The 288,358-nt window shown below is 41.0% G+C and overlaps 1 protein-coding gene across 6 annotated transcripts; it reads right to left on the minus strand.

Moving 5' to 3' along the window:
• Positions 1-8,640: 8,640 nt before the first annotated feature.
• On the minus strand, positions 8,641-174,215 carry LOC133628460 (nipped-B-like protein). Of its 6 annotated transcripts, XM_062016630.1 has the most exons (48): positions 173,497-174,215; positions 141,149-141,317; positions 139,347-139,490; positions 136,696-136,861; positions 129,042-129,172; positions 112,024-112,123; positions 110,293-110,444; positions 109,102-109,253; positions 105,560-105,653; positions 93,826-94,455; positions 78,562-80,085; positions 64,772-64,954; positions 60,310-60,510; positions 60,104-60,175; positions 59,926-60,015; positions 58,690-58,793; positions 56,953-57,039; positions 55,122-55,353; positions 54,827-54,978; positions 54,384-54,464; positions 53,597-53,697; positions 51,148-51,286; positions 50,863-50,945; positions 49,690-49,822; positions 48,596-48,739; positions 42,324-42,413; positions 41,873-42,087; positions 41,672-41,774; positions 39,847-39,945; positions 39,604-39,750; positions 36,698-36,832; positions 35,205-35,303; positions 24,890-24,943; positions 23,692-23,800; positions 22,596-22,732; positions 20,709-20,849; positions 20,289-20,382; positions 20,024-20,178; positions 19,668-19,758; positions 17,322-17,495; positions 16,583-16,773; positions 15,689-15,796; positions 14,168-14,368; positions 13,523-13,669; positions 11,993-12,288; positions 11,594-11,768; positions 10,279-10,464; positions 8,641-9,708 (listed from the first exon to the last, which is right to left on the minus strand). In XM_062016630.1, the coding sequence occupies exons 3-48, from the start codon at positions 139,408-139,410 to the stop codon at positions 9,343-9,345; spliced, it is 8,328 nt and encodes a 2,775-aa protein (XP_061872614.1). In that variant the 5' UTR covers positions 139,411-139,490; positions 141,149-141,317; positions 173,497-174,215; the 3' UTR covers positions 8,641-9,342. The 6 variants fall into 6 exon arrangements, with proteins under 6 accessions (XP_061872614.1, XP_061872613.1, XP_061872617.1 ...); XM_062016629.1 differs by lacking the exon at positions 141,149-141,317; XM_062016631.1 differs by lacking the exon at positions 141,149-141,317 and having other exon boundaries at positions 9,629-9,708; positions 10,238-10,464.
• Between the last annotated feature and the right edge of the window lie 114,143 nt (positions 174,216-288,358).

The raw sequence follows: 288,358 nt of genomic DNA on the forward strand, positions 1-288,358 counted from the left end.
ATTTCTTTAAAGACCCCACAGCAGCGGTAGAGACTCATTTTGATAAAACTGACCCTGCACTAGGGGCAGCGAATCACTTCATTAAAGGCCCTGAACCAGGGACAGTGACTATGGTTGGAGGAGGCCGTGTCCCATGGGAGGGACCCAATCACTTCACTGCAGACCCTGAGCCAGGGACAGTGATTTTCTTCTTTAAAACTATGACCAGAAGAGGCTGTGTCCCACGGAAGGGACCCAATATACACAGCTGTAACTGTAACCCACGACAAAGCAGCTCATTAAACTTATGCCCAGAATAGACCTTGTCCTGAAAGAGGGACTCTATAACTGCAGAAATTGCAACTGTGGCAAAGAATCCACACCAGAGGTATTCACCAAGGACTGCATCCTGTGTGAGGGACCCTGTATCGGCAGAATCACAGAATGGTAGGGGATGGAAGGGACCTTTAGAGATCATCTAGTCCAACCCTCCTGGCAGAAGCAGGTTCACCTAGATAAGGTCACATAGGAACATGTCCAGACGGGTCTTGAAGACCTCCAAGGAAGGAGACTCCACAATCCCTCTGGGCAGCCTGTTCCAGTGCTCTGTCACCCTCACAGTGAAATAGCTTTTTCTTATGTTTAAGTGGAACTTTTTGTGTTCCAGCTTCATCCCATTACCCCTTGTCCTGTTGCTAGCTACAATAGAAAAAAGGAATGCCCATTTCGATATTTGTAAAATTAATGAGATCTTCCCCTTAGTCTCCTCTTCTCTAGAGTAAACAGCCCCAGTTCCTGCAGCCTTTCCTCATAAGGAAGATGTTCCAGTCCCCTGATCATCTTGGTGGCCTGAGTAGTTAAAATCCCCCATGAGAACCAGGGCCTGTGATTTTGAGGCTGCTCCCAGCTGCCTGTAGAAGGCCTCATCAACTTCCCCAACCTGATCAGGTGGCTTGCAATAGACACCCAGAATAGTGTCACACATGCTAGCCTGACCCTTAATTCTAACCCACAAACTCTCAACTTGTCCCTCATCCTCACCTGGAGAGAATTCAGTACATTTCAGTTGGTGTCTCACATTAAGAGAAACTCTGCTACCATTTCCACCACCATAATTTCCTTTTTCCAAGTGTCTGCTGGAGGGAAATGCAGAGGAAGGAAAAGCAAAAATTAAAACTAGCACACAGTCCTATTTTCATGAGAGAATTTGCGATTTATCTGTTGGCTTGTTAACCAAAAGACTGTGCACATAAGTCAAATACAGTATGATATGAAATGGATCAGTTGCAGAAAAATGGAAGTATGAATTATTTAAGAAAATACATATGGAAATACAGAGGAGGAAAATGTGGAAAATAGAATATATATAATCTCCTTTATACTTAGACTAAACTAGCAGAAAAAATGAGAAATGGAGAAAAAGTATTATAAAAAGAAAAATTGAATTTTTAGAGTGGAACAAGGGGCACAAGCTACAACAATTTTTATATTCCTAAAGCAAAGTAACACTCTTTTGGAGTCTCACCTGAAGAAACCTATATTTTTTTTTAGCAATCTAGTAGTGAGACATGTCCATTCAACTCCAAAATACTGAAGTTTCACAGTTTTAAGCATAAGATTATTTTATTGGGTTAAATCAAATACATAGAATTAGAAACATGAATTATATATTCTTCTTATAAAATAATTGTTTCAATCAATTTTTCCTATGTTTTGTACTTAATTCCACACATTTGACATCTTAATATATGCTTTTATCTTTGGTTTCTTTGGTAGCTTCAGTCAAACAACTAAAAAAAAAACCCAAAATGAACTTCCAGAAATAAAAAAAATTCTTCCAGGTAGTTAAAAGAAACCCCAAAACACAAAATCCCCACCAACAATAAAAAAGGACACCAGAAACAACACCCATCATCAACCAAAAAAACCCAAAGGAAACTAAATAATTAAAATAGGAAGATGAAAAAGAGTAAACTACAAAAGTATGAATCAATCTTTATTCTTTAATATGATTATTGAGAGACTCAGAGTAATAAAATGGTACTTAGTAGTTGTTGTATGTCTAGCTATACATCTTCAGAAGGCTGTTTTTGTCAGAGCTCTAGCTGAGATATTTAAACTGAGGGACTACTAAAGAGATGTCAAAGTATGTGAAAAGACAGCTTAAGATACGCAGGGCTGACATCTATGTTTTATTTCCAGAAATACTGCCACAGTAAAGAAAGAGAAATAGATATAATTCACAGGGAACATAAAAGGAAAGCCAGGTGGATTTTGTGCTTCCTAGCTCCTCAAAGTCACACTCGTACCTTCTGAAGATGGAAGAGAGTGGGTTCAGCTGTGGAACAAGCTACTTGAAAGATCCTACATAGACTTCAAGAAACTATACTTAGCATTGGAACATGTTCTAAGTCTGCGCTACAATTTGTAAACTTTTGTAAGAAAAAAGAACAAGTATTCATTAATAGCTACTATGCACAAAATAAATACAACCCTGAAACTTGCTTTTGAAATCACATTTCACAGCTTTATGTAACACAGAAGTGGTAAGGCATCAACAGACTGATCCTTAATTGGAATATATTTAAATAAGCTAAAATAATGTGGTTTTTTTTCTTTTTCTGATGTATAAAAACACAACAAATAGAAGGAAGTTCAGAAAATACAAATTTGAAAAGGATCTTCAGGGAGAAATATACACCTTGTGATGACCAACTATGTGCACCCTCCTAAAAGTATTTAACATGACATTTAAGGAAGTGGCCTGTTTGAGTGGGTTTCTCATCCAGCATTTAAAATTGAAGGTAGGAAGAAATTCCTCGAACCATGGAGCATCCAGTACTAATTAGAGTTGCTCAAAGAGTAGGTGTGTAAAAGACTGTACATGGTTGGTCTGGAAAGTTTGATCTGGATGACTTGAAGACTAAATACAAACTTAGTGACAAACTCTGTCCCCAATTATTTCACATGGATTTCAATATGAAGGGAATCCTCTCTCTCAAGTAGAGCAATACCTTCAAAATAAATTTTCTTTTGAATATTAGGAATAAATTATTTGAGGAATAAATTTCTGCCTGTCCAGAAATATCTGACAAGTGAGCACAAATTTAAACAAGTCATCACATATTTTGAAATAGTGAGTTCTGAAATATTTTTTTGTTAAAATTCTGAGTTTTCTGAACCACTATTGAGCTGGTCAGAACTGAGAATTTTATAAAATGTGTTACAGCTGTTAAGATTTTTTAGAATATACCACTATGTGTATAATTTTTTTTCCTACCAGTACTTTTAGACAGCAAATAAAAATAATTGAGTAGTGATCCAAATCACAGAAAACTTGGATCTACATGAATCTGACCTGAACATTTGTATGTAGATGAAGTAATACTGTTCAGAACTGCAGGGATGCATTAGAGATGTTCAGGGCTGATCTTGAATTTAAAAATCCATCTCCACATAGAACTCTTCAGAATAAAAAAAAATCTCATGAATTTGAAACAAATGGATTTTCTCAAGGAATTATTACACTTTGTTTGCCTGTGCTCACAGAGCACATTTAGTTTAAGCAGGAAGCATAAACTCATTGAATTTCTCCTCTACACATGTATTTTTGGCTTATAGCAATTTATGTGCAGTTTTGGTTCTGTATTATTTCTGTACAAGTAGAAACCCCAACAAGAGAACAAAACAAGTAAGAGATAGAAAGAAGGCTGTTGTCCAAAGAAAGCATGTCTTAAGTCTGTGCTTGTGAAGTCAAAATGAGAAAGAAATAGATTATTCCCTGTATGGTTTCTCAAAACTAACTTTAGTGTAGGACAGACTTGGGTCGTTTCCAACAAATTTTTTAGTCTTCTAATTGGGAAGAGTATTGCAAATAAGGGATAGGTAAAACAAATTCAGAAGCTATTTTGAGGGAAGGGTAAGGAGTAAGTGCTTTGAAAATGATCCGATTGACAAAAAAGCAGGGGATGTTGACATCTAAACCAAGAGGTGCCCCATGAAACATGGTTTAGTGCTCATAACTACAGCTTCCAAAAGACAAAAGCTACATTACAAATACAGTAGTATCTTGTTTAATAGTCAATCCCCTGGGGAGGTGGGGGTGGAAATCAGCTAAAACACCATTGTAGCTTTTAGGAACTGATATTTGTTTTCAATTTTTTTTTTTTTTTAACACTGAGAAATGATTGCCACTCTGTGTCACAAACTGTAACTGGGATAGTCAGTTATTTGTTAATGTTCTTTCACAACTCCAGTGTTCTAGAGTCCCATGCCTGGACAGATGATTGATCAAATGCATACCACACACTTGTATAATCACTACGCTAGTGTTTGGTTGCCTGAGCTATTGCTGTTCCACACAGAATAAATTTGCCCCTCCTCCCCCCTCACTTCCCCCCAAACCAATCCTCAGGTTAATGATTTTTTTGAAGAGGATGTTTGGAAGAGACATTTAACACAGTAGCTGCAAGTAGTACATGCAATTGCATGTATGTCAGTGAAAATTATTCCTTCCTAATACAGAGAAGTCCAAAATTAGGTATCGTACTAACTAGAAACTATGTAGTTTAGTCTGATGGGTTGAACATAGACTGGCAAAAATTCTCTCAGGATGCCTTATAGGTGCCCCAGGCATAATTGGAGCATTGTGAGCACAAGAAAGAGATCAGCGAAATGTATGCACATTCTAGAATAAAAAAATTTAAGTTTCACTTTGGAAGGGTACAAACTAAACTCTTGCATAATTTATTTTAAATAAATGAAATAACACTATGAATTTATTTGTATATAACAATAACATTTAGTCAAGGAACCATGAAATCTAAAAACTCACTACTTACATTAAGAACTCATCTTATTTACAACTCAGTACTTTAATGACGACAAAATCTCTGAGGGATATGGAAACACTTGTATGATTATCATGTGTGTACTGGTTTTGGCTGGGTGTCATGTGGTAGAGTTAATTTTATTTATAGCTGGCATAGGGCTATGTTTTGGATTTGTGCTGGAAACAGTGTTGATAACACAGGGATATTTCAGTTAGTGCTGAGCAGTGCTTATACAGACTCAAGGCTTTTTATGCTCCTCACACCACCTCACCAGTGAGTAGGCTGAGGATGCACAAGAAGTTGGGGGAAGACACAGCCAGGACAGCTGGCTCCAACTGATCAAAGGGATATTCCATACCATATGATGTCATGCTCAGCATATAAAGCTAGGGGAAGAAGGAGGAAGGGAGCGATGTTCAGAATGATGATGTTTGTCTTCCCACGTATTCATTACATGTGATGGAGCCCTGCTTTCCTGGAGATGGCTGGACACCTGCCTGCCCATAGGAAGTGGTGAATTAATTCCTTGTTTTGCTTTGCTTGAATACATGGTTTTTGCTTTACCTGTTACACTGTCTTTATCTCAACACATGAGTTTTCTCACTTTTACTCTTCTGATTCTCTTCCTCATCACACCAGTGAGTGAGTGGCTGTGTGAGGCTTAGTTGCCGTCTGGGGTAAAATCACAACAGTATGTCTCTTAGGTGAGTGGAAGCAAACTTATGCCTTGGCCTCTCTCTATTTTTAGCAGATGAGATTTAGGAGTGTTGGGCACATAACAAAAGCATTAGGTGTTTTGAGTTCAGCTTCATTAATATCTGTCTGGGGTCAGAGTTAAAATGTGTTATTTTTACAGTAAAGATCAATCAAACTGATCCATTCATTACCTTAGAACATTATTAACACCTGCATTTAGGCAAAACATCTTGCTATTTAACTAGTACCAGATGAGTCAGAATCACAGAATTGTAAGGGCTGGAAGGGACCTCAGAAGATCCTCTAGTCTAACCCCCCCTCCCCCGCCAGAGTAGGACCACCTAGATCAGGTCACAAAGGAACTCGTCTAGGTGAGTTTTTTTGTCAAGAGCAACAAATAGACTTAAGAATTGTTTCAGTGTTACAAGGTATTTCATGTTAGAGCTAATGTTTAGCACAATCCAATTATTTCACAGTAACAATATTCTCACAAGTGATACCATGACAGCAAAACAAAGGCTAAAGTTTGATTTAAGTTTTAAATAGTTTTTTAATGGGCACACTTTACTAAAATACTTATGTTGAATATTGCCCATGTCTACCTTTATACATGTTAGAGTCATTATAAGCAATAGAGAACTTAATAAAATATAAAAGGTCATTTCTGAATAATTAAAAAAATGCTTATTTGTAATTAAAAATTTTGTCAAAAACTATTGTGATCTATTATAGCTGCAGATAATGAAAATACTGAAGAATTGTTCTGAAATTTTACAGTACTGAAGTAATAATTTAATTAATAATTTCTTATTTATTCAGATTGCAGAAGTGTCTGTGTTTTCTTAAAGAGTACAATATGGTTAGTGTTAATTCTAAAGATTTGACAATATCCCTTTGTTAGGTAAGCTACTGCAACAATTTTCCACGTACAGAACTTGTACTCAAAGGGAGAAAAGAGTAAGAATAAACCAATTCAATAATCATTATAGTTATGTATGTAAAAATCTATAGCCATATAGTGAAAAAATACTACCAAGCTATGTCAATACAAAGGAGTAAAATTCTGTTACTGTATCAATTACTGCACTGCAGCGTTTTTTTAAAATCCCTCACCCTTTTTTTAATGTAGAAAACTCCCTTATCTTGATATGTGCTGTTGCCAATAATACGGTGCATGTTGGTAAAACCACGACTTCTACTCAGAGAATGAGTACTGCACAGATTACAGCTGCAGCCTCGAGCTTTCTATTTCATATTTCTGAAAATCATCATCCCATATTATAAACAGCTAATAGGAAATTGTTTCCCAAAAATGAACTCTGCTACCTTTTTCTTTCACAGCAAGAAATCTGAAAGTTTATGATAGGCAAAATAGAATAAAATGTTACTCTGAGTAGTACAGAATGCAAAAATTCAACTTTAAACTAGTGAGAATCTTATTCAATTTATAAAATTAGTTATAGATTTGAATAGGTATATATTATAGGAAACAGATCCCATCATGTATGCCCTCTGGCATATTACACAATAAAGTAATGGTCCAAATCCTCTCAACTAAGACAACTTTAGACTTCAGGTTTTGATTGCTTAATTATAATTTATTTTTGATAATTTTATTCTAATAAATATCAAACAAATTTAAATAAAAAACCTCTCTTTGCTATCGGGAAAACCACATGACCCAGAAACAATTTATGATCAAGGAAACCTTTGTATTGCCTATTAAAAATAAGATTCTTTAATATAAATAGCATCAGAAATGGCTAACAGACTAGTGACAACTTCATTTTAAACTGCATCTGTATGAAATTCTTGTTTTTAATAATTCAGATGTTTCCTTGTGGAGTATTTTCAACTCTTTCTACTAGTAACATCATACAATCCCTCTATTCTCAGAGTATGAATTTTCCACTATAAAAGCTGCTCCTGGCCATGAGAAAAACAGTATTTCATTGTTTTCTACAAAAATGTGCTGCTTCCAGAGCTGCAGGGATAACTTCTCCTTTTTCTACTTCTCCCCATTTTAACAATATCTATCTTATTATGAGAGGTGGCTTTTTGTACAGTGAAGAAAATACTATGTGCAGTGAAATAAAAAAAAGGTGAGAAAATATTTCTGTTTAGAAAAATTCCAGTGGTGAAATATCAAAAAGGCATTTCTCATGGGAACAATTGCTAACTAGATTCTGAGGAGTTATTCATCAATTCAATTTAATGTTTTTTTTATTTGTACATGTGAATATTTTGGAATACTGTTACTATCCCTCAAAAATCAAATAACACATTAAAATTCTGCAATCTAGCTTCATAAAAACAGCCTCCTACCATAAATTAAATTCATATAAGAAAATAAACATAGGAGAAAGATCTACTTATTGAGGAACACCTGTTTTAGATAAACACATTTGAAAACACAGCAGGGTTTAATAGTCCCCTAAGAAGTTAAGTTTAGATTTTTTTCCTGTTTGCCAATCTATCTGCTGCTTTTTTTACTCTCTATAAAGGCAAACTGCTTATGAAAAGCTTGTGGCAATGTAGTCAAAACAAATGCTTCTGAAAGCTTTCAGTAGCACTTTTCAATTTATAAAATGTGAAAACATCTTTAAATTAGTAAAAAAAAAATAGGTTAATATACAAACATTTTTATTTAAAAGTCATTTGTGAAGGAGTGTGGTGTAATTACCCAGACTCACCCATTCATTTTTCGAACACTGGTAGCTATCTCCTCTTGACACAGACCTCTATGTTAACCCAGAGAAATATATACATGGTCTCAAGTTAGCCCAAGGAGCATAGTTATTCAGCTTTCCCCAAATTTAAACTACCAATAATTACCATTTAGACAGCATTAGAAAGAAATTGAAGCATACAAGTAATAAACTATAGTTTCTTTTTATATAAAAATGTACTCTTGAAAATGTGTTTGGCACAGTGCTAAATCATATACTAAATATTGTAAGATACAATAAAACCCTGGAGTTAAATTGTGTTTACACCCTTTAAGGGATAAAAATAAAAATATATCAATTATTCAGAAGTCAGACTATACAAACTGTATAAACAATATTTTATGTCTTGTTTTGAAAACCACTAATATAGTAAATTTTACATAAAAGACTGCAAAATCATATAAATGGATTTAAACAGATCTTTACAATAAGAAATTCAAATGGAAACGGACAAGTAACAAAGAGAAGTAAAAAAATTTATTGCAGTATTTGTTCCACCAGATTTGCTGGGGATCCCTTTTCATGTATTATTTCAGGGTGACCTAATACATCAAAATCTACATTTACAAAAACTACTCCTTCAGATAGGTCATAGATACTGCATGTTTTTTATTTTTTATTTTTTATTTTTTTTCTTTTTTCTTTTTTTTTTTTTTTCCAACAGAATAAATTCTATATCCAGGAGAATCTGCCATTTTACGGCCTGGAAAAACAATGCTTCCCTGGAAACTCAGCTAAGCTAAAGAAAGCCATCCGCTGCTAGGTTAAACTCCAAGAACACTTTATTAAGAACATTAACAGACTAATTTCCAACATTCACTTGTTTATTTTTTTAAACAGAAAGTTTTTTTTCAAGATATAAACAATTTTTTGTTAAACTATAATACAGTGGGAGTAAAAATGAACTAAGACATTTCTGCTGCACAACAGCGAAGGAAGCTCCCACATAAATGTTTACCAAACAGTTCCTTCTTTTTTTCCCGCATCCCAGGTTCCATTCTTACTCTTCATTTAACTGATTTTTTTTTTTTTTCCCCCAGAAAGTTGATATTTCAAGTTTTTCTGTTATTTCAATTCCTGTAAATTTGGCTGCATGTACAAATTCATTAGCTGGAAGTTCCATCCTTGGCAGCATACAGCGATCGTAAAGTCTGCACAACTTTATTAGTCAGCTTATTAGCACTCGTTAGAGCAATTTTTTTGTAAATAATGTCTGACTCTTTAATAGTGTCTACCCAAGGCACCAGTTTGCGGCCATCACGGCGCTTAGCCTCAGTCCAGGAGCCACTGTAGGAGCCTGCCATCCACTGAACACTGAAGCCATTGCTGGTTTTCTGTACTACTCTTGCAATTTGTGGTCGGTCTTTGTACTTTGGACAGCAAATAGCGATGAGATCCATGACATCAACACTTTCATTCATCTGTGCTGCCAACTCTGTAGAGTCTGAATTTCGTTTTGACCTTCTCAATGACTAAAATATTGGGGGGAAAAAAGACCAAGTGTTACACAAAAGAACTTTAGTGAAATTATTGCTTTTATTGCTTTTAATCCCTTGACGCCGGGAGCTGGGGTTTCCCGGCACACATTCCATTGCCGGCAATGAGACGCACTGCGACCGCCAGCGCCAAGGGGTTAACATATCCTTGTAAAACCACATACTCTTAATTTGTACCCGTGTCTCTTTATCTCTTATTGATATATAAAATTATATATACACACGAATCATAAAGCTACATAAAAACTTGGCAACAATAAAAAGGATAACACATAGTACATTCCAAAGGGAAATTAATAAATTCTTATATGGGGTAAATCTTATTTCCTAGTTGTTGTTTGGTTTTTTTTTATTGTCTTTTCTGTTAAACTTTCTACAAAAGTTGTATAAATGGTTAAGTAGAGAATCTCTGTCTACAGAATGCTTTCTTTCATGTGAGTTACATTACTTGGTGTACATTTAATATAATAAACTGACATTTATAAGCACATAAAAATAATTTTACGTAATACGCTGTGAAATACGTTGACTCCTCCTCCGCCTCACCCCTGAAGTGCCTCCTCCTCTATCCTCCCCATCACTCTCATCGTCCTCTGTCTCAGCTGCATTGTTTTTAGGGCTGCCTCCTCCAAGCAGTGAGGTAATTGCTTTGTTCCGAGCATTTGTGCTAGCTGATACCTCTCCATCTTCTTCCTCTTCATCAGGATCCAAATGTTCCATAAGGAGCTTGAACTTTAAAAAAAAACCCCACCAAAACAGATCAGTCCACATTCTAATTTTAAAAAAACACATTCAGATCAGACTAAATGAAATAAAAAACCAAATGAAAAGATAAAGAAACAGTGTAAAACAAAACAGTGTTTTGTTCTAGGAGATATATAAAATCTTTCTTTCTGTGTTTCCAAAATTACAAGTTCTCTAGTTAATATTTTAAAGAATTGGGGGGGGGGAGGTAAATATACTAGGTCTAGTCTCTGTTCCTATGATGGAAACAAGGCTAAAGTGAACAAGTTATTTGGTAGAGGTATACAAGATGGATACCAGAAATTAGAAAACACTCTGAAAAGATGAATATACTTTAGTTGAAATTAATTTTTATTGTGTTCAAATTTATTAGAAGACTTTGAAAAATAATCCTGCTAAACATCCTGAAAGGAAATGGTGAGTTATCAGTATATTGCATAAGATTACCAGGAACTTATAGTTTTGAAATGTTCATAGAATCATAGAATGGTAGGGGTTGTAAGGGACCTTTAGAGATCATCTAGTCCAACTCCCCTGCAGAAGCAGGGTCACCTAGATCAGGTCACATAGGAACATGTCCAGACGGGTCTTGAAGACCTCCAAGGAAGGAGACTCCACAACCCCTCTGGGCAGCCTGTTCCACTGCTCCATCACCCTCATAGTGAAATAGTTTTTTCTTATATTTAAGTGGAACTTTTTGTGTTCCAGCTTCATCTCATTACCCCTTGTCCTGTTGCTAGCTACAATAGAAAAAAGGGATGCCCCAACCTCTTGACACCCACCCTTTAGATATTTGTAAATGTTAATAATAATGTACTCCAGATGAGGCCTCACCAGGGCAGAGGAGAGGGGGAGAAGAACCTCCCTAGACCTGCTGATCTTCTTGATGCATCCCAGGATGCCATTGGCCTTCTTGGCCATGAGGGCACATTGCTGGCTCATGTTTAGTTTATTAGCAATCAGGACTCCCAGGTCTCTCTCTGCAGAGCTGCTCTTCAGTAGTTCAACCCCCAGCCTGTACTGGTTTCATCTAATAATTCAGCATCTGTTTTCAAGTTTATACTATGTTACCTAGTTTGAAGGGATTTTAGATTTTCTGCAAAGCAACTTTACTTACATCTAAATATTGTTTTACTATATTCCTCTTCACTTCTTCAGTGATCTTGGAATTGGCCATATCGCTCTGCAGAAAATCCAGAGTTTGTTTTGGATGGAAATGAACTCCTGTCTTCCTGTTTATTGCTTTGTCATAAACTTTTGCAGATTCAGATGGAGAATATTTTTGAATTTTACTGTTTAAAGAAAACAAAAGGGAAGAGGTTTTAAGGAAAGTCCAAAACAATTTCAAGGAAAAACTTTTAAAATCTTTGATATAAGCAGTTATATTTTAATAATTCCATATACAATAGACATCCTAGTAAGAAATGAAATCATTGCTTTTTCTAAGCCAAAGTTTCATTACAGTCAACCTATTACATTTATGATTTTTCTCTTACTATTATCTAAATATCCTTACCTATCAGAGAATCCACAGAGGTTCTTTAAATGCTGTTTCAGCATCAAAAGTAATAATATGCCTTGGGAGACATTTGCAAATTCAATTAAAGGAGTTGAATTTTCTGGCAAACATTTCATCACAGCATTTATATCATTTTCTTCATCAGAATCTGAATCAGAGTCTACTCGTTTCCGTAATCTCCGTGGCTTAGAAGCTTCCCCCTCACTTTCGCTCTCACTCCCACTGTTACTGTCACTCTCAGTTTCCTCGTCTGATGAAGGTTTTCTTTCCTTTTTTTTGTCTTTCACCATAGACTGTGAGACAGAGAAGTTAACACACATTCCAAAATTAGGGTAAGTAGCATCATGTATTTTTCTAAAAAATATTTCCAAATCATTGTTGGCTTGAACTGTAAAGAATTCCTTGAACAATATTATTAATGAATAACTTGATATTAAAAAAAATTATTTCACCTGAATATAATTTTTGCATGTTACATATATTTCCATGTACACTTTGGTACAGACTAGTCCAAGCTAGTTTCAATCCTTGTCTCTGAAAATTCTATGACACTAATTACACTGCTGACCAGAGAAAACCCCAAGTCATAATACACAGTATCAATAATAATCACTTATACTACTTGTAGAGCAACAAAATTTCACACTTACACTATTACTGCACATACCGTGATTTTTCATAACACAGAACTTAAGATGTCCCAAGTACTATCTCATCCTCTATGTGTTGGTGCTACACACTAGTCCCCCATCTAAAGAATGTACCGTCTCTTTCTAGCAGACTGAAAATCAAGTTTGGTAGAGTGACAATTCAAAACAGTGTACTTTCCAGGTATCAACTCTGACTTGTACTTACTAGACAGATTTGGTTTGTTTCCTGACAGTTTGGACCTTCTACTGGTAAAGTTGTCCAGAAAATAAAGACACTGAAGGTTTTAGGAAACAGAGGCCTTTTTCTTATAGGGTTGTGTATTGCCATAACAACAGATACTATAACATTATTAGGGTTCTTATATGCTACCTTAAGAAAAGAAATATTGCACACTCTTTTCTTGCAATAAACAATGTATTTAAAGTTTCTCGGGCAACGTACACACAACTGCCATCAGCTACTTGACAACAAAAGAAATAGAAAACTGGATTTTATTATTAAAATTATACAAGTGACCACAATAAATCAATATTTCATGATGATTCTGGATTCATGTACTTCCCAGATGCATGCAATTCATATTAATTCCAATGAATTCAGCAATATTAAGGATTTATATAGATTTAATATAAAGATCTCAAAATTTGTCATTCTTTTTTAATAATATAAGCAGCAATATAATGAAAGCTTTTAACTAGTGTCTACCAGATGCAGGCCAGAACAGAAAGGGTTGTTTGCCTTTTAACTACTGGTTACAAAGTAACAGTACTGGTCTATATCACAGTAATGGTACTGTATTCCCTGAAAAACTGACCAAATTATAGACAAGCTTATGTTGCTACCATAATAAATATACTAAAATATTAATGTACATACCTCTTTAAATGACTGTAGTAGGTTGCTACCAGAAACTGATAATGTAATATCTATATGATGCATTATAAACAGTGGCTCTTCCTGTGTTTGATAAGGAAAACAAGCTAGATTGTCTGCTATGTACAAGAGCATATTCACCTCTGTTTTCTGTAAGTTAAAAGAAAAAGTAAAGATAAATATACATACAAATACCTTAGATTTATATACTTAACCTGTGTTCCTAAGAGTCTAGAGCAAAAATATGATCATAAATTTTACATACTTTACAACCCATTCTAAACAACATGTACATATGCAAAATTTAGTCATACCTGAAGATACATTATTTCTGATCAATCCAAACTGAATACTGAATAGTATAGAATGATGCAAAAGTAAGAAATGCATTCTATTATTATAGACTCATAGAATGGTAGGGTTGGAAGGGACCTTTAGAGATCTTCTAGTCCAACTCCCCTGCATAAGCAGGTCAACCTAGATCAGGTCATTTTATATGCCTTATAATACCTTATATTACAAAGCAAAACAAAGTACCTTAGGGAAATAAAGTTTTCAACAATTATGTCATCAAAATACATTGTAAAAGGAGAATTTAAGCTTGTAATGCTATATTTTCTTTTTAAGTGAAGGAAATGTGATGCTTACTGCAGTATCATCAAATAGGTTGAGTAAAGAAATTAGAAATGCTCTTCTGTGTTGGCGGTTCCCTCGGATCATGGAGTATAGGTGTGAACACAATGCACTGGATGATTCATCATGCCTAAAACCTCTTACAGGATCCTTTGGGCAGGTATTGATTGCCTGTTGTACTTGGTAAGACATCTTCATACCAGCCACTGCTTTCATCTGAAGTGGAAAAGTTTTTATTTTTATTTAAACCATTGCTTTCAAGCAATAAAACTGAAAATAGAAATTAATCAAATGCCTGTCAACAGAAACTGCTAGCTCATTTTTTAGCTTATTTCCTTTTAAGTAGATGCCCATCTGAAGTTTAATTTTCAAACATATACTTACTACCTTTTGAGTTGGCAGATTACATCCGAATTTTTGGCAGAAATCAATATGTCTTATAAACTGCTTTCACGTAAATTCTATGTTAGAAACATGTTTACCCACTGCGGCCAGGTATTCCAATTTAAACAATTTTCAAGAACAATGAAATGTTTTCATACCTGAAAAGAGTATTTAACCAAATGTATATGCTTGACATCACTTATGGTGAAACCAACAATCCGGATTAGTACAATAGGATTGACAAATAGAAAATGAGAGGGTTTTCATATATTCTGCAATTTCCACCCAATTTTACTTACTTCAAGGCTCCTGTTCTAGTTTCAGAACAAACAATCTTTAGCTAGGTTGCGTATCCAATTCTCCTCATACCACCTCTGCTTCTGTTCAGCATCGTTGTCTCTTCATCTATACATTATTTTAAATTACAGATGCCTACATAGCAAATTTTATCTGCTAGCCTTCACCTACTGGATTAGGTATCTGTTTGGATGCCATGAAGAGTGCAGTGTTACAATTGGAGTGGAATACAATCAAATTTGTGAAGTCCTACAATGTAGTATACACACTGCACCTAGACTGGGGACTTCTGAAATAAGGAAAGGATGCTGCAGCTCAATTTCAGAACTTTAGCAAAACTAATGGCACTATACCACAACTCCACAAGTCCTCATTTAGCCCTCAGATTTTCCTTTCAGCAAGATCCCTCAGTTTATAAGATCTTCCTGTGCTCCTTCTGCTTAATTATAATTTATAAAGCCTTGATGCCTTAACATTCTAATACTAAGGACCTCTACCTTTACAAGGTGTTCTTTTCCCTAGTCTACTGATACAGGAAAAACATTGCTGAACATTATGAAACACATGTCCTAACCTCTTATCAAATAAATGATTGTATGTACTATTCAGTGAGGAAAGCACTATTGTGAATTACAAGTTAAAGAAATTTTTAGACTGAAAGAGATGCTTAAAATTATTACATCCTTTCTATTTCTAAGAACAGAAATCTCCAAATAGGGCAAAGAGTCAGGATCTTCTTTACAACTGCTTATAGTTATTCTTTATTTGTTACTTTATATTGTCTTTCTGCAGCTAAGGCCTATTCACCAGAGAACATAACAGTATTTTATACAATAACAAATCCAAATTACTTACATGAATGAACCCAGCATATTTTTTGTCTATTTCCACCAACTGCTGGTCAGCTTTGTTTCGCATAGAGGGCTCTGGATCTGTGCCCATAGCAATTAAGTATGGCACACACTTGAAAAACAAATGAAATAATTATTCAGAGTCATTGTACCTCCTCTTTCTCGCTCTTTGTTCTTCTATTACACTGCTGTTCTTGTTATATTCTGTCTACCGCAGAAACTAGAATAGGAAGCTCTATGCAACTTACTACCTAACTACTTTTTGCAAGCAAATAGTACAAAATGCACAAGAGACCAGCATTATAAACAACAGAGGTTATGTAAGGTTTCAGGTAGCATTTTAATTTATGTCAAACTCTAAAGTCAATTTTACATTACCAAAAAATGCCATTTAAAAAACTCCACACCACTTATGACTGACAAGCACAATGGCTATGGTATAAACAAATAATTACAAAAATATTATGTAGGCAAAGAATAATGGAGATGATGACCGATGTTCTGACATCGACTCTGGAATTCCATAGTGTTTGGAGGATATGGGGATTGAGGTGGAGGAAAGTTGACACAGTTTTCAGGAAAAAAACTAAACAGCTTGGCATACACATGAAATTTATGTGTAACATAAATATGTTCCAATGTACATTTGTAAGTGCTCTTTAGACACTGGCTATGCTTTTATATCTTGATCCAAAGGCAATAAAATACAGCATTTGGAATCTAACTGGCTAAACAACATAAAATAGATTTCAAAATAGGCTTTCTGTAAAGGCCCCTTGCTATAATAAGAAATTACTGTAAAATAGCTAGAAGAGAAAAACTAGAAATGTATCTAGCAATTGTAAAATCCTCTTAAAACCTGAATAGCAAAATATCCCATCATAAAAGCCTATCATACCTGAACAGGATGGATGAGACCCTGATTCAATGTCAATGCAATGACGTTTAGAGCAAAGTGGCGTACACTGGACTGGGTATGAAAGAAAGCCTCAAGGACCTGTTTGAGATATAGCTGCATGATGGAACTACTCATCCCTGAGGAAATATCACCCATTTCTTTCAGGTCTTCCTGCTTTGCTACTTTTTTCCCTGTAAAAACGACAAAAGCAATAGCACACACACCACAGTATAATCATTTACTTTTCCATTACTTGATGTGTACTGATCTTTAAGCTTTATAATACATACACATTTCATATGCCTTAGAATGGGTTTATGATCTCATGAAACATAGAACAGTCTGATGGGAAATATACTTAAAAAAAATAGACATGAATTTTTAAGTCTTGTTCCTCAATAAAGTTTTTAATTTTAAAAAAATTTTACTTTGTATTTCTTATTTTATATCTGAAAATTAACTTTAGAAAAGATTTTGATAAAAATTATTACTACCATCGTTATAGCAATTATGTATTCTGGATTGCTTTCAGGATTTATACATCTTGAAAGTAAATAAACTACACTTCTTAATATACCTATGCATATAATGTTTTTAAAAAAAATGTACTGAAATACTTTGTGTACAATATTATTGATTAGAAAACAATCATAAGTGACTCAGTTTACATATATAGTAATTGTATGTAAGAAAGTTAGGTTTTGTATGCCTCATTAGCAGAGAAGAACCCAACACTTACAGTCTCTATCTGCCTGCTGCATACGTGTATCTTCCTCCTGCAAGTAGGTCTGGAGGTTTTTTAACACTTGGATTTTTAAGTTTACTGAACAGTTCTTATCTGAAAGAATGCTGTTGTATAGAGTCTTCACTTCCTGTTCGAACATTAAACTTGGGTGTTGTATAAATGCAAATCCTAAGGGAGGAAGAATAGAGGAAATATTCCACATTATTATCTAACAATTGTATTTCTGCTTTTTAAGCCTTTCTTTAAGAAAGAGGTATGAAATTTATCTCCTTCCAACAGCGTAGCAGCAGCAAACTTGACCAGCTCTGAGAATGTCCAACCTATTTCTTAAGGTTAATTTCAAAAATGAAAAGCATTTGCATGTATGTGTAACAATCCATAATTCTTTTGTTCCTTTATCACTTTAGAGTCTAAAGACACCAGTATTCTCTCAGGGAAATTATTATTTTTTCCATCCCCTGTAAGCAGGGAAGAAATCTTACTTGGCTTAAGAATTTATCATAGGAGATGAAAAAAGGCATCTGCTATGATCTTTTAAGGACTGACTTCACATTTTGGGGCTGCCCTCACATCACTTCTCTTCATACCTTTTTCACTCTATTAAGAGTAAACGCTGAACATGCCTGAGTAAGACATTACCTTTTAGATACTTACAGGTTTAGCTAAAATTGCTAACAAAATTTTGTATCCTCAATCTGCCTTGCAAGTACACATTTGGAAGAGAAGCATAACCATAACCATTAAGCTTATGGTTAAGCTTAATCCCTCAACAGCAGACACTTCCCAAAGCAAAGGCTAAAACTGTCGAGACTCCTTATTGAAAGAACATACTAATAATTACTGATAGGAAAGCATACACTCTTCCTGCGATGCCTTCACTGTATATAAATATTGAATTATCTTATTAGTCATTTTCGCCTTATTGTTGTACACAAATGTTGAATGGATTTGACAACTTGACTCAATTACCAGTCTGTAAGGTAGAACTTTGCACTGTCTACCACATTTCTGTACATCCAGCAGCGACCCTCAAAATGGAACCTGTACTTAGATGAGATTAATATATCACTGAAAACAACTGTCTGAGAGTTAATTAAAATAAAGACTGACATGCTTACAGGCAGAGGGAAAAAAAAAAGAAGAATGCCTACTGATATCCACCTATTTTCTCCTCTTCCCCCAAACTGATCACAGTTCAGTCTAATTTTGAAACATTCTTGACAAATGCCACATACTCAGCATCCATGAGTAAAGCAATCGTCTATATTTAGGAAGACAGCCCCTATCCCACATGCAATATTCTGTAGAGGACAATTAAATTAGAATGGACTACAGTAAGTGTTATGCATCTTGATACAATGCCTAGAAAAACCTCCAGGTAGTCCAGAACACCATAGTATTGCTCCTGCAACAGAGGAAACTCTAATGCCATTAATCTCACTCATCTGTCTGAAATGATTTCAGAATATCAAATCAAGATTCAGTCTCAGTTCCTCAGAGTCCTCCCTAGCCTGAACTGAAGCAGGATATCTAAAATGTCACTTAAACAGCAGCATAAAGAGGCAAATTCTTATCTACTGTTAAACCATACAATGCCAAGCTCACATGCATAGGAGGCAACTTTCTTTATACTGAGCCATAAACATGAACTGAACTCTTCAGGAAACCAAGGCTTATTTGCCCAAACAAGATTCTCTCACATGTACAGTTTTACTTCTTGAGCAGAGGATGAATGTAATACAAACCACTCAATGGCAATTCATGCACTACTGCAAGTCACTGAGATACCATACTATAGCCTTCCACTGAAGAATCTATTTAACACTGAAATACTGCCAAAATCCTAAAACAAACTGTAATATTTAGACTATGACATCATCTCAATGCCTTGTGAAATCCCACAGAGCATCCCCCAGTTGGTATAAACTGCTGTAGTTCCCTTGACTCCTGTGGAATATCTGCTCCTACACTTAAAATTCTGTTTTTCCAGCATTTTTTTTTAACCATACCTTGTGGACTGAAAAACAAGATTTGGAGCTACAACATACTTGCATGTGGGGAAAAAAATTAACATCTCCATTACTTTGGAAACCTAATGCTTTTTAAGACTTGGTCACACATCAAAAAAGCATTCCCTGTCAAAAGCATTCACTCTGCCTCAGAAGTATGCAACTTCAAAGTATTCCTTTGACTACATTTGTAACAACAGTTCTCAAATAAAACATGCAGTGAACTTTGATTTTAAACAAACTCCCTGCCACTACACAAATAAATGATTTTCTGATTAAATTCATGGATTTTTACTACATGAGAGTAATAAAAACTGTTAATATTTCTTACCAAGGCCAATAATAGCTTTTGTCTGTACTTCTTCATCTGAATGCTTTGTAAAATACATCAGTAGTTCAAGTACTTTATCCTTAATGTTAACCTGAGCAAATTAAAACAAAAAAATAGCTATTTGAAGATGAAATAGATGTTTTTAATCTCTTATAAGAAAGCCTAGATATAAAAAATGAGAAACACAATCTTATTGCACGGCCTTTGCAAAACCACGTATTTACAAACCAAAAAGCTATATTGTATGTATTATGAAAAAAGACATAGCTTTGAGAGACTAGAAATACTGCACTTTCAAATTGAAGTGAAACATTCATTATACATAAGAATTGGAGAGTAAATACAAGTTATTTTACCTTACTATTGCCCTTAAAATCTTCCTGATCAAAATCAAAATGCCGACACAATGCTCCAACTGTGAAAAGTGATCTAAGGAGTGCTGGTTTATTGGCAGTAAGTAACATACTATTGGAGTCTTCTTGGTGTTGACTTTTTAATTTCAAAAGTGCACCTACAGTTAGATAAAAGTTGTGATTACAATATTTAATCATGGTGTATCCCTAAGAAAAGACTTTTAGCCAAAACTGAAGAGTGACAACTACATGTTGTGATTTTACTTACCATAGTATCTATTAAAGCAGGCCCACACAAATTTGTAGTTCTGAGTGACCTTATTCACAACAGCCCCAAGACAGCTCACACAATACTGAACAACCTAGGAGCAAGAAAGAACAAATTAGTTATATATTTAAAAGTTAAAACTGAGATTTTTGTGAAGTTATGTAGGGAAAAGCTATGTAGAACTAAAACCAATGATCTAACAGATGTAATGTCCATTTTCTAGACTGCTCTGAAAACCTGCCTCAACTTAGAACTGTTAAAATACAGCAACAACACATACAAACACCAGTAAACCAAGAACATTGATTTTTCATGGCTGAAAAGTTAACTTAATAATGAAGACAAACTTGCTTTAAATTAAATACATGAATTTCACAATGTGAAATAAAATCAACTGAATAGTAGCAATTAAAAGCTTACCGTCATGCCATATTTGATGATGAGTTTCATGAGGTCCTCCTCAATAGTGGCAAGAAAGGTCTCACTTGGGTGCTCCATTAGTGGCACTACAAGTTCTAAGATTTTTGCAACATTGCAGATAACCATGAAATCATTCTGGGTCTGAAACAACAGTATTTATAGCATTTAACATTTCTGACTGTTACCTCTAAGTTAAGCATTCTTAACGTATTAAGTATAAACATATGTATTAATATTACATAATACATACTAATAGAAGACAACTACATGCAAATACATATTAATATAATACAATTGTGTATCTTGTGTAAGGTTTTGTTAAAGATTTTTAAAAAAATTTATATAGTTTACATTTCCTTTTAAATTACATATTATTTTGAAAGCAAGTTCTTGTTTTTTAGAGAAATTCTGGAAAAAAAAATCTGTAGATGCAGAACTTCATCTCTCATCAAGGCTGTGATAGACCTGAAAACTTTTGATCCTGATATGTTTTTCAAGTCCTACAACAAATTTAGGAACTCTTCCTGACACATGCACACTAGAGAACACACAGCATATGGCAACAGGTATTGGCAACAAGTGAAGTTGTACTATGGCTGAATGTGGCTTAAACAAAATAGATAATAATGCACACAAATATAGAAAGTACAATTAAAATGATTACTGGTTTGCATGATCATGAGTGTATATGTATTTTAAGTGAGGAGTCTCTGGAAAACATTTATATATTAAATATACATAATGCTAGAAATTTACTTTTTTGACAAATCAACCTCATTAATCACAATAGGATAATTTCCAAATGCTATTATCAATTTAACATATTTGAACTGACAGTGGTAATTCTACAATTCATTTCAACCCATATAAGTACAGAACATATGTACTGCACTAAAGAGATGTTGCAGCAAGCAAATAATCTGATAAAACTTTACTATACTAGTTGATCAGAAGCAGCTCTAAAAGTCTTTTAAAAATGTGCCTAGATAATGCTCTAGGGCTGAACCTATAAAATGATAGGCTATATCTACAAGTTAAGCCTGGACACCTTCCTACGTGACCTGATCTAGGTGGACCTGCTTCTGCAGGGGGATTGGACTAGATGATCTCTAAAGGTCCCTTCCAATCCCTAACATTCTAATATTTCTAATATTCTAATCTAAAAAGTATTCTCAAGCCTACTCTTCCCTGGACAGTTGACTTAATATAATGGATTGCCGCCACTCTTCCTTGAGCTATGGCTGCATGATCCCGCCCTGCTCCCTTCTGTCAGATCAGGGGTTCATCGCAACTTTCACCGAGTCAACTGTGCTAATCAAAGTGATACAATGTTTCAGAGGAGGGGGGCCATTTTACCAGAGTGAGGGGTTCAGCATTATAGCTCTACCCTTTTTGTGAGCTAAACTATCTTACAGGGGAATACAAACCCACCAAAGCTGGAGAAGGGAGAAGTGCTGAAGACATTTTCCTTCTGACATATTTGCCATATGTTAGATCACTCTATCTTATAGAACCATACCTTTAGTCTTAAGATTCATATATTAAATCTCAACTACTTTTAAGACTGTGACTATAAAACAAAACAATTTTAAGACATTATTTCAAAGCAGGTGAAAAACTGGGTTTTAGTCCTCAAGGGAAAGAGGCAGTACAGGTTTCAGTTTCATTTGGCTGTAAAATGTGGAGGTAGAGGGCAGCATCTTAGAAGCTATAGAGATCATCAAAAGGACCTAATATCTACAGAAGAAGGCTCATGAAATAGAAAGAGAATTTTTATTTCTCTTTTACTACCTTCAATTTCATCAAGCTTACAAGACAGCCATTAATTTCCATGCTTAATTATCTGAGGAAAAAAAAAAGACTGATTTTCTAATTTTCTCTACTTACACTACATTTAGTGGTCAGGTATGGCTGCATGGTCATGGCATGTTTGACCATTAGCTGGGGCCTGATTTTGCTGAATAAGAACAAAGTGGTTATGCAAGCAACCAAGCGACCAGAATTCACGCCTTTGTTGTCAGAATCTGAAAAAAATCAGAAAATACACAAAGTAATGTTTGAGCAATGAAAACCATATATTTATATGATGTTTTGGCCATATATTTAATAAAATAACTTTAAGGATCAATACAGACTATTCTTATTAGACATGAGAACATAACATGTTAACATTTGTATGTGATCACAAAATATGTGAAATAAGAAGCAAAGATGCTTTAAAGACATCGCTAGTTTTTAAACTACTTACTATACATGGAACACTGGCCCAGCCAATAATTCCTATTGCAACTGTAGAACATATTAATACAAATCTAGCATGACACGTTTTGTTTCAGTGATCTAAAAGTTTGAACAAGTTATTTTAAAAGTAGTTCTATTATTATGGTTAACTAGAGAAAAGCTAAGGAAGCTTTATCTTTCTTATGAGGAAAGGTTGTGGGAACTGGGACTATTTAGTCTAGATAAGAAGACACAGCAGGGGGATCTCATTAATATTTACAAATATATAAATGGTGGATGTCAGGAAGCTGGGGCATCTCTTTTTTCTGTAGTGTCCAGTGACAGGACAAGGGGTAATGGGATGAAGCTGGAACATGAAAAGTTCTATTTAAACATAAGAAAAAACTATTTTACTGTGAGGGTAATGGAGCACTGGCACAGGCTGCCCAGGGAGGGTATGGAGTCTCCTTCTCTGGAGGTTTTCAAGACCTGCCTGGACGTGTTCCTGTGGAACCTGATCTAGGTGGATCTGCTTTAGCAGGGAGTTTGGACTAGATGATCTTTAGAGGTCCCTTCCAACCCCTACCATTCTGTGATTCTGTGATACAGTGATCAAAAGTTCACAATGAATTAAAATGTAATAATTAATTACTATCAGTTTCATAATAAGAATTCTGTAACAGTAACTTTTCATGATAGTAATTTGAACCACCTGTTACAATATCATATAAAATTCTAGCTACTGAGTTGTAAACAATATTACCTGATAAGGATTCCTCATATTTAAGAATGTGCTCAACCAAATTGTCAACAAGTTGAGTACAGGCTTTCTTCACAGGTTTATATGAGGCATCCTCTTCTGACTTCAATAGCTATAGCAGATTACACAGAAAATGATTTAGCATTAAGGGTGCATTCATTTACATTGAATACATATGGTTTTATAGGAATTACTACAGATACAGAAGGATTTTGCACTACAAAAAGATTTAACTTCTCCATAAAAGCTACACGGTGAAGAAAAAAATGAGTTAAAAAAATCAAATCAAAATGCAAGAGAAGTAACATTAACTGTGACAAAAAGACGAGAGAACAGTTCTATTGATTTTTCAATTGGAATGAAAGATAACTTTGTGCTTAATGAAATAATACAAAAAACAATAATGTAATCATACTTGCAAACAGTAATTAATAGGCGTTAAAAGGCTTTTTAAAATGCTTAGAAAAAAAGGAAATTCAAAAGGAACATTGCTTTTGACACTAAACAAAAATATCAAACTAAGTTTAACATAGTTTTATGAACATTTTTAAAAGTTAATTTAATTGAGCTCATTTTATTCAGTGCAGCCATTAAGAGGCACTTTGCTTTACTTGCTGGCTATTTTCATGGCACTCCAGGGTAAAGTAAAATCTTTGGAAACCTCTAATTCCCTCATGGTCATTTTGCTTGAAAATTATCAAGTGCATACAAGTTGTAGAGGAGAAAGATAGCAGACTAAGAAATATAAACAAACAACCTCATTTCTTAGGACATTCAGAGTAAAATATAATATAGAAGTAAGCTATACTCTGAAGATTCACTGCTTCTATAAAGTGCATAATAAATATATTGGACACTTATCTACCATTTAAAAGTTACACTAGAGGCCTCATTTCAGAATTAAGAAACTTAGCTGTGGACTTTGTGTTATGTCATTCATTAAAACAAACAAAAATCTTTCCCAAAATAAAAAAATGAAGTAATTTTAAAACAGATCATATGGAAAGAAAGAAACTAATGTTAGAGACAAAGAAAATTACACCAAGGAAGATTTTGTAAAAAGGTTAGTTGTTTAAAGGGCATTAATTGAATTTGTCTACTGTAAAGGACTGCTCTTGTAGTCTTCCTTGTGTTTTAGCACCAAAAAACAAGTTAAAATTCTAACAGTGATTGTCCCATACATTCAAAATCCATTACTTACATTTTGAAGAAGCTGTTCAAACCAATCATACCCTGTATCTCTACAAGCTGCAACCTAAAAGTAGTTTTGGGAATAAAATTGTTAAAAGAGGTATCTGAAGAAAAAATACTTCAATACAGATGTCATCTTAAAAGATCAGTAAACATGCATAGATATATTTTCATATACATTTAGTAAAATATATTTAGAGATCAGAAACTGTATTCTGCATTTGAAAGAGTTCTCACCATTTAAACAATACCAGAATTTTTATCCCATTTTGTACAAATTAAAACAGAAATACAAGTCTGACATGAAAACTGAATGTGTGTGTAAATATTTCTGCATATATATATTTTTATATAAAAAAATCAACTCTTCACTGATATCATATATCAAGAATAGCTCACAGATGCTCCAAAATAGAATTGGCAGGAGAACTGAGAATTAAGTTGAAATAAAAAAACTGACATCTCAGTTTGGAAAAATGCACACTACATTGTCATTTAGTAAAGATATAGAAAAGCAAGATGGCATCTAAACTAATTTTTCACTAGTGAAGCTAGTACTTTTGTTTGATATTTACATCCTGCTATAATTGATATAAAAATATATTCTCTGCACAGTGGTTTTACACAAAACATTTTTACTACAAATGTATAAGCATTTTCTTTTAAACAGATTTTTTTTTTCCTTTCGACATGCTATTTAATTTGCGGCTCCTAAAAACAAGATATTAGATTACACTGGGTGAGAACATGATCCTGTATTTGTTAAAAAACCTTATTAAACTTTCTTAGAATCTTAGAATCGAACAATGGTAGGGATTGGAATGGATCTCTAAAGATCATCTAGTCCCATCTCCCTGCTAAAGCAGGACCACCTAGATCAGGTCACACAGAAACACATCCAGGCAGGTTGTGAAAAGCTCCAGAGAAGGAGACTCCACAACCTCCCTAGGCAGCCTGTGCCAATGCTTCGTCACCCTCATAGTAAAATAGGTTTTTTTCTTATGTATAAATGGAACAGTTGCATCCCATTACTCCTTGTCCTGTCACTGGACACTACAGAAAAAAGAGCCACCCCATCCTCTTGACATACATCTTTTAAATACTTGCAAGTATCAATGAGATCCTCCCTCAGTCTCCTCCAGGCTAAACAGTCCCAGATCCCACAGCCTTTTCTCATAAGAAAGATGCTCCAGTCCCCTGATCATCTTGGTGGCCCTGCACTGGACTCTCTCCAGCAGTTCCCCATCCCTCTTGAGCTGGGGAGCCCAGAAGTGGACACAGTACTCCAGATGAGGCCTCACCAGGGCAGAGTAGAGAGGGAGAAGAACCTCCCTCGACCTGCTAGCCACACTCTTCTTGTGACATCCCAGAATGCCTTTGGGCTTCTTGGCCACAAGGGCACATTGCTGGCTCATATTCGATTGACTATCAACCAGGACACCCAGGTCAACCAGAAGTCCCAGGTCTCTCTCTGCAGAGGTGCTCTCCAGCAGGTCAATCCCTAGCCTATACTGGTGACTGGGGCTGTTCCTCCCGAGGTGCAGGACTCTGCACTTGCCCTTGGTGAACCTCATGAGATTCCTCTATGTCCAACTTTCAAGCCTGTCAAGATCCCTGCTGAAGGGCAACACAGACTTCTGGGGAATCAGCCAGTCCTCCCACTTTGGAGTCATCAGCGAACTTGCTGAGGGTACACTCTGTCTCCTCATCCAGATCATTGATGAAGATGTTGAATAAGACTGGCCCCAGAACTGATCCCTGTGGAACCCCACTGGCCACAGGCCGACTCTGTGCTATGTATCACCACCCTCTGGGCTCTGTCATTCAGACAGTTCTCAATCCAACTCACTGTCCACTCATCCAACCCACACTGCCTGAACTTTCCTATGACGATGTTATGGGAGATGGCATCAAAAGCCTTGCTGAAGTCACGGTAGATGAAATCCACTGCTCTCCCTTCATCTAGCCAGTCAGTTATACTTTCATAGAAGGCTATCAGGTTGGTCAAACAGGATTTCCTCTTAGTGAATCCATGTTGACTCCCCCGAAAACCATCTTTTCCTTCACATGTTTACAATTGATATCCAAAATAAGCTAGATGAGTGGCGTAGGAAAACCATCAGACAAGTCCCTCAGCACTTGTGGGTGCATTCCATCAGGACCCTTGTATATGTGTGTGTCCAGCTTGCCTAACAGGCCCTCTAACCTAGTAAACCTCAACCATCCAGGGAGCGTCTTTTATTCTCCATACTATCTTACTATCCCGTAGGGACTGGGCTACCCAAGGGCCAGCCTTTGCTGTCAAGACTGAAGCAAAGAAGGCATTCAATAGTTCTGCCTTCTCTGCATCCTCAGTCACCAGGGCACCCACCTCATTCAGTGATAGGCTCACATTCTCCCTAATCTTCCTTTTGCTACTGATGTACTTGAAGAAGCTCTTCTTGTTTTCCTTTACTTCCCTTGCAGGTTTAATTCCAAAAGGGCTTTAGCCTTCCTGGTTTCATCCCTATGTGCTCTGGCAACATTCCTATACTCTTCCCAAGCAATCAGGCAACTTTTCCACCTTCCATAGACTTCTTTCTTCTTGAGTCGTTACAGTATCTCCTTCTTCATCCATGCAGACCTCTTAAATCCTTTTCCTTATTTTTTACTTGTGGGGATACACTGATCTTGGGCTTGGAGGAAATGGCACTTAAAGATTGATCAGCTTTCTTAGGCACTTTGACCATCTAGAATCCTGTCCCATGAGATTCTTCCAGGCAGGTATTTGAAGAGGCCAAAGTCAGCTCTCCTGAAGTCCAGGTTCGCAATCCTGCTTGGTGTTCTGCTTCTTCCATGCAGGATCTTGAACTCCATCATCTCATAGTCACTGCAACCAAGGCTGCCTCCAACCTTCACATTCCAAACCAGACCTTCTTTATTTGTTCTGGGGCCAGTCATATTCAACACCTTCATCAATGACCTGGATGAGGGGACAGTGTACCCTCAGCAAGTTCCTTAATGAAATCAAACTTGAAGGAATGGCTGATTCCCCAGAAGACTCTGCTGCCATTCAGCAAGATCTTGACTGGCTTGATAGCTGGGCAGAGAGGAACCTCATGAGGTTCAACAAGGAAAAGTGCAGAGTCTTGTATCTCGGGAGAAACAACCCCAAGCACCAGTACAGGCTGGGGTTTGATCTGCTGGAGAGCAGCTCTGTGGAGAGAGACTTGGGAGTCCTAGTTGAAAGCAAATTAAATATGAGTCAGCAATGTGCCCTCATGGTCATGAAAGCCAGTGGCATTCTGATGAATTAAAGAAGTTATAGAAGCATCATAGCATAGCAGCATCATTTAGCTAGAAAACTGCAAGAACACATTTGTAACTCTTAGGTATTTGAAATATTCACTTTACAAACTTGTTAACCTTGTAGAAGTACAAGCTTTACAAAATTGCTGATCTTGTAGAGTTGCAAGAGGCCTTCACTGCAGAACATCTAACTCCTATTGTTATCCGGCAAGGGCAGAACTTATCTTGGATCAATCAGAGTGAGATAAATGAATAAGCAACTGCTCAAGCCTGGTGAAAGGCTGGTTCGATCCTGTCCTGTGGTTTGGACAAATACCAGGAAGCCAAAGGTGAAAAACATACTGTGACGAAGACTCAGATCTTCATCCTCAATGGCCTCCCGATGACCACCGAAAGGAGGTGTGATGGAGGTGTAACCAGGGTGGACTAAGGCGGGACAATGAGTGGAACTAATGAAGAAATGTAATGAATATGCATATCTAGTCTGTATAAATGTAGAAAGTTTTGCTTTAAATGTGTGCCCAGCACTGCAATAAAGAATAGCTGCTTAATAGTCACATTGGCTATTGAGTCGTGACTGGCACATTTTCACCATCACTTTGGCACCCTAGATGGGGCCTTCTCTGCTCGGCTGCAGGATCTGGTAAGGAACAGGACTCCCTGGGCACCTCCAGGATTTCCCAGAGGGACTCCTCGCCCTGCTCGGCTCACTGCGGGAGCAGACAAGGATCATCACCATTATTTAGGTATTCTTTATATTTCTGCTTGGTTTTGGTTCTTGGAGACCGGTCACTTGGGAAAATATCTGTAAGATTTAGGAGCGTCCTATGCAGGATATCGTATAGCAGGTTACTAGTGCCTGATTGTATACACCTGGTTAGTAACACCTGTATGTCTGATTGGGAATTTTTGGGGGCTGCATTAATTGTTGTTATAGTTTGGATTTGTCTTGCAATTGCCACCTATTAAGAGCTTGTATAGGTGTGTCTGGTTGATTCACCTTAGTGAATCTTGGGTTTGGTATACAGAAATATGTGCTTCTGGTTGATTCATGTTAGTGGATCTCGAGTTCGGTATTAACATAATATAGTATACATCTGGAATTTGTAATAAGGATTTCTGAATTGTTCTTACTGTTTTTTTAATCTCTGGTTGCCGGTATCTTTTTGAGAATTGTGTTATTTTGTTGGATGTGTGTGTGTGAGAGCGAATGATACGCAGTGTAACTGTGAAGTGAGTCAGATGCGGTTGGAGACGAATGAAGCAAGAAATTCATTGATGTTTTGAAACCCAAGTTTATCTATTATAATTGTGTTTGTGAATGTCTCTCTAAGTGTGGAAACAGGATCCTGTGTTTGTGTGGTATGAGGGAGTGAAAGAAAAAAAGAGAAGGAAAAAAGAAAAAAAATCAGTCTAGCCTCATAATGTTTCTGATTGGGATTATAATAATCAACCAGATAAACATGATTTGTCAAACAATGGTTAAAAATATGATATGTATAAATAGAGTTTAAAAGGAAGCCAAAGTAACTTAAAGTACAAAACTATAGACAGACATTAAAAGGAACACCCCAACAGCTTGCAACAGACTTTGTTGTGCGGGGGAACAAATCTCCAGAATTTTAATAATGAATTGGCAGCAAGTGTGTGTGTGGACATCAGACTCTGTTGTCTCCAAACATCCAGTTACTGGCATCGGTTGAGTTCCCCTGGGAACTGATACTGTACTTGTACAAGGTATAAAAGATTTGTTAAAAGTCACCATGAATCTGCTTCTCGGGTTTAGCTGATTTAGATCCAGGGGAGGAGGCTAGTAAGGACTGTTTTCTAGAAATATGGAATGTGTATGTTGCTGATGGAATACAGAGAATGAGAGCAGGGAGTGCAGGACTTCAGAGGGACTGAAAAGGGAGTAAGAATAGGATTTTCTGAAAGGAAATGTTTATGGCTTTGCTAAGAGATGGTATGGGTGTGACAAGACTGATGGTGTTTCTGATAAGATTGATGGTGCTTCAGGCCTTGCAAATCAAAAGGATTAAATAAACTTAGCAAAAGGCGCAAAATTTCTAAACCAAAAAAACTCAGGAACCAAATTGAAAGATAATCAAGTATGGTTTACCATATTGGATTTAAAGGATGCCTTTTCTGTCTGACCCTCACTAAATAAAATAAAATAAAAATAATATTTTTTTTCTTTTTTAATTGGAAAATACAGATACTGGAAGAGAAACCCAATTAATCTGGACAGTGTTACCTTAAGGGTTTAAGAATAGCCCACGATTTTTGGTAATCAATTAGTTTGGGATCTTAAAACTTGGAAATCCCCTATTGAAGGAAGAAATGCTACTACAGTATGTAGATGACCTTTTGATTGCTACTGAAACAAAGAAGGACTGTGTACAATGGACTATAAGTTTACCTAACTTTTGGATTTAAGTGGATATTGAGTTTCTCAACAGACAGCTGAACTGATCCAACCACAGGTGACCTACCTTTGATTTGAAATTTTGGGAGGACAAAAGGAACTTGGAACAGATTGAAAAGAAGCTATTTGCTGAATCTCCAGGGGCCCAGAACTGTAAAAGAACTCAGAACATTCCTTAGCATGACAGGCTGGTGTCGATTATAATTATGCACTTTCAGTAAAACCACTATATCAGTTATGAAAAGAAAATTCATCAATCTTAATATGGACTGAGAGGGGCTAAGTGAGCATTTGAACAGCTTAAGAGAGAACTTATGAGAGCTGCAACCTTGGGACTCCCAGATGTTTCAAAACTTTTCTGATTGTTTTTGTAGGAGGAACAGAGCATAGCTTGAGTGTTTTTGCACAATTGGGGCCTTATGACTGCAGGCAGTTGCAGCAGTTGTTCTCAACATCCAAGAAGCATGTAAATTTACCCTGGGTCAGAAAATGACTCTGCTAGTATCCCATACTGTTTCTGCTGTCCTGGAACAAAAAGCAAATCATTGGCTCTGCCCTTCTCAATTTTGAAATACCAAGCTGTATTGGTAGAGCAAGATGATGTTAATATAGAGACAATTACTGTTGTAAATCCAGCATCTTTTCTCAGTGGGGAAATTTCAGAACCTGTAACACATGATTGTCTGGAGACCATAGAAACCATCTACTGCAGTCAAACAAAATTAAAGAGGGAACCTCTTGAAGATGCTGAAGCATCATGGGTACACAGACAAGAGCAGTTTTGTAAAGCAAGGAAATAGCAAAGCAGGGTATGTAGTAACCACAATTCACCGGGTAATAGAATCTTAATCCTTATCCACAGGAACATCTGCATAGAAGTCAGAGATAATAGCTGTAACTAGAGCTTTGGAATGGGCCAAAGGGAGAAAAATGAACATATGGACTGATTCTAATTGTGCTTTTGGTTTATTACATGCTCATGGTGCCATTTGGAAAGAAGAGGGGCTACTCAGGACACAAGGAAAATGATTGTCATTTTGAAATGTACTCTGATAATGATCCAGGGTCTGTTCTAGAGAATATTGGAAAAGGCTGTGTATGTCTGAGAACCCCTTGTGATAATTTGCTAATAGATGACCTGGAAGCACCACTTAACAATCACTCGAATCTATGCATTTGCAATTTCACTTTTATTTCAGAGTGTGACTTTAACTACTCTGTCCAGAATATACATGGCAGTTACATGTTATATGACACCTTATCACCGACACCAATCTGAATGAACATTACACTGGTCAGGAAGCTGCTAGAGCACTCTGATCTACATGACTTAATAGAAAAAAATAATGGAAAACTCGTAAAGTCCTGATTACAATTCACCATGACATACAGGACATATATCAAGTGGTAGAACGGGTAAAGAAAGGATGGAGATTACCACTGGTGGGAAGCTCTATTTGGATGGTCCCCAGCTGCTACTGGAATTCTTAATAGAGTGCTACATCCTGTAGTAGTGGTGTTTATACTAAACATACTGTGCCTAGTCTTGATAATCATTATATATCTGAAGGTGTGGTACATGATTCAAGACTTAACAGTTTTTAAATACATCAACAAGACACTTCTACGAAAAGGTATAATTTGAATTATTTTGTTTTGCACAAGAATTTGCAAGAAGGGGGAACTGAATTAAAGAAGGTATAGAAGCATCATAGCATAGCAGCATCATTTAGCTAAAAAACTGCAAGAAAACATTTGTAACTCTTAGGTATTTGAAATATTCACTTTACAAACTTGTTAACCTTGTAGAAGTACAAGCTTTACAAAATTGCTAATCTTGTAGAGTCGCAAGAGGCCTTCACTGCAGAACATCTAACTCCTATTGTTATCTGGCAAGAACAAAATTATCTTGGATAAATCAGGGTGAGATAAATGAATAAGTAACCCCTCAAGCCTGGAGAAAGGCTGGTTCGATCCTGTCCTGTGGTTTGGACAAACACCAGGAAGCCAAAGGTGAAAAAAAACACTGTGAGGAAGACTCAGATCTTCATCCTCAACAACCCCCGATGACCACTGAAGGAGGCATGATGGAGGTGTAACCAGGGTGGACTAAGGCAGGATAATGGGTGGAACTAATGAAAAAAAGTAATGAATATGCATCTAGTCTGTATAAATGTAGTAAATTTTGCTTTAAATGGTGCACACACTAGGTAGAGCGATCCTCTGCGTGCCCAGCGCTGCAATAAAGAATACCTGCTTGATAGTCACATTGACTATTGAGTCCTGACTGGCACTTTCCCAGCATCACTGAGATGCATCAAGAAGAGTGTGTCTAGCAGGCCAAGGGAGGTTCTCCTCCCCCTCTACTCTGCCCTGGTGAGGCCTCATCTGGACCAGTTCTGGGCTCCTCAGCTCAAGAGGGACAGGGAACTACTGGAGAGAGTCCAGCACAGGACCGCCAAGATGATCATGGGATTGAAGCATCTGTCTTATGAGGAAAGGCTGCGGGAACTGGGGCTGTTTAGTCTAGATAAGAGGAGACTGCGGGGGGATCTCATTAATATTTACAAATATCTAAATGGTGGATATCAGGAGGTTGGGGCATCGCTTTTTTGTGTTGTATCCAGTGACAGGACAAGGGGAAATGGAAAAAAGCTGGAACACAAAAAGTTCCATTTAAACATAAGGAAAAACTATTTTACTGTGAGGGTGATGGAGCACTGGAACAGGCTGCCCAGGGAGGGTGGGGAGTGTCTCTTTCTCTGGAGGTTTTCAATACCCGCCTGGATGACTGCCTGTGCAACCTGATCTAGGCGGACCTGCTTTAGGAGGGCGGTTGGACTAGATGTCCCTTCCAACCCCTACCATTCTGTGATTCTGTGTTAGGACAAGTTCCAGCAGCACACCCCTCCCTGTTGTCTCTTCAACTACCTGTGACAGGAAGTTGTCATCAACATTCTGCAACCCCTACCATTCTATGATTCTATGATTCTATGACTGTGTATGCTTGGCTGAGTGGCTTTGCCAGTAAATATCAGGGTGGTTGAAGTCCCCCATGAGGACCAGGGACTGTGTTTGTGAGGCAGCTATCCTCTTCCTGATCAGATGGCCTGTAGTAAACTCCCACAAGGGTATAACCCACATTACCCTGCCCCTTAATTGTCACCCATAAACAATCTGCTCTTCATCTCTGCCCAGGCAGAGCTCAATGCAGTCTAATTGTTCTCTCACATAGAGAGCAATCCCACTCTCTCGCCTCCTTTGCCTGTCTTTCCTAAATAGTACATGGCTATTCATGGCTGTATTCCAGCCATGCAAACTTTCCCAGCATGTCCCTGTAACTGCAATGAAGTCATGGCCTTGCATCCGCACTCACATCTCCAGTTTCTCCTGCTTATTCCCCCGGCTGTGTACACTGGTGTACAGGCAACGCAGGAGCTTACTTGAGTAGACAGATTTCCTTCAATGAGTGCAAGTGGATCCTCCATAGTTATACTCTCCCTCAAGGTGGTCAGTCTTCTGCTTCTCGTCTTGGTACGGGGCTGAGGAGCACTCATAGTTGCTTTTCCTTCCCTGACATGTTTCCCCCTTGGATGGGATGGCATATGCTTTGCTATTTCACACCCCATCCTCCAAGTCCTTCAGTTTAAAGCCCTCTTGACCAAGTTGGCCAATCTATTCCCAAAGATTCCAGTGTCCTCATGAGACAGATGTATTCCATCCTGACCTATCAAATTACAGTCATCCAAGAAGGTCCTGTTGTCATAAAAACTGAAAACTTCTCGTCAGCATGGACCTCTAAGCCAGGAGTTAACTTGTGTAACTTTTCTATTATTGACTGTCCCCTTTCCTCTGATGGGCAACATGGAAGAAAACATAATTTGGGCCCCACTACCCTTCACTTGTTCTCCCAGGGTTTTATAATCCTCTTTGATTTTGGTCATGTTGGTCATGTTGGCTCCTGGCAGGCAGCACCTCTCGTGACTCATTGTCCAATTGACAAATAGGTCTCTCAGTGCCTTTTAACAGCGAGTCACCCACAACGAGCATCCATCACTTCTTTTTATGATGCCCACTGCCTGTTGCTGGTGGAGTGGTTGGTGATGGATTGATTTCCCCTTCTGGACTTTGCTCGTCTATGTCCACCGTTGTTAACACTTAATATTTATTTTTTATAGTGTTGCTGGAGGGAGGGTTGTGAAGCAGAGCCCTGCTTGTTGGGGTCATCAGGGACCAAGGTATTTCCTTTTCAGTGGTGGCTGGTACATGATTGTGGAACTATGTATCAATGTCCATCTCTGCTCTAACTTAGGTTTAACTATATGCTGCTACTAGCATTTCCTAGAAAATGTTAAATATAACAGAAAGTTATTATGTTTTAACTGAACAAGTATTTTACACAGCCCGAACATATTGTGGTCTCAGTTATCATTGCCAGCACAAAGTTTCTTCCAGCCTGTTCCATCAGATAAATAATTCTAGCATATATTCAATATATTCAATATGGAGACATAAAGAAAACTATCTGATAATTAAATTACTTGCATATTTTAAAGATGCTAAAAACATAATCAAATTTTCATGCAACTTAATTAAAATTTGTTTAACATACCACATCAGTGATGTTTAGTATTTTCCTAGTCATTGCTTCTTTGTCATGGTGTAGAGTTGGAGTAAACCAGAGCTTCTGGAATGTCTCATTTACTAATTTCTTAAGGAAAAAAAAATAGCAGAAATAAATAAGCTTATCTTGACACCTAATATATCCATACAGTAGATTTGTTAACAATACATACCATTTCATAAGAAATTGTTCAAGCTAAGTGAGACTGTTGTAGAGAATGTTATCTGAGACAGACCCAGATCTACTATTACTGGCCTATAAGCAAGCTTAACTAAAATGATCACTGGGAAATGATGCTACAGAAAACAGAGTTATCAGTTTCCTTCACTAATTTGCATTCCGTGTGAAAACAAAGTACCCTGAGAAGCTGACAACTGAACACAAGATTACAATTTCTACAGCAGAATTAGCAGCAATTAGATTACTTTGACATTTTCAGAACAGCTGTGACAAGGTAGGGAAGAGAGAAGCCAAGTCTCCCTACTCAAACATAGGAAGTTGGTTCCCTTCCAATGTTTTTGGATGGAGGAAAAGATGGAATAGCATGAAAGTGAACTAATTATTCCCAAATTACTTATAAAGCATATAGTTGTAAGAAGTGTTCCTCATCCATGGAGACATAAAAAATAAATTACAGATACTGCCTCATCTTTCTGAGGTTATTGGAAAGGGAAGGAGGAGAGAGAATAAGATCATCCTTTCCTAGCAACACCTTGGATCCATCTGTTCATCTATTTCTTGATTAACAGTCTTCTCTGAAAGCCACTTGGCAATAACGTATTTCAAGTGGTAAAAGTATATGCTTCAGCTTTAAAGTTGCAAATTTCAAATACCACTGAAAGTGTGATAAAATACTATTACAGGTGTATTCCTAATTACTCAGCATATTTAAAATTATTTTTACCAAATTAAACAAACCCCATCAGTGTCAGGTTTATGATTCAACACATAATATTAGTTTTATGTTCTTCTGCATATACAAAAAGTAGAGTATGATCACATAAGTAACATTTTACGGGGAATAACTGATTCATTAATAAACATTCAGAATTAATGCAAAATTAGCACAAACACTGTATAATTTTTATGCACAAAACTTACAAATCTGACATGTACTAACATTGAGTACTTAATTTTGATTTAAAGTTTATTTTGTTTGCAGAAATGAGTTTTATATGCCAATTTTACTTGTTAGAAAGGAGAAGTACCAGGGACAACACTTGCAAGAAGAAAAAAACCCCAAAACTGTAGACAATATCTTTTTAAAATCTTTTCATTATCAGCGAGAACTTTAAGAAAATAGAAGAAAGAAATGAAAAACGAAGTCAAACAGGAATAGTGAAAACTAAGATATTTGTTCACAAAATTAAGTGAATAAAAATAATAAAAAAGAAACAATGCAATATCTTTTTGATTTTTGGGTCAAAATACAGAAGACACATTATGATAATTAAAATAATGAAGGATATGTTTCATTCTACCTTAATTCCTTCTTCGTCATTGACTCTCCGAATCATTTTCACACACATTTCTGTAATTTTGGGAAATGTTGGTTGTTCAATGCAGATATCCCTAAGTATCTTTATGACTCTCTTTCTGACACTGATACCAGTATCCTGTGAGGAGAAAAGTATTATGCCCTTGAAAACCCATCAGACATATTAACTAATTTACGTATTATATGAATAAATATTTGAAGATCATCCAATCTGATGTGCAAAATGTATTTAGAAAAGGCAGCTAAAATATTCTAGAGTGCATTTATACAAAAGGTCAGCATAACTTGTACTACTTTATTTGCAACAATTTTAAAGATTCTGGCTGAGTCGCCAAAACACTGAAATGCTTCCTCCATTTATACTCTCCCATTTAAGAGCTAATGATGTTGCAAGTGTATAATTCCACATCTTAATTCAAGAGTTTACAAGCTAGATGTGATGATGCTTTAGCTACTTTGTTGGAACATACAAGACCCTTTGTAGATCTGGACTATAATACTTTAAAAGCCTTAGGATAAAGCTTATGGATAAGATACATGCAGCAAATATTTTTCACTTTCCTAGGCTTTGTCTAAGGAGAAGGATGAAGAGCTTCATTTCATATCACCTTATTCAAAACTTGTTTAATCTCAATGTCAGGATTAATTGCTTTATGCATGCTCATATGCACATATCCAAAACCCTTCACAAACATTTTTATAATGTATCTATAGCAAATGAGTAGTATTTGACTAAAAACCTGACATAGATGCTGTGGAATAATTACTAGAAGTTTCTTATTGAGACTCATTGAAACTAAAGTTATATCCACAGTTTAAAAGAAAGTATAATGTTAAGGAAACGTTCAGGGTGGAATACAGCCAATATGCACAGCATCTGTTCCGTTCCATGGTAATTCCTTGGGCAACATAATCTGTACCTTTTGATGTTAGCTACACCAGGGAAACTTGGTATGTTGTTTCTGAGAGAAACAGCACAGAGGGTGGATTGGAGTGAAGACACCACAGCTAAGCTCTGTGATATTACTACAGGGATGGAAACTTGATAGTATTGTGGAACTGATAGGCTGCATAATTTCTACCCTGAGCCAACAGTTTTTCAGTTTTTGTCAAAATCATGTCCTTTGAGTGAACTTTGCCCATTATACTGTCATTAAAATTACCAAAATACACCTCCATTCCAAAGGCTACCCGCCTCCAAGGTGTGACCACTCCTCACTGAGCATGTGCTCTGAATTTCTTCTAGTTTATCCCTTTAAAAGCAAAGTGAGGAAATTTACACCAATGATAACAAAGGTATGTATGACTAGAGTCACTCAAGTGCCACCTGAAAGTAAAAAATGGTATAAACATGGCTTAAGAGGAGAGGTATGTTAGGGGAAGACACCATCGCAGACAAGAGGACCTCATCACTTCCTTCTGGGATCAGTTGAGGGGATGAACCTCTCTCCCTGTCATAGGGATACCTATTGGGTGAGATTCAAACACTCATCTGTACCGAGGGCTTTCCCAGGAAACTTAGAAATCTCTAGAGTGTCTTTGCATATCTTAATGCACTTATATTTGGCCGTGTTATTAAAATTCTTAACATTTGCATGGGTTTTTGCAGACAGTGTATTTCTCACCAGCAATCCAAAAGAATCTGGTCTTCTATTGCTTCAATAAACTGCACTATTCATTAAACTAGCCATGAGAGTTCTTGAAAACGACCCAACTTCTTACGTGTGGCTGTGCTGATTCATGAGCACGACTGGACTGAAGGTGAATCATGCTATTAATGCATCCATAATCGTTATAGTTCGATGCACCGAATGTGACCAGACTGATAGTACTGAACTGAGCATCACTCAGAATCTAAGCTAAGTCGCCCCCAGCCCCTCTGATATCTGAGTGTCATGGTTTAGCAAGGAGCAGCTTTTGCTTGGTAACAGGGGGACGGGGTTGCAGTGAAGACCCGGTAAAGAGTTTTTGGACTCTCTCCTGGCTCCTGGGTTCAGATCCACCTCCAGCCCGGCTGGGCCAATCTGGCGCCTCTGCAATCACTATTTAGGGATGGGAATTTGAAGTGCTGGTAGGAGGTGTAAGAGTGATACAAGATGGAGGCGACCACGCGGACCCCACAGTCAGAGAAGGAGGAAGGAAGGAGGAGCACTAGACCAGAGACCCCTCTGCAAGCCGTGGTGAGAATGCAGGCTGTACCCCTGCAACCCATGCAGGGCCATGGCAGGACTGAGAGCCACCAGAAGCTCTGTGTGAGTGAGCCCGGACTGGTGAGAGACTGTGTGGGGAGGCGGCCATGGCGCAGGCCGTGCTGGAGAGCCTGCGCGCCGCAGAGCAGCCCCACACGAGAGGCAGAAAGGAGTTGCAGCTTTTGGGATAAATGCACGTTGGAGCAGCCCGTGCAGGGCTGCCGTGTGTGTGAGGTACCCCACGGACTTGCAGGGAGGACTGGTGCGGAGCCCACCTGTCCTGAGGAGAGACAAACGGCAGAAGCTATCGGGATTACAAATAGCAACTTTGTAGATCTTTCTTCATCACTCACACTACTGAACTGCCTTCAGTAACTTGTGTCTCAGACTTCAGAGATGTAGTAAAATTCCTCATTTCACCTAATTTGTGTCTTAACAAAAGAATCAAAGGGAATATAATTCTTGTTCTGATGCAGCACAATTTTTTATGTATGTTTACCCTTTGATGTAACAAACCCTCACTGGAAACAAGTGATGCATTTTACAAGCTTGGTCTTAAAAGCACAATGCTTCACATTAAAATAATAATATATAATTGACTCTTGAGATCATAACTGCATATTATTAAATGTATAAATTCAGTTGAAAACAAAGTTTTTGATGTCACTTATTTTATCATAAATATCACAAGTCACTTTACCAATATTCTTTCAATCAGCATGTCATAATACTGTTCAGCAAGCTGAGGACGACAGAGCACAAATCGGCCAAGCAGTTCAACAGCTGCTTCTCGTACACTAGTGGAGTTATCCATTAACCTCCCATGAACACCTCGTTGCATATCCAGCTAAAAAGAATGAATAAAACACAGATTCAAAATCAGAAATCAAAATTTCTTTCAAGTTTGACAGAGGAACATGTGCATGATAGATATATTTTTTACCCTGGCTAGAATACTGGGATCTACAGCAACAACTTCAGACAAACACTTCATAGCTTTTGTTCGAACAGCAATTGCATTTTCACCAAGTACACGCAGAATCTAATAAGAAAAAAAAGCAAATATTTAGTTCCTTTGGGAAGGTAGCAAACAATGTTTCACAGGCAAAAATGCATCAGAATAACATGCACATCATTTAACTAAAACAAGAATGTCTATCTACTAAAAACTGTATATGTGACAGAATCACAGAATGGTAGGGGTTGCAAGGGACCTCTAATGATCATCTAGTCCAACCCCCCTGCTAAAGCAGGTCCACCTAGATCAGGTCACACAGGAATGCGTCCAGGCAGGTTTTGAAAACCTCCAGAGAAGGAGACTCCACATCCTCCCTGGGCAGCCTATGCCAGTGCTTCCGTCATTCTTACAGTAAAGTAGTTTTTCCTTATGTTTAAATGGAACTTTTTGTGTTCCAGCTTCATCCCTTTACCCCTTGTCTTGTCACTGGACACTACAGAAAAAAGAGCCACCCCATCCTCCTGACATACATCTTTTAAATACTTGCAATTATCAATGAGGTCCCCCCTCACTCTCCTCTTCTCCAGGCTAAACAGTCCCAGATCCCACAGCCTTTCTTCATAAGAAAGATGTTCCAGTCCCCTGATCATCTTGGTGGCCCTGCACTGGACTCTCTCCAGAAGTTCCCTGTCCCTCCTGAGCTGGGGAGCCCAGAACCGTACACAGTACTCCAGATGAAGCCTCACCAGGGCAGAGTAGAAAGGGAGAAGAACCTCCCTCGAACTGCTGGCCACACTCTTCTTGATGCATCCCAGAATGCCATTGGAATTCTTGGCCACAAGGGCACATTGCTGACTCATGTTTAGTTTATTATCAACCAGGACAACCAGGTCTCTCTCTGCAGAGCTGCTCTCCAGCAGGTCAATCCCCAGCCTGTACTGGTGACTGGGGTTGTTCCTTCCCAGATGCAGGACTCTGCACTTATCCTTGTTGAACCTCATGAGGTTCCTCTTTGTCAAACTCTCAAGCCTGTCAAGATCCCACTGAATGGCAGCACAGCCTTCTGGGGAATCAGCCAGTCCTCCCAGTTTGGTGTCATCAGCGAACTTGCTGAGGGTACGCTCTGTCCCCTCATCCAGATCATTGATGAAGATGTTGAACAAGATTGGCCCCAGAACTGATCCCTGTGGAAACCCACTGGACACAGGCCTCCAACGTGACTCTGTGCTATGTATCACCACCCTCTGGGCTCTGTTATTCAGCCAGCTCTCGATCCACCTCACCATCCACTCATGCAACCCACACTGCCTGAACTTTCCTATGAGGATGTTATGGGAGATGGTGTCAAATGCTTTGCTGAAGTCAAGGTAGATGACATCCACTGCTCTCCCCTCATCTAGCCAGCCAGTTATGCACTCATAAAAGGTTATCAGGTTGGTCAATATATCTTCTCAGACAGCAAAAAGGTGCATGCAAGTGACGTTCCATGGCACTAATAACCAAGCATGGATATTTACTAGGATTTGCTACACCTTTAAGACTGGTCCAAACAGGATTTACACATGGTCCATATATTCATTTTAAGTCTCTTCATTTTAAACTCTACTTTTGCCATTCAGTTGTAGCTTTTACCATGGTTCATTAAACAAGAGAGTTGGATTTGGGCACTATAATTTTAACGTCTCAGTATGCAGTTCAATATAAAATGAAATGTATGCAAGAAAAAAACATAATCACTTATGTCACTGTGGTGGTTACAGAACATGAAAGCACTATATTTCATCATGCTAAGATTTCCAGCACTGTTTACCTGTGTCAAATAAATATCGAAGCTCTGGGCAAATGGCCTCATAGAGGCTAAGTAGCGAACAATCAAACATGCATCTTCATAGTCCACAGTATCAGAATTAATCCTGCAACAAATCCAATGTTTTAATTAGGATGTTTATAAAAAAATATTAAAAATTTCAAATGCATGGTTAATAAAGAAATCAGTGGTGCTGAAACATACTTTAATGTACTGAACTGAGATGGAGCAGTTTTAATGATGCTGCGAAGAAATGTTTTGCGACTTTCTGCTCTATGCATGATTTGTCCTGTGGTCTCAACATCTCTTGCATGATGAGTTCCTTCAGATGAATCCTCATCCTTCTGAGATTTAATTGCTTTCTCTGTCTCCATGGTTGTATCACGGAACCACTGTGCTATATAAAACTTCCGAGAAAACTAGAGAAATACAGCAAATGAAACCAACAGATGTAGAAGAGTGAAATTAACAGATTTATAATGAGATTAAGTGAGTCTAATATATCAACCATATTTTGGAAAACACAATCAACAGTATATGTTAGAGTGACAGTTTAATTGAAGCAGTAACATGCGTGAATGAAAATAATTTTATTCAGTATATGTAACTGAAATTATTTTTTATATATACTTGACATTAGAAAGATGAAATGTACCACTAATGATGCATCAGTTTCTGTGTTCTCATCCAGATAATCTAGCAAAGCCTTTTGCAGCTGTTGAATTTCATCTCCTCCTCCTGAAACCTATCAGAAATAGAAAGATTATTATAAACCATGATATTGCACAGTGGTAATTATAATCTGAAAATCTGCATGTCCACATATAAAATAAACTGAAGTTAATGTTCTGCAATTATCAACACAACTAAGATTTTTTTAATCAATTACTTCTAAACTTTATGCAGACTAAACCAAATTAGACTGTGTCTCCAAAGTCTAAAAAAGATTAACATCAGAATAAGACTGGTTTTATAACAGACTGACTGTTTTGATTAATTTTCATTCTATGATCTTTTGTGAAGACCCTCTGTCACTGAGGAAAAAAGGAGGGCTGAAATCACACGATTGACACAAGGTTTAACCTATCATTAGTCATCATTAACTCTCTCATCCATATTAAATATTGAAACAGTGACTTCTCAGCTGAACAAGGGAAAAAGGCAAAGAGGGCAAATTAAAATAAATATGACACAGATAAGAGTAAAACCATATGGGAAAGAATAAAGAAATAGAAATAACTTATCCCTTTGCAAATTATAAGTGTATAAGTGTTTTCAGGCATAAAGCATCCAAACAGAGAAAGTGCAGCAAGTATTCTAAATCCATCTATGAAAGAACTTGTAGAAGTTGTACTCAAACACCCCTGAGCTCTAGCACTGAAGAATCATGTTCTCTGAGACTCAACTTAGTTTTTATCAGTCAAAAAGCTTGAGGACAAATATACATTTGATAAAAATGCCACCTAGTGCATAAAGCCTATCTACAGAGTAGTGTAATATTAATTTTCCTGTGAAGCACTATTAAGATGCATAAAAAGGATTCCATATGAAATATTAATCTGAGAAATAGTGTTGAAGGCTATGTATCAGATTTCTAAATTTCTAAACTGTATGAACATTAAAAACAGAATGTGTTTTTTTTTTAAGAAGCTATTTTATGAGAATTATGTGTATCCTGATCTCCTTACACAGAATCACAGAATGGTACAGGTTGGAAGGGACCTTTAGAGATCATCTAGTCCAACCCCTCTGCTAAAGCAGGTTCACCTAGATCATGTCATATAGGAACGTATCCAGGTGGCTCTTGAAATTCATCTCCAGAGAAGGAGACTCCACACCCTCCCTGGGCAATTTGTTCCAGTGCTCTGAATAGTTCTAGCCTATGTAAAGTAAACAATGATTTTGTATATGACCATCAGACAGGGAACTTTTCCCCATATAGGGGTTACAGAGAATAAATCAGTATCAATTAACTTGTTAGTGAATCAGAAAATAACTTTATGAACACCTACAAGACAGTATAAAACCAAAACTATGAACCATCCTTTTTTCCTTAGCATTATAGTGAAATATGCAGGTCCTTTAAATTGCTGATGCTACAGCAGAAAAAAAGGAATTTATTTTTTCCAAAATGAATGAGTTTAACAATTCAAAACATGTCTACAGTGCACATAATACTAATACAAAGTTTATTGATATATATATTTGGCACCATAATATATATGCAAATCAAGATTTGAAAGTCTGACCTTCAATCAAATGTAAAATTCTGTGGATAAAAGGCTTTTAAAAAAGGGGCTTGATGAACTCAGCAAGATCTTGACTGTCTTGAGAGCTGTACAGAGAGGAAACTCATGAGGTTCAACAAGGACAAGGGCAGAGTTCTGCATCTGGGCAACAATCCCATGCACCAGTACAGGCTGGGGTTTGACCTGCTGGAGAGCAGCTCTGCAGAGAGCCCTGGGAGCCCTGGTTCAGGACTAAACATGAGCCAGCAATGTGCCCTTGTGGCCAAGAAGGCCAATGACATCCTGGGATGCATCAAGAAGAGTGTGGTCAACAGGTCAAGGGAGGTTCTCCTCCCCCTCTCCTCTGCCCTGGTGAGGCCTCATCTGGAGGACTGTGTCCAGTTCTGGGTTCCTCAGCTCAAGAGGGACTGGAGAGAGTCCAGCGCAGGGCCACCAAGATGATCAGGGGACTGGAACATCTTACTTATGAGGAAAGGCTGCAGGAACTGGGGCTGTTTATTCTAGAAAAGAGGAGACTGAGGGGGGATCTTATTAATATTTACAAATATCTAAATAGTGGGTGTCAGGAGGTTGGGACATCCCTTTTTTCTCTTGTATCTAGTGACAGGACAAGGGGTAATGGGGTGAAGCTGGAATACAAAAAATTCCATTTAAACATAAGGAAAAACTATTTTACTATGAGGGTGACGGAGCACTGGAACAGGCTGCCCAGGGAGGATGTGGAACTGATTTTATCAGTGGATTGGACTAGATGATCTCTAAAGGTCCCTTCCAACCCCTAGCATTCTGTGATTCTGCATAACCTTAAGTCTAACTATTTTCAAACAAGTAAAAAACCCTGAACAAACAAAAGAAACTGTGAAGCCCACAACAAATTATATACAATGTTGATAAAAAAAGTAGAAAAAAATTCTGTCTTAAACCATATTAACTTCTGTTTGAACAGCATAGATGAGAATCTTGTCACAAATGCCACACATAATACAGCTTGTAAACATCAGTAAGTGGGAAAAGGTAGATTTACAAGTCCAGAAGATCAGCATATCAAGAGATAAACTGATGAAAAGCATGCATAAGTCTTCACATCAACTTGACAATCTATGACAGATTTCTATTAAAAAAAATCTACTGTTTAAAAATGTTAAAACAGAGTAAATTTTCTCCTAAATCTAATTCTACAGTTCATGAGTTTATGGGTGAAAAACTGGCTGGATGCCCAGAGAGTTGTACAGAATGGAGTTAAATCCAGTTGGTGGCTGTTCACCAGTGGTGTTCCCCAGGGTCAGTTCTGGGGCCGGTTTTGTTTAATATCTTTATTGATGATCTAGATGAGGAGACTGAATGCACCCTCAGTAAATTTGCAGATGACACCAAGTTGGGTGGGTGCATAGACCTACTTGAGGACAGGAAGGCCCTTCAGAGGGTTTTGGACAGGCTGGATCAGTGGGCCAAGGCCAATCACATGAGCTTCAAGAAGGTCTATGCTGCACTTAGGCCACAACAACCCCATGCAATGCTACAGGCCTTGGACAGAGTGGCTTGAGATCTGTCTTGTGGAAAAGGACCTGGGGATGTTAATGGACAGCTGGCTGAATATGAGCCAGCAGTGTGCCCTGGTGGCCAAGAAGGCCAATAGTATCCTGGACTGTATCAAAAATAGTGTGACCAGCATGACCAAGGAAGTGATTGTCCCCTTGTACTCAACACTGGTGAGGCCACACCTCGAATACTGTGTTCAGTTCTTGGGCCCTCACTACAAGGACATTGAGGTGCTGGAGTGTGTCCAGAGCGAAGCTGGTGAAGGGTCTGGAGAATAGGTTTTATGAGATATGGTTTAGTGATGAGCGTGGCAGTGAGGTGACTGGTTGGACTAAATCTTAAAGGAATTTTCCCACCGTAATGATTCTATGATTCCAAGGTGTGGGAGCGAGGCAGTAATACTTTCAGAATCTTTAATGAGATAGAAAGGAGAAAGAAACACCACTCCCAGCCCTCAAACCTTGACCCCAATTCAGTGAACATTTTCAGAGTGTAAAAGGCTATAATCCATCTCATTTTTAATTACTGCAACATATGAAGGCTCTTACCATTGGAAAAGTCAGGGCATTACACAAATGCCAGTTAGTTAAGCATATATAGCTTGGGATTATATTGGTTTTAGTAATACACAGGAGAACTGAATAAATGAATCAAATTCAAAGCTATTTTCCTGATAGTAATACACAGACAAGAACTCTTAATATTTTTGTAACGATAGTCCAAAAGAAAGTAGCTCCATACCAAATATTACACTCAAGTTTTTTCACTGTTACAATGACCGTATTACCCTCAATACGTTTACAATGGAACTTTCGTCACTGTGAATCTTTGGTGAAAAACCTGTTTTCATCTTAGAATCATAGAATGGTAGGGTTGGAAGGGACCTTTAGAGATCATCTAGTCCAATCCCCCTGTTGTTCAAAAAATAACTGCCCTTACTGTTTTTCTCTGTTTTTCTAATGAATTCCTTACAACAACATTCATTCCTGCATATATTGGATTTATCTTTGAATCAAGAAAACACAAGTAAATTCAAAACCCCACAAAAACTCACAGTTCAGTAGGCATTTAAAGTGTGGAAATTGTCATGGATTGCTGGCCTTGATGAAGCAACAAATTAAAATTCCTTGAAAGGAGGAGGATAAGTGGGAGAAGGAGATAATACCAAGTATTTCCTCATACAGATAGAACTCAAAATATAAATGAATTGCTAAGAAAATATCTAAACATATATTTAAAATTCACAATAATTTAATTTTAAATATGTGTTTTTCAAATCTTCTCCAGGTGAACTGTTGTCTAGAATAGATGACAGTGACATCTGTTAATAGGGTAAGGGAGCATTGGTACAGGCTGCCCTGGGAGGTTGTGGAGTCTCCTCTGGAGGTTTTCAAAACCCGCCTGGACATATTTCTGTGTGACCTGATCTGGGTGAATCTTCTTGAGCAGGGGAGTTGGATTACATGATCTCTAGAGGTCCCTTTGACCCCTACCATTCTATGATTCTATGTGTGCAAACCACAGTAGACAGTTATAAGCATTCATCATTGGAGTATATCCTGGTAAGTGATATCAGAGGGTAGAAAGAATTATCTAACAGAGTCTAAGCATTCAAGTCAGCAGGAAAGAAAAATTTGTAGAGGTATCAATTCAGTTCTGAATGAAAACAATAATTTAAGATCTTTCTGATGACTAAAGCTGAATATGTCCACCAATGGATCTTATTTTCTTGACATTTGAACAAAGTGGAGCTTAGCTGTCATGTACACATTTCTATGTAGTTATTTGTTCTTATGTTACAAATAATTTATAAACAACACACCATCTACCCTGACTGATGGTACTGTATAGTACACACCTTCCACAATGTACAAATGGTACTATCATTATTGATATTAAGCTTCCTGGGTAACTCAAAAAATGCTTTTAGCACTCAGTTGCCCACATCAATTTTGTTTTCTGATCCTGTAAAAAATTCCCAAAAAAATAGAAAAATTCAGGTCACCGCTTGGGTATGTATCTTTTCAGAATATCTTCCAATACTATTATAGAACTTCTGGAAATAATTAAAGATAAAAGGTTTCTTCTGAAATATTTCCCTGTGAATTCTAATGAAGAATTGTCAAAATCACTGCTAATGGAAGAGAATTATAAGCCCTTAGTACATAAAAGTATAAATTAAATGAAGCCACAGACATAAAGGTTTGACACTATATGTAGTAGAATATTTTAATTGTCCCAAGTTATGGGAAGTATCAACTTCATAAAATAGTAGATGAATTTTGATTTTTTATTTGAATGCCTTTAAATTGCATATTTTTTTCCTTCAATGTAAATCTATAACAGTCATTACAAAACATATCTGGAGTCTTTTGAGGTAACTGAAAAGGAAATTAATTTCATATGACTAGTTGACTTTAGATCTAATCATGCTGAGAACAAGTAGTAGTTCATAAAGAAATGTATAGCATCCATAAGAAATGTGCAAGTCCACATTTTTGACAGGACATATAAGACCTGAGATTTCCTCACTATGGAGACCCCAAATGCATACATTGCTTTGTTAATTGCTGCTACCCTTGTGGATTTGGAGATGATTTGATAAGCAGCAGTAGTAGATATGCAAATCTGCTTTCTCTGAAGAAAGGTATTTACAAGTACAGTAAAAGACCAAAACCCAACACCCCCCTCAAACAATAAAAAATCAATACCAACTATATCACATAAAAATTAACCTTACAGGCCTAACAGTATAACTTTTTAAAGCCTGTGCTCATACACCATAAACTCAACTGCCACTGCAATAGCAAATGCTCATATATAGACATATATACGCATATATATTTTTAAGGCCTCTTAAGATAGAATCCAACTGTCGCTTCATTATTTCCTCTATATTTTCACAAGAAAACTGGTTTTACCATTGTAATTAACCACTTAACATTATCACTAGGGAGGAGGTGTGAGAAAGACATGAATTAACAAATATGATACTTATAAATGGAGTATATTTGATTCAGAAATCTGAACAACAATAAGGATTCATTCTGCACACCACCAGTTTTTCACATATTTTTTATGTGTTCAAATTTTTAAATGGGTACATCTTAATCCAGCTGGCATGGGATCTCTCACACACCTGTTTAAGAATTCTAGCTATAGATCCTTGATCCATTTTGCTAGTGACTGCATCTTTCCTCAGTCTTGCAGCTACAGTTCCAAGATAGTCAAGTGATGCAACTCTTAATGCCATTTCTGTAGATTTGTTACTGAACTGGTGAACCTAAGAAAAGTAGAATAAACTGTTAGGAAAAAAAATATTTATGCAACTGAGATTCTTCTCACAAGACATTGCTTGATCTTATTAAAAATTCAACCTAACTTCCATGCTGCATAAAATTATGTAATTTACTAATACATCATCGATACACTCCTTACGTTCCATTAATGTTTTTTTCCTTTATTGGGTCTCTCTATTTAGAAATATGCCTGTTAGAGTTTTTTTAATATGTGTATTTTTATAAAATAAACTGGACATCTAGTAGAGCAGATATCCTTTGCAATAGCATAGATATAAGCATTATAATGCAACTTCCTCATTATTCACACAAGCATAGAAAGCTACATTTTACCAGGAACAGGACCATAAAATATTTTTCCAAGAAACAGCTGCAATTATTGTGCTAATTACATTGTAATGCTGAAGAATAACTCTCAAAAACATGTCAATGAAAATATTCACATTTTGTACATGTCATATTCCATAAGTAAAAGTACTATTATTGGTAAAAGATCAAACTACTTAATTGTTTTCAGTTTTTTGATAAATGAATAGTCCAGAGAAATATTTAACATTAATAATTACAGCTATTAGTCTGACTTTACTCCAAATTCATATCTACACCTATTAGATGTGATACAATGGCATTTTTTAATGTGAAAAATATAATGGAATTGTAGAAGTGGACTTCCATGAGAAATTGTATATATATATATATATATATATATATATATATATAAGTGACCTTTATTATATTCCATATCAATGATCTTCTGACCTAAATTTTATTTTCTATGCATTAATAATAGTGATACATGTAAGAAAATCCTTAAATGCTGCATGTGTATGTCAACAATCAGAAAGCATTCCTGTAATAGTTTGAGACAAAATAAACAAGTTACATTGTAACAAGAAATTAATTAATATAATAGTTAAAAACAAGAATCCCTTACCAATAGCCTTCCTAATAAGCTAAGTAGCAACTCTGCAGCTGGCCATTCTGGTTTATTGACTGTGGAAAGAAGATCTTGAATGAAGTTCTCAAACAGTGGTCTGTAATCTTCTTCCCCTTGTTTACTGCCACACCTGTTTAAAATAAAATGCATTTTGCAAGTGAATTTAAGAGCCATTCAAGCTTTTCTTCTGATGCAAACAGAAGTAACTCTATGTTTAAGAAGAAAATCAGTTTTATGCAATTCTAAAAAAATAATCTGAAATATTAGCAGAAAAATTGGTTTTATCTATTTACGGAGAAATAGGTTAAACAGTTATCACTCCAAGTTGCACTGCAAGTAAAGCAGCTAATCCAGGAGAATAGGATTTTGTTCCTAAGATTTTTTTTTAATTTATTGTTTTAAGTTCAAGTCTGCATTAACTTGGATGGACAAAGTAGGTTGAATTCTAAAGTTCAAGCTAGAGTGGGGTATTTAGGAGGTGGTGTGTGTTCTTAAATCTGGTCTGACTAATCTCAGAGTGATAAGACATCTCAGTATTATGCTCCTCAAAGGTTAAAATCAGAATGTAAAAAAATAGCCTACCTGACAATATTTCACTTAAATGTGGCATCTCAAACTTTAATGATACCAGAAGCATGCACAGAGATTGCTAGATGGCTCCTAAAGAGCCTTTCAGCTTAACATTAGAAAAGTAGAAATTAACACAATAAAAACCTCAGGACTTTTTGTTCCAAATCCTTTGGTTATTCAGGTGGTTGTTTTTTTTTTCCCCCTGTTGAGCTATTGACATTCCTAACTTTATCTAAATGAAAGTAATTTTAGGTTTTTTATATCTTTGTCATTCTGATGACTGAAAGAATCTGGTTTCATCACTTAATATTTACTCAGTCTTCTCTTGCAGGCTTCAGATGAGTAAAAGACCCCTGGATAAAGGAACCTACAGAAACTATTGGACAGATTCTTAAACATGTCAACTCTGCAGAATTTCTTTTCCATAAAAAAAATTTGTCCAGATAGGTAGCTCTCTTAGGGAGCTATAAAATATATTCTTATAAGTAACTTTATTTGTAGGCATTTAGCATTGCAAAGTGCTTTGGTTTGTCTTAAGGTGTGACAGATTTTATTTGGAGCTGGTTTCATCAATACAATAAAGAATGCAACAGTACTTACTTCTTAAGGAAAATAGAAAGGAAGTTTTGTGCTGTTCTCATGGCTGTTTCATATGAATTAGTAATAAACACATCTTGATCCACCTAAAAATAACAAGATATATTTATCTAGTATTTTAGCATTCACAGAAATATGATTTCCAGGTAATTATTTTTCATTCATCAAATAAGTATAGCAGACATAAAATGACAATGCTTAATTACTAGAGCACCATCATAAAATCTGATACCTACAAAGTCAATCCTATACAAAAAAAAAAGCTTTTTTTAAAAAAAAAAATCTTACTTTTTTGTTTGTTTCCTCCTCTGAATTAGAATCTTTTTCTGTTGATGGCAAATGCACCACACACTGAATAAGCTGCAGAACTAATGCCGTTACCATCTGAATATACATAGGCTCTCCATCAGTGTCACTGCTGTTTAACCTGTTAATAACAAAAGACAGCATTAACACCAAAACTGAAGACAAAATAAACCAAATATTCTTGGTCCTAAATAACATGTTTCTAAAATTATTACCACAGCTAGAAATCTGTGTTCTATATATTTATCTAGTCATTTGCTTCTATCTCATGCAGTGAAAGATTTTGTCTAACAAAACGAGCATTATTATCAGGCTGGAGAGATGAACTGAAACAGCTCACAGATGGGCTATCAGAGTATCCGTGAAGTTCAGCAGCTGAAAACTCTAGAGAAATATTTAATAAATCAAACACCTACATGCTAAGGCACTTACATAGGCTTAGTATGTATAATGCCATATCCATTTCCAATATAACATTAAAAAAAATGTTATAATAATCTATTACCTATATATTATTTAATGCATGTGAAATGTGCAGAACTTTTAGATAGGAAATAGTGACCACGACCTTGACTGACTTCTACAAGAGTTACAAATATTGTAATCTCAGGTAGTGTAACAGGCTATAAACTTCATAATGCAAAAGTGTCTTTAAGTTACTATGACCAGTACAAATACCCACCACCTCATGTTTCTCCCCTTCCAAGTGATTTAACTTGACAAATAGTACAGTGTTTACTGCCCACATCACCTAATGCTACCCTTAACAATATGAAAAGTTGATTTATCTTTGACATTATTCTCATTAAATTATCAAAATAATAACTGGGCACAAACCAGATTGCAATTATTATCTTTACAAAGTTATCTGACTACTTGTACAGAGAAGATCTTTTCATATCAAATTTTAGTTAATATGCACCCTTCATGACTGTAGCCACAGACGGATTGTCCTTCAACAGATCAGAGGTAGGACTCTAGAGACATACAGTTATTGTGGCCATGAGATAGTGACTTCCTTCTAGTAAAGGTCCTAATTCAAAGAGAGTATCTACCATTTATGCGTCTATGCCTACCATCTTCCTAATTTTATAGATATCTCTCATGCCTATAATCAAAATAATAGGAAATATTAGGAACAAGCACTCATAGAATGGTAGGGATTGGAAGGGACCTTTAGAGATCATCTGGTCCAAGCCCCTTGCAGAAGCAAGTCCACCTAGACGAGGTCGCATAGGAACGTGTATTTTGAAGATCTCCAAGAAAGGAGACTCCACAAGCTCCCTGGGCAGCCTGTTCCAGTGCTCTGTCATCCTCACAGTAAAACAGTTTTTTCTAATATTTAAATGGAACTTTTTGTATTCCAGCTTCACCCCATTACCCCTTGTCCTGTTGCTAGCTACTATAGAAAAAAAAGGATGTCCCAACCTCCTGACACCTACCATTTAGATATTTGTAAATGTTAATAAGATCTCTTCTCAGTCTTCTCTTTTCTAGACTAAACAGCCCCAGTTCCCATAGCCTTTCCTCGTATGAAAGATGCTCCAGTCCCCCAATCATCTTGGTGGCCCTGTGCTGGACTCTCTCTAGAAGTTGTCTGTCCCTCTTGAGCTGAGAAGCCCAGAACTGGACACAGTACTCCAGATGAGGCCTCACCAAAACATTAGGGTTGAATTCAACTTCAAAGTTTGAGTGATTTTTTTTTCCTGGATATTTCCCTTTCATCCACCCTGGATTGGACAACCTATTTCATTGGTAATTTGTCTGTCTCTGGGGACAAGATGTTTGCAAACAATGAACAAAATCAACAACAACAGTAAATGTCTTGGAATCATTTAAAGTATCCAACCTCAATTTTAACTGAAATCTTGTTCAGGTCAGATTCTTTCTCAAATTGAACCTGAACCTATACTATTATCCAGAAGATGCACTGAAATCCAGCTGAAGTGCTTAAAAGGCAGTTTAAGTGAACAGAGTAGTTCCTAAATGAAACACATTTAAAGAAGTATTAGGTTGATTTCCTGGAAAGGATGCTCTGTGTCCTCAAAGAATTTTCCTATTAAACTTTATCAATGAAGAAATTATATAAAAAACATATAAAAAGAACCAAAGAATTTTCCAAAATTCTTTGAATGCACATTAACATTATACTCATTTACATCCTTAGTGAGACAAAAAAAAAAAGATATTTCAATTATTTTTGTAAGCAGGCATAAATATGATGGCATAAGAAACAGTGATTATTACAAAATACATTTGTCAGGCAATTCTGCTCTCACTGTAGAGGCCCTGAAATATCAACGTCTAACAAAGCACAGTTTGTGGATTCAAAGATTTTTAAAGAATGAGTTAATACCGAAGCCTAAAATAATACATCTACAAATCAGTAAATACTACTGTCTACAAATTATCAATCTATGTCAGAAATTACCTGAAGTTTCTCAAACTCCTCTTGCTAGTTGGTAGTCTTGCAAGGGAAGTGAAAATTTCTTCTAGTATTAACTGTCTATGTTTTTCATATCTGGAGAACACCTATTTAACAGTTACAGGATTGTTAAAAAATTATTTATTATTACATAAAATGTTGCTTGTTAAATAGATTGTTTAAAGTTATATATAGAAACATACACTTTAGATGACATTTAAATAAATTATTTTTAATGTATACCTTGTTTTAATGCATTACCCTGTTTTTTCAAAGCAAGCATATCTTTATAAAATTCATAAAAACTTTTTAAAATATACATTTAAAAAAAAATCTTCAAATAGCATAAATGTGTAATAGCTCTTAAAAATAACTTATGTTTTAAAAAATTCTGTCAATGGTAATACACTGTGTAAGAAAGAAAATAATAGATGAAAAGAAACAGTATTTTATCTGCCCCGTGAATTTTTCCCACTGACATCTCTTCCAAGGAGAAGGACTTGTTCTATTATATAGAAGTGTCCTACTAGTTCTATATCTTATTCCATTGTATAAATTCAAATCTCAACAAAGGAAATAAGGAAAACCACATTGTTAAGATTTCTTTAGAAAGAACAGATAAGAGGAAGGGGTTTGTGGTTACACTTTAAACAATATAACCAAATTAAGTAAATTCCTTTACTTAAGTAGGATATTCCTCCCATTCTCTGCCAGCAAAAATAGAGCCTATGTAAATTCCCTAATAACTTTCAGAAGTACAGGAACATGAAACTGCAAATAAAAATTTACTTACTGCAGTCACTAATTTGATGGCACATAATTGTAGTTCACTGACATTTTCTACAAAGAAAGGTGTTATTCCCATAGATGATACCTATCAATGGAAAGAAGTTATTCAGATATTTTATGCAGTTTCACAAGTAGGTTTTTCATTCAGCAGGTAAGGTATTCAACAATACGTATTACTTCATATTCTTTGCAAATAAAATTATGAAAGGATATTTGAATACATTTAGGTTAAACTTATTATGTGTACAATAAAAGCTATTGAAGATTTGAACATTAAAAGCTCTTCTGCTGCAAATTGCATACTGCACAACAAACTAGTCACTGATGTTAATAATCCAAAAGTCTGTACTGATTTCATACTTCATGTCATTTAAGCGATCACAATTTAGTGTCTCTCTGGGAAATGAAAAACAAACATTCACAGACAGAAATTATGATAAAACTTACTTGAAGAATAGTTGTATCAGTAAGAAGTTGTATCTCTAGCAACTCTGACAAACTGCCAACGATGTCACAAACTTTGTTATACAACATTACTATAACTCTTTGCTTGTGGGTGGAACACTTGGCACGTTTTGCTTTTGAACTTAAAAGACCACCTAGAAAATAAAAACCATCTTTATTAATTTTTCAGTGTTACGCTTACATCAAATATTAGAAAGATGATAATCTTTCTCAAAAAATGTCTGAAAATATGTATATGACAACAAAATACTAAATGCAAAACATTTAGCATACTAACCACCATGAGGATCCACTCTATATACAGGATCATACTGAGGATAGAGAGTGTTCTGCAAATGAAATTTTGTGTATTGAATAACTCTTTCTATTACATCCTCAATATATACAGCTTTAGGCATATTTGGTGATGTCATAATATTGATAGCAGTAAGACAAGCATCAGCAGATTTTGTTACTCTCTCCATAATAAGATCTCTCCATAATCTCTCCTCATCTTCAGTGTCATTGTTCTGTAACAGGCAATAAAAACCAAGATGGTGTGAATAAGACGTCAAATTTTTATCCTTACCAAGTAAAAGATAACATTATTTCAATATACTTACATACACACACATACAAAATGCTGTATTTCCTTTATGATACAAAAATAGTTTGGTTTAGAAATCAATGTGTGTTTTACTACGAACAGGTTTATAATCCTAAGTTACGTCTTCAATATCTCACTATATTCTTCTAGTAAAACACAAATAAGCTTTTTGTGTATCATTGGGAAGCACTACGAAGGAAGACTGACACATTCTCTACATAAGAATGATGTATCTTAATCAAAATATAAACTCATGTAGTGTTTTCTTCAGTGGCCTATGCATACCAGTTCCTGCTTTGATCAGTCTAATTTTTGCCACTAGAGGGCATAATTACACAAAAAGACACAAAATTCATGAGAATCCAACTTTCTCCACAGATCGTCTCATCACTTACCAATGGGTTTAAAATATGTCTTATCAAATATGACCATTTATATATAGCACAGGGTATAGAATCTCTGTATTTCTGTGTTTGTACAAGTTATAAAATCAAACATACATGAGGTTAATGATGACCACCCAGTACTACTAAAATATTGTAATAACATTATTAATAGCAAAACCAGATGGAAATTTTAATAACTTCTCTTGTATAAAGTAATCTTTCACGTCTGTGTAAAAGCACAGTTCAACATTGTTGTTTTTTCTTGTAAAAATAAGGGGCTAGTAAAATCAAATAAACTTATATCTTTTGGGGTAAAACAATCTAAAAATATCATGATGCATTAAATGTATGAGAGAGATACATATATATCTATTTCTAAAATCAACAGAAAACCCTGTAAATTTCTGGCATAGAATGGCTTTGTTCCTTACACAAGCTTAAAAAAAAACTACCACAAAACAAAACCACCTAAAACTACCACCTAAAGAATTCTTCTTTTTTAATCAAAGCTTTGTCTCTGAATTGCAATAATTGGACAATTTCATTAACTGATTAATAATCTTGAGTTCTATCACAAGAAGCTACAAGAAAAATATCACTTTAAAGGCATTGGCATAAAGACTCCAATATACTGAATTAGAGCGGGTAAACAACCACCTTGAAAATCCAACAAATCACCTAGATTAACATATTTAAGTACTAATAATGCATCTGGTTTTAATTTTCAATTTCAAATTCTTCCTTTCCAATATACATAATTACTCTCTATTTCTGCAGATGAAGGGGTTTTTTTCCATGAAATCTGAGAATTCTATTCTTGCTTTAATATTGTTTTGACTGGAGTGTGTAGAAATAAGTAAATAAATATGTGTAATATCACATTTCAGCCTCATAAAAAACTCTAAATACCCATGCAGTTTTAGGTATATCAGAAAAAAACCTCAACCTACAGTCTTAAACCTCCTGTTAATTTTGTTTACATTCATAACTTCAACTTTGCAGCATAAAAGCAGACCTAAAAAAGGCACATTCTCAGTTCATTCTCACTGAGTATTTAAAACTATCACTATAAGGGATTCAAGTGAAGAAAATCCTGTTCTACATAAAGATGTAAAATGATATAATTTGAAACTCACATGGTTAAGTAATGTAGAAAGCTTTGATCCATCTTGGATGTTCTTCTCCAAAATATTCATAACTTTTACTGTTCTATCTGTTGAGAGCTAAAACAAGAAACAAAACATATCAAACAACTATAGAATCATAAAGACTTCCTAATTGCTGAAAAAAATGTCCATAGATTAAGTATAGAATATTTTATGTAATCTGACAAACATGAATTATAAGTAATCTCAAATAAGGATTAGAATTTGACTTGTGTGGTTTCTGACACAGAATGACTAAGAATGCTGATAAAAGAATTAAACTACTGAAATATGTACTAAGACTGCAATCAAACTGCATTTTCAAAAAAAAAATCATAGGAATACATTTAGGGGGTTGGACTAGATGATCTCTAAAGGCCCTTTCCAACCCTACCATCCTATGATTTAAAACTACATATTTGTAAGTACTCATTTGGGCCCGCTGCTAAAAGCTGAGGGTGCCCTGGTGTCTGAGGATGCAGAGAAGGCTTAAGTACTGAATGCCTTCTTTGCTTCAGTCTTTATGGCCACAGCTGACCCTCAGGAAGCCCAGTCTGGCAAGGATAACAGGATGACCAGGACAGCAGAGGACTTGCCCTGGGTGGAAGAGGAAGAGGTTAAAGACCTGTTGGGCAAGCTTAAGGCTCATAAGTCAATAGGTCCTGATGGGATGCATCCTAGAGTGCTGAGGGAGATGCCTGATATGATTGCTAAGCCTCTCTCTATCATTTTTGAACAATCATGGAGGACAGGTGAAGTGCCTGAGGACTAGAGAAAGGCCAATGTCACGCCAGTCTTCAAAAAGGGCAAGAAGAATGACCCAGGAAACTACAGGCCGGTCGGCCTCACCTCCATCCCTGGAAATGTGATGGAACAACTCATCCTGAATGTTATCACTGAACATATGATGGTTATCAGGGGGAGTCAACATAGATTCACCAAGGGGCAATCCTGTTTGACTAACCTGATATCCTTCTATGAGTGCATAACTGGCTGGCTAGATGAGGGGAGAGCAACGGATGTCATGTACCTTGACTTCAGCAAGGCTTTTGACACTGTCTCCCATAACATCCTCATCAGAAAGCTCAGGCAGTGTGGCTTGGATGAGTGGACAGTGAGGTGGATTCTATCCATCTTTTGAATATATCTAGGGATGGCGACTCCATCATCTCCCTGGGCAGCCCATTCTAATGCTTAATAGCCCTCTTGGTGAAAAAGTTCTTCCTAATGTCCCATCTAAACCTCCCCTGGCCCAACTTGAACCCATTTCTTTATGTACTGTCATTCAGTACTGGAGAGAAGAGATTGACCCTTACCTCACTACAATCTCCTTTCAGGTGGCTGTAGAGACTGATCATGTCTCCTCTCAGCCTCCACTTCATCCCCAGCTCCCTCAGCCACTCCTCATAAGACTTGTTCTCCAGCCTCTTCATCAGCTTTGCTGCCCTTCTCTGGACACACTCCAGCACCTCAATGACTTTCTTGTAGTGAGGGGCCCAGAACTGAACACAGTATTCAAGGTATGGCCTCACCAGTGTTGAGTAGAAGAGGACAATCACTTATTTGGCCCTGCTGGTCACACTATTTCTGATACAAGTCAGGATGCCATTGGCCTTCTTGGCTACCTGGGCACACTGCTGGCTCATATTCCATAAATTAATACATTAAATATTTTTATAATTAATACAATTAAATGGTCAAAAAGAGTGAAATACTATGAAGATGTACCTTGTCCATAATGCCCATTGCCTTGATTTTTGCTGATTCACTACCCAACTCACTAAGTTGATGCTTTCCCAGTATCAATTCCTGTGGAATCTCATCATCGTTGCCTTTAAAAAAAAAACAAAACCAATCATATTTCTCACAGGACTTCAAGGAAACCAGTATTTTACAGGCAATATGAAAAAGATACTGAAGAAAGAGAATTGATTTTCCAAATACCTAGCATCTAATAGTTCCATCTAGTGAAGACTAATGATGACAACTTTTGGTTGTCTTAAAATGACTACTTGTTAAATATGACCGAAAGTCAAAATTAAAAATATTTTTAATATAGCAAAACTCATTTAGTGCAGTTCTTGCACTATCACCCTCATTTCAGTAAAACAAGTCTTAAAGGACTGTACTCCTAAAGTTTAAATCTGGGGAAGGCAAATAGATGAAAAACAGAGAGGAAATTAAGTACCTTGGAATATGCTGCATCTTAATCACATTTACCCTTACACAAAAAATCTATGACGTTACAAGACATATAGAAAGAATCAATTACTTCACTTTTTAATCCAAGGTTGTAGACATCATTACTGTAGTGATTTGCTTACTGTGCTTGTCCCCTTGTTCTAATCTTGTGACAAAAATGGTAGGAAAAGAATTAATGAATACTCTATTATCCATTTCAATAGAAAGTCATCTTGGTCAATCTGAACTACTTCAGACACATATGCTCAAGTAGCCTATTTTCAACTGAAACGGATAAGGAGCATAAAGTTTAGTGTCTCACTCATAAGTGCATAAGCACTCTGCTGCTGAATTGAATAATCACACTTTGTTGGGTCAAAGGCCACAAGAGATGCAAAATTATGTAACTCAGACATTACTGGGAAGAGAACCATCTTACATTAGTATTGTTTACAAAGATATGTTTGACAGAAGACAACACCCTAATGACATCCCAAAGAGGTATCCTTTCCACTCCAGGAGACTATTATTTGTCTCATGATTTATGCCTCTTTTGGACATTGCAGGGAGAAAGAAGGAGGATCTTCTTCCTGTAGCAGCAAATGAAATCGGAAAGATAGAAGCCACTCAAGGTAGAAGCCATAAAAATGCAGTATGCTCTAGCATGTATCACGGGCAATTAAATCACAAAGAAGGAAGTTTGAAAACACTGAGATGGCTTTTTTTTTTTGTTTCTTATGTTTCTAATTAGGGTAAGCATTTAGAAAATTTCTGACAAATTACCAAAAGTTGTAAAATCCATGTCTTCTAAATTTTCCAAAATGTTCTCTATTGAAGCAGTAAATCTTTTGAAAGTTGAAGAATCCATCATTTCTGGTGAAAAAAAGAAAAATGTATATATAATTATTTTATAAACAAAACAGAAAATACAAACTGTAGAAAATAAATTTTCTAAAATTACCTTCAGGTGTTAGTTTTGGTTCATAAGCTTTCCTCTTCTTTTGTTTTTCTTTTTTCTTCATTTTTTTAGCCACTAATTAAGAGAATAAATGACTGTTTAGATGTCTTATGTTTATATTCAGTACTGCATGTAAATATGTTTATTTTAAAACGTTTAACATATCCTTAAAAATGCACTAGTATTATGTTTTAAAAACAATCAGTTACCCTCACTGAGGCTAGGAGGAGAAGAATAATAATCATCCATATCAGAGTCATTGGGACTGCGATGACGGCAACGGCCACTACCAGAAGTCTTCCTTCCTTCATAACAATAACCACTTCTCCTATGGTCACCAGAACTTCTTCTGTCATGTTCTTCATACTCCCAAGCTTCATCTCTATCCTTTTTATGTCTTTTACGAGAAACTAGAAATTAAATGCATTTTATAATAAGTGCAAAAATTCTATTTTAATAGTTCAAAATTATACATTTGAAAATTAAATGCTATCATACAGATGTTCTGTAAATAAAACAAGCAAACTCCATAAAACTATCATATAAAATTCTGTTTCTAACAATTTCTTTTGAATTACATGAAAACTGTGACTGAAACTGGCAGACATCAGCAAACATTTAAAAATACAAATTTACAGGGTTTTTGTCCTATTAAACAAAGTCAGGAAAGTAGAAAAATTAAAATAAGTTTCATCCATTCATAAAAGAACATTGAGATAATTTCGTCAGTTATCTAAATAGTCACTATTACTGGGGTACATGTTCCAATTCAGTAATTGCTTTGCCCATCTAACAAAGCAAGTTACAATGAGACTTGGCAACCTAGTTGCTTAAAGATATTCTATTTTGTCAAGACAACTAAAATTATGTCTTGATACATATTGCAGAAAATTCAGTGTAAAGGAGAAAGCTGGAGTCATAATTCTGGTCCAGGCAGTAAGTATATATCACAGATGGTTATTATAACCAGTTTTCAGTCAGGACCAAAGAGCGTCATTGAACTGAATGTTGAAAAACTAGGATAAATTGGTGAAAACTCGGTGGTAAATAAAGAGGGAGGCAACAAAGAGTTCTTTGTTGTTTTCAAGGACAGTCTTGAAGAGGAGAGGGTGCTAAGATGAAATAGAAAAAGGATATATATAAGGAGGCAATTTCATCCATGAAATCAGTCAACTCTCCATTATCTAAGGTAACAGGATAACTGGGCTAGCAGAGATGTCTAACAGATTGTGCTGTGAAGATCAAAACGGCCCAAAGCACTACATTCTAGACTAGCATATTTTATTATTAATATTGTGAATTTGCATATAACAGCCCTGACATCTGTGTGTCTCTACCAAAGTCTCCTGAAGTTTAGAGGTATAACTGTATATAGAGTTGCTTCTGAGAAAAATGGCTCCAAGCATTCAGACAGAACTGACAAATTCTTCCCACAACTCCAGTCTATTGATAAGCATAGGAAGCATACCAGGATATAGTCACACCTGGTATTTGTACTAGGATATAGTCAATAGTCACAGAACTAATAAAATCAACATTGAACCTGTGGTGATACTAATGCCTGCACTGCACCCTAGAAGGCTCCCACTTCTGAGAACAATAGTAGGAAACTTCTTCACAGAGGTGGTCCACATGTTTAAGGTAATAACTTAGCTCATGCTTTGAGCTGTTCTGCTTATGGATCAGACTTACTTCTGGAGGCAGTACAGTCATGTTCATGAGGCCTGTGGTACTAACACTGTCAGTTCTAAAATGGTTGAGAGATAAGTGCAATTGAAGAAATGGAGAGCTGTCTAGGATATCTGAAGTGAGCATATTGGAGAAGAACATAGGCAGTTCATGGGAAAAGACTTTACACATATTAACTGATTCTTTTTCTCCCATGAGATAGTATTTTGTGGAGGTATATAAAACAGTCTCCATAGTTTACAGGCCATCAGTATCAATATAAGCTCTGTAGGATGAATTTTCTGACCTCAGTTGAGAAAAAGATACCTCCAGTAATGCTTTACAGCAGAAATTTAAATTGACCAGTTTATCAATGCTGCACAACAAAACAGAATGTTATAGTTGTACTTGCTCTGCAAAGCAAATAAGATGAACATGGGAACAGTTATTCACAATCAATCATTGCTCTACAAAGTTTATTTTCAAGTAAATAAAAATGACTAAAAATGCAAGTATTAATATTTCAAGAGTTATTATTAATTTTATACATAAAGATGATCTAGAATATAAACATTTCCTTATGAATTCTGTCAAACATTTATGCAATAACACATTTAGTACTTCTTGTATGACAATTATTTAATAAATTTTTAGGTTTTCATCCTTTAACAATGATCCTTCTTTATGAGATACTCAAAGAAATTTCTCTTCTTCTATAATGATCACTATTTAATATTTTAAAAGTTCAATTTTAGATAATCAAAAGAATTCTGAAATACATATTTGTAACAATACAAATCTATTCAGTGTACTTGTCACAAATCTTTCATTCTCTTGATAATTTTGTCTCATTTTAAATCAGTTCAGTTCTACAGTATCCTTTGAGAATTATTAGAATTTATTTTTAAGCCAGATGTCCTCAATGAATTGTTTAGAATAATGGCCAGATCTCTTGAGTGGATATAGTGAACCTTCAATCCTTTAAAGCATTAAATTACTGTGTTTTAAGTTTTCCTTAATTTGCTTTAATTTGCATTTAAGAATTTTAATAGCCACTGTGACTAAAAGATAAAGATCTCTGAAATTCCTAACAATCCTCTCCATTACTAACCAATTTAAATAATTTTGCTTTACTTACTTATTCTTTTTTAAATTCACTATTCCAGATTCTTAACATCATAAATAGGTGAAATTATATGATAAACAGGTGAAATTATATGATAAACATAGAATATAGAATCCTGAATGAAACAAATAATCTGATTACAAGTTACCTTAAGATCGGATACTCACTGTCAAAGTAGTATTATTCAGTTAGATTTTAAATGAAAAACAAGCAAACAAAAGGACAATATTTTCTGCTTCCTTGATAAAGATCAGAGGTATGGCTATTGCAATTTTTACATGTATGTGTGTGTCGTGGTTTTGTCCAGCCGGGAACAGAGCCACGAGGGTGCTCGCTCACTCCTCCCCCTCCCTGCGGAGCGGGGAGGGGAACCAGAGAAAAAGGGGAAAAACCCGCGTAGGTTGAAATAAGAACGGTTTAATAGAACAACAATAAGAAGAAACAAGTTCAGGGAAAAAAACAAAACAAAACAAAAAAACCCAGTTTCAACAGTAAATGAGGGAATATACAAAAGGAATGGTGCGTGCCACAGCTGCTCACCGCCCGGGACCCGACACGACCACTCCCGACCGGCAGCCGAGTCCGCGCTCCCGAAGCCCCACCCCCGACTAGCTCCCTGCCTATATGTACTGGGCATGATGTCAGTATGGTATCGAATACCTGTTGGCCAGCCCGGGTCAGCTGCCCATGCTGTGCCCCTTCCTACTTCCTCATCAAAGTTAACTCTATCCTAGCCCAAACCAGGACAGTGTGCATACACATTGTGTATCTATTGGACAAGAACTTGAAACATATTAAAAAAGCAGGACAAACAAATCTCTCTCTTATGGACTCTTAAGAAAGACTAAGAAGCAAAACATTACGTTTTACAAAAGTTCAGTGAAATGTTTACATAAGCAAAGTTGGAAAGAGTCTAAACTTGGAAAAATATCATTATAAGCAAGATGTCTTCTCAGGTTAACAGCAATAGGCACTTCCCCAGTAGCCCTGCATAAGTAACACAGCTGAGATGTTATTCAGATTGAACTGATTCACTCATTTTTAATGGAGTCTCTTTTCAGTGTTGGCTAACTGAACTACCATAGAGACAAAGTAACTACACTCTTATTTGGAACTAGGAAATTCTGTCTTAATTCAGAGGCATATAACATTTTTTGTCACTTTTGAACCTTACCTGATTTCACAGCAAAAGTCTAACTACAAGTTTCCTCTCTTCCTTTGAAATCACTTAATTAAAAAATGGCATCATCAGCAGATGCTATTTTGAGAAACTATCGTGTTTTCAATCAATAATATCATGGAAATAAGAGAAGAAAAAGTATTTTAAGAAACTTCTGAGTACTATAATTCTTAATTTATCATAGTAGGAGATCCTTGAAACTCAGAATAATATAAATGTATTCACATACATTTTTCTTTGCATAACTTTGTGCAAATCTAAGTTTTCTGAGCTGTTTTACAGGAGACCGGCCTGGACATGTTCCTATGCGACCTGATCTAGGTGGACCTGGCTCTGCAGGGGGGTTGTACTAGATGATCTCTAAAGGTCCCTTCCAACCCCTACCATTCTATGATTCTATGATTTGTTTTTAGTCTGGCTAAAAATATTTTATTGCACAACTAAAATAAATCCAGACAGTGGCTTCACATAAAGTAATTAGGGGAAGAAATTTAACAACTAGTTGCTTTTCATCTTGAGTGACAAATTAAAATCAAGTAATTTTACTTTTTAAAGAAAAAAGGTTCTTGGCCAAGTAGTTGCCTGGGTAGCAAAATTGTTTTCATACGTTTTAGGGTAGCCAACAATAAAAAGTATATATTTGTTAAAAGCAAAATATTAGCCTTCTTTAGTAGGAACAGAATGATGTACTACTTACATTCAAAAGCTTCTTCACTGTCATTGTCTTCATCAGAACTGATTTCAGCATATTTTGGTTTCTCATTAACTGTGCTACGTTTGCGCTTGTTCATTTTCACACGTTCACAAAGCGGCATGGTGGATTCAATTTCTGCCAGGAGCTCAGGAGGCAACTCCTTTAACACTGACTGATCTATGCTACCTATTAATGGAGAGCAAGAAGAGTAAATGTGAACATGAAGATAATAATAAGGGCCCAACACTATAGTCCTTTCTCAGGAACTGCTTATACTATATCCACCAACAAATAATATCACAGTTAGATATACTTGGATGTATTTTCTAGCCATTTCTAAAGTTGTATTCATTGTTCACATTGCAACTAGAAATTAATATAAATTGCATAAACAGCTCAATAACATATTTTGCTAGGCATATAAACAAATTCAAATTACTGAATTTCCTTTGTAAAAAGACCTCCTTGCTATACTTCCACAAAATTTAGTCTTATTTTGGTTCATCCTCTGAATTCAACAGGTTTACTGACAGTGTAGGTAAATTAAGGATTAATTATGCCTCAATAACAGTTCTATTTATTCTAATTCATATTATTTAGTGTACACAAGACAGAATTCTTCCCTATTTCCAGTGGGTAGAGACAATCTGTGGCAGAATCTCTGGAGTCTTATTCCTAAATGCATACCAAATCACTGACATCGCAACCTCTGCCTCAATTTTCTTTTTCTTACCTCCTTAGTAGTTTTATAATGTAACCCAAATTTTTGCTTGATTTTGTTACAAAGCATAGTTAAAATATTTTTAATACAGACAAGCAGCAAGATGGACCACATGAAATTTCTTTTCCACAGGGGTAAATAGTTAAATATCATCATATAATTCTCATTGTATTTTGAAATTATGATTAGGCTCATATACAGTAAGTATGAAGGAGATTTACAGTGAAAATATTTTTGAAGTGACGCAAGGAAACCAGTTTAATTCAAAAGTTTGGTTTTTTTTTTATTATTTGATGTCTTATCTCTATTTATCAAAGAATCTATTGCACGGATTATCAGACTAAATTGTTAACTTTTTTCCAACAGCAGAACAAATGCTTTTGTCATAAATGTCTCTCTGTCCATCCCAAGGCATAATATATTATTTAGATAGGGAGGAAATAATCTGTCAATAGCTTACTTTCAGTCCTAAACTAGAGAAAAAATTGCACATACATGTTTTAAGACAATTTCCACAGGTGAAATTGCTAGAGGGCCTCAGATTCTGTTTTCTTTTAACACATATTCTCAATTTCATGCATTGTTGGTAATTTAATTTAAATCAGTGGGACAATACACAGAGCATAAACCTACAGGAAATCTAGCCAAAGACATTGCAAAAAATCAACCACAAGTAAAGGAGCAAAAGTTGCATTAAGATTCATAGAGATGCTGAAAAGGTAGATGGGCTAGACATACTTACACTAATAGGATTTTTTTCTACAAATATATCTTTAAGCCTCTCCTACTCTACAATGAAAAGTAAATTTAAAAACAGAATAACTAGTAAGACAGATTGCTTGGAGAGGAAATCAGATAAGGAAACAAATAAGTAATGGATTGTATACCTAGCTTGGCAAAAGTTCTATGAGCACAGTCTAATTCAATTCAATTTTGAAACTGCCTAAATGTTTCATGATGTAATTTTTAGATTGTGAACACTGTTTTGAGGAACTGTTAGAAGATAATTTGTTCTATATTTTCCTTATACTCTGCACAAAGAACATCTCAGTAAGATGAAAGGTTATATACTTTAAATAAGAAACCTCTTAAAACAAACAAACAAACAATAAACAGAAATCACAGGCTACTACTCTCCCACCTCCTATGAATATCTGTTCTTGCTTTTCTTATTGATTTTTTCCTGGGGTAGAACACTATTCAATCTTTAAAAATAAGTCAATTAACACAATGTTAATTAGACATAAATGAAAAAAAACCCAAACAAGTATTTGAAAAAAATAACTTTATTTCCTTCTCAAAAGTTTCAAGTTTTCTATGCTCTCCCATGCTCAAACTGCACTCTCTCCTGTTACATCTATTTCAGATGACAATATAAGCTTCCCCCTTTTTCTTTTATTAGGAAATATGAAAAGCTTTCTTTATTCAAGAAGGGAACGGCAAAAAAGAGAACAAATAGAATTATTGTAAAGTGCTCTATAAGCCATCTATAAAGTTTTTGTTTCTGTTACAGTGTTCTCTGGAACAAGTTTGCTGCATGCCCAGTTTCCTTAGCTGATGATGATTGTAAATAACCAAATCTCAAAAGAGTTTTACTCATACTGTACAAAGGAGTTAAGCATGCCTGCACATGTATGAATGTTCTGGTTTCGGCTGGGATAGTTATTTTTCTTCCTAATAGCTGTTATAGGGCTCTGTTTTGAGTTTAGGCTGAAAAGAATGTTGAAAACATAGGAATGTTTCCGTTACTGCTGAACAGTGCTTACACAGCATCAAGGCCTTTTCTGCTTCTCACCCTGCCCTGCCAGTGAGTGAACTGGGGGGCACAAGAAGCTGGGAGGGAGCATGGCCAGGACAGCTGACACAAACTAGCCAAAGGGCTATTCCAAACCCTAGAGTGTCATGCCCAATGTATAAACTGGATGGAGTTGGTGGGGAGGAGTGGATCACTTCTTAAGCATTAGTTGGTAAACTGCTCTTATCTCAGTCCCCAAGTTTTACTTTTTCACAGATTCTCCTCCCCATTCCACGGGGAAGGGGAGGGGGTGAGTGAGCAGCTGTGTGGTGTTTAGTTGCTGGTGGGGATTAAACCACGTCAACAAACAATTCTGACACACATGGAAAAGGACTCTCTATCCTTTCTGAAGAAATTCAGAGATATTATATACTGTGGGACTCCAGACAAAAACTTCTTAATATCTATTTTATTGCTTATGCTATGTTGAGTCAGGGCAACACAATCTTCACTAGAAACATATAATCGTAGAATGGTAGGGATTGGAAGGGACCTTTAGAGATCATCTAGTCCAACCACCCTGCAGAAGCAGGTCCACCTAGATCAGGTTGCACAGGAACGTGTCCAGGTGGATCTTGAACACCTCCCAGGAAGGAGACTCCACACCCTCCCTGGGCAGCCTGTTCCAGTGCTCCATCATCCTTATAGTAAAATAGTTTTCTCTAGACTAAACAGCCCAAATTCCTGCAACCTTCCCTCATAAGGAAGATGCTCCAGTCCCTTGATCATCTTGGTGGCCCTGCACTGGACTCTGTCCAGAAGTTCCCTGTCCCTCTTGAGCTTGGGAGCCCAGAATTGGACACAGAACTCCAGATGAGGCCTCACCGGAGCAGAGTAGAGGGGGAGAAGAACCTTCCTCGACCTGCTGGCCACGCTCTTTTTGATGCATCCAAGGATGCCATTGGACTTCTTGGCCATAAAGGCACATTGCTGGCTCATGTTTAGTTTATTATCAACCAGGACTCCCAGGTCTCTCTCTGCAGAGCTACTCTCCAGCAGGTCAATCCCCAGCCTGTACTGGTGCAGGGGGTTGTTCCTCCTAAGATGCAGGACTCTGCCCTTGCCCTTGTTGAACCTCATGATGTTCCTCTCTGCACAATTCTCAAACCGGTCGAGATCTCACTGAATTTATTATTATAAATGTACTCTTTATTTGTTCAGGGTAATAAAGAAATACTTAAGAGAATCCAGTTCACCATAAAAATTCAGTCACATGGCGACAAACATTAGGTTATAAACCCCTTATTAATGCTTTTTCATTTTACAGGATACTTTTCAAAAATATTAAAAATAATACAGAGCACAAAAGCATTTGAAAGCATCTACAAAAACATGTATGATCACGTAGAGTTTTTCAATTTGTTTGATAAGTTTGCTATGACCTGGTACCTACTTTCCTTCTTCCACTTTAATCAATTACATTTGACTCTAGTTTGCATGGTTTATTACATATCAAAAGAGAAAATATATTTACTAAAATGTTACTCCACAAGTTAATAAGATTGCCTCAGTAAACCAAGCTTTCTGACAAATCGTTCTATCAACAGAATAACTTCAGACAGAATATTCTTCAAATATCTCTTACACATACTCTCAAAGCTGCCACAACTATTAAAAGAGACAAACAAACAAAACTCATAAGTGTCATGGTAATCAAATCTTTGTTCTGCTATAGGGAATCACAATGCTGATAAACTCCACTTGAGTGAAACTGAAGGGCAAGTCACAGAGTAGCTGTAAGAACATTTCATCAACAATTCATCTGGAAGAACTACATAAATGAAAAACCACTTATTCAATGCTTTGCCAAATTGCAATGCTGTTCATGACTTACTAGTTGCTTGCTGAAGGAAGAACATAAGTTTGGTTTCGTTTCATTGCCAGTTGGGCAAAGAAAAAAGAGGATAAAAGTACTTCCCTACTTTATAAAGATGCTTGGAAAATAAACATCCTTTTAAAATATTTAAGTACTGTTACAGTATAGCATTCAGGCACTAAAGTGCAAAGGGCCACATGACTCCCTGTGATTGATGAACAGCTTACTGGTTAAAGTTTAAAATTTTAAGCTATCCCTTTGTGTGCAAATTTAAATCCTTTCTGATGTGCTCTCCCTTAAAATGGTCCAGTATGTTCTTTATATCTGAGTCTTCAGTGATCAGAGTTCCTTGCCCACCAGCATCACACTTCTCCAAATAGTTCTGTGACCTGAAGAATTTTAAGAACAGAAAGGAAAGACAGGGAAAGACTGTGCTTAAGAGCACAAGGAAATCACAGTCTTTTTCTCAAAGATGAATTTAAGGTATGAGGAAAATACATCTACTCATAAGAATGAAGTTCCACTTATCTCAATACCATATCATCAGCTGAAAAACACACCATGAAGATAAATACGGATGAAAATAATGAGTAGTCATCCATTTACGCCAATGGCTTTCCTCTTTCCAATTCTCTGCCTTAAAGTTTATGGAAGGATATACAGCTACATCCTATGAACAGGATATGACCCTCTATTGAGTCCCTTACCCTCACCTTTTGACTACAACCATGAAGAGATAACTCCTGAACTCAGCTCACATACACATGCCTGAAAGAGGGCAGGAGACTGAGATCTCCTCACCAAGGGACTGCACCCAAAGGATTCTCTGCTGCAATGGATTTGGCGTGAGGGACAGAAGTATGTCCTATATCATTCCATAGAACATGCTTGAACACATTTTTCAAAATCATTTTTCCTCATCTACCCCAATATTGGCAAAAATGCAATGCTCTCAGCCTCCAGATAAACAAAAGGAGAGGTTCAGGCTCCTTGTTTATATTCCAGTCCTTAGATCTGGCCTTAAGAAATGGGATCCAGCCAGGTTGAGTCAGAGACGATTCTGGACCCAGCAAATGAATAATTCCAGGATGTAATATAGGTCATCATTGTCCAACGCTAAGCAGCACAGATTCAGAAATGACATAAAATACTCTTAGAAGAAAGGATTTTTTTTGAGGGAGGGAAGAGATTTCCAAAGAGCACTTGGAAGGATTCAGACAGAGAGCAAGGAATATACCCAACACGCACTCTCCAAAGATGCCAAGATGCATGAGAACTCACATTATGTTGGTATCAACAATTTCCACAAGCTATCAGATTGCTGCAGCAACTACTGACACGAGTTATTTTATTTCTTATTGCTATTCAGTGATTTCTTGTCTTTATAAAACTCAATGAAAGAATCTAGAGAAGTCTAGTTTTGCAAGATACTTCACAAAACATGTAGCAGTTCAAAAAGGGCAAGAAGGACGACTCAGGAAACTACAGGTCGGTCAGCCTCACCTCCATCCCTGGAAAGGTGATGGAACAACTCATCCTGAATGTTGTCACTAAACATATGAAGGAAAAGATGGTTATCAGGGGGTGTCAACATGGATTCACCAAGGGGAAATCCTGTTTGACCAACCTGATAGCCTTCTACGAGGGCATAACTGGCTACCTAGATGACGGGAGAGCAACGGATGTCATCTACCTTGACTTCAGCAAGGCTTTTGACACCATCTCCCATAACATCCTCATCAGAAAGCTCAGGCAGTGTGGCTTGGATGAGTGGACGGTGAGGCGGATCGAGAGCTGGCTGAATGACAGAGCCCAGAGGGTGGTGATCAGTGGCAGAGAATCGAGTTGGAGGCCTGTGGCCAGTGGAGTTCCACAGGGATTGGTTTGGGACCAGTCTTATTCAACATCTTCATCAACAACGTGGATGAGGGGACAGAGTGTACCTTCAGGAAGCTCCCTGATGAAACCAAACTGGGAGGACTAGCTGGTTCACCAGAAGGCTGTGATGCCATTCAGTGGGATCTCGACTGGCTTGAGAGTTGGTCAGAGAGGAACCTCCTGAGGTTCAACAAGGATAAATGCAGTCCTGCACCTGGAGAGGAACAACCCCAGTCACCAGTACAGGCTGGGGATTGACCTGCTGGAGAGCAGCTCTGCAGAGAGAGACCTGGGAGCCAGGTTGATAATAAACTAAATATGAGCCAGCAATGTGCCCTCATGATCAAGAAGGCCAATGGCATTCTGGGAGTGTGCCCAGCAGGTCAAGGGAGGTTGTCCTCCCCCTCTGCTCTGTCCTGGTGAGGTCTCATCTGGGGTCCTGTGTCCAGTTTTGGGCTGTCCAACTCAAGAGGGACAGGGAACTTCTGGAGAGAGTCCTGCCCAGGGCCACCAGGATGAGGAAAGGCTGCAGGAATTGGGGCTGTTTAGTCTGGAGAAGAGGAGAGTGCGGGGGGATCTCATTAATATTTAAAAATATCTAAATGGTGGATGTCAGGAGGTTGTGGCATCACTATTCTGTTGTATCTAGTGACAGGACAAGGGGTAATGGAAAGAAGTTGGAACACAAAAAGTTCCATTTAAACATAAGGAAAAACTATTTTACTGTGAGGGTGACAGAGCACTGGAACAAGTTGCCCAGGGAGGTTGTGGAGTCTCCTCTGGCAGTTTTCAAATCCTGCCTGGACACATTCTTGTGCTACCTGATATAGGTGGACCTTCTTTAGTAGGGGGATTGAATTAGATGATCTGTAAAGGTCACTTCCAACACCTATCATTGTATGACTCTACTCAGAGTAAAATGGAACAAGATTGGAAATTGAAATAAATTCAGTGTTGCACAAAGAACTTCACTTTTATGAATCAGAGTGTCAGAGGACTACCTTGGGATTTCACTGTCGTTGCTTTCGAACATGTATTGAAATTTAAGTAAACTCAATTTACAACTCAATTGTATTAAAAAGTTAAGATGTTTTGTACAGTTGAAAACACAGCATGTAGTTTTCTGTTACTATTAATGTCTGGAACATTAAATTTATTATCTATGCATTTTCCTAGTCATGTATTCTGATTAATTTAAAAACTGAGGCATGAGGTCTCACCCAGAGAAAAAAGCCCTTCATTAAATATAATAAAATTAAATCTAAATTTTTATTCTCATGAAAGAAAAACTCCTGTATAGTCAATATAATACAATCAAGATCTTTGCAGAGAACAAGCAAAACAAATACCATTATTTATACCTGATTTGGGACTTTAGGTACATCAAGAAGATGCTTTTACCTCACCTTATCATGATAAGATTCTCACTGAAAATATCACATGAAGCTACTTTTGTTTTGTTTCTTCAAAGTAACTTAATTGTCTTAATAACAAAAAAATAAAATTGCTGATATTTTAGCAAGGTTAAATTTTCTTACCAAAAAAGTCACCTAAACCGGTTGAAAATGTCAAGTAACAGAAATTTTAATTTATCAGAAGCAAATGTGAGGCTTTGTCGTCTTTGCATTTTGCCAAATTTACCCTTTGTCTAGAAGAAAGTTCAAACCAAAAATTCTGATCACATATCCCTGTATGTACCCAAGGCAGTTTCTGACTTTCAACAAATTGCTCTGACAAATTAGGTAACACATTTCTATCACTTACATATGCCAAAGCAATTTTTCAAAATTGAACTTATTAAACAATATACTCCTAAATCTGCAAACAGACAAAGCATCATATTTCAGATGAACTAAAGTACAATGAAACTAGTAGATTTGGTCAAGTTTATTGTTGCTGCTAAGAACTCAATGTGCAACATGTTAAGTTCACTCTTATTATCCAGGGAAGACTTAATAACACTGTGAGAGTAAGAATCAAAATATTTATCTTAGTTGCAAAGATAAAAATAGGAAATAAATCAACCCATCTCTAGGCAAAGTAGTGTTCTGAAAACGTCTCCTATTGTACTGGTAACAGATCAACACAAGAAAGAACTCCAGTATGCAATGGCTGAATTCGTGCTGTCTACTGACATCAGTATATCCAACATCTACTTCTGAAAAGCTAACAGCAAAAACGAAGGCTCCTGAGATTACCTACAATGCTCATACACATCCCAACACACTTTTTGGGACAGGACAGATGCACCATGACTAAAAAAAAAAAAATCCCTGCGAGTAGGAACAATCCATGCTAGAGAACTGATATCTTCCTAGACTACTGGAGTAAACTGGTTATATATAGTCTGATTTAGGCTTTTGTCTAAAACAATGCCTAGAATATTTTTCAAACTATGAACTTGTTCAGTCCAGAAAGGAGGAAAAAAATAATTAGGGCTAAATGAACAAAGTGCATATTAAAATGGATTCAATGCAAACCCAACATATCTTTCAATAATTCTAATGCCATGAGAGACAGCCAGCTCCTCTTCTAGGTCAGTTAAGTTGAAAAGAGATAGTCACTAATATCTCAGAAAATAGGAAAATCGGAAAGATTGCAGAATTCCTATCAAAGTGATGGTTTTTTCTACATATTCAATTAAATTTAGAGTTTAAGAGAAGCTTTAAAGACTTCAGTTGAGAAAAATCATCATAAACTCTGCTGTAAACGATGAAATATATCCTTTAGTTCTCTAAAATGTGGCATAATTTACTAGAGAACTTCAGAGAAAGTTATGACATGCTTAATCCATCGGGCTGTGCATGCACATGCAAGATGCTTAGTGTTATTATTCTGGCCTTCCCACAGGCAAATGAAGTTTGGAATAAGCAGGAGGAACTGGAGATGTGGGTGCAGATGCGGGGCTATGACCTCATTGTGGTCACAGAGATGTGGTGGGACAGCTGCCATGACTGGAGCACAGCCATGGAGGGCTATGTATTGTTTAGGAAGGACAGGCTTACAAGGAAATGGAGGTGGAGTTGCTCTCTATGTGAGGGAGCAATTAATTTGTACCAAACTGTGCCTGGGTGGGGATAAGAAGTGGGTAGAGTGCTTATGGGTAAATATTAATGGGCAGGGCAAGGTGGGTGATATCGTTGTAGGAGTTTGCTACAGGCCACTTGATCAGGAGGAATTGGATGAGGCCTTCTATGAACAGCAGAGAGCTGCCTCACGATCACAATCCCTGGTCCTCATGGGGGACTTCAACCACCCTGATATTTGCTGGGAAAGCTACACAGCCAAGCACACGCAGTCCAGGAGGTTCCTACAGATTGTTGATGACAACTTCCTGTCACAGGTGATTGAGGAACCAACAAGGAGGGGTGTGCTGCTGGACCTGGTACTGACAAATAAGGAGGGTCTGGTTGGGGATGTGAAGGTTGGAGGCAACCTCGGCTGCATCGACCATGAGATGGTAGAGTTCAAGATCATGTGTAGAAGAGGCAGGACACAAAGCAGGACCGTGACCCTGGATTTCAGGCAAGTCGACTTTGGCCTCTTCAAAGATCTGCTTGGATGGATCTCATGGGATATGATTCTAGAAGGTAGAAGTGCCCAAGAGAGCTGGTCAATCTTCATGCATCATGTCCTCCAAGTCCAGGATTAGTGTGTCCCAACACACAGGAAAGGAGGAAAAAGAGGTTGGAGGCCTCCATGGATGAGCAAGGATCTGCTGGGACAACTCAGGCAGAAAGTAGCCATCTATGAGAGGTGGAAACAGGGGCTGACTTCTTGGGAAAGGTATAGGAACACTGCCAGAGTATGCAGAGGTGCAACTAGGAAGGCTAGAGCCCTTCTAGAATTAAATCTAGCCAGGGAAGGTAAGGACAGTAGTAAGGCATTTTTCAAGTACATCAGCAGCAGAAGGAAGATGAGGGGGAATGTGGTCCTGCTACTAAACACAGAGGGCACCCTGATGACCGAGGATGCAGAGAAGGCCGCAGTACTGAATGTCTTCTTTGCTTCAGATTTTTGAACAATCATGGAGGACAGGCAAGGTGTCTGCGGACTGGAGAAAGGCTAATGTCACTCCAGTCTTCAAAAAGGGCAGGAAGGATGACCCAGGAAACTACAGGCCAGTCAGCCTCATCTCCATCCCTGGAAAGGTGATGGAACAACTCATCCTGAAGGTTGTCACTAAACATGGTTATCACAGGGAGTCAACATGGATTCACCAAGGAGAAAATTCTGTTTGACCAATCTGATAGCCTTTTATGAGTGCATAACCGGCTGGCTAGATGAGCGGAGAGCAGCGGTTGTAACAGGACAAACTATAATGGGAACTTCTGGAGAGATTCCCGCCCAGGGCTATCAGGATGATCTGGAACAACTTTCTTATGAGGAAAGGCTTCAGGAATTGGGGCTGTTTAGTCTAGAGAAGAGGAGACTGGGGGGGGATCTCATTAATATTTAAAAATATCTAAAGGGTAGATGTCAGGAGGTTGTGGCATCACTATTCTGTTGTATCTAGTGACAGGACAAGGGGTAATGGAAAGAAGTTGGAACACAAAATGTTCCATTTAAACATAAGGAAAAACTATTTTACTGTGAGGGTGATGGAGCACTGGAACAAGCTGCCCAGAGGGGTTGTTGAGTCTCCTTCCTTGGAGGTCTTCATGACCCACCTGGACATGTTCCTATGTGACCTGATCTAGGTGAATCTGCTTCTGCAGGGGGGTTGGACTAGATGATCTCTAAAGTTCCCTTCCAACCCTACCATTCTTTCATTCTATGAAAAGGGACTGTTGGGATGGTTCGATTCTAACAATCGTGTACCACAAGTTATCCCACTCATATTTGAAGAAAATTTCAAACCTGTTTTTCAGTTTTTTTAAAATGTTACTTTGTTATTTTAAAGTAAAATGAACGGATTATCCATGTGCACAATAAAGGTATGATATTCAAATTTAAAGTTTAATGAAACAATGTAAAAATTGCCTAGACTTTCAGTATACATAGCATTAGTTTTAGCTTAAAACAAGTCAATTTCACTGAGTTTTGTAATGAATGAGCATTACTCCCTTAAGATAGAATGACTATCTAAATGGTGTTTTGAACTAATCCTATTTTAAATTGGATTTCAGATAAATCACAGCAATCACGTTGTATGTGACAAAGCCAGGAGAAGACATTTTCTTGGGGGAGGGATGGATGAGAAAGGAAAAACAAAGGACAAGAAATACAGTGAGGTAAAAGAAAGAAAGATAAAGAAAAATATACTAAGCTACATGGAATGAGAGAGATGTGAGTGGAATAGTGATGCTAAAAGGCAACACTAGAAAAGATTTGCTACAATCTATTCGGAAATATAGGATGAACTTAATAAAGAATATTTATGAAAATTACATCTAGTGTATTAAAATTTTTATAACTAAGAAGCCTAAATGGCAAAGAGAAAACCAGCAAATGTTATTTTTCTCAACTGAGAGGACACGGTGTTAACGACATGAATATTTTCTATATCAATCAGTTGTTGACAAATACTTTGGCTTATGAAGAAATATCTTTATGAATTATGAACCTTTTAAAACACTGAAGTTTGCCTAATTATTTAGTGTAATATATCCTAGGAATTAAGTTACCAGGAAGTTGGGGAAAAAATGTAAAACTAAAAATACACATGAAAAGTCTCATGTTCAAAGATATTTTCTCCAAAATCTGACTGGATGAACACTCAAAACTTGATTAGTAAGAGAAACATAGTTACAACATTATTCTTTCCACGAAACTTATTTCTGGTATAACTGTAAGAATCTTATTCTACATACAATAACAAAGAGACAGATATCAGATTCATTTTTTTTTCCCTAGAAATTATGCCCCAAATTATTTCAGATTATGTAAGAAATATATGACTTCAGAAAATACAAAATACACAAAAACATTGGAGAAAAGTTATAAATCTGACTTTAAAATGAATGCATTGCTTGTATGACACAGTTACTAGAATCATGTTAATCACTTAAGAGACATTAAAATCTTTCCACATTACTAAATATACTATACAAATAACCTAAAAGTTACTGATTTTCTGCACATAGAAATGTATGAATTCAAAGTCTATCCTTTTGAGACTAAAGCTGAATTCCATCAGAAAGTTTTCAGTATTCCCTATCAAGAACATTAAATTTTCATCTGAAATCTTTAGATTAAACTGATAGCAAAGATGTCATAATTTTATGTCTGATTGTAGATATCTATTAATGTTAGAAATGGAAATTTTGCCTGTTTTTAACCTTGAAAATGGAGAGGGTAAATATTAATATTTCCAGGATAAAGAGAAAATATTTAACAAGGAGGCTAATATTTTACAAATAAGTAATACTCATCCCAAATCATTAAGTCTTTTAAGAGTCAATACAATCAAGTTTGTAGACAGAGAACAGATGTAGCACAATAAATTCATTATACAGATTTCAACTCTGTACACATGCACATAAACATAGTTTCACAATGATGATTTCTACATCATTTCTTATTAGATCAACTTGATAAGAAAATATTTTACTATTGAATTCATGAGCAATTATACACTTGTAACTGCATTCACATATAATCTTGTATACAGATGAAATCCTCTCACCTGCCACTTTGTCATATTTTGAGACATGACAGCTCTACAAACACAACTATGTAAGAAATGTAAATGCTTTAACTGCTAAACATTAAAAAAGAAAAGAACCCTGACCAGTCAGTTACATTGATTTCACAGTGTGAAATGATCTACTTCAGTCTGAAACCAAAGAAGGTAAAATTATAGCATCAAAAAGCAAAGTAAACTTATTAAAAAAGTGTTAAATCTGCAGAGATGATCAATCAAATATCAAACCTACAAACTATTCTGAATAATTTCCTGTTCATACTACTAATTTGAAAATGCCAGCCCATTGTTTACCAGGTCCTTTTTTTATTTCCACATACACTGGACCATAGAGACAATATCTGAATTCTCCTGAAGACAGAAACTGTAAGCTTATTGTCATGCAGCCTAAAGTGTGGAGGCTTCCCAACAAAGTCATATTTATATTGTAAAAGAGGCAGATGGGACTTTGCCTTCTTATTTCATCATGTCAAAACATCCCTTGCAAAAAATAATTTCCATTTAAAAATATAAAATAATCTTAGAGTTTGTATACATAGTATTTCCCACCACTCCAGATACACTGATTTAGTTACAGTAGTACCAGTCCCTTATATAGACACACTTAAACCAGTTTAAATCAGTCATATAGCAGTTATGTTTATATAGATAAATTACCAGATTAAAGTAATGTAGCTGAAGTACAGCTTAAGACAAAGTGTTCCCACATTAGGAACTTGCATTGGAGTGAACAAATCATTTCAGTTAGACTGTATCAAAATTTCTTATAAAGACCATCCCACAGACAAGTTTCACTTTGTTCCCACAAATCACCATATAAGTAAGCATATAAACTATCAAACTTTTGTATTTAATTCTAACCACAGGAGTAGTAAATCTAAAAGTACAGAAGTGTACAAAATATAATGTAATTAACATTTTAAAAGAAAAATCTTACCTTTATTAGATTTGGCTGACTTGTTCTTGTTAGATTTAAAACAAGAGCCCCTTGATTTATCTTCTCTATCCTTAATAAATTTCTGCACATCATCCAATGAAAGTTTTTGAAGGACAACTACAGGTTTAGCTCCTTTATTTAGATCTTCAACTAGCCCAATCTTCTCTACTTTGTCCTTCTGTTCACCTTTAAATTCAGTTTTTCTTGATTCCTGAGTGACATTGCCATCTTTATCACGCTTGATTTTTGGAATAACAAAATGTTTCAATGCACCAGATCGTGCCCCCAACAAATAACTGGGAAATTCTGCTTTACTGTCAGCATGTGCTTTATTACTATCTATTTTACTCTTATTTCCATCTGTCCTTCGTTCATCCTTGTTGTTGGGTGATTTAAAACCAGGTTTATCCAGTCTTGACTTACTAGAATCTCCTTTACCTTCCTGTTTAATGCGAGGACTGTCAGGTCTTGATTTCTGATCCCCAGAAGAAAACCTTTCCCTTGAATCACCAGAGTCGTGTTTATGTTTCCGTTCAAATTTCTCCATTTTTGAACTATCAGATTTGATACCATGCTTAGAATCATGTTCATTTTTGTTTGAGGATCTCAAATATTCAGGCCTTCTAATCTTGGCTGTATCTCTGTATCTCTCTGACTCCTCTCTGTCCTCAGATCTTTGTTTAAGGCTATCATGGTCACGCCTTGGTGTATCAGAAACTGAACGTCCATCAGGTCTTTGTTTAGTTGGATCAGATCTACTTTCAGATTTTATCCTTGAAGGATCAGATTTCACATCTAGTTTATGCCTAGATATTTCAATTTTCTTATCTGACAACGGTTTACTCAAGTCCTTCCTGTTATCATGTTTATGTTTTGGCACTTCGGGCTTGCCTTCGCTCTTTTGTTTTGGCATTTCAGGCCTGCCTTCGCTCTTGTGTTTTGGTGTTTCAGGCCTCTGCCTTATTTCTTGCTTCCCATTATTCTGTTTTCCCTCATTTTGTTTCATCTCCATTTGCCTTCTCTCATTTTGTTTTGATTCAATATGTCTGTTTTCATTGTGTTTCACTTCCATTTGTTTGCTTTCATGTTTAGCTTCTACCTGTTTGTTCTCATTGTATTTACTTTCCAACAGTCTGCTCACATTTTGCTGAAATTCCATTTGTTTGCTTTCATTTTGCTGGATATCTGTCTTTTGACCCTCAAAGTCTGACACTTTCCTAAAAATCTCGGGATGGTTTTCAGGTTTAAATTTAAGAATTCCAGCAGTGTCTTCTTGGGGAACACACACAAACCCATCATTATACTGTTTAATTTCTTCAGGTTTTGTGATGGTGTCCAAATCCTGAGTTACTGTTGCCTGAGAGTCCGCTCTTCCTGCTTGCTGCAGATCAATACTAACCATCAATGCTGGCCTTGCCCCATTTCCTGCAGAACCTGTCTCCTGAGAAGCTGCTTTATTTCCTCCAGTAGCACCTCCAGCCTCCTGTGGTTTGTTTTCTTGTTTTCGCTTCTTCAGAGGCTTATCTGCAAATTAAAAGAGAAAAATCACAAATGCTATATATAGAAACAGCTAAATATCTGAGAAAAAATATCCATTCCCATCTACCTCCATCAATTAATCCTCCTCAGCACGTGTGCACACAACAAAACCCGTTGAATTTAAAAGTAAGAATAGAACTTCTCTAACTAATACTTTTTAATATATTCTGACTATTGTTTGTTGTCAATCACATGTGGCAATTAATAATTAAAAAAAACACCCTCAAAACATATGAATCAATGTCCCTGTAAAATTCCCAAGAGAACCATCTAATAAAGCAGCTGCAATACATAACAACCAAAAAAAAAACCCAAATCAAAAATAAAAAAACAACTTACACTTCAAGTAAGTTTTGAGGAATAATATTATAAAAGACTCTCTTCTGCAGATTCAGTCTGCTTCGTTATATATGAACTAAGCAAGGATCTGCAGTGATTAAGACTGAGGTTCTCCCTACTTAGTTCAGTGCATCATTTGGACTTCACATATATTGTAGTCAGGGAACACACGAACAATGAACAAAAATTATTAAAATAAATCCAACACTCCCATGCTTCTCTTTGAAACAAGGAGTATATCAAGAGGTGGAATCTTATACCATAACACATATGTATTAGGTGGGAGGCCACTACACACTTAAAAACTTGAATATTTTCCCTTTATAAACATAATGCTTTTCATGTATGAAATAAAAAGTTCGGTGATAATTTTATGGTCCTTTCAGCTTACAATAAAAATAACATTAGGAGGAGAATGCAGAAAAATAAAAAGTGAACCAATCACACACCCTTTGATTTAGTAGAATTCATAGAAACAAAAGCACATGGAAATATCAGAGTATGTTCTATGCTTTTAAAATACAACTTATTTATATTACCAAAATGCTACTCTAAACTAAAATTAATTTCTGCCATGAAACTTAAAAGCCTTACCTGCACTAAGGCTTATATTCTCTTTTCTGAACTACCATTGTGCAATTTGTAAAAAAATCAATAATTTACTCTATAATCAGGGAATATGATTTTAAGTCTAAGAAATGACCAAAGACAGTTTGGAAATTCTGTTGTAGGTCTATTGTCAAAACAATTAGACCACAAATGCATTATAAGAAAAATAACTCAATTTTGTGTCTAGATTTGTGGTGCCTTATCACCAGATGCAATGAGACAGCTCTATTTTTGGCAGCAGGAGAAGGGTAAGGAGGATGCAATCAAGGAAGAGGGAATTAAACTCTAAGGAAAAAAAACCCAACTTCTCAAGTTGTAAACCAGAATTATAATATATGATTTCTAATTTCTTCTATACTTGTAGAAGATTCTTATTTAGGAGAATTAAAACTTTGAAGGATCATCTCCAAAATTAACATTAGAACACAGTAACAAATAGTAACATGGTCAATTCCAGTGATGTGAACAGGTTTGTGGGTTTTTTTTCTTCCCATCATTTTCATTCTTGAATCTATTTGTATATCTCTAACTTCCAAAAACTCAAATATTATGTACAACACTAAATGGGTGGAAGACAGTATAGACAGATACAATAAACTCCATGCAGAAACTGGTCAACTGCAAATAAGGAACTTTGATAAATTCAACAAAAACCTGTAGTAACGCCCACTAACTTTCTGGTAGACATGTGAAGCAAAATAAATTTGCTGAATCAAAGATGCAGCTTTTTAGCATGCTGATTTTCTCCTACAACAACTTTTGGATTCATATGAGAGTTTACATAGATATAACTTTCCTACAGTTCTTATTAAAATAAATGTATTTTTTTAAACCTTCATGCAGTGTCAAAAATCTCCTTGTGATTAAGAGGGCTTTGACCTCAGTGAGTTTCATGGCAGGTCTTAGGAATGGCCATGAAGTAGAAATTTCTAGACTGAAAGATTTCAAATGTGATTATTTTTTTAAACATATCACTACCTTATTTCTCAATTAAAACTCTTTACATTTTTAAACACAAATTGACAAACTTGTGTTCTTAGGAAAAAGTCAGTCAGCTTTTTCATTTTAACCCAGAAATGTCAGCCACACTGAAAATGTCCTGTAAAGCTCTGATGGCAGATCTAATTACTGATTAAGACATTACTGTTATCAGTTATCTGCCCCATTCCTTTAAGGGAGGTTATCACCTGTAGCAGAAGGGTATGCACATTCACATTTTCACAAGTGCATCAGCTTAAGGCACTAGTGAAGATGATTTGCATTAACCTACCAGACTTAACAAATCATCTAAGACCCAAGTATTTGCTTCCTTCTGCTACGCTGCTATAGGAGTAAGGCAAATGGCCAGAAGCTGTGATGCTGTAGCTGGATCAACCAAAACTCACCTTTCAGAGCCCTTGTGCTGACAGCTCCAAGACTACAAATAAAACAATTCAGGTAGGACCAATTTTCTCACTTGAATTTCCCTAACTGCCCAGGTTCAAAATGCTGTTGCTCTTCATCATCCAAAATGTCAAATTGAAAGTTGAAAACATACAGATGATCACATCACAACTTGATATATTCCCTCTAAATAGAGCTCTCTTGATGCATCTTCTTCATTTCTCTCGACAACTGAGTACTGATCTTTTAGTAAGTTACAATCACTACTGGTCGACATCTTATCTGAGAAGAAAGGGATGCCTTCAAAGTTTTCTTTTCCTAAATGGCAAGGTGATTGCAGATGGAGTTACAGATTACTAACAGATTTCTTCATATTTCCAGTGCATCTTGATGGCGAACCTCAGAACTAGACTTGATCATTACTGTTTTGCCTCTATGAGATTTCTGGATCTAGGACAAAAAAGCTGTCCAAAGTATATGAAAATATCAGGGTGAACTAGGCCACTAAAGGTAGGATGAGTACATAGTACCACTATCTTCATTGAGCATAATGGAAAAAAACTCCACTGAATGAGCACAAAAACTTTTTAGGTTGCCATCATAGCTGCAGAAATATGAAAGGTGAAAAACACCATTGGGCTTAAAGGACTTTATCAGATCTTGAAGTCACTTTGAACTATATGAGAATAATCAACAGAGTATCAGAGAACTAAGGAGAGAGCAATTAACCTCTGAAAACAGATGTCTTCAGATCTTCTCTTTTACAATTAAATATATACAAGTTTGTATAAATCTGCCTTGTTAAGTCCCCTTAGGGTCTTAACAAACAGATGAACTTGGGAACTTTTACAATATCCATTCAAATATATTTCATATTCTTCAAGACATCAGTATCCAAGCTTTGCCCACTTAATTCCACGGAGAGTAGAATTTCTTTCTATGATCAGGATCTAGGATTTTGCCAAAATATCAGATAACATTTTTCTTTCAAATCCTCCAGACCAAGGTTCAAAGCTTGCCACAGTTCTGAACAGGTAGGCTCACAAGCTCTTGAGGCCAATAAAGTGTGATCAGGATCTTTTTACTTCACTCTTTGTATTAGGCTTTGTAATAAAGGAATATGTAGTAAGCCATAGAAGAGCTTTCTGACAGTCTGATCCCAGTTATTCTCCTATGTATGCATTCTTTTGGCTTGGCAAATCTACATGGATGTTCTATGTATATTGAAATATGCTGGCCAAAAGGCAGTACCTTAGTACTCAAAGATCATAAGCTACCTTATTCTAAAAAACAGAGGAGATGTTTTGTCAAATTAAATGGATGACTGTGGTGCAAGAAACTAAATGTTATAGGAACCACAAGTTTGAAATGGGAAAAAAAGTTTAGCTGGATTTCCAAGCAGTTCTCTCACTTGTCCTGTTACGAAGCAAGATCTCAATTGGCTTGAGAGTTCAGCAAGGACAAGTGCATGTGGGGAGGATCAACCCCCTGCACCAGTACAGGCTGGGGGTTGACCTGCTGGAGAGTAGTTCTGTGGAGAGAGGCCTGGGAGTCCTGGTTGATAATAAACTAAACATGAGCCAACAATGTGCCCTCATGGCCAAGAAGGCCAATGGCATCCTGGGATGCATCAAGAAGAGTATGGCCAGCAGGTCGAGGGAGGTTCTGCTCCCCCTCTACTCTGCCCTGGTGCGGCCTCATCTAGAGTACTGTGTCCAGTTCTGGGCTCCCCAGATGAGTAGAGACAGGGAAATTCTAGAGAGAGTTCAAGTGCAGGGCCACCAAGATGATCAGGGGACTGGGGCATCTTTCTCATGAGGAAAGGCTGCAGGATCTGAGACTGTTCAGCCTGAAGAAGAGGAGACTGAGGGGGGACCTCATTAATACTTACAAGTATTTAAAAGGTATCTGTCAAAAGGATGGGGTGACACTTTTTTTCTGTAGTGTTCAGTGATAAGACTAGGGGTAATGGACAAAAGCTGGAACATGAAAAGTTCTACTGAAACTTAAGGAAAAACAGCACAGGCTGCCCAGGGACAATGTGGGGTCTCCTTCTCTGGAGCTTTTCAAAACCCGCCTGGAAACGTTCCTGTTTGACCTGATCTAGGTGGACCTGCTTTAGCAGGGAGGGTGGACTAGATGATCTCTAAAGGTCTCTTCCAACCCCTATCATTCTGTGAGTCTATGACTCTATGAACAGGATTCCTGGAGACAGGTTGTGGCTTTCAAGTTTGGAAATATCTGGATGTCAAAACAATGAATACTTTCAGATTTAGTAATTAATTACTGCAAAATATTTGTGTAAAAAACATTGCTCTGGCATAAACAGAGATACCTTCAAATACATTTCTGCTGAAGCTGCAAGTCAATCGTGATTTGCAGAATATCAATCTTCATAACAGATATACTCAGAAGCCAAGCAAGTATTCGAGACACCAGCTGGATGAGAGGAGCTGTATTAAAGATGTATCTCCATTCTTCCATTTAATTTGAAGTCTTTTCAAAGCCAGAACACCACTAGTGCTGAAATCTTCGATGTTACTGCTTTCTTGCAAACTCCATGATTGTCTTAAGTCACAGATTAAACTCTTTCAACAAATGAGTATAATAAGATTGTTTGTCCTATTCAAGTGGGCCGTTTGTAAATACCCGTGAAAAGGTAACAAGTCTAAATAAGAATCAGATACATAGTTGCTGAGCTTTGTTTCAGCAAAATTGGTAACACTCCGTTCTATTAACATTGTTTTGTTGACTTCAAAAACCAGAGATTTCTGAATGATTTTGAATGATCTTTAAGACAAAAGAGATAATTTACCACTTCCCTATTTACACCTTGTAAGGGATTCAGTTGGAGACTTCATATCCAAGATGCTTAAATGTGAATGCACTCCTCTTCAGAACCACCAAGAAGATTGATCCTCTAATGCTGAATTCTAGATGAATCATTTTGATGACTCCAATACAAGCTTTTTTTAAAGCATAATCATTAAGAGTTTAGTATTTAAAGCTCTAACACTCTTCAACAATTATTGGGATGTGCCTCTACTCATTTGAAATACCACTTATTTGCATTATTTAAATCAGTAATGAATGAATTTATACCAAATATACCAGTCTTGAGCAGTTATTACTTATTGTCAAACCTTCCATGTTTGAATATCAAAGACAAATCATCTAGAGGTCAATTTCAAACTTATCTTATTTAAGCTAACAGTCAAGACTACGTATTTTCTTTTCCTAGTTATTTTTCACAGATATCTTCAAAACTGTCCAAGCACCCTCTCCCCTCCAACTGTGTTGTGTAGACCACAGGAATATAAATCAATCAATATAATTTGGATACAAGAAAGAATTAAAATTACTTTAATGATACTGATAGAAAACCTATCAATGGAGTGAGGGCAAATATCCATTCTTATCTTTTTACCCTTTCATGAACATTCAGCATTATTTGCCATGTGGGTTTGTCTCCCCCACAAAACCATATTCCAATAAACAAAGAATTAAACAGCTAAAGAGACCTCTTCCTATCAGTAGGAGCGATTCCCACAGCACTAGCTCCTTCCCTTGAAGAAGAGATTCAGTAAACATAAGACAAAAAATTTAGTCTCATTGCTTGCTCTGTTACAGAAGAAACTAAGGAAGTATAGTCATGTTCCTGGTACAGAAAGCTTTATAGAACAGAACATAATTCCAAAGGCTTCAAAGTAGAGACTAGAGGGCTTCCAGCTGCTGCAATTTGGAGGAAAGGGGTTTCTCAGAATCTGAACAGAAACAGCTGCTAATTTTTAGCATTCTGTCAAGAGACTTTATCAAACTTCTGGTCACTATGCAAAAAAGAAAGCCTATCAGAAGGGATGTCCAAACTCAAACAAAACAAACCAAAAACTTAAAAACTCCAAAAACTTAAGGAGTCTCTGACATATCTTAAGAGTATAGCAGAATTCAGAATCTTCATTTTGTTAAAGTTCTGCTTATTTTCTTAAATAGGATAGTTACATAATCAGCATAACTGGAGAATGAAATATTATCTTATTAATTTTTCTACATAAAGATGTTTGGAAACTCATTATTCCCTTTCAACTATAGTAATACAGAAAAAAAATACACTAGAAAATAACAAGAACTGAACTACAGCAAATTATAATCAAGCATCTCCACTTGTTTAGAGACTGGAAGCTGTAATTTAATCGAATGAATTTAATATTGCTTTTACAAACAATATGATTTCAATTTATTTATGAGAGATTTTTCTGACACAAATTCTGGGTTTTACCCATGTGATTGCTTTGTGAATAATTATAGTTTTGTAAACTTGATTGTTAAAATATCTGAACAGAACCTTAAGTGCAATTATTTTTGAAATACAAAATACAGCACCTAATTTCACAAGAAAAATTCAACACACTAACAGTAGACAATGAAAACTACTTGTTTTATGTATCACAGATTAACGTCTGTGTTTCATTTTAATTTGTAGGAACAATAAACTTTAGAAATAAGCAAATTACTTGGAAATTGATTGGTGTACACTTTCCATCTCTCTTCCAGATGTTGATTCTGACATCATACCTTACATTAAAAAGTATCTTCAATTAACTATGAACTATAGAAATATGACTATGAACTACAGAAATGCTGGACTTAAACTGTTAATAAGATTTATTAATTATATATGCTGGGTTTTTTTTAATCAATATTTAAATCCATTATAAAGAAGTGACTGTCCTAGAGCAAAATAAATTCATTACTGGGTAAGTAATATTATAAATCTTCCCACCCATTTAACAGGTACAATGAAGGGCATATACTACATGCAAATTAAATATAATTTTCTAATCTTAGTTTACGCTACAGATAAAAATAAAATACATTTCTTAGTGAACTTCTGGGGTTTAGTTATTTTCTATACCTGCTTACAAGAGCAGGTTTCTGTGCAACCCCACGTAAAGCACAAACTGGGATAAATTTGGGAATTTGCTTTAATTTTACACCAGAGCACCAAAATAAACACCATTAAAAATATACCTCTACTTAAAAAAAAAAAGTGTTTTTCACTCAATCAGTGTTATGTTCTTTAAAAAAATATAAAAGAAAGTATTTTTTCCTAGATAGATGGAAACATTGCAACACTTCATGGCAATTTCTCTAGACGGAACTTCTTCCCCTTACTTTTCTTAAAACATGTCTGAACACAGAACAAAAGAAGTCTCTCATGTATAGGAACTGGACGTTGAAAATCTGCTTTTTCTTGGGAAAGCTACATGAGGTGCCAGTTTCATCCATTATATAACACTACAAAATACAGACCTAATGAAAGCTTGTATACACAAAATACATGATATTTGATTCACACATTGTCCTACTACATAGAGACACAATCACACAATCATTTATATTTTACAATGTCTCATTTCATCTTCTGTAGTGACTGTAACCTTCTGCAAGATTACTATAGAAATGATGGCACTCATATCTCCATTATTAAGTAAATAAAACCCCTATACTTTTGGAAATGAATGGTAATATATTGGTTATAATTACACATTCTGTCATTTAATTCATTGCCTACATAAAGTTAGATGTAAACAAACTATTAATTTTTAATAGTGTTCTTCTGTTAGTCGCCTCTTTGGGGAACTTTTAGGGGGAGATAGGTAACGGGGAGAAAGGGAAAGGAGCTGGATAAGAACTTAAAAGGTAAGAGAAAAGTTTACTTACCTATAGTTGTAGTTTTGAGTTTTGCTCCGGCAGATTCACACTCTTGGGATGTCTGCTGCTATGGGCTTGGAATGAACTAAAAAAGGAAGGGCCCACAGCAGGCATCCAAATGCCCCCTAACTGATCCAATTATTGGAAGTTATTAGAGCTTCACTTCTTAATTCAAAAAAACTACAGTAAGATTCCAAAGCATGTAAAATGGATCCTCAGAGGTAAAATATATAAGGGAAATATTAAGTTTGTCTCATTTAAAAAATGCTTCTAATGCTTTTAAGTTTTGTTGTTTTTTTTTTAAATATAGCCTCCTAATGAAGTGGTTAGTGATTAACAATTTCATGACTCTTCTCACAAACACCAGAGAACAGTGCCTTTTACAAGTAAAAGTAGAGCTCCTTAATCTGTTAAGACAGTTGCGTTAAATAAAATTGTCTTTGAAGTAGCCTAAAATCTAACAGTAAACACACAATACTATGTATGGAAGAGCTCAAATTAAAATTTTGCGAACCTGAATAAAATAAAAAACTAAAGCAATTTGAAAAAGAGTCTCTGTAAAAAGATGGGGTGCTTTCTGATTTTTCAAGTAATTTTCAAGGTTATCTTCATTTTTCCCCTTTCTAGAAGACTCAGAGCTCCTTTTAATATTAATATCTTAAATATTTTTTATTATGGTATTTGAGGTTTTTAGAAAAGCATGAAAGATCTTGAGGTAGAAACTTTGAACCTGAAAATGAATTCAGTAGCAGGTCTAAATCCTGATGAACAAAAAGATCTTAATGTAATGTTTGGGGGTTGGACTAGATCTCTGAAGGTCCCTTCCAACCCCTACCATTCTGTGATTCTAATTTTCTTGGAAAAGTTTAGACTGAAAGTGATTGACTATCTTTGAACTATCAGACTATAAACAAAAATAACCTGCTTGTATCTGAAGAGTGGCAAAGTATGAGTTAATGCAAAGAACTGAGATTACAAAAATTAAATTTCTCCCTCAATACCTCCCCTTTCCTGAGGAAAAAAAGATTTCTGAGAAGAACAACAATTCCTGGGACAATCTTCTAAAACTCCCCAGGATTTCCTGTACTTTCTTGGAGTAGTCAACTTCAGAACAAGAACTAAGCATAGCTCCAGTTAAGTGAACAAAATTCATTCAGAATATGGATCTCTGCTTGTTTGGAAAGCATTCAAGAGCACCAAGTAGTACAGAAAATGTGACTACTGACAGTGATTAGAAGAAAGTGTGCATGAAGCTTATTATTTTTAATATCTTTAGAAAGACATCCTGATGTATCTAAGCAGAGAATGGTTCGCTTGTCAATTGTTGTGGGAAAAGATAATCCCTTTCTTTATTAACTCTTCCAAATAACTTTTTTTCAACTCAAAGAATCTGAGTCTAGATAAACAATATCTGGATCTATCTGTGATATTACATATCCTTTTAAATAGAGAAGGTATGTATGATCTAGTATTGATTCACAACTTGTATCAGATGAGGGTTGTCATGGTTTGACATGACAGCCATTTCTGGTAAGGGGGAAGGTGCTGTAAAGATGGCTCCGGTAAGAATTTGCTCAAAACTCTTCCCAGCTCTGAGCCAGACCCATTTCTGGGGATGAGCTAATTAGACGCCTCCACGATCACTTTTTAAGAAGAAGCTGGAAGAGGAGGGTTCTTCCTGTTTCTTCTTTCTTCTGTCCCTTTTTTTTTTCCAGCTGGTGGTGGTGCAAGGAGTGGGAAGAGAGAGAGAAGCAACCATGCAGACTCCAAGGTCAGTGAGGAAAGAGAGGAAGAGGTGTGCTGGAGCAGAGACTCCCCTGCATCCTGCAGAGAGGACTGGTGAAGCAGAGATTTGTTTGCATTTCATTAAAGATCCCATGCCAGGGGCAGTGACTATGGCCGGAGGAGGCTGTCCCCCGTGGGGGGAACGCCATATTCACAGAAGCTGTAGCTGTGGGGAGGAACCCATAGCAAAGAACCCACACCAACCAACCATGCCAACAAGGGTGGGGGTAAATGGGGGCACTGAGTGAGAGACTGTCGTGATGCTTCTTTGCTAGTAGGGCCAAACCACGACAAAAATTAATCAATACTGAGAGACTTTCTTGATGGAAGAAGCAAGAAGAGGAGGTGGACTCTTTTCCTTCCATACAGAGGACAAGGACAAAACCAACTTTTACAAATTTTGCACCTTTCTGTCATGGTGAAAAGACCATAAAATCCACTTAATCCAAGATTTGAATAGACCAAAAGAATGTAATTATAAAAACAGAGTTCTGAAAAGCAAAAGGTCTATATTATAAAATCTTTATTTATGCATATCTGATAGAAATTCGGTCAAACCTGCCAGGTTTTGCATTAGTGATTTTTGCACCAAAAATCCCTTTTTCATAAAATAGAAACATGACAGTCAGGTCTGGAGAACAAGTCTTATGAGGAGCAGCTGAGGGAGCTAAGGTTATTTAGCCTGGAGAAGAGAAGGCTGAGAGGAGACATGATCACTGTCTACAACTACCTGAAAGGAGGCTATAGTGAGATGGGGGTTAGTCTCTTCTCCCCAGTAATGAATGACAGGACAAGAGGAATGGGCTCAAGTTGTACCAGGGAAGGTTTAGTTTGGAGATTAGGAAGAACTTTTTCCCTGAGAGGGTTGTTAAGTCACTGGCACAGGCTGCCCAGGGAGGTGGTGGAGTCCCCATCCCCAGAGATATTTAAGTCGTGTAGCTGAGGTGCTCAGGGACATGGGCTTGGCAGTGTTAGGTTAGTGGTTGGACTTGATAATCTTAAAGGTCTTTTCCAACCAAAATGATTCCATGATTCTATGAAAGGCAGCTCTTCTGCAAAACCATGTATTAGTTCCATCTCTGGAATGGAGACTGCCTCCTTTGTTTGTTGGAAGCTAAATATTTTAACAACTTTGTTAGAATTAGGAATTTATTAAAGAAAGTATCATAATTTCCAAAGGACTCTAATCTCCAATTCCCACATGTACCAAACATTATAAAAAGAACTCAGGATTAAAAAGACCTTAGCATTGCCTTAGGCAAGTATAGTAGCTGTATAATTTTTAGCAAGAATCTCCAAAAACAACATCTCTGCCTCTACTCTGGAATCAACAGTTCCACCACACTCCAAAGCCTTACTGTTAAAAACGAATCATCTGAAAACCTCTGATGAAACATAGTACTATAAAGATTTCGCGTGTTAAAAAAAGGACAGAAGAGACCATTAATTTTCTATCAAATCTTGCAAGTACAATTCTACTCAAAGTAATTTATGGAAGACAACGTGTGCCTACACAGAAACTGTAGTGTGACTGTAACATGTATTCCTATACCTCATTTACAAAAACAGCAAAGATGCTTTCATACAGATTTTAGCATGTGCTAGCATCTAGAGTAATCCCTGTAGAGGGACAGCATCAGCTAGCACTATAGCACTGAGTACATGCTACAATCACACTATTTTCTTGACATAATGTGATCTGAAGTTACAGTATATGTATTTAAAATGGACAAATGCCAGGCTTTTGCATAAATACAGTAAGCAACTTCAGAAAAATTAATGACATATTTAGGAGTTACTGGATGTATTTCTAAGAAATTTATTCCCATAGGAATAATAGAGGAAGTTTCCCCCTCCAATCACACCAAAACAAATTGCTATAACTAGAACGATCCCGGAGTGTATCAACTTGTAGACATAGTACAAACTTACAAGCAATGGCAAAAGTGTTACCAAAAAATAAGAATCATATTTCTACAAGGTAAGAGCTTTTCAGGAAATCTGTCCCAAGACTGCTAAAAATCCTTCTACTCAATGCTATTCATTCAAGGCTGAAACCTCAGCAGCCAAAGTGAAAAGAGCTACTATCTAGCATAGGGGCAACTTACCATCAGTAAATAAATGGTAATCATTTGTCCCAATATAAGGCAGCAGCTCTTGCACCTGATTCATAGCAATTGCAGGAACTCAGGAAGAACTGAGACCTGGCAGAGGATGCAGGTGGAAGGGAAGCATAAGATCGGAATCCTTATTTGGGAAGTTTGTTATTGAGCAGTAGTGAAAGGGAAAGATCACGTTCTATAAAAATCACTCCTTTACCCAAAAGAAACAAATTGGAGTCTGCCCATGGCTATGTAATTATGTTAAACAAACTTTACAAGTAATCACAGAATTTTAAGGGTTGGAAGGAATGTTCAATATGTACTGAAAGATAGAACAAAAGAGAAAGTATTTTAATCTTGCTGTAAGTGTTTGAAGGTTGCTGTGCACCATCAAAAGTACACTGCATTTTTTAGATGCTTCTCAGCTAAAATGTGCTGGAAAATCTACTCAAAATGTGAGGATATAAAAAGTAGCTTTTTAAGCATTAGGAGACAAACCACAATCCCTCCACAAATAAATTTAAAATTATTAGAAGAGATGTAAGCAAAGTAATAAATTCCATAATTTCATTAAATCTCAGTGGAGATCTCTTTTGAGGTGAGCACCCATTTTCTCCGTATATTCACAACACAACAAACTCTCTCTTCCCCCCCAGCATCTGCTGGTGGATCCAAATCATATGTAAATTCAGTTTCCTCCATGCAAATATGTCCAAAATCAACCGTTTTCACCTATGAACTTCCAAAATCAGAATCTGCACTGTTTTCCACTCTGCAAGATTTTTCTTGGGAGCATCTAATAAATTAGCATTATACTATTTTTTTTTTCTTAAACACAGTGCAGAGAAAGCTTCCAAAAATATTTATGTTAACCTATCTACTTCATAAACCACATTTTATCTTCAAGATTTACATGTGGGTTTTGCATCCACTTTTGATATTTCTGAAGCCTAAGACCTTCAAACCAATCAACAACAGAAAAAAAGAAAAAAAAAGGGGGAAGAGAGGTGGAAAAAGGAGAAAATAGGGGGGAAAAGAGAAAGAGAATGGAAATAGAGAAGGAGAAAGATAAAAAAAAGAAAAAAATATCAAAGAGGATAGATTCAATGAAATCAAGACAACCAGTACAGCTTCTGAAGCGAAAAGCAAACATTTCAGAGACTCATGTGCTAGAGACCATATAGATATATGGAAGTTCTCTAAAACTTGTAATGTCTACATAATAATGAATATCCAGTTGAACAAACATTGGAGGCAATATTACCTAATCATCATACTGCCTTAAAATAATAGATGCACTTTTAGTCTAATATCTCCTTCACATTAGTTCAAATTGGGATATGTATAGACATGGCATAAAAGAGTTTTCCTGTATTTTCTTAAATTAGACAACATGGGTAGTTAATTAATAATTTAACTACCAAAACTTATTCCAAATTTTTAATTATGGTACTGCTGGGATTTTAAGAAACTATAAACAACATCAACTGTACTTCATTCAGTCTTATGGTTCAAAGTCAGAGTAGCTTAAAAAGAATTTTGAAACATAAGAACTTCACTTTCCATCATTTAAGATCCCAAATAAAGAATACCAGATATTAAAAATATGCATATATGAGAGATTACAGTTCATTGTTGGAGAGGAATGGAGATGAATGTCATAGAACCATCTACACTAAGTAAACAGAATTGAACTATGTGACAATGAAAGGAAGGTGTATATATATATATATATGGGGTTTATATATATATATTTATATAATATATAGTGTACACACACACAAAATTCTTTTACCTTTATCTTGCACTTCTTTTGAAAATCGCTCCCTTTCAATAGCTGATTCACGTTCTATCCGCTCAATTTCAGCCAATGCATCCAATTCTACTTCATCATATGACGTTATAGTTCCTTGTTGTGAAACCTGTTGCAGTGTCTGGACCACAGGAGTTTGAGGTTGTTTTGCAGCAACTGAAGTGTTCTGTTGTAAAACAGGCACTTGTGCCAGAAGAAAAGCTGTCTGTTCGTGCTGCGGCAAACACTGAGCAGCATTTAGTGGGCGGTTAACATCCTGTGGAGTAACGGATGTTTTAGAAGTCTGTCCTGGGTACTGCACATTAAAAGGAATATCACCCTCTGACACACTGCTGTTTTCGAAACTAGAAAGCATATCATCCTGCTGGTCCATATCCGAAGATCTTACACGAGAGAGTCTTAATGTAAGCTTAGTGGAGTCCTTGGAAGGAGAACTAATGATATCATACATTGCAGCTTTTTCAGTCTGGTCTTTTTCATCCTTGCCTAACTTCATTTTCTTTTGTTTCTTTTGCTTTCTTTCTGGAGAATCTAACAATATGTCTGGGGGAACATCTCTAGGTGATGAATAAGGTGGAGGCTGAGACTGTTGGATTAAAGGTTGTCTTGATCCTAGAATAATAATTCAGAAAAACTGAACAGTTATGTTGTTCCATGTTTATATTAAAACACACTAAATATAATCTACATAATTTTAATATGTATTTTTACATATATCTGTGTTCACAAAAGGTCTAAGTAAGATTGGTAGGAAGCACACCATTCCTAGATCAAGATCTAATCCATATAGTTGCAGTGTATTTCCAACGAATTTTAGCCGTCCACTGCAGGTAAAAAAGTGATCATTTCAGAGAAGATGAAACAAAAAAAAACCCATCAAAAAAGAATAAATATAGGACCTGCAGGTTTAGAATACCAATTACTAGAAAACAGTCAATGAAAACAAGTTGATAACAAAAAAGGAAACATCAAAAAGGACTTAATGATCAGTGTATAGGCTTTAGCTATTTCATGGAATCATAGAATCATAGAATGATAGGGGTTGGAAGGGACCTTTAGAGATCATCTAGTCCAAATCCCCTGCAGAAGCAGGTCCACCTAGATCAGGTCACACAGGAATGCGTCCAGGCAGGTTTTGAAAAGCTCCAGAGAAGGAGACTCCACAACCTCCCTGGGCAGCCTGGTCCAGTGCTTCGTCACCCTCATAGTGAAAAATTTTTTTCCTTATGTTTAAATGGAACTTTTTGTGTTCTAGTTTCTTTCCATTGCCCCTTGTCCTGTCACCAGACACAACAGAAAAAAGGGATGCCCCAATCTCCTGACACCCACCATTTAGATATTTGTAAATATTAATGAGATCTCCCTGCAGTCTCCTCTTCTCTAGACTAAACAGCCCCAGTTCCTGCAGCCTTTCCTCATAAGGAAGATATTCCAGTCCCCTGATCATCTTGGTTGCCCTGCACTGGACTCTCCCCAGAAGTTCTCTGTCCCTCTTGAGCTGGGGAGTCCAGAACTGGACACAATACTCCAGATGAGGCCTCACCAGGGCAGAGCAGAGGGGGAGGAGAACCTCCCTCGACCTGCTGGACAGACTCTTCAGCAACAAATTTTAAAGTAATTAAAAATATACATATATTAAAAAATCAAAACATAAACAACCTCTTTAACTTTGATTCTCATAGCTTATTTTCAACTTTTTTTTGAGCACTTTTCTGTCATTCCTTGCCTTATCTCCACTCTTTTTTTCTTTTTTTTTTCTTTTCTTTTTTTTAATGTATGAATTTTTACTTTTACATGCACCCATTTCAGGCTCTGAGTCTAACTCTCCAGTTAATCACATTAAATTTTTTGTTCCTCAAATTAAACCAGCTCCCCATAACTGTTAGCCCAGAAAAAGCTTTGAAAAACAAATAAGCTTTTCAACCTGTCCCAATTATATTTTTGAGCTGTAATTTTTGTCTTAAAAATAATACTGGTATGGTAAAAATAAAAAAAAAAACCCAAAAAACGGAAAGTCTATTTGGCTGGACTGATAGAGCCAGCCTCCTCTTGTTAAAGAAAGCAAACATTTATCTGATCTCATTATTCCACTGGGGAACAGTGATCTTCAGAAAGCAGTGACTGAGATTATTAGTCATTCTGGTTTAGGTTATCGTAGGTCAATACTTCTAACAACACTCAAAAACTAATTGGAATACAAGTCCCCATGTGCTTCATTCAAGATATGCCATCAAACAAAAATGCAGCTTTATTCTGAACCTTAAATTTCTATCAGATATTTTAAGAAATACTAAGAATCGTTAAGCAATGAACTGACCTGTAGATGAAAAAAAGAATGGCTACCTCTATCAAAGCTCCAATTCAAATGAAAGGTGTGCCTCTACTAATGATTTCTTTGCACAGACTACTATACTTATTTTCTCTTCCTAGTACATTCTGTAACCTCTGTATGTAGAGCAGGGTATAAAACGTGTTTTTATCTTACCCTTTCTTTCTGTCAACAAGATCCATAATGTTGGGAAGCCTTGTTTTGACTCATCCCAATTCTCAAGATCTTTTCAGTACTCCATTTCCCCTCCTGAAATTAGCCACCACACTCAATCACTAGTACTGAAGACCCAGCTACACCCTTTGAAGATCTCACTTCCTTTCTACCAGGGATTCCTATTCTTGTGATGCTCCCTCCAAACACAAACACACACTTTTCCTAATTACTCTCTCTTTAGAAAATAATTTACAAGATTGTCTCAGTGTAATGTATAACAGAAACTGTTAGGTAACTTCTTTTAAGGCAATGACTACCACTCACTGGAAATAGAGGCTACATTTTTATTTCTACAAATATTAGAGGTAGCTCAAAACTTTTCAGAGATCTTACTGACATCTTACTCTTGAATTATCTCTTAATTGAATACTTCTGAAGTTCCAACAATGGAACATTTACCACCTTTCACAGGTATACTTCAAATAGAGGACACAGATTTGATTTGCCCTTGTCCTAAACTTTTAATTTGACAAGATTGTTCTGTTTCGTACTTCATTTGGTATTTCTCATGCTGAAAAATATCACAACAGATAAGGTGGTTCTTTTTATCTTTGGGTAGACTTTAGGAGATCAGAAGGATTTCAGTGCATTCTACTAAACATACTTGGAATCCAGTCAATGAAAAAAACAGAACTAAAGTTTTCCCTCTCCTAGGCAGCAGTACAAATAGTTATTTGAAAGTATCTTCCTCCTGAAGGAAATTTCTGAGACACCTAATGATGGCTAAGCCTCTATTAACAAAGAGGCTTAAAAGCTACAATGCTTATGTACTGAGGATTCATGGTTTGACATGACAGCTGTTTCCAGTAATGGGGAAGGATCTCTAAAGATGGCTCAGGTAAGAAGCTGCTCAAAACTCTCCCCAGCTCTGAGCCAGGCCCACTTCTGGGGCTGTGCCAATTAGACGCCTCCACGATCACTTTTTAAGAAGAAGCTGGAAGAGGAGGGTTCTTTCTGTTCTTTTTTCTTCTGTCCCTTCTTCTTTTCTGGCTGGTGGTGGTGCAAGGAGTGGGAAGAGAGAGAGAAGCGACCATACGGACTCCAAGGTCAGTGAGGAAAGAGAGGAGGAGATGTGCTGGAGCAGAGACTCCCCTGCATCCTGCAGGCAGAGACTCCCCTGCATCCAGCGGAGAGAACTGGTGAAACTGAGATTTGTTTGCATTTCGTTAAAGACCCCGTGCCAGGGGCAGTGACTATGGCCAGAGGAGGCTATGTCCAATGTGAGGGACCCCATATTCACAGAAGCTGTAGCTGTGGGGAAGAATCCACACCAAAGAAGCTCATTAAAATTATGCCCAGAAGAGGCCGTGTCCCATGGGAGGGACCCTGTATCTGCAAAAGCTGCAACCATGGAGAAGAATCCATGCCAGAGAGATTCATTAAGGACTCTGTCCCATGTGAGGGATCCTGTATTGGCAGAAGCCATAGCTGCTGGGAAGAACCCACACCAGAGAATTTCATTAAGGACTGTGTCCCGTGGGAGGGACCCCATATTGCAACAGGGTAAGAATGCAAGTAGTCCTCATCTGAGAAGAGAGAAGTGGCAGAGCCCATCTGTGAGAGACTGACCACATCCCCCATTCCCTACCTCCCTGAGCCATTGAGGAGGTAGGAGGTAGAGATAACGGGAGCAGTGAGCTGAGTCCAGAAAGAAAGGAGCGATGGGGGAGGGAGATCTTAAAGTGCTGGTTGTAATTTTCTCATCATCCTACTCCCTTTTTGCTTTTATTCTGTTCTATTTCTTGTAGGTAGTAGAATAAACTTTCCTACTTTCCTCTCTAAGTGGAGTATTGGAGTCTGTTTTGCCCAGAACCGTAATTGACAGCGAGCCCTCCCTGCCCTTGTCTCAATCCACAACAACCTTGCTTATCTTTTTCCTCCCATTTTGCTGGGCCCTCTGTCATCCTAATGAGGATGGGGGTGAATGGGGGGCACCGAGCAAGAGACTGTCATGGTGCTTCATTGCTGGCTGGGCAAAACCACAACATGAGGTGAAAACAAATTGAAAAAGATGAATCATTCTGTAACAGTTTCATTCTACCACAGATGTTAACAGCTTTGAACACATATCACACATTGAACATGTACCACATTTTGTTGGATGTTCAGACTTCAGACAAAACATCACCCATTATACAAAGAGAGTTCTGTCTATTACTGTTGAAGTAAGTCTGGAATATTTCCTATGGTAGAAGGCTTGAATATCTTGAATATGTCTGAGAATAAGGCTCTTATAAGACATGCTGAGAACAGAAGAAATGTTTTTATGGAAAGAATACAGAGACAGATAGGTATGATCTGCTTGCAGAACCAGTCAAGATTCCAAGGTTGAGAAGGTCTGTTCTACAAATTATATTTGCTATCAATTATCTTTGGGAATGAACTGAATTTTAGAATATTCTTTTAGAACAGAGAAATATATAGGCAGATTTTGAGTCTAAACCTAGGGTTGTGCAGTAATTCAGGAAAAAATAACTGACTTTCTATAGTTGATCTTCCATAGTATTAGTAAAAGAATGTTCTGATTTAGCAAGGAGCAGCTTTTGCTTGGTAACAGGGGGAGCAGGTTGCAGTGAAGACCCAGTAAAGAGTTTGTGGACTCTCCCCTGTCTCCTGAGTTCATAGCCACCTCTGGCCCGGCTGGGTCAATCTGGTGCCTCTGCGATCACTATTTAGGGATGGGAATTTGAAGTGCTGGGAGGAGGTGTAAGAGTGATACAAGATGGAGGTGACCACGCGGATCCTACAGCCAGAGAAGGAGGAAGGAAGGAGAAGCAATAGACCAGAGACCCCTCTGCAAGCCGTAGCGAGAATGCAGGCTGTACCCCTGCAACCTATGGAGACCCATGGCAGGACCGAGAGTTACCAGCAGCTCTGTATGAGTGAGCCCAGACGGGCGAGGGACTGTGTGAGGAGACGGCCACAGCACAGGCCGTGCTGGAGAGCCTGCGCGCCACAGAGCAGACCCACACGAGAGGCAGAGAGGAGCTGCAGCCTTTGGGATAAATGCACGTCGGAGCAGCCCGTGCAGGGCTGCCGTGTGTGTGGTACCCTACGGACTTTCAGGGAGGACGGGTGCGGAGCCCACCTGTCCTGAGGAGGGACAAATGGCAGAAGCTATTGGGAACAGACTGATTGAAACCCCCACTCCCTGCCCACCCGAGCCGTTCAGGGGAGGAGGAGGTAAAAACACCAGGATCAGGGCTCTGAGCCCGGGAAGAGGGGAGGTGTGGCAAGAAGGTGTTATTAAAAAGGCTGGTCGGACTCTTCATTGTTGTACTACTCTGTATTGTTTTATTTTGGTTATGTTTTGGTGTTTTAAGGTTATGTTTTAGTTGATGTTGCATAACATTATTTTCTGTTTTCTTCCCCAAGCCCAGTATCCTGGTCTGTTTTGTCCTGAACCTTAAGTGCAATTAAGCTCTCCCTGCCCTTTGGCAATTCTCAGTCTCTTTGGTACTTGAGGCTAATCATGGTCTTTTGTTCCCTGATGGGCCTAAACCAGGACAAAGAACTTTGTCCAAACTCTTTTTGTATAGAAGGAATATGTAAGACTTGTGAGATAAAAAGAGATTCTCCACTGATTTGGGAAGGTTACTGAACAGGAAATACTGATGGTCATCCAGATAATGCCAAATGTAGCTGCAAAGCAGGTAATGTCATAGGAAATAAGGTCCCTCTGGAGACCAAATACACTAATCAACAATACTCCCATAGTCTTTCAGTAACAGTCATCCTAATCACCCATGATAATCCTGGGATCAGTTCTCTGTACTATTTATTTTCCCTACTGATTTCCTAATGGTAGATGGCGCTAAGTATAGAAGAGGTTTTATCAAGTACTGTAGTAATTTATAAACACTTTTTTTTCCCCCGTGACTCTTGACTGATTTCTTATCATATCCCTTATAATGCAAGCAACTATAACATGCATTGCAATGACAGTAACTTAGCCTTCGTAAAAATTTAAAGTTTTAAAACACTTATTTACCATGGAATACCTTCACTTGCTCATTGTACATCAATAACTTGGGTAGCAAATAAATAAGCTTCTGTCCAGGAGATTGCACACATCACTGACATCTAAATCTTACATTTTCTGTCTGTACACTTTCTAATTATGCCACAATACTTTGCACAGAGCTGTAAGAGAAACCTGTCCTTACCCTCTAAGATATCTTTATAGGATAGGTATGAGGCTCTGGGTACTGTACATGAAGCACATGATAAGACAGAAAAGGAGGAACCTATGTACTCTCACCAAGGTCAGATCAGTCTGATGCAACAAGACCGACATTAAGACCAGCACTGAGAAAAAAACAATAGTGAGTTATGGTTGTGGATTACTACCTCCTGAGAAGAATGGAAGCACCCATTTGCAGACTGAACCCAATTTTCAGGGAAGTTTGCTGCCTCCCTGGAGCCTGAATTAGGATTGTCACCAGACGACTGATGAGCTTAGTACAGCCTTTGGACTATTACCCACTCCTGCTCTTTCATAGGAGCACTAATGTTATGTCAACAAAAAGTCTAAGGTCGATTGAAAAATATTTCAGGGCCCTGGAAAGAATGATAAAAATTTCAGGTACAAAAGTAGTATTTTCCTCAATCTTCCCAGTAACGGGCAGAGACTTTGGAAGAAACAGACAAGACCAAAGCATCAATATTTGGTTCCAGGACTGGTGCCTCCACCAAAACTTTGGGGTTTAAAACCACAGCAGAGTCTCTGAAACAGAAGGTATGCTGGGGTCTGACAGGACCCACCTGTCCCAATGAAGGAAACACGTTCTTTCTTATAAGCTAGCAAAACTGATCAAGAGGCCTTTAAACTAGAATCCATGGGGGAAGGGGATAACAATAGGAGAGGTGAAGGTTAACCAAGGGTTAGAATGTTGCCTGAGGGCAGCAATGCTACCAGGAACATCCACGCTGCTCCTGGGAACACAGAAGGTTCAGGAGCACATCCAAAATGCTTGTCCACTAACATATGCAGTATGAGAAACAAACAGGATAAACTGGAAGCATTGGTCTGTTCCCTGAGCTATGATGTCATTAGTATTAGAGAGACTTGGCGGAAGGAGTCTCACTATTGGAGCACTGCAACGGACAAACAGGGCAGGCATGATGGAGGAGCAGCACTGTATGCAAGGGAGAGGTTTGACTGCATAGCCCTTACAGTTAGTGTTGATGTGGTTGAGAGCCTCTAGGTGAAGATTAGGGGAATGGAAAAGAAAGTAAATGTCACAGTGGGTGTCTACTATCAATCACCCAGTCAGAATGACAGCACTGATGAGTTATTCTATGGGCAATTAGGAGAAATCTCTGGATCAGTAGCCCTTGTCTTTATGGGAGATTTCAACTTCCCAGACATAACTGGGAATACTATACTGCTGTGACAAGCAAGTCTGGCTAACTGTTGAAGTTTGTGGGAGATAATTTCTTGTTACAAGTACTCAGGGAGCCAACTAGGAAAGATGTCCTACTAAACTTGCTGTTTGTGAACAGAGAAGGATTCGTGGGAGATGTAATAGTAGGTGGCTGTCTAGATCACAGTGATTATGAAACGGCTGAGTTTAAAATTTTCAGTGTAATGAGAAAAAAGGACAGCAGAGTTGCTACCTTGAATTTCAAGAGAGCAAATTTTAAGCTGTTCAGGGACCTACTTAGAAGTGTCTCCTTGGAATCTGCTTTTGAGGGCTTAGGAGTTCATGAGTGCTGGTCAGTCTTTAAGAATCACCTTTTTAAGAGCAGGTAATCCAATTGTTTTGAAAATCAAGCAGGTGGGGCAGAAGACCAGCTTGGCTGAACAGGGAACTCCTCATGGAACTCAGGAGAAAAAAAAATTGTATGATCTCTGAAAGCAAGGTCACGCTTCGCAGAAAGATTACAAATACATGGTTCATATATGCAGGGAGAAGACACAAAAGGCCAAAGCTCAAGTAGAAGCTCACCAGCTTCATTGTCTATCTCTGGACATGCTCTAGCACCTCAATGTCCTTCTTGTAGAGAAGGGCCCAACAATGAAGACAGTATTCAAGGTGTGGCTTCACCAGTGACAAATATGGGGACATAATTACTTCCTTGGGCCTGCTGGCCACACTATTTCTGATACAAGCCAAGATGCCATTGGCCTTCTTGGCCACCTGGGCACACTGCTGGCTCATATTCAGCCAGCTGTCAATTAACACCCCCAGGTCCTTTTCTGCTGGACAGCTCTCCAGCCACTCATCCCCACGCCTGTGGCGTTGCATGGGGTTGTTGTGGTCCAAGTGCAAAACCCGGCATTTAGCCTTGTTGAACCTCATAATTGGCCTTGGCCCATCAGTCCAGTCTGTCCAGGTCCCTCTGAAGAGCATTCCTGCCTCAAGCCTATCTGCACTCCCAACCAGCTTCATGTCATCTGCAAACTTACTGGGGGTCCACTCAATCCCTTCATCTAGATCATCGATGAAGATATTAAAAAGAACAGGTCCCAACACTGAGCCCTGGGGAATGTCTCTAGTGACCAACCGCCAACTGGATTTAACTCCATTCCCCACGACTCGACCATCCAGACAGTTTTCCATCCAATGCAGAGTAGGTCCATCTAAGCCATGGACAGCCAGTTTCTCCAGGAGGATGTTGTGGGAGACTGTGTCAAAGGCTTTACTGAAATCCAGGCAGACAACATCCACAGCCTTTCCCTCATGCACTAAGCAAGTCACCTTGTAGAAGGATATCAGGTTAGTCAAGCAGGATCTGCCCTTTATAAAGCCATGTTGACTGGGCCTGAACCCTTCGTTCTCCTCTATGTGCCTCATTATGGAACAGATCATTCTGAGCACCATCCCCTTCCCTGGCATTGAGGTCAGGCTGACAGAATAGAGATGAAAAAAAGCAAAGGCATTTAATGGTTTTTTTGCCTCTGTCTTTAATAATACTGATAGACCTTGGGATCTCTGGTCTTCAGAGTCAAAGGACTACAACAGCAGAAACAGTGACTTTCCATAGGTGGACATAGAAGTTTTAAGGGACCAGTTGTATCAGTTGAATGTTCACAAGTCCACGGGACCTGATGGTATTCCTTCCAGAGTACTGAAGGAGCTGATGTTATGGCAGGACTCCTCTTGACCACGTGATTATGACTGAAGGTATTGAGAGTCTGGGGGGGGGGGGTCTGCTGAATGGAAGCTAGCCAACCTTATTCCAATTTATAAGGTGGCTACATCTGGCTGGTCACCAGCAGTGATCCTCAGGATTCAATCCTAGGGTCAGTTCTCTTCAATATTTTTCACAGAATCACAGAATTGTAGGGGTTGGAAGGGACCTTTAGAAATCATCTAGTCCAACCCCCATGATCTGGAGGCAGGAGTTGAACGCACCATTAGCAAGTTTGCTGATGATACCAAAACTGAGACTGTCAAACTGTTGACTCTCTTGAGAGATGAGAGGCCATGCAGAAGGATCTAGATAGATTGGAGCATTAGTCAGACGATTAATGACATGACATTTAATAAGATCAAAAGTCGGATTCTGCACCTGGGATGAAGTAATGTTGGGCATAAGTATATACTGGGAGAGGAGTGGCTGGAGAGCAGCCCTGCAGAAAGGAATCTGGGAGTGCTGGTTGACAGTAGGTTCAATAGGAGTCAGCAGTGTGCACTGGCAGCCAAGAGGGCAAACCGCATCCTGGGCTGCATCAAACAGTATAACCAGCCCATCAAAAGAGGTGATTATCCTGCTGTATTCAGCATTGGTGCAGCCTCACCTGGAGTACTGTGTGCAGTTTGGAGCCTCACAATTTAAGAAGGATGTGAAGATCCTTGAATACGTCCAGAGGAGGGCAACATAGCTGGTGAAAGGGCTGGAAAGCATGTCCTATGAGTACTCCAGGGTTGTCTAGTTTGGAGGCTGAGGGGCAACCTCATTGCTCCTGAGGAGGAGAAGTGGAGAGGGAGGTGCTGATCTCTTCTCCCTGTAATCCAGTGACAGGATACGTGGGAATGGCTCACAGCTGTGTCAGAGGAGGTTCAGACTTGACAGTAGGAAGCGTTTCTTTACCAAGAGGGTGGTCAGACAATGGAATATGCTTCCTAGAGAGGTGGTTGATGCCCCAGGCCTGTCAGTGTTTCAGAGGCATTTGGACAGCCCTGAAGTGGTCAGGCAGTTGGACTAGATTATTGTTATAGGTCCCTTCCAACTGAAATTGTCTATTCTACTCATATCTTATTTAAACATTCATGATACTTTCTCTGAGCCTCTTCAGAGCAAAGACCATTTGCCTTTCAAAGTTGCACTGTTGCACTGAAGTCTCACCACTGGTCACATTCTTTGTTGTGATCCACATGGTAGAAACAACTTGAGGTTACCAAGAACTTGGGATTTATGTATTTTAAAGAACTGTAAAGAATTTTAGCTTTCCATTTGCACAAAAACTTCAAAAGGGTCACTTGAAATAGTATCTCCATATTCCTTTAAATCTCTTGCAGGTCAAGGTTCCCATACGTTCAAAAAAAGTCTTTTACCCATCCTACACGCTCTTTTGCCAGAAGCATTGTTCCATACGCATGAAAGCTGGGAAAAAAAACTATTAGTGAACAAATGAAGACTGATAGCTAATACTTCATAGCACATGGGAGAGAAACATCAGGAACATTCAAGTGTTATGCCTTTTTAAATCCATGGCAAAGTGATCCATGAGACTCCAGGAACATTATTTAAGTGGATATCAAATTGTTGTTCGTACAACTTGGACACAGTATTCCAGACTTTTTACTGAAAAAGTCTTTTGAAAGAGAGGCTTTAATGAATGCATATTTTCTACATGTGGATTATTAGACTTCACATCTGAGTAATTATTCTGTAAATAAGTTCTTGAAGGCAGAAGCTGGAGAAGGAGTAGACTAGAGTATCCATATTGCACTCATGAATTTAATCCTCATATTGGAATTTAAAATTCTCCTGTCCTCCATGAATTTGAGCTTTGTTTTGAAGTACAATGAGTCAATTTCTGGACCTTCAGAAATTTCTTCTGGATCAAGGTTCTAAATAATTGTGTATCCAAAACTTAATGACACACACTTTAGTACTATTAGAATATAGAAGTTGGGAGTACTAACTAAATACGTCTTTAAACTCTTTGTTCTTTAAAATTGGAAAAAAATACATTGACATATAAGACTGCTAGATTACCTTTAAGAGTTCCATCACTTCCAGCAGGAGAGCAGACTGACTGTGGTGACCTCAAAGGAAAAGATGCAGCATTCCTTATTGAAGGAGCGCTATCCTAAAGTGACAGTGACAAAAAATAATATTACAAACATGAACACTTGACAAAGACTGAAATTAGTACATATAAAATAGATTGGATGAAAAAGCATACAACAAATATCAGAAAAATATTTATATACAAATCTTTGTACTTTAGACTATTAAGACTACTATATAGGCAACATTCCAGAGGACAATCAGCCTTAAGAATCTAGAGCCAGAACATGCACATGATTCATATGCAAGGAAATATAATATTCTGATTCAATGCAATAAAAATAACTATACCTTAAATTTACATGTGTTTTATTGCAAGTCAAAATGAATTAATTTCCTGATGTACGAACTATTTAATATATTGATATTATGAAGTTGATTTATTTCAAACGTGACTTATCTTTGAATCGCAATAAATCTCAAAAATCCTCAAATATTGGCAGAGGTAGCTTAATAACTTCAATAAATATGTTTTATTAGGACAGAAGAGGTCCTCTACCCATGATTCTCAAGGACACAGGCAAACATCCCTTTTATTAAATCAAGTAAATAGACTAACGAGATAGATGACCTTTTAGGTACACACATTATTCCTACCATAGCTGACAAATTTCAAGTGCTCATTTACTGGTTCCTAGTTCAGAATTTCATCAAATGGTGAAATGTAAGCATGAACTTATTCTAGGAATGTGTAGTGGTTTTGCCTGGGCCAGGTTTTTTGTAGTAGGGGGGCTACAGGGCTGGCTTCTTTAAAGAAAGAGTTGACAGAAGCTTGCCCTGTAGCTGATAGGGCTAATGCAAATCAATTCTAAGACGGACCCCGCAGCTGACCCAGGCCTGGACAATTGGTGACTGAGGTAATGCCTCTGTGAATAACGTATTGGAGAAGGGGAAGAAGTTTCTGAGCAGTTACTAAATTGCAGCAGAAACAGGGAGTGAGAATGTGAAAACATCTCTGCAGACACCGAGGTCAGTGGAGAAGGAGGGGGAGGAGGGTGCTTAAGTCCTAAAAGAAAGACTCCCTGTGACCTGTGGTGAAGACCAGGATGAGGCAGGCTGTGCCACTGCAGTCCATGGAGGACCATGGGGAAGCAGAGATCTACCCACAGCCCCCCTCACGCCGTAGCAGGTGGATGCCTGCAGGAGGCTGTGATGCCGTGGGAAGCACCCTGCAGCAAGTTCCTGGCAGGACCTGGGTAAGTTTGCTGTCAGGACTTGTGATCCTGTAAGGGACTCACGCTGGAGCATTTGGTATCTGAAGGACTGTTCTCCCGGTGGATGACCCACGTTGGGGCAGTGTGTGAAGAGCTGCCCCTGTGAGAAGCCCCATGCTGGAGCAGTTCGTAAAGAACTGTAGCTCATAAGAAGGACCCACACTGGAGAAGTTCATGAAGGACTGTCTCCTATAGGAGGGACCCCACACTGTAGCAGTGGGAAGTGTGAGGAGGCCTCTACCTGAGAAGAAGCAGCAGCAAAGTCCACCTGTAATGAACTGACCGCAACCCCCATCCCCTGCACCACTGGGAGGGAAGGAAGGAGAGTCCTGGGAAGAAGGAGGGGTGGGGGGAGGTGTTTTTAAGATTCAGTTCTGAAGGTTCATTAATAAATCAAACCTTTTTCTCCCCAAGTTGAGTCTGTTTTGCCCATTATGCTAATTGCTGACTGATTTCCCTGTCCTTATCTTGAGTCACAAACCTCTCGTTATACTTTTCTCTCCCCTGTCTGGTTTAGGAGGGGGAGTGATATTACAATTTGGTGGGCATCTGGCACCCAGCCAGGGCTAAACCACCACATAACGTTTCTCAATATTTATTGATAAATGGTCCTTGAGTATATGCCCAGTGAGCCTTCAAGGGTATACTTGTGGATTTTGTAAAATCATATATTGCAAATGCACAATATCCTGTAACTATTCATAATTTTTAAAGTAACAAAATCCTAAAACTAAGAAAAAGACTAAACAATAAAGTTTTCAAGTTTTATAATTTAATAATCCTCATTCATCAATCTGTGCCAAAGGTCACACTGCTTCCGAAAAGGCTGCAACATTATGATGAAAGCTTATTATTCATAGATGCGAAACTGTATTGAATCCAAATTCTTCAAACTGTGTTCTGCATGATAGCTACTAAAATCAGCTTTTAAAGGCATAATCATTTTTTACCTTTAGTATTTCTCCAATTAAACCGAACAATGACAGGGTTTTTTTTTGTTTTCATGGTCTGTCAGTTTTGAATGAGTTTCATTTCTGAGTTCTCATGAACTAGGATGCGGTTGAATTGGATTACAAAATTAGGGGTAAATGTTTTTAAATACTTCCTCTTTAAACATTGTGAAATAAATTATCCTAATATTAATTTTTTTTAAAAAATCTTTTCTTAACAAAACCAACATTCTCTTGGAAGTCTACCTTTAACATAGTTGTGGGATATACGCACACTTAATGCCAAGAACAGATTCTTATTTTAAAGAATTTGCATTGCTGAAGCAGAGACTGAAAAACACATCTGATGACTGTGTATTATGATAGATTCCGTCATTACAAATTATTAATCCTGGTAAGGGATTTGGGAAACCCGATGTTAATAGTATGCTTGTTGAATACAACCCTTTTTTTTGCTTCCACAAGCTAATTTAGGAAGGCAAGAGATGCCCACATTTTTTGCAAGCTAAATAAAACACATACATAGAAAAAAGGCCTACTTTCCACCAGGTTTTGATGAAGTTTTTTTTCAAAGAGTTAAAGTCAAAGGAATAAAAATGAAACTTAAGTGCTCTCCCCTTACAAGTTGTTGAGAGACTGTGTGCCAAACTTGCAAAGAAGAATCCCAACATGCTTGATCCATAGGATGAAATGCTCATTAAGAAGAAAATTAAGAAGTTTAAAACACTGTAGAAGAAAGTTACTAGTTTTTTTTTTCCTTTAGATTCAAGATTTCAGCAAGAATTTCTCCCACATGAACTGAAGTCACTATGGAAAACCAGGCCATTAAAGCACATAATATACCAGCAAGAAAGTATCAAAAGGAAGTTTTGATAACACTGCTATATTACCCAATAGGTTATTCAAATATGTCAAGTTTAATTGACAGTTATGGGAATCTTCTGAAAGACAAGTTAAATATACATCTATTTAAAATCTAGTATTGTTTACATCAGTGTATTGCTACAATAATTACAGAGACACTCCATCATTTCTTTAAAATGAAACAATATATGAAAAAAAATCATAATTTCATCAGAATCAATGTTATAATATGTTCCCAAGAAGACATCTATAAAAAATTATAACTCATACATTAAATCTGCACAATTGAGTGTACACATCTGAAGCTTAAATATATTTTCAGTGGTTTTATTCAACAACAACATAGTACAATATCTGACTTCTAAGGCAGCTAAACACATACTTGCTTTATCATAGCAAATATTTTCTTTATCATAATAAACTGATCTAGATAACATACATCACTACTTAGTCTGTGCACCATCTGTAGGTAGTCTTCATTTGAGCCATGTGTAGAATTATCAGCATGATGATTAGCTGAATTTCCAGACAACTGACTTGAAACTTTATTTTCGTGGAGATTCCTCATCCCAGTGACAATGGGAGTGGATACTGAAGTTGAAATACAAAAAAATATAAATAACTATACTGATATATTCACACAGTCACTAACTCTAAAAAATTACACAGAAAACAAAAAGTGGATATTAATGAGTTGGATGCAAGAGATCTGGAATTTGAACAAGAATCCAACTTTCTTGACTGAATTCTTTTGCCACAAATACCTTGGATAAAATTAGATATCTAAGATTTGAATTTTGAAGAGGATTTGAAACCTATATTCCATGTACAGATTAGCCAAATTTCTCTCTACATCTGTCGTAATTACAGTCAGTATCATATTCTTATACATTACATCCTCTATATAATTTCTATTCACTACATGTAGTAACTTCCAAAATATTCATGAGATACATGACATTACATACAGAACAGCTATATAAATTCTAAGCACTTGGTAAACTAAGAACAGATGGTTTAAAAAAATCCAACAAGAATTTTACTTACCAAAAAATAAAATAAAATGCCTAGATGCTTATTAGTGTTCATATTATTTAAGACTGATTTTTAGAAAAGGGAAGAACAAAGAAATTAATTCATTCTGAAGGTCATCTTTGCCAGTTATTTCATACCTTGAGCATAATTGTAGCCAACTTAGTCTTGTCTATGCTACAAAGGTTTAGTAAGGCTAAATAGGCTGGCAGCAAAAATATGTTACACTGGCTAAAATTAGGTTTTTGCTAGTAGAGACAGATGATTGTCATAGCTAACAAATAAGAGTTTTTTGTTTATTTTGATTTTTCTGTTGTCATGTATACATGACAACTATGCAAAATAAGTGTACATGGGGAGGAGTAATGTAACGTGAACATGTATTTCAGTATTTCTGCTTCCCATATTTTTTCCTTTTTTTTAATCCACTCTGTACAGTCTGAAAAGCAAAGCTGAAATATACCCCAAAAAATTCCCTGTCAACTCAAAGATTTTCATTAATCATGTGACTCCTTCAAAGAAATTAGAGCTGTGAAACATGCACATGAAGGTAAAGCTGACATGAGATAGGAGAATAAAACAAATATTATAGACTTACCTTGCTGCATCTGAGGATGCGGTGTATAACTTGGAGGATGTGAAAATGGCATGTAGCCTGCAGGACTTTGAGGAGCATATGGACTAGGCACTGGACTGTTCTGTTGTGCCAAAAATCTGTTACCAGAGCTTGTCTGAGGTGGCACAAACCGGCTAAAAATAAAGTTTTGTAAAGTTTTTATGAGTTGGAAAAATAAATTGAGACAATTTTATTATTTCTTTTGGAATATTATACCTTTGGAACATTATAACTTCTGTAAAAGACAAGATTACAACACAATCAAGAAACTCCTTCAAAAGTAGTATTTTAAGTTATCGATACCTTTCCAATTTCAATTATTATTTAAGAACCCTAGCTTGGGTACTGCATTAGTAAAAGTAAACAACAGAATAAAAAGCATTCATAAGACCTCCACCTAGGGAAAGGAAACAATGACATAAATATTTATTTAAAAAATATCTGCATATTTACTAAAACAAGATATGCAATTTCCAAAAGTTAGTCATAGAAGTCTGAATGAAAGTGATGGCTAAGGTTTAATTATCATATAACATCTAGCTTGCTAGGATTAACAAGGAGCCATCTGCTCTAAATTATTTTTCTGGTAAGATTTCAAAGAACTACACGTAACAGAACTATACTGCCAAGATATAGGAATGTGATAAGCAGTTAGGTAGGACCTGACTTAAAGTCCACTGAATACAACTTACATCCTTTCACTGGCTTTATCTTAAGACTCATCCTAAAGATAGGAAGCCATATAAATAAAATAGGCTTGTGACAATAATACATGTACATTACAACTTTCATTCTTGTATGAGGTTTTCAAAATAAAAATAAACCAATAAATACTTCAGAAAGTACAATACATGCCTCCACAATCCTCATTTCTAGATAGCAACTCTATGAAGGTAAACTTCCATAGAAAGAAATAGCTAAGTATATAACATAAGGATTTTGCAAGGATTTTGAGAAGACTTAGCACATTTTATTCGTAATTAAAAAATCCTTCAATATCACTTTTAGATAAAAAAGTAAAAGTGTATTTTTTTTTTTGTGCAGACACAGAGTATGTCATTTGTCAAAACAATTACACTAACTTGAAGTGAAATAAGTTTATTTTAATAACGGTATTTAATCACTGGAGATTAAATCTGTTGAAGTGCAGTAACTGGGTTGAAACTACATGCAGAACTCTTTCCTCTAGTCCAGAGTACTTTATTATATTAACATAGGCCTAGATTATGCTACTTACCAACACTTAAAGTTTGAAAAAGAACCAGAAAGTTGATGAGGAAGCTGCTGGAAGACTAGCCTAACTACTGCGCCTATCCTCCTCTGAGCAGCCTTTTGTATAACTGTTACAGCAGTACCCCATGCTTTTATAAGGCTTCTTTCCACCCTTCTGTCACATTGGTAGTTATACATGACAGAACACATAACCTCTTCTCTCAGGGGGATTCCTTAAGCAGGAAAGAAAGTTTGCCAAAATTATGGAAAGGAGGCTGAGCGGGGAATCATGACTAGTCAGAATACAAATAGATTAACTCACTAACAAAAAGATGTTTCTTTGCCAGCTGAAGAAAGAAACTCATCCTGCTGTCAAACAAATGCAAAATGTCTTGGCACTAATCATCATCTATTCACATACTTGCAACAAGAACTGAGTATCACTGTAGGAAGGAATTGCAGTTCATTGCTCCTCCCACCCCATTTAAAAGAAAGTATTACCTGGAAGGGCTATGTGAGATAGTGGTTTGTTGATAACTGGAAGATGCAGGACTACCTCGCATGGAATTCTGAGAAATATTAAACTGCGACATCATCATCCCTATTAAGAAGAAGATAGTAGCATTACTTTACATGCATTTCCTTTTGAATCAATGAAGTCTCTCATTTCAGAAATTATAAAGAGATCATAAACATTATATACATTAACATCTTCTATCTACAATTGTTAGAAAACATTTTTAAAAACTGATTCCATGTAAGATGTCTATCTTACACAATGACATAAAAAAAAGCATTCCCTACCCTTGTAATTCTCTGATTCCCTAAAGCAGTATTAATTAAATTATAAATATCAACAATAGTTCCTTCCTCAGTTCCTTAGCCAAAAAACTGCTAGTAAATAGAAACATTTTATAACAGGACATATACTCTGCACCCCACACTGGTGTGTACAGTACTCATTGTGCCAATAAGTAAGACTTGGAAACTTCTCATCAAGTCAGAACACCACAGAAAACTTATCTCCCATTTTTATAACAAGTATAGCAAACAATCATCTTGGGCTGAACGGTGGAAGATATTTTCCCTGCTCCCATTATGCTTTAGTGGGTCCTTTCTCCCCAGGGACCAAAGCTTTCTATTCCACTTCAACCACTTACAAGAAGTGTTATCAAAGAAGGTGCTGAAATATTTTCAATTGCAAAGAACTACCAATATCCCACCTGTAGACTCCCATAGCCTGTAGATATCCTCAATCATACAATTCATGAGTTGTACTAGATGGCAAGCCACAAGTACCAATGTTCTTGAAAGTAATTTGCATTTATATTAGGTAGAATTTAAAGGAATCTTTTTTTTCCTCTTGTCGATACAGGTATTAGGTTCCTAACCAACACACGACACTAGAAGTTGAAGTGGTGCAGGTACACAAAAACATATGACTTTTAACTAGGCAATTTTAATGACAGAATTTAATGTCTTGCAGGTAAAACACCCTCAGAATTCACATGCACACTGTAGCTTGGGAAGCCACAGAAAGTGATCTACAGTTGTGGGTAAAGTACATCAGTAATGCAAATATTTTAGCCCAAATGTTAAATAGAAGGCTGACAGTATTCCCCAATCCAAAGTGTTTGAAATCATCAATTTCAATTAATGCAATATTCACCAAAGCAAAGCCAGTTTTAGAAATCATAGAATCATACAATGGAAGGGGTTGGAAGGGACATCTAGAGATCATCCAGTCCACAATCCCTCTGCTCAAACAGGACCACCTAGGTCAGGTCAGGAATGTTTCCAGGCAGGTTTTGAAAACCTTCAGAGAAGCAGACTCCACAACTTCCCTGGGCAGATTTTCCAGTGCTCCGTCACCCTTCCTTAAGTTTAAGTGGAAATTTTTGTGTTTGAGTTTGTCTTGTCACTGGACAAAAAAGAAAATATGCCACCCCATCTTCTTGACAAATACTTTTTAAATACCTGTAAGTATTAATGAGATCCACCTCACTCTCTTCTCCAGGCTGAACAGTCCCAGGTCCCACAGCCTTTCCTCATAAGAAAGATGCTCCAGTCCCCTGATCATCTTGGTGGCCCTGCACTGAACTCTCTTGAACTGGGGAGCCCAGAACTGGACACAGTACTCCAGATGAGGCCTCATCAAGGCAAATTAGAGGGGGAGCAGAACCTCTCTCGACTGGCTGACCACACTCTTCTTGATGTATCCCAGAATGCCATTGGCCTTCTTGGCCATGAAGGCACGTTGCTGGTTCATGTTTAGTTTATTATCAACCAGGACTCCCAGGTTTCTCTCTGCAGAGCTGCTCTCCAGCAGGTCAATTCCCAGCCTATACTGGTGCATGGGGTTGTTCCTCCCAAGGTGCAGGACTCTGCACTTGTCCTTGCTGAACCTAAGGAGGTTCCTCACCGCTCATCCAGGTCGTTGATGAAAATGTTGAATAAGACTGGCCCCTGAACCCACCCCTGTGGAACCCCACTGGCTACAGACCTCCAACTCAATTATGTGCCGTTGATCATGGCCCTCTGGGCTTTATCATTCAGCCAGCTCTCGATCCTCCTCACTGTCCACTCATCCAAGCCACACTGCCTGAGCTTTCTGATGAGGATGTTATGGGAGACAGTGTCAAAAGCCTTGCTGAAGTCAAGGTAGATGACATCCACTGCTCTCCCCTTATCTAGCCAGCCAGTCATGTCATCATCAAAGGCTATCAGGTTGGTCAAGCAAGATTTCTCCTTGATGAATCTGCATTGACTCCTCTTGGTAACCATCTTTTCCTTCATGTGTTTACAAATGACATCCAGGATGAGCTGTTCCATCACCTTTCCAGGGATGGAGGTGAGGCTGACCAGTCTGTAGTTATTCGGCTCCTCCTTCTTGCCCTATTTGATGACTGGTGTGACATTGACATTACTCTAGTCCTCAGGCACCTCCCCTGTGCTCCATGATCACTCAAAAATGATGGAGAGCAGCTTAGCAATAACATCAGCCAGCTCCCTCAGCACTCATGGGTGCATTCCATAAGGACCCAAGGATTTGTGGGTGACCAGCTTGCATAACAGGTCTATAACCCAATCCTCATCCAACAAGGGAAGGTCTTCTATTCCTCAGACTATCTCACTATCCTCCAGAAAATAGGCTTCCTGAGGACCGGCCTTGGCTATAAAGTCTGAAGCAAGGAAGGCATTCAATAGTTCCGACTTCTCTGCATCCTCTGTCACTAGGGCACCCTTCCTGTTCAGCAGCGGGCTCACATTCTTGATGTCACCCTCTTTTCTCTTCCCCTCTCCCCCGCAGAGAATAGATCGGATAATACCCCAGGAACACAGCTGTTACTACCTCCCAGTAGGTATGAAGTATTACATTCCAAGTATATAAGCACAGGTAAATAAGCCCTGAGCAGGAGTGAAAGTCTCATGTTATGCTAAAAAAAATTTAAAAAATGTGAAGACCTCCAATACTTCAGTACAGAGGACATTTCATTGTCCTAAGTAACAGAGGGGGTCTCTCAACTCCTGCAAAGTTTGTTTAAATGGTCGCTGGTTGCCTAGAACATAGGCAAGCAAGGAGGAAAGTCCAGGGCTTTTGTGCTGGAGGCAGCAATTGGCATGATCACTGCCTGCTCACCTCTCACTAACAACTCTCACCACAGCTAGGTAGTAGTTAGTCAAACTACTAATCCTTAACATTCATGTATAGAAAGCTGACAGAATGCGCCTATATGAGTATGAACTATACAGATGAAGTTTCATTTTATGCTTAAAGACAGCACTTCTAAAATTCTTTAAAACATATCTGTGTTTTCTCCTCCCTAAATTTAAAATACATTTTGAACTACAGATGCAGTAATTTTTAATTTAAAAGAATGACAGAAAATATATACATTCATCCATTTTCAATGCCATCTAAAAAAACCCAAAACTTATTCTGTGGCAAACAGTTCTCACCTCTCTGTGTTGGTGGGGGGACACGGGACAGGACATGAGGGACAGTATTTAGATAGCTTAAAAATATAAACAAAATCCCAACTACCCCACCTACCACAATCTTGTCTCCAAAGTTTCCAAACAGATAACAAGTCTGCCTAGTAATGATGCAATGAGGAAGGACTAAAAATAATCCCCAAACATTTACTCTACAAAGGAACTGAAATTAGTTTGTGTTTATTAACACTAAAATATCTTCTATATTTTTTACACTGTTGTCATATAATTAAGCAGTAGATTGATTTATGACTCCACTGTGCATTTCTATACTTTTAAATATTTAATAATTTATTTTAAATGCAACTTACATTACGATTGTTGGTAATGTTCTGTTTTGAGAAAACATTATCCTAATAGAAATCTTCCTAGAATGAGCTTCCTTAACACATACTCCCAGTCCTGACTATTATTTTTTTTTTTCTTGGAAAAAAGTGGCACAAAATATCCATTTTCACTACATAAAAACACAGCTCAAGATCACAGAAAAAGTCTCATATGATGAAACTGTAATCCAGTACCGTCCATGCTTAACCTAGGGCTGCTCACCAACAGGTGATTTTTCAGTTAAATATGTACTCTTATTGAAAGCATAAAAATTGCAGCTATGTCTCCACCAACTAGTAAAAACAAAACACAGGCTTTCTTAGGGGCTGTGGGTTTTTGGAGAAAGCATATTTCAAATTACAGTCTGATTGTAAGCCCTCTCTATCAAGTGACTCAGAAAAAAAAAATTAAACAGGGACCTCAACAACAACATGGCTTTGAACATATTAAACTAGTGCTTGGGCCAGTCCAGGCAAGATGAGATGTTAAAAATGTGCTTTACACCACGGCTGGGGAGAATGGCCCTACCTGGAACCTCCAGCAGAAAGCACCAGGGGAGACCTGAAGCTGACCCCTAGGGCTTTGGAATTGGGGATACAAAGGATCCAAGGTCTACTATGCCTGAACTTGAAAAGGAGATATTGGCAGCATATAAAGGAGTTTAAGCTGCCTCAGAAGTGGTTGGTACTGAAGCACAGATCCTCTTAGCACCCCAACTACTGGTGCTGGGCTGGATATTCAAAGGGAGGTCCCTTCTACACATCATGCAACTGATGCTATATGGAGCAAGTCAGTTGCACTAATCACACAGCTGACTTGAATACGAAACTTCAGTCACCCAGGAATTTTGGAAGTGATCATGAACTGGACAGAAGGCAAAGATTTTGGAGGAGGAGATGACATGTGCTGGAGAGACCCCACTGTATAATAAGCTGTCAAAAAATGAGAAGAGATATGCCCTGTTCACTGAGTCCTGTCACATTGTGGGAAAACATCAAAGGTGGAAGGTGGCTGTATGGATTCCCATGCAATGGGTTACAGAAGCTGCAGAAGCAAAGGATGAATCAAGTCAGTTCAGAGAGATGAAAGTCATCCATTTGGCTTTAGACATTGCTGAACACGAAAAATGGCCAACACTTTACCTCTATAGTGACTCATGGATGGTGGCAAATGCTCTGTGGGGGTGGCTATAGCAATGGAAGTAGAATATCTTTAATGTTGTCTCACAAGTGAGGTTTGGTACCTGGTGTGCAACAAGTCAATCTTACACGCAGAGCTATTTACTTATTTAATATTTGGACAAAGATGGGAGCTAGCTGGCAATTCCACAAAGCTAGCACACCCCACAAACGAACTTTCACATATTTATCCTGTTACATGATTAGCAAAATCCCACCTAAAATTACATGGGGGGGGAGGGACAGGCAGGTAGACAGGTCTTTTTGTTCTTATTAAGTGGTTGCAATCTGCCCCTGCAACCTTTCCCCCAGTTACTGTAAATGTCTGTTAACTTGATGCTAATTAGGGAACTATCCAGGCTTTGGCACTTTCTGAGGCAAGAGGTTCCCTCCTTTTTAATCTCTAGTCCCTCTTCAAGGATACAAAGTAGTCAGGTTCACACAATGTAGCTGTTCATTCATGGTCATCCCAACCTAAACAGCATAGAAACAGGCTACCCATTAACCCCTTCTTCTAACCACTAGAGCCTGTTTCAGAAGATACTCTGCTCCTTGTCCTTGCATAAAGAAAATTCCATTCTATAAAGTACATCAGCAACACCAGGGCAAACTCATCTGAGCTGCCCTATTGTGGCAAGACATTGCCTTGGTAGAGAAGTTGGCTGTAAAAGTACACTGCATAGATGCTCATGTACCCAAGAGTTGGGCCACTGAAGAATATCAACACAACCAGCAGGTACATAAGGCTGCCAAAACTGAAGTGGTAAGTCTGGACTGGCAACATAAGGGTGAATTATTTAAGGCTCAGTGGGCTCAGCATGTCTCAGGCAATCAAGGAAGATACGCTACATAGAATCATAGAATGGTAGGGTTGGAAGGGACCTTTAGAGATCATCTAGTACAACTCCCCTGCAGAAGCAGGTCAACCTAGATCAGATCACATATGAACGTGTCCAGGTAGGTTTTGAAGATCTCCAAGGAAGGAGACTCCACAACCCCCCTGGGAAACCTGTTCCAGTGCTTCGTCACCCTCACAATGAAAAACTTTTTTCCTTATGTTTAAATCGAACTTTTTTGTGTTCCAGTTTCTTTCAATTGCCCCTTGTCCTGTCACCAGATACAATAAAAAAAAAGGATGTCCCAACCTCCTCACATCCACCATTTAGATATTTGTAAATATGAGTAAGATCCCTCTTCGATATTCTCCTCTCTAAACAGCCCCAGTTCCCGCAGCCTTTCCTCATATGAAAGATGTTCCAGTCCCCTAATCATCTTAGTGGCCCTGTGCTGGACTCCCTCCAGAAGTTCTCTGTCCCTCTTGAGCTGAGGAGCCCAGAACTGGACACAGTACTCCAGATGAGGCCTCACCAGGGCAGAGTAGAGGGGGAGAAGAACCTCCCTCGACCTGCTGGCCACACTCTTCTTGATGCATCCCAGAATGTCATTGGCCTTCTTGTCCACGAGGGCACATTGCTGGCTCATGTTTAGTTTATTATCAACCAGGGCTACCAGGTCTCTCTCTGCAGAGCTGCTCTTCAGCAATTCAACCCCCAGCCTGTACTGGTACATGGGGTTGTTCCTTCCCAGATGCAGGACTCAGCACTTGTCCTTGTTGAACCTCATGAGATTCCTCTTTGCCCAACTCTCAAGCTGGTCAATATCCCGCTGAATGGCAGAACAGCCTTCTGGTGAATCGACCAGTCCTCCCAGTTTGGTGTCATCAGCAAACTTGTTGAAGGTACACTCTGTCCCATCATCCAGGTCATTGATGAAGATCGACTCCAGAACCTATCCCTGTGGAACTCCACTGGCCACAGGCCTCCAACTCGAGTCTGTGCCATTGATCACCACCCTCTGGGTTCTGTCATTCAGCCAGCTCTCGATCCTCCTCACTGTCCACTCATCCAAGCCACACCGCCTGAGCTTTCTGATGAGGATGTTATGGGAGACAATGTCAAAATCCTTGCTGAAGTCAAGGTAGATGACATCTGCTGCTCTCCCCTCATCTAGCCAGCCAGTTATGCCCTCAAAGAAGGCTATCAGGTTGGTCAAACAGGATTTCTCCTTGGTGAATCCATGTTGACTCCTCCTGATAACCATCTTTTCCTTCATATGTTCAGTGATAACATTCAGAATGAGTTGTTCCATCATCTTTCTGGGGATGGAGGTGAGTATGACAACCCTTTAGTATCCTGGGTCATCCTTCCTGCCCTTTTTGAAGACTGGCTTGACATTGGCCTTTCTCCCGTCCTCAGGTACCTCGCCTGTCCTCCATGATTGTTCAAAAATGATGGAGAGAGGCTTAGCAATCCCATCAGCCAGCTCCCTCAGCACTCTAGGATGCATCCCATCAGGACCCATTGACTTATGAGCCTTAAGCTTGCCCAACAAGTCTTCAACCTCTTCCACCCAGGGCAAGTCCTCTGCTGTCCTGGCCATCCTGTTATCCTTGCTGGACTGGGCTTCCCGAGGGTATGAAGACAGTATTCAAAGTGTGGCCTCACCAGTGCCACACTATTTCTGATACAAGCCAGGATGCCATTGGTCTTCTTGGCCACCTGGGCACACTGCTGGCTCACGTTCAGTTGACTGTCCATTAACACCCCCAAGTGCTTTTCTGCAGGACAGCTTTCCAGCCACTCCTGGCACTGAGGTCAGGCTGACAGGCCTGTAGTTCCCAGGATCCTCCTTCTGGCCCTTCTTGTAGATGAGTGTCACATTTGTCATCATTTCCAGTTCACTGAGACCTCCCTGGTGAACCAGGACTGCTGGTAGATGATGGAGAGTGGCTGTGTGAGCACTTCTGCCAGCTCCCTCAGCGCCCTCGGGTGGATTCCATCCATCCCCATCGAATTGTGTGCGTTAAGGTGTAGCAGCAGGTTGCATGCCATTTCTTCTCTCCTGTTGAACTTCAGCAGAAGCTCCCTGTTCAGCCAGGGTGGTCTTCTGCCCTGCCAGCTCATCTTCTTGCACATGGGGACAGCTTTACCCTGTGCCTTTAAGATTTCCTGCCTAAAGAATGTCCAGCCTTCCAGACTGCTTTGCCCTTCAGGATTGCCTCCTGACACTGGCAACCAACTTCCTAAACAAGTCAAAGTCTGCCCTAGGGGAAATCTAAGGTGGTACTTCTGCTGACACCCCTCCTTGCTTCTCTGAGGATTGAGAACTCAATCATTTCATGATCACTATGTCCTAGGCAACCTCCAATCATCACATCCCCCACCAGACCTTCTTATTTGCAAACACCAGGTCCAGTAAGCAACCTTCCCTCATTGGCTCCCTCATCAGCTGTGTGAGGAAGTTCTCTTCCACACACTCCAGGAACCTCCTGGACTGTCTTCTCTCTGCTGTGTTGTATTCCTAGCAGACATCTGGTAAGTTGAAGTCCCCCATGAGAATGGGAGTCAGCGATCCTGAGAGTTTTCCCATTTGCCTAAAGAACATCTCATCTACCTCTTCATCCTTACTGGGTGGTCTACAGCAGATTCCTACCATGAAATCCCCCTTGTTGTCCTTCCCCCTGATTCTTACCCATAAACACTCAACCCTGTCTCTCATTGACCTCAAAACAGTCAAGACACTCCCTAACAGAGAGGGCTGCCCCTCTACCTCTCCTGCCTTGCCTGTCCCTGTCTGTAGCCATCCAGTTCAGCACTCCAGTCATGTGACTCATCCCACCACATTTCCATAATAGCAACTATGTCACACTTCCCTTGCTGTACAATGGCTTCCAGCTCCTCCTGTTTGTTGCCCATGCTGCGTGCATTGGTGTAGATGCACTTCAGATGGGTTACCAATCCTGCCACCTTTTGGAAGGTAGATGTCCTGAACTCCACATGACCATTTTCAGATGTTTCCACGGCCTCTAACACACTAATCTTTGTTTCACTGCTGCCACAAAGATCTCCATCTCCAGCCTCCACTGAGGCAGCAGACCCAAGGATGTTGGTAGCAGATCATCCTTCAGACGCTGGCATGTTGCCCCCAGACTTATCTCTGTCAAACCTGGTTTTACCCCTTTTCCCCTTCAAATCTAGTTTAAAACCCTCCCAGTAAGCCCCATTAGTCCCAGTTACCTTTTCCCTCTTTGTGATAAATGTATCCCATCTATTTGAAGTAGCCTTTGTGCCCTGTAAACTGCCTCATTCTCAAAAACCCCACAGTTTCATCAGTAACATCAGGCTTGGAGCCAGGTATTAAGCTGTTTCACCTTCCAGGTACTTACCTCATCCCTGCCCATAACAAAAAGGATAGAGGAAAACACAACTTGTGCTCCCGATCCCTTAACCAAGCGTCCTAATGCCCTGAAGTGTCCCTTAATAGCTCTTAGACTTCTGGTTGATACTTCATCACTACCCACCTGGAAAATCAACAATAGATAATAGTCCGTCAGCTGTACCAGAGTAGGGAGTTTTCTCCTCACATCCTTGACCTGTGCCCCAGGGAGGCAGCAGACTTCCCTAAGAAGTGGGTCAGGTCTGTGTATTGGCTTTCCTATGACAATGACCTGTCTTTTGTGGAAGTTGTTTTGATGTTGGGCGCTGGTTACCTGAAAGTTGGTAGCTGCTTCATTTGGGGTGAGCCCTCATCCTGATCACTGTTCAGCTCTGCTTGCAGGACCACATACCTGTTCTGTAAAGGTAGGGACACCAGGGAGGGTGGAGCAGTCACATGAAATACTCATCCGCTACACCGGGCAGCAACCTGCTGCCATTGTCCTCCATCCCTTGAGTCCCTGGATTCAGCTGTGCAAAGAGAGGAGGGGGAATCCCCTGGTTTATCCCCCTGATTGACCTGCCACAGGGAGGGTAGGGTAGGATCCCAATAGTCTATTTCCCGCTCACATATAGATGGGCTTATGATCGAAGGGTGGACCTGAGCATGGACACTATCACATATGTTATTCATGATTTTGAAACATGTGCTGCAATCAAGCAAGCTAAGTGGTTGAAGTCCCTGTGGTATGGAGGACAATAGCTGAAAAAGAAATATGAGGAGGCCAGGCAGATTGACTATATCACACTCCCACAAATCCACCAAGGCAAGTGCCATGTGCTCACCATGGTGGCAGCAACCACTGTATGGTTGGAAACATACACTGTGCCTCATGCTACCACCTGGAACAGTATGCTGGGCCTTGAAAAGCAAGTCTTATGATGACACAGCACCTCAGAAAAAATTGGGTCAGACAACAGGACTCATTTCTGAAACAACCTCATAAACATCTGTGCCAAAGAGCATGGCATTGAGTGGGTCTATCACATCCCCTATCATGCACCAGCCTATGGGAATATTCAGTGATATAATAGACTGTTAAAGACTACGCTGAGAGTGATGGGGAGTGGGACCTTCAAACATTGGCATACACATCTAGCAAAGATCACCCACATAGTCAATATGAGGGGATCTGTCAATCGAGCTGGCCCTGCCCAATCAGAATTTTTACATACTGTAGAAGGGGATAAAGTCCATGTAAGTGCACATTAAGAATATGTTAAGGAAGACAGTCTGCGTCAAACCTGCCTCAGGCAAAGGCAAACCCATCCAAAGGATTGCTATTGCTCCAGGACATGGGTGCACTTAGTGGGTGATGCAGAAGGATGGAGAAGTCCAGTGTGTGCCTCAAGGGGATTTGATTTTAGGTGAGAATAGTCAATGAATTAAATTGTATTATGTTAATTGTTATATAGCTCTGCCACTGCATGTCATCATTACTATAATTGCTATATGCTATATCAATGGTATTACAGTAAGAATCACTTAGGTTAATGAAGAATGAACTTTGGTAAAACCAAGCAAAGCACAGTAGTGATGGAATGAGAACTGAATTCAGTGTGCAACAATGCGACATCACACACCATCTTCCTACTGCACCCAAGGTCACCCACCCACTGTACTGCACTGATCTGACTGGGTTTGCACCATCCCTCCTGCCCAGACAGTTATGACAGATGGAGCCTAAAGTCATAGACTGATTGAACTCAATGGCCATTTTATAGGAGTGGTCCACAGACTGCAGGAATCGTATCCCTCTGTGTATATATATCAAGAAACAAGAAAGGTAGTGGTGATTAATTGTCATGTACTGGAAAGTGGGGGACCTGGGTATGACGTAGATGGTATAGAATAAGGGGTGGATATTGTCCTGGTTTCAGATGGGAGAGAGTTAATTTTCTTCCTAGGAGCTGCTACAGGGCTGTGTTTTGGGTTTACAGTGAATAATGATAACATGCTGATGTTTTGGTTGTTGCTAAGTAGCACTTATCTTGAATTTCTGAAAAGAATGTTAATAACACAGGGATGTTTTGGTTATTGCTGAGCATCACTTTTTTTCCCCAAATTTGCCTTCCCATTTCACTGGGGGTAAATGAGTAGCTGCATGGTGCTTAGTTGCTGGCTGGGGTTAAACTACAACATCCTTTTACAGGCACATGTACACTTGAATTATTGTGCAAGCAAAGAAAAATTATCTAAGTAATTGACATATATGAAGATGTGTAAGATATTAATCCTCAAAAACACACAAGTTGTGGTAAATAGAAACAATTTTCACTCTAAAATTAGTATTGAGCTACAAATCAATATGATCTTGGAAAAAAAACCATCATCACTGAATTCTGCTTGTGCTTTACTTTGTATTCAGAACATAAAATTTATCTTTTTGAAGATGCTTTCAATTCCTGACAAATTGTACTGAATCAAAAATTTTATTCCATGTTTAATATAATTCTTGAGCCAAGTGGTCTTTCTGTTGTTGCATGAACAGAGGCTGGGAGAAATGAATTTGAGTTCGGTTTGTCCATACTAACACTGGAACTGACACTCAAGGGTTCATAGCACAGAGGCCCAACCCAGGCTGAGTAAATAGACAGGAGATCCCACTGCCTTCAGTCCTTCCCAATCCCAGGCATTATAAATACTGGACTTCAGTACTCAATGCTGACTTCATTGCATGCTGGACTCAACAGAAGGACCACATTCAGGAGGAAGACAATAAGGAAAGTAGAAGAGATGAATATGAAGTACTAGAAAAGAGTCTAAATTTAATTCTTCTATCTGGCAAAATTCATTACATAAGATCCCTACCAAACCCCTAATTCTTCTACAAATCATGACTCTACAGAGATTACAAAATCTGTTCAGAAAGCAGAAGAAAACTTAACCTTTGCTGCTAGAACACATCAGTATATCCTCCTTCTGCCTTGGAGATCGGAATGGGATGTATTAACAGCTAATAAGGCTACCAGAGTTTGCCAGCATCTAGCTTAACAATCCCCCTATTTCCAGGTAAGAGTGTGGCTTTTCCATAGAAAATAAAGTCCCAGTTTGCCTAGTTTTTCCAAATTCATTCCAGTGTCTTCTTCCTCTCAAAATACTTGGTCTACAGCTATGCTTTTCCCCTCTTCTCCCTTTCTTTCAATTTTCCCGATTTCACATTTACATTACAATGTTTGCAAGTATTCAGAATTATGTAAATGAAAATTAAATATTCAATGAAGTTTTTCAGTCTGATCTATTCTCATTATTTGAAACCGTTTTGCTAAAAGAACAGTTAAGTTTCATGTTGAATTGTTTTTCATTCTTTACTAGTACCTTCCTTCAAGCATAGGTCAAAGCACATTTACTGAAGATAGAGGTGCTTTTATTTCATTAAGGATTAGCCTTAATCTATCGAATTAAGATGAGGAAGTCTTCCCCCCTCTGAAGCATAGCATTAGCAAAAATTAGAAAGAAATTAACTCAGTTTATCTTCTTTCTTTCAAAAGTCTCTGCTGGAACAAATAATTTCAAAAACAACGTCTCCCTTTTGCACTGGTGTCATGGTTTGACATGATAGCCTTTTCTGGTAATGGGGAAGGCGCTGTAAAGATGGCTCCTGTAAGAAGTTGCTCCAAACTCTCCCCAGCTCTGAGCCAGACCCACTTCTGGGACTGAGCCATTTAGGCACCTCCACGATCACTTTTTAAGAAGAAGCCAGAAGAGAAGGCTTCTTCCTGTTTCTTTTTCCTGTTTCTTCCTTCTTCTGTCCCTTCTTCTTCTCTGGCTGGTGATGGTGCAAGGAGTAGGAAGAGAAACATCCATGCTGACTCCAAGGTCAGTGATGAAAGAGAGGAGAATGTGTGCTGGAGCAGAGACTCCCCTGCATTCTACGGAGAGGACTGGTGAAGCAGTAATTTGTTTGCATTTTGCTAAAGACATCGAATCAGCGGTAGAGAATTATTTTAATAATGATCCCATGTCAGGGGCAGAGACTCACTTCACTACAGAACCCGAGCCAGAGGCAGTGATTTTCTTCATTAAAACTATGTCTGGAAGAGGCCGTGTCCCAAGGGAGGGACCCTGTATCACTATGGCCAGAGCAGGCAGGGTCCGGATGGAGGGACCCAATATTCGCAGACGCTGTAACTGTGAGGAGGAACCCACGACAAAGTAGCTCATTAAACTTATGCCCAGAAGAGGCCATGTCCCGAGGGAGGGACCCTGTATTGGCAGAGGCCATAGCTGCTGGGAACAACCCACACCAGAGAAGTTCGTTAAGAACTGTGTCCCGGGGGAGGGACACCATATCCGAGCAGGGGAAGAAGCAAGGAGTCGTCCTCATCTGAGAAGAAAGAAGCAGCAGAGCCCATCTGTGAGAGACTGGCCACATTCCCCTGAGCTGTTGAGGGGGGAGAAGGTAGACATACTGGGAGCAGTGAGCTGGATGTGGGGAGAAAGGAGGAATGGGGGAGGGAGGTCTTAAAGTGCTGGTTGTAATTTTCTCATCATCCTACTCCCTTTTTGCTTTTATTCCATTCTGTTTCTTGTAGGTAGTAGAATAAACTTTCCTACTTTCCTCTCTAAGTCAAGTAGTGGAGTCTGTTTTGCCCGGAACTGTAATTAGCAGTGAGCCCTCCTTACCCTTGTCTTAATCTACAACAACCTTGTTTATTTTTTTACCATTTCGTTGGGGCCTCTGTCATCCTAATGAGGGTGGGGGTGAATGCGGGCACCAGGCGAGAGACCATCGTGGTGATTCTGTGCCAGCTGGGCTAAAGCACGACAACTGGCAAAAATTTCTTTAACTCTACAAAACTGGTGGAAAACTCTAATTCAAGCATATGTTTTCCATGGAACCACTATCCAAAAACTGCCAGGAAAATAACAATTGTTCCCACAGTTGGAAAAATCATACTCTGCCATAGCTACCACCAAAACGAGAATCTTAAGACTGTTTTCAGAGCTTAAATTTCAGGATATATTTATCAGTGAGCTACTAAATATTTAGCATTGCCTTTCACATTTTCATTCCTGGAAATTTCTGCATTCTTTCAAGAAAGCAGCCATCTATGAGAGGTGGAAACAGGGACTGACTTCTTGGGAAGAGTATAGGAACATTGCCAGAGCATGCAGATGTGCAACTAGGAAGGCTAGAGCCCTTCTAGAATTAAATTTAGCCAGGAATGTTAAGGACAATAATAAGGTATTTTTCTCAAGTACATCAGCAGCAGAAGGATCGTGAGGGGTAATGTGGGCACGCTGCTAAACACAGAGGGTGCCCTGGTGACTGAGAATGCAGAGAAGGCCAAAGTACTGAATGCCTTCTTTGCTTCAGTCTTTATGGCCAAGGCCAGGCCTCAGGAAGCTTGGTCCAGCAAGGATAACAGGATGGCCAGGAGAGCAGAGGACTTGCCCTGGGTGGAAGAGGAAGAGGTTAAAGACTTGCTGGGCAAGCTTAAGGCTCATAAGTCAATGGGTCCTGATGGGATGCATCCTAGAGTGTTGAGGGAGCTGGCTGATGGGATTGCTAAGCCTCTCTCCATCATTTTTGAACAATCATGGAGGACAGGCGAGGCACTGTCCAATGGCACTCCAGTCTTCAAAAAGGGCAAGAAGAATGACCCAGGAAACTACAGGCCGGTCGGCCTCACCTCCATCCCTGGAAAGGTGATGGAACAACTCATCCTGAATGTTGTCACTAAACATATGAAGGAAAAGATGGTTATCAGGAGGAGTCAACACGGATTCACCAAGGGGAAATCTTGCTTGACCAACCTGATAGCCTTCTATGAGGGCATAACTGGCTGGCTAGATGAGGGGAGAGCAGCGGATGTCATCTATCTTGAGTTCAGCAAGGCTTTTGACACTGACTCCCATAACATCCTCACCAGAAAGCTCAGGCGGTGTGGCTTGGATGAGTGGACAGTGAGGTGGATCGAGAGCTGGCTGAATGACAAAGCCCAGAGGGTGGTGATCAATGGCACATAATCGAGTTGAAGGCCTGTGGCCAGTGGAGTTCCACAGGGATTGGTTCTGGGGCCAGTCTTGTTCAACATCTTCATCAACGACCTGGATGATGGGACAGTGTACCCTCAGCAAGTGTGCTGATGACACCAAACTGGGAGGACTGGTTGATTCCCCAGAAGGCTGTGCTGCCATTCAGCGGGATCTCGACTGATGAAGAGCAGCTCTGCAGAGAGAGACCTGGGAGTCCTGATTGATAATAAGCTAAACATGAGCCAGCAATGTGCCCTTGTGGCCAAGAAGGCCAATGGCATCCTGGGATGCATCAAGAAGAGTGTGGCCAGCAGGTCAAGGGAGGTTCTTCTCCCCCTCTACTCTGCCCTGGTGAGGCCTCATCTGGAGGACTGTGTCCAGTTCTGGGCTCCTCAGCTCAAGAGGGACGAAGAACTTCTGGAGAGAGTCCAGCACAGGGCCACCAAGATGATCAGGGGACTGGAACATCTTTCATACGAGGAAAGGCTATGGGAACTGGGGCTGTTTAGTCTAGTAAAGAGGAGACTGAGGGGAGATCTTATTAACATTTACAAATATCTAAATGGTGGGTGTCAGGAGGTTGGGACATCCTTTTTTTCTATAGTATCTAGCAACAGGACAAGGGGTAATGGGATGAAGCTGGAACACAAAAAATTCCACTTAAATATAAGAAAAAAACATTTTACTGTTCAGGTGAGGGAGCAGTGGAACAGGCTGCCCAGAGGGGTTGTGCAATCTCCTTCCTTGGAGGCCTTCAAGACCCGCCTGGACATGTTCCTATGCAATCAGATCTAGGTGGACCTGGTTCTGCAGGGGGGTTGTACTAGATGATCTGTGAAGGTCCCTTTCAACCCCTACCATTCTATGATTCTATGAACATTACATGTTCAAATACATTTTAAATATTGCACGGCTTTTTACTCATTAGCCTAGGTGAATTAACTTAATCTCATTTTATTACTTTTCCCCTCTAAAAACATCCTACACTTTCTATCCCCTGTGGACTCCAATAATATTTCTAACTATATCTCTACAATATTTTAGCAAAGCTTTGTCCTCACACTGCGAATACTCAGAAAATTCTCCTACTCCTTTCATAGTTTAGTATTTAAAGATTTCAGGTACAATATAAGAAGCCTCCAGATCTACATGCAAAATCTGTCAGATTAATCCTTTGCTTGGTCTCTCCTCTTTTCTATCTTTGTTGTGTATCCATCCAGCAGTATATCTCAGTAAACCTCACAAAGAATTAGCTGTCGAAACAGTAAAATCTGTAGGGGATCACGAATTGATGAGAAGAGGAATGACAGGGAGGAGCTAGTAAGTATAGTTCATTCAACCTTATTCCTTACCGCAGAATTATCAAGAACTACCACTACAATGATAACACCATAAACATAGAGATTTTCAGTAAGATCAAGGCATATTTTTCCAACTTCAGTTATTTACAGAGACAAATATATGAATCTAGCCATAAAAAAAACAACTTTTAAACAAAATCCAATCACTTTTCTTCAAAATTTAATTTTGTAGTTAAATTAAACATTTTTTACAAATATACCCAGTAGAGTTTATTTCCATGCTTGTTCTAATGCAATCACTTTTAGATATCGTCAAGATACATAGCTTTATATCACTATCAAATGCAAGGTAAGGCATAAATATCACAGTAGTGCTCCATATATATTTGTGGCTAGTATCAGTCCCCTAAACTTACAGAACAACATAAACCACAATCAATAAATAATAAAAAATCCTTACCACTTTGTACCCCATATCTGTTTTGCATGCTTTTCTCCCTGAAAACATTAGGATTCCTTGCCAGGATAGCCTGCAACAAGACTGGTATATCTCCCTCTGGATCATCACTGCCAAGGTTATCTTTCAACTCTCTGGAATGGGGGAAGCAAAGAAAGAGGCATAAAGAAATGAAGAGCAATGTAAAAATAAACCATAAACAAACCAAAACATGACAATTTACTGTTGAAATACAGAAAAAAAGTCTTCAAAGCACTGTTCCCTGTCTCTAGTTTTTTTTTCCTCTCTTGTTTAAGGAATAGAACAAGAGGCATTCCTATTAGTCTTCAAAATTATAAGTGCTTAATAATAGAAAATAAGTACATGGCTGTCAGTTTCATACTGTTGTAAAAAGTTTCTTATGCTCACTTTTTAAACATGACCTTCTCCCTAAAAGAAGAATCCTTTAGCATAACATCAAGAAAGTATTATTGTAGAAGTGAAAATAACATATGCATGAATGTGTAACATTTAGGTTGCAGCCCAACACTTTCAGAATCTTTTCTTTTTAAAATAAAAATTGTCCTGTTTTTGACATCACAGGATTCCCTTTGAACAATCAAAGATGTAATGGATTTTATATATATACATCCATGCTTTCATTTATTGTTTGCTTTGAGAACTTTTAAAAGCTACTTCCACTTGATCAAAACAATTGACTAGAACATTAGAACAGGGTTGTCAACATAAGACAATGGAAAGGATACCAGGGAAAAACTAAAAAACAAAAAATATATTAAAAAGAAAACATTAGTACACTTGCTGGTTCAATTGTTAAAATATTAAGTTCAATAGCTAAACAGAACTGACATGAGTATCTCAACAAAGTATCTAAATATATAAGACAATATATAATAAATATTTGTGGTGGTTTAGTCCTGGCTGAACAATAACCAAACCACCCATTTACTCACTCCTCCCCACCTCAGCAGGATGGGGAGAAGAATCAAGAGAGAGTTCTAGAACTTTGTGGGTTGAGATAAGGACAATTTAATAGAACGCCACAAAGAGTAGGCAGTTACAAAGATGGTCAAAGGACACAGAAAAACGAGCAATGCCCAGTATAACGGCGCGCATCCCGGCGCGTAGCTCGGCGGCAAAGCCGCAGTTCCCGCACTGGCCCCAGTACCGCCCCAGCCCGGCCGCTGCCCTTATATCCTGACTGTGACAGTCACATGGGATTGAATAGCCTGGACGCGCCCCCTGGCGGCGGCTGGGAAGAGTTAACCCTATCCTGGCCAAACCCAGGACATTATACACCCCTTATTCTATTCCATGTATGTCATTCCCAGATAAGGCACATTTTTAAACGTTTTCATGTCATTGATACAGATATTATTTCCTTAGTCCATGGGCCGTTAATTTAGTCCATGACTTCAGGGTTCCATCTCTCATTGCAGTCTTCCAAGTTCCTGCTCAGATGATATCAACCCGCTGCTTCAGCTTCACTAGTCTCAGCTCGGGGTGCATGTTCTTGTATGAGATCACCTCTTCCTGAAGAGCATGCTAAAGGCAGGAAGTTATTCAGTGACTAATACCATTTAGTTTAAGGGCTAGTCTCACCCAAAATCAAATCCCCCTGGGGTATGCATCGAACTTTCCCATCCTTCCACATCACTCACCAAGTATATCCAGGTCCTTGGGCAAAAACAATCCCCTGGATAGGATTGCCTTTGCCTGAGGCAGGATTGACCCAAACTGCCTTTCCTGACAGATTTTTCATACACACTGCAGGGACATTATACCCTTCTACAGTGTGTAGGAGTTCTGATTCAGCAGGGTCAGCTCTATTGACAGATCCGCTTGTATTGACTATCCAGGTGGCCTTTGCTAGATGCGTGTCCCAATGTTTAAAGGTCCCACCTCCCATCGCTCTCAAAGTGGTCTTTAATAGTCCATTGTACCATTAATTTTTCCCAGAAGTTGGTGCATGATAGGGGATGTGATAGACCCATTCAATGCCATGCCCTTTGGCCCAGGTATCTATAAGGTTGTTTTTGAAATGCATCCCATTGTCTGACTCGATCCTTTCTGGGGTGCCGTGTTGCCATAGGACTTGCCTTTCAAGGCGCAGGATCGTGTTCCAGGTGGTGGCATGAGGCACAGGATATGTTTCTAGCCATCCAGTGGTGGCCTCCACCATGGTGGGGACGTAGTGCTTGCCTTGGCGAGTCAGTGACAGTGTAATATAATCGATCTGCCAGGTCTCTCCATACTTATACTTGAGCCATCGTCCTTCATACCACAGAGGCTTCATCTGTTTGGCCTGTTTGATAGCAGTACATATCTCATATTCATGAATGACCTGTGCCACAGCATCCAAGGTCAAGTCCACCCCTCGATCTCGAGCCTATCTATAGGTGGCATCTCTTCCTTGATGTCCTGAGGTATCACGGGCCCACCAAGCTATGAACAGTTCACCTTTATGCTGCCAGCCTAAATCCACCTCAGCCACTTCAATTTTGGAAGCCTGGTCCACCTCCTGGTTGTGCTGATGTTCTTCATTGTCCTGGTTCTTGGGTATGTGGGTATCTACATGTCACACCTTCACAACCAGCTTCTCCAGGTGGGCAGCGATGTCTTGCCACAATGAAGCAGCCCAGATGGGTTTGCCCCAGCCTTGCCGGTTATTCTGTTTCCATTGTTGTAGCCACCCCCACAAAGCATTTGCTACCATCCACAAGTCAGTATAGAGGTATAGTATTGGTCATTTTTCTTGTTCTGCGATGTCTAAAGTCAGCTGGATGGCTTTCACCTCTGCAAACTGACTTGATTCACCTTCTCCTTGTGCAGCTTCAGCAACTTGTCATGGGGGACTCCACACAGCCGCTTTCCACCTTCGATGTTTTCCCACAATACAGCAGGACCTATTGATGAACAAAGCATATTGCTTGTCATTTTCTGACAGCTTATTGTATGGTGGGGCCTCTTCAGCACGTGTCACTTTTTCAGGCAATATTCCAAAGTCTTTGCCCTCTGGCCAGTTGGTGATCAGTTCCAGGATGCCTGGGCGACTGGGGTTTCCTATATGAGCTCGTTGTGTAATCAACGCAACCCACTTACTCCACGTGGCGTCAGTTGCATGATGTGTGGAGGAGACCATCCCTTTGAACATCCAGCCCAGCACCAGCAGTCAGGGTGCTAAGAGGAGTTGCACTTCTGTCCCAATCACCTCTGAGGCAGCTCGGACTCCTTCATATGCTGACAATATCTCCTTCTCATTTGGAGTGTATTGGGCCTCAAATCCTTTGTATCCCCAACTCCAGAACCCGAGGAGTCAGCCTCAAGTCTCACCAGGTCCTTTTTGCCACAGGCTCCAGGTAGGGCCATTCTCTCTCAATGCAGTGTAATGCAAATTTTTCACATCTGGTCCTATTTGAACTGGCCCAAGGGCTACTGCCTGAGTAATTTCTTGTTTTATCTGTTGAAAGCCTTGCTGTTGTTCAGGTCCCCAATTAAAGTAATTTTTCTTCCAGGTGACTTGATAGAGAGGATTTACAATCATACTGTAGTTGGGAATATGCATCCTTCAAAAACCCACAGTGCCTAAGAAAGCCTGGGTTTCTTCCTTACTGGTTGGTGGAGACATTGCAGTAATCTTGTTGACAATATGGGATATGTAACAATTGGGATATGTACAATTGGGATATGCTGACGACCATCTTGCCATTTTATTCCTAAGAATTGGATCTCTTGTGCAGGCCCTTTAACTTTGGTTCATTTTATGGCAAAGCCAGCATTCAGTAGTATTTTAACTATTTTTTTTCCTTTTTCAAAAACTTCCTTTGCTGCATTGCCCCACACAAAAATGTCATCGATATATTGTAGGTGTTCAGGGGCCTCACCCTTTTCCAGCATAGCCTGGATCAGTCCATAGAAAATGGCAGGGCTGTGCTTCTACCCCTGAGGCAATCGATTCCAAGTGTACTGAATGCCTTTCCAGGTGAAAGCAAACTGGGGCCTGCACTCGGCTGCCAATGCAATTGAAAAGAATGCATTAGCAATGTCAATGGTAGCGTACCATCTGGCTGCCTTGGACTCCAGTTCGGATTGGAGTTCCAGCATGTCCGGCACAGCCGCGCTCAGCGGTGGCGTGACTTCATTCAGGCCACGACAGTCTACTGTCAGTCTCCACTCTCCACTAGACTTTCGTACTGGCCATATGGAGCTGTTAAAGGGTGATCAAGTCCTGCTGATCACCCCTTGGCTCTCCAATTGACGGATCAGTTTGTAGATTGGAATCAGAGAGTCACAGTTAGTCCAATATTGCCGCAGGTGCACTGTTGTGGTTGCAACTGTCACTTGTTGGTCTTCAACTTTCAGCAACCCCACAGCAGAAGGGTCCTCTGAGAGGCCAGGCAGGCTGGACAGCTGTTCAGTTTCTTCTGTCTCCAAGGCAGTCACATCAAAAGTCCACTGATACCCTTTTGGGTCCTTGAAATACCCTCTCTTCAGGTAAACTATTCCCAAGATGCATGGAGCTTCTGGGCTTGTCACAATGGGGTGCTTTTGCCATCTACTTCCTGTCAGACTCACTTCTACTTCCAACACAGTGAGCTGTTGGGATCCTCCTGTTACTCCGGAAACAGAAATTTGTTCATCTCCTCTATAACTTGATGGGAACAAAGTGCATTGAGCTCCAGTATCCATGAGAGCCTTGTACTCTTATGAATCTGATGTGCGAGGCCATTGGATCCACACAGACCATTACATCCTATTGTCCCTGTCCTCCCCCTGGCTGGAGGCAGGGCCCCTCTAATATTGACTGTTATGTGTATCACACACATTCAGTGAGAATGAACTAGAGGACCCTTTGAGAGGATCAGAAGCAAGATTAAGCACCAGATCTCTGGGCAGCTGCTCACTGGAAACTGGGGCAGCATTTTTCCATGAGGAGTCCCTTTTTGGTTTTGCTTGTAGTTCACGGACTCTTGTCTCTAGGGCCATGGTAGGTTTTCCATCCCACCTCCTCATGTCCTCTCCTTTACTTTGTAGATAGAACCACAGGTTGCCCCAGTGTGTGTACCCTCTGTATCTCCTCTCTTGATCAGAAGCAGAGACATGGCAGAGACATGGGCCCATACAGGAGGAGAGCAGGAGATATCTTTCTTAAATTGTTGGAACTCACTGAATAGTTTCTCCACAGCAGAGACACAGGATCGTAAAGAAGAAGAAAGGCTTCCTTCATACTGCCAGAGTTGGCTGACCACTTCATCTACTGTTTTCCCCTCGCCTTTTTTCCATGACATAACAGCCAGGAGTTGGCATACAATGGTGGTACACTCCAGAGGAACTTTCGCCACGAGGGGTGTGCGCTGGACCTCATCTGGGTCGATGGATAACTGCACATTGTCCAGATCATGATAAATGACTTCTAGTACAGCCAGTTCCCTCAGGTACTTGATACCTTTCTCCATGGTAGCCTACTTGCCTGGGTGACATATGATGTCTTCCTTGAATGGAAACCTTTCCCTTACACCTGAGAGAAATCGCCTCCAAAGGCTGCGTACTTGTGCTCTTTTTCCAATTGTTTTGTCAATCCCTCCTTCCCTAAACAGGGAACCTAGTTGTTTGGCTTCCCTGCCCTCAAGTTCCAGGCTATTGGCCCCATTATCCCAGCATCAGAGCAGTCAGGTGACAGCTGAAGTCCTTTTGTATGTCTCGCAACTCGCTCAGGGATAGGGATCGAGTGCTAATCGTCTCATTCGGAACTTCCATCTCTTCCTCCTCCTCCTCTTCTTGTGATGGTCCTGCATCAGTTTCTTCTTACTCCCCCTTTGTAATTGGAGTTTCTTCCCTTTCTAAGCGAGTTGACTTTCACATCCAACATTTCTTCTTCTCTACAGGGGCAACTGATACTGGCACAGGTTGTTTTCCCAATTTGGCTGCAGTGCCTGCCACCAGGGTTTGAGTAGCCATGCTGCCTGTTGCTGGGGTCTGCGTAGCCACAGTGCATGTCATTGGGGCTGAGTTAGCCGCAATGTCTGTCGGTTTATTTTTCTCCTCTTCCCCCTGAGGGTGCTGTCTAATGTTGAGCAGCATTTGATAGATACTAGCCAGGGCCCAGCACAGTGCAGTCAGTTGTGCCTCTCTGGAATAGCCATAGCATTTTCTTTTCAAGTACTCTATCACTCTATCAGGGTCATGTAGCTGTTCCAGGGTAAAGTTCCAGACCATTGTAGGTGAGAAGTTCTCTAGATACTTGCCCATATTCTCCCATATGCCATTCCACCCATTACTATGCAGCCTTGGGACAGATCTTTGCATGAGACTTTTAACAAATTTTACAACCTTAAGCAAGATATGAAGCATATTCAGGAGACAGGTAGGGCCATTCAGGATAATTGGAATGTCCCAAGAATACTCAAATTTCTCAAATGTTGTTTTAGTTAGCCACAAGGAGAAAGAGGAAGTAAAAGGGTGGGAGAAAGTATCCCTCCCTGTCTTCTCCATAGGTTGGGTCAGATTACTAATGAATTCTGAAAGGAAAAGCCCAAGGTATGGGAGTGACCACAACACTATATACAAATACCAGCTAAGCTCCATAACCAATGATATAATCATATCATAAGCCAAAAAATCCCAGTATAGCAAAATTTTGATCTTCATTACTTTCCCTGAGGTGATAAACAGCACCACAGGGAACACATAGAGAAGGTAAGAGTTCACATAAAACCACCTGTAAGCAGCTGAGTGAGCATTGTGATCAGTTGCATGGTCAATATAAGAAAATTGTCTAACAAATCTAAACACACTCTTTGTCAGATCTGTCCTTATCTCAACCCTTCATGCCTCACGTTGGGCACCAAAAAGACTGTGGTGGTTTAGTCCTGGCTGAACAATAACCAAACCACCCAGTTACTCACTCCTCCCCAGGTCAGCAGGATGGGGAGCAGAATCAAGAGAGAGTTCTAGAACTTTGTGGGGTTGAGATAAGGACAATTTAATAGAACACCACAAAGAGTAGGCAGTTACAATGATGGTCAAAGGACACAGAAAAACGAGCAATGCCCAGTATAACTGCTCACCGCCTGCAGCCCGACAAGCAGCCCAACAGCACAACTGCAGTTCTCGCACTGGCCACAGCGACATGGCTGCTGCCCTTATATCCTGAGCTTAATGTCTCATGGGATTGAATAGCCTGGCCACGTCCCCTATGCTGGCCAAACCCAGGACATATTATTAATCATATAATTATTAACAAGTTATATTTTTATAGCAGACAGTATTTTGTATAATATATTACTATTATGTTGATTATATAGTATCTAAGTATTTAATTTGTCTATATGCATTACTGACTAAAGTGAAACACAAATAACTATTGCACAATCAACTCCACAAAGTTTGCACTCCTAACTAGCAAGAATGGAAAAGCAACTTATTTATTTTAAAATTTTAAAATATATTAGTTATACATAAGGGTTGTCAATTACTAACATTCTGATGGAGTGAAACAATTGACTTTTATTCAGTGGTAATCTGCTAAATTAGTCTTCTTTAAAAAACTGCATGTTCTAATCTTCAGATTCTCACAAACACCATTCTCAATTCAGTTCATTTTCATTTCAAGGAATAAGGATGGTGTTCTGATATAGTTAAAGTTTAAAATACATACATGTGATCTGTTGACACCTGATTGAGACTGTGAATGAGCTGTGAAACCAGATTTTCATCCCTGCAAGCCAGAAGACAGTTCACCTCTTCAGCTATCCGTCCATTGAAAAGCAGGCTTTTTGTTGTTGTAGCAGGTAAAGGTGATGGAAGAGGCAGCTGGTTCAAAACTGTTGGCAGAAACCAGAAAGGAGTTTAGAATCATTTCATGAAACATCATATCCTCCATGGTTTTAGGGACACAGGACTTGTCCATTTCAGTATCTTCTTTTCACATAGAGCAAAATAAGGTAAAGCAGTGACAAGCCTTTCTCTTTCACCTACTCCTGAGTTTCCAAACATCACATAAATACACCAGATAAAGAAGCAAATGAACACAAGGGCTAATCCCACCAAAGTTAGTTCAGTGTTTCAAGGAAACTCTTGAACCAGGAGTTTGACCAGTGACTTCTACCAGTTCAGTAATGTGATTTCTTTAGAACCTTACCTGCAAATACTTAATACTGGAAAACTGTCCCTAGCCCAGAAACTAATGATTTGCATCCTGATGGACCATTATTAGACACACATAATGATACATATATACACATATAAATACATAAGCAGCATGTTCAAACTTGATATTTCAGAATATCAGAAAGACATGAATAACTGAGGGGTTTTTTTCCCCCTCAAATATATCTGCTTTTTTTACTGTAGGAAATTAAATTCAATTGCTAGGTATATGCTTTCAGTGTCTCTTGGAAATTCTCCAAATTTCAACAGTATAATAATGTCATGGTTTTGTGTGGAGCCATTTCTGGTAACGGGGAAGGGGCTGTAAAGATGGCTCCTGTAAAAAGTTGCTCCAAACTCTCCCCAGCTCTGAGCCAGACCCACTTCTGGGGCTGGGCCAATTAGATGCCTCCACAATCATTTTTTAAGAAGCTGGAAGAGGAGGGTTCTTCCTGTTCCTTCTTCCTTCTTTTTCAGCTGGTGGTGGTGCAAGTAGTTGGAGGAGAGAGAGAAGTGACCATGCAGACCCCAAGGTCAGTGAGAGAAGGATGAGTGCCGGAGCTGAGACCTTCCCCGGCATCCTGTGGAGAGGACTGGTGAAGCAGAGATTTGTTTGCCCTTCGTAAAAGAGCCAGGGACAGTGACTATGCCCAGAGGAGGTCATGTCCTGTGGGAGGGACCCCATATTCACAGAAGCTGTAGCTATTGGGAAGAACCCACACCAGAGAAATTCATTAAGGACTGTGTCCTGTAGGAGGGACCCTGTATTGGAGCAGGAGAAGAATGCAAGGAGTCGTCCTCCTCTAAGAGAGAAGCAGCAGAGCCTATCTGTGAGAGACTGACCACATCCCCCATTCCCTACCCCATGTGCTGTTGAGGGAGCAGTGAGGGAGAGAGATTGGGAGCAGTGAGCTGAGCCTGGGAAGAAAGGAGGGATGGGGAGGGAGATCTTAAAGTGCTGGTTGTAATTTTCTCATAATTCTACACTCTTTTTGCTTGTTGTTCTATTCTGTTTCTTGTAGGCAGTAGAATAAACTTTCCTTACTTTCCTAAGTCAAGTACTGGAGTCTTGGCAGCGAGCCCTCCCTGCCCTTGTCTCGATCAACAACAGCCTTGGTTATCTTTTTTTCCTCCCATCTCGCTGGGGCCTCTGCCATCCTAACGAGGGTGGAGGTGGTGGATGGGGGACAGTGAGCAAGAGACTGTCGTGGTGCTACATTGCTGGCTGGGCAAAACCTTGACAAATAACAAAAACAAGAGCTCAGAAGAAGCATTTGGGTCACTGAGTCCAATTATTCTCAGACAGACAACCAAGCTATAAACTCTTGCTCACACTTTATACACAAGATACATTTTTGTCCCAACTTCTCCTATTGGAGTGGTAGTGTTCTAGGACTTCATTATAGTAATGATAAAACTGCTCTTAAGTTTTCTCTAGAAATTTATTTTGGTAAGATTATAATCATTTGGTTTTGTGCCAGTATCAGCTTTTAATGTAAATAGGTCTTTTCCTTTCTTTGCATTTTGTCTTCTTGATGTATTTAAAGACAGCACACACACCTAATCTCCTTTTGTAGGCTGAACAGCCAAGAAAGAAGCTTCATAGTTTCAGCTGCTAATTTCCATTCTAGCAGCCATTCTTTGCACCTGTTAATTAGAGCAACTTTTTTGTACTTTGTCCAAAACTAAGGAACTAGGTTTCAAGTATATTCAGCATATTCTACAACTCTCTCTAGCTGAACATCAGTTTAATCTTCTCTCTCTTTGATGAAGATGATACATATGTTTTACAGAAATACTTTCTCATTTATACGGGGTTTTATTATTTGTGGGGCACCCAGATATCTTACTGAATGATATTCCAAAAAAACAGTGAATTTCTATATTTTATGTTTCAGGTTTACTTAAGGGTTTTTTTTAACCTCCATTTCATTTTGTGCATAAATTAGCATATTTTGTGTGAATATATTTTTAAAATTTGAGCAATGACAAAATTAACATTTTTTATACCAAATCTGACTTTGAACAGATTTAGTTTTAAAAAACTAAAAAAGTTTTAAAAAACTTTAAAAATAAACCTATTTTTAGTATTTTGAAAATGCAGGTATTTACTGAAGAGGTAAAAGGAAAACATAGCAAAGAAAATTAAAGAGTACTTACGGTCTGTAAGACTAGCGATCCCTGCAAGAGTAGTGATGGGAACATGAGGCATATCTCCATTCATCCTGAAGTTCTGGGATGGTAGCGTCTACACGGATATTTTAGTTCAGGTGCCAGCTATCATTACTTCCCATCTCCCAAGCACTAAAAATACAAACAGAAAAACAAAACAAAAAAACAAGCCACAAAACCAAATTAAAATTCTTGGGTTACTTAAAAGAATTGAATTATATAAATGAAAGACAGACAATAACCTCAGCTACATATTAAGTAAATTTTTTCAAAAGTGGGTAGAACAATGTAGAATTTAAATATCAAATGACGTTAAGCAATCAAAAGCCAAGCTTTTGGTCTCAGAAACAAAGCCCTTCACCAAAAAAAACAAGATAAGGCAATAAAAAATTTACTCAGGTTATACAGTACCAACTCAAAAATTGGTAACAAAATTTCTGTTGATTCATAGTGCAGTGGACAGCACTTAATCCATAAACAATTTAAGTAATTAGCTACTATATTCACTTCCCAGTTTTGGAGAAGGAGATATTTTTCATAAAAGAAGCTAGCAAAACCAAAAGGAATAATTTGTTGACACAAAAGTCAAGTAGTAAGCAAAGCAACACATACAAAGTCTTACTATATTTTGAAAGTAGTAGCTATTTCAAAATTGATCTAAAAATATCTCTTTAATATTAAATACTCTCTGGTCAAAATACTACCAAGAACTATTTCACCACAGAAAGAAAAGGTTTAGTCACCACTCAATTAGTTTGTTTATTTCCTGTAAAACAGCAGTTTACATTTAACTACTCAAAACATGTTTGTTCATTCAGTTTTCACTAACTATAAAGATCCCAATTATCCACACTATTTAAAATTAAAAAACAACCTAAAAAACCTCAATACAACACCAAAAACTCCCCAAAAAAGATCACCACAATAATTTGAACTGCAGTTCCAAAACAACAAAAATTTCCAAAGATCACACATTACGCTCCACTATTGTTATACTAATGAAATGATAAAAATTGAGCATATTTTCTGAAGACAAACAAAATAAAGGAACATAATATATATATATATATATATATACACACACACACATTTACCTCATAGATAGGCCCCTATGTTAACAGTTTGTGAAACAGTAAAAACGCTTGTTCTGTCAGCACTTATGTTGTCTACTGAAAACATGACATGACAACACAAGCAACACACATAAAAACCACATCCAATTCTGAGACTAAACAGAACTGACAACGATTCAACTTTGGCTCATTCCCACTAATAATTTACATTTGTTTATTAAAAAAATAATACATTAGAGGTGCAGAAATCTGGTTAAGGATCTGCTGCAGATAGATATTCTGTGTGGGTTGCTGTGTTTGTTTGTTTTTTTTTTTTTAAATCAAGGAAAAGACAGCTTTCAAACACCCAGAGTGGTATCAAATAATACTTGATAATCGAGTTTCTTTATCCAAAACAAATACCAATTGTCATGGTTTGACATGAAGCCGTTTCTGGTAAATAGGGAAGGAGCTCTAAAGATGGCTCCTGTAAGAAGTTGCTGGAAACTCTCCTCAGCTCTGAGCCAGACCCACTTCTGGGAGTGAGCCAATTAGGCGCCTCCACAATCACTTCTTAAGAAGCCGGAAGAGGAGGGTTCTTCCTGTTCCTTCTTGTTCTTCTTTCTTCTTTTCTGGCTGGTGGTGGTGCAAGGAGTTGGAAGAGGGAGAGAAGCAACCATTGGAACCCCAAGATCAGTCAGGGAAGAGAGGAGGAGGTGTGCTGGAGCACAGACTCACCTGCATCCTGTGGAGAGGAGTGGTGAAGCAGAGATTTGTTTGCACTTTGTTAAAGACTCCACATCAAGGGCAGTGTCTTACTTCATTAAAGACTGTGCAACGGGGCAGTGACTATGCCCAGAGGAGGCTGTGTCCTATGGGAAGGACCCTGTATTCACAAAAGCTGTATCTGTTGGGAAGAACCCACACCAGAGTTACTCATTAAGGACTGTGTCCTGTGGGAGGGACCCAGTATTGGAGCAGGGGAAGAATGCAAGGAGTTGTCCTCCTCTGACAAGAGAGAAGCAGCAGAGACCATCTGTGAGAGACTGACCACATCCCCCATTTAGGCCTCCGCCATCCTAAGGAGGGTGTGGGTGGATGGGGGGGCAGTGAGCAAGAGACTGTCGTGGCGCTTCATTGCTGGCTGGGCAAAACCACGACATCAATTTACACATAATTTCAGTGCTTTCTTAATTCCACAAATAAATAATTTGGGAAAAAAAAAACCCCACCACCAATCTTTTCCCACGAGTTTGCAACAGCAAACCCATGAACAAGAGCTAACAACACTTTTAGAATTTAAGATTTCATTGAAAGGTAAGCAAAGAACACCTTTCAGACATAAACTGTATATACAAGAAAATGGTCATGTCTGATAATCTCTCCTCTCCTGACTGAAACTGCATCAAAATTGAAAAAGCCCACATAATAAATTATACACATATAAGGTAATGATCAACAGCATCAAGTCTAGTTGGAGGCCTGTAACCAGTGGAGTTCCACAGGGGTCCGTTCTGGGGCCACTCTTATTCAACATCTGAAGGGACAGTGTACCCTCAGCAAGTTCCCTGATGACACCAAACTGGGAGGACTGGCTGATAGATCAGATTTCTGGGTTGCCATTCAGTGGGATCTCGACTGGCTTGAGAGTTAGGCAGAGAGAGGTTCATGAGGTTCAACAAGGACAAGTGCAGAATCCTACACTTCGGGAGGAACAACCCCATGCACCAGTACAGCCTGGGGATTGACCTCCTAGAGAGCAGCTCTGTGGAGAGAGACCTGGGAGTCCTGGTTGATAACAAATTAAACATGAGCCAGCAATGTGCCCTTGTGGCCAAGGCCAATTAGCATTCTTGGATGCATCAAGAAGAATGTGTCCAGCAGGTCAAGGGAGGTTCTTCTCCCCTCTGCTCTGCCCTGGTGAGGTCTCATCTGCAGTACTGTGTCCAGTTCTGGGCTCCCCAGTTCAAGAGAGACAGGGAACTGCTGGAGAGAGTCCAATGCAGGGCTACCAAGATGATCAGGGGACTGGAGCATCTTCCTTCTTATGAGAAAAGGCTGTGAGACCTGGGGCTATTTAGCCTGGAGAAGACTGAGAGGGGACCTTATCAATGCTTATAAATACCTAAAGGGGATATGTCAAGAGGATGAGGTTAGTTCTTTTTTTGTAGTGTCCAGTGACAGGACAAGGGGTAACAGGCACAAGCTGGAACACAGGAAGTTCCAGTTGAATATGATGAAAAACTTCTTTACTGTGAGAGTGATGGAGCACTGGAATGGGCTCCCCAGGGAGGGTGTGGAGTCTCCTTCTCTGGAGCTTTTCAAAACCTGCCTGGACACATTCTTGTGCAACTTGATCTTGGTGGACCTGCTTTAGCAGGGACGTTGGACTAGATGATCTCTAGAGATCCCTTTTAACCCCTACCATTCTGTGATTCTGTGATATTCAATGGGAAAAGTTCCTCCAAAACTAGACATTTAAATTGGAAACCTTCTCCACAAATACATGATAAGAAACATGAACTTGATGTCGAGATCAAAGTCTGAGATTTGAACAAGTATAGAGAGCTAGGAGAGGATTAGGAGAAGCATAAGCTTTCTAAGAGGATAGTAGAATGCGTTGGTTTGTTTAGCTAACAAAATAAAGATCAAGAAGGGATATTTCTTCTCTCTCTAAGGCAGTCAAATAAGGTTACAAAGGAAGAATGCTACTGGGGCAATGCTAATACAACAAAATAAATGGGGGCATGAATGCAACCAAGAAGTAAATCATCAGAGCTGCCATTTTCTTGAACAGCCTTCCATTAGGATAGACAAGCAACACCATTATTTTAAAGATGGATCATATAGATATTACAGAAAGAACAGGATGTGATTGCCTGCACCAGCTGGGAACTAAGCACAACAATTCAATAAGTCTGTCTCTTATACTAGGAAGTTTTAGTAAGTATGAGGATGTGGGTAAACAGATGAGAGTAAGCAAAAGACAAAGAGAGACCAATGGGATTAAGTGATGGGATTAGTTTATACAAGAAATACAATATGAAGAAATGACATGGGAATATTTGTGAAGAACTGCATCCCGTGGGAAGGACCCATGCTTGAGCAGTTTGTAGAAGACTATCTCCCATGAGAGGAAACCCACACTGTAGCAGTGGGAAGTGTGAGGAGGCCTCTCCCTAAAAGGAAGGAGCGACAAAGTCCATCTGTAATGAATTAACCATAACCCAATTCCTCATCCCCCTGTGCTGCTGGGGTCAGGAGACAGAAACTCGGGAAGAAGGGAGGAATGGGGGGAGATGTTTTAAGATTCAGTTTTTATTTCACATTTCCCTGCTCTGCTTTGATTGTTCATTAATAAATCAAACTTTTTCTCTCCAAGTTGAGTCTGTTTTGTCCATGACGCTAATTGCTGAGTGATCTCCCTGTCCTTATCTTGACTCATGAGCCCTTTATTTCTCTCTCCCCTGTACAGTTTAGGAGAGGGAGTGATAGAATGATTTGGTGGGCACCTGGCACCCAACCAGGGCTAAACCACCACAGGTAAAAATTTATTAGAACAGTTTCCTGAAAAAAAAAGGAACAGATTCCCAACAGCATTAGTACCTTTTTCTGTTAAAGCCATTTCCTTCTCAGAAGCACAGGAAGCTTTTCCTTTTTATTAATTTTATTTTATATAAAAATTAAAAAGCACTAATAAACAATACTCTCCAATTAAAAATTAACATCTCACACATCAGGTGTCTTAGTACTAAGAATTCTTTAAAATGAGCCCATATCATGTCCTTCATACACAACTGAGACATTTAAGCATCAAGTAAAAGCAACATATGTTATCCCAAAAACTTGCAGAAAACCAAATTATATTTACAATGTGTTGTGATGATCAACAAGTGTAGATTATTTCAGGCAAAGAGGAAAATGCAAATCTCAGAATTACTGATTTTTCAAGGAAAATGCCCATTGTATCAATGGAGCTACGCAAATAATTAAGAATACCATTCCACAGGAAAATGTATTTCCTGCTATTTTATTAGAAAACTAATGCAAAGCAGAATCTATTTTAAGAGCCTTATTGTTAAACAGCTCAGTTGTCATAAAACACAGGGATTAAATTCAAGTGAATGGAACAGAAATCTTGCATCTATCTCCAAAAAAAAAGATACTGTTATCTCATTAGAAAAGTGATACAAGATCAAGTCCTGCTATTTGACATAGGGTATAAATGTATTAGACAAGTAGGGTAGTTACGTTCATCAGTTCTACAAAATACATCAGCTACAACTGTCAGGGAGAATCCGGTTAGTTAGGGAATTTATTACTGCTCCTTTTTCATGTTTTTAAACAATGAACATCCTCTTTATGAGCCTCCTGACATCAAAGATTCTGACACTGCTGAGAGCTACTGAATTCTGCAGATGCAAACATCTAATTGAACAGTAAAAACCTAACTTTGCTTGGAAGCAGTCATGATATTAAGCATGGCTGAGAAATTCAAACATAAAGAGAAAATCCCAAGATACTTCAGTAGTTCATACATTTATTTCTCATCTGCAAACATATTCCATATGCAACTTTTATTGCAACAAAAAAAATACACCTGTAATTGTGCTCTTTTTGGTGAGCGCAGCCCTTTTGCTTGCTCAAACACACAAGTAGCAGCTGATATAGTTAATTTTATTGAAAGGAAATAGCTAAGAGATGTGTAGAAGACTAAGAACACTTAAAAGTGTTTCGTAGGCCATCTCATAGAATCATGGAATCATAGAATGGTAGGGGTTGGAAGGGACCTTTAGAGATCATCTAGTCCAACCCCCCTGCAGAAGCAGGGTCACCTAGATCGGGTCGCATAGGAACATGTCCAGGCGGGTCTTGAAGACCTCCAAGGAAGGAGACTCCACAACCCCTCTGGGCAGCCTGTTCCACTGCTCCATTACCCTCTATCAAATGAAGAGCACTTTAGGTTGCAACACATATCTTTGTTAACAAAATAGTTGTGACAGGTATGAGAGAGGAAGTAGTAACTTGGGGTTTTTTAACTTTTTATTGAAGGTCTTATTTTATATTTGCTGATAGTAGCATTACTCTTTTCTAAAAAACAACTGTATACTCACATTACTTATATTTTAAAGATTTTAAAGATTTTTCTTTCTTTAATTAGGTTGAATCTTAACCAGCCTGAAAAACTAGTGACTAAACACTGAACCAAAATCTATTTAATTCAAGAGTCTTTTCCAACTTTTAGTCTTGCACTTCTGTTCTTGAACTCTCTCAGATGATTAATAATCTTTATAAAACAAAATTGGGAAGAAATATATCTGTTGATGCAGTAGCTGATTTTGCAGTCACACCATTTTTGTCTCTTTTTTGGCTTTGAAAAACAATTAAAATACCTCTAAGCTTCTTTAATACACACTACAACAAACGCACAACTATAACATTTCTTTAAAGATCCACAATAAATGCCAATGGAAAATGATATATAAACAGATATAGTGTGTTGCGTTTCATTGGTGTTGGTTATATTGGAAATAATATTGCCCTTTAATATGTTATTACATTTTGTCACAATCTTCTTGTCTGTTTTTCAACTTAAAACTCCATGCACATCTAAGAGAGATGCTGTACAGCACTGTAGGTGGTTAAGAAGCTTCTCTTCTGGATTGGTGTATTATTCTCCCTCATCCTCTCATCACAACAGTGCAATTCTTTCATCCAAAGGCTCTACAACAGCCCTCTGTAATATAGTTTCCTCCCCTCACATCAAATCCATCCCCACATCTCTCTGCTGCTAGATGGAAGAGAGACAGCACATACTGTAGCTTCTTCCTCAATGGGGACATGAGTATCTCCTCTATCCAACAACCAATTTTCACAAAATAAACTGTCTTGAGACTTCTACTCCTTGTAAAATATAACTGAAATTAGCTGCCACTTTCCAAAACTGTTAGATGGAGGGACTTACAGATAAATAAGTGCTATGATCATTGGGCAGAAAATGATTAAATAAAACAGTGTTTTTACCAACTTTGGTTATACTAAGGCTAAAGGCTTGACTAAATACTTTTCTTAACAAGTACTTGGTTGTACTTGACTAAAGGCTTTTCTTCATATAAACATTATAGTCAGATAAACTTTTGGAGCACAGTGAATTCAAAGACATAGCATGGGAAACAAATGGAGACTACAGCTGGGAAAGCATACATATTCAAAGTTATTCATAAACCCTGAAGCATATAGCACACAACATCTAGAGGTATTGTGTTGGAATTACCAGGTCACCATGAGCAACTAGGGCTAGATTGGAACAATCAGGTATCTCTCAATAGCTAGAAAAAATATTATACTGGGGTATGGCCTTTGCAAGTCTGGGGAAGTATTCAGTTACCTAGGAAAGCACCCTACATCATCCTGAACTTCTGTTGCAATTGCTGGTTCTCTTATGTCTGCAGCACAAACACAATAGAAGTTTCTTAAGCGTGCAAACCATGCTGAAAAAAGGAATGCAGATCCAAGAAAAGCATTTCTCTAACGTACTATCTCTTTCACCTTACTGATCATCTTCCATATCTCACTCTTGATAGGCTGCAGATGTCACAAAGCTACACTAAAGCTACCTGGAAATTGCAGCAATTAATTTGCAAAGCTGCTCACAGGCTATGATCACTTCAGTCAAACTTCCCAAATTTCAAATTTTCCAAAACTCACCAAAAACATCAATATCAGGTGGAATCTCAAAATTATGATGGCCATGCACAAAAAGGACTTTCAATGTTCGACCTGTCCATGTTAAACCCTCTCAGCTCACCTTCAATGGGTACTGCAAGAATAATTCTACAAGGCATCAAGTCCAGTAGAGATAAAAAGGAATACGAAATAGCTGTTAACAGTGAAAGCATTCTTGTAGAAGTAATAATTTGGAGCAAAGCAACAGCTAAATATTTGCGTGGAAAGGACTACCACAAACCACTTATTAGAAAGCAAGTACAATGAAGAATATTATTTTGAAGAAAATAACTTTATGCATAAAAATTCACAAAAAAACTAATTTGATTTTTTTTCCTTTTCCTTAAACCACCTCAAACCAGGTAGAAATTTTCTTCAACTTAAATAGAGTTAATTCAATGCAATTTAATTTTACAGTGAAATGAAGACAACTGAATTCAAGCTACTAATTCTGAATTATATCAAATCTTTAATGTAGCTCAAGTAAAATGCTATAAATTAATTCCTCCTGTTAATTTACATTAAAAGACTTAAGTGCCTTTATATAGACAAGGTTTGAGTAATCCCTTTATTTCTAATTACTTAGTCATTTATCTTTAAATAGTTCAGCTGAACACAAATATTATGTATGTGATCTAGCTTAATTTTTGGTTTTACAGAAAATAGGGAAAATTCAAAGTATGACATTGGAAATTTATATAATAAATTCTGGTATAAAGTTATCAATCAAAATAAAAGTGGGTACAACAAATAAAACAGAAGATTCATTGTGACATTTCAAGATTGGTCCGTTGTCAATCTAAAGGGAGAACAATGTCAAAACCAAGACATGGCACTGGAGACCAAGTAAAAACACTGCATGTCATATAATGAGATCAGACTGTAGGCGATAAATATTAAATTTTATTTGCACTGAGAAAAGCAAAGCAGAGCCACAACCCATGAAACAAAAATCTGATACACTTTTCCACTGAGGAACTGTGCTAAAAGTTTTCACTTCATTTGTAGAGTATTTTGAAAAACACAGAACATGGCACTTAATAATAGCTACCTCCTCCTTCCAGAGTCCTGGTTTTGTCTGAGTTAGAAAGCAGCAGTTGAGTTCCTCAGACAGGTGGGCATGCATACATGCATGAATGCACACATATAGAAACTGGGAAAGACTGAGTAATCAATAACTACTGACTGCAATCGGTAACTACAACCAAGATTCCCGTCCTCTTACGGAATAGGGTTTCTGTTGACTCAGGGGAGAGCACCAAGACAAATGAGTCAAAAGGAAGACAGTTACTCTTCCTAAAACTTTTACTTTTAGGTGACTGAAAGCACAACACACAATCTTACTGTTTCCTGACCTGCCTTTCTCCTGCTCCAACTACTTATTTTCCTCATGTCCAAGATATATGTAGCAATTCCATTCCTTCATTCACCCACACAGATACTTCTGTAGAGCTCTCCTTTTCAGCATGCAACTCAAGGAATAGCAGCAAACAAGTCACTTGAAATTTGACAGGACTAAAAATTACCATCAAGCTAATGCTACAACTACTCTCCACCACACTGAACAATGCATTTCAGAAAAAAATGAGTTAGATAGACCATAGTAACAAATACCGAAGACACTGCATATACTCATTTTCTCTCCACTCCCTTGAGGGGGAAGGAAGGAATAGAGGACTAATAATGTGTGCATACATCCATGATTTTGCATATCTCACTGCTTTTCTCCCAAAATCACAGAATGGTGGGAAGTGACCTCTGGATATCACCTTGTCCAACCTCAAGCAGGGACACCAAGATCAGGTTGCCCAGACATTGGGGAAAAAATGTTACAATTTTTTTTTAAAAAAATGTATGCTCAAACTAACAACATATTTTCTTTAGCAGTGAACTTTATTATACATAGCATATAATTACCTGACTTCACAGAATCATATAATGGTAGGGGTTGGAAGGGAACTCTAGAGATCATCTAGTCTACCCCCCCCCGCTAAAAACAGGTCCACCTAGATCAGGTCACACAGGAACGTATCCAGGCAGGTTTTGAAAACCTCCAGCGAAGGAGACTCCACATCCTCCCTGGGCAGCCTGTGCCAGTGATCCGTTCAGTCATTTAGACAACATATTTTATTAAACTGAGGAAGAAAGTATTTCCCAAAATCTGAGGCTCCCTATTCCAAAGACAAAGGTGTAAACAAGCCATTGAGCAACATTATATTAACAAAGTTAACATTTTCAACAGTTACAGAACACTATTTTTTTCAACTCCATTTTTCCATTTTAATTTTAAAGAAAAATAGCAAGACTTTTAGATTGCAAAAGTCCCAAAGAAAGATGCATCTAACATTTCTAATCTTGATGTTGACAGTAAAAAAGCAAAAACTTTCCCTGAAGTTCACCACACCAACCTCCTTAGACAGAGTAAGTTACAATTAACATGTAATCACACGCTAGAGTATGTATAGCTATAACAATCATCACAAGACAAAAGAACATCAGTAACTGCGCTAAATTCTGTAAAGAACTAAGTCTACACTTCAGTTTACTCATTTCCCAAAGCTATTCCATGTTGTAGTTTTCACTTTTAGCTTTTATTCCTATTTGTGTATTGTTTTGATGGAAGGCAAAAAGGAAAGTTACTTGCTTGAAGAGAGTTGACATGTACACAGAATAGATATTTTTGAAAAAAAAAATTAAAGTCCGTTTACTGTGAGAAATAACAACAACAAAAACAAACAAAAAATCCAACACAAACCATCAGAGGCTTTTTTAAATGCATCTTGCAAAAAAGAAACAGGTAACTCAACATTTCCAACTGAAATGGTCTTTTTAAATAAAATTAGAAGTATCCATAATGACAAAGGTATTTCTTCCTATGTGGTCAGTGGAAGCAACAAAGTCGTCATTATTCTAGACACAGATTCATGGAACTGGAAAATATTTGACTTCCAGCTTTAAGTGCTAGTACTCAATATGAGTCACCAGCTTCCTATTCTTGCATTGACAAATATGAAGACCTTTGGTTAAATAAGCTCTCTGCAACCAGATGAAGTGGATGAACCGGAAACACTGGATCCAAGGATCCAACTTTTCTACTTCCCAAATTAGACTGTAGCTATAGTTCAGAACAAACACTAGTTATTCAACCAGGATGAAAACCAGGTATGTTAATCCCCAAAGAATATATCTCCAACCAGCAAAGCCATGCTCTTTCCAGTTAGGAGGGAAAAAAAAAAAAGTAGTAAAATACTTGTGTACTATACTAAATTGTCAGTGTGCATTACAACAGTTTAAATAGAAAACTTACATTTCATTACTTTAATTTAATATACTTGCAGAGTTTTACAGATAATAAGCTCCCTGAATAGTATTACAAAGCCTTAAACTTAAACATAACATGACATTACCATTACAAGATGTAATAAATCGCTATCTAATCAAAGCTAACTACTTCATCTGTAGTTTCTGTTGTACTTTCTTCCTGTTTCTCTTCTTTTGAACAATATACAATACAGCTTGCAAACATAAAATTATAATAACAAGGGTAAAATCTTAACTACAATGCCTACCACTCTGTTATGAATGGGAAGAGAAATTAAGAGCTCCAATAAGATTGAATAATTTCCAATAATTTCCACTACTGGATAAAGACTAAAATCTACATGTTCCTAAGATTTCTCCTTCTCTGCTAACTCTTTCCTAAGGTCACAAAGTACAATGCCTTTGAACTGCTGAAGTAACCATTATTAACACTCAGTGTACACATTTGCAAGCAAAATGTTTGCTTTCCAAGCTTTGAAGGAAGAAAACATTTTGCCAATTGCTCAATTCTTCCAAATTACCGTTTACTACATATAACACACCAGAAACAACTTTGCTGGCTTCAAAGCAACGATCACAGCTTTTGACACAGTTTTAGAAATGTATATGGCTGCTAGTAATGATCACCTGACTTCCATTTGCTGATTTCCCTCAATTCAATTCAGTTCTCCACCAGGACTTCACAATTGAGTACCTTCTCCCAAGGAAAATTATTGTTATCTGTCACACAAAGCTTGACATTTGGGTGTCGTGGTTTTGCCTAGTCAGAGCAAAAAAAAAAAAAGCGACTCCTCCCCCTCCCAGTGGAAGGTCAAAAGGATCAGGAAAAAAAAAAAGAGCCCGTGTAAGTTGAAATAAGAACAATTTACTAGGGGAAAGTTGAAGAGGAACAACTATAACAAAAAATAAGGGGATATTACAAAGAAAACTGGTGAGTGATGCAGTTGCTCATCACCTGGGACCCAATCTAAGCGATTGCTCTGGGCCAGTGACTGAGAACACGACCACGGAAAAGGGCTCCTTCTGGCTAGCCCCTACTGGTATACTGAGCATGACATTAGGATGGTATCCAATACCTGCTGGCCAGCCTGGGTCAGCTGTTCAGGCTGTACCCTTTCCTGGCTCCTCACAGGAATTAACTCTATCCTAGCTCAAACCAGGACATTCCACCCCTTATTCTATACATTCCACATCTTGTCTAGGTTTACACATCATAATCATATACATATACATAACACAGAGCAACTATAGGAATAATGACATTCAAAAGCTATCATTATACAATTTAATTCATGGGTTATTCTCACCCAGAATCAAATTATCTTGAAGCACACATTGAGTTTCCCCATCCTTGCGCATCACCCACCAAGTGCACCCAGGTCCCTGAGAAAAAATCCCACGGATGTGTTTGCCTTTACCTGAGGCAGGACATACCCAGACTGCCTTCCCTAACATATCTTTTACATGTACCACAGGGACTTTGTCCCCTTCTACAATATGCAAGGGTTCTGACTGGGCAGGGCCAACTGAAATGACAGATCCTCTGGAGTTGACTAACCAGGTGGCCTTTTCCAAGTGTGTATTCCAATGCTCCCATTGCTTTCAGTGTGGTTTTCAATAATCCATTGCATCGCTCAACTTTTCCAGAGGCTGGTGCATGATAGGGAATATGATAAATCCATTCAGTGGTGGCCTCTTTGGCCCAGGCATCTATGAGGTTGTTTTTGAAGTGTGTCCCATTGTCTGATTCAATTCTTTCTGGGGTGCCATATCACCGTAAGACTTTTCTTTCAAGGCCCTGAACAGTGTTCCAGGCCGTGGCATGAGACACAGGATATGTTTCTTGTGAGCACATGGCGAGTCTCTGGCAGTGTGATGTAATCAATCTGCCAGGCCTCTCCATATTTATATTTCTGCCATCGCCCTTCATACCATGTGGACTTCACCCGTTTGGATTGTTTAATTGTAGCACGTCTCACACTCATGGATAACCTGTGCAATAGTGTCCAAGGTTAAGTCCATCCCTCGATCATGAGCCCATCTACAGGTAGCATCTCTATTTTGATGACCTGAGGTATCATGGGGTCATCGGGCTAAAAATAACTCCTCGTGTTGACAATCCAGATCTATCTGAGAAATCTTAGCAGCCTTGTCAACTTGCTGGTTATGCTGATGTTCTTCTGTGGCCCATTTTTTTTGGTACATGGGCATCTATATGGTGCATCTTCACAACTAGTTTCTCCACTCGAGCAGCTATGTCTTGCTATAGTGGAGTAGCCCAGATGGGTTTGCCCCGTCGTTGCCAGTTGTTCTGTCTCCATTGCTGTCACCATCCCCACAGAGCGTTTGCCACCATCCACGAATCAGTGAAGAGGGAGATCCTTGGCCATTTTTCCCGTTCGGCAATGTCTAAAGCCAACTGGATGGCTTTTACCTCTGCAAACTGACTGGATTCACCCTCTTCTTCTGCAGCTTCTGAAATTTTGCATAGGGGACTCCACACAGCTGCCTTCCACCTCCGATGCCTTCCCACAAGGCAGAAGGACCCATTGGTGAACAGGGTATACTGCTTCTCATTTTCTGGCGGTTCATTATATGATGGAGCCTCTTCAACACGTGTCACCTTCTTCTATGGTGATATTTCACCACCCTCACACTCTGGCCAGTTTGTGATCACCCCCAGAATTCCAGGGCAGCTAGGCTTCCCTATGCGAGCTCGTTGTGTGATCAGTGTGATCCAATTACTCCATGTAGCATCATTTGTGTGATGTGTAGGGAATGCCCTCCCCTTGAACATCCAGCCCAGCATTGGCAGTCGAGGTGCTAGGAAGAGTTGCATTTCTCTGCCAATCACTTCTGAGGCAGATTGAACTCCTTCATATGCTGCCAGTATCTCCTTCTTGGTTGAAGTGTATCAGGCCTCGGATCCTCTGTATCCCCGACTCCAGAACCGAAGAGGTCAGCCTCGAGTATCCCCAGGTGTTTGCTGCCAAAGACTCCAAGTGGGGCCATTCTCCTCAGCTGCAGTGTAGAGCACATTTTTAACATCTGGTCCTGTCCGGACTGGCCCAAGCGCCATCGCATGAACAATCTCCTGTTTAATTTGTTCAAAACTTTGTTGCTGTTCAGGATCCCACTCAAAATCATTTTTCTTCCGTGTTACGTGGCAGAGAGGGCACACAATCATACTGTAATTTGGAATGTGCATTCTCCAAAAACCCACAACACCTAGGAAAGCTTGTGTTTCCTTTTTGTTAGTTGGTGGAGACATGGCTGCAATCTTGTTTATCACCTCTATCGGGATATGACGATGTCCATCCCATCATTTTACTCCTAAAAACTGGATCTCCTGTGCAGGTCCTTTAACTTTACTGTGTCTAATGGCAAAGCCTGCCTTTGGAAGGATTTGAATTCTTTTCTTTCCTTTATCAAGGACTTCCACTGCTGAGTTACCCCACACTACAATAGCATCAATGTATTGCAGGTGTTCTGGGGCCTCAACCTCATCCAGTGTGGCCTGGATCAGTCCATGGCAAATGGTGGGGCTATGTTTCCACCCCTGGGGCAGTCGATACCAAGTATACTGCACCCCTCTCCAAGTGAAAGCAAACTGAGGCCTGCACTCTTCTGCTAAAGGGATTGAGAAGAATGCATTGGCAATATCAATGGTGGCATACCATTTGGCTGCCTTGGACTCCAATTCATATTGGAGTGCTAATATGTCCACCACAGCGGCGTGACTTCATTCAGGCCATGATAGTCTACTGTCAGTCTCCACTCTCCAGTAGACTTTTGTACTGGCTATAGGGGACTGTTAAAGGGTAAGTGAGTTTTGCTGATCACCCCTTAGCTCTCCAATTGGTAAATCAACTTATGAATGGGAATCACAGAATTTCTCTTGGTGCGGTATTGCTGACAGTGCACTATTGTGGTTGCAATTAGTACCTGTTGCTCCTCAACCTTCAGCAACCCCACAACAGAAGGGTCCTCTGAATCGCCAGTCATGCTGGATAATTGTTCAATCTCTTCTGCCTCCACAGCAGCCACAACAAAAGCCCACCTGTAACCTTTTGGGTCCTTAAAATACCCTCTCTTAACATAATCTATGCCTAAAATGCATGGAGCTTCAGGGCCTGTCGCAATGGGATGCTTGTGCCAGTTTGTCCCAGTCAGACTCACTTCTGCTTCTTATACAGATAGCCATTGAGATCCCCCTGTCACTCCAGAAATACAAATGGATTCTGTCCCTTTCAAATTTGATGGCATCAGAGTACATTGTGCACCGATGTCTGCTAAAGCCTTGTATTGTAGATCTCGTGTGCCAGTCCAACGAATCCACATAGTCCAATAAACCCGATTATCCCTTTCCTCCACCTGGCTGGAGGCAGGGCCCCCCTAATACTGGTCATCGTAGTCATCATTTACTCTTTCCGAGGAAACACTGGAGGTCCCCTCGAAGGAATCAAAATTGAAATCAACCCTCCTATCTTGTCTAGGGGGTTGCTCACTGGAAACTGGAGTGGCATTCCTCTAAGGAGAGTTACTTCTTTTAACCATTCCTCCCTGCAACTCCTGTGCCTGTACTCTTGGAGTGGATAATCTTGGAGTGGGTGGTCTTGGAGTAGATGGGGAAGATGACCTATCCCACTTGCTTGTATTCTCTCCTTCGTCTTGTGGGTAGGACTGTGAAGCATTCTGGGATGTATACACCTTATGTTCCTGCTCTTGAGCATGGGAACGCTTATTCTTAACAGCTGGAGTACAGGCAGTTGGAGAACGAGACATGAATTGGTCAATCTTCCGTGACATTTTCTCTACAGCTGAAACAACATCCTGTAGAGAGGAAGACACATTTTCTTCGTATTGTCGAAGTTGAGCAGCTAGTTGTCCCACCATTTGCCTCTCATCTTCTTTCCAGGAGACAACTTCCAATGAACTGGCATAGTTTGGTGGTGCACTTCGTAGGAACTTTTGCCACATAACTCGTGTGCATTGAACTTCATCTGGGTCTGTGGGCACATAGTCATTATAAATAATCTCCAGTGCAGCTAACTCCCTCAAATATTGAATGCCTTTCTCCATGGTGGTCCACTTCAGTTTCTGAACTTATGAGGTGTCAAACATACTACTGGAATCCTAGGAAATTCTACCGGTCAAGCCATTATCGAATGTACTCATCAAACTTTAAAAGGACTGCTAGAAAAACAAAAAACGGGGGAAGAGGGGGTGAGCCCTCAAGACAGACTAATGAAAGCCCTTTATACAATGAATCATCTCAGAATTGTGGCAAATCGGAATGAACCACCGGCATTAACACACTTTGCCCAAATGAGTTGGGATTTGGATTTTACTGATAAACCTTAAGTTTGGTATAAGAATCCCACTACTGGAGAGTGGCAAGGACCTGCTTGTGTTATTACAGATCAAGGTCCCCGGTGGATTCCGGCAAAATGGATCAAGTCACACCAACCAAAAGGACTTAATGACTGTAAGACCAATGGAAAAAACAATTTTGAGGAAAGAACCCTATTAAAATGTAAACCCTGTCAACTGTGGTACCATATATGCTGCTGTAAATTCCTCCAGCAATCTGTATCTCATTAAAAGAATTGAAGAACTTAACAAGACGACCAATGGAAACTTGAAAGCAAAAATGGTGTGTTTTCTATGGATGAAGAGATATTTCCAACTTACAAATAATGCTCACAGATAAGCATGCTAAAGAAGTTGAAGAAAAGTCCAAAACTACATTCAGGAAACAGAAATATCAATGGAAGTACAGAGAACTCATTCCTTCTTGCCAGTATGTGTCCCTCCTAGCAACATATATCAGATTATATTTATTTTGAGTTTATGGATTTTTGTATTATATTGTTCAGCAATGTAGCTGTTATTGACCTTTTGTTGTAAACTCATGGCCATGGATAAAAAATTTGTTTTCTCCATGTACCTTTAATTTTAAAATGTGTTGCTGAAGGCTGGCTAGTCCAAAAAGAAAAAGGGTGGAATTGTAGGCACATATGTGACTTGGACCAGCCAGCTTGAATAAAGATGGTAGGGACAAGTTAATGCAGCTGGCAAGCTACTTCCAATTATCAGAAACAGGTGCTGCAAGTTAATCAATTGGGTCCTGGGTGATCACATGGGCAGAAGCAGCATATAAGGAAGTAGATAGCAAAGGAAGGGTAGCTTTGAGTCAACTCTGTTGTTTGTACTATGTTGTCTGGGTATGTCTCTGCATGTGCATTACCTAGATTCTCTACATCTTTGAATGAATGTAGCTTGCACTACTACAACTTTTCCCCCTCCCAGTGGAACACAGAGGGGTTGGGGAGGGGAAAAAAAGTAAAAGAGCCCACGTAAGTTGAAATAAGAACAATTTACTAGGGGAAAGTTGAAGAGGAACAACTATAACAAAAATAAGGAGATATTACAAAGAAAACTGGTGAGTGACACAGTTGCTCACCACCCGGGACCCAACCTAAGTGACCGTTCCGGACTGGCGACTGAGAAACTGTGACCTTGGAAAAGAGCTCCTTCCAGCTAGCTCCCTACCTATATACTGGGCGTGACGTTAGGATGGTATTGAATACCTGCTGGCCAGCCTGGGTCAGCTGTTCAGGCTGTACCCTTTCCTGGTTCCTCATAGGAATTAACTCTATCCTAGCTCAAACCAGGACAACAGTACATCATCCACAGTTTGAATGACGATGAAAAGCACATTCTAGGTTTAAAAAAACAACAACAAAACAGCAAAACACAGACAAAATCAGCTTCTTAAGGTATTGGTTCTACGAAATGCCTTTACTAGACCTCAGTTTGTCTTGGGAGTCCTTCAGAATCACTCTTCACCACAGGTTTTGAAACTAGATAGAAAGAGGACTAGGACTTGCTATAGCTCTTAAACTGAGTCCATTCTTTCTTTATCTCCAACATACCTATAGAAGCTTTTCTTGTTATCCTTGACATCCCTGGCCACATTTAATTCTATCAGGGCTTTGGCTTTCCTAACCTGATCCCTGGCTGCTTGGACAATTTCTTTGGATTCCTCTCATGCTACTTGTCCTTGCTTCACCCTCAACACATTTCCTTTTTGTGTTTGAGTTTGTCCAGGAGCTCCTTGTTCATCCATGCAGGCCTCCTGGAGTTTTTGCCTGATTTCCTCTTTTTTGGGATGCACTGCTCCTGAGCTTGGAGAAGGTGATTCTTGAACATCAACCAGCTTTCTTGGGCTCATCTTCCCTCCAGGGCTTTTTCCCATGGTATGCTACCAAGCAGTTCCTTGAAGAGTCCAAAATCTGCTCTCCTGAAGACCAGGGTAGCAATCTTGCTGTGTGCCCTCCTCAGTGCCCTAAGGATCTTGAACTCCACCATTTCATGGTCACTGCAGCCAAAGCTGTCCTCGAGCTTAATATTCCCCACCTTGTTGGTGAGAACAAGGCCCAGCATAGTACCTCTCCTTATCGGCTCCTCTATCATTTGAAGAAAGAAGTTATCATCAATGCATTCTAGGAACATCCTGGATTGCTTACATTTGGCTGTGTTGTTCCACCAACAGATATCAAGGTGGTTGAAATCCCCCATGAGGACCACTGCTTCTGAACATGGGGGTGCTCCTATCTGTCTATAGAGGGCTTCATCCATTCAGTCTTCCTGTTTGGGTGGCCTGTAGTGGACCCCCACTGTAATGTCCCCTGTCCCTGACCTCCCTTTAATCCTGACCCATAAGCTCTCAATCAGCTCCTCATCCATCCCCAGGCAGAGCTCCATGCATTCCAGCTGGTCACTGATATAGAGGGTAACACCCCCTCCTCTTCTTCCCTGCCTGTCCTTTCCTAAAGAGCCTGTATCCTTCCATTTCAACACTACAGTCATAGGAGCCATCCCACCATGTCTCCACAATGACAATAAGATCATAGTCCTGCAGGTGTGCGCACGTCTTTGACTCCCCTTGTTTATTCCCCATGCTATGTATGGTTGCATAGAAGCATTTAAGTTGGGCCTCCAATTAAGTTGATTTACTGGCTGGAGTGACTCGAATTCCTTCAGTTGCTCTCCTGCTGACCTGTGATCCCTCTCCAGGCTCTGGGCATCTATTGCTGGCACTTGCACCAAACTGGTAGGAGTGGGATGAACTGAGGTTCCCCTCCCTCAGCAACTCTATCAACCAGTGGCTCTGTCACTGGTGCCCACATGGATGTGTATGAGGCTTGGTAGTCTCTCAGTGACATCCCTGATATGAGTCTCCCCTAAGCAGCACACCTCTCTAGACAGTGCATCAGGTCAGCAAATGGGTAGAAGAGAGTTGCCTACTACTATCAGTCATTGCCTTTTCTTAGTTGTGCTAGTTATGCAAGGACCAAATTGGGCTGCTTTACTCAGCTCCAGCATCTCTCCTGATGTGACAGATCTTTCCTCCTTCAGTGTGTAGTGAGAAATGGTTCTGCAAGGGCACCTCAGGCTTCAGGGGAAGTCTCTTCCTCCTGGTCCTTGACATTGCAAGCTTCCATTCTCCTGCATTATTGTCCCCCTTCCCTTCCGTGTGTGCCAGTAGGGGGGAGTTTTTGTCTACTTGGCTGTGGGTCTGCTACAGACCATGCTTGAAACCAGCTCTCTCACTCCTTCTCAGCCTCCCTGATGTTACATAGCCTTCTCATCATCTCCTGCAGCTCATCCACCTGCTGCAGGAGGTCCTGCACCTGTGCACATCTTTGGCAGGCAAGTCTGCTGTCCCTGCCCCAGGAGAAAGGTCTAGGCACTTCCTGCAGTCTGAGGTCTGCACTGCAGCCTCTCCCTTCAGCAGCTCCGTCTGGTTGAAGGCATAAGCCAGCACTGGGTATATGGTGCAGACCCCCCAGCTGGAGCCCAGAGCTGTTGCCTTTGCTCTCAGACAAGTGCCCACCATTTTGCCTTGAGATGTTACTCCTGGCCCCATCCATGCCTTGTCAGCTGCTCTCATGAGAGCTGCACTCCCCTGGGGTTTTCCCAGCTCAGGACCTCCCCCTCCAACCCCCCTCTCCCCCATACACACAGCAATCCCCCACTCTGCTGCCAAACACCCCTGCACTGGAACTGATCACCTTGGTGACCGATTGTTAATGGTGGTTACCATCAATTACCATCATGTTAAAAGAACCTTAAAAATAAAGGGGTGATAAAGTGTCAAGGCAATAAATTGCTTTTTCTAAAATATACGTGGGACATATTTTCCTTTTGTTGCTGATGTATCTGTAGAAATCCTTCTTGTTGCCCTTCACATTTTCACAGCACAGCTCCAGATAGTATGGGCTTCCCTACTCCCATCCCCACATGTTCTTTGGTCATATGATACTGCTTACACTTCATAGGGATAGGGTTAATTTTCACAAGAAGCTGGGACATGGCACAGCCAGGATAGCTGACCCAAACTAGTCAGGGGATATTCAATACCATATGACCTCATGCTCAGTATTAACTGGGGGAGATGACCAGGGAAGGAGGGATTGAAGCATGGGAATAGGCTAGGCATTGGTTCCGGGTGGTGAGCAATTGCATTGTGCATCACTTGCTTCATGTACTCTTTTTTTTTTTTTTTTGTGTTGGCCTGTTACACTGTCCTTACCACAAGTTTTTACCTTTGTCTTCCCATTCTCCTCCCTATCCCATTACGGTGGAGGAGTGAGTGAACAGCAGCATGGTGCTTAGATGATGTCTAGGCTTAAACCATGACATCTTTTTACATTTGAATGTGTGTATTCGTTGGCCTGGCACATGAGATCTACAATACAAGGCTTTAGCAGACATCGGTGCACAATGTACTCTGATGCCATCAAATTTGAAAGGGACAGAATCCATTTGTATTTCTGGAGTGACAGGGGGATCTCAATGGCTATCTGTATTAGAAGCAGAAGTGAGTCTGACTAGGACAAACTGGCGCAAGCATCCCATTGCGACATGTCCCAAAGATCCTGGCACCTTAGGAATAAATTATCTTAAGAGAAGGTATTTTAAGGACCCAAAAGGTTACAGGTGGGCTTTTGTTGTGGCTGCAATGGAAACAACTGGCAACGACGGGGCAAACTCATCTGGGCTGCTCCATTATGACAAGTCATAGATGCTTGAGTGGAGAAGCTATTTGTGAAGGTGTGCCATGTAGATGTTCACATACCCAAAAAACGGGCCACAGAAGAACATCAGCATAACCAGCAAGCTGACAAGGCTGCTAAGATTTCTCAGATAGATCTGGATTGTCAACACAAGGAGGAGTAATTTTTAGCCCGATGACCCCATGATACCTCAGGTCATCAAAATAGAGATGCTACCTATAGATGGGCTCATGATCGAGGGATGGACTTAACCTTGGACACTATTGCACAGGTTATCCATGAGTGTGAGACGTGCTACAATTAAACAATCCAAACGGGTGAAGTCCACATGGTATGAAGGGCGATGGCAGAAATATAAATATGGAGAGGCCTGGCAGATTGATTACATCACACTGCCACAGACTCGCCAAGGCAAACACCATGTGCTCACAATGGTGGAGGCAACCACAGGATGGTTGGAAACATATCCTGTGTCTCATGCCACAGCCCAGAACACTATTCAGGACCTTGAAAGGAAAGTCCTATGGTGACATGGCACCCCAGAAAGAGTTGAGTCAGACAATGGGACACACTTCAAAAACAATCTCATAGATGCCTGGGCCAAAGAGGCCACCACTGAATGGATTTATCATATTCCCTATCATCCACCAGCCTCTGGAAAAGTTGAGCGATGCAATGGATTATTGAAAACCACACTGAAAGCAATGGGAGGTGGAACTTTTAAGCATTGGAATATACACTTGGAAAAGGCCACCTGGTTAGTCAACTCCAGAGGATCTGTCATTTCAGTTGGCCCTGCCCAGTCAGAACTCTTGCATATTGTAGAAGGGGACAAAGTCCCTGTGGTACATGTAAAAGATATGTTAGGGAAGGCAGTCTGGGTATGTCCTGCCTCAGGTAAAGGCAAACACATCCGTGGGATTTTTTCTCAGGGACCTGGGTGCACTTGGTGGGTGATGCGCAAGGATGGGGAGACTCAATGTGTGCCTCAAGGGAATTTGATTCTGGGTGAGAATAACCCGTGAATTAAATTGTATAATGATAGTTGTTGAATATCATTATTTCTATAGTTGCTCTGTGTTATGTATATGTATATGATTATGATGTGTAAACCTAGACAAGATGTGGAATGTATAGAATAAGGGGTGGAATGTCCTGGTTTGAGCTAGGATAGAGTTAATTCCTGTGAGGAGCTAGGAAAGGGTACAGCCTGAACAGCTGATCCAGGCTGGCCAGCAGGTATTCAATACCATCCTAACGTCACGCCTAGTATATAGGTATGGAGCTAGCCAGAAGGAGCTCTTTTCCAGGGTTGCAGTTTCTTAGTCACCAGTCCGGAGTGTTCGCTTAGGTCGGGTCCTGGGTGGTGAGCAACTATGTCACCAGTTTTCTTTGTAATATCCCCTTATTTTTTGTTATAGTTGTTCCTCTTCAACTTTCCCCTAGTAAACTGTTCATATTTCAACTTCCGCAGGCTCTTTTACTTTTTTTTCCCAATCCCCTCCGCATTCCACTGGGAGGGGGAGGAGTCGCGATTTTTTTTTTCCCTTTGCCCTGGCTGGGCAAAACCACAACACCCAACAGTTCCCTGTTTAACCATGTGGCTCTCCTGGTTCCCTTGCTTGATATCTTATCCGCTGGGATGCTCTGATCCTGAGCCTGGAAAAAGTGATCTTTGAACAGAGACCCTTGGGCCCCTTTATCCTCTAATATCCTGTCCCACTAGATGTCCCCTGGTAATTGCTTGAAAAGGCCAAAGTTGGCCCTTCTAAAGTCCAGGGTTACAATCCTGTTTGGTATTCTGTTCCAACCACAGAAGATCCTGAACACTACCATCTTGTGGTCTCTGCAGCCAAGGCTGCCCTGAACCAGACACTGCTTGTTTGTGAGTGCAAGATCCAGTAGGGCTCCTCTCCTAGTTGGCACATCCACCATTTGCATCAAAAAGTTATCATCGATGCACTGAAGGAATCTCCTGGACTGTAAGTGACTAAACATATAGGTCTTCTAGCAGATGTCTGGGTAGTTCAAATCTCCCATGAGAACGAGGGCCTGTGATTTAGAGGCTGCTCCCAGCTGCCTGTAGAAGGCCTCATCAACTTCCCCAGCCTGATCAGGTGGTCAGTAATAGACACCCACAACAGTGTCACACATGCTAGCCTGATCCTTAATTCTAACCCACAAACTCTTAACTTGCCCCTCATCCTCACCTGGTGTCATGGTTTAGCTAGGAGCTGCTTTTGCTTGGTAACAGGGGGAAGGGGTTGCACTGAAGACCCAGTAAAATGTTTAAGAGTTCTCGGACTCTCCTCTGGCTCTTGGGTTCAGACCCACCTCTAGCCTGGCTGGGCCAATCTGGCGCCTCTGCCATCACTATTTTAAGTGCTTGGGAGGAGGTGTAGGGAGTGGTACAAGATGGAGGCAACCACACAGACCCCACAGTCAGAGAATGAGGAAGGAAGGAGGAGCATCAGACCAGAGACCCCTCTGTAACCCGTGGTGAGAACACAGGCTATACCCCTGCAACTTATGGAGGGCAATGGCAAGACTGAGAGCCACCAGCAGCTCCGGGAAAGTACGCCCGGATGGGCGAAAGACTGTGTTGAGAAGGTGGCCATGGCACAGGCCGTGCTGGAGAGCCTGCAGGCCACAGAGCAGACCCACACGAGAGGCAGAGAGGAGCTGCAGCCTTTGGGATAAATGCGCGTCGGAGCAGCCCGTGCAGGGCTGCCATGTGTGTGGTACCCTACGGACTTTCAGGGAGGACGGGTGCGGAGCCCACCTGCCCTGAGGAGAGACAAATGGCAGAAGCTATCAGGAATAGACTGACTGAAACCCCCATTACCTGCCCCCCTGGGCCATTCAGTGGGGGAGGAGATAAAGATACTGGCATCAGGGCTCTGAGCCCAGGAAGAGGGGAAGGGTGAGGAGAAGGTGGTCTTAAAGGGCTGGTTGTACTCTTCATTGTTGTACCACTCTGTGGTTTTTGTGTTGGTTATGTTTTGGGGTTTTATGGTTATGTTTTAGGTGGTGTTGGATTAAATTATTTTCTGTTTTCTTCCCCAAGTCATGTAGCCTTGTCTGTTTTTTCCTGGACCATAAGAGGCAATTAAGCCCTCCCTGCCCTTTGGCAATTCTCAGGTCTTTGGTACTTGAGTCTAATTGTGGTCTTTTGTCCTCTGATGAGCCTAAACCATGACACCTGGACAGAAATCAGTACATTCTAGCTGCTCTTTCACATAAAGAACAACTCTACCACCTCGCCTTGCTGGCCTGTCTTTCCTAAAAAGGACATAGCCATCCATGACCACATTCCAGTCATGTGAGCTGTCCCACCATGTCTCTGCAATAGCCAGGAGATCATAATCCCTCACCTGTACAGAGACTTCCAGCTCCTCCTGTTTATTCCCCATGCTACATGCATTGGTGTAGAGGCATTTCAAGAAGGATCGTGTTGGGTTCACCCCGGGCACTGGCTTGCCACCCTTAGGCTAAACTCCAGTGTGCCTGGTTTTTTCCCCTTCCCCCTTAAAAATTAGTGTAAAGCCCTTCCTATGAGACCCACTAACTCATTTGCAAGCATCCTTCTCCCCCTTTGAGACAGACAAACTCCACCTGTCACCAGACATCATGAAAATTTCACCACGATCAAAAAACCCAAAGTTGTGTTGGTGGCACCAGTCTCTGAGCCACCTGTTAATCAGTTGTGTTTTCCTTATTCATTCCGTATTCCTCCCTACCATGAGAGGGATGGAGGAGAACACTACTTGTGTTCCCAAGCCCTCTGTTAACCTGGCTAGAAGACAGTAAGGGATCCTATACTTCTGAAGGCTCAACTTGTTGCTTACACCTCAGAGACTGTAGATTCCCTGCCCACCAATCTATCTCTCTCTCGCACTCCCTGATGCTCCTGAGTCTTTTCACCTCCTCCTTGAGTTCAACCACCAGGCTAAGCAGATCATTCACCTGCCATCATTCACTTCGAATACAGGTGTTGTCTATTACGTCACCTGCTAAAAGTACCAGACCCCAGCACTCCCTGCAGCCAGAGACCTGAATGCCTATTTGTTTACAAGGGACCTCTGTCTGGATTGCCACACTTCTTTGAAAAACACATTTTGCCTGGGTTGCTACCAGAGCTGCCTGCCCCATCAACTGCTCCAAGCGACTCTTCCCTCCCCAATGACTCACCAGCCATGCCCCTGTGCTCAAGTTTGCTCAGTGCACAGGGATCCTCTGCTACCGCTGTGCCCTCAGCTAGCCCTGCCTCCCTCGCAAGGGACACCGGATCAGTGGAGAGGCTGGTGCCACTGGCCACGTGTAGCCTGGCCCAAGAAAAATGAACCCCTCAGTGCCTGTTCTGCTGCTCCGCTGACTGCGCAGGGATAGTCCGCTCTGGCTCCGAAGACTGATTGCAGGGAGTGACTTATGTATCTTTTAAATATCTCCAGGGATGGTGATTCCAAAACCTCCCTGCACGGCCTGTTCCAATGTTTAGTAACCCTCTCACTAAAAAACATCTTCCTAATCTCCAATCTAAACTTCCTGCTGCAACTTGAGCTCATTTCCTCTTATCCTATCATTCATTACTGTAGAGAAGAGAGCCATTCCCAGCTCACTACGACCCCCTTTCAGCTACTTATAGAGAGTGATCATGTCTCCTCTTGGCCTCCTCCAGGCTGAATAACATCCCCAGCTCCCTCAGACACTTCTCATAAGACTTGTTCTTTAGACCCTTCACCAGCTTCATTGCTCATCTCCAGACATGTCTTTCCTGTAATGAGGGGCCCAAATTTGAACACAATATTGAAGGTGCAGCCTCACAAGTGCCACGTACAGGGGGACAATTCCTTATAATCATAGAATGGTAGGGGTTGGAAGGAACCTTTAGAGATCATCTAGTCCAACTCCGCTGCTGAAGAAGGTCCACCTAGATCAGGTCACATAGGAACATGTCCAGGTGGGTCCTGAAGACCTCCAAGGAAGGAGACTCCACGACCCCTCTGAGCAGCCTGTTCCACTGTACCGTCACACTCACAGTAAAATAGTTTTTTCTTATATTTAAATGGAACTTTTTGTGTTCCAGCTTCATCCCATTACCCCTCATCCTGTCACTAGATACAAGAGAAAAAAGGGATGGCCCAGCCTCCTCACATCCACCATTTAGATATGTGTAAATATTAATGAGATCCCCCCCTAGTCTCCTCTTCTCTAGACTAAAGAGCCCCAGTTCCCACAGTCTTTCCTCATAAGGAAGATGCTCCGGTCCCCTGATCATCTTGGTGGCCCTGTGCTGGACTCTCTCCAGAAGTTCCCTGCCTCTCTTGAACTGAGGAGCCCAGAACTGGACACAGTACTCCAGGTGAGGCCTCACCAGGGAAGAGTAGAGGGGGAGAAGAACCTCCCTCGACCTGCTGGCCACACTCTTCTTGATGCATCCCAATATGTCATTGGCCTGCTTAGTCATGAGGGCATATTGCTGGCTCATGTTTAGTTCATTATCAACAGAGCTCCCAGGTCTCTCTCTGCAGAGCTGCTCTTCAGGAATTCAACCCCCAGCCTGTACTGGTGCAGGGGGTTGTTCCTTCCCAGATGCAGGACTCTGCACTTCTCCTTGTTGAACCTCATGAGGTTCCTCTCTGCCCAACTTTCAAGCCGGTCGAGATCCCACTGAATGGCAGCACAGACTGGGGAATCAGCCAGTCCTCCCAGTTCGGTGCCATCAGCAAACTTGCTGAGGGTACACTCTGTCCCTTCATCCAGGTCATCGATGAAAACGTTGAACAAGAATGGCCCATTTTGCTGGGGCCTCTGCCATCCTAATAAGGATGGGGGTGAATGAGGAGCACCAAGCAAGAGACTGTCATGGTGCTTCTGTGCTATCTGGGCCAAACCACGACAACAGTGTCAAAAACCTTGCTGAAGTCAAAGTAGCTGACATCCACTGCTCTCCCCTCATCTAGCCAGCCGGTTATGCACTCATAGAAGGATATCAGGTTGGTCAAACAGGATTTCCCCTTGGTGAAGCCATGTTGACTCCCCCTGACAACCATCTTTTCCTTCATATGTTTAGTGACAACATTCAGGATGAGTTGTTCCATCACCTTTCCAGGGATGGAGGTGAGGCTGACCAGCCTGTAGTTTCCTGGGTCATCCTTCCTGTCCTTTCTGAAGACTGGAGTGTCATTGGCCTTTCTCTAGTCCTCAGGCACCTCGTGTGTCCTCCATGATTATTCAAAAATGATGATGAGCGGCTTAGCAATCACATCAGGCAGCTCCCTCAGCACTCTAGGATGCATCCAATCAGGACCCATTGACTTATAAGTATTAAGCTTGTCCAACAAGTCTTTAACCTCTTCCTCATCCACCCAGGGCACGTCCTCTGTTGTCCACTTTGTCCTACTCTCCTTGCTGGACTGGGCTTCTTGGGGGCCAGCCTTGGCCGTAAAGACCAAAGAAAGCATTCAGTAGTTCAGTCTTCTCTGCATCCTCTGTCACTAGGTTGTCACTTCCTTGGTTCTTTTGGTCAAATCATTTCTAATACAAGCCATGATGCTTATATCCAGCTGTCGATTAACATCCCCAGCCCATTTTCTGCCACATAGCTCTCCAACCACTCTGCCCCAAGCCTGTAGTATTACATGGATTTGTTGTGGCCCAAGTTCAGGACCCAGAATTTGGCCTTGTTGAACATCATACAATTGGCCTTGGCCCATCAATAGAGCCTGTCCCAGGTCTCTCTGAAGAGCCTTCCTGTCCTCAAGCAGGTCTATGCTCCCACACAGCTTGGTGTTGTCAGTAAACTTATTGAGGGTGCACCTGATCCACTCATCCAAATCCTTGATAAAGATATTAAATAGAATAGGCCAAAACACTAAGCCCTTGGGAACACCACTGGTAACAGTCTGCCAACTGGATTTAACTCCCTTCACCACCACTCTCTGGGCCCAGCCCTCCAGCCAGTTTTCCATCCAATGCAGAATAAGTCCACTCAAGCTATGGGCAGACAGTTTCTCCTGAAGAATGCTATGGGAGACTGTGTCAAAGGCTTTACTAAAGTCCAGGCAGACCACATCCACAGCCTTTCCCTCATGCACTAAGCAGGTCACCTTGTAATAGTAGATGAGGATCTCTGGGCCAAGGTCAGTTCCGTGAGTTTCAATAAGGCCAAGTGCTGGGTCCTGCACTTGGGCCACAACAATCCCCAGCAGTGCTACAGGCTTGGGGAGGAGTGGCTGGAAAGCTGACAGAAAGCCAATGGCATCCTGGCCTGTATCAGGAATAGTGTTGTCAGCAGGAGTAGAGAGGTGATCATTGCCTTATACTCAGCTTTGGTGAGGCCGCACCTTGAATACTGTGTCCAGTTTTGGGCCCCTCTCTACAAGAAAGACACTGAGGTGCTGGAGAGGATCCAGAGGCAGGCTACCAAGCTAGTAAAGGATTTCATATGAGGAACAGCTGAGGGATCTAGGGCTGTTGAGCCTGGAGAAAAGAAGGCTCAGGGGAGACCTTATCACTCTCTACAACTACCTGAAAGGAAGTTGTATGATGATCTGTTCCATAACCCTTCCTGGCACTGAGGTCAGGCTGACAGGCCTATAGTTCCCAGGATCCTCCTTCCAGCCCTTCTTGTAGATGGGAGTCACATTTTTCCAACTTCCAGTCAGCTAGGACCTCCCTGGTAAGCCAGGACTGCTGCTAGATGATGGAGAGTGGCTCAGCAAGCTCTTCTGCCACCTTCCTCAGCAGAATCCCATCCATCCCCAATGGAGTTGCATGAGTCAAGGTGTAGCGACAACTTTGTTGTGGTTTAAACCCAACTGACAATAACCAAACCACGCAGTTCCTCACTCTCCCCGCCACACCTCAGCAGGACTGAGAAGATTTGGGAGGAAAAGGTAAAGCTTTGTGAGTTGACATAAGGACAATTTAATAGAATGACACAAGGAGAGAACAACCAGCCATAACAGCAAAAGAATACCGAAAATGAGCAATGTCCATTGTTATGACTCACTGCCTGTCCTGACAGAAAAGCCACAGGAAATGCTGTGTCCTGGCACCTCCCCTTATATACAGAGAATGATGTCAGCATGGTATCAATAGCCTGGCCATGCCTCCTTGTGGCATCTGGAGTAAGTTAACCCTATCCCTGCCAAACTGAGGACATTATCCACCCCTTATTCTATAACATCTACATCATGCCCATATCATAAACATTGCATTTATTTATCAACATTTTTCTGTCACTGATACACACACACACACACATAGATATCATTCCCTTACTCAATGGGTCATCCCTCTAACTCTTCCTTTGAGTTCATTTAGTCCATGACTTCAGGGCTCTATCTGTCATAGCAGACTTTCTCGTTTCCTACTCCAACAATATCAACCCACTGCTTCAGCTTCTCCATTCCCAGCACTGGGCGCATCTCCCTCATCAGGTCACCCCTTTCTGAAGAGCATACTCAGGGCAAAGGATTACCCAAAAACACACTAGGCAGAACAGCAGATTCACAGGAACACAAAGATAGAAAGCACTTGTTCAATCAGACCCACAAATCCACAGGCTGTTGCTTGAAGTGCTTGTGCTAAAATTGCCTCTGGCACTCCAGTGCATGAATATAGCCATTGCAATGGGAAAAAGTCCTCTATCTTCAAGACAAAGTGGTGTTTATGGAGTGAATGAACCAATAGTGGATTTATTTAGTAATTAATACAATTTAGTTCACTAGCTATTCTCACCCAAAATCAACTCCCCCGAGATACACATCAAACTTGCCCATCCTTCTGCATCACTCAACAAGTGCATCCAGGCCCTTGAGCAAAAACAATCCCATGGATGGGTCTGGGTCTGCCTTCGCACGAAACAGGATAAACCCAAACTGTCTTTCCTTGCAGCATAGATAAAACCACAGGTTGCCCTGGTGCGTGTACCCTCTGTATCACCTCTTTGATCAGAGGAATGCCTGCTCCGAATAGCAGAGATTTGGGCCTGTACAGGTGGAAAGTAGGAGACATCTTAAATTTCTTGAACTCCCAGGATAGTTTCTCCACAGCACAGACACAGGACCATAAGGAGGAAGCAAGACATCCACCAGAGTTGGCCAACCACTTCATCCACTGTTTGCTTCTCTCCTTCTTTCCAGGATATAACTGTCAATGAGTTGGCATAAGATGGTGGTACTAATAAGAATTTCTGCTGCATAGATGGTGTGCACTAAACTTCATCTAGATCGATGGGTAACTGCATATTATCCGGATGATTATAAATCTCTTCCAGCACAGCTAATTCCCTCCGGTACTGGATACCTTTCTCCGTGGTGGTCCATGGTGGCCTGGCTGACAGGTAATGTCTTTCTTGAAGAAGTACCTTTCCTTCACATCTGACAGAAGTTGCCTCCAAAGGCTGAGGACTTGTGTCCTTTTTCCAATTGCCTTATCAATGCTCCCTTCCCTAGACAGTCATGCCTTCTGTCTCTTCCTCCTCTTCTCGCGATAGCCCTGCTTCATCTACTTTTTCCTCCTCCCCCTTTGTAGGAGTTTCTTCCTTTACTGAATGAACTGACTTTTGCATCTAACATTTCTTCTTCTGTACAGAGGCGACTGATACTGGCACAAGTTAGTTCTCTGATTAAGCTGCAGTGCCTGGGGCTTGAGCAGCCACAGTGCCTGTTGCTGGGGTTTGAGTAACCACAGTGCATATCTTGGGATAGCTGCAGTGCCTGTCAGACTATTTTTCTCCCCTATCCCCCGAGGATGCTGCCTAATGTTGAGCAGTGTTTGGTAGATACTGCCCAGGGTCCAGCACATTGCAGTCAGTTGTGCCTCTCTGGAATAACCACAGCATTTTCTTTTAAAATACTCTATCACTCTATCAGGGTCATGTAGTAGTTCCAAACCACTGGAGGTGAGATGTTCTCTAGATACCTGCCCATATTTTCCCACCTGCCATTCCATCCATAACTACCCAGCTTTGGGGCAGATCTTTGAACTGAACTCTTAAAAAATTTTACAACCCTAAGCAAGACATGAAACATATTCAGGAGATGCAGAAGGATGACTGTAATGTCCCAAGAGGATTCAAAATCCTCAAAAACTGTTGTAGCTAGCCAGGAGAAAGAGGAGGTAAAAGAGTGGGAGAAAGTATCCCTCCCTGCCTTCTCCATAGATTGGGTGAGATTACTAATGAATTCTAAGAGGAAAAGCTGGAGGTATGAGAGTGACAACAATACTGTATACAAATACCAGTTGATGGTGGTCCAGCTGAGTGATGGTCCTCATCACTCTCCCAGAGTTGATAAAGAGCATCACAGGGAACACAGAGCATGTAAGAGTTTACATAACATCACCATGTAAACAACTGAGCCAGCATTGTGACCAGTCTGTCTAGTTTAACTAATGTAAGAAATCTGCATAACAAATTTGTTCCAGCACACTCTGGTCAGATCTGTCCTTACCTTAACCCTTCGTACCCCACATTGGGCACCAAAAATGACTGTCATCGTTTCAAGCCAGCTGGCAACAACCAAACCACACTGTTGCTCACTCCTCCTCACCCCAGCAGGATGGGGAGAAGAATCAAGAGGAAAAGGTGAAGTTTTGTGAGCTAAGGACAACTTAATAACGCAAGGGGAGGACAACCAGCCATAACAAAATCAACGGAACACACATGAGCATTGCCCAGTATACTGCAGCCAGACTCTAGGTCAAGACAGACCCAAGCTACTGAATCCAAGCAGCTGCCCTTATATCCTGAGCATTACGTCAGCATGGGATTGAATCGCCTGGCCACGCCCCCTTGGGAGACAAACTTCTAAATGTCTGAAGGGGTGGGGGGAAGGGGCACAAGTTCCTAGCAAGATAAACTTGACAGGAACTACATAAGGTACTTTAGTTTATTTCCTCTTATTATCTGGTATATTTAGGCAAGCTTCCTTAAATGAGAAGCAAGTCATGAGTAGTTCACCACTGTTGCCTTAACAAACATTTTTGTTAAAGATCTGTTTGAAACAGAAGATCAAAGAAACACTGGAGCTCATGTCGCATCCTGATGTTGAAAAGCTACCCCAGAACAAGAACTATTCTACACAGTCGTTTCTTTCCTGTAAAGCAGTTACACTCGGCCTCTACGCATGCTACAGATCCAAAGAAAACAGATATTTCATTGCTACACACAGACAGGGACAGTTAGAGACAAGTAGTGGCTCCCTCTGAATTTTAAAAATAAAATGCTGCTTTTTTTCAAGTATAAATGGTTCCTCTCCAAGGCCAGGCAGCACAAAGACAGAAATAGGAGATGAGTGGGAAGGAAGGGAGGCCAGGATCAGGACTCGGCAGGATCTTCAGGCTTTTTAAAATTCAAACTGCTCCCTGACCAATACAAATAATGGACTCGATGCTGACTACTACATGGATTTACAGCATTAAAAACAGTCTTCCTACATGACAGCTATATTAACTTCATCCTTTTAAAGGTGTATCAGGGCACTCAGAGGCCCAATAGCACAGTTTATAAGTCTCTAAACAAAATATACCTGAAAGTTACTTTATTAGGTACATTAACCACTTATTATTACAACAGATCTGCTTGAACAACTAAAAAACTTAATGAAAAAAATATAAAAATTATGTAACATTGGTAACTGTTTGCCAAATTTCCTTTCCATAAAAAGTTGAAAATTGCTAACTTAAAAAAACACCTCAATTATGTAATTCCTGTAGGAGTATTTTTATTAGTTCATAGGGTGTTTGCTTTAAATCTACCTCAATTTTTAATATCATTCTCAATTCTACTACACAATAAGTCCAAGATTTACTTTACTGTAAATTAGCTACAATTTATAAAAGACCTGACACTTATCATTTACAAAACACATTTGGCCTGTTAAAATGACGCCTAATTACATATTCAAACATTATGAACACAAATAGCCAATAACAACCTCAGGATCCCAAAGTGATATGACCTGACAAGAAAGGATGACACTTTACATGTTCTCACTTTTCATTTAAGTACTTGAGAATCAAGAAGAAATGTAATTAGGGTAAGATCTCATCTTCACCCTAAATGTCATAAACACAGCACCTTGAACACAACTCCTCTCCCATTATCTGTTTAAAAGTATCAAACAGTATTTCATTTGAATTTAGTACACATACATATGATATCCCTGTAAAATATACAGCACATAAACATCGAGATTGTGTGGAGTATCTGACACAATATGCTTGTCTATCTGTATTTCCTGGGTCTGCAGGTGTCTGTGCTGTGTCAATCATCCAACAAATGCAACTTTTATGTTATAAATATACTAAATGATTAACACATTAATCAATCTCTATATTATTCAGAGATTAAACCTCTGCAAATTGTAAATCCATGTGCCTTTGAACTTTTGTATGTTCAGAACAGAGTTGGTTACAAGAAGATAATGGCAAAGAGAGTTGATATTTTTTGTTTTTGAGTATTTACATTTTCTCTCTTCCCCTATTCCTCCACTTACTCCTTCCCCACTTCAAAGAGCTGTCTGCACTGGGACCTTCCTTCCTTGCCCTGGGTGAAGTTGTAAATATGGAAAAAGGATCAGTGTATATTTGCGGGTAACTCTATTGTTTTCTCCTGCTCCTCTCTAGGTTGAGGCCTGTAACTGTGAAGCCGCTTTGCCTTTCTAATCCCCGAGCTGGAGTAAAGGCGCTGGCCGGCAGGCCTGCATTCTCCACCAGGCCTAGGCCTCCCAGCAGCCCAGGAGGAACCAATCTCCTCCGCCAAACCCGAGCGAGCAGGAAGGGGGGTTGCGAAATAAAAACCTCTGGTTGCCACTTATTCCCCTCTACCCCGGATAACAGCTAATCCCCTCTGCTCCCGGCAGTACTGGGCCGCCTGGACTAGGAGGCCCGGTCCGCTGCTGGAGAAGGCAGGGAGGGGAAGGGGAAACAAGGAAGGGGGATTACCTGAGCAAATCGGCGTTTTTATCCAACAAGAATCCAAGAAAGGGGGAGAGAAATCCGGTCCGGTCCCCTCCCTCCTCTGAGGAGCTGCTGCCGCTGCTAGGCCGCTGTCGCCGCGAAGCGGAAGGAGGAGGAGAGATAATATAACAACAATACTCCGGGCCGGGAGGGGGGCTGGCTCCTCTTCCGTCTCCTCCTCAGTACAGTAAACATGTAGAGCCGGAGGGTGACCGATCGAGACAAATCCTTTCCCCCGAGCCTGCTTCACAACGTCAACTCGGGCCGAACCAAACCAGTTCCAAGACACACTCCGAGCCGCGGGGGGGGGGGGGGGTGGCAGAGCGGCGGCGAGGGAGGGGAAGGGGGGGGGGGAAGGAAGGGGGGCAACTGCCAAAGGGCCGCCGCTGCCTCTGTATATACAAGTACAGGAGGACGGGAGAGGTGACAGCCCAGGCACAGCAACTCAGTACTGATTGGGAGGTAGGAAGGAAGAAAAAGAAGAGGAAAAGAAAGGAAAGGATCCTGTATGTCTCTCGCTCCCTCTCAGAACAAAATGCCGACCGGAAGTGCAGCTGCAGGAATGACTCCCTCCACCGGCCCCAAACACCAGCAACCTCCGCTGTCTCCTCACTTGCTTTACTAACGTCGTTTCCGTTGCCGCTGCCGCGCTGTTCCACGCCGCTCCCCTTTCAGCTCCGCTGCAGCTGAAGTGGCTCCCTCCGCCTTCCCTCGCTTGACAGAGCACAACTGAATCTCCACTGTGTGTCCGTTTCTCCCATTCCCCACCCCTTCAGCTGCTGCCTGAGTTTCTCCTTCTGGTGTGCGGAAGAAGACCGGAGTTTACGCTTAGGTCTGCGCTGAGAGGAAGGCAGCCAGTGATTTATGATGAAGTGACCGTTGGAAAATAAAACAAAAACAGTTTGGGTTTAAGTTTTGCCTTCCTTAAAGATGGCGAGGAGGAGGACTGCTAAATGCCACCTCGCAGGAGGCAGACTTAAAAAGGGTCTTAAAATGAACCCACAAAGGTGGCAGTCCTATCCCGTGCTGGGACACGTGCTGAAGTTACGGTTATTGTTCCATTTCTGTAAGTATAAATAGGCCTTGTCGCAGGAACTGAGAAACCTGAAGCTGAAAGCATTGCCAGGGTGAGAGATTTCCATGTGGAAGTACTGAACTGGAGTGGCTTTTATAAAACAACTTTTTTTGGACTAGCACAGGGGAAAATACTGATGTTCAGGTGAAGTACCCTTTGCTGGAGACTACTGCTTTCCACCATCACCAGATTTACTGGAAATATTTTGATTGTGGGTTGTGAAGGAGTGTTTGGTGAAAGAGAATGTCCTAGTCTGAAAAATTTTTTATTTTCCTTTGTACAAGTAAAACTGTGAATAATCATAGAATGGGATAATAGCATTTATATCCAATGAATTAACTGTCTTCTATTCATACCATTCTGGACAAAAATCCTTTGATTTTTTTTTATAGAGGAAGCCCTCCTTGTCAATGGACTTCAGAACTCTGCCAGACAGTTGGACACAGCTAGCTTTAAATACCCTGTGACATATAAACATACCCTTTCAGCTCTGGATGGATATTATTTGCACAAAGGGATAATAATCTGTAGTGGTTTTGCCTGGGCCAGGATTTTTGGTAGCAGGGGTGGGCTACAGGGGTGGCTTCTTTAAACAAAGAGTTTCCATATGCTTCCCCTGTAGCTCATAGGGTTATGGCCATTAATTCTAAGCTAGACCCTGTACCTGACCCAGGCCTAGCCAATTAGTGATGGAGATAACACCTCTGAGAATAACATATTTGAGAAGAAGAAGTTGTTGCACAGTTGGAAACATATCCTGTGTCTCATGCCACCGCCTGGAACAGTATTCAGGGCCTTGAAAGAAAGTCCTATGGTGACATGGCACTCCAGAAAGAATTGAGTCAGACAATGGGACACACCTCTGAAACAACCTCATAGATGCCTGGGCCAAAGAGCATGGTACTGAATGGGTTTATCACATCCCCTATCATGCACCAGACTCTGGAAAAATTGACTGATAAAATGGATTATTAAAGACCACACTGAGATGGAGGGTGGAACTTTTAATCATTGGGATACACATTTAAAAAAGCCCACATGGTTAGTCAGTTCCAGAGGATCTGTCAATCAAACTGGCCCTGCCCAGTCAGAACTCTTGCATACTGTAGAATGGGATAAAGTCCCTGTGGTACAAATAAAAGATACATTAGGGAAGGTAGTCTGGATGTGTCCTGCCTCAGGTAAAGGCAAACCCATTCACAGGATAGTTTTTGCTCAGGGACCTAGGTGCACTTGGTGGATGATGTGCAAGGATGGGGAGACTCAATGTGTACCTCAAGGGAATTTGATTCTGGGTGAGAATAACCCGTGAATTAAATTGTATAATGATAGCTGTTGAATGTCATTATTCCTATAGTTTCCTTGTGCCATTTACTAATGTTGCAGGAACAACTTTCCAGATCATTGAAGAATGGACTTGAATGAACAACACACAAAATGATGAAGAGTGAACCTGTGTTCAGGAACTCCTTCAAAACCAAAGACTTCATAGATCCTGAGCATTACACATCTGCCATGACTGGAGTACAGCCATGGAGGGCTATGTATTGTTTTGGAAGGACAGACTAACAAGGCGTGAAGGTGGAGTTGCTCTCTATGTGAGGGAGCAATTAATGTGTATTGAACTGTGCATGGGTGGGGATAAAGGAGCTGGATAGGGTACCTGAGGGAGCTGTGAGATGTGTGGAAAGATTACAGCCCTCTCCTAGGTGAGCACATTATCACCTGACTGCTTCAATGCTGGGAAAATGGAGCCACCAGCTTGGACTTAGAGGGCAGGGAGGCCAGGCAATTGGGCTCCTTGGCCCCGGATGGGAGCATTGATAAGGCTATGGGAAAACCAATACAAGCATTCAGCCTCTGGAGATTACTTTTGTTGGGCGTGAGGGAAAGATACCCCTTCAAGGAAGATATTATAAGAAACACAGGCAAGTGGACCACCATGGAGAAAGGTATTCAGTATCTGACAAAGCTAGCTGTGCTGGAAATTCTTTATAGTGACTATCTACCTGTAGAACCAGATGAGGTCCAATACACAAGATTTATGTGGCGAAAGTTCCTACGAAGTGCACCGCCACACTATGCCAGTTCATTGGAAGTTGTCTCCTGGAAAGAAGATGAGAGGCAAATGGTGGAGCAACTACCTGCTCAACTTCGTCAATATGAAGAAAATGTCTTCCTCTCTACAGGCTGTTGTTTCAGCTGTAGAGAAAATGTCATGGAAGATTGACCAATTAGTGTCCCGATCTCCACCTGCCTGTATTCCAGCTGTTAGGAATAGGTGTCCCCATACTCAAGAGCAGGAACACAGGGAGTATAAACCCCAGGATGCTTCATGGTTCTACCCACAAGAACAAGGGGAGAATAAAAGCAAGTGGGATAGGCCATCTACTCCAAGGCCATCTGCTCCAAGATCACGTACTTCAAGAATACAGGTACGGGAGTTATCATAGAATCATAGAATGGTAGGGTTGGAAGGGACTTTTAGAGATCATCTAGAACAACTCGCCTGCTCAAGCAGGTTCACCTAGATCAGGTCACACAGGAACATATCCAGGCAGGTCTTGAAGACCTCCAAGGAAGGAGACTCCACAACCTCCCCGGGCAACCTGTTCCAGTGCTCCATCACACTCACAGTAAAATAGTTTTTTCTTATATTTAAATGGAACTCTTTGTGTTCCAGCTTCATCCCATTACCCCTCGTCCTGTTGCTAGCTACAATAGAAAAAAAGGGATGCCTCAACCTCCTGACACTCACACTTTAGATATTAGTAAATATTAAAAAGATCCCCCCTCAATCTTCTCTTTTCTAGACTACACAGCCCCAGTTCCCACAGCCTTTCCTCGTATGAAAGATGTTCCATTCCCCTGATTGTCTTGGTGGCCCTGCGCTGGACTCTCTCCAGTAGTTGTCTGTCCCTCTTGAGCTGAGGAGCCCAGAACTGGACACAGTCCTCCAGATGAGGCCTCACCAGGGCAGAGTAGAGGGGCAAAAGAACCTCCCTTGACCTGCTAGCCACACTCTTCTTGATGCATCCCAGGATGCCATTGGCCTTCCCTGCCACGAGGGCACATTGCTGGTTCATGTTTAGTTTATTATCAATCAGGACTGCCAGGTCTCTCTCTGCAGAACTGGTCTCCAGCTGTTCAACCCCCAGCCTGTACTGGTGCATGGGGTTGTTCCTTCCCAGATGCAGGACTCTGCACTTGTCCTTGTTGAACCTCATGAGATTCCTCTCTGCCCAACTCTCAAGCCGGCCGAGATCCCGCTGAATGGCAACACAGCCTTCCGGGGAATCAGCCAGTCCTCCCAGTTTGGGGTCATCAGCGAACTTGCTGAGGGTACACTCTGTCCCCTCATGCAGGTCGTAGATGAAAATGTTGAACAAGACTGGCCCCAAAACCGATCCCTGAAGAACTCCACTGGCCACAGGCCTCCAACTCGACTCTGTGCCATTGATCACCACCCTCTGGGCTCTGTCATTCAGCCAGCTCTCGATCCACCTCACTGTCCACTCATCTAAGCCACACTGCCTGAGCTGTCTGATGAGGATGTAATGGGAGACAGTGTCAAAAGCCTTGCTGAAGTCAAGGTAGATGACATCCGCTGCTCTCTCCTCAACTATCCAGCCAGTTATGCACTCATAGAAGGCTATCAGGTTGGTCAAACAGGATTTCCCCTTGGTGAATCCGTGTTGATTCCTCCTGATAACCATCTTTTCCTTCATATGTTTAGTGACAACATTCAGGATGAGTTGTTCCATCACCCTTCCAGGGACCAGCCTGAAGTTTCCTAGGTCGTCCTTCCTGTCCTTTTTGAAGCTGCCTTTCTCCAGTCCTCAGGCACCTCACCTTTTCCTCCTGTCCTCCATGATTATTCGAAAATGATGATGAGCGGCTTAGCAATCACATCAGGCAGCTCCCTCAGCACTCTAGGATGCATCCCATCAGGACCCATTGACTTATGAGCCTTATGCTTGTCCAACAAGTCTTTAACCTCTTCCTCTTCCACCCAGGGCACGTCCTCTTCTGTCCTGGCCATCCTATTATCCTTGCTGGACTGGGCTTCCCAAGGGTCGACCTTGGCCGTAAAGACTGAAGCACAGAAGGCATTCAGTACTTCGGCCTTCTCTGCATCCTCATCTACACCCTCTGTGTTTAGTAGCGGGCCCACATCCTTGGGGGAGCAGGTAAAAGGTAGAGGGACTCAGGTTATCTTCTCCTCTATCCTGTTCACTGGTGATAAAGGAACAGTTTGTAATGGAAAAAATAAGCCAAGTGAACTCCTGGCTGAGAGGCTGGTGCCGACGGGAAGGCTTTGAGTACCTTGACAATGGATCCTTCCTTGGGGACTACAGCTTCATGGGACGGGATGGGATTCATCTCTCCCGTAAAGGCACTGAATTATTTGGGAGTAGACTAGCAAATTTAATAAAGTGGTCTTTAAACTAAAGGACTTGGGGGGTGGGGGGGAGAAGCAAAAAAGAACAAGCTGTCCCCTCTACCTGGGAAACAGGGCAGGACAGGGAATGCAATAGTAAGTGCCCTTCATCTGCACACTGGGCTGAGATACGGAAGGCTGACCACCCTGAGAAAGAGCCAAAACCAGGGAGGAACCTCCTGCACCCGCCCAGGGAAACCTGTGTGTTTGAGTAAACCCCTGCGCTGCCTCTACACCAATGCACACATCCTGGGGAATAAGCAGGAGGAACTGGAGATGTGGGTGCGTATGCGGAGCTACGACCTCATTGCAGTCACAGAGACATGGTGGGACAGTTGCCGTGACTGGAGCGCAGCCATGGAGGGTTATGTATTGTTCAGGAAAGACAGATTGACAAGGCGTGGAGGTGGAGTTGCTCTCTATGTGAGAGAGCAATTAATGTGCACTGAACTGTGCCTGGGTGGGGATGAGGAGAGAGTTGAGTGCTTATGGGTAAAAATTAATGGGCAGGGCAAGGCAGGTGATATTGTTGTAGGAGTCCGCCACAGGCCACCTGATCAGGAGGAGGATGTGGATGAGGCCTTCTATGAACAGCTGAGAGCTGGTACTGACCTAGGTGCTGACTTTCTGTTCTATTTTCTATGTTTCTATTTTCTATTGTATTCCCTTAAAATTAGGTTATCTAAAAGATTTTTCTTTAGAAAGAAGAGCAGAGTAATATCCTAATTTTCATTATCTTGCCTACAGAAAAATTAAAAACATATGAAAAAGTTCCACAGAAAAGTTTATGCTTTCAGCGTACTACTATTTGAAAATCAGTGCATTTCTCATTCCAGAATTAGGTATATGATGAGACCACTCTGCCTGAAAGGGTAGAATGGCCTTCGAAAGGATTTGCCTGGTAAGGGTTAATCTTTTCTAAGAACCTGCCTGAAAGGGTTGGTTTCATGAGAACAAAGCCCTGGTTTTACCAAGCACATTCTGTGTTTAGAGTAAGCGATAGTAACAGTACCAGATGTCTTGTAGTCACGGAACATGCATTAAAGGTATGTGGTAAACAGCATCATAAATTTTGTAAAATAATACTTGATTGTTTTGTAGCATATAGAAACTGCACATATTCATATTGTTTGTTGATGTGAACCAATGATCTTTGCGATATGTACTGACTATAAAAGAGCCTATGAAGAAGTAATAAACTATCACTTGCCCTAAGAGCAGTGGTCCGCCTGTCCTTCATCGTCCTGGAAAGAGCTGGTCTCTGACAAATGGTGCCGAAACCCGGGAAACTCGGTTGCCTTTGACCAGGGTGAGCTGCCTCCGAATCAACAGAACCGCGGTAAGGATAAGGGGAAATAAAGGGGGGCAGAACTACTAGGAAGGTGTAAAATATAAGAAAGTAGAAATTTATCTCAGTAAAATAAAAACAAAAATCCCTTTTGTGTCTTAGATTTTCCGTTGACCAAGTCTGAGACTAAGTCTGGATCCAGCCGCACCTAAGCCCTTTCTATAAGGTGTCTTAGAAAGCAAGGGGGTCCAGACTGAACCTCGTGACTCAACGGTAGGGCTCCCTCATATTCAGCATTTACAATTTAAAATATGGGACATGTACATAGTACGGAAAGACAGCTGTTTGTAGCTATGGTCAAGACATTGTTAAAAAGTCGAAATATATCTGTAACCACCAAGCAAGTGGGTGGATTTTTAGAATTTATAGACACTGTGTGTCCTTGGTTTCCGAATAAAGGCACTATTAATTTAGAAACATGGAATAGGGTCGGTGAAAACATTAAAGGCTATTATGCTGCTAACGGCCCTGATAAGATCCCTATAGATGCTTTTCCTTTATGGACTTTAATTAAAGAATGTTTACAAGGTGATACTGAATATGATAAATGGCAACGACAAACACGTCCTCGATCTCGTTCAGCGGATTCAGGTTTAAAACCTTCTGCTCTTACTAATCCCGGTTCACAACCCTCTGCTCCACCTGAATATCCAGCAATAATCAATAATGAACAAAAAGATATTCAGGAATCTAATTTTAAAAATCCCTTTCTTATGTACTCAAATATGGGAGGTAAAAAATGCCGACCATTAAAACAAAGCAAAAGTACCTTGAAAACTATAGAATTATCTGAAGAATTATCTTCCGATGAGGAAGCTGAATTAGAAAAAGAGGCTGCTCAATATCACCACGATAGTGATGAGATTTTTGTTCAAGCACCTTTTGTGCCTAAAAAACACCAAAAAAGAGAACCTATAGTTTTGCCAGCAATAGAAGCTGGTAAGCGCCCTCCTCCGCCTGATATTTATCATCAATTGTCACCCCATTCTCCTTTACAATTAACTTTGATGCAGGCTAGACAACAAGGAGAAGACGTTGGCGGATTTTCTAAGATGTTGCATGCATATCCTATAACATATACTCCCCATCCTAATCAGGCTAACCTTAGAATTGCTACTCATATTGCTATTCCTTTTTCCAATCTTAAAGAATTAAAAACAGCTGCTGCTCAATATGGTGCAACCGCACCATATACTACTGCTATTTTAGAAACAATTGCAGCTGAGGTCCTTCCTCCTTGGGACTGGAAAGGTTTAGCTAAAGCTACCCTAACAGGAGGAGAATATTTGCTATGGCTCACGGATTTTGTAGATTCTTGTTATGATTATTCTCAAAAAACACATTTTCGCCAGCAAGGAATTACTCATGAAATGTTGGCTGGTACAGGACCGCATGTTGATTTAGCACAACAACTAGCTTATCCTGCCGCAGCATATGATGCCATTAGAGAAATTGGCTTAAAAGCCTGGAAGGGATTACCTAGACATGGAACTTCTAGGGAAGAATTAACTAAAGTCCGACAGGGACCAGACGAACCTTATCATGATTTTGTATCTCGTTTGTTACAAACTTCATCTAGGCTCATACAAGATACTGATTCAGCTATGATTTTAGTTAAAGAATTAGCCTTTGAAAATGCTAATAATATTTGTCAATCTATTTTAAGACCCTGGAAAAATAAAGCAACCTTAAATGACTATATCAAATTATGTTCTGATGTTAGTTCTGGGTATATTCAAGGCATTGTGACTGCTGCAGCACAACAAGGCAAACCTGTTGAACAAGTTTTGGCAGCAATGCAATTTAAGAAAAACAGACGAGTTGCAGGCCCCCCTGGTAGTTGTTTTCATTGCGGTCAAATGGGACATCAAGTACGTCAATGTCCTAATAAAAAGATTCCAAATAATAATGGAAAAAATCCAGGTTTATGTCCGAAATGCAAAAAGGGTAATCATTGGGCTAATGAATGCCGATCTAAATATGATAAGAACGGAAATTCTTTGATACAGCCGGGAAACTTCTCAATGGGCTTGCCCCGGGCCCACCCAAACAAACAGGGGATGTATCCTGTGCAGGTGCAAACCTCAGAGCACCAGCTAAACAATCCATTTCACAACTCCACCGAGCCACCAGTCACAGTGCCGGACTGGACCTGTGTTCCTCCTCCCACTTCGTATTAACACCTGAGATGGGGGCACAAGCTATCCCAACAGGGATATATGGCCCGTTACCTGCAGGAACATGCGGTTTGGTCTTGGGACGAAGCAGTCTGAGCATGAAAGGATTGCGAGTTATACCAGGCCTAATTGATTGTGATTATGAAGGAGAGTTAAAAGTTATGTTACAATCTGAAACTTCTGTCTTTAATCTACCTGCAGGAACAAAGATTGCACAGTTGCTTTTAATTCCTTATGTTTCATCTATAGGAAAAGCTGATTCCCGCATTCGGGGAACAGGCGGTTTTGGATCTACTGACGTTTATCTTTTACAGCCCATCAATCATCAGAGACCTGAACTTCAGTTAACTATTAACGATAGAGTTTTTACGGGACTCTTGGACACCGGAGCAGATGTATCGGTAATGACTTTAAAACAATGGCCAAAAGAATGGCCTTTACAGCATGCCTCAGCTGATCTAAAAGGAATTGGGGTTGCAAATTTGCCTCTTCAAAGCTGTAAGATTTTAAATTGGACGGATAATGAGGGACACTCTGGTACCATTCAACCATATGTACTAGAAAGCTTACCTCTTAACCTCTGGGGCCGAGACATCTTGACACAAATGGGTGCATACCTCTATACGCCTAGCAGTTAGTTTGATAAATTTATCAGTAACTATGTATGCAGATAAAATCTGTTGGAAATCAGATCAACCTGTTTGGGTTGATCAATGGCCTCTAACTAAAGAAAAGTTGCAAGCTGCTCGTCAATTAGTAGCTGAACAATTGCAATTAGGTCATATAGAACCTTCTACATCACCATGGAATTCACCTATTTTTGTTATAAAAAAGAAGTCGGGGAAATGGCGACTTCTCCAGGATTTGAGAGAAGTTAATAAAACAATGTGTACCATGGGAGCGTTACAACCTGGTTTACCCAGTCCTATTGCCATTCCTCAAAATTTTGAAAAAATAATTATTGACTTAAAAGATTGTTTTTACACTATCCCCTTACATCCAGATGACAAATGTCGATTTGCTTTTAGCATTCCATCCATAAATTTTAGTGAACCTATGGAACGCTATCAATGGAAAGTATTGCCCCAAGGAATGGCTAATAGTCCTACTCTTTGTCAAAAATTTGTTCATGAAAGTATAAAAGCGACTAGACAACAATTTCCTGATGTTCTTTGTATCCATTATATGGATGATATTCTTTTAGCAGCCTCATCTATCGATAAGTTGCAACATGCTTATGCTCATATTGAACAGATGTTAACTAAACATGGTTTGAAAATAGCACAAGAAAAAGTACAAAAATCATATCCTTTTCAATATTTGGGGTTTCAACTATATCCTAAATCTTTTATGCCACAAAAAATTGCCATACGAACAAATTCTTTGACAACTCTGAATGATTTTCAGAAACTTTTGGGAGACATTAATTGGCTCAGATCTTTTCTTAAGTTAACGATAGCCGATTTGCATCCTCTTTTTAAAATACTTGAGGGAAACCCTGATCCTACTTCTCCTCGCAAGTTAACAGAAGAGGGAAAACAAGCTCTTTGATTGGTTGAAAAAGCCATAGAAAATGCTCAATTACAATATGCAGACATAACAAAGTCTTTCTCTTTATATATCTTGCCTACAGTAATGACTCCTACAGGAGTCTTGTATCAAGACGATGTTCTATGTTGGGTACATGGATCTCACTCTGCAAAAGGAGTTCTTGTTTCGTACCCTCAAAAGATAGCAGAACGAATTAAACAAGGACGAAAGTTATGTATTACTCATCTTGGGAGAGAACCAGCAGTAATTGGAATTCCATACACACCTGCTCAAATTACTTGGCTGATTGCCACTGTAGACGATTTTGCTATAGCTTTAGCTGCTTTTCCTGGAGAAATAACACAAAAGTTTCCTTCTGATAAAATTCTTAGTTTTGCTACCTATCATTCTTTAGCTTTTCCTAGGGTTGTTAAAGGAGCTCCTATAACAGGAGCATTGACTGTTTTTACAGATGGATCATCCAATGGACAAGCAGTTTTGTATACCCCTACAGATCATTATGTTTGGAAATTAGAGAATGTTTCTGCACAAATGACTGAGTTGTATGCTATTTATCAAGCACTGTTGAAATTTTCTGAACCTTTGAATATCTATTCTGACAGTCGTTACATTGTCACTTCATTACAATTTTTAGAAACAGTTCCTGTCATAGCTTCTAAAGTTTCTTTTATACAATGATATTTTGGTTTGATTCAATCTCTCTTAATAATAAGAGATGCACCTCTTTTTGTAGGACACATTCGTAGTCACTCTAAATTACCTGGACCTTTGAGTCACGGCAACAATCAGGCTGATTTGTTAACTCGTTTTACTGTTGCTACTGTTGCAGAAGCCCAGCGTTTGCACTCTCTGCATCACTTACCTGCAGCTACTCTACAACGTATGTGCCATATCTCTCGAGAACAAGCCAGAGAAATTGTTCGAACATGTTCTTCGTGTGTTTCTTTTTTACCAATTCCTCATTATGGAGTTAATCCTCGAGGTCTTTTACCTAATGATCTCTGGCAGATGGATGTTACTCATTATCCTTCTTTTGGCCGCCTCTCTTATATCCATGTAACCCTTGATACTTTTTCTCATTTTGCAGTAGCTACTCCTTTATCGGGAGAATCAGCCGCACAAGTGATCTCACACTTATTACACTGCTTTTCAATATTAGGTATACCAAAGACTATCAAGACAGACAATGGCCCAGCATATACTAGTGCTAAATTTGCAAAATTTTGTGCTCATTTTTCTATCATACATAAAACAGGGATTCCTTATAATCCACAGGGTCAAGGCATGATTGAACGCTTTAATCTTACTCTGAAAACACAACTAAAGAAATTAAAAACGGGGACATGGGGGATTAAGGACACTCCTTTGTCTTTGTTAAATCATGCTCTTTTTGTTTTAAACTTTTTTACTCTCGATGCAGCTGGCCTTTCAGCTGCTGATCGTCATTGGCAATCCCCAGCTCAGCAGAAACCTGCAGTGTTGTGGAAAGATCCTATCGATGGATCTATGAGAGGCCCTGACCCAGTTTTTATTATGAGGAAGAGGGTATGTTTGTATTTTCCCAACAGATGAGCCTGTACCTCGGTGGATTCCGGAACGCTGTGTTCGACATGCCAAAAACGAAAATAGGCAAGTTCCGAAAGAGGTTTCAACGCCTAATGCTGACACCACGACAACCTCGACAACAACAACAAAATCTTGATTACTGGTCATCATTGCAAATCTTTGCCTACTGGCTTAGCATAATATGGTTGTTACACAAGGGAGTTTCTGCGACACAATATTGGGCATTCGTTACATTTCCTCCTTTACTTCATCCTGTAACATGGGATGAACCGATTGATATTCCGGTGTATACAAATGACACTAGTTTTTTAGGACCAGAAGATTTGTCTCATCTTGTTAGATTCTCTGTACCATACAATTATTCTGGTTTGTTTGATTCCACTACCAAACCAATATGTTTCAGTAAAAACGATACCGATGGATGTATTATGGTTACCCAATTAGCCCGGAATGATTTCCAAAACTATAATGGAACACATTGGTCTGCTCAAATGTTATACCCAAATTTTAGTGTAATATATCCAGCACATTTTCCTGCTAACATTCCTCTTTGTAATCGAAAAAGAATAAGCACATCACTCCCTGATTGGAAATTATGTCACGCGCTTAATCTTACTTGTAATAATATGACCAATCTATGTGACTGGCGTCCTTCGCAACGACTTGCTGGATTGTATCAAGGAATATGGACAATGAATAACATTACTCTATTTACTCAAATTTGGAAAGCAGTAGGAGCGATGGATCGAGCTGTTTTTCGAGCAGCCAATATAACTTGGCAACCATCCTTATCTGGTATTACAATGCATCGAATTACTAATAATACTGAGATTTGGTTTCAAGCATGTGTACCAGAACCTTATGTATTTTTGAGTGGATTTACACTAATTATAAATACAACAGATCACTCTGTAAATTGTACAAATTGTGTTTTATCTAATTGTGTTAACTCTTCTATTTTGAATTTTGTTATGTTAAAACAACCACCATATGTGTTTTTACCCGTCAATTTAACACATGATTGGTATGCTGATGAAGGCTCTGAAGTGCTAACTATTGTGACTCAAGCACTTATGCGTCAAAAACGAATTGTAGGTATGATAATAGCAGGAGTTCTTGCGATAATAACTGCCATATCAGTTACTACCATGGCTGCCATATCTTTAACTACTAGCATTCAAACTGCGCAATATATAAACAATATTTCTGAAACTATGATTGATACTTTGAAAGAACAAGCATTATGGGATGATAAGATTGAAAGAAAATTAAATGCGTTATATGACACAGTTAATCTTATGGGTCAAGAAATTCAAGCTTTAGCCATCAAAGAATCACTGTCATGTCATGCGGCATATAAAGCCATCTGTGTGACACCAGTTCAATGGAACCAATCTTGTTATGATTGGCCTAAGATACAAAAACATTTGTCAGGAATATGGAATAATGCTAACTCTTCAATTAACCTAAAACAATTGCATGGAGAAATTCTCTCCTTACAAAATGTAGAAAAATTGCAATTACCTCTTGCCCAACGTGCTCACGATTTTGTTAGCATATTAAAGGCTTCTTTTCCATCACTATCTTCATTTTATAAAGGAATCTATGGCCTTATAGGAGCAGCTTTATGTATAGTGGTATTGATTGTAGCGTTGCCTTGCATGTTCCGTACAATATATGATATGTTAAAACAAACAAGTATAAAAATTAAAAAATTACAACTAATGACTACACAACATGTTCCTGCTACAATTCACACGCAATAAAAGAAAAAGGGTGAAATGATGAGACCACTCTGCCTGAAAGGGTAGAATGGCCTTCGAAAGGATTTGCCTGGTAAGGGTTAATCTTTTCTAAGAACCTGCCTGAAAGGGTTGGTTTCATGAGAACAAAGCCCTGGTTTTACCAAGCACATTCTGTGTTTAGAGTAAGCGATAGTAACAGTACCAGATGTCTTGTAGTCACGGAACATGCATTAAAGGTATGTGGTAAACAACATCATAAATTTTGTAAAATAATACTTGATTGTTTTGTAGCATATAGAAACTGCACATATTCATATTGTTTGTTGATGTGAACCGATGATCTTTGCGATATGTACTGACTATAAAAGAGCCTATGAAGAAGTAATAAACTATCACTTGCCCTAAGAGCAGTGGTCCGCCTGTCCTTCATCGTCCTGGAAAGAGCTGGTCTCTGACAGGTATACACACAGAATTACTGCTATTTTAATTAATATTTTTATCAGTAACAATTTAGCTTTGACTATAAACCAGACTGTAAAAGGTAAATTAATCATTAGTAAGTTAGAAGTTGTCATGGAGAGGCTAAATTAATTGCTTTGAGTGGATGACTAATCAAACAATAGTTTCACTCCCTACACTGAAGAATTTAAACTGGACTTTGCAGTTTTCCTTGTCAGAATGCAGTTTTCTTTTCTGAAATATTAGCGGTTGTTGAAAACATCCTGGTACAAGTTTTTGCTATCAGAAATAGCCAAAAAGTGAGACATTTTAGGAAAGAAGAGATTTGCTGACATGGATTTTGTTATTGATATGATTATTAACATCAGATACCAACACATCCTGTTTGAACATTACCAGTTCAGACCTTTTTTGCTTCCTTGAGAGGGATCTTAAAGTTATAGAATCATAGAATCATAGAATGGTAGGGGTTGGAAGGGACCTTTAGAGATCATCTAGTCCAACCCCCCTGCAGAAGCAGGTTCACCTAGATCAGGTCACATAGGAACATGTCCAGGCGGGTCTTGAAGACCTCCAAGGAAGGAGACTCCACAACCCCTCTGGGCAGCCTGTTCCACTGCTCCGTCACCCTCACGGTGAAATAGTTTTTTCTTATGTTTAAGTGGAACTTTTTGTGTTCCAGCTTCATCCCATTACCCCTTGTCCTGTTACTATCTACTATAGAAAAAAGGGATGTCCCAACCTCCTGACATCCACCCTTTAGATATTTATAAATGTTAATAAGATCACCCCTCAACTACCCCTCAATAGAACTGAAATAGAACAGAGTGGGCTTAAACAAACTTCTTTTGTACATTCCTGATAGTAGTTAACTAATTGCTGGTCACAATGTTGGTTGATATGCTTGTATGGTGGTATTACATGTCTCATCATGTATTCCCTATGATATCGTTTACCCTCTGTGGAAAATGTGGACAATTCTCGTTCTGCTGCACTGGTTGGGATTGGCTTAGGATATGGTTGTGTCATGGGCTATTAAGTTGGGTCAGAACGTGCACATGGCTTTGTTGTCTCCTCCGCATTTTCTCCCAGAACTTAATAATGGCACTCGATTCATAGGAAAGACTGTTACTTACCCTTATTCCTTCAAGGTGCCTCTAATGGATTTCACCAATCACACTTGGGATGTTCTAATTACTATGTTTTTATTATTTTACCTCTTGGAAAAGACTTTCATCTCAGGATTGTAAAATTTGTTTCTTGGAGAATTGTGAGGTTGGGTAGCTGTGTGAGGAGGGGCATACGGAACATGGGCAGGTGTCTGAAGAACTTTTTACCTGTAAAGATTAGGAGAACACGTGAACCCATCCCTAACACAGTTGCTGCCCGGACTCCAGCAGTAGATGTCACTGTTAAAGCTGTGGCCACTAACACCTAGACAGTGGATATTGTTGCTGTTACAACTGTGGTCTCTCACATCCAGACAGCGGATATTGTTTCTGTATCCACTCAGACTGCTGCTGCTACAACTATGGCTACTCAAACCCAGACAACTGACATGGTTACTGCTATAACCCCAGCAGCAGATGTTGCTGCTATAACTGCAGATACTCAAACCCAGGCAACTGATATAATTGTTGTTAAATCAGAGTATCAATTTGTGCCAGTATCAGTTGGCCCTGTACAGAAAAAGAAATACACAAAAAAGTCAACTCGCCACGTGAAGGATGAAGATGAACCAGGGACATCATGGGAGGAAGAGACGGAGCTAGAGATAATCACCCAGTCTTTGTCCCTGAGCAAGCTGCAAGATGTGCGGAAAGATTACAGTCGTCGCCTAGGTGAGCACATTATCAGCTGACTGCTTCGATGCTGGGAAAATGGAGCCACCAGCTTGGACTTAGAGGGCAGGGAGGCCAGGCAATTGGGCTCCTTGGCCTGGGATAGGGGGAAATGATAAGGCTATGGGAAAACCGACACAAGCCCTCAGCCTCTGGAGATGACTTCTTTTGAGTGTGAGGGAAAGATACCCCTTCAAGAAAGATATTACAAGAAACACAGGCAAGTGGACCACCATGGAGAAAGGTATTCAGTATCTGACAAAGCTAGCTGTGCTGGAAATTCTTTATAGTGACTATCTACCCGTAGACCCAGATGAGGTCCAATGCACACGATTTATGTGGCGAAAGTTCCTACGAAGTGCACCGCCACACTATGCCAATTCATTGGCAATTGTCTCCTGGAAAGAAGATGAGAGGCAAACGGTGGAGCAACTACCTGCTCAACTTCGTCAATATGAAGAAAATATGTCTTCCTCTCTACAGGCTGTTGTTTCAGCTGTAGAGAAAATGTCATGGAAGATTGACCAATTAGTGTCCCGATCTCCACCTGCCTGTATTCCAGCTGTTAGGAATAGGCGTCCCTATACTCAAGAGCAGGAACGCAGGGAGTATAAACCCCAGGATGCTTCACGGTTCTACACACAAGACCAAGGGGAGAATAAAAGCAAGTGGGATAGGCCATCTACTCCAAGGCCATCCGCTCCAAGATCACATACTTCAAGAGTACAGGCATGGGAGTTATCATAGAATCATAGAATGGTAGGGTTGGAAGGGACCTTTAGAGATCATCTTGTCCAACCGCCCTGCAGAAGCAGGTCAACCTAGATCAGGTCAAGTAGGAACATGTCCAGGCGGGTCTTGAAGACCTCCAAGGAAGGAGACTCCACAACCTCCCTGGGCAGCCTGTTCCAGTGCTCCGTCACACTCACAGTATTTAAATGGAACTTTTTGTGTTCCAGCTTCATCCCATTACCCCTTGTCCTGTTGCTAGCTACAGTAGAAAAAAGGGATGCCTCAACCTCCACCTGATCAGCAGGAGGAAGTGGATGAGGCCTTCTAAGAACAGCAGAGAGCTTCCTCACGATCACAATCCCCGGTCCTCATGGGGGACTTCAACCTCCCTGATATTTGCGGGGAAAGCCACACAGCCAAGCAGACGCAGGCCCGGAGGTTCCTACAGATTGTTGATGACAACTTCCTGTCACAGGTGATTGAGGAACCAACAAGGAGGGGTGTGCTGCTGGACCTAGTACTGACAAATAAGGAGGGCCTGGTTGGGGATGTGAAGGATGGAGGCAACGTCGGCTGCAGCGGCCATGAGATGGTAGAGTTCAAGATCCTGTGTGGAAGATGCAGGACACAAAGCAGGACCGTTACCCTGGATTTCAGGCGAGTTGACTTTGGTCTCCTTAAAGACCTACTTGGACGGATCTCATGGGATATATTTCTAAAAGGTAGAAGTGCCCAAGAGAGCTGGTTAATCTTAAAACACCACTTCCTCCAAGTCCAGGATTAGTGTGTCCCAACACGCAAGAAAGGAGGAAAAAGAGGTAGGAGGCCTCCATGGCTGAGCAAGGATGTGCTGGGACAACTCAGACAGAAAGCAGCCACCTATGAGAGGTGGAAACAGGGGCTGGCTTCTTGGAAATCGTGTAGGAACATTGCCAGAGCATGCAGAGGTGCAACTAGGAAGGCTAAAGCCCTTCTAGAATTAAATTTAGCCAGGGAAGTTAAGGACAGTAATAAGGCATTTTTCAAGTACATCAGCAGCAGAAGGATGGTGAGGGAGAATGTGGGCCCGCTGCTAAATGCTGAGGGTGCCCTGGTGTCTGAGGATGCAGAGAAGGCCGAAGTACTGAATGCCTTCTGTGCTTCAGTCTTTACGGCCAAGGTCAACCCTTGGGAAGCCCAGTCCAGCAAGGATAATAGGATGGCCAGGACAGAAGAGGACGTGCCCTGGGTGGAAGAGGAAGAGGTTAAAGACTTGTTGGACAAGCGTAAGGCTCATAAGTCAATGGGTCCTGATGGGATGCATCCTAGAGTGCTGAGGGAGCTGCCTGATGTGATTGCTAAGCCACTCAGCATAATTTTTGAACAATCATGGAGGACAGGTGAAGTGCCTAAGGACTGGAGAAAGTCCTGAAAGACACTGTCTCCCATAACACCCTCATCAGACAGCTCAGGCAGTGTGGCTTGGATGAGTGGACGGTGAGGTGGATCGAGAGCTGGCTGATTCCCCAGAAGGCTGTGCTGCCATTCAGCAGGATCTCGGCCGGCTTGAGACTTGGGCAGAGAGGAATCTCACGAGGTTCAACAAGGACAAGTGCAGGCTCCTGCATCTGGGAAGGAACAACCCCCTGCACCAGTACAGGCTGGGGGTTGAACTGTTGGAGAGCAGCTCTGCAGAGAGGCCTGGCAGTCCTGATTGATAATAAACTGAACATGAGCCAGCAATGTGCCCTCGTGGCAGGGAAGGCCAATAGCATCCTGGGATGCATCAAGAAGAGTGTGGCCAGCAGGTCAAGGGAGGTTCTTCTCCCCCTCTACTCTGCCCTGGTGAGGCCTCATCTGTAGCACTGTGTCCAGTTCTGGGCTCCTCAGCTCAAGAGAGACAGAGAACTACTGGAGAGAGTCCAGCGCAGGGCCACCAAGATGATCAGGGTACTGGAACATCTTTCATACGAAAAAAGGCTGCAGGAACTGGGGCTGTGTAGTCTAGAAAAGAGGAGACTGAGAAGAGATCTTATTAACATTTTTAAATATCTAAATGGTGGGTGTCAGGAGGCTGGGACATCCCTTTTTTCTCTTGTATCTAGCGACAGTACAAGGGGCAATGGGATGAAGCTGGAACACAAAAAGTTCCATTTAAATATAAGAAAAAACTATTTTACTGTGAGTGTGACGGAGCACTGGAACAGGCTGCCCAGGGAGGTTGTGGAGTCTCCTTCCTTGGAGGTCTTCAAGACCCGCCTGGACATGTTCCTGTGTGACCTGATCTAGGTGGACCTGCTTCTGCAGGGAGATTGGACTAGATGATCTCTAAAGGTCCCTTCCAACCCCTACCATTCTATGATTCTATGATACTGAATGGACCAGCCGCAAACTCCCGATACTGCATGCGATGACTCGCCTCACACACGCATCATCTCCCTCGCAGTGAAGTATTTACAGTGATTGAAGATCCAGAGTTATGGACTAAATGAACCCGACAGGCATGTCAGAGAACTGAGAGAACTGGCATGTCCATGAACTGAGAAAATAATACACCTCCGTGTGTGTGTGTCCATGTTTTTGGGAGAGGAAGTATGACGGTAGATGATTATGATGTGTAAACCTAGACATGACGTAGATGTTTTAGAATGAGGGGTAGAATGTCCTGGTTTGAGCTAGGATACAGTTAATTCCCGTGAGGAACCAGGAAGGGGTACCGCCTAAACAGCTGACCCAGGCTAGCCAGCAGGTATTCGATACCATCCTAACGTCACACCCAGTATATAGATGGGGAGCTAGCCGGAAGAAGCTCTCTTCCAGGATTGAGGTTTCTCGGTCGCTGGTCCGGAGTGGTCACTTACGTCGGGTCCCGGGTGGTGAGCAACTGCGTCACTCACCTGTTTTCTTTGTAATATCCCCTTATTTTTTTTTATAGTTGTTCTCCTTCAACTTTCCCCTAGTAAATTGTTCTTATTTCAACTTACGTAGGCTCTTTTACTTTTTTTATTTCCATCCCCTCTGTGTTCCACCGGGAGGGGGAGGAGTCATGGGGATTTTTTTTCCCTTTGCCCCGGCTGGGCAAAACCACAACACTTCTTTAAGCAAAGATCTGCCAGAAGCTTCCCCTGTAGCTGATAGGGCTAAAGCCAGTCAATTCTAAGATGAATCCTGCAGCTGACCAAGACCAATTAGTGATTGATGTAACGCCTCTTTGAATAATGTATTTGAGAAGGGGAAGAAGTTGCTGTGCAGTTACTAAACTGCAGCAGCAACCGGGAGTGAGAATGCGAAAACATCTCCGCAGACACCAAGGTCAGTGGAGAAGGAGGGGGCTCAGGCCCTGGAAGAAAGATTCCCCTGTGACCTGTGGTGAAGACCATGGTGAGGCAGGCTGTCTTCCTGCAGTCCATGGAGAACCATGGGGGAGCAGAGATCCACCCGCAGCCTGTGGAGGATCCCACGCCGGATCAGGTGGATGCCTGAAGGAGGCTGTGACTCTGTGGGAAGCACCCTGGAGCAAGTTCCTGGCAGGGCCTGGGAGCCCGTGGGGAGAGAGGAGCCCGCACCAGAGAGTAGATTTGCCGTCAGGACTTGTGATCCTGTAAGGAACTCACGCTGGAGTAGTCTGTTCCTGAAGGACCGTTCTCCCGGTGGATGACCCACGTTGGGGCAGTGTGAAGAGCTGTCTCTGTGGGAGGCCTCATGCTGGAGCAGTTCATGAAGGACTGTAGCTCATGGGAAGGACCCACACTGGAGAAGTTCGTGGAGGACTATGTCCCGTGGGAAGGACTCACACTGGAGAAGTCCGTGGAGGACTATGTCCCGTGGGAAGGACTCACACTGGAGAAGTCCGTGGAGGACTATGTCCCGTGGGAAGGACCCCACACTGTAGCAGTGGGAAGTGTGAGGAGGCCTCCCCCTAAGAAGAAGCACTGGCAAAGTCCATCTGTAATGAACTGACCATGACCTCCATCCCCCATCTCCTGCACTGCTCTGGGGGAAGGAAGGAGAGGCCTGGGAAGAAGGGAGGGATGGGAGGAGGTGTTTTAAGATTCGATTTTATTTCTCATTTCCCTGTTCTGTTTTGATTGTTCATTAATAAATCAAACCTTTTCTCCCCAAGTTGAATCTGCTTTTGCCAATGACGCTAATTGCTGAGTGATCTTCCTGTCCTTATCTCAACTCACGAACCTCCCATTATATTTCTCTCTCCCCTGTCCAGTTCAGGAGGGGGAGTGATATTATGACTTGGGAGGCATCTGGCACCCAGTCAGAGCTAAACCACCGCACATAAACACAGATATAGCAGCATAAATATTAGCTATTCATGAGGTCTTATGAGATAGGAAGTGAAATTATCATCATCATTTGGTTGGCAGAATTCAGATTTCTTTTTCAACCAGAGCAAGTAGGAATAAAACCTGACTCTATGTTTTAGAGACACTGAACTACTGCAGAGTAACATCTCAGATATTCTTGTCCGTGGCTTGTAAAATTTCTCAGATTCATTTGTTTTAGAAAATATTATGAATGACATCATTGTCTCAGAGACAATCATCGTTTGTATGCAGCCCACACTTATAAAACTACTCAAGTGAAGATTATTTTTGTCTGTTTATTTTAAAGAAAATTAAGTTCCACATGTGAGAAAGAAGCGTGAGGCTTTTAATTGTTGCCAGTTACCTTCCATATGTAGCATTATTTTGCCAAAACTATGTAATATACAGTTGTGTGATGTTTGTACTATGTATTTTTTGTTATAAATACCCATCTTTCTAAATATATTCATAACTCCAGTTTCTGGTGCTGTCCTTGTATACCTAAGCCCTGTACAACAAGCAGTTCCACACACTGCTCTCTCTAAGGCACTTCCACACAATCATTCATGCCATATGGATTGATAGATTATGTGCTGATTTAAGCCATTCTTTTTTATTTAGGCAAAAGTTTATTACTGATGCCATTTAGAAAGTCAGATTTCTAAGAATATATCTTCCTCCAAAGTTTCCTACTAAGTTTTGCACATTAGCATTGTCACCACACACATTTACACATCCATCCTGTGGAATCCCGGGAAGAGGGAGGGGTGGGGGAAGGTGTTTTTAAGACGGTTTATTTCTCACTTCCCTGCTCTCATTGTTCCTTTAATAAATCAAAACTTTTTCTCCCTAAGTTGAGTCTGTTTTGCCCGTGCTGCTAATTGCTGAGTGATCTCTCCATCCTTATCTCAACTCACAAGCCGTTTGTTATATTTCTCTCTCTATCCTGTCCAGTTTGGGATGGGGAGTGATTTTATGACTTGGTGGACAGGGGGCTAAACCACCACATAACCTTATGCCAATGCACTTGAATCTTTACAAGTCTTAGGATTTCCTGAATAATACTGTCTTTGATACAGATTTTAAATGCTTCTTAAGCTTTAAAGAACTAATAAATTTGTAATGTTGGATGAATCAAAGTTCATATTACAAGTGTACATGTTTTTGTTTGAAAGTACAGAAATAAAGACGGCAATGGAGAATATGGTAATTCAGTACTGGAAATACTAATATCTAAACGGCAGTAAACAAAGCAGAGGCAAGGGTCGTTTATTCACGGCTTTGTGGCCAATAGCGTCCTGGGATGCATCAAGAAGAGTGTGGCCAGCAGGTCAAGGGAGGTTCTTCTCCCCCTCTACTCTGCCCTGGCGAGGCCTCATCTGGAGTACTGTGTCCAGTTCTGGGCTCCTCAGCTCAAGAGGGACAGGGGAACTGCTGGAGAGAGTCCAGCACAGGGCCACCAAGATGATCAAGGGTATAGAACATCTTTCATACGAGGAAAGACTGCAGGAACTGGGGCTGTTTAGTCTGGAGAAGAGGAGACCGAGGGGTGATCTTATTAACATTTATAAATATCTAAAGGGTGAGTGTCAGGAGGTTGGGACATCCCTCTTTTCTCTTGTATCTAGCGACAGGACAAGGGGTAATGGGATGAAGCTGGAACACAAAAAGTTCCACTTAAACATAAGAAAAAACTATTTCACCGTGAGAGTGACGGAGCAGTGGAACAGGCTGCCCAGGGGGGTTGTGGAGTCTCCTTCCTTGGAGGTCTTCAAGACCCGCCTGGACATGTTCCTGTGTGACCTGATCTAGGTGGACCTGCTTCTGCAGGGAGGTTGGACTAGATGATCTCTAAAGGTCCCTTCCAACCCCTACCATTCTATGATTCTATGATACTGAATGGACCAGCCGCAAACTCCCAATACTGCATGCGATGACTCGCACGTCAACATTATGGCTACTGCTCGTGCAGCATCAAGGCTGTCCCTCCAGCATTTCTTCCCCCACCTTCACTAGTAGCTGTGGGTGGGCAGGATCTTGTAAGGGGTCACAGCCAGGACAGCTGACCCAGGCTGACCAAGGAGATATTCCATACCATATAACATCAGCTCAGCAATATAAACTGGGGGAGAGGAGCAGGAAGGGGGCCGTGATTCATTTTGGCCTTCCAAAAGCAACCGTTCCGCGTACCGCAGCCCTGCTTCTCGGGAGGTGGCTGGACATCGCTGCTGATGGGAAGTAGAGAGTAACATCTTTATTTGCTTTGCTTTGCTTCTCATGCTTGTGGCTTTGCTGTTTCTTTGTTTAACTGCTTTATCTCAACCCACGAGACTCCTATCTTATTTTCTTCCCTCCCTGGCTTGCTGAGGAGGGGGGTGATAGAGTGGTGTGATGGGCACCTGGCATCCAGCCAGGGTCAAACCACCACACCCCTGCAGAAGCAGGTCCACCTAGATCAGGTCACACAGGAACACATCCAGGCCGGTTTTGAAAACCGCCAGAGAAGGAGACTCCCCAACCTCCCTGGGCAGCCTGTGCCAGTGTTCCGTCACTCTCACAGTGAAATAGTTTTTCCTTATGTTTAAATGGAACTTTTTGTGTTCCAGCTTCGTCCCATTACCCCTTGTCCTGTCACTAGGTACAACAAAAAAAAGTGATACCTCAACCTCCTGACATCCACCATTTAGATATTTGTAAATATTAATGGGATCCCCCCGCAGTCTCCTCTTATCCAGACTAAACAGTTCCAGTTCCTTCACACTGGAGAAGTTCATGGAGGGACCCATGGAGGGTCCCGTGGGAGGGACCTCACACTGTAGTAGTGGGAAGCATGCTTCACTGTGAGGATGACGAGCACTGGAAGGGGCTACCTAGATGGGTTGTTGAGTCTCCTCTGGAGACTTTAAAAACCCACCTGCTTGAATTCCTGTGTGACCTACTCTAGTTGGTCCTGCTCCGTCAGAGGGGTTGAACTAGATGATCTTTAGAGGTCCCTTCTAACTATTAAGATTCTGTGATTCTGTGTGAGGAGGCCTCCCTCTGAGAAGAAGCAGCGGCAAATTCCATCTGTAATGAACTGACCGGTAACCCCCAGTCCCCATCCCCTGCGCTGCTGGGGGGGAAGGAAGGAGAGTCCTGGAAAGAGGGAGGGATAGGGGGAGGTGTTTTAAGATTTGGGGTATTTTGTCATCTCCCTGGTTTTTTTTATTATTTTTAATTAATAAATCAAACCTTTTTCTCCCCAAGTTGAGTCTGTTTTGCCCGTGATGCTAATTGCTGAGCGATCTCCCTGTCCTTAACTCACAAACCTCTCTCCCTTTTCCAGTTTAGGAGGGGGAGTGATATTATGACTTGGTGGGCATCTGGCATTCAACCAGGGCTAAACCACCGCACCCTGGTACAGTGTGAGATCTCTCCCAGAGAAGACAATCCTCCACAAACTTCTTGAATGTGTGTCCTTCCCACAGGCTACAGTTTTTCAGAAACTGCTCTAGCATGGGTCCCTTCCACAGGGAAAGCAGTTCTTCAGGAATGAACTGCTCCAATGTGAGTCCCCCATGGAGTCATAAGTCCTGCCAGCAAACCTGGTCCATCATGGGCTCCTTTCTGTTCAGGTCCTGCCAGGAGCCTGCTCTAGCGCAGGCTTCCCACAGGGTCACAGCCTCTTTTCTTCCTTTCTTCCTTTCTTCTTATTTTCTTCCCTCCCTGGCTTGCTGAGGAGGGGGGTGATAGAGTGGTGTAAAAAAACCATGCTATACTGACACACCACCTGATAGAAGGGTGTCTTGCCTACCCCAATGAGACCCATCAGGTTCAGGCACTATAATGGGGCCTAGCCTATGCCTACCAAGCTGCAGTCCAGTCCTCTCAGAGAACTATGGTTGAGGTGGAAACTCAAACTGTATCTGAGACCACTATGCTTGAGATGGGGAATCAACAAACAACTACAAAGATTGCCCCAGTAGTGAAAAAGAAACGGTGGATAAGGAGATCAACAAGTCCGTATCATCGATTAGTAAGGGAAGAAGAGGAAGAAAAGGAAAGGTTAGAAGAAACTGATCCTTCAGTAATGAAGGAGTGAGAGAAATTGAAAAGGAAATGGAAACTACTCGGTCCCTGAACTCATCAGAACTTCAAGATATGCGGAAAGATTGCAGTCGCCAGCCAGGTGAGTGGATTGGTGCCTGGCTGCTCCGATGCTGGGATAACAGGGCTGACAGTCAGCAATTGGAAGGTAGAGAAGCCCAACAGCTGGGATCTCTTGCTAGGGACCGGGAAATTGATAGAGGCATTGGAAAGAAGACCTCAATTTTGCAGTCTCTGGAAACGGCTCCTCTCAAGTGTAAGGGCAAGATACCCATTCAAGGAAGACCTTGTAAATGCCCGAGGAAAGTGGACTAGAGCAGATGAAGGCATCCAATACCTAAGGGAATTAGCTGTGTTGGAAGTCATCTATGGCGATCTAGATAATGCTGAGGCCTCCACAGATCCAGACGATGTCCAGTGTACACGGGTTATGTGGAGAAAGGTGATTCAGAGTGCCCCAGCTTCATATTCTAATAGCTTGGCAACGATGTATCACCCAGACATGGATATACCAACAGTGGAGAGAATATCTTCTTGGTTGCAAAACTTTGAAGAAAGCCTCTGCACCTCCTCATCATTGTGGGATAATGGCTTGACTGTCAGGGATGCCCCAAGAATTCGGTCATCTACTGCCCTGACCAGGGGAAAAGGAAGTCTCAGGCGTACGCCTGAGGTGAACTCTGGCTCTTCTTGCGTGACCAAGGAGAGGATATGAGGAAGTGGGATGGTGAACCCACTATTAAAGTTGGAAGCCCATGTACGTGAACTAAGGGGGAAGACAAGAAGGCTGTCACCGCTCTGGCGTGGGATCCTCCACAGGCTGCAGGTGGATCTCTGCTGCACCGTGGACCTTCATGTACTGCCGGAGAACAGTGTGCCTCACTATGGGCTGTCTCAGGGGAATCTCTGCTCCAGTGCCTGAAGCACCTCTTCCCCCGCCTTCTTCACTAATCTTGGTGTCTGCAGAGATGTTTTTCTCACATTCTCACTCCCTTCTTCTCCTACAGTTTAGCACCTGCTCATAAACTTCTTCCTCTTCTCAAATATGTTATTCACAGAGGTGTTACCGCCATCACTAATTAGCTTAGTATTGGTCAGTGGCAGGTCCATCATTGAAATGACTGGCACTGGCCCCGTCAGATTCAGGGGAAGCTTCTAGCAGCTTTTCTCACAAGTCATCCCTGTAGCTCCCCTCCTATCAAAGCTTGGCCATGTAAGTGCACTTTGGGTTTGGGAAATACTTTTTCTGGGTTGCCTGAATCTTTCCTGTTCTGTACCAACAAATGTAGAAAAGTACGTAGAATCTTGCTCAAAGAAGTAATTCCAAGATTTGGTATTCCAGAAGGGATATCATCAGACAGTGGCCCTCACTTTATAGTTGAAGTAGTTCAGGGGGCCACAAAGTTTCTGCAAATACAATTGGACCTACATATCCCTTGAAGACCCATATCAAGTGGGAAGGTAGAAAGGATGAATCAGACCCTAAGAGACAAATCTCAAAGTTGTGTCAGGAAACACAAATAAAATGGGTAGATGTCCTACCTGTAGCATTAATGAGAATTAAGATTAGTCACAGAGTAAGAGAGAATCCTTCTGAAATTCTGTATGGGAAGCCATATCCTGTAAACTCAACCACAGGAAAAGAGGATCAAATGCATATAAAGGGAGAGGAACTGTTGATCAATCATCTATTATCACAGACTTTAGCTTCCTTGCACAGGTGCCTTAATCAGCAAGCTCCTTTGCCCTTAGACTCACCAGTGAATGAATTTCAACTTGGAGATGAAGTTTACATACACACCTGGAAGGATGAGCCTTTAAAAGAAAAGTGGAAAGGACCTTATTTAGTGCTACTTACAACTTATACTGCCTTGAAAATGAAAGGTATAGATTTGTGGATACACTATACCCATATAAAGAAAGCCCTGCAGGAGGAGAGGATCTCTGAAGAAACAGGTCCACTGAAATTGAAGCTCTCTCAGTCTCAATGAACTGAAACTGGGACTCTGAAAAGTCCTATATTGAGCTGGACTGTATACAAAGCCTAGTACCTTCGTGTTGCATTTTAATAATTGTCCTTGAACTTTTGCTAGTATATTTGTGTAAATATACAAATTTCTTTAGCATAAGAAATGAAGGAACTAAGGGGGATGATACTCCTCTGTTGCTTATGGATGAAGGCAAATGGGGAACCAGGAAATCCATGGGAATAGAATGTATATTTTGAACTATTACAGAAAAATGTTCACATTTGCAAATAAGTCAAATTGCTGGGTTTATACTCACTTCCCAGGAGGTAAATTTAAAAAAATTGGGAAGTGAAAGTTCCTAAATCAACAAATACAAGAGAATAAAAAAAAATCAGTAGGAAATTATCCCTTTTGTACTAAAACGTATGATAAATAGGGCCCATAAAGCCTTTCCACCGAATCGGTCAGGAGCTTGTGCTTTAGGAGCCACAGTTACAAATATCTCAACAATTGAAAGACTACAATGTCAAGTGTGGACGAGAACCTACCTTGGGAGAATCCCCTGGTTAGGAGTTAGTGCATTAGGAGAAGCTGTAGTGAACATTTCAGGCACAGCTGAGGAAACTGGAAATGAGACTCATGATACACTATAAAGGCCCTACAAGAAGTGTCTGAATTTGCTAAAATCACTTTGCAGGGCAGAATGGCTCTCGATATGATGTTAGCTTTCCAGAGAGGCTATGTGTATGTAAATCAGAATGGCAGAATTTCTACAGACCTAGAAGAGATCTGGAAACAGACTAAGATGCTCCATGAGATATAAAAGGATGATACATCCTATGGATTCGAAGAAATATTTAAATCGTTAACTTCCTGAGCTTATGGGTAAAGAAATTGTTAAGTACTATAGTAGTGATAATCATAATTTTTGTTTGCATGTATGTTTTACTTCAGTGTCTTTTCAAATGTTGTTACAGAATTTTGAGAAAATGAGACTAATGTAAGAGAAACTACAGTGAAGTTCCTTTCACAGTCTCAAAAGGGAGGAATGTAGACTAAAACCATATGGTGATTAATGCTTAGGCTATAGTGACACTTTAATTTAGGATGATCATTAATCATTAGCTTCACTGTGCAAGTCTGAACTACTTTGTATTAACAATGCAAGCCATAATAACGACTGTATCATTGAAGAGGATCTAGACTGGAACATCTCTCTTAGGAGGAAAGGCTGAGAGACCTGGGGCTGTTTAGCCTAGAGAAGAGGAGACTGAGGGGATCTTATCAATGCTTATAAATACCTAAAGGGTGGATGTCAGGAGGATGGGACTAGTCTTTTTTTCTGTAGTGTCCACTGGACAAAGGGTAACAGGCACAAGCTGGAACACAGGAAGTTCCAGTTGAACACAAGGAAAAACTACTTTACTGTGAGGGTGATGGAGCACTGGACCAAGCTGTCCAGGGAGGGTGTGGAACCTCCTTCTCTGGAGGTTTTCAAAACCGGCCTGGATGCATTCCTGTGCAACCTGATCTAGGTTAAGCTGCTTTAGCAGGGGGTTAGACTAGATGATCTCTAGAGGTCCCTTCCAACCCCTACCATTCTGTGATTCTGTGATAGAGACTGATAAGGAGGGAACACCTTGCCTCAGAAGGTGCCAAAGGCTGGATGGTTTTCCAAGAAGTATAAAGTTAGTAGAGGTCCACAATGACTGGGGGAAAGGTAAAGGCAGCAGGTGGAGATCGTGACCACCAACTCAATTCAAGAACAAAAATACCTGTGTACGTGAACTAAGGGGCAAGACAACTGTTAAGATGCGATCACCCAAGAAGGCTGTCAGCGTAGTAGCTGCAAGGACAAAACAAGGCAATCAGCAATCTCTCAGACATAAAAGAACTGAAATCACCTCTTTTGATGCCAATGAGGGGACTTCAGATCTGCAATTGCAAGGGTCAGATAGTGAATACTCTGATGAAGAACAGAAATAGAGGGTCCCTGCCTCCAGCCAGGAGGAGGAAAGGGATGACTGAATCTACTGGACTGTGTGGGTTCGATGGTCTGGCACATCAAACCCACAAAGGTATAAAGCCTTAGTAGACACAGGGGCACAGTGTACACTGATGCCATCAAGGTATAGGGAGACCGATTCTGTCTGGATCTCTGGAGTGACAGGGGGATGTCGAGAATTATCCGTATTAGAGGCTAAAGTGAGCTTAACAGGGGACAAATTGGAAAAACAACCCATTGTCACTGGTCCAGAGGCTCCTTGTATTCTTGGCATAGATTACCTCAGGAGAGGGTACTTCAAAGACCCAAAGGGGTAGCAATGGGCTTTTGGAACAGCCACTGTAGACACAGAGAAAATCAAACAACTCTCTAGCTTACCTGGCCTCTCAGAAGACCCTTTTGTTGCGGGATTGCTTCAAGTTCAGGAACAACAGGTACCAATTGCTACCAGGACGGTGCACTGGTGGCAATATTGCACAAATCGAGACTCCCTGGCTCCCATCCGTGAGTTGATTCATCGATTGAAGACTCAAGAAGTAATCAGCAAATCTCATTCCCCATTTAATAGTCCCATATGGCCTGTGAAAAATCTGATGGAGGATGGAGGTTAACAGTAGACTATCGTGGCCTGAACGAAGTGACACTACTACCACTGAGTGCTGCTGTCCCAGACATGTTAGAGCTCCAGTATGGAGTCAAAAGCAGCCAAGTGGTATGCTACTATTGACACTGCCAATGCATTTTTCTCAATTCCTTTGGCAGCAGAGTGCAGGCCACAGTTCGCCTTCACATGGAGAGGTATCCAATATTCCTGGAATCGACTGTCCCAGGGGTGGAAACCACACCCACTTCTAAAAAGGAAAGTGCAAAATCTTAAATTACATTCAGACAAATGGTTTCTTGTATTCATTCCTTTTGTCTTCAAAGATCCACTCACAACAATTTGTCACAGAATGAAGGCTCACTCTACTCCTTAAAATATAGTATGCTTGGAGTTCATCTCATTCTGCTTGAAATACCCAGAAAAAAAAAGATTTAAAAAAAAAGTATTTTGGAATATTACGAGAAAACATATCAAAAAGATACTTTAAAACTTATTTGTCATCCAGGGTTAAGTCATGGGATGGAGGTGGTCCTAATCTATATGGGAAGAGCTATGCAGTCATACAACCATGACTGTGGCACTTTGAGAAGCATACACTGCACTGAACAAAGCTGAGGGCAGTTCAAAGGAAGGCAAAGCTCTCTGAATTCCCCTGACAAATCCACACCTATATAGTCCTGAAAATGAACTGCAAGTTTCAGGGTAAAGCTAATCCTCCTCCCTTTGATGTCAAGGGAGAATGTATCTTTTGCCCTAAACAAATGATTGGGATCCTATAAATCTAAGCTATTTGCACAGTCAGTTACTCTGAGACTAATTTCTTGTTCTTCAAAGAGAACCAATAATTCAGTATTTTTAGTGTAACTTTAAAAGGCGGGAATTTAAGACCTTCATGCAGACAGCACTGTTTTAAAAATGTATTTCTCAAGCAGTTTTCACAAAAAAAAGTTAAGTTGTAGGTACCTCTTTTGCTTCTGTTTAGAACTATGTACTGAGATAAAAAGCTTTCTAGTTATGAAGACAGCATGCATGTTGAATATAGTGAAGAGACCTCTGCCCTTTTCCTTCTGATGTTAACTTCCCTAACTACATTGTTTTATTCAACGTCATAAATTATGGACAGTATGTAATATTACAGTAATAACACACATGACACCAATGTTTTCTTAGAGGTTGCTTATTATTGTTTTATTTTTTTCTATACAATGAATGAAAAATGCATTATGCTTTTTCATTTCTGTCTCTTTAAGGGCTGGTATAGCATACAGGTACTTGTCATTTTAAGTTGTTAATGGGATGCACAAGCATTGTTATATTTACCTGTTAGTAATTTATAGGTAGCATATATTTCTGGGCAGAATTTTTAAATAAATGTGATGTGTCAGTAAAATATTTTTTAATTAACATTATGATGGCATTTTTTAAAAATAATTGAAAAGAACTCAGCTCATTATCTGAGTATAATATAGTAATGCAATCATATAGCTATCATCCTAAATTTAAGTTCAAATGATTAGGAATCTGTTGTTAAGGCTGGACTACAACTGTGAATGGGAAGAATGTAATGATGAATGCTGTATGATAAGTAAGATAGTTGTGTTCTTTGCATTGACTTTAGTTCAAAGGACCAAATAATAGCATCATGTATTTAATTAACTGAAGAAACGGAGAAGTTATCTAAATGATATCTCACATTATTTTTAAAAGCAAGTACATTTACTATAATTTTATTTAATTCCTCTTTAATTCTAATTGGGAAAGACTATATAACAAAATCCATAACGTTTTGCCATACACTTAAGTACTTAAATTGAGAAATGTAGGTTAGGACCCCAGGTCTCAGATCAGTAAACCTCCATGTCTCCAGTTTTTGCTCAAGAGGAAAAAAAAGTTGTTTCTGAAAGGTAACTTAACTCACCTGAGTGAGTTCTCTACTGTCTGAGGGTAATATATTTCATTAAGGAATGAGGAGATTGCTGACCTGAGGTGACAGGTACGCTGCAGGGTCTACAATGTTTTCCACTGCAAAATTTAAAAAATAAAGAAAAAAAACAGTTTACCCAACCAATATTTAAGCATTGACACATAATCCCACAATGCTTACTAAGAAGAAAACACAATGGATGATGGCACTTAAGTTCATATCAAGAATCAGTAGTCATTTCCTCCATTTCATGAGACAGTTCTTACAACCGATCTGCCTGTGATGTTTAAGTGTGTCAAATCTTGAGGCAGGATCCAAGACTCTGAAAGAAATAATCTTCTACAGGGGGAGATTGGGATTTGTCAGAAAATGAGGTAAAAGTGTCAGCCAAGGAACTTAGCAGACTGTTCCATTGCCTGCGGAGGGGGAAATCTACTTCCACACTATTAATTATCCAGTATAAAGTTAATGACAATTTCAAAAGGAGCGCGATAAACAGTCATTATAAAGCATGAGGAGAAGATCTATAAATTAAAATAGATGAGGTAAAATCCTGAGGGCACCTCTCTCCTTTCTCCTGCATTAGGAAGTTCCACTCAGCAGCTGGATTGGTGTTGCAACCTGGTTTGAGGGAGGTTCTTCTCCCCCTCTGCTCTGCCCTGGTGAGGCCTCATCTGGAGTACTGTGTCCAGTTCTAGGCTCCCCAGCTCAAGAGGGACAGGGAACTTCTAGAGAGAGTCCAGCGCAGGGCCACTAAGATGATCAGGGCACTGAAGCATCTTTCATACGAGGAAAGGCTGTGGGGTCTGGGACTGTTCAGCCTGGAGGAGACTGTGGGGATACCCAAATAATACTTACAAGTATTTAAAAGATGTATGTCAAGAGGGTGGGGCAACACTTTTTTCTGTAGTGTCCAGTGATAGGACAGGGGGTAATGGACAAAAGCTGGAACGCAAAAAGTTCCAGTTAAACACAAGGAAAAGTTATTTACTTTAAGGGTGACAGAGCACTGGAACAAGCTCCCTAGGGAGGTTGTGGAGTCTCCTTCTCTGGGGCTTTGCAAAACCTGCCTGGATGTGTTCTTGTGTGACCTGATCTAGGCAGATCTGCTTTAGCAGGGGGGTTGGACTAGATGATCTATAGAGGTCCCTTCCAACCACTACCATTCTATGATTCTATGATGCTGAATAACCTAACCATGGCCCCTCGAGGCGTCTGGTGAAAATTAACCTTATCACAGACAAACCCAGGAAATTATCTGGGGAACAAATGAGGTTTCCTATATGAGCTCATTCATTTATCAATGCAACTCACTTACCCGTAGGTCCATAGGGAGGAAGAAAGACTTCCTTCGTATTGCTGAGATTTTTATTGACCAACTGAAGAGCTGAAGCCTGAGCAACAGGCCCTGAACCAAAGTTGACCTCTAGATGAATCTCCCAACCAAATGTTATATAAATGTAGTAGCCAATCATTAGTGAAATATGCATGATCATTAGCAAAAGATGTAGCTTAGACAAAATACAATTGTTGACAAGGATAAACTTTCTGATCCTTAGTGAAGGATGTAGCTAAAAATGTCTATGAGAATGCATTTATCACTTTGATGTCTCTGTTTCTGTGTGTATGGGGGCTGGTGTTCAAGGCTGAGAAATCAGATGTTCGGCCTTGGTTGGAAGTATGTAAAGAAAAATCAAGATGAGCGAACTCCCTTGGTTCTTCATGGAGCCTTGGCCAAGCTTAAAATGGTATCTCAATGGAGAGTGAAACCAGATGTTCAACCAATTAAATTATGTAAGATTGTTTATTCAACAATATAAAAAGCTGGACCCTCTTGCAGCAACTTGGGAGACCTCACCTATGAGTGGACGCACTGCGTAGGATCTCCCAATTGCTGGGACAGATTCTCCAAATCCTTGCTGCAACTGGGGCTCCCCAGTGACAGAGAATCTGGATGATGTATTAGGGCAATTGGTGATGTATCATTCTTAATTGCTAGCACTATTCTCCTGTGTCATGGTTTTGTGTGGAGCCATTTCTGGTAATGGGGAAGGAGCTGTAAAGATGGCTCCTGTAAGAAGTTGCTTGAAACTCTCCCTAGCTCTGCATCAGACCCACTTCTGGGGCTGAGCCAATTAGGCACCTCCACGATCACTTTTTGAGAAGAAGCAGCTGAGAGAGTTCTTCCTGTTTTTCTTCTTTTTAGTGGAGTATGTTTTCCCAAAATCGTAATTGACACTGAGCCCTCCCTGCCATCGTCTCAATCCACAATGTCCTTGGTTATCTTTTTTTTTCACCCATCTCACTGAGGCCTCCATCATCTTAAGGAGGGTGGGGGTGGATGGGGGGCAGTGAGCAAGAGACTGTTGTGGTGCTGTCTGGGCAAAACCACGACATCCTGTAGTAATGATTAGGTGCATTACCTTACTTATGCTCTTTGCTGCTTAGAAATAAGAGCGTCATAAGCTTATTGTTGTAACTGAATGTTTTATCTTATTTTCTGTAACATTTTAAAGTAGACAGTAAAGTAAAATTAATCCTTTCATTGGTATCTGTGTCCTTTCCACTGCCCTCTGTCATTTGGCAAAACACCAACAACTTCATCCACCATTTGTCCCTCACCTTCTTTCCAGGACATAACTGCCAATGAGTTGGCATAAGATGGTGGTGCAGTTCATAGGAACTTTTGCCACATGGGGGGATGTGCACTGGATTTCATCTGGATCTGTGGGTAACTGCACATTATCTGGATCATTATAAATCACCTCCAGCACAGCTAATTCCCTCAGGTACTGAATGCCTCTCTCCATGGTGGTCCATTTGCCTGGCTGACAGGTAATATCTTCCTTGAAGAGGTACGTTTCCTTCACATCTGACAGAAGTTGCCTTCAAAGTCTGAGGACTTGTGTCTTTTTTTCCAATTGCCTTATCAATGTCCCCTTTCCTAGACAGGGAGCCCAGCTACTTGGCTTCCCTACACTCCAATTTGAGGCTACTGGCCCCATTATCTCAGCATTGGAGCAGCCAGGTGACAATGTGCTCCCCTGGATGACGACTGAAATCCTTTGAATATCTTGCAACTTGCTCAGGGATAAGAATTAAGTGGTAAATGTCTCATTCATGACTTCTGCCTCTTCCTCCTCCTCTCGTGATGATCTTGCTTCATCCACTTCTTCCTCCTCCCCCTTTGTAGTAGGAGTTTCTTCCCTTACTAAATGAGCTGACTTTTGCATCCATTATTTCTTCTTGTGTATAGGAGTGACTGACGCTGGCATAGCTTGGTTCTCTAATTCAACTGTAGTGCCTGCCACCAGGGTTTGAGCAGCCACAGTGCCTATTTCTGGGATTTGAGTAGCCACAGTGCATGTCATTGGGGTTATGTTAGCTGTAGTGCCTGTTGATCTATTTTCCTCTCCCCTGAGGGTGCTGCCTAATGTTGAGCAGTGTTTGGTAGATGCTGGCCAGGGCCTAGAACAGTATGGTAAGCTGATGAAAGCCTCTCCCTACCTACGGTCCTGTGGAGAAATTGTTCCAGGAGTTCCAGGAATTCAAAAAATATATGTCCTTCTCCCCACCTGTATGGATCCATATCTCAGCTGGTGCTCCTCTGATCAAGAGAGGAGATACAGAGGGTGTACACACCAAGGTACTCTGTGGTTCTACCTGCATAGCCATGGAGAGGACATGAGGAGGTGTGACAGAAAGCGTATCTTGACCTTAGAGGCACAGGTACCTGAACTGCAAGGAAAAACAGTAACTAAATGGGATTCTTCATGGAAAAATCATAGAAACATAGAATGCTGCCCAAGTTTCCAGTGAGCACCTCCCCAGAGACAGCAGAATGATTGATCTCAATTCTGATCCTCTTGAAGGCACTTCTGATTCATTTTCACAAAAAGTGAGTAATAAATGCAATAACCACTACTAGAGGGGCCCTCCTTCTAGCTGGGGGTGGGAGAGGGACAACCGGGTTTATTGGACTGTGTGGATCCGATGTCCTGACACATCAGATCCACAGGAGTACAAGGCTCTCATGGACACCAGTGCATAATGTACCCTTATGCTACCTAGCTATAAAGGAAATTAAGAAATTTGTATTTCTGGGCTGACAGGGGCAGATGAATTGAGTCTAATGGGAAATAAGTGGCATAAACATCCTATTGTGATGGACCCAGAGGTTCCATTCATCCTTGATATAGACTACATCAAGAGAGGGTATTTCAAGGACCCAAAAGTGTATTGGTAGGCTTATGGTGTAGCTGCCTTGGAGAGAGGAAACTCTGACTGTGAGTCCTCTCTATCAAGTGACCCGGAGGAAAAATCATTTCAAATGGAGACCTGAACAGCAACAAGGTTTTGAAAAAATTAAACAAGAGATTGCTGAGGCAATCTTATCTTGGGCTAGTCCGGACAGGACCAGATGTGAAAAATATGTTCTAGGTCATGACCAGGAGAATGACCCTATCTGGAGTCTCTGTCAGAAAGCATTTGGGGCCACTCGAGGCTGATGCCTTGGGTTTTAGAGTCGGGTATACAGAAGTTCAAAGGCCTGATACACTACAACTGAGAAGAAGATATTGACAGCATATGAAGGAGTTTGAACCTCCTCAGAAGTGATTGGCATAGCTCTTCCTGGCATCCCTACTGCCAGTGCTGGGCTGAATGCTCAAAGGGACGGTGTCCTCCTCACATTATGTGATTGATACTACATGGAATAAGTGGATTGTGTTGATCACACAACGAGCTCGCATAGTCCAGTTGCCTAGGTATCCTGGAAATGATCACCAACTGGCCAGAGGGCAAAGATTTTGAAATGTCAACAGAGAAGGAGGTGACGTGCTGAAGAGATCTCACCATATGATAAGCTGACAGAAGATGAGAAGTCATATGCCCTGTTCACTGATGGGTCCTGTTGCATTGTGGGAAGGACCGGGGGTGGAAGACGGCTGTATGGAGTCCCCTACAACAAGTCGTAGAAGCTGTGGAAGGAGAGAGTGAATCACGTTATTTCAAAGAGGTGAAAGCTATCCAACTTTAGACATTGCAGAACACGAAAAATGGCCAATACTTTATCTCTATAGAGACGCATGGATGGTGGCAAATGCTCTGTGGGGGTGGCTGCAACAATGGAAACAGAACAACTGGCAACACCAGGGCAAACCCATCTGGGCTGCCTCATTGTGAAAAGACATCGCTTTCCAGATGGAGAAGCTGGTTGTGAAGGTGCAACACATAGATTCCCACATGCCCAAGAACCAGGCCAATTAAGAACATCAGTACAATCAGGAGGTGGAACAAGCTGCCAAGATTGAAATGGCTCAGGTAGATTTAGGCTGGCAATGTAAAGGTGAATTATTTATAACTCAGTGGGCACATGATGCCTCAGGCCATGAAGGATGAGATGCCACCTATAGATGGGCTCATGGACTTGACCTTGGATGCTGTGGCACGGGTCATTCATGAATATGAGATGTGCTGCCAAGTGATTGCAGCCTCTATGGTATGAAGGATGAGGGCTGAAATATAAATACTGGGAGGTCTGGCAGATTGACTATATCACACTCCCACAAACCTCCTAAGGTAAGTGCCATGTGCTCACCATGGTGGCAGCAACCACTGAATGTCTGGAAATATATCCTGTGCCTCATGCCACTGCCCAGTACACTGTGCTGTGCCTTGAAAAGCAAGTCCTATGGTGACATGGTATGCCAGAAAGGATCAAGTCAGACAATGGTACTCATTTTTGAAACAACCTCATAGACACCTGGACCAAAGAGCATGGCATCAAGTGGGTCTATCACATTCCTTATCATGCACCAGTCTCTGGGAAAATTGATTGAGATAATGGACTGTTAAAGACTACACTGAGAGCAATGGGGGTGATGGGACCTTCAAACATTGGCATACACATCTAGCAAAGGCCACCTGGATAGTAAATACAAGGGATTAAGGGAGAGACCCCATATTGGAGCAGGGGAAGAATGCAAAGAGTCGTCCTCATCTGAGAAGAAAGAAGCACCATCTGTGAGAGACTGACCACGTTCCCCATTCCCTATCCCCCAAGCTGTTGAGGGGGGAGGAGATAGAGATATGGGGAGCAGTGAGCTGGGCTTGGGAAGAAAGGAGGGATCGGGGAGGGAGATCTTAAAGTGCTGCTTGTAATTTTGTCATCATTCTACTAACTTTTTTTAATTTTTTTTTCCGTTCTGTTTCTTGTAGGTAGTAGAATAAACTTTCCTACTTTCCTCTCTAAGTCGAGTACTGGAGTCTGTTTTGCCTTGAACCATAATTGGCAGCAAGCCTTCCCTGCCCTTGTCTCAAATCCACAACATCTTTGGTTATCTTTTTCCTCCCATTTCACTGGGGCCTCTGCCATCCTAATGAGGGTGGGAGTGGATGAGAGGCAGTGAGCAAGAGACTGTCGTGGTGCTTCATTGCTGACTGGGCCAAACCACGATGATGACAAACTGTTGTTTATGGGGTGGATGAACCTCCAGTATCAATGGTGGGGTTACTTAGCAATTAACATCATACCATTTAGTTCACCGGCTATTCTCACTCAAAATCAAATCCCTCTGAGGTACGCATCAAACTTTCCCATCCTTCCCCATCATTCACCATGTGCATCCAGGTCCTTGAGCAAAAACAATATCATAGATGGGTTTTCCTTTGACAGAGGCAGGATTAATCCAAACTGTCTTTCCAAACATATTCTTCATATGCGCTACAGGGACTTTCTCTCTGGGATGGATCCCAGGGACTGCTCCCCATATCTCTGTTGACATTTCAAAATCTTTGCCCTCTGGCCAGTTGGTCAACACAATCCACTTATTCCATGTAGTATCAATCACATAATGTGAGGAGGACACCCTCCCTTTGAGCATTCAGCCCAGCACTGGCAGTAGGGATGCCAGGAAGAGCTATGCCAATCACTTCTGAGGAGGTTCAAACTCCTTCATATGCTGTCAATATCTTCTTCTCAGTTGTAGTGTATCAGGCCTTTGAACTTCTGTATACCCGACTCTAAAACCCAAGGCATCAGCCTCGAGTGGCCCCAAATGCTTTCTGACAGAGACTCCAGATAGGGTCATTCTCCTGGTCATGACCTAGAACATATTTTTCACATCTGGTCCTGTCCGGACTAGCCCAAGATAAGATTGCCTCAGCAATCTCTTGTTTAATTTTTTCAAAACCTTGTTGCTGTTCAGGTCTCCATTTGAAATGATTTTTCCTCCGGGTCACTTGATAGAGAGGACTCACAGTCAGAGTTTCCTCTCTCCAAGGCAGCTACACCATAAGCCTACCAATACACTTTTGGGTCCTTGAAATACCCTCTCTTGATGTAGTCTATATCAAGGATGAATGGAACCTCTGGGTCCATCACAATAGGATGTTTATGCCACTTATTTCCCATTAGACTCAATTCATCTGCCCCTGTCAGCCCAGAAATACAAATTTCTTAATTTCCTTTATAGCTAGGTAGCATAAGGGTACATTATGCACTGGTGTCCATGAGAGCCTTGTACTCCTGTGGATCTGATGTGTCAGGACATCGGATCCACACAGTCCAATAAACCCGGTTGTCCCTCTCCCACCCCCAGCTAGAAGGAGGGCCCCTCTAGTAGTGGTTATTGCATTTATTACTCACTTTTTGTGAAAATGAATCAGAAGTGCCTTCAAGAGGATCAGAATTGAGATCAATCATTCTGCTGTCTCTGGGGAGGTGCTCACTGGAAACTTGGGCAGCATTCTATGTTTCTATGATTTTTCCATGAAGAATCCCATTTAGTTACTGTTTTTCCTTGCAGTTCAGGTACCTGTGCCTCTAAGGTCAAGATACGCTTTCTGTCACACCTCCTCATGTCCTCTCCATGGCTATGCAGGTAGAACCACAGAGTACCTTGGTGTGTACACCCTCTGTATCTCCTCTCTTGATCAGAGGAGCACCAGCTGAGATATGGATCCATACAGGTGGGGAGAAGGACATATATTTTTTGAATTCCTGGAACTCCTGGAACAATTTCTCCACAGGACCGTAGGTAGGGAGAGGCTTTCATCAGCTTACCATACTGTTCTAGGCCCTGGCCAGCATCTACCAAACACTGCTCAACATTAGGCAGCACCCTCAGGGGAGAGGAAAATAGATCAACAGGCACTACAGCTAACATAACCCCAATGACATGCACTGTGGCTACTCAAATCCCAGAAATAGGCACTGTGGCTGCTCAAACCCTGGTGGCAGGCACTACAGTTGAATTAGAGAACCAAGCTATGCCAGCGTCAGTCACTCCTATACACAAGAAGAAATAATGGATGCAAAAGTCAGCTCATTTAGTAAGGGAAGAAACTCCTACTACAAAGGGGGAGGAGGAAGAAGTGGATGAAGCAAGATCATCACGAGAGGAGGAGGAAGAGGCAGAAGTCATGAATGAGACATTTACCACTTAATTCTTATCCCTGAGCAAGTTGCAAGATATTCAAAGGATTTCAGTCGTCATCCAGGGGAGCACATTGTCACCTGGCTGCTCCAATGCTGAGATAATGGGGCCAGTAGCCTCAAATTGGAGTGTAGGGAAGCCAAGTAGCTGGGCTCCCTGTCTAGGAAAGGGGACATTGATAAGGCAATTGGAAAAAAAGACACAAGTCCTCAGACTTTGAAGGCAACTTCTGTCAGATGTGAAGGAAACGTACCTCTTCAAGGAAGATATTACCTGTCAGCCAGGCAAATGGACCACCATGGAGAGAGGCATTCAGTACCTGAGGGAATTAGCTGTGCTGGAGGTGATTTATAATGATCCAGATAATGTGCAGTTACCCACAGATCCAGATGAAATCCAGTGCACATCCCCCCATGTGGCAAAAGTTCCTATGAACTGCACCACCATCTTATGCCAACTCATTGGCAGTTATGTCCTTGTAGTGGGTCTGGGACGGTAGTGATTTTCCACAGCAGCTCCTGCAGTGCTGTGCTTACTGTTGATATCAATATTATGACTACCGCTTGCACAACATCGGGGCTGTCCCTCCAGCATTCCTTCCCCCACCTTCACCAATAGCTGTGAGTGGGCATGATCTTGGGAGGGACTATGGCCAGGACAGCTGACCCAGGCTGACCAAGGAGATATTCCATACCATATGACGTCAGCTCAGGAATATAAACTGGGGGAAAGGAGCAGGAAGGGGAGGCGAGATTCATTTCTGGCCTTCCCAAAGCAACCGCTACGCGTACTGAAGCCCTGCTTCTCGGGAGGTGGCCGGACATCGCTGCTGATGGGAAGTAGAGAGTAACAGCTTATCTGCTTCTGCTTTGCTTCCCGCGCGCGCGGCTTTGCTATTTATTTATTAAACTGCTTTTATCTCAACCCACGAGATTCCCATCTTATTTTCTCCCCTCCCTGGCTTGCTGAGGAGGTGGGGGGTAAAGCGGTGTGGTGGGCACCTGGCATCCAGCCAGGCTCAAACTACCACAGCCCTGGAAAGAAGGTGAGGGACAAATGGTGGATGAAGTTGTTGGTGTTTTGCCAAATGACAGAGGGCAGTGGAAAGGACACAGATACCAATGAAAGGATTAATTTTACTTTACTGTCTACTTTAAAATGTTACAGAAAATAAGATAAAACATTCAGTTACAACAATAAGCTTATGACGCTCTTATTTCTAAGCAGCAAAGAGCATAAGTAAGGTAATGCACCTAATCATTACTACAGGATGTCGTGGTTTTGCCCAGACAGCACCACAACAGTCTCTTGCTCACTGCCCCCCATCCACCCCCACCCTCCTTAAGATGATGGAGGCCTCAGTGAGATGGGTGAAAAAAAAAGATAACCAAGGACATTGTGGATTGAGACGATGGCAGGGAGGGCTCAGTGTCAATTACGATTTTGGGAAAACATACTCCACTAAAAAGAAGAAAAACAGGAAGAACTCTCTCAGCTGCTTCTTCTCAAAAAGTGATCGTGGAGGTGCCTAATTGGCTCAGCCCCAGAAGTGGGTCTGATGCAGAGCTAGGGAGAGTTTCAAGCAACTTCTTACAGGAGCCATCTTTACAGCTCCTTCCCCATTACCAGAAATGGCTCCACACAAAACCATGACACAGGAGAATAGTGCTAGCAATTAAGAATGATACATCACCAATTGCCCTAATACATCATCCAGATTCTCTGTCACTGGGGAGCCCCAGTTGCAGCAAGGATTTGGAGAATCTGTCCCAGCAATTGGGAGATCCTACGCAGTGCGTCCACTCATAGGTGAGGTCTCCCAAGTTGCTGCAAGAGGGTCCAGCTTTTTATATTGTTGAATAAACAATCTTACATAATTTAATTGGTTGAACATCTGGTTTCACTCTCCATTGAGATACCATTTTAAGCTTGGCCAAGGCTCCATGAAGAACCAAGGGAGTTCGCTCATCTTGATTTTTCTTTACATACTTCCAACCAAGGCCGAACATCTGATTTCTCAGCCTTGAACACCAGCCCCCATACACACAGAAACAGAGACATCAAAGTGATAAATGCATTCTCATAGACATTTTTAGCTACATCCTTCACTAAGGATCAGAAAGTTTATCCTTGTCAACAATTGTATTTTGTCTAAGCTACATCTTTTGCTAATGATCATGCATATTTCACTAATGATTGGCTACTACATTTATATAACATTTGGTTGGGAGATTCATCTAGAGGTCAACTTTGGTTCAGGGCCTGTTGCTCAGGCTTCAGCTCTTCAGTTGGTCAGTAAAAATCTCAGCAATACGAAGGAAGTCTTTCTTCCTCCCTATGGACCTACGGGTAAGTGAGTTGCATTGATAAATGAATGAGCTCATATAGGAAACCTCATTTGTTCCCCAGATAATTTCCTGGGTTTGTCTGTGATAAGGTTAATTTTCACCAGACGCCTCGAGGGGCCATGGTTAGGTTATTCAGCATCATAGAATCATAGAATGGTAGTGGTTGGAAGGGACCTCTATAGATCATCTAGTCCAACCCCCCTGCTAAAGCAGATCTGCCTAGATCAGGTCACACAAGAACACATCCAGGCAGGTTTTGCAAAGCCCCAGAGAAGGAGACTCCACAACCTCCCTAGGGAGCTTGTTCCAGTGCTCTGTCACCCTTAAAGTAAATAACTTTTCCTTGTGTTTAACTGGAACTTTTTGCGTTCCAGCTTTTGTCCATTACCCCCTGTCCTATCACTGGACACTACAGAAAAAAGTGTTGCCCCACCCTCTTGACATACATCTTTTAAATACTTGTAAGTATTATTTGGGTATCCCCACAGTCTCCTCCAGGCTGAACAGTCCCAGACCCCACAGCCTTTCCTCGTATGAAAGATGCTTCAGTGCCCTGATCATCTTAGTGGCCCTGCGCTGGACTCTCTCTAGAAGTTCCCTGTCCCTCTTGAGCTGGGGAGCCTAGAACTGGACACAGTACTCCAGATGAGGCCTCACCAGGGCAGAGCAGAGGGGGAGAAGAACCTCCCTCAAACCAGGTTGCAACACCAATCCAGCTGCTGAGTGGAACTTCCTAATGCAGGAGAAAGGAGAGAGGTGCCCTCAGGATTTTACCTCATCTATTTTAATTTATAGATCTTCTCCTCATGCTTTATAATGACTGTTTATCGCGCTCCTTTTGAAATTGTCATTAACTTTATACTGGATAATTAATAGTGTGGAAGTAGATTTCCCCCTCCGCAGGCAATGGAACAGTCTGCTAAGTTCCTTGGCTGACACTTTTACCTCATTTTCTGACAAATCCCAATCTCCCCCTGTAGAAGATTATTTCTTTCAGAGTCTTGGATCCTGCCTCAAGATTTGACACACTTAAACATCACAGGCAGATCGGTTGTAAGAACTGTCTCATGAAATGGAGGAAATGACTACTGATTCTTGATATGAACTTAAGTGCCATCATCCATTGTGTTTTCTTCTTAGTAAGCATTGTGGGATTATGTGTCAATGCTTAAATATTGGTTGGGTAAACTGTTTTTTTTCTTTATTTTTTAAATTTTGCAGTGGAAAACATTGTAGACCCTGCAGCGTACCTGTCACCTCAGGTCAGCAATCTCCTCATTCCTTAATGAAATATATTACCCTCAGACAGTAGAGAACTCACTCAGGTGAGTTAAGTTACCTTTCAGAAACAACTTTTTTTTCCTCTTGAGCAAAAACTGGAGACATGGAGGTTTACTGATCTGAGACCTGGGGTCCTAACCTACATTTCTCAATTTAAGTACTTAAGTGTATGGCAAAACGTTATGGATTTTGTTATATAGTCTTTCCCAATTAGAATTAAAGAGGAATTAAATAAAATTATAGTAAATGTACTTGCTTTTAAAAATAATGTGAGATATCATTTAGATAACTTCTCCGTTTCTTCAGTTAATTAAATACATGATGCTATTATTTGGTCCTTTGAACTAAAGTCAATGCAAAGAACACAACTATCTTACTTATCATACAGCATTCATCATTACATTCTTCCCATTCACAGTTGTAGTCCAGCCTTAACAACAGATTCCTAATCATTTGAACTTAAATTTAGGATGATAGCTATATGATTGCATTACTATATTATACTCAGATAATGAGCTGAGTTCTTTTCAATTATTTTTAAAAAATGCCATCATAATGTTAATTAAAAAATATTTTACTGACACATCACATTTATTTAAAAATTCTGCCCAGAAATATATGCTACCTATAAATTACTAACAGGTAAATATAACAATGCTTGTGCATCCCATTAACAACTTAAAATGACAAGTACCTGTATGCTATACCAGCCCTTAAAGAGACAGAAATGAAAAAGCATAATGCATTTTTCATTCATTGTATAGAAAAAAATAAAACAATAATAAGCAACCTCTAAGAAAACATTGGTGTCATGTGTGTTATTACTGTAATATTACATACTGTCCATAATTTATGACGTTGAATAAAACAATGTAGTTAGGGAAGTTAACATCAGAAGGAAAAGGGCAGAGGTCTCTTCACTATATTCAACATGCATGCTGTCTTCATAACTAGAAAGCTTTTTATCTCAGTACATAGTTCTAAACAGAAGCAAAAGAGGTACCTACAACTTAACTTTTTTTTGTGAAAACTGCTTGAGAAATACATTTTTAAAACAGTGCTGTCTGCATGAAGGTCTTAAATTCCCGCCTTTTAAAGTTACACTAAAAATACTGAATTATTGGTTCTCTTTGAAGAACAAGAAATTAGTCTCAGAGTAACTGACTGTGCAAATAGCTTAGATTTATAGGATCCCAATCATTTGTTTAGGGCAAAAGATACATTCTCCCTTGACATCAAAGGGAGGAGGATTAGCTTTACCCTGAAACTTGCAGTTCATTTTCAGGACTATATAGGTGTGGATTTGTCAGGGGAATTCAGAGAGCTTTGCCTTCCTTTGAACTGCCCTCAGCTTTGTTCAGTGCAGTGTATGCTTCTCAAAGTGCCACAGTCATGGTTGTATGACTGCATAGCTCTTCCCATATAGATTAGGACCACCTCCATCCCATGACTTAACCCTGGATGACAAATAAGTTTTAAAGTATCTTTTTGATATGTTTTCTCGTAATATTCCAAAATACTTTTTTTTTAAATCTTTTTTTTTCTGGGTATTTCAAGCAGAATGAGATGAACTCCAAGCATACTATATTTTAAGGAGTAGAGTGAGCCTTCATTCTGTGACAAATTGTTGTGAGTGGATCTTTGAAGACAAAAGGAATGAATACAAGAAACCATTTGTCTGAATGTAATTTAAGATTTTGCACTTTCCTTTTTAGAAGTGGGTGTGGTTTCCACCCCTGGGACAGTCGATTCCAGGAATATTGGATACCTCTCCATGTGAAGGCGAACTGTGGCCTGCACTCTGCTGCCAAAGGAATTGAGAAAAATGCATTGGCAGTGTCAATAGTAGCATACCACTTGGCTGCTTTTGACTCCATACTGGAGCTCTAACATGTCTGGGACAGCAGCACTCAGTGGTAGTAGTGTCACTTCGTTCAGGCCACGATAGTCTACTGTTAACCTCCATCCTCCATCAGATTTTTCACAGGCCATATGGGACTATTAAATGGGGAATGAGATTTGCTGATTACTTCTTGAGTCTTCAATCGATGAATCAACTCACGGATGGGAGCCAGGGAGTCTCGATTTGTGCAATATTGCCACCAGTGCACCGTCCTGGTAGCAATTGGTACCTGTTGTTCCTGAACTTGAAGCAATCCCGCAACAAAAGGGTCTTCTGAGAGGCCAGGTAAGCTAGAGAGTTGTTTGATTTTCTCTGTGTCTACAGTGGCTGTTCCAAAAGCCCATTGCTACCCCTTTGGGTCTTTGAAGTACCCTCTCCTGAGGTAATCTATGCCAAGAATACAAGGAGCCTCTGGACCAGTGACAATGGGTTGTTTTTCCAATTTGTCCCCTGTTAAGCTCACTTTAGCCTCTAATACGGATAATTCTCGACATCCCCCTGTCACTCCAGAGATCCAGACAGAATCGGTCTCCCTATACCTTGATGGCATCAGTGTACACTGTGCCCCTGTGTCTACTAAGGCTTTATACCTTTGTGGGTTTGATGTGCCAGACCATCGAACCCACACAGTCCAGTAGATTCAGTCATCCCTTTCCTCCTCCTGGCTGGAGGCAGGGACCCTCTATTTCTGTTCTTCATCAGAGTATTCACTATCTGACCCTTGCAATTGCAGATCTGAAGTCCCCTCATTGGCATCAAAAGAGGTGATTTCAGTTCTTTTATGTCTGAGAGATTGCTGATTGCCTTGTTTTGTCCTTGCAGCTACTACGCTGACAGTCTTCTTGGGTGATCGCATCTTAACAGTTGTCTTGCCCCTTAGTTCACGTACACAGGTATTTTTGTTCTTGAATTGAGTTGGTGGTCACGATCTCCACCTGCTGCCTTTACCTTTCCCCCAGTCATTGTGGACCTCTACTAACTTTATACTTCTTGGAAAACCATCCAGCCTTTGGCACCTTCTGAGGCAAGGTGTTCCCTCCTTATCAGTCTCTATCACAGAATCACAGAATGGTAGGGGTTGGAAGGGACCTCTAGAGATCATCTAGTCTAACCCCCTGCTAAAGCAGCTTAACCTAGATCAGGTTGCACAGGAATGCATCCAGGCCGGTTTTGAAAACCTCCAGAGAAGGAGGTTCCACACCCTCCCTGGACAGCTTGGTCCAGTGCTCCATCACCCTCACAGTAAAGTAGTTTTTCCTTGTGTTCAACTGGAACTTCCTGTGTTCCAGCTTGTGCCTGTTACCCTTTGTCCAGTGGACACTACAGAAAAAAAGACTAGTCCCATCCTCCTGACATCCACCCTTTAGGTATTTATAAGCATTGATAAGATCCCCTCAGTCTCCTCTTCTCTAGGCTAAACAGCCCCAGGTCTCTCAGCCTTTCCTCCTAAGAGAGATGTTCCAGTCTAGATCCTCTTCAATGATACAGTCGTTATTATGGCTTGCATTGTTAATACAAAGTAGTTCAGACTTGCACAGTGAAGCTAATGATTAATGATCATCCTAAATTAAAGTGTCACTATAGCCTAAGCATTAATCACCATATGGTTTTAGTCTACATTCCTCCCTTTTGAGACTGTGAAAGGAACTTCACTGTAGTTTCTCTTACATTAGTCTCATTTTCTCAAAATTCTGTAACAACATTTGAAAAGACACTGAAGTAAAACATACATGCAAACAAAAATTATGATTATCACTACTATAGTACTTAACAATTTCTTTACCCATAAGCTCAGGAAGTTAACGATTTAAATATTTCTTCGAATCCATAGGATGTATCATCCTTTTATATCTCATGGAGCATCTTAGTCTGTTTCCAGATCTCTTCTAGGTCTGTAGAAATTCTGCCATTCTGATTTACATACACATAGCCTCTCTGGAAAGCTAACATCATATCGAGAGCCATTCTGCCCTGCAAAGTGATTTTAGCAAATTCAGACACTTCTTGTAGGGCCTTTATAGTGTATCATGAGTCTCATTTCCAGTTTCCTCAGCTGTGCCTGAAATGTTCACTACAGCTTCTCCTAATGCACTAACTCCTAACCAGGGGATTCTCCCAAGGTAGGTTCTCGTCCACACTTGACATTGTAGTCTTTCAATTGTTGAGATATTTGTAACTGTGGCTCCTAAAGCACAAGCTCCTGACCGATTCGGTGGAAAGGCTTTATGGGCCCTATTTATCATACGTTTTAGTACAAAAGGGATAATTTCCTACTGATTTTTTTTTATTCTCTTGTATTTGTTGATTTAGGAACTTTCACTTCCCAATTTTTTTAAATTTACCTCCTGGGAAGTGAGTATAAACCCAGCAATTTGACTTATTTGCAAATGTGAACATTTTTCTGTAATAGTTCAAAATATACATTCTATTCCCATGGATTTCCTGGTTCCCCATTTGCCTTCATCCATAAGCAACAGAGGAGTATCATCCCCCTTAGTTCCTTCATTTCTTATGCTAAAGAAATTTGTATATTTACACAAATATACTAGCAAAAGTTCAAGGACAATTATTAAAATGCAACACGAAGGTACTAGGCTTTGTATACAGTCCAGCTCAATATAGGACTTTTCAGAGTCCCAGTTTCAGTTCATTGAGACTGAGAGAGCTTCAATTTCAGTGGACCTGTTTCTTCAGAGATCCTCTCCTCCTGCAGGGCTTTCTTTATATGGGTATAGTGTATCCACAAATCTATACCTTTCATTTTCAAGGCAGTATAAGTTGTAAGTAGCACTAAATAAGGTCCTTTCCACTTTTCTTTTAAAGGCTCATCCTTCCAGGTGTGTATGTAAACTTCATCTCCAAGTTGAAATTCATTCACTGGTGAGTCTAAGGGCAAAGGAGCTTGCTGATTAAGGCACCTGTGCAAGGAAGCTAAAGTCTGTGATAATAGATGATTGATCAACAGTTCCTCTCCCTTTATATGCATTTGATCCTCTTTTCCTGTGGTTGAGTTTACAGGATATGGCTTCCCATACAGAATTTCAGAAGGATTCTCTCTTACTCTGTGACTAATCTTAATTCTCATTAATGCTACAGGTAGGACATCTACCCATTTTATTTGTGTTTCCTGACACAACTTTGAGATTTGTCTCTTAGGGTCTGATTCATCCTTTCTACCTTCCCACTTGATATGGGTCTTCAAGGGATATGTAGGTCCAATTGTATTTGCAGAAACTTTGTGGCCCCCTGAACTACTTCAACTATAAAGTGAGGGCCACTGTCTGATGATATCCCTTCTGGAATACCAAATCTTGGAATTACTTCTTTGAGCAAGATTCTACGTACTTTTCTACATTTGTTGGTACAGAACAGGAAAGATTCAGGCAACCCAGAAAAAGTATTTCCCAAACCCAAAGTGCACTTACATGGCCAAGCTTTGATAGGAGGGGAGCTACAGGGATGACTTGTGAGAAAAGCTGCTAGAAGCTTCCCCTGAATCTGACGGGGCCAGTGCCAGTCATTTCAATGATGGACCTGCCACTGACCAATACTAAGCTAATTAGTGATGGCGGTAACACCTCTGTGAATAACATATTTGAGAAGAGGAAGAAGTTTATGAGCAGGTGCTAAACTGTAGGAGAAGAAGGGAGTGAGAATGTGAGAAAAACATCTCTGCAGACACCAAGATTAGTGAAGAAGGCGGGGGAAGAGGTGCTTCAGGCACTGGAGCAGAGATTCCCCTGAGACAGCCCATAGTGAGGCACACTGTTCTCCGGCAGTACATGAAGGTCCACGGTGCAGCAGAGATCCACCTGCAGCCTGTGGAGGATCCCACGCCAGAGCGGTGACAGCCTTCTTGTCTTCCCCCTTAGTTCACGTACATGGGCTTCCAACTTTAATAGTGGGTTCACCATCCCACTTCCTCATATCCTCTCCTTGGTCACGCAAGAAGAGCCAGAGTTCACCTCAGGCGTACGCCTGAGACTTCCTTTTCCCCTGGTCAGGGCAGTAGATGACCGAATTCTTGGGGCATCCCTGACAGTCAAGCCATTATCCCACAATGATGAGGAGGTGCAGAGGCTTTCTTCAAAGTTTTGCAACCAAGAAGATATTCTCTCCACTGTTGGTATATCCATGTCTGGGTGATACATCGTTGCCAAGCTATTAGAATATGAAGCTGGGGCACTCTGAATCACCTTTCTCCACATAACCCGTGTACACTGGACATCGTCTGGATCTGTGGAGGCCTCAGCATTATCTAGATCGCCATAGATGACTTCCAACACAGCTAATTCCCTTAGGTATTGGATGCCTTCATCTGCTCTAGTCCACTTTCCTCGGGCATTTACAAGGTCTTCCTTGAATGGGTATCTTGCCCTTACACTTGAGAGGAGCCGTTTCCAGAGACTGCAAAATTGAGGTCTTCTTTCCAATGCCTCTATCAATTTCCCGGTCCCTAGCAAGAGATCCCAGCTGTTGGGCTTCTCTACCTTCCAATTGCTGACTGTCAGCCCTGTTATCCCAGCATCGGAGCAGCCAGGCACCAATCCACTCACCTGGCTGGCGACTGCAATCTTTCCGCATATCTTGAAGTTCTGATGAGTTCAGGGACCGAGTAGTTTCCATTTCCTTTTCAATTTCTCTCACTCCTTCATTACTGAAGGATCAGTTTCTTCTAACCTTTCCTTTTCTTCCTCTTCTTCCCTTACTAATCGATGATACGGACTTGTTGATCTCCTTATCCACCGTTTCTTTTTCACTACTGGGGCAATCTTTGTAGTTGTTTGTTGATTCCCCATCTCAAGCATAGTGGTCTCAGATACAGTTTGAGTTTCCACCTCAACCATAGTTCTCTGAGAGGACTGGACTGCAGCTTGGTAGGCATAGGCTAGGCCCCATTATAGTGCCTGAACCTGATGGGTCTCATTGGGGTAGGCAAGACACCCTTCTATCAGGTGGTGTGTCAGTATAGCATGGTTTTTTTACACCACTCTATCACCCCCCTCCTCAGCAAGCCAGGGAGGGAAGAAAATAAGAAGAAAGGAAGAAAGGAAGAAAAGAGGCTGTGACCCTGTGGGAAGCCTGCGCTAGAGCAGGCTCCTGGCAGGACCTGAACAGAAAGGAGCCCATGATGGACCAGGTTTGCTGGCAGGACTTATGACTCCATGGGGGACTCACATTGGAGCAGTTCATTCCTGAAGAACTGCTTTCCCTGTGGAAGGGACCCATGCTAGAGCAGTTTCTGAAAAACTGTAGCCTGTGGGAAGGACACACATTCAAGAAGTTTGTGGAGGATTGTCTTCTCTGGGAGAGATCTCACACTGTACCAGGGTGCGGTGGTTTAGCCCTGGTTGAATGCCAGATGCCCACCAAGTCATAATATCACTCCCCCTCCTAAACTGGAAAAGGGAGAGAGGTTTGTGAGTTAAGGACAGGGAGATCGCTCAGCAATTAGCATCACGGGCAAAACAGACTCAACTTGGGGAGAAAAAGGTTTGATTTATTAATTAAAAATAATAAAAAAAACCAGGGAGATGACAAAATACCCCAAATCTTAAAACACCTCCCCCTATCCCTCCCTCTTTCCAGGACTCTCCTTCCTTCCCCCCCAGCAGCGCAGGGGATGGGGACTGGGGGTTACCGGTCAGTTCATTACAGATGGAATTTGCCGCTGCTTCTTCTCAGAGGGAGGCCTCCTCACACAGAATCACAGAATCTTAATAGTTAGAAGGGACCTCTAAAGATCATCTAGTTCAACCCCTCTGACGGAGCAGGACCAACTAGAGTAGGTCACACAGGAATTCAAGCAGGTGGGTTTTTAAAGTCTCCAGAGGAGACTCAACAACCCATCTAGGTAGCCCCTTCCAGTGCTCGTCATCCTCACAGTGAAGCATGCTTCCCACTACTACAGTGTGAGGTCCCTCCCACGGGACCCTCCATGGGTCCCTCCATGAACTTCTCCAGTGTGAAGGAACTGGAACTGTTTAGTCTGGATAAGAGGAGACTGCGGGGGGATCCCATTAATATTTACAAATATCTAAATGGTGGATGTCAGGAGGTTGAGGTATCACTTTTTTTTGTTGTACCTAGTGACAGGACAAGGGGTAATGGGACGAAGCTGGAACACAAAAAGTTCCATTTAAACATAAGGAAAAACTATTTCACTGTGAGAGTGACGGAACACTGGCACAGGCTGCCCAGGGAGGTTGGGGAGTCTCCTTCTCTGGCGGTTTTCAAAACCGGCCTGGATGTGTTCCTGTGTGACCTGATCTAGGTGGACCTGCTTCTGCAGGGGTGTGGTGGTTTGACCCTGGCTGGATGCCAGGTGCCCATCACACCACTCTATCACCCCCCTCCTCAGCAAGCCAGGGAGGGAAGAAAATAAGATGGGAGTCTCGTGGGTTGAGATAAAGCAGTTAAACAAAGAAACAGCAAAGCCACAAGCATGAGAAGCAAAGCAAAGCAAATAAAGATGTTACTCTCTACTTCCCATCAGCAGCGATGTCCAGCCACCTCCCGAGAAGCAGGGCTGCGGTACGCGGAACGGTTGCTTTTGGAAGGCCAAAATGAATCACGGCCCCCTTCCTGCTCCTCTCCCCCAGTTTATATTGCTGAGCTGATGTTATATGGTATGGAATATCTCCTTGGTCAGCCTGGGTCAGCTGTCCTGGCTGTGACCCCTTACAAGATCCTGCCCACCCACAGCTACTAGTGAAGGTGGGGGAAGAAATGCTGGAGGGACAGCCTTGATGCTGCACGAGCAGTAGCCATAATGTTGACGTGCGAGTCATCGCATGCAGTATTGGGAGTTTGCGGCTGGTCCATTCAGTATCATAGAATCATAGAATGGTAGGGGTTGGAAGGGACCTTTAGAGATCATCTAGTCCAACCTCCCTGCAGAAGCAGGTCCACCTAGATCAGGTCACACAGGAACATGTCCAGGCGGGTCTTGAAGACCTCCAAGGAAGGAGACTCCACAACCCCCCTGGGCAGCCTGTTCCACTGCTCCGTCACTCTCACGGTGAAATAGTTTTTTCTTATGTTTAAGTGGAACTTTTTGTGTTCCAGCTTCATCCCATTACCCCTTGTCCTGTCGCTAGATACAAGAGAAAAGAGGGATGTCCCAACCTCCTGACACTCACCCTTTAGATATTTATAAATGTTAATAAGATCACCCCTCGGTCTCCTCTTCTCCAGACTAAACAGCCCCAGTTCCTGCAGTCTTTCCTCGTATGAAAGATGTTCTATACCCTTGATCATCTTGGTGGCCCTGTGCTGGACTCTCTCCAGCAGTTCCCCTGTCCCTCTTGAGCTGAGGAGCCCAGAACTGGACACAGTACTCCAGATGAGGCCTCGCCAGGGCAGAGTAGAGGGGGAGAAGAACCTCCCTTGACCTGCTGGCCACACTCTTCTTGATGCATCCCAGGACGCTATTGGCCACAAAGCCGTGAATAAACGACCCTTGCCTCTGCTTTGTTTACTGCCGTTTAGATATTAGTATTTCCAGTACTGAATTACCATATTCTCCATTGCCGTCTTTATTTCTGTACTTTCAAACAAAAACATGTACACTTGTAATATGAACTTTGATTCATCCAACATTACAAATTTATTAGTTCTTTAAAGCTTAAGAAGCATTTAAAATCTGTATCAAAGACAGTATTATTCAGGAAATCCTAAGACTTGTAAAGATTCAAGTGCATTGGCATAAGGTTATGTGGTGGTTTAGCCCCCTGTCCACCAAGTCATAAAATCACTCCCCATCCCAAACTGGACAGGATAGAGAGAGAAATATAACAAACGGCTTGTGAGTTGAGATAAGGATGGAGAGATCACTCAGCAATTAGCAGCACGGGCAAAACAGACTCAACTTAGGGAGAAAAAGTTTTGATTTATTAAAGGAACAATGAGAGCAGGGAAGTGAGAAATAAACCGTCTTAAAAACACCTTCCCCCACCCCTCCCTCTTCCCGGGATTCCACAGGATGGATGTGTAAATGTGTGTGGTGACAATGCTAATGTGCAAAACTTAGTAGGAAACTTTGGAGGAAGATATATTCTTAGAAATCTGACTTTCTAAATGGCATCAGTAATAAACTTTTGCCTAAATAAAAAAGAATGGCTTAAATCAGCACATAATCTATCAATCCATATGGCATGAATGATTGTGTGGAAGTGCCTTAGAGAGAGCAGTGTGTGGAACTGCTTGTTGTACAGGGCTTAGGTATACAAGGACAGCACCAGAAACTGGAGTTATGAATATATTTAGAAAGATGGGTATTTATAACAAAAAATACATAGTACAAACATCACACAACTGTATATTACATAGTTTTGGCAAAATAATGCTACATATGGAAGGTAACTGGCAACAATTAAAAGCCTCACGCTTCTTTCTCACATGTGGAACTTAATTTTCTTTAAAATAAACAGACAAAAATAATCTTCACTTGAGTAGTTTTATAAGTGTGGGCTGCATACAAACGATGATTGTCTCTGAGACAATGATGTCATTCATAATATTTTCTAAAACAAATGAATCTGAGAAATTTTACAAGCCACGGACAAGAATATCTGAGATGTTACTCTGCAGTAGTTCAGTGTCTCTAAAACATAGAGTCAGGTTTTATTCCTACTTGCTCTGGTTGAAAAAGAAATCTGAATTCTGCCAACCAAATGATGATGATAATTTCACTTCCTATCTCATAAGACCTCATGAATAGCTAATATTTATGCTGCTATATCTGTGTTTATGTGCGGTGGTTTAGCTCTGACTGGGTGCCAGATGCCTCCCAAGTCATAATATCACTCCCCCTCCTGAACTGGACAGGGGAGAGAGAAATATAATGGGAGGTTCGTGAGTTGAGATAAGGACAGGAAGATCACTCAGCAATTAGCGTCATTGGCAAAAGCAGATTCAACTTGGGGAGAAAAGGTTTGATTTATTAATGAACAATCAAAACAGAACAGGGAAATGAGAAATAAAATCGAATCTTAAAACACCTCCTCCCATCCCTCCCTTCTTCCCAGGCCTCTCCTTCCTTCCCCCAGAGCAGTGCAGGAGATGGGGGATGGAGGTCATGGTCAGTTCATTACAGATGGACTTTGCCAGTGCTTCTTCTTAGGGGGAGGCCTCCTCACACTTCCCACTGCTACAGTGTGGGGTCCTTCCCACGGGACATAGTCCTCCACGGACTTCTCCAGTGTGAGTCCTTCCCACGGGACATAGTCCTCCACGGACTTCTCCAGTGTGAGTCCTTCCCACGGGACATAGTCCTCCACGAACTTCTCCAGTGTGGGTCCTTCCCATGAGCTACAGTCCTTCATGAACTGCTCCAGCATGAGGCCTCCCACAGAGACAGCTCTTCACACTGCCCCAACGTGGGTCATCCACCGGGAGAACGGTCCTTCAGGAACAGACTACTCCAGCGTGAGTTCCTTACAGGATCACAAGTCCTGACGGCAAATCTACTCTCTGGTGCGGGCTCCTCTCTCCCCACGGGCTCCCAGGCCCTGCCAGGAACTTGCTCCAGGGTGCTTCCCACAGAGTCACAGCCTCCTTCAGGCATCCACCTGATCCGGCGTGGGATCCTCCACAGGCTGCGGGTGGATCTCTGCTCCCCCATGGTTCTCCATGGACTGCAGGAAGACAGCCTGCCTCACCATGGTCTTCACCACAGGTCACAGGGGAATCTTTCTTCCAGGGCCTGAGCCCCCTCCTTCTCCACTGACCTTGGTGTCTGCGGAGATGTTTTCGCATTCTCACTCCCGGTTGCTGCTGCAGTTTAGTAACTGCACAGCAACTTCTTCCCCTTCTCAAATACATTATTCAAAGAGGCGTTACATCAATCACTAATTGGTCTTGGTCAGCTGCAGGATTCATCTTAGAATTGACTGGCTTTAGCCCTATCAGCTACAGGGGAAGCTTCTGGCAGATCTTTGCTTAAAGAAGTGTTGTGGTTTTGCCCAGCCGGGGCAAAGGGAAAAAAAATCCCCATGACTCCTCCCCCTCCCGGTGGAACACAGAGGGGATGGAAATAAAAAAAGTAAAAGAGCCTACGTAAGTTGAAATAAGAACAATTTACTAGGGGAAAGTTGAAGGAGAACAACTATAAAAAAAAATAAGGGGATATTACAAAGAAAACAGGTGAGTGACGCAGTTGCTCACCACCCGGGACCCGACGTAAGTGACCACTCCGGACCAGCGACCGAGAAACCTCAATCCTGGAAGAGAGCTTCTTCCGGCTAGCTCCCCATCTATATACTGGGTGTGACGTTAGGATGGTATCGAATACCTGCTGGCTAGCCTGGGTCAGCTGTTTAGGCGGTACCCCTTCCTGGTTCCTCACGGGAATTAACTGTATCCTAGCTCAAACCAGGACATTCTACCCCTCATTCTAAAACATCTACGTCATGTCTAGGTTTACACATCATAATCATCTACCGTCATACTTCCTCTCCCAAAAACATGGACACACACACACGGAGGTGTATTATTTTCTCAGTTCATGGACATGCCAGTTCTCTCAGTTCTCTGACATGCCTGTCGGGTTCATTTAGTCCATAACTCTGGATCTTCAATCATTGTAAATACTTCACTGCGAGGGAGATGATGCGTGTGTGAGGCGAGTCATCGCATGCAGTATCGGGAGTTTGCGGCTGGTCCATTCAGTATCATAGAATCATAGAATGGTAGGGGTTGGAAGGGACCTTTAGAGATCATCTAGTCCAATCTCCCTGCAGAAGCAGGTCCACCTAGATCAGGTCACACAGGAACATGTCCAGGCGGGTCTTGAAGACCTCCAAGGAAGGAGACTCCACAACCTCCCTGGGCAGCCTGTTCCAGTGCTCCGTCACACTCACAGTAAAATAGTTTTTTCTTATATTTAAATGGAACTTTTTGTGTTCCAGCTTCATCCCATTGCCCCTTGTACTGTCGCTAGATACAAGAGAAAAAAGGGATGTCCCAGCCTCCTGACACCCACCATTTAGATATTTAAAAATGTTAATAAGATCTCTTCTCAGTCTCCTCTTTTCTAGACTACACAGCCCCAGTTCCCGCAGCCTTTTTTCGTATGAAAGATGTTCCAGTACCCTGATCATCTTGGTGGCCCTGCGCTGGACTCTCTCCAGTAGTTCTCTGTCTCTCTTGAGCTGAGGAGCCCAGAACTGGACACAGTGCTACAGATGAGGCCTCACCAGGGCAGAGTAGAGGGGGAGAAGAACCTCCCTTGACCTGCTGGCCACACTCTTCTTGATGCATCCCAGGATGCTATTGGCCTTCCCTGCCACGAGGGCACATTGCTGGCTCATGTTCAGTTTATTATCAATCAGGACTGCCAGGCCTCTCTGCAGAGCTGCTCTCCAACAGTTCAACCCCCAGCCTGTACTGGTGCAGGGGGTTGTTCCTTCCCAGATGCAGGAGCCTGCACTTGTCCTTGTTGAACCTCGTGAGATTCCTCTCTGCCCAAGTCTCAAGCCGGCCGAGATCCTGCTGAATGGCAGCACAGCCTTCTGGGGAATCAGCCAGCTCTCGATCCACCTCACCGTCCACTCATCCAAGCCACACTGCCTGAGCTGTCTGATGAGGGTGTTATGGGAGACAGTGTCTTTCAGGACTTTCTCCAGTCCTTAGGCACTTCACCTGTCCTCCATGATTGTTCAAAAATTATGCTGAGTGGCTTAGCAATCACATCAGGCAGCTCCCTCAGCACTCTAGGATGCATCCCATCAGGACCCATTGACTTATGAGCCTTACGCTTGTCCAACAAGTCTTTAACCTCTTCCTCTTCCACCCAGGGCACGTCCTCTTCTGTCCTGGCCATCCTATTATCCTTGCTGGACTGGGCTTCCCAAGGGTTGACCTTGGCCGTAAAGACTGAAGCACAGAAGGCATTCAGTACTTCGGCCTTCTCTGCATCCTCAGACACCAGGGCACCCTCAGCATTTAGCAGCGGGCCCACATTCTCCCTCACCATCCTTCTGCTGCTGATGTACTTGAAAAATGCCTTATTACTGTCCTTAACTTCCCTGGCTAAATTTAATTCTAGAAGGGCTTTAGCCTTCCTAGTTGCACCTCTGCATGCTCTGGCAATGTTCCTACACGATTTCCAAGAAGCCAGCCCCTGTTTCCACCTCTCATAGGTGGCTGCTTTCTGTCTGAGTTGTCCCAGCACATCCTTGCTCAGCCATGGAGGCCTCCTACCTCTTTTTCCTCCTTTCTTGCGTGTTGGGACACACTAATCCTGGACTTGGAGGAAGTGGTGTTTTAAGATTAACCAGCTCTCTTGGGCACTTCTACCTTTTAGAAATATATCCCATGAGATCCGTCCAAGTAGGTCTTTAAGGAGACCAAAGTCAACTCGCCTGAAATCCAGGGTAACGGTCCTGCTTTGTGTCCTGCATCTTCCACACAGGATCTTGAACTCTACCATCTCATGGCCGCTGCAGCCGACGTTGCCTCCATCCTTCACATCCCCAACCAGGCCCTCCTTATTTGTCAGTACTAGGTCCAGCAGCACACCCCTCCTTGTTGGTTCCTCAATCACCTGTGACAGGAAGTTGTCATCAACAATCTGTAGGAACCTCCGGGCCTGCGTCTGCTTGGCTGTGTGGCTTTCCCCGCAAATATCAGGGAGGTTGAAGTCCCCCATGAGGACCGGGGATTGTGATCGTGAGGAAGCTCTCTGCTGTTCTTAGAAGGCCTCATCCACTTCCTCCTGCTGATCAGGTGGAGGTTGAGGCATCCCTTTTTTCTACTGTAGCTAGCAACAGGACAAGGGGTAATGGGATGAAGCTGGAACACAAAAAGTTCCATTTAAATACTGTGAGTGTGACGGAGCACTGGAACAGGCTGCCCAGGGAGGTTGTGGAGTCTCCTTCCTTGGAGGTCTTCAAGACCCGCCTGGACATGTTCCTACTTGACCTGATCTAGGTTGACCTGCTTCTGCAGGGCGGTTGGACAAGATGATCTCTAAAGGTCCCTTCCAACCCTACCATTCTATGATTCTATGATAACTCCCATGCCTGTACTCTTGAAGTATGTGATCTTGGAGCGGATGGCCTTGGAGTAGATGGCCTATCCCACTTGCTTTTATTCTCCCCTTGGTCTTGTGTGTAGAACCGTGAAGCATCCTGGGGTTTATACTCCCTGCGTTCCTGCTCTTGAGTATAGGGACGCCTATTCCTAACAGCTGGAATACAGGCAGGTGGAGATCGGGACACTAATTGGTCAATCTTCCATGACATTTTCTCTACAGCTGAAACAACAGCCTGTAGAGAGGAAGACATATTTTCTTCATATTGACGAAGTTGAGCAGGTAGTTGCTCCACCGTTTGCCTCTCATCTTCTTTCCAGGAGACAATTGCCAATGAATTGGCATAGTGTGGCGGTGCACTTCGTAGGAACTTTCGCCACATAAATCGTGTGCATTGGACCTCATCTGGGTCTACGGGTAGATAGTCACTATAAAGAATTTCCAGCACAGCTAGCTTTGTCAGATACTGAATACCTTTCTCCATGGTGGTCCACTTGCCTGTGTTTCTTGTAATATCTTTCTTGAAGGGGTATCTTTCCCTCACACTCAAAAGAAGTCATCTCCAGAGGCTGAGGGCTTGTGTCGGTTTTCCCATAGCCTTATCATTTCCCCCTATCCCAGGCCAAGGAGCCCAATTGCCTGGCCTCCCTGCCCTCTAAGTCCAAGCTGGTGGCTCCATTTTCCCAGCATCGAAGCAGTCAGCTGATAATGTGCTCACCTAGGCGACGACTGTAATCTTTCCGCACATCTTGCAGCTTGCTCAGGGACAAAGACTGGGTGATTATCTCTAGCTCCGTCTCTTCCTCCCATGATGTCCCTGGTTCATCTTCATCCTTCACGTGGCGAGTTGACTTTTTTGTGTATTTCTTTTTCTGTACAGGGCCAACTGATACTGGCACAAATTGATACTCTGATTTAACAACAATTATATCAGTTGCCTGGGTTTGAGTATCTGCAGTTATAGCAGCAACATCTGCTGCTGGGGTTATAGCAGTAACCATGTCAGTTGTCTGGGTTTGAGTAGCCATAGTTGTAGCAGCAGCAGTCTGAGTGGATACAGAAACAATATCCGCTGTCTGGATGTGAGAGACCACAGTTGTAACAGCAACAATATCCACTGTCTAGGTGTTAGTGGCCACAGCTTTAACAGTGACATCTACTGCTGGAGTCCGGGCAGCAACTGTGTTAGGGATGGGTTCACGTGTTCTCCTAATCTTTACAGGTAAAAAGTTCTTCAGACACCTGCCCATGTTCCGTATGCCCCTCCTCACACAGCTACCCAACCTCACAATTCTCCAAGAAACAAATTTTACAATCCTGAGATGAAAGTCTTTTCCAAGAGGTAAAATAATAAAAACATAGTAATTAGAACATCCCAAGTGTGATTGGTGAAATCCATTAGAGGCACCTTGAAGGAATAAGGGTAAGTAACAGTCTTTCCTATGAATCGAGTGCCATTATTAAGTTCTGGGAGAAAATGCGGAGGAGACAACAAAGCCATGTGCACGTTCTGACCCAACTTAATAGCCCATGACACAACCATATCCTAAGCCAATCCCAACCAGTGCAGCAGAACGAGAATTGTCCACATTTTCCACAGAGGGTAAACGATATCATAGGGAATACATGATGAGACATGTAATACCACCATACAAGCATATCAACCAACATTGTGACCAGCAATTAGTTAACTACTATCAGGAATGTACAAAAGAAGTTTGTTTAAGCCCACTCTGTTCTATTTCAGTTCTATTGAGGGGTAGTTGAGGGGTGATCTTATTAACATTTATAAATATCTAAAGGGTGGATGTCAGGAGGTTGGGACATCCCTTTTTTCTATAGTAGATAGTAACAGGACAAGGGGTAATGGGATGAAGTTGGAACACAAAAAGTTCCACTTAAACATAAGAAAAAACTATTTCACCGTGAGGGTGACGGAGCAGTGGAACAGGCTGCCCAGAGGGGTTGTGGAGTCTCCTTCCTTGGAGGTCTTCAAGACCCGCCTGGACATGTTCCTATGTGACCTGATCTAGGTGAACCTGCTTCTGCAGGGGGGTTGGACTAGATGATCTCTAAAGGTCCCTTCCAACCCCTACCATTCTATGATTCTATGATTCTATAACTTTAAGATCCCTCTCAAGGAAGCAAAAAAGGTCTGAACTGGTAATGTTCAAACAGGATGTGTTGGTATCTGATGTTAATAATCATATCAATAACAAAATCCATGTCAGCAAATCTCTTCTTTCCTAAAATGTCTCACTTTTTGGCTATTTCTGATAGCAAAAACTTGTACCAGGATGTTTTCAACAACCGCTAATATTTCAGAAAAGAAAACTGCATTCTGACAAGGAAAACTGCAAAGTCCAGTTTAAATTCTTCAGTGTAGGGAGTGAAACTATTGTTTGATTAGTCATCCACTCAAAGCAATTAATTTAGCCTCTCCATGACAACTTCTAACTTACTAATGATTAATTTACCTTTTACAGTCTGGTTTATAGTCAAAGCTAAATTGTTACTGATAAAAATATTAATTAAAATAGCAGTAATTCTGTGTGTATACCTGTCAGAGACCAGCTCTTCCCAGGACGATGAAGGACAGGCGGACCACTGCTCTTAGGGCAAGTGATAGTTTATTACTTCTTCATAGGCTCTTTTATAGTCAGTACATATCGCAAAGATCATCGGTTCACATCAACAAACAATATGAATATGTGCAGTTTCTATATGCTACAAAACAATCAAGTATTATTTTACAAAATTTATGATGTTGTTTACCACATACCTTTAATGCATGTTCCGTGACTACAAGACATCTGGTACTGTTACTATCGCTTACTCTAAACACAGAATGTGCTTGGTAAAACCAGGGCTTTGTTCTCATGAAACCAACCCTTTCAGGCAGGTTCTTAGAAAAGATTAACCCTTACCAGGCAAATCCTTTCGAAGGCCATTCTACCCTTTCAGGCAGAGTGGTCTCATCATTTCACCCTTTTTCTTTTATTGCGTGTGAATTGTAGCAGGAACATGTTGTGTAGTCATTAGTTGTAATTTTTTAATTTTTATACTTGTTTGTTTTAACATATCATATATTGTACGGAACATGCAAGGCAACGCTACAATCAATACCACTATACATAAAGCTGCTCCTATAAGGCCATAGATTCCTTTATAAAATGAAGATAGTGATGGAAAAGAAGCCTTTAATATGCTAACAAAATCGTGAGCACGTTGGGCAAGAGGTAATTGCAATTTTTCTACATTTTGTAAGGAGAGAATTTCTCCATGCAATTGTTTTAGGTTAATTGAAGAGTTAGCATTATTCCATATTCCTGACAAATGTTTTTGTATCTTAGGCCAATCATAACAAGATTGGTTCCATTGAACTGGTGTCACACAGATGGCTTTATATGCCGCATGACATGACAGTGATTCTTTGATGGCTAAAGCTTGAATTTCTTGACCCATAAGATTAACTGTGTCATATAACGCATTTAATTTTCTTTCAATCTTATCATCCCATAATGCTTGTTCTTTCAAAGTATCAATCATAGTTTCAGAAATATTGTTTATATATTGCGCAGTTTGAATGCTAGTAGTTAAAGATATGGCAGCCATGGTAGTAACTGATATGGCAGTTATTATCGCAAGAACTCCTGCTATTATCATACCTACAATTCGTTTTTGACGCATAAGTGCTTGAGTCACAATAGTTAGCACTTCAGAGCCTTCATCAGCATACCAATCATGTGTTAAATTGACGGGTAAAAACACATATGGTGGTTGTTTTAACATAACAAAATTCAAAATAGAAGAGTTAACACAATTAGATAAAACACAATTTGTACAATTTACAGAGTGATCTGTTGTATTTATAATTAGTGTAAATCCACTCAAAAATACATAAGGTTCTGGTACACATGCTTGAAACCAAATCTCAGTATTATTAGTAATTCGATGCATTGTAATACCAGATAAGGATGGTTGCCAAGTTATATTGGCTGCTCGAAAAACAGCTCGATCCATCGCTCCTACTGCTTTCCAAATTTGAGTAAATAGAGTAATGTTATTCATTGTCCATATTCCTTGATACAATCCAGCAAGTCGTTGCGAAGGACGCCAGTCACATAGATTGGTCATATTATTACAAGTAAGATTAAGCGCGTGACATAATTTCCAATCAGGGAGTGATGTGCTTATTCTTTTTCGATTACAAAGAGGAATGTTAGCAGGAAAATGTGCTGGATATATTACACTAAAATTTGGGTATAACATTTGAGCAGACCAATGTGTTCCATTATAGTTTTGGAAATCATTCCGGGCTAATTGGGTAACCATAATACATCCATCGGTATCGTTTTTACTGAAACATATTGGTTTGGTAGTGGAATCAAACAAACCAGAATAATTGTATGGTACAGAGAATCTAACAAGATGAGACAAATCTTCTGGTCCTAAAAAACTAGTGTCATTTGTATACACCGGAATATCAATCGGTTCATCCCATGTTACAGGATGAAGTAAAGGAGGAAATGTAACGAATGCCCAATATTGTGTCGCAGAAACTCCCTTGTGTAACAACCATATTATGCTAAGCCAGTAGGCAAAGATTTGCAATGATGACCAGTAATCAAGATTTTGTTGTTGTTGTCGAGGTTGTCGTGGTGTCAGCATTAGGCGTTGAAACCTCTTTCGGAACTTGCCTATTTTCGTTTTTGGCATGTCGAACACAGCGTTCCGGAATCCACCGAGGTACAGGCTCATCTGTTGGGAAAATACAAACATACCCTCTTCCTCATAATAAAAACTGGGTCAGGGCCTCTCATAGATCCATCGATAGGATCTTTCCACAACACTGCAGGTTTCTGCTGAGCTGGGGATTGCCAATGACGATCAGCAGCTGAAAGGCCAGCTGCATCGAGAGTAAAAAAGTTTAAAACAAAAAGAGCATGATTTAACAAAGACAAAGGAGTGTCCTTAATCCCCCATGTCCCCGTTTTTAATTTCTTTAGTTGTGTTTTCAGAGTAAGATTAAAGCGTTCAATCATGCCTTGACCCTGTGGATTATAAGGAATCCCTGTTTTATGTATGATAGAAAAATGAGCACAAAATTTTGCAAATTTAGCACTAGTATATGCTGGGCCATTGTCTGTCTTGATAGTCTTTGGTATACCTAATATTGAAAAGCAGTGTAATAAGTGTGAGATCACTTGTGCGGCTGATTCTCCCGATAAAGGAGTAGCTACTGCAAAATGAGAAAAAGTATCAAGGGTTACATGGATATAAGAGAGGCGGCCAAAAGAAGGATAATGAGTAACATCCATCTGCCAGAGATCATTAGGTAAAAGACCTCGAGGATTAACTCCATAATGAGGAATTGGTAAAAAAGAAACACACGAAGAACATGTTCGAACAATTTCTCTGGCTTGTTCTCGAGAGATATGGCACATACGTTGTAGAGTAGCTGCAGGTAAGTGATGCAGAGAGTGCAAACGCTGGGCTTCTGCAACAGTAGCAACAGTAAAACGAGTTAACAAATCAGCCTGATTGTTGCCGTGACTCAAAGGTCCAGGTAATTTAGAGTGACTACGAATGTGTCCTACAAAAAGAGGTGCATCTCTTATTATTAAGAGAGATTGAATCAAACCAAAATATCATTGTATAAAAGAAACTTTAGAAGCTATGACAGGAACTGTTTCTAAAAATTGTAATGAAGTGACAATGTAACGACTGTCAGAATAGATATTCAAAGGTTCAGAAAATTTCAACAGTGCTTGATAAATAGCATACAACTCAGTCATTTGTGCAGAAACATTCTCTAATTTCCAAACATAATGATCTGTAGGGGTATACAAAACTGCTTGTCCATTGGATGATCCATCTGTAAAAACAGTCAATGCTCCTGTTATAGGAGCTCCTTTAACAACCCTAGGAAAAGCTAAAGAATGATAGGTAGCAAAACTAAGAATTTTATCAGAAGGAAACTTTTGTGTTATTTCTCCAGGAAAAGCAGCTAAAGCTATAGCAAAATCGTCTACAGTGGCAATCAGCCAAGTAATTTGAGCAGGTGTGTATGGAATTCCAATTACTGCTGGTTCTCTCCCAAGATGAGTAATACATAACTTTCGTCCTTGTTTAATTCGTTCTGCTATCTTTTGAGGGTACGAAACAAGAACTCCTTTTGCAGAGTGAGATCCATGTACCCAACATAGAACATCGTCTTGATACAAGACTCCTGTAGGAGTCATTACTGTAGGCAAGATATATAAAGAGAAAGACTTTGTTATGTCTGCATATTGTAATTGAGCATTTTCTATGGCTTTTTCAACCAATCAAAGAGCTTGTTTTCCCTCTTCTGTTAACTTGCGAGGAGAAGTAGGATCAGGGTTTCCCTCAAGTATTTTAAAAAGAGGATGCAAATCGGCTATCGTTAACTTAAGAAAAGATCTGAGCCAATTAATGTCTCCCAAAAGTTTCTGAAAATCATTCAGAGTTGTCAAAGAATTTGTTCGTATGGCAATTTTTTGTGGCATAAAAGATTTAGGATATAGTTGAAACCCCAAATATTGAAAAGGATATGATTTTTGTACTTTTTCTTGTGCTATTTTCAAACCATGTTTAGTTAACATCTGTTCAATATGAGCATAAGCATGTTGCAACTTATCGATAGATGAGGCTGCTAAAAGAATATCATCCATATAATGGATACAAAGAACATCAGGAAATTGTTGTCTAGTCGCTTTTATACTTTCATGAACAAATTTTTGACAAAGAGTAGGACTATTAGCCATTCCTTGGGGCAATACTTTCCATTGATAGCGTTCCATAGGTTCACTAAAATTTATGGATGGAATGCTAAAAGCAAATCGACATTTGTCATCTGGATGTAAGGGGATAGTGTAAAAACAATCTTTTAAGTCAATAATTATTTTTTCAAAATTTTGAGGAATGGCAATAGGACTGGGTAAACCAGGTTGTAACGCTCCCATGGTACACATTGTTTTATTAACTTCTCTCAAATCCTGGAGAAGTCGCCATTTCCCCGACTTCTTTTTTATAACAAAAATAGGTGAATTCCATGGTGATGTAGAAGGTTCTATATGACCTAATTGCAATTGTTCAGCTACTAATTGACGAGCAGCTTGCAACTTTTCTTTAGTTAGAGGCCATTGATCAACCCAAACAGGTTGATCTGATTTCCAACAGATTTTATCTGCATACATAGTTACTGATAAATTTATCAAACTAACTGCTAGGCGTATAGAGGTATGCACCCATTTGTGTCAAGATGTCTCGGCCCCAGAGGTTAAGAGGTAAGCTTTCTAGTACATATGGTTGAATGGTACCAGAGTGTCCCTCATTATCCGTCCAATTTAAAATCTTACAGCTTTGAAGAGGCAAATTTGCAACCCCAATTCCTTTTAGATCAGCTGAGGCATGCTGTAAAGGCCATTCTTTTGGCCATTGTTTTAAAGTCATTACCGATACATCTGCTCCGGTGTCCAAGAGTCCCGTAAAAACTCTATCGTTAATAGTTAACTGAAGTTCAGGTCTCTGATGATTGATGGGCTGTAAAAGATAAACGTCAGTAGATCCAAAACCGCCTGTTCCCCGAATGCGGGAATCAGCTTTTCCTATAGATGAAACATAAGGAATTAAAAGCAACTGTGCAATCTTTGTTCCTGCAGGTAGATTAAAGACAGAAGTTTCAGATTGTAACATAACTTTTAACTCTCCTTCATAATCACAATCAATTAGGCCTGGTATAACTCGCAATCCTTTCATGCTCAGACTGCTTCGTCCCAAGACCAAACCGCATGTTCCTGCAGGTAACGGGCCATATATCCCTGTTGGGATAGCTTGTGCCCCCATCTCAGGTGTTAATACGAAGTGGGAGGAGGAACACAGGTCCAGTCCGGCACTGTGACTGGTGGCTCGGTGGAGTTGTGAAATGGATTGTTTAGCTGGTGCTCTGAGGTTTGCACCTGCACAGGATACATCCCCTGTTTGTTTGGACGGGCCCGGGGCAAGCCCATTGAGAAGTTTCCCGGCTGTATCAAAGAATTTCCGTTCTTATCATATTTAGATCGGCATTCATTAGCCCAATGATTACCCTTTTCGCATTTCGGACATAAACCTGGATTTTTTCCATTATTATTTGGAATCTTTTTATTAGGACATTGACGTACTTGATGTCCCATTTGACCGCAATGAAAACAACTACCAGGGGGGCCTGCAACTCGTCTGTTTTTCTTAAATTGCATTGCTGCCAAAACTTGTTCAACAGGTTTGCCTTGTTGTGCTGCAGCAGTCACAATGCCTTGAATATACCCAGAACTAACATCAGAACATAATTTGATATAGTCATTTAAGGTTGCTTTATTTTTCCAGGGTCTTAAAATAGATTGACAAATATTATTAGCATTTTCAAAGGCTAATTCTTTAACTAAAATCATAGCTGAATCAGTATCTTGTATGAGCCTAGATGAAGTTTGTAACAAACGAGATACAAAATCATGATAAGGTTCGTCTGGTCCCTGTCGGACTTTAGTTAATTCTTCCCTAGAAGTTCCATGTCTAGGTAATCCCTTCCAGGCTTTTAAGTCAATTTCTCTAATGGCATCATATGCTGCGGCAGGATAAGCTAGTTGTTGTGCTAAATCAACATGCGGTCCTGTACCAGCCAACATTTCATGAGTAATTCCTTGCTGGCGAAAATGTGTTTTTTGAGAATAATCATAACAAGAATCTACAAAATCCGTGAGCCATAGCAAATATTCTCCTCCTGTTAGGGTAGCTTTAGCTAAACCTTTCCAGTCCCAAGGAGGAAGGACCTCAGCTGCAATTGTTTCTAAAATAGCAGTAGTATATGGTGCGGTTGCACCATATTGAGCAGCAGCTGTTTTTAATTCTTTAAGATTGGAAAAAGGAATAGCAATATGAGTAGCAATTCTAAGGTTAGCCTGATTAGGATGGGGAGTATATGTTATAGGATATGCATGCAACATCTTAGAAAATCCGCCAACGTCTTCTCCTTGTTGTCTAGCCTGCATCAAAGTTAATTGTAAAGGAGAATGGGGTGACAATTGATGATAAATATCAGGCGGAGGAGGGCGCTTACCAGCTTCTATTGCTGGCAAAACTATAGGTTCTCTTTTTTGGTGTTTTTTAGGCACAAAAGGTGCTTGAACAAAAATCTCATCACTATCGTGGTGATATTGAGCAGCCTCTTTTTCTAATTCAGCTTCCTCATCGGAAGATAATTCTTCAGATAATTCTATAGTTTTCAAGGTACTTTTGCTTTGTTTTAATGGTCGGCATTTTTTACCTCCCATATTTGAGTACATAAGAAAGGGATTTTTAAAATTAGATTCCTGAATATCTTTTTGTTCATTATTGATTATTGCTGGATATTCAGGTGGAGCAGAGGGTTGTGAACCGGGATTAGTAAGAGCAGAAGGTTTTAAACCTGAATCCGCTGAACGAGATCGAGGACGTGTTTGTCGTTGCCATTTATCATATTCAGTATCACCTTGTAAACATTCTTTAATTAAAGTCCATAAAGGAAAAGCATCTATAGGGATCTTATCAGGGCCGTTAGCAGCATAATAGCCTTTAATGTTTTCACCGACCCTATTCCATGTTTCTAAATTAATAGTGCCTTTATTCGGAAACCAAGGACACACAGTGTCTATAAATTCTAAAAATCCACCCACTTGCTTGGTGGTTACAGATATATTTCGACTTTTTAACAATGTCTTGACCATAGCTACAAACAGCTGTCTTTCCGTACTATGTACATGTCCCATATTTTAAATTGTAAATGCTGAATATGAGGGAGCCCTACCGTTGAGTCACGAGGTTCAGTCTGGACCCCCTTGCTTTCTAAGACACCTTATAGAAAGGGCTTAGGTGCGGCTGGATCCAGACTTAGTCTCAGACTTGGTCAACGGAAAATCTAAGACACAAAAGGGATTTTTGTTTTTATTTTACTGAGATAAATTTCTACTTTCTTATATTTTACACCTTCCTAGTAGTTCTGCCCCCCTTTATTTCCCCTTATCCTTACCGCGGTTCTGTTGATTCGGAGGCAGCTCACCCTGGTCAAAGGCAACCGAGTTTCCCGGGTTTCGGCACCATTTGTCAGAGACCAGCTCTTTCCAGGACGATGAAGGACAGGCGGACCACTGCTCTTAGGGCAAGTGATAGTTTATTACTTCTTCATAGGCTCTTTTATAGTCAGTACATATCGCAAAGATCATTGGTTCACATCAACAAACAATATGAATATGTGCAGTTTCTATATGCTACAAAACAATCAAGTATTATTTTACAAAATTTATGATGCTGTTTACCACATACCTTTAATGCATGTTCCGTGACTACAAGACATCTGGTACTGTTACTATCGCTTACTCTAAACACAGAATGTGCTTGGTAAAACCAGGGCTTTGTTCTCATGAAACCAACCCTTTCAGGCAGGTTCTTAGAAAAGATTAACCCTTACCAGGCAAATCCTTTCGAAGGCCATTCTACCCTTTCAGGCAGAGTGGTCTCATCATATACCTAATTCTGGAATGAGAAATGCACTGATTTTCAAATAGTAGTACGCTGAAAGCATAAACTTTTCTGTGGAACTTTTTCATATGTTTTTAATTTTTCTGTAGGCAAGATAATGAAAATTAGGATATTACTCTGCTCTTCTTTCTAAAGAAAAATCTTTTAGATAACCTAATTTTAAGGGAATACAATAGAAAATAGAAACATAGAAAATAGAACAGAAAGTCAGCACCTAGGTCAGTACCAGCTCTCAGCTGTTCATAGAAGGCCTCATCCACATCCTCCTCCTGATCAGGTGGCCTGTGGCGGACTCCTACAACAATATCACCTGCCTTGCCCTGCCCATTAATTTTTACCCATAAGCACTCAACTCTCTCCTCATCCCCACCCAGGCACAGTTCAGTGCACATTAATTGCTCTCTCACATAGAGAGCAACTCCACCTCCACGCCTTGTCAATCTGTCTTTCCTGAACAATACATAACCCTCCATGGCTGCGCTCCAGTCACGGCAACTGTCCCACCATGTCTCTGTGACTGCAATGAGGTCGTAGCTCCGCATACGCACCCACATCTCCAGTTCCTCCTGCTTATTCCCCAGGATGTGTGCATTGGTGTAGAGGCAGCGCAGGGGTTTACTCAAACACACAGGTTTCCCTGGGCGGGTGCAGGAGGTTCCTCCCTGGTTTTGGCTCTTTCTCAGGGTGGTCAGCCTTCCGTATCTCAGCCCAGTGTGCAGATGAAGGGCACTTACTATTGCATTCCCTGTCCTGCCCTGTTTCCCAGGTAGAGGGGACAGCTTGTTCTTTTTTGCTTCTCCCCCCCACCCCCCAAGTCCTTTAGTTTAAAGACCACTTTATTAAATTTGCTAGTCTACTCCCAAATAATTCAGTGCCTTTACGGGAGAGATGAATCCCATCCCGTCCCATGAAGCTGTAGTCCCCAAGGAAGGATCCATTGTCAAGGTACTCAAAGCCTTCCCGCCGGCACCAGCCTCTCAGCCAGGAGTTCACTTGGCTGATTTTTCCATTAAAACCCCTCCTTTATCACCAGTGAACAGGATAGAGGAGAAGATAACCTGAGTCCCTCTACCTTTTACCTGCTCCCCCAAGGATGTGGGCCCGCTACTAAACACAGAGGGTGTAGATGAGGATGCAGAGAAGGCCGAAGTACTGAATGCCTTCTGTGCTTCAGTCTTTACGGCCAAGGTCGACCCTTGGGAAGCCCAGTCCAGCAAGGATAATAGGATGGCCAGGACAGAAGAGGACGTGCCCTGGGTGGAAGAGGAAGAGGTTAAAGACTTGTTGGACAAGCGTAAGGCTCATAAGTCAATGGGTCCTGATGGGATGCATCCTAGAGTGCTGAGGGAGCTGCCTGATGTGATTGCTAAGCCGCTCATCATCATTTTCGAATAATCATGGAGGACAGGAGGAAAAGGTGAGGTGCCTGAGGACTGGAGAAAGGCAGCTTCAAAAAGGACAGGAAGGACGACCTAGGAAACTTCAGGCTGGTCCCTGGAAGGGTGATGGAACAACTCATCCTGAATGTTGTCACTAAACATATGAAGGAAAAGATGGTTATCAGGAGGAATCAACACGGATTCACCAAGGGGAAATCCTGTTTGACCAACCTGATAGCCTTCTATGAGTGCATAACTGGCTGGATAGTTGAGGAGAGAGCAGCGGATGTCATCTACCTTGACTTCAGCAAGGCTTTTGACACTGTCTCCCATTACATCCTCATCAGACAGCTCAGGCAGTGTGGCTTAGATGAGTGGACAGTGAGGTGGATCGAGAGCTGGCTGAATGACAGAGCCCAGAGGGTGGTGATCAATGGCACAGAGTCGAGTTGGAGGCCTGTGGCCAGTGGAGTTCTTCAGGGATCGGTTTTGGGGCCAGTCTTGTTCAACATTTTCATCTACGACCTGCATGAGGGGACAGAGTGTACCCTCAGCAAGTTCGCTGATGACCCCAAACTGGGAGGACTGGCTGATTCCCCGGAAGGCTGTGTTGCCATTCAGCGGGATCTCGGCCGGCTTGAGAGTTGGGCAGAGAGGAATCTCATGAGGTTCAACAAGGACAAGTGCAGAGTCCTGCATCTGGGAAGGAACAACCCCATGCACCAGTACAGGCTGGGGGTTGAACAGCTGGAGACCAGTTCTGCAGAGAGAGACCTGGCAGTCCTGATTGATAATAAACTAAACATGAACCAGCAATGTGCCCTCGTGGCAGGGAAGGCCAATGGCATCCTGGGATGCATCAAGAAGAGTGTGGCTAGCAGGTCAAGGGAGGTTCTTTTGCCCCTCTACTCTGCCCTGGTGAGGCCTCATCTGGAGGACTGTGTCCAGTTCTGGGCTCCTCAGCTCAAGAGGGACAGACAACTACTGGAGAGAGTCCAGCGCAGGGCCACCAAGACAATCAGGGGAATGGAACATCTTTCATACGAGGAAAGGCTGTGGGAACTGGGACTGTGTAGTCTAGAAAAGAGAAGATTGAGGGGGGATCTTTTTAATATTTACTAATATCTAAAGTGTGAGTGTCAGGAGGTTGAGGCATCCCTTTTTTTCTATTGTAGCTAGCAACAGGACGAGGGGTAATGGGATGAAGCTGGAACACAAAGAGTTCCATTTAAATATAAGAAAAAACTATTTTACTGTGAGTGTGATGGAGCACTGGAACAGGTTGCCCGGGGAGGTTGTGGAGTCTCCTTCCTTGGAGGTCTTCAAGACCTGCCTGGATATGTTCCTGTGTGACCTGATCTAGGTGAACCTGCTTGAGCAGGCGAGTTGTTCTAGATGATCTCTAAAAGTCCCTTCCAACCCTACCATTCTATGATTCTATGATAACTCCCGTACCTGTATTCTTGAAGTACGTGATCTTGGAGCAGATGGCCTTGGAGTAGATGGCCTATCCCACTTGCTTTTATTCTCCCCTTGTTCTTGTGGGTAGAACCATGAAGCATCCTGGGGTTTATACTCCCTGTGTTCCTGCTCTTGAGTATGGGGACACCTATTCCTAACAGCTGGAATACAGGCAGGTGGAGATCGGGACACTAATTGGTCAATCTTCCATGACATTTTCTCTACAGCTGAAACAACAGCCTGTAGAGAGGAAGACATTTTCTTCATATTGACGAAGTTGAGCAGGTAGTTGCTCCACCATTTGCCTCTCATCTTCTTTCCAGGAGACAACTTCCAATGAACTGGCATAGTGTGGCGGTGCACTTCGTAGGAACTTTCGCCACATAAATCTTGTGTATTGGACCTCATCTGGTTCTACAGGTAGATAGTCACTATAAAGAATTTCCAGCACAGCTAGCTTTGTCAGATACTGAATACCTTTCTCCATGGTGGTCCACTTGCCTGTGTTTCTTGTAATATCTTTCTTGAAGGGGTATCTTTCCCTCACACTCAAAAGAAGTCATCTCCAGAGGCTGAGGGCTTGTGTCGGTTTTCCCATAGCCTTATCATTTCCCCCTATCCCAGGCCAAGGAGCCCAATTGCCTGGCCTCCCTGCCCTCTAAGTCCAAGCTGGTGGCTCCATTTTCCCAGCATCGAAGCAGTCAGCTGATAATGTGCTCACCTAGGCGACGACTGTAATCTTTCCGCACATCTTGCAGCTTGCTCAGGGACAAAGACTGGGTGATTATCTCTAGCTCCGTCTCTTCCTCCCATGATGTCCCTGGTTCATCTTCATCCTTCACGTGGCGAGTTGACTTTTTTGTGTATTTCTTTTTCTGTACAGGGCCAACTGATACTGGCACAAATTGATACTCTGATTTAACAACAATTATATCAGTTGCCTGGGTTTGAGTATCTGCAGTTATAGCAGCAACATCTGCTGCTGGGGTTATAGCAGTAACCATGTCAGTTGTCTGGGTTTGAGTAGCCATAGTTGTAGCAGCAGCAGTCTGAGTGGATACAGAAACAATATCCGCTGTCTGGATGTGAGAGACCACAGTTGTAACAGCAACAATATCCACTGTCTAGGTGTTAGTGGCCACAGCTTTAACAGTGACATCTACTGCTGGAGTCCGGGCAGCAACTGTGTTAGGGATGGGTTCACGTGTTCTCCTAATCTTTACAGGTAAAAAGTTCTTCAGACACCTGCCCATGTTCCGTATGCCCCTCCTCACACAGCTACCCAACCTCACAATTCTCCAAGAAACAAATTTTACAATCCTGAGATGAAAGTCTTTTCCAAGAGGTAAAATAATAAAAACATAGTAATTAGAACATCCCAAGTGTGATTGGTGAAATCCATTAGAGGCACCTTGAAGGAATAAGGGTAAGTAACAGTCTTTCCTATGAATCGAGTGCCATTATTAAGTTCTGGGAGAAAATGCGGAGGAGACAACAAAGCCATGTGCACGTTCTGACCCAACTTAATAGCCCATGACACAACCATATCCTAAGCCAATCCCAACCAGTGCAGCAGAACGAGAATTGTCCACATTTTCCACAGAGGGTAAACGATATCATAGGGAATACATGATGAGACATGTAATACCACCATACAAGCATATCAACCAACATTGTGACCAGCAATTAGTTAACTACTATCAGGAATGTACAAAAGAAGTTTGTTTAAGCCCACTCTGTTCTATTTCAGTTCTATTGAGGGGTAGTTGAGGGGTGATCTTATTAACATTTATAAATATCTAAAGGGTGGATGTCAGGAGGTTGGGACATCCCTTTTTTCTATAGTAGATAGTAACAGGACAAGGGGTAATGGGATGAAGTTGGAACACAAAAAGTTCCACTTAAACATAAGAAAAAACTATTTCACCGTGAGGGTGACGGAGCAGTGGAACAGGCTGCCCAGAGGGGTTGTGGAGTCTCCTTCCTTGGAGGTCTTCAAGACCCGCCTGGACATGTTCCTATGTGACCTGATCTAGGTGAACCTGCTTCTGCAGGGGGGTTGGACTAGATGATCTCTAAAGGTCCCTTCCAACCCCTACCATTCTATGATTCTATGATTCTATAACTTTAAGATCCCTCTCAAGGAAGCAAAAAAGGTCTGAACTGGTAATGTTCAAACAGGATGTGTTGGTATCTGATGTTAATAATCATATCAATAACAAAATCCATGTCAGCAAATCTCTTCTTTCCTAAAATGTCTCACTTTTTGGCTATTTCTGATAGCAAAAACTTGTACCAGGATGTTTTCAACAACCGCTAATATTTCAGAAAAGAAAACTGCATTCTGACAAGGAAAACTGCAAAGTCCAGTTTAAATTCTTCAGTGTAGGGAGTGAAACTATTGTTTGATTAGTCATCCACTCAAAGCAATTAATTTAGCCTCTCCATGACAACTTCTAACTTACTAATGATTAATTTACCTTTTACAGTCTGGTTTATAGTCAAAGCTAAATTGTTACTGATAAAAATATTAATTAAAATAGCAGTAATTCTGTGTGTATACCTGTCAGAGACCAGCTCTTCCCAGGACGATGAAGGACAGGCGGACCACTGCTCTTAGGGCAAGTGATAGTTTATTACTTCTTCATAGGCTCTTTTATAGTCAGTACATATCGCAAAGATCATCGGTTCACATCAACAAACAATATGAATATGTGCAGTTTCTATATGCTACAAAACAATCAAGTATTATTTTACAAAATTTATGATGTTGTTTACCACATACCTTTAATGCATGTTCCGTGACTACAAGACATCTGGTACTGTTACTATCGCTTACTCTAAACACAGAATGTGCTTGGTAAAACCAGGGCTTTGTTCTCATGAAACCAACCCTTTCAGGCAGGTTCTTAGAAAAGATTAACCCTTACCAGGCAAATCCTTTCGAAGGCCATTCTACCCTTTCAGGCAGAGTGGTCTCATCATTTCACCCTTTTTCTTTTATTGCGTGTGAATTGTAGCAGGAACATGTTGTGTAGTCATTAGTTGTAATTTTTTAATTTTTATACTTGTTTGTTTTAACATATCATATATTGTACGGAACATGCAAGGCAACGCTACAATCAATACCACTATACATAAAGCTGCTCCTATAAGGCCATAGATTCCTTTATAAAATGAAGATAGTGATGGAAAAGAAGCCTTTAATATGCTAACAAAATCGTGAGCACGTTGGGCAAGAGGTAATTGCAATTTTTCTACATTTTGTAAGGAGAGAATTTCTCCATGCAATTGTTTTAGGTTAATTGAAGAGTTAGCATTATTCCATATTCCTGACAAATGTTTTTGTATCTTAGGCCAATCATAACAAGATTGGTTCCATTGAACTGGTGTCACACAGATGGCTTTATATGCCGCATGACATGACAGTGATTCTTTGATGGCTAAAGCTTGAATTTCTTGACCCATAAGATTAACTGTGTCATATAACGCATTTAATTTTCTTTCAATCTTATCATCCCATAATGCTTGTTCTTTCAAAGTATCAATCATAGTTTCAGAAATATTGTTTATATATTGCGCAGTTTGAATGCTAGTAGTTAAAGATATGGCAGCCATGGTAGTAACTGATATGGCAGTTATTATCGCAAGAACTCCTGCTATTATCATACCTACAATTCGTTTTTGACGCATAAGTGCTTGAGTCACAATAGTTAGCACTTCAGAGCCTTCATCAGCATACCAATCATGTGTTAAATTGACGGGTAAAAACACATATGGTGGTTGTTTTAACATAACAAAATTCAAAATAGAAGAGTTAACACAATTAGATAAAACACAATTTGTACAATTTACAGAGTGATCTGTTGTATTTATAATTAGTGTAAATCCACTCAAAAATACATAAGGTTCTGGTACACATGCTTGAAACCAAATCTCAGTATTATTAGTAATTCGATGCATTGTAATACCAGATAAGGATGGTTGCCAAGTTATATTGGCTGCTCGAAAAACAGCTCGATCCATCGCTCCTACTGCTTTCCAAATTTGAGTAAATAGAGTAATGTTATTCATTGTCCATATTCCTTGATACAATCCAGCAAGTCGTTGCGAAGGACGCCAGTCACATAGATTGGTCATATTATTACAAGTAAGATTAAGCGCGTGACATAATTTCCAATCAGGGAGTGATGTGCTTATTCTTTTTCGATTACAAAGAGGAATGTTAGCAGGAAAATGTGCTGGATATATTACACTAAAATTTGGGTATAACATTTGAGCAGACCAATGTGTTCCATTATAGTTTTGGAAATCATTCCGGGCTAATTGGGTAACCATAATACATCCATCGGTATCGTTTTTACTGAAACATATTGGTTTGGTAGTGGAATCAAACAAACCAGAATAATTGTATGGTACAGAGAATCTAACAAGATGAGACAAATCTTCTGGTCCTAAAAAACTAGTGTCATTTGTATACACCGGAATATCAATCGGTTCATCCCATGTTACAGGATGAAGTAAAGGAGGAAATGTAACGAATGCCCAATATTGTGTCGCAGAAACTCCCTTGTGTAACAACCATATTATGCTAAGCCAGTAGGCAAAGATTTGCAATGATGACCAGTAATCAAGATTTTGTTGTTGTTGTCGAGGTTGTCGTGGTGTCAGCATTAGGCGTTGAAACCTCTTTCGGAACTTGCCTATTTTCGTTTTTGGCATGTCGAACACAGCGTTCCGGAATCCACCGAGGTACAGGCTCATCTGTTGGGAAAATACAAACATACCCTCTTCCTCATAATAAAAACTGGGTCAGGGCCTCTCATAGATCCATCGATAGGATCTTTCCACAACACTGCAGGTTTCTGCTGAGCTGGGGATTGCCAATGACGATCAGCAGCTGAAAGGCCAGCTGCATCGAGAGTAAAAAAGTTTAAAACAAAAAGAGCATGATTTAACAAAGACAAAGGAGTGTCCTTAATCCCCCATGTCCCCGTTTTTAATTTCTTTAGTTGTGTTTTCAGAGTAAGATTAAAGCGTTCAATCATGCCTTGACCCTGTGGATTATAAGGAATCCCTGTTTTATGTATGATAGAAAAATGAGCACAAAATTTTGCAAATTTAGCACTAGTATATGCTGGGCCATTGTCTGTCTTGATAGTCTTTGGTATACCTAATATTGAAAAGCAGTGTAATAAGTGTGAGATCACTTGTGCGGCTGATTCTCCCGATAAAGGAGTAGCTACTGCAAAATGAGAAAAAGTATCAAGGGTTACATGGATATAAGAGAGGCGGCCAAAAGAAGGATAATGAGTAACATCCATCTGCCAGAGATCATTAGGTAAAAGACCTCGAGGATTAACTCCATAATGAGGAATTGGTAAAAAAGAAACACACGAAGAACATGTTCGAACAATTTCTCTGGCTTGTTCTCGAGAGATATGGCACATACGTTGTAGAGTAGCTGCAGGTAAGTGATGCAGAGAGTGCAAACGCTGGGCTTCTGCAACAGTAGCAACAGTAAAACGAGTTAACAAATCAGCCTGATTGTTGCCGTGACTCAAAGGTCCAGGTAATTTAGAGTGACTACGAATGTGTCCTACAAAAAGAGGTGCATCTCTTATTATTAAGAGAGATTGAATCAAACCAAAATATCATTGTATAAAAGAAACTTTAGAAGCTATGACAGGAACTGTTTCTAAAAATTGTAATGAAGTGACAATGTAACGACTGTCAGAATAGATATTCAAAGGTTCAGAAAATTTCAACAGTGCTTGATAAATAGCATACAACTCAGTCATTTGTGCAGAAACATTCTCTAATTTCCAAACATAATGATCTGTAGGGGTATACAAAACTGCTTGTCCATTGGATGATCCATCTGTAAAAACAGTCAATGCTCCTGTTATAGGAGCTCCTTTAACAACCCTAGGAAAAGCTAAAGAATGATAGGTAGCAAAACTAAGAATTTTATCAGAAGGAAACTTTTGTGTTATTTCTCCAGGAAAAGCAGCTAAAGCTATAGCAAAATCGTCTACAGTGGCAATCAGCCAAGTAATTTGAGCAGGTGTGTATGGAATTCCAATTACTGCTGGTTCTCTCCCAAGATGAGTAATACATAACTTTCGTCCTTGTTTAATTCGTTCTGCTATCTTTTGAGGGTACGAAACAAGAACTCCTTTTGCAGAGTGAGATCCATGTACCCAACATAGAACATCGTCTTGATACAAGACTCCTGTAGGAGTCATTACTGTAGGCAAGATATATAAAGAGAAAGACTTTGTTATGTCTGCATATTGTAATTGAGCATTTTCTATGGCTTTTTCAACCAATCAAAGAGCTTGTTTTCCCTCTTCTGTTAACTTGCGAGGAGAAGTAGGATCAGGGTTTCCCTCAAGTATTTTAAAAAGAGGATGCAAATCGGCTATCGTTAACTTAAGAAAAGATCTGAGCCAATTAATGTCTCCCAAAAGTTTCTGAAAATCATTCAGAGTTGTCAAAGAATTTGTTCGTATGGCAATTTTTTGTGGCATAAAAGATTTAGGATATAGTTGAAACCCCAAATATTGAAAAGGATATGATTTTTGTACTTTTTCTTGTGCTATTTTCAAACCATGTTTAGTTAACATCTGTTCAATATGAGCATAAGCATGTTGCAACTTATCGATAGATGAGGCTGCTAAAAGAATATCATCCATATAATGGATACAAAGAACATCAGGAAATTGTTGTCTAGTCGCTTTTATACTTTCATGAACAAATTTTTGACAAAGAGTAGGACTATTAGCCATTCCTTGGGGCAATACTTTCCATTGATAGCGTTCCATAGGTTCACTAAAATTTATGGATGGAATGCTAAAAGCAAATCGACATTTGTCATCTGGATGTAAGGGGATAGTGTAAAAACAATCTTTTAAGTCAATAATTATTTTTTCAAAATTTTGAGGAATGGCAATAGGACTGGGTAAACCAGGTTGTAACGCTCCCATGGTACACATTGTTTTATTAACTTCTCTCAAATCCTGGAGAAGTCGCCATTTCCCCGACTTCTTTTTTATAACAAAAATAGGTGAATTCCATGGTGATGTAGAAGGTTCTATATGACCTAATTGCAATTGTTCAGCTACTAATTGACGAGCAGCTTGCAACTTTTCTTTAGTTAGAGGCCATTGATCAACCCAAACAGGTTGATCTGATTTCCAACAGATTTTATCTGCATACATAGTTACTGATAAATTTATCAAACTAACTGCTAGGCGTATAGAGGTATGCACCCATTTGTGTCAAGATGTCTCGGCCCCAGAGGTTAAGAGGTAAGCTTTCTAGTACATATGGTTGAATGGTACCAGAGTGTCCCTCATTATCCGTCCAATTTAAAATCTTACAGCTTTGAAGAGGCAAATTTGCAACCCCAATTCCTTTTAGATCAGCTGAGGCATGCTGTAAAGGCCATTCTTTTGGCCATTGTTTTAAAGTCATTACCGATACATCTGCTCCGGTGTCCAAGAGTCCCGTAAAAACTCTATCGTTAATAGTTAACTGAAGTTCAGGTCTCTGATGATTGATGGGCTGTAAAAGATAAACGTCAGTAGATCCAAAACCGCCTGTTCCCCGAATGCGGGAATCAGCTTTTCCTATAGATGAAACATAAGGAATTAAAAGCAACTGTGCAATCTTTGTTCCTGCAGGTAGATTAAAGACAGAAGTTTCAGATTGTAACATAACTTTTAACTCTCCTTCATAATCACAATCAATTAGGCCTGGTATAACTCGCAATCCTTTCATGCTCAGACTGCTTCGTCCCAAGACCAAACCGCATGTTCCTGCAGGTAACGGGCCATATATCCCTGTTGGGATAGCTTGTGCCCCCATCTCAGGTGTTAATACGAAGTGGGAGGAGGAACACAGGTCCAGTCCGGCACTGTGACTGGTGGCTCGGTGGAGTTGTGAAATGGATTGTTTAGCTGGTGCTCTGAGGTTTGCACCTGCACAGGATACATCCCCTGTTTGTTTGGACGGGCCCGGGGCAAGCCCATTGAGAAGTTTCCCGGCTGTATCAAAGAATTTCCGTTCTTATCATATTTAGATCGGCATTCATTAGCCCAATGATTACCCTTTTCGCATTTCGGACATAAACCTGGATTTTTTCCATTATTATTTGGAATCTTTTTATTAGGACATTGACGTACTTGATGTCCCATTTGACCGCAATGAAAACAACTACCAGGGGGGCCTGCAACTCGTCTGTTTTTCTTAAATTGCATTGCTGCCAAAACTTGTTCAACAGGTTTGCCTTGTTGTGCTGCAGCAGTCACAATGCCTTGAATATACCCAGAACTAACATCAGAACATAATTTGATATAGTCATTTAAGGTTGCTTTATTTTTCCAGGGTCTTAAAATAGATTGACAAATATTATTAGCATTTTCAAAGGCTAATTCTTTAACTAAAATCATAGCTGAATCAGTATCTTGTATGAGCCTAGATGAAGTTTGTAACAAACGAGATACAAAATCATGATAAGGTTCGTCTGGTCCCTGTCGGACTTTAGTTAATTCTTCCCTAGAAGTTCCATGTCTAGGTAATCCCTTCCAGGCTTTTAAGTCAATTTCTCTAATGGCATCATATGCTGCGGCAGGATAAGCTAGTTGTTGTGCTAAATCAACATGCGGTCCTGTACCAGCCAACATTTCATGAGTAATTCCTTGCTGGCGAAAATGTGTTTTTTGAGAATAATCATAACAAGAATCTACAAAATCCGTGAGCCATAGCAAATATTCTCCTCCTGTTAGGGTAGCTTTAGCTAAACCTTTCCAGTCCCAAGGAGGAAGGACCTCAGCTGCAATTGTTTCTAAAATAGCAGTAGTATATGGTGCGGTTGCACCATATTGAGCAGCAGCTGTTTTTAATTCTTTAAGATTGGAAAAAGGAATAGCAATATGAGTAGCAATTCTAAGGTTAGCCTGATTAGGATGGGGAGTATATGTTATAGGATATGCATGCAACATCTTAGAAAATCCGCCAACGTCTTCTCCTTGTTGTCTAGCCTGCATCAAAGTTAATTGTAAAGGAGAATGGGGTGACAATTGATGATAAATATCAGGCGGAGGAGGGCGCTTACCAGCTTCTATTGCTGGCAAAACTATAGGTTCTCTTTTTTGGTGTTTTTTAGGCACAAAAGGTGCTTGAACAAAAATCTCATCACTATCGTGGTGATATTGAGCAGCCTCTTTTTCTAATTCAGCTTCCTCATCGGAAGATAATTCTTCAGATAATTCTATAGTTTTCAAGGTACTTTTGCTTTGTTTTAATGGTCGGCATTTTTTACCTCCCATATTTGAGTACATAAGAAAGGGATTTTTAAAATTAGATTCCTGAATATCTTTTTGTTCATTATTGATTATTGCTGGATATTCAGGTGGAGCAGAGGGTTGTGAACCGGGATTAGTAAGAGCAGAAGGTTTTAAACCTGAATCCGCTGAACGAGATCGAGGACGTGTTTGTCGTTGCCATTTATCATATTCAGTATCACCTTGTAAACATTCTTTAATTAAAGTCCATAAAGGAAAAGCATCTATAGGGATCTTATCAGGGCCGTTAGCAGCATAATAGCCTTTAATGTTTTCACCGACCCTATTCCATGTTTCTAAATTAATAGTGCCTTTATTCGGAAACCAAGGACACACAGTGTCTATAAATTCTAAAAATCCACCCACTTGCTTGGTGGTTACAGATATATTTCGACTTTTTAACAATGTCTTGACCATAGCTACAAACAGCTGTCTTTCCGTACTATGTACATGTCCCATATTTTAAATTGTAAATGCTGAATATGAGGGAGCCCTACCGTTGAGTCACGAGGTTCAGTCTGGACCCCCTTGCTTTCTAAGACACCTTATAGAAAGGGCTTAGGTGCGGCTGGATCCAGACTTAGTCTCAGACTTGGTCAACGGAAAATCTAAGACACAAAAGGGATTTTTGTTTTTATTTTACTGAGATAAATTTCTACTTTCTTATATTTTACACCTTCCTAGTAGTTCTGCCCCCCTTTATTTCCCCTTATCCTTACCGCGGTTCTGTTGATTCGGAGGCAGCTCACCCTGGTCAAAGGCAACCGAGTTTCCCGGGTTTCGGCACCATTTGTCAGAGACCAGCTCTTTCCAGGACGATGAAGGACAGGCGGACCACTGCTCTTAGGGCAAGTGATAGTTTATTACTTCTTCATAGGCTCTTTTATAGTCAGTACATATCGCAAAGATCATTGGTTCACATCAACAAACAATATGAATATGTGCAGTTTCTATATGCTACAAAACAATCAAGTATTATTTTACAAAATTTATGATGCTGTTTACCACATACCTTTAATGCATGTTCCGTGACTACAAGACATCTGGTACTGTTACTATCGCTTACTCTAAACACAGAATGTGCTTGGTAAAACCAGGGCTTTGTTCTCATGAAACCAACCCTTTCAGGCAGGTTCTTAGAAAAGATTAACCCTTACCAGGCAAATCCTTTCGAAGGCCATTCTACCCTTTCAGGCAGAGTGGTCTCATCATATACCTAATTCTGGAATGAGAAATGCACTGATTTTCAAATAGTAGTACGCTGAAAGCATAAACTTTTCTGTGGAACTTTTTCATATGTTTTTAATTTTTCTGTAGGCAAGATAATGAAAATTAGGATATTACTCTGCTCTTCTTTCTAAAGAAAAATCTTTTAGATAACCTAATTTTAAGGGAATACAATAGAAAATAGAAACATAGAAAATAGAACAGAAAGTCAGCACCTAGGTCAGTACCAGCTCTCAGCTGTTCATAGAAGGCCTCATCCACATCCTCCTCCTGATCAGGTGGCCTGTGGCGGACTCCTACAACAATATCACCTGCCTTGCCCTGCCCATTAATTTTTACCCATAAGCACTCAACTCTCTCCTCATCCCCACCCAGGCACAGTTCAGTGCACATTAATTGCTCTCTCACATAGAGAGCAACTCCACCTCCACGCCTTGTCAATCTGTCTTTCCTGAACAATACATAACCCTCCATGGCTGCGCTCCAGTCACGGCAACTGTCCCACCATGTCTCTGTGACTGCAATGAGGTCGTAGCTCCGCATACGCACCCACATCTCCAGTTCCTCCTGCTTATTCCCCAGGATGTGTGCATTGGTGTAGAGGCAGCGCAGGGGTTTACTCAAACACACAGGTTTCCCTGGGCGGGTGCAGGAGGTTCCTCCCTGGTTTTGGCTCTTTCTCAGGGTGGTCAGCCTTCCGTATCTCAGCCCAGTGTGCAGATGAAGGGCACTTACTATTGCATTCCCTGTCCTGCCCTGTTTCCCAGGTAGAGGGGACAGCTTGTTCTTTTTTGCTTCTCCCCCCCACCCCCCAAGTCCTTTAGTTTAAAGACCACTTTATTAAATTTGCTAGTCTACTCCCAAATAATTCAGTGCCTTTACGGGAGAGATGAATCCCATCCCGTCCCATGAAGCTGTAGTCCCCAAGGAAGGATCCATTGTCAAGGTACTCAAAGCCTTCCCGCCGGCACCAGCCTCTCAGCCAGGAGTTCACTTGGCTGATTTTTCCATTAAAACCCCTCCTTTATCACCAGTGAACAGGATAGAGGAGAAGATAACCTGAGTCCCTCTACCTTTTACCTGCTCCCCCAAGGATGTGGGCCCGCTACTAAACACAGAGGGTGTAGATGAGGATGCAGAGAAGGCCGAAGTACTGAATGCCTTCTGTGCTTCAGTCTTTACGGCCAAGGTCGACCCTTGGGAAGCCCAGTCCAGCAAGGATAATAGGATGGCCAGGACAGAAGAGGACGTGCCCTGGGTGGAAGAGGAAGAGGTTAAAGACTTGTTGGACAAGCGTAAGGCTCATAAGTCAATGGGTCCTGATGGGATGCATCCTAGAGTGCTGAGGGAGCTGCCTGATGTGATTGCTAAGCCGCTCATCATCATTTTCGAATAATCATGGAGGACAGGAGGAAAAGGTGAGGTGCCTGAGGACTGGAGAAAGGCAGCTTCAAAAAGGACAGGAAGGACGACCTAGGAAACTTCAGGCTGGTCCCTGGAAGGGTGATGGAACAACTCATCCTGAATGTTGTCACTAAACATATGAAGGAAAAGATGGTTATCAGGAGGAATCAACACGGATTCACCAAGGGGAAATCCTGTTTGACCAACCTGATAGCCTTCTATGAGTGCATAACTGGCTGGATAGTTGAGGAGAGAGCAGCGGATGTCATCTACCTTGACTTCAGCAAGGCTTTTGACACTGTCTCCCATTACATCCTCATCAGACAGCTCAGGCAGTGTGGCTTAGATGAGTGGACAGTGAGGTGGATCGAGAGCTGGCTGAATGACAGAGCCCAGAGGGTGGTGATCAATGGCACAGAGTCGAGTTGGAGGCCTGTGGCCAGTGGAGTTCTTCAGGGATCGGTTTTGGGGCCAGTCTTGTTCAACATTTTCATCTACGACCTGCATGAGGGGACAGAGTGTACCCTCAGCAAGTTCGCTGATGACCCCAAACTGGGAGGACTGGCTGATTCCCCGGAAGGCTGTGTTGCCATTCAGCGGGATCTCGGCCGGCTTGAGAGTTGGGCAGAGAGGAATCTCATGAGGTTCAACAAGGACAAGTGCAGAGTCCTGCATCTGGGAAGGAACAACCCCATGCACCAGTACAGGCTGGGGGTTGAACAGCTGGAGACCAGTTCTGCAGAGAGAGACCTGGCAGTCCTGATTGATAATAAACTAAACATGAACCAGCAATGTGCCCTCGTGGCAGGGAAGGCCAATGGCATCCTGGGATGCATCAAGAAGAGTGTGGCTAGCAGGTCAAGGGAGGTTCTTTTGCCCCTCTACTCTGCCCTGGTGAGGCCTCATCTGGAGGACTGTGTCCAGTTCTGGGCTCCTCAGCTCAAGAGGGACAGACAACTACTGGAGAGAGTCCAGCGCAGGGCCACCAAGACAATCAGGGGAATGGAACATCTTTCATACGAGGAAAGGCTGTGGGAACTGGGACTGTGTAGTCTAGAAAAGAGAAGATTGAGGGGGGATCTTTTTAATATTTACTAATATCTAAAGTGTGAGTGTCAGGAGGTTGAGGCATCCCTTTTTTTCTATTGTAGCTAGCAACAGGACGAGGGGTAATGGGATGAAGCTGGAACACAAAGAGTTCCATTTAAATATAAGAAAAAACTATTTTACTGTGAGTGTGATGGAGCACTGGAACAGGTTGCCCGGGGAGGTTGTGGAGTCTCCTTCCTTGGAGGTCTTCAAGACCTGCCTGGATATGTTCCTGTGTGACCTGATCTAGGTGAACCTGCTTGAGCAGGCGAGTTGTTCTAGATGATCTCTAAAAGTCCCTTCCAACCCTACCATTCTATGATTCTATGATAACTCCCGTACCTGTATTCTTGAAGTACGTGATCTTGGAGCAGATGGCCTTGGAGTAGATGGCCTATCCCACTTGCTTTTATTCTCCCCTTGTTCTTGTGGGTAGAACCATGAAGCATCCTGGGGTTTATACTCCCTGTGTTCCTGCTCTTGAGTATGGGGACACCTATTCCTAACAGCTGGAATACAGGCAGGTGGAGATCGGGACACTAATTGGTCAATCTTCCATGACATTTTCTCTACAGCTGAAACAACAGCCTGTAGAGAGGAAGACATATTCTTCATATTGACGAAGTTGAGCAGGTAGTTGCTCCACCGTTTGCCTCTCATCTTCTTTCCAGGAGACAATTGCCAATGAATTGGCATAGTGTGGCGGTGCACTTCGTAGGAACTTTCGCCACATAAATCGTGTGCATTGGACCTCATCTGGGTCTACGGGTAGATAGTCACTATAAAGAATTTCCAGCACAGCTAGCTTTGTCAGATACTGAATACCTTTCTCCATGGTGGTCCACTTGCCTGTGTTTCTTATAATATCTTCCTTGAAGGGGTATCTTTCCCTCACGCCCAACAAAAGTAATCTCCAGAGGCTGAATGCTTGTATTGGTTTTCCCATAGCCTTATCAATGCTCCCATCCGGGGCCAAGGAGCCCAATTGCCTGGCCTCCCTGCCCTCTAAGTCCAAGCTGGTGGCTCCATTTTCCCAGCATTGAAGCAGTCAGGTGATAATGTGCTCACCTAGGAGAGGGCTGTAATCTTTCCACACATCTCACAGCTCCCTCAGGTACCCTATCCAGCTCCTTTATCCCCACCCATGCACAGTTCAATACACATTAATTGCTCCCTCACATAGAGAGCAACTCCACCTTCACGCCTTGTTAGTCTGTCCTTCCAAAACAATACATAGCCCTCCATGGCTGTACTCCAGTCATGGCAGATGTGTAATGCTCAGGATCTATGAAGTCTTTGGTTTTGAAGGAGTTCCTGAACACAGGTTCACTCTTCATCATTTTGTGTGTTGTTCATTCAAGTCCATTCTTCAATGATCTGGAAAGTTGTTCCTGCAACATTAGTAAATGGCACAAGGAAACTATAGGAATAATGACATTCAACAGCTATCATTATACAATTTAATTCACGGGTTATTCTCACCCAGAATCAAATTCCCTTGAGGTACACATTGAGTCTCCCCATCCTTGCACATCATCCACCAAGTGCACCTAGGTCCCTGAGCAAAAACTATCCTGTGAATGGGTTTGCCTTTACCTGAGGCAGGACACATCCAGACTACCTTCCCTAATGTATCTTTTATTTGTACCACAGGGACTTTATCCCATTCTACAGTATGCAAGAGTTCTGACTGGGCAGGGCCAGTTTGATTGACAGATCCTCTGGAACTGACTAACCATGTGGGCTTTTTTAAATGTGTATCCCAATGATTAAAAGTTCCACCCTCCATCTCAGTGTGGTCTTTAATAATCCATTTTATCAGTCAATTTTTCCAGAGTCTGGTGCATGATAGGGGATGTGATAAACCCATTCAGTACCATGCTCTTTGGCCCAGGCATCTATGAGGTTGTTTCAGAGGTGTGTCCCATTGTCTGACTCAATTCTTTCTGGAGTGCCATGTCACCATAGGACTTTCTTTCAAGGCCCTGAATACTGTTCCAGGCGGTGGCATGAGACACAGGATATGTTTCCAACTGTGCAACAACTTCTTCTTCTCAAATATGTTATTCTCAGAGGTGTTATCTCCATCACTAATTGGCTAGGCCTGGGTCAGGTACAGGGTCTAGCTTAGAATTAATGGCCATAACCCTATGAGCTACAGGGGAAGCATATGGAAACTCTTTGTTTAAAGAAGCCACCCCTGTAGCCCACCCCTGCTACCAAAAATCCTGGCCCAGGCAAAATCACTACAGATTATTATCCCTTTGTGCAAATAATATCCATCCAGAGCTGAAAGGGTATGTTTATATGTCACAGGGTATTTAAAGCTAGCTGTGTCCAACTGTCTGGCAGAGTTCTGAAGTCCATTGACAAGGAGGGCTTCCTCTATAAAAAAAAATCAAAGGATTTTTGTCCAGAATGGTATGAATAGAAGACAGTTAATTCATCGGATATAAATGCTATTATCCCATTCTATGATTATTCACAGTTTTACTTGTACAAAGGAAAATAAAAAATTTTTCAGACTAGGACATTCTCTTTCACCAAACACTCCTTCACAACCCACAATCAAAATATTTCCAGTAAATCTGGTGATGGTGGAAAGCAGCAGTCTCCAGCAAAGGGTACTTCACCTGAACATCAGTATTTTCCCCTGTGCTAGTCCAAAAAAAGTTGTTTTATAAAAGCCACTCCAGTTCAGTACTTCCACATGGAAATCTCTCACCCTGGCAATGCTTTCAGCTTCAGGTTTCTCAGTTCCTGCGACAAGGCCTATTTATACTTACAGAAATGGAACAATAACCGTAACTTCAGCACGTGTCCCAGCACGGGATAGGACTGCCACCTTTGTGGGTTCATTTTAAGACCCTTTTTAAGTCTGCCTCCTGCGAGGTGGCATTTAGCAGTCCTCCTCCTCGCCATCTTTAAGGAAGGCAAAACTTAAACCCAAACTGTTTTTGTTTTATTTTCCAACGGTCACTTCATCATAAATCACTGGCTGCCTTCCTCTCAGCGCAGGCCTAAGCGTAAACTCCGGTCTTCTTCCGCACACCAGAAGGAGAAAGAGAAACTCAGGCAGCAGCTGAAGGGGTGGGGAATGGGAGAAACGGACACACAGTGGAGATTCAGTTGTGCTCTGTCAAGCGAGGGAAGGTGGAGGGAGCCACTTCAGGCAGGTGGAGATCGGGACACTGGTCAATCTTCCATGACATTTTCTCTACAGCTGAAGCAACTGGAGCAGTTGATGGGTTGTTTAGTGGGTTTTCCCCTTTTGGAGCTTGTTTGTCGAAGTCCCTTGTCGCCAGTGCCTCATACTTATTTGTAGTGGGCACTCTGGAAGGAGAGCTTTGAAGATGAGCCTTTACCTTTCTTTTTTTTTTTGTAACCAGAGTCCATGACTTATTGCATTCACTGGAGGCTTGCACCTGATTGTGGAAGCCTCTATCTTTCTCAACTTCTTCCCCTCTAATACTACAGAGCCTACTCACAGTTTCCTGCAGGTCTTTCACCAGGATCTGCAGTTCTTGAACTTGAGGGCACCTATGACACATTTTTGCCTCAGAAGCATAGGTCCCTAAGCAGTCTAAACACTCCCCGCATTCCACCTGGATGGAAGCTTCTCTACGAACCGGCTCTGCTGGGTGGATGCATTGACCTTGACCTGGGTTTTGTCCACCTGAGCCTTGGCTTTAGTCCTTAGGCGAGTGCTCACCATTTTGCTAGGTTGAAGCTGAAGCTGGGGCGCTTCTGACTTCTGCTTCTCTAAACGGGCCGTGGGGTTGTTCCCTGCCCATCCTCCCTGCTCGCCCTGCCTGCGCAAACTGCCACGCAAACTGCCGCGCCACTCCCGTGTGCCGCGCCACTTCCTGGGTGCCGCGTCACTCCCTGTTTGCCGGCCCTGTTCACCGTGCTCCTGGTCGCTCACGCTCCCTGGGGGATGACGTGGGCTCCTCCACAGGCTGAAAGTGGGGCTCTGCTTCCCGGTGATCCTCCATGGACTACAAGGGGATAATCTGCTTCACCATGGTCCTCACCACATATCACAGGGGAGCCTTTTCAGTGCCTAAGCACCCTCCTCTCCCTCCTTCTCCACTGACCTTGGTGTCTGTGGAGATGTCTTCACATTCTCCCTCCCTGTTGCTGCTGCAGTTTTGCAACTGTGCAACAATTTTTTTCTCCTTCTCAAATATGTTATTCACAGAGGTGTTGCCTCCATCACTAATTGGCTAAGCCTGAGTAAGGTGCAGGGTCCAGCTTTGAATTGATGGGGCCTAATTCTGTCAGCTACAGAGGAAGCTTTTGGCAACTCTTTTTGTTTAAAGACGCCATCCCTTGTCGTGGTTTGGTCCAGCTATTACAGCAGCACCACGACAGTCTCTCACTCTGTGCCCCCATTCACTCCTACCCTCGTTAGGATGGCGGAGGCCCCAGCAAAATGGGAGTAAAAAGATAAGCAAGGTTGTTGTGGATTAAGACAAGGGCAGGGAGGGCTCGCTGCCAATTACGGTTCAAGGCAAAACAGACTCCAGTACTCCACTTAGAGAGGAAAGTAGGAAAGTTTATTCTACAAGAAACAGAACGGAATAAAAGCAAAAAGGGTGTAGGATGATGAGAAAATTACAACCAGCACTTTAAGATCTCCCTCCCCCATCCCTCCTTTCTTCCCAGGCTCAACTCACTGCTCCCTTCTCCCCACTCAACGGTTCAGGGGGGCAGGGAATGGGGGATGTGGTCAGTCTCTCACAGATGGGCTCTGCCTCTTCTCTCTTCTCAGAGGAGGACGACTCCTGGCATTCTTCTCCTGCTCCAATATGGGGTTCCTCTCCTGGGACACAGTCCTTAACGAACTTCTCTAGTGTGGGTTGTTCCCAGCAGCTATGGCTTCTGCCAATACAGGGTCCCTCACACGGGAATCTCTGGCGTGGATTCTTTGCCACGGTTGCAGTTTCTGCAGTTATAGGGTCTCTCTCTCAGGACAAGGCCTCTTCTGGGTATAAGTTTAATGAGCTGCTTTGTCGTGGGTTCCTTCCCACAATTACAGCTGTGGATATTGGGTCCCTTCCTCAGGACACAGCCTGCTCCAGCCATATTTTTAATGAAGAAAATTACTGCCCTTGGCTCGGGGTCTGTAGTGAAGTGATTGGGTCCCTCCCACGGGACATGGCCTCCTCCAGTCATAGTCACTGTCCCTGGCTCGGGGCCTTTAATGAAGTGAATCACTGCCCCTGGTCCAGGGCCAGCTGTAGATAAAAGAGTCGCTGATTATGGAGTCATTATCAAAATGAGTCTCTACCGCTGATGCGGGGTCTTTAACGAAATGAAAATAAATCTCAACTTCACTAGTTCTTTCCACAGAATGCAGGGGAGTCTCTGCTCCAGCACACCTCCTCCTCTCTTTCCTCACTGACCTTGGAGTCCACATGGTTGTTTCTCTCACTGTTCCTACCCATTGCACCACCACCAACCAGAAGAAGAAGAGACAGAAGACAGAACAGGAAGAAGAAGGAGGAAGAAGCCTCTTTCGGCTTCTTCTTAAAAAATGATCGTGGAGGCGTTCAATTGGCTCAGCCCCAGAAGTGGGTCTGGCTCAGAGCTGGGGAAAGTTGTGAGCAACTTCTTACAGGAGCCATTTTTACAGCCCCTTCCCCCTTACCAGAAATGGCTGTCATGTTAAACCATGACACCCCTTTAGCCCCCCTGCTACTGAAAAAAAAATGGCCTAGGCAAAACCACTACACTGTCATAGCCTCTCTATGTGTTGTGGGGTGACCTTTTCTGGACGTCAGGTGCCCACCAAGTTGCTCCATCACTCCCCTCCTCAACAGGACGGGAGGAAGAAAGCAAGATGGAAAAAAAGCAGTCATGGATTGAGATAAAAGCAGTTTAATAAAACGACAGCAAAGATCGCATGCAAAAGCAATGGAAACAAAAGATGTTATTCTCTACTTCTCATCATCAGGAGATGTCCAGCCACTTCCTAGGAAGTGGGAATTTAGTATGCATAGTGGTTGCTCTGGAAGACAGGTGTAAATCACAAATGTCTCCCCTTACTCCTCTTGTCCCCGAGCTTTCATTACTGAGCAGAAGTCATATGGTCTGGAATATCCCTTTGGTCAGTTTGGGTCAGCTGTCCTTGGTTATGTCCCCTCCCAAGATCTTGTCCATCCATAGTCTACGGGTGAATGTTAAAGGGGGAATGTTGGAGGGACAGCCTTGATGCTGTGCAAGCAGTAGCCAAAACACTGGTGTGTTATCAATACTTTTCTAGCTACCAATATAAAGCACAGCTCTATGAGGACTACTATGGAAAATTAACTCCTCAGACAGACCTAATATACTGTGACACTGCTGAACTGGCCACTGCAGAAAGGACATCCCTTGTTTCAGACCCATTCATTGTTTTTTGTTGTACAATGTTACTGTAACGCCTGGAATAGTGGAAGGTGTCCCTGCCCATGGAAGGGGAGTTAGACTAGATGATCTTTAAGGACCTTTTCAACTTAAACCATTGTATGATTCTATGATACAAATTTTCTTCCCAGCAACATTTTGATTTGGGCAATTTCAAATATCTGGGAGCTACATAATAGAGCTACATAGTTAGAAAAAATCAGGTTTGTGAATGAGACACAAGTTCATGCTACAGTGATTCACTCATGTCTGATTTCCAACTCTCTCTATGCCCTCTAGACCTTTAACATTAGTTTCCTTCCGTCCTTCATTGCCTCCTGACGCTGTTGGCACTAACAATATCTCTTCCTTTAATCCTGGGACCTGGCTCCTTCATTCATTTCATCTCAGCTAACTTCCAGATTCATAGAATGGTAGGGCTTTGAAGGAATCTTTAGAGATCATCTAGTCCAACCCCCCTGCAGAAGCAGGGTCACCTAGGTCAGGTCGCACAGGAACATGTCCAGATGGATCTTGAAAACCTCCAAGGAAGGAGACTCCACACCCTCCCCGGGCAGCCTGCTGCAGTACTCCATCACTCTCACAGTGCAATACTTTTGTCTTACTTTTAAATGGAACTTTTTGTGTTCCTGCTTCATCCCATTCCCCCTTGTCCTGTTGCTAGATAAAACAGAAAAAAGGGATGCCCCAACCTCCTGATGTTGAGGCATCCAGAAAAACTTATCTACACAGGCATGCAGATAAGCCAGGCACTTTTTTATTATGCAGCGCTGGGAAAACACGGGGGATAGCTCCTCCATAAGTGCTTCCTTGTTAGTTACCATTTTCAGGGTTTTTACACAGCTCAAACAAAAGAATCACATTTGCCAACACAAGCATGCATAAAATGTCCATCTATCAATTTAGCCCTTCACCTTGATTGGTTCCCAACAAACACAAACTTTCCAAAATCACAGTGATTGGTCAAAAATGATATCAGTCCCTTTGTTTTAGTAACAACTAAGGTAACAGTCAAGGTAATCTAACGAATACATATATCAGTGTCTTGTGGTTAAGGTAACAACTAAGGTAACCTAACAAATACATTCACCAGGGTCTGGTAGCTAAGGTGACAGGTCCCTATCAGGTGTGGTATGTAACTCTTGCAGTTTGATCCTTATGTGATTCAAATAAATACTTACTTAATCAATAGGTGTTTGAGTTATTTGCAAGTGCTTAGCTAATTGATTGAACTATTACTAGGTGATTAACAAGTGCTTAACAAGTGCTTGACTACTTATTGTGATGATAAGTTGTTAACTAAAATAATTGTGTATCTGCAACATTTCCCCCCTTTGAAAGTATTGATAATCACATTCCGATACTTTCACTCCTGTATTTCTGTTGTCTCCATAACAAAACCATGATTGTCATATGGTGGTCGATCACCTTTAAACTGATCATTGTCTCTTGACAATGCTGTCAAGATTCTATTGCTTCATGTGTTCTTTGTATTATTTCTCTTTTGATACAACAATATGCCAAATAGATTGCCAGAAACATTATCATCAATAGCAGAAGTGTTTCAATCAGTGACTTTATCTAGGATTTTAGGTCCAGGCCCAGTCTCTCAAAAACTTTATCTATCCAGGATGTGTTCATGTCTTACCTAATTTCCTGGTATTGGCATTACCTGTTCCGAGTCTATTTCTGTTTGGACTGGAGTCTGGGCCTGAATATTCAATACGAATTGATTTTACCATCCAATTTTGATCCATGTTTCCACCACCATAGACTGAAAAACCAACAAAAACAAAAACTTAGTTGTATTTCAGAGTTAACTTCAATATCTCAAGATCTCCTACAACTCTCCCACTTCCATGGGCTTGATGGTGTCTTCTTCACTCGAGTGTAGTGGATCCAGGCATCTGATTCGGCAATCTTGATTGCAGTGAAGGTGGTCAGCAACACCTGGTATGGTCCCTTCCACCTTCCTTGCAGAGGTTCTTCGTTCCAGGTCTTTATATGGACAATCTCTAGGCAGGATGTTGTGTACTGGATTATTCCAAAGTCAGAGGTCGATTCCACACTACTGCACTTCGGAGCCTGTTCAGGGTTTTTTACAAAAGGAAGCAAATATTTATACACATCTTGTTTTCCTATCACATGTATGTTTGGATTTGGTTCAGGAATCTCATAGGGTTTTCCATACATACTTACTGACATTCCACTTCGAGGTTTCACTCTTATTTTGTAGCAATGCAAGTGGAAGTGCCTGAGGTCATTTTAATTTAGCCTCCTGACAAAGTTTTCTAATTTCTCTTTTTAGGGTCTGATTCATTCTTTCCACTTTTCCACTTGATTTGTGTCTCCAAGGGGCATGTAAATCCCAGGAAATTCCTAGGACTTTGCTTACCTCTTGTACCACATTGACCACGAAATGTGGTCCTCTGTCTGAAGATATTCCAAATGGAACTCCAAACCTTGGAATAATTTCTTGCAGGGGCCATTTAACTGTTTCCTTAGCCTGATTGGTGCGACAGGGAAAGACTTCTGGCCATCCTGAAAAGGTGTCAACCCCAATCAACACATATTTATATCCATTTCATTTAGGAAATTCTTTAAAATCAATTGGCCAATAATCTCCTGATTCCACTCCAGTTTTTATTTTGCCCATCTGTACCCTTTTTGTACTATTGGATTGTTCTTTAAACAAATTTCACATTTCGCCGTTACCGATTTGGCCCTTTCCAACATTTATATTGATATTACACTTCTTTTCAGAAGGTGAGTCATAGCTTCTGCACCCGTGATATTCCCTATGCTTTGTTTGCAGAATCTCTCTCACGATTAAGGGAGGCTATACTACCTGACCTGTACTTGTCATCCACCATCCTTCTGAATTTTTCGCTGCATTTAGTAACTTAGCCAATTTCTCATCCTCCCCTGAATATTTTGGTGGCTCCTTAGGAAGCGCTACTGTTCTGGTGGGGATGGTTGCCATTTGTGAGACTGTGTGTTGTGCTATTTTACTATCTTTGAGTTCCCTGTCTGATGTGCTTTACAGTGCATGATTGCCACTTGAACTGGTTCCTGCACTGCCACTAGCAGTTGCAAGATTTCCTTTTGATGCTTAATGTTTGTTCCCTGGGAGGACAGTAGTCCTCTTTCTTTCCACAGGGCGCCATGGACATGGACTACTCCAAAGGCATATTTTGAATCAGTCCATATATTAACTCATTTTCCTTTACTTAATTCCAAAGCACATGTCAATGCAATCAGTTCTGCCTTCTGTGCAGAAGTTGTACTTGGCAATGCATTTTCTTCTATTACCGTATTTTCGGTTGTTACTGCATATCGTGTGTGGCGAGTTCCATTCATGACTGTTGTGGTTTGGTCCAGTTAGCACAGCAGCAGCACGACAGTCTCTCGCTCGATGCCCCCATTCACCCCCACCCTCGTTAAGATGGCGGAGGACCCAGTGAAATGGCAGTAAAAAGATAAGCAAGTGTCGTGGTTTGGCCCAGCTAGCACAACAGCACCACGACAGTTTCTCGCTCGATGCCCCCATTCACCCCTACCCTCGTTAAGATGGTGGAGGACCCAGCGAAATGGGAGTAAAAAGATAAGCAAGGTTGTTGTGGATTGAGACAAGGGCAGGGAGGGCTCACTGCCAATTATGGTTCTGGGCAAAACAGACTCCAGTACTCGACTTAGAGAGGAAAGTAGGAAAGTTTATTCTACAAGAAACAGAACAGAATAAAAGCAAAAAGGGAGTAGGATGATGAGAAAATTACAACCAGCACTTTAAGATCTCCCTCCCCCATCCCTCCTTTCTTCCCGGGCCCAGCTCACTGCTCCCGATATCTCTACCTCCTCCCCCCGCAACAGCTCAGGGGGGCAGGGAGTGGGGGATGTGGTCAGTCTCTCACAGATGGGCTTTGCCGCTTCTGTCTTCTCAGATGAGGATGACTCCTGGCATTCTTCCCCTGCTCCAACACGGGGTTCCTCCCCCGGAACACAGTCCTTAACAAACTTCTCTGGTGTGGGTTGTTCCCAGCAGCTGCGGCTTCTGCCGATACAGGTTCCCTCACACGGGACACAGTCCTTGGTGAATATCTCTGACGTGGATTCTTCACCGCGGTTGCAGTTTCTGCAGTTGCAAGGTCCCTCTCTCGGGACAAGGCCTCTTCTGGGCCTAAGTTTAATGAGCTGCTTTGTCGTGGGTTCCTCCCCACAGTTGCAGCTGTGGATATTGGGTCCCTTCCTCGGGACAGGGCCTGCTCCGGCCATAGTGATAAAGGGCCTCTCCTTCGGGACAAGGCCTCCTCCGGCCAAAATCACTGTCCCTGGCTCGGGGCCTTTAATGAAGTGAATCGCTGCCCCTGGTCCGGGATCAGCTTTAGCAAAATGAGTTTCTGCCCCTGATGCGGGCTCATTATCAAAATGAGTCTCTCCCGCTGATGTGGGGTCTTTAAAGAAATGAAAATAAATCTCAGCTTCACCAGTTCTCTCCATAGAATGCAGGGGAGTCTCTGCTCCAGTACACCTCCTCCCTTTCATCACTGACCTTGGAGTCCGCATGGTTGTTTCTCTCACCGTTCCTACTCCTTGCACCACCACCAGCCAGAAGAAGAGAAGAAGGGGCAGAAGAAAGAAAGAAGATGGAGGAAAGACACCTCCCCTTCCGGCTTCTTCTTAAAAAGTGATCGTGGAGGCGTCTAATTGGCTCAGCCCCAGAAGTGAGCCTTTTCTGAGCTGGGGAGAGTTGTGAGCAACTTCTTGCAGGAGCCATCTTTGCAGCCCCTTCCCCCTTACCAGAAAAGGCTGTCATGTCAAACCATGACAGCAAGGTTGTTGTGGATTGAGACAAGAGCAGGGAGGGCTCGCTGCCAATTATGGTTCCGGGCAAAACAGACTCCAGTACTCGACTCGAGAGGAAAGTAGGAAAGTTTATTCTACTACCTACAAGAAACAGAACAGAATAAAAGCAGAAAAAAAAGGGAGTAGGATGATGAGAAAATTACAGCCAGCACTTTAAGATCTCCCTCCCCCATCCCTCCTTTCTTCCCAGGCCCAGCTCACTGCTCCCGATATCTCTACCTCCTCCCACCTCAACTGCTCAGGGGGGCAGGGAGTGGGGAATGTGGTCGGTCTCTCACAGATGGGCTCTGCCGCTTCTGTCTTCTCAGATGAGGACGACTCCGGGCATTCTTCCCCTTCTCCAACACGGGGTTCCTCCCCCGGAACACAGTCCTTAACAAACTTCTCTGGTGTGGGTTGCTCCCAGCAGCTGCGGCTTCTGCTGATACAGGGTCCCTCACACGGGATGCAGCCCTTGGTGAATATCTCTGACTTGGATTCTTCACCGCGGTTGCAGTTTCTGCAGTTGCAGGGTCCCTCTCTCGGGACAAGGCCTCTTCTGGGCATAAGTTTAATGAGCTGCTTTGTTGTGGGGTCCTCCCCACAGTTGCAGCTGTGGATATTGAGTCCCTTCTTCGGGACATGGCCTGCTCCAGCCATAGTGATAAAGGGCCCCTCCTTCGGGACACGGCCTCCTCCGGCCAAAATCACTGTCCCTGGCTCGGGGCCTTTAATGAAGTGAATCGCTGCCCCTGATGCGGGCTCATTATCAAAATGAGTCTCTACCGCTGATGAGGGGTCTTTAAAGAAATGAAAATAAATCTCAGCTTCACTAGCTCTCTCCATAGAATGCAGGGGAGTCTCTGCTCCAGCACACCTCCTCCTCTCTTTCATCACTGACCTTGGAGTCCGCATGGTTGTTTCTCTCACCGTTCCTACTCTGTGCACCACCACCAGCCAGAAGAAGAAGAAGGGGCAGAAGAAGAAAAGAAAAATGGAGGAAGAAACCTCCCCTTCCGGCTTCTTCTCAAAAAAAGTGATCGTGGAGGCATCTTATTAGCTCAGCCCCAGAAGTGGGTCTGGCTCAGAGCTGGGGAGAGTTGCGAGCAACTTCTTATAGGAGCCATCTTTACAGCCCCTTCCCCCTTACCAGAAAAGGCTATCATGTCAAACCATGACAATGACGAAGCTGCTGCCATCTGTGAACAGTTCCCATTCAGGGTTTTCAAGAGGATCATCCTTCAGGTCCTCTCTGCTGGAATACGTATGTTCAATGGTTGTAACACAGTCGTGTTCCAGTTGTTGCTCTTCCTGTGAAGTACTCAGAAAAACATCAGGATTTAATAGGTTAGTTGTTTTCAACATCACATCATCCTGCTCAGTGAGAATTACCTGATATTTCATCATTCGGCTCGGGGATAACCAATGTCCCCCCTTTTGCTCCAAGACTGTGGTTACCATATGTGGGACATAGACTGTAATAGTCCTTCCCAAGGTCAGCTTTCTTGCTTCTTGGATCAGTGTGACGGTTGCAGCTACTGCTCGCAGACAAGAAGGCCATCCCCTGCTCACCAAGTCCAGTTGTTTGGAAAAATATCCCACCGGTCTCTTCCAGCTTCCTAGTTTCTGTGTCAGAACTCCTAGAGCCAAATGTTGTCGTTCATGAACAAATAACTGAAAGTCTTTGGTTACATCTGGCAAGCCTAAGGCTGGGGCTGTCATCAGAGCTATTTTAAGCTTCCGGAAAGCTTCTTGCTGTTCTTTGCCCCCATGTAAAAGGAGTAGATTTTTGGGCTTCATATAATGCTTTGGCTATAAGACCATAATCCATGATCCAGAGCCTGCACCATCCCGTCATTCCCAAAAATGCCTGCAACTCATGCACAGAGCGTGGTTCCAGAATAGCGCAATTCGCTTCCTTTCCATTTGTCCCCAGTCTCCGTTCTCCTTTTGAAATTTCGAGGCCCAAATAGATCACTGTTTGGCTGCTATTTGAGCTTTTTCTTTTGATACCTTGTACATGTTTAATCCCAAAAAGTTTAAAAGTTGAATGGTTACCTATATGCAGGCTGACCTTTCCATTGTGGCAATTAGCATGTCATCCACATATTGGAGAAGCAAATGGTCTGGTCTCGGTGTCACTGTCTTTTCATTAGTCCAAAGTTCCAGTTCTTTTGCTAGTTGTCTTCCAAAGATAGTCGGGCTGTTCTTGAATCCTTGGGGTAGCCGTGTCCATGTTAACTCTACCTTGCATCCTGTTTGGGAGCTTTCCCACTCAAAAGCAAATAGTTTAGGACTTTCCTTTTCCAAAGGGATACAAAAGAAAGCATCCTTTAAAATCAAGCACTGTAAACCACTGATAATTTTCTCTCAGAGCTGTGAGTAAGGTATATGGATTTGCTACAACTGGATGTATATCTTTCACAATCTGATTTATGGGTCTTAAGTACTGAACTAAGCTAAACTCTGACTCACATTCTTCTAGAATTTGTATTTCAGAAATTTATCAATTAGTACTCTTAATCCTTGCTTTGCCTCAGGTTTTATTGGGTATTGTCTCACCCTGACCGATTTTACATTTTCTTTTATTTTAATTTTTACTGGTTGATCCAATTTTGATTTTCCTGGAATCTCAGTTTCCCACACTATTGGGGTCACTGCATTTTTCACTTCTGGAGGTAATTCTAGCACCTTTGTTTTTTTTCTTTTATCATCAATATTTGTCCTGTCTTTGATTCAGGTATTTTTAGTAACAAGTCTCCGTTTTCAAAGACAATTTGTGCATTTAATTTAGACAACAAGTCCCTCCCCATCAGGGGTATGGGACACTCTGGAACATACAAAAATTCATGTGTTATAACTTTATTGCCAAATTGTAAATTTAAGGGTTGCAAAAATGGCCTATTTTCCTCTTTCCCTGTGGCTCCCACAACATTTGCAGTTTTAGTTCCTATTGCTCCTCTAGATGTATTTAAAACTGAATACATTACTCCCATGTTTATCTGGGTTTTTTTTTTCCTTTTTTGTTATTTTTTTTCCTCCTTTTTTATTTTTTCTTTTTTTATCTTTCTCACTTTATCTGGGTGCTCCTTATAGGAGTCAGTTGATTTTTTTTTTCTCAGAGAATTAAATCAAGGTGAGAAAGGCACTTTGATGTGTACTGGTTCACTCTGCCCAAACCCTTGCCTTAATGGGGCAATTATATGCTGTTTGACTTTAGAATTTAAGGGGATCTTTAAGGTGGTTATTAAATGAGTACAGAATTGAGTTCTCTTGGACACCAATGAGGGAGGGTCTGTGTCAGAGTCCTCATTTTTCAACGTTACTATCTGGATAGGGCTGTGAGCCCTCCGTAGAACCAGCACTCCAGGATGTATCCTTGTCAGGTTGCTGGGTCCCTGTTCAGGTTCATGTTGGGGAGTGGGTAAGTGAGAGAGGGTGTATATATAGGAACAGCTCTCCCCCTTAAGGGTCAAATGTTTAAGACACATTTTTGCTGCAGTGCATGGGGAGCAACGGTTTTGAACCTTATGTTTTTCTACTGTGAGTGACATTACCCGATTTGTTCATTCAGATTCTTTCTACCATTCAGATTTTTCTCTTAAATAAAAGAACAGATCTACATATGGGACTTTATCTCACTTTTCCTTGCTCTTATAAAATAACATTAATTGCAAGATCATATTATAACTTAGTATTCCATTCAGGGGGCACAATTCCTCATCATCCAGAGCATACATTGGCCACGTATGATTGCAATATTCAATAAGCTGCTTTTTACACGAATCATTATGTATTACTTTCCAGTGAGCCAAAAGGCAGCCCAAATAATAGGTTTTTGGCACAGGGCCCTTATTGTTAGAATTTCCTCCCCTAAACAGGTTTGACCACTTAGATGCCATAGCCAAAAATTATGGTGTCCTTCAAACACAGAGACTTAAAGGCACAGTTCAATATTTCTACACATGATTACAGTACTCTATAAGTTGATCTTTATTAAAATCACCCTTAAATTCCTTCCTGCCAACAGACACCCAAGGGGTGAATTCTCAGGTACTTTGTTTGCCATTTCAAAATCCTTTTAGTTACAAATACTTTCTCAACAGTCATTTCGTTCTTTTGCTTTGCTTATCTCCGGCTGCACCCCTCGCGGGATCACAGAACCGCGGATCAAAGCTCTGCACCCTCTTCGTGCGCAATTGCACGTCTCAATCACACACACACAGACAGTTGACAACACAATATACAATAATACGCATATATATACACAAAGCAATTTACAAAGCAATGTACAAACCAATGTACAAACCAAAATCAATAGATACCTTTACCATATACTTTTGTGGGCCCAATTATACCAATTACCAATTGCCAATTACCAATGTCAGCCCTGCGATCACTACGTCCGACTTATGGGCTGCAATACCAATGCCAACCCTGCGATCGCTTTCGCGTTCGCCTTACAGGCGGCGCCTAGGCTCCCAATACCAAAATGAGGATCCTCTAGCCCAACCAAGTAGAATTTTCGCTCTGTCTTACTGGCAGACTGCTTTGGGCTTTCCCTGGGCCCAAACAAGCGGGGTCTCCGACACCGCAACTTACAGGCTAGTTCACCAGGTTCCACCCCCAACCAATCAGAAGTGCCTTACCACTCCAGGGAACGTTGCAAGGACCTGTAAAGGTCACAGGCGATGGTCCTCGGTGATCCCTTGGTGCACGCTGGAGTTCGGTCAACATCTGATCCTGTCCAGTCTCACTCGCAAGGTCCCATCTGGGTCGCCAAAACTGTTGACGGATCCGCAATCGCGAAAAACTTATCGACACAGGCATGCAGATAAGCCAGACACATATTTATTATGCAGCGCTGGGAAAACACAGGGGATAGCTCCTCCAAACGTGCTTCATTGTTAGTTACTATTTTCAGGGTTTTTATACAGCTCAAACAAAAGAATCACATTTGCCAACACAAGCATGCATAAAATGTCCATCTATCAATTTAGCCCTTCACCTTGATTGGTTCCCAACAAACACAAACTTTCCAAAATCACAGTGATTGGTCAAAAATGATATCAGTCCCTTTGTTTTCGTAACAACTAAGGTAACAGTCAAGGTAATCTAACGAATACATATATCAGGGTCTTGTGGTTAAGGTAACAACTAAGGTAACCTAACAAATACATTCACCAGGGTCTGGTAGCTAAGGTGACAGCTAAGGTAACCTAACAAATACATTCACCAGGGTCTGGTAGCTAAGGTGACAGGTCCCCATCAGGTGTGGTATGTAACTCTTGCAGTTTGATCCTTATGTGATTCAAATAAATACTTACTTAATCAATAGGTGTTTGAGTTATTTGCAAGTGCTTAGCTAATTGATTGAACTATTACTAGGTGATTAACAAGTGCTTGACTACTTATTGTGATGATAAGTTGTTAACTAAAATAATTGTGTATCTGCAACACTGACATCCATTATTTAGATATTTGTAAATAGTAATGAGATCCCCCCTCAGTCTCCTCTTCTCCAGTCTAAACAGCCCTAGTTCCCGCAGTCTTTCAACGTATGAAAAATGTTCCAGTCCCCTGATAACCTTGGTGGTCCTGCGCTGGACTCTCTCCAGAAATTCTCTGTCCCTCTTGAGCTGAGGAGCTCAGAACTGGACACAGTACTCCAGATGAGGCCTCATCAGGGCAGAGCAGAGGAGGAGAAGAAAATCCCTTGACATGCTGGACCCACTATTCTTGATGCATCCCAGGATGTCATTGGTCTTCTTGGCCACGAGGGCACATTGCTGGCTCACGTTCAGTTTATTATCAATCAGGACTCCTAGGTCTCTCTCTGCAGAGATGCTCTCCAGTAGGTCAATCCCCAGCCTGTACAGGTGCATGGGGTTATTCCTTCCCAGATGCAGGACTTTGCACTTGTCCTTGTTGAACCTCATGAGATTCCATTCTGCCCAACTCTCAAGCTGATTGAGATCCTGCTGAATGGCCGCACAGTCTTCTGGTAACTCAGCCAGTCCTCCCAGTTTGGGGTCATCAGCGAACTTGCTGAGGGTATACTCTGTCCCCTCATCCAGGTCATTGATGAAGATGTTGAAGAAGACTGGCCCCAGAATTGATCCCTGTGGAACTCCACTGGCCAAAGGCCTCCAACTCGATTGTATGCCATTGATCATCACCCTCTGGGCTCAGTCAGCTCGCCTGAAATCCAGGGTCACAGTCCTGCTTTGTGTCCTGCCTCTTCCACACAGGATCTTGAACTCTACCATGTCATGGTCACTGCAGCCGAGGTTGCCTCCAACCTTCACATCCCCAAATAGACCTTCCTTATTTGTCAGCACCAGGTCCTGCAGCACATTCCTCCTTCTAGGTTCCTCAGTCACCTATGACAGGAACTTTTCATCAACAATCTGTAGGAAACTCCTGGACTGCATGCGCTTGGTTGTCTGGTTTTGCCATCAAATATCAGGGTGGTTGAAGTCCCCCATGAGGACCAGGGATTGTGACTGTGAGGCAGCTCTCAGCTCTTTGTAGAAGTCCTCATCCACTTCCTTCTGCTGATCAGGTGGCCTGTAGCAAACTCCTAGATCAATATCTCCTACCTTACCCTGTCCCTTATTTTTCACCCATAAGCTCTCTACCCACTCCTCATCCCCATCCAGGCAGACCTCAATGCACATTAATTGCTCCCTCACATAGAGAGCAACTCCACCTCCTTGTCTTGTTGGTCTGTCTTTCCTGAACAATACATAGCCCTCCATGGCTGTGCTCCAGTCATGGCAGCTTTCCCACCATATCTCTGTGATCGCAGTGAGGTCGTAGACCTGCATCCGCACCCACATCTCCAGTTCCTCCTGCTTATTCCCCAGGCTACGTGCATAGGTGTAGAGGCAACGCAGAGGTTTACTCTAACAATCAGGTTTCCCTGGAAGGATGCAGGAGGATCCTCCCCAGTTTGCTCTCCCTCAGGGTGGTCAGCCTTCTGCATCTCAACACGGTGTGTGGATGAGGGGCACTTATCATCGCATTCCCTGCCCTGCCCTTTTTCCCTGCTAGGAAATGCACGTAGAAAGACACACATGGGCAACATAGTAACCAGCAAGGTTGACCTTCATTTGCTTCATGAAGGCACCCTTCATTTGCTAGCTACTTCCTTAGATGATGCTTCCACCCATGTGATCAGCCAGGGCTCACTTGATTGATCTGCAGCATCTGTTTCTGATAACTGAAAGCAGCTTGCCAGCTGTATGGACTTGTCCCTACCATTTTTATTTAAACTGAGGAAATATGTGGCTGGTACAAGTCATATTCTTATCCACAATTCCCCCTTTTTTCTTTTTGGACCAGCCAGCCTTCAGCAACATATTTCAAAATCAAAGGTACATCAAGAAAACATAAGTGTTTTTACCCATGGCCATGAGTTTACAACAAAAGATCAATAACAGCTACATCGCTGAACAATATAACACAAAAATCCATAAATTCAAAATAAACAATCTGATATGTGCTACCAGCAGGGACGCATACAGGCAAGAAGGGATGAGTTCTCTGTGATTCAACTGATGTTTCTGTTTCCTAATTGCAGTTTCAGACTTTTCTTGAACTCCTTTAGCATGCTTGTCTGCGAACATTATTAGACTGTTGGAAATATCTCTTTTGCTTGCATGTTTCAATTAACAGTTTTGTTGAATCCTTCAGTTCTCCTGATGAGATATGGTTTGCTGGAAGAATTTACAACAAAATGCGTGGCACCACAGCTGACATTTTACATTTGATGGGGCAATGGATTGAAGGTGGATCAGTCGGCATTTTCCTTAGAGCTGTTTTTTCCACTGTTGTTGCAGCTGTGTAGTCCTTTCAGTTGATATAGCTTGATCCACTTTGCCAGAACCCACCATGGATCTTGATCTGTAATGACACAAGCGTAACCTTTTCCCCATGTTAACAGATCCACTGGTACTTGCCATTTTCCAGTAGTGGAGTTCTTATACCATACTTTAGGTTCATTAGTAAAATCCACATCTTGACTCATCTGAGCAAAATGTGTTAATGCCGGCAGTTCAATCTGATTTGCCACAATTCTTAGATGATTCATCATATAAATGGCCTTCATAAGTCTATCTCGAGGGCTCACTCCCTCTTCCCCCATTTTTTGTTTTTCTAGCAGTCCTTTTAAAGTTTGATGAGTACATTCAATAATGGCTTAACCAGTAGAGTTACCTGGGATCCCAGTAGTATGTTTGACATCCCACAAATTCAGAAACTTACAAGTTCTACTGGCTATATATCCAGAACCATTATCAGTTTTTATCTCTTGTGGAACTCCAAGGACTGTAAAACAATTCCTCCAATGTCTTATAATATCTTGGGCACTGGCCCATACCATTGCTGAAAAGGTATCAATGGTGACATGTTGTCATTTAAAGCATCCAAAGGGAGCATAGACTGTGACGTCAGACTGCCATATTCTTAGTGGCGCCAGACCCCTGGGATTGACTCCTACTCCTACACTGATTTGATTCTGGCATGCAGGGCATGTGGAAATGATACCCTGAGCGTCCGATATGGTTAGGTCAAATTGCTTTGCCAGCATTTTCGCACCTGGATGAAGTCGTGCGATCTACGGGCTTGAGAAAATTTGTCAATCATTGGCCCCATAGGTGCCAATAAAGGAGCTGCAACTATCTTATCAACAATTTTGTTGCCTTTTGATAATCCATCTTTTAAATCTGAATGGCTTCGGATATGTCCAATATAATAGGCAGTTCGATGTTCATTTATCTGATGCCAGAGCCGTATGAACAAGTTATAAAGATTCTGATTAGAAATTTCTTTCAGCAATGCTCACTCTAAGCGAGTGACAGCATCAACCATATATAGTGAGTCAGAGATGATGTTTAATGGGACACTGGCCATTTCTCAAAAGCTGTAACCACAGCCATTAGCTCTAACAGTTGAACTGATCTGCCTTGGGAGTGAACTCCAGGCATTGTCCATTCTCCCACCAAACCACTCCTGTTTTAGCTTGTATCTTACTTGTGTCAGTGAATACAGTTAAGCCTTTAATGGATACTATTGATCTCATGGGCTGGTCTTCTCTTTGTAATTTAACAGAAAAAAAATTATGGGCCAGACAATGATTATTTATAGTCCCTGGATATGACAATAAGATCCACCTTAATTTATCAGACTGTTGCAGCGCTCGGTTCAAGACTTCATCTGTTAGAGGAATGAAAATGACGTCTGCCTCAAATCCTGCAATTTCCAGCAGACGTTTTCTGGCCTTTACTATTATTGTTCCAATTGCCTCTATTCTTGTTGTGATTGGTTTTTTGCAGACTATATGGTAAAAATATCCATTCCAAAATTTTTAATGGATCTTTTGCTACTGAGTCCCATTGCATCAAAACTGTCATTATATGTTGATTTTAACTTATAACAGCAATGTTAATAGACAAGTCAGGATCATATAAATGACTGTAGTTATTGTCTATTTTGTCCCCTATTTTTTCTATCGCTTGTATTTGCTGCCAGGACAGTTTTCACACACTATCAGCCTCTACCGACTCTTTTAACAACGGCATTAGTGGCGCAAGATCCTCATTCGTGATACCCATTCGTACCCATTGGATATCACCTATTAGCTTTTGGAGGTCTGTTAAATTAGCAATTTCTGTTTTCATTGTCATTTTCTGAGGATAAATGCACGTACTGGTGTCGGGAGTTTTGTGGAGACTTAGCTAGAGAAAAGAGGACATGATAGAATACAGCTGGTTAGGCAGTAAGCACTAAGCGATAAGCTATTGGACTCCTGCTCAAGGCCGTGAGAGCAAGAGAGCTGTATGATAACAGGATGAAAAAGCAGGAGCTTAGTTTGGATTAAGCAGCCACAAGTATCTGGAGTTTGTTGAAACAAGGGCGAGGTTTGCACCTAACTGGGAACCAATGATGAGCTTAGCTTTTGCAATATGTATGAGCCTGATTATTGTATCTATAAAAGAGTTGTATCTTTGCAAATAAAGTTGAGACTTGTTGCACTACAGGGTGGGCTTGTCTCCCATCGTCTTCAGCAAATGGTGACCCCGACGCGATACATGAAGGACGTGATATACCGACTGGGCGCCACGGCGGAGCGACGAAGGGGTTCGGGTCCTATGCAGCAAGGACGGCAGTAAGCGTGAAAATTGGGAACACGCCGTGCCCTGGGTGACCGTATAGACGAGCCCGGCCAATACGTGCCGCCGGACCTTGAAGGGCTGCAACAGCACGCTGACAAATAGGTATGGAAAGGCAAGCGGCATATGATTTATTTACTGCATTCTTGCAGAAGCGGCAGATAAAGGGTATAGATCTGCAAAAAGACCTACCAGGGTTGTTAGCTTATGGGTATGCTAAGGGAGTGTTTCAGAATCCACATACAGTGCATGAATTGAGCGAATGGCGTAAATTTGGGGATTTGCTGTGGGAGGCTACCCTGGAGGATGATAAGGCAGCTAAAAAATTAGGGAAGCTTTGGAAGATAGTGCATAATGAATTGTTGCAACATCAGGCAGAAAAGAAGGTTGCTGAGCATGCATCAGCAGCACAAAGTAAGAATAAAAATTATGAGCATGACTGGTTCCAACCCACCCCTCTGGCTCCTACTGTTTCAAAAGTAGTTCTCCCCCCCCGGAATGTAGAAAATGACCCTGGAGGCACGGACGGGGTACGAGAACCATATGAGCCATCAGCCCCTCCTGGGGAACGAGAGTGCCGACCTAAAGAGCCCCCGCCTCTCCCCCCGCCACTTAGTGAGCCTGTCCCTGGGGCAGAGAGTGAACTGGCAGAGGCACCGAGAGTAGCGCCGGGAGAAGCGCCGGGAGAGGGGTTGAGAGCAGCGCCGGGAGCGGCGCTGAGGCGGATGATACCGAGAAAAAAGAAAAAGGTTCTTCTCTACACAAGAGTTTTTGCAAAGTCAGAGAGGCGAAGGGTCTTCGGAGCAGAGCCCCCGCGGGAGAGCTGCTTCCCATTCGAGCCCAACCCGCCGAGTTACCCCTGGGACGACTTGCAGGGGAATGCCAAGTGGGCGGAGTCGGGTGGGGGTGCAGCGCAGGATGATCAGAGGAGAGTGGGGGAGCGCGACCCCATGTTAGACTGGATACCATCGGGCACGCGGGGGAAGAAAAAGAAAACACGGGAGAGAGTAATACCGACTGCGCCGCCGGCGCCGGGGACGGCACGGAGTAAGCCAGACCCCCCTGCCCCTTCTATCCGCAGCCGCCGCCGCGCAGCCGCTTCCCGCGCCCGGTCAGTGTCTCCGGAGCCCCCCCACACACACCGTGCGCCGATACCGCCGGCCCCAGCCCTCACGGACCGCTGGGCTCGTCCTTTCCATCCTCAGTCCGTTGCCTCAAAGAGTGTGGAAACTGTTGGTCGTGATGTTATGCCTTTTGCTGTAGATGTGATGATGAATAGTGGTTTTCTTACAGTGGAGGCTTTCTAAGGCGTTTTGGGTGTCGGGAATGGAACTTGGAAGAACAGAACATTTTGGCATTGAGAAGCTAAAAGGTGGTTTATGTTGATGCTTGAAATGATTGTAGTAAATGGTTTTAGGTAATTTCAACAACCCAAGCAAAACATGTGGCTTACACTGGCCAAAGCAATCAATCAGTCTACAATATGTTTATCAATGGCCACTCCAGATAATCCTTTTTCTACCTGTTTGGTGGGCACAATGGCCTGTACCAAATGCAATAAAAACAAATCCCTTAGTTAAGGGAAATGGCAAAGTTGACAACTGGGATTTGATCATTTCATGGTTGCCAATAATAACAACAGAGCTACAGGAGTTAGAATTATTGGGATCTATAAAGATGGATTTTTGTGTTATGTTTAATTTTACCAGCAATACCAAAACATTTGGGACAGAATGTGGATCCCATCCTGGGTGTGTATAAGAACACAACATCTTGGTGCAATTATACTTCACCAAAAAGATCCAGGTCTTGTGCCTGTACAGTTACCAAAGGGAATTTTTCTGATCTGTGGGGACCAGGCATGGCCTGGGATACCCTCGAGATTACAAAGGGGACCATGCAGTTTGGGACAACTGACGATCTTGATGCCTAATCACACAATGATTTAGAAACATCATTGTCCAAAACAATTTGTGCATGCATTTACTGGCAAATGTGATGACTATGTTACCTTTGGTCTCCCTCAACAATAATAGCAACTAGTATATTTGCTCCAGGTGTAAGAGTATCTGCTTTATTAACTCAGCTATGCAAATTAGGATACTGGCCTAGCAAACAAAGTAACCAAACTTCAATGACATTAGAAGACTTGATTAGTAATGTAAGTAGTATTAGCCATACAACTTTGCAACATAGACCTGCTAGAGATTTTACCTTTAGCACAAGTATAATAACTTTCTTTGTCAGCTGTGCTTTTTTTTTCAGTGTATGAGAAGAAGCTTACCAGGCATGAGTTGCTAAAACTAATGTGCAGATTGTCCTTGAGCTGCTCTCTACTATCAGAAATGAAGAAGCAAAAATACCTACGAGATAACAACTTGGAGCAAGGAGGAGGCTGAGGCAGCGTGTGAAACTGCAAGGCTTCTCGCAGAAAACTACAGCTGGCTTTTTAGAGAAAGGACCAATTAGAAGTACTATAAACACGCTAGCTTTGCTGCTGATTATGGAGGCCTGATGCTTGTTAGTAAAATTTGAGTTATAGGCTGCCCGCAGGGGTCATGGACATACCAGCTATCCCCATGCATTGAGCCACCGTATCCCTCACACTAGTCTTAGGGAGGGGGAGAGCATGGGGTGTAGAAGATATGAGTATAATGGTCTACTGAGTCTCTTGTTGTTGTTGTGAAGGCAATATTCACTCAAAGACGTAGAGGGTCTAAGTAACGCACGTGCAGAGACGTACAGGGGCAACACAGTACAACCACCAGAGTTGACTCGAAGCCACCCTTCCTTTGCTAGCTACCTCCTTATATGCTGCTTCTGCCCATGAGATCACCCAGGGCCCAATTGATTAACTTGCAGCACCTGTTTCTGAAGTAGCATGCCAGCTGCATTAACTTATCCCTACCATCTTTATTCAAGCTGGCTGGTCCAAGCTACGTCTGTGCCTACAATTCCCCCCTTTTTCTTTTTTGAACCAGCCAGCCTTTAGCAACACATTTCAGAATTAAAGGTACATGAAGAAAACATAAATATTTTTACCCATGGCCATGAGTTTACAACAAAAGGTCAATAACAGCTACATCGCTGAACAATACAGAAATCCATAAAGTCAAAATAAACAATCTGATATGTGTTGGTAGGAGGGACGCACACTGGCAGGAAGGGATGAGGTCTTGGTAGCTCCACTGATATTTCTTTTTCCTGATGTAGTTCTGGACTTTTCTTCAGATCCTTTAGCATGCTGATCTGTGAGCATTATCAATAAGATGGAAGTATCTCTTCATCTGTTGGTCATCTTAAGTTCTTTAATTCTTTTATAGCTGAAGGAATTTACAGCAGCCTAAGTGGTGCCACAGTTGCGAGGGTTTACATTTTAATAGAGTGATGGATTGAGGGTGGATCACTTGGTTCTTTCCTCAAGATTGTTTTTTCCATTGGTCTTACAGTTAAGTCCTTTCTGTTGATGTGGCTTGATCCATTTTGCCGGAATCCATCGGGGACCTTGATCTGTAATGACACAAGCATAGCCTCTTCCCCACGTTAACAGATCTGCAGGTCCTTGCCACTCTCCAGTAGTGGGATTCTTATACCAAACTTTAGGTTTGTCAGTAAAATCCAAATCCCGACTCATTTGGGCAAAGTGTGTTAATGCCGGTGGTTCATTCCGGTTTGCCACAATTCTGAGATGATTCATTGTATAAAGGGCTTTCATTAGTCTGTCTTGAGGACTCACCCCCTCTTCCCCCGTTTTTTGTTTTTCTAGAAGGCCTTTTAAGGTTTGATGTGTCCGTTCAATAATGGCTTGACCGGTAGAATTTCCTGGGATACCAGTAGTATGTTTAACACCCCATAAGTTTAGAAACTTACGTGTTTTACTGGCTATGTATCCCGAGCCATTATCAGTTTTTATCTCTCTTGGAACACCAAGGACAGCAAAGCAACTCCTCCAATGTCTTATGACGTCTCGAGAACTGTCACTGGTTAAGGCTGTGGCCCAAACCATGGCTGAATAAGTATCAATAGTAACATGTATACGTTTAAATCGCCCAAAAGGAGCATAGACAGTGATATCTGATTGCCATATACCTAATGGTGCCAGACCCCTGGGATTGACTCCTACTCCTAGGCCGATCTGATTCTGGCATGCAGGGCACGTGGAAACAATACCCTGAGCGTCCGATATGGTCAAGTCAAACTGCTTCGCCAGCATTTTCGCACTTTGATGAAAAAAATCGTGCGATCTTCGGGCTTGAGAAAATTTGTCAATTATTGGCCCCGTAGGTATCAATAAAGGAGCTGCCACTATCCTGTCAACAATTTCATTGCCAACTGATAGGCCATCTTTTAAGCCCGAATGGCTTCGAATATGTCCAATATAATAAGCAGTTTGCCGTTCATTTATCTGATGCCAGAGTCTCAGAAATAAGTTATACAGATTCTGATTAGAGATTTCTTTCAACAGCGCTCTCTCTAATCGAGTGACAGCATCGACCACATAGAGGGAATCGGAGATGATGTTTAATGGGACGTCTGACCATTTCTCAAAAGTTTTAACTACAGCCATCAGTTCCAGCAGTTGAACTGAACTGCCTGGGGAGTGGACAGTTAGATTTTGCCATTTTCCATTTTCCCACCAAACCACTCCTGCTTTGGCTTGGATCTTACTGGCGTCGGTAAAAACAGTCAGGCCTTTAACGGGTACTGCTGATCTCAACGGCCGGTCTTCCATTTGAAATTTAACAGAGAACAATTTATGGGCCGGATAATGATTATTTATAGTTCCTGGATATGACAATAAGGCCCACTGTAATTCATCAGATTGTTGCAGTGCCCAGTTCAAGAACTCATCTGTGAGAGGAACGAAAATGATGTCTGCCTCAATCCCTGCTATTTCCAGCAGACGTTTCCTGGCCTTAACTATTATTTTCGCAATTGCCTCAAGCCTCGTGGTAATTGTTTTTTGTAAATTATATGGCAAAAATATCCACTCCAAGATCCTCAATGGGTCTTTCGCTACTGAATCCCATTGCATCAAGATTGCCATTACATGCTGGTTTTGACTTATCACAGCAATGTTAATTGACAAGTCAGGATCATATCGGTGACTGTAGTTATTGACTATCTTGCTTCCTATTTTTTCTATTGCTTGGATTTGCTGCCGAGACAGTCTTCGCGCACTATCAGCCTCTACTGAGCCCTTTAACAAAGGCATTAGTGGCGCAAGATCCTCATTTGTGATACCACATATGGTTCGTACCCATTGGATATCACCTATCAGCTTTTGAACGTCTGTTAAGTTAGCAATATCTGTTTTAATTGCCACCTTCTGAGGATAAATGCGCGCATCAGTGATAATATTACCTAAATATTTCCAAGAGGCGTGCATTTGTACCTTCTCTGGCGCGATCACCAACCCGGAGTTGCTTAACTGTCGGTTCACTTCTTGTAGAATGCGATGCTGGTCCAGGTCTTTTCCTGCAATCAAGATATCATCCATATAATGGTAAAATAAGACACGAGGGTATTTTTTGCGCAGAGGTGCCAGCGCCCAGGCAACATAAGTTTGACAAATAGTTGGTGAGTTCTTCATTCCCTGAGGTAAAACAGTCCATTGATATCGTTTTGCTGGCTCTTGTTTGTTAATCGATGGTACTGTAAAGGCAAACTTCTCACTGTCATCCTCATGTAAGGGAATTGTGAAAAAACAGTCCTTTAAGTCAATCACCAACAGGGGCCACTCTTTTGGAAGCATTGCAGGAGAGGGTAATCCTGGCTGTAAAGCACCCATGTCCTGCATCACTGCATTAACAGCTCTTAAATCATGTAACAGCCTCCACTTCCCTGATTTTTTAGGGATAGTAAAAATTGGTGTATTCCATGGACTGGTGGATGGTTTAATATGACCCTTCTCTAGTTGTTCATTTACTAATTCATGAATGTGGGCGAGCTTTTCTTTGCTTAGCGGCCATTGATCAATCCAAACTGGTTTATCTGTTAGCCAGGTTAACTTCAGGATTGGTCGCCCATCAATGGCCGCCATTAAAAATTTTCATTTGACAAACGAAAGCCCATTTGGCTTAAGGCGTCTCTACCCAAAAGCCAAACTGAAGTATTCATTACATAGGGCCTAATTTGCACACATCTATTCTCTTCGCCCTGTATACATACCGAAATCAGGTCTGTGCTAATTTTTGTCATCTGTATTCCTCCTACTCCAACAACAGGGGTGTCTAAATTCTCTAAAGGCCAGCTTTTTGGCCAATAGGATAATGGCACAATAGTAACATCTGCTCCCGTATCCAGTAATGCGTTGTACCCAACCATGTGTTCACCATTTGGATGTTGGAATACAACCGTCTGAGTGGGCTTTCCCTGTGAAAGCGGCACCGCCAGTCTTACCTCAGGTACTCCAGTGGATCCAAAACCACCGTCTCGACGCTTACGACTTCCTGCGAAAGGAACTTTAGCTCTGAAAGGAACTAATTGCGCTATTTTAGTTCCTTTAGGTATATGAACTGGTGGCTGCCAAACTTTAACCATTATTCCAATATTTCCTTCATAGTCTGCATCAATTACACCGGGGAGCACAAAAATACCCTGTCGAGAGGCCGATGACCGTCCTAAAAGCAAAGCGCTTAATCCATAGCCAAGGGGTCCATTAACGTTAGAGGAGATAATTGTTACCTCTGTGTTGTGGATGGTTACATCTACTGCTGTTTCCACATCCACTCCTGCGCTTCCTGCAGTGGCTGATCTGAGGCCATCCAGGCAGCTCTTGGTGTTGAAGGGCGTTTTTGTGTCATCGCGCTCGCCCTTTTTGCGCTCGTCAACCCGTTTCCCTTATGCATTGTTTGTCTGGCCACTCGAGAGCGGCACTCAGTGGCTCTATGGCCAAACTTGCCACATCTGTAACAATTACCGTGAAATCTGCCATTGGACCCAGATGGCCTGGCGGAGCTGTTTGTCCATACCAATGGTCTGGACCGACATTGATTTTTCACGTGTCCTATTTTTCCACAGTTAAAGCACTTTGGCCTCCGATCTCCTTTGTGGGCTTGAACTAAAGGTTTCAATGCTGTTGCCATTGCCTCAGCTAAATGTGCTGACGATCCTACCCTAGAGCAGGCTTCTATCATGTCGACCAAAGTTGCTGTCCGCGGGAGAGCCTGCAGGATCTTTTTGCAGTCATGATTAGCGTTAGCAACTGCTAAGTGTAATCCTATTTCCGCCTTTACTTCAGCCGACATGTTTGGTATACGATCCAGAGCTGCTCTTAGGCGGTCTAAGAAGGTCATGAAAGGCTCATTAGGTTTTTGAATAATAGTTGTATATGAGGGAACTGGCACCCCCATATCAGGAACAATCTTAAATGCTTGACGTGCCAGTGTCTGTGTTTGCTGCAAGATAGCTTCATGCAGCCGGGCTTGTACCTGAGGATCAGCGAATGCTCCTTTACCCAGCATCATGTCTGCTGTGACGACTCGCCGCGGATCTCCCTGTTGTAAGTCCATGTTTTCCACCACTGTCAGATCAACTCTTTTTTCCCATTCAGACTCCCATAGTAATACCTGAGTGGGCTTCAGGAAAGTTTCTGCAAGCTTCCGGCAGTCAAATGGAGTCATTAACCCACTGGCAAAAATATGATCCAGTAACGTCTGAACGTATGGGTTGGACAAGCCATATTGCATTACCGCTTTCTGGCCTTCTCTTACCAATTTCCAATCTAAAGGTGCCCATTGTCGTTTTCTTTGTGCTGTTATTACTGGAAAGGCTTGTGGAATAAATTCGCCTTCGATTACTGCATCACGTATGAGGCCTCTCCATTTCTTAGCCGGATCATAATCATCTGGACGAGGATCTCTGAGTACCTGTGGGGATGAAACTTTAATCTTTGTTTTGGTTAATTCATTAATTCGTTCCAACAGTTGATTAGCTGTTGCTTTTGGTTTTTCTATCAGTTCCTCCAGCTGGGCCAAAGTGTGTTTCATATCTTCTCCGTGTTGTATTAACTCTTCCTTTAATAATTGTCTTTGTTGATCTTCACTAGAAGTTGGGGGTGATGATGGCAGAGGAATACACTCAGGGATTGATGAGCTCAGGGGC

The sequence above is a fragment of the Colius striatus genome, chromosome W, assembly GCF_028858725.1.
Source record: "Colius striatus isolate bColStr4 chromosome W, bColStr4.1.hap1, whole genome shotgun sequence".
NCBI classification, from domain to species: domain Eukaryota; kingdom Metazoa; phylum Chordata; class Aves; order Coliiformes; family Coliidae; genus Colius; species Colius striatus.

Coding starts and splice junctions, on each gene's coding strand:
- LOC133628460 (XM_062016629.1), bottom strand. CDS start 139,410: ATGAATGGAGATATGCCTCATGTTCCCATCACTACTCTTGCAGGGATC. Junction 60,511..64,771: donor CAGTGAAGAAGCTTTTGAAT/GTAAGTAGTACA, acceptor TTTAATTTCTAG/TTTCTCGTAAAAGACATAAA. Junction 22,733..23,691: donor ATATGAGGAATCCTTATCAG/GTAATATTGTTT, acceptor GATTTTTTTCAG/ATTCTGACAACAAAGGCGTG.